General features: G+C 40.9%; 1 protein-coding gene across 2 annotated transcripts; it reads right to left on the bottom strand.

Annotated features, from left to right (window-relative positions):
• Positions 1 to 17063: 17063 nt before the first annotated feature.
• On the bottom strand, positions 17064 to 190151 carry LOC127456160 (tetraspanin-4-like). Of its 2 annotated transcripts, XM_051724506.1 has the most exons (8): positions 190022 to 190151; positions 141083 to 141162; positions 97910 to 98101; positions 65232 to 65306; positions 25567 to 25668; positions 23387 to 23518; positions 20788 to 20871; positions 17064 to 20698 (listed from the first exon to the last, which is right to left on the bottom strand). In XM_051724506.1, exons 2-8 carry the CDS (start codon positions 141143 to 141145, stop codon positions 20630 to 20632), a joined length of 717 nt encoding a protein of 238 aa, XP_051580466.1. In that variant the 5' UTR covers positions 141146 to 141162; positions 190022 to 190151; the 3' UTR covers positions 17064 to 20629. The 2 variants fall into 2 exon arrangements, with proteins under 2 accessions (XP_051580466.1, XP_051580465.1); XM_051724505.1 differs by lacking the exon at positions 190022 to 190151 and having other exon boundaries at positions 141083 to 142487.
• Positions 190152 to 211306: the final 21155 nt, after the last annotated feature.

Below are 211306 nucleotides of genomic sequence, written 5' to 3'. Positions count from 1 at the left end.
ACTGCTTCAGTGTAATTATGGCTGATGGCTAGTATCAGGTATTTAAAAAAAGTATTTATAAAGAAGAGTAATTAAAAATAATTAGATGGATTATTAAATTATGAACAATTATACTTTGCCTGATGAACATGTAATCAGATTACAGTTACTTTTTATGGGTTACAAGATTGAGTATTTAAAAATTTAATTTCAAAGTTACAAGTACTTGAGTTTTGTAATTTTTTGTAATCCACATTACATGTAATCCATTAATTCCCAGCACTGGTGAAGATTAGGTGGTACTTGAATATTCTGGTTTGATCAAAGGTACTGAATGGTTTGAGAAGCACTGCTTTAGATCATCACTGTTGGGATATCTTCAACAGAGCTTTGAAAGTGCTCTCTTTCATCAAGTTTTTACATTTAGGAGATAAGTGTCGCAACTATAGGTAATCGACGTTAGCAAAGGATTACATGTAATCAGATTATAAAAATTAAGTACACTTTAAATTGTATGTAATCAGATTAGTTACTTGGGATTCCATGATTACATTTTGTATTACATTACCAATCAGTGTAGCAATAGCTAGTGTGTAATTAACTGATTATGCTACTCAATTTTAAAAGAGTGTTCTGAGACAGAACCTGAAATAATTAGGCATCATTACATACACTGAAGACAGTGCAGGTCCGTTCCTCATTGAACCATATGCAGGAAAAACAGAATAACTTTATATTAGGTGTCTTTAACTACTATGTACTTAAGCATTTGATACAACATGCTTATTATGCACATACTTGTAGTTGCATTGTACTTACATTTAAAGTACCTACATTTAATTACATCTTTAGTTAAGTCAAGTCATATTTATTTGTATAGTGCTTTTCACAACACAAATCATTTCAAAGCAGCTTTACAGAAAATCATGCATTAATAAAAAATGAAACTTTAATATCTATAAATTCTTGTGATCATTGTGTAGTTTGTTTAAGATATGATTGTAAATTGTGTATACAAATTAAATAATTTTATTTAGAACCCCTGTGAGCAAGCTGAAGGTGACTGTGGCAAGGAACACAAAACTCCATAAGGTGTTGGTTAATGGAAAAAAATAACCTTGGGAGAAACCAGGCTCACTGTGGGGGCCAGTTCCCCTCTGGCTAAACAACATGAATATAATGCCAATATTAGTTATTTGTGTGCAGTGCAAGTCATGGTTTAAAATTTGTAAATTAAGTAAGCATTAAGGTCCAGTGTTTAAAAAGATTTTTTATGAAATTTAAGATTAATGACTAATGTCTTTGAAGTCCATCCTGGTTTAACTGCAGAAGTTCAGATAGATGCATTGTCCTTTGTTAGTTGACTGATGAAGGCTTTTGTTGGCAATTAACTGATAGTCTATGTATTCCATTTGTCCATCAATAGACAAAGGTGATACAGGCAGAGATCAATGAGGTGTATCACAGTTCAACTGGCAGGTCATTTCGGTGGGGTCCATCGTAAATCCAAGGTTCAGGCAGTGGCATATGAAGTATCCGATGTCTTACAGTTGGAGTTGGCATCAGTTCATCCTCTGAAGTCAAAAGACTGAAGTGATGTCTGGCTAGCACCGGCTGTAGTTTGTCATTATCACTCAGCGACACATAGCAGTGGAATCCGACACCAAGCAGGAACGGAGCTGAATCTGGCCGGCTCTGGTAACCTTGGGATATGAATAATTGAGACATGGAAACAAATAGAATAATATTAGTGTAGATGCCATTCAATGTTATGCAGAGTTATAGCTCATGATAGATGTTTCTGGTTCCGGCAGACCTAACTAAAGCAGCCTAATTGTGAGTTGATGGATAAATTAGGTGTATGCCTGGCTAAATAGATGAGTCTTTAGTCTAGACTTGAGTGAGTGTGTCTGCATCCCGAACAGTGTTAGGGAGACTATTCCATAGTTTAGGAGCCAAATATGAAAAGGATCTACCACCTTTTGTGGATTTTAATATTCTTGAAATTATTAACAAACCAGAATTTTGTGATCGTAATGAATGTGACGGAATATAGCGTGTCAGAAGGTCACTTAAGTACTGTGGAGCTAGACCATTCAAAGCTTTGTATGTAGTTAACAGAATTATTGGACCAAAAAACTCTCAAATTATAGTTTAGTGGCTTATTTTTTTATTAATTTCTGAGGTGGAAAATGCTGTTCTACAAACATTGGAAATTTAATTATTTAAAGGAGAGATTTGTATCAAATGCAACACTTTCTTTCACCTTCAAGTTCTTCACTGTAGAAGACGGTGTAATAGTACATCCATCATACATCCATCCATCCATATAAAATTATCTCATCAATATCATGTGGTCAGTAGCGAATGATCAGTCTCCGGTCGCTGCCATCTCACTTGACGCCGAAAAGGCGTTTGATATGGTAGAATGGGATTATCTTTTTAAGATTTTGGAAATGTATGGGTTTGGGAGTACATTTATTGGTTGGATCAAGTTACTTTATAGACACCCTGTAGCTGCGGTACAAACAAATGGATTACTTTCAGATTATTTCACTCTGGATAGGGGCACCCGTCAGGGTTGCCCTCTTTCCCCATTATTGTTCTGTCTTGCCCTGGAACCATTAGCAGCTGCGATAAGTAAAGATGATTTTCCAGGGGTGATTGCGGGAGGTGTGGCGCATAAGCTTCTGCTTTATACAGATGATATTTTATTATTCGTCTCTGACCCCACTAGATTTATGTCTTGCCTCCACAGAATTATTAATTCCTTTTCCAAGTTCTCAGGATACAAAGTCAACTGGTCTAAATCCGAAGCTTTGGCTTTGACAGCGTACTGTCCAGTAACGGCCTTCCAGCCAGGTGCCTTTCAGTGGCCCAAACAGGGCATTAAGTATTTGGGCATTTTATTCCCAACAAATTTGTCTGATTTAGTCAGAGTTAATTTTGACCCTTTCATAAAACGGTTTTCAAGCGATGTAGTCAGGTGGGCTTCATTACATTTATCTATGATTGGGAAGGTTAATGTTATTAAAATGAACTGTATTCAAAATTAAACTACTTGCTACAGTCTCTCCTGGTAGATGTCCCCCTCTCTTATTTCAAGCAATTTAATAGCATAGCGAAGTCTTTCATCTGGAGTGGTAAGCGCCCCAGACTATATTTCAATAAATTACATAGGCCGATTGACAAAGGAGGGCTAGGCCTACCCAAGATTCTGTTTTATTATTATGCATTCGGTCTCAGACATTTGGCTCATTGGTTGCTTTCACCTGAAAGAGCCCCTCCCTGGTTCTGCATTGAACAAGAACTTCTTGCCCCTATTTTGCCATTGCACAGCCTTTCCATCAAACTGAATAGAGAAGTTAAATCACACCCTATTATTTCACATTTACACTCAGTATGGACAAAAGTGTCCAGAGTGTTTAATTCAGATATTTATCTAAATGTTGCTTCGAGCCTATGGCTAAACCCCAAACTGATCTTTACGAGAGCGGTGTGATGAGATCCTTTGAAAGTCTGGTTCAATATTTTGAGATCCTGAGATCTCAGTTTTTAGGTATCTTCAGTTACGCCATTTGCTCTGTACTATTTTTGGGAGTAGCATACACCCCCCTAAAGCAGCAGATACTCTAGGAGAGGTGATTTCTGCTTTTGGAAAGGGCCATGAGGCATCAGTGTATTACTCCTTATTAATTCAGAGTCTGGGGGATGGAGCCTTAACTTCTCTCAAGAGAGTATGGGAGAAAGATTTCAACTTGGCATTGGAGGAAGGAGTGTGGGCTAAGTTTCTTAAAAACTTTTCTTATATATATGTGTGTAGATATATGTTTACATTTCATTGTTATTGTATGATTTATTAAAAAAAATAATAATTACAAAAAAAGAATATGTTCAACTGTCTCATATTCCTGGCACTGAGCGCACAAACCTGTTGGATGTTTTCCCATGATGTGAAGTGTACCATTAAGATTGCTGTCCCGTTCTAAGCCTGCTTATTATTATTACTTGCTCTCTCCATTTCATTTCTGTATTTCTGGCAATACCTACTCTGCTTTGTATTGAGTATAAATGTCTCCCTTTTACTGTATTATCCCACTGTTGTTGCCATTTTTATATTTATTTTCCTCCATAAATTCCTGTTGCTTTTTCCTTCTGATTTTGATAACTTAATATTACTCTCAACATTTTCTTTTTTGACTGCTTTTTTGCCAGTTTGTCTGCTCTTTCATTACCCCGAATACCTGAATGGGCTGGGACCCACATGAATGAGACATTTTTCCCCTGTCTAGTTATTCTTGAATAGTTGAACAAAATTTCATAGAGCAGATCCTGATGGTTTCTGGTTGCGCCTGATTTGATGCTTACAAGAGCAGCTATAGAATCACTACATACTAAGAATTTGGCACCCCTGGTTTGCTCAATCCACTCTATTGCCATCAGTATGGCAAATAATTCAAAAGCATAGACACTTAGATGTTCAGACACTCATTTATTAAGCTCCACATGGAAAGTAGGCACATTAACACCTGATCCTGTTGCATTTAATTCTAAATCTTTTGATCCATCTGTGAATACATGAATATTGTCCTTGTATTTACAATTCCTATACCTATAATACTCATCTATAATATCAGACGTCTTGTTATTTCAGAAGTTCCATATCTACGTATGGATATTCCAGCACCCACACTGGTTTATTAGGCCATATAACAGTTTCTCCAAACTCTATATCAAATACTCCCACATCTTTTGCTACTTGATCTCCTGTCCACCAAAGCTTTCACTTTGAATCCTCTCCTTCTCCCAACATGTTTGCAACACCTTTTTTGTTGGGTGGTAATCTCTATGCCCCCCTCAGATTAATCCAGTAGTTGGCTACCAAATGAATTCGGCGCAACCCCAATGGCATTTCTCCAGCTTCCACTTGTATTGCACACACTGGGGTAATTTTTTTTTTTCCTGCTCCTAAACAAACTCTTAAAGCTTGGGCCTGCACAATATCTAGGTCTGCTAGCACAGACTTTGACACTGAGCCATAAACAATAAATCCATAGTCTAATCTTGACCTTATTAAAGGTGTATAAATATATTTCAAAGCAATGAAATTAGCCCCCCCATTTTAATCCTGAAAGACATCTCATGACATTTATCACTTTTTTTACACTTATCAACTACATATTTTATATGTTGTTTCCATGTCAAATTTGTTTCCAAATATATTCCCAGGAACCAAAAACTTTTAACTTGTTCTAAACAATTTCCATACAATTTCAACTGACCTTCTCTGATTTGTTTCCTTGTAAAGAACATAACCTTTGTTTTTTCAACTGAAAATTTAAAGCCCCATTTTATACCCCAACTTTCCACTTGGCTGATTCCATCTTGCACTTTCTTTACTATATACTCAACATTTCTTTGTCTTTTCCATAAAGCCCCATCATCCGCGAACAAAGATCTTCCCAAGTCTATTGTGATATTAGAGAATATATCATTAATCATAATGGAAAACAGAGTTGGGCTTAGCACGCTCCCTTGAGGTGTTCCGTTTTCTACTACATATTGTTTGGATATCTCTGTTCCCACTTGGATAGTTCTTATATCTATACAGTCCATTACCCAATTAAATATTTTTCCTCTAACACCCAATAAATGCATTTTGATTGATAGTACCTCTTTCCATAGCATATCATAGGCCTTTTCAACATAAAAAAATACAGCCACTACTGTTTTTTTGTTTACTTGGGATTTTCTTATTTCATCCTCTAAACATATTACTGGGTCCATAGTATTTCTCCCTTTTCTGAAACCACTTTGATAAGATGATACCAAATTTCTACTCTCCATGAAGTACATTAATCTCTCATTTATCATTCATTCCATTCATTTACAGATGTATGATGTCAGGGCAATAAGTCTGTAATTTCCTGGCTTACTGTCATCCTTTCCAGGTTTCTTTATTGTAATTATTATAGCCTCTTTCCAACTTCCTGGCATTCTACCTTCTTCCCACACTTTATTATATAGCAATAGTAATTTCTGAAGACTTAGGTATTTTATCATATTATAGCATATCTCATCTTTACCAGGAGCTGTTATTCTAGTTTTTCCCAGTGCTCTTTTAATTTCTCCCATGTTAAAAGGAACATCTAGCTCACCATCACTATTTTCTTTCCTACATAAGACCTCCCTGTAATCAGATTTTGTTCTTTCTCTGCCTCTTCTTCCTTCTTCAGATAGATTACTAGAGCAATTACTTTAGCAAAAGTGTTTGCCATCATCTCTACTTTTTCCTTATTAGTAACTGCTGTATCATTTCCCTCAACCAGTACTAGATATCCCCAATCCTTTTTGTCCCCTCCCATCCTTTTTAACATTCTTCACACCTCTCCTACCGGAGTTTCATTTCCAATTGTGTCACAATATTTTTCCCAGCATGTTCTTTTTGCATTTCTTATTGTCCGCCTTACTACAGCCTGTGCTTGTATATATTGGATCATATCTTGGAAATGATGAGTACTTTTCACCAATTTAAAAGCTCTGTTTCTTTGCCTCACTGCATCCTTGCACTTATCCCACCATGGCATTATCTTTTTCTTTATATTTCCTTTGCTCTTAGGGACAGCTTCTATTGCAGCCAACCTTATTCCCTTCTTAATTTTGTTATCTAGATCTTCTATACACATTTCATTATTATTCTGGTTTATATAAATATTACTTATTTCCTGAAATTTTTAATTTTGTCAGTCGTGGGGTGGGCTCTTGCTGTTTTGTCTGTAACCTCAAATATCATTGGTTATTCCCTTTTCCAGGAAGTTAGTTGTGATTGGCTCCCTTTTATTTCAAAGAACCATAACAAACTTACCTGTTCTTCATGAGAGACAAGGTTTCATCAAGGGACCCTCTGCATGTGAGTCATTATTACTTTATTTGTTGCTAATCCTTAATATAATAACAGGGCTGATTTAATGTTATATAATGTATGTATGTACTGTGTATCTTTGCCAGACACTTTAAAAACAGGACGCTGACTAGCTAATTGTTGCATTCCTGTGATGTTTCTAGAGAATTTTAAGAACTGCTATTTATTTATATAAAATATACACGCTGACTTTTGTCATTGCAATTCTAAGACACTTTATAATTAATTGAAAGATTGTGAGCCCAGGAAAATAAATCATTGCCTTAGTAACAGGAGGTTGCAATGTGTCTGCGTCGACATTGATGACATTAAACCACTGATTTCAAAGTTGCTATAAGGTGACTATCTTTAATTTGCATAATGTATGTCACTTTAGATAAAAAAGTAAATGAGTGTACATATAAAAAAGCATGCAATATAAACATTTTAGAGAAAGCATTTTTTGTTATCAGCCTAGATATTGCCATCTTGTACAAGGGATGGAAAGCTTAATAAAACACAATCAACCACTCATATTGACAAGTATTCCTACCCACACGTCACCCACAGCTATGCTTTTAGGCCTAAATTGTGCCTAAATTGTAATTAATAGCTGTAGTTTACTGCACCAGGGGCATATTAGCCTTCTTCACAGGATACTTTTCAGAGATAACTATTTTGAGATCATTGCTGTCATATAAATACAGATATATGATTTAAATCTAAATGTGAGGGAATATATACCACCTCAGAAAATGAATTTGTTGTTTAACACATTTTCCGAGACTCAAAAAATTCAATTTCACACTATTTTAAATACAGTTTTTATTTATTTTTTTGTAATTAACATTTTTTATTAAATCTTATAATATCAAGAAACTCATATATATATACACACACACACAACATTTAAACCCCACAACCCCCCCACCCCAACCCCGCCTCCCCAAAAAACAATCCTCTGGTCACACATAAGTAAATATATACATACACATACACACATACACATACATATATATACATACATACATACATACATACACATACATATACATATACACACATAATAATCATACTCACTTAAAAACTATACTACAATACTCTCTCCACACCCCACCTGAGAGCCCCCCAAAAATTCCAAATACTAGCCCCATTTCTGGACAAAAAATCTAAATCACCCCGTCTTCCCAATGACACCTCCTCATAAGCCGCTACCCTCCCCATCTCCGTGCACCACTCCGGATATGGGGGTGCACCAGCTGACCTCCAACCCCTCAAAATAACCTGCCTGGCGATCATCACATAGGTCAGAACCCAGTTCTCAATATGGCCATCCCCCACATCGATGACCGCCCCATTGCCCAGAACACAAAGTCTGGGGCAAAATGAAACCCAAGTGCCCACCATGTTGCACACAAAATTCTGAACCTTCGACCAGAATTTTTGGATCTCGACACACCACCAAAAAACATGGGCCATGTCTCCATCCTACGATTGCATTCTCCAACAGGTGGGTGTGTCTTTAAGACCAAGCCTATACAGTCTAGAGGGGGTCTAATAAAATCTATGCAAAATTTTGAATTGTATAAGACACACCCTTGCATCTCTAGATGCAGACTTAACGTTTTTAAGAATCTTAGCCCACACTCCTTCCTCCAATGCCAAGTTGAAATCTTTCTCCCATACTCTCTTGAGAGAAGTTAAGGCTCCGTCCCCCAGACTCTGAATTAACAGGGAGTAGTACACTGATGCCTCATGACCTTTTCCAAAAGCCGCAATCACCTCTCCCAAAGCATCTGCCTCCTTATGGGGGTGTGTGCTACTCCCAAAAATAGTACAAAGCAGGTGGTGCAGTTGTAAATACCTATAAAACTGAGGTCTGGGGATCCTAAAATATTAGACCAAGTTTTCAAACGATCTCAACACTCCACTTTCATATAGGTCACTGAGTGTAGCAACCCCCTCACAATCCACTCTGGCCAGCAGAAAGGGGACTTGCCAATACACAATCTTGGGTTCTGCCATATGCTCGAGGCAACATTTAAATAAGTGTCCAATTTAAACAATCTGGACACTTTAGTCCATACCGAGTGTAAATGCAAAACAGGGGCAAAAACTGCCTGTTCAATAACAAACCAGGGAGGAACTCTCTCAGGTGGAAGTGACAAATGAGCCAAATGTCTGAGACTGAACGCATAGTAATAAAACAAAATCTTGGGTAGGCCTAGCCCACCTTTGTCTATCGGCCTATGTAACTTATTAAAATGCAATCTGGCACGTTTACCATTCCAAATGAAGGTCTTCGCTATGCTATCAAATTGCTTGAAATAAGAGAGAGGGACATCTACAGGGAGAGATTGCAGCAGGTAGTTAAATTTTGGAATACAATTCATTTTAATAACATTAACCTTCCCAATCATCGATAAATGTAATGAAGCCCACCTGCCCACATCGCTCGAAAACCTTTTTTATTAAAGGTTCAAAATTAACACTAACTAAATCAGACAAATTTGCTGGGAATAAAATCCCCAAATACTTAATGCCCTGTTTGGGCCACTGGAAGGCACCCGGCTGGAAAGCCGTTACTGGACAGTACGCTGTCAGAGCCAAAGCTTCGGATTTATACCAATTGATTTTGTATCCTGAGAACTTGGAAAAGGAATTAATAATTATGTGGAGGCAAGGCATAGATCTAGTAGGTTCAGAGACAAATAATAAAATATCATCTGCATAAAGCAGAAGCTTATGCACCACACCTCCCGCAACCACCTTTGGAAAACCATCCTCCTTTCTTATCGTGGCTGCTAATGGTTCCAGGGCAAGACAGAACAATAATGGGGAAACAGGGCAACCCTGCCGAGTGCCCCTATCCAGAGTAAAATAATCTGAAATTAATCCATTTGTTTGTACCACTGCTACAGGGTGTCTATAAAGAAATTTAATCCAACCAATAAATGTACTCCCGAACCCATACATTTCCAAAATCTTAAAAAGTTAATCCCATTCTACCATATCAAAAGCCTTTTCAGCATCAAGTGAGATGGCAGCGACCGGAGACTGATCATTTGCTACTGACCACATGATATTGATGAGACGCCTGATGTTATCAGAAGAGTTGTAGCCCCGAATAAACCCCACCTGATCTATATGTATAAGAGATGTCATAACCTTACTTAATCGGTTAGCCAAAATTTTTGACAAAATTTTTACATCTAGTTGGATCAGGGAGATTGGACGGTAACTTTTACACTCGCTTGGATCTTTGTCCTTTTTAAGAATCAGACTGATCCAGGCTTGTGTCATGGTTGGATGAAGCTTTCCATTCTTTAATGATTCAGTATAAACTTCAAACAAAAGTGGAGTGAGTCCTGTAGCATAGGATCTAAAAGATTCTGCGGCAAAACCATCTGGCCCCGGAGCCTTGTCAGTAGGTAGGGACTTAATTACCTCATCAAGCTCCTCCAAGGTTATCTCAGAATCAAGAGAGTTTTTTTGCTCGGTCTTCAGTTTAGGAAGATCTAATGGTTCCACAAACTTTCTAATATCTTCATCAGTAGACGAAGATGTGGAACTATAAAGATCAAGATAGAACTCTTTAAAGGCATTATTAATATCAGTGGCTGAGGTAAAAATTTCACCACCAGCAGATTTCACTGAGGGAATGATAGAAAGAGACTCTCTCTGCTTTATATATCTAGCCAAAAGCTTCCCTGCTTTGTCCCCCGACTCAAAGTATGACTGTCTTGCCCTGAATAACCAAAACTCCACTTTCTGCGAGAAAATAGTATTATATCTGTATTTCAATCGGGTCAATTCTCCGAGGCCATCAGATGACATACGCCGCTTCAGCTCTGCCTCTGCACTTTTAATATTTCCTTCTAACTCCACGAGTTCTCGTGCTTTGGATTTCTTGATGAATGAGGCATACAGTATGGTCCGACCCCTAAGAACCGCCTTAAGTGCCTCCCAAGCCACACCCACAGAGGATACCGAGGACCAGCTGGTCTCCATATAAACACTGATTTCAGTCTTTAACATTTGTTGGAAATCAGGATTGTGCAAAGGGATACATTAAGGTGCCAACTATATGATTTCTTTTTCTCTATATGTGGCAACACCTCTAAACTCACCAGAGCATGATCTGAGACTAAGATATTTCCAATTGAGCAATCAACAACAGATGAAATGAGGGATTTGGATATATATATATATATATATATATATATATATAAAAATCTATTCTTGAATAAATCTTATGGACTGATGAAAAAAATGTATAGTCTCTACCAGATAGGTTCAAAAGTCTCCAAATATCTGTAGGACCAAGATTTTTACACATCCTGTGAAGCGTCAATGTTGCTCTATTGGGCTTACACACTTTTGCTTCACTATGATCAAGGACTGAGTCCATCAAAAGATTCAAGTCTCCTCCTAATATTATATCATGAGGGGTGCCAGTGGCTTGCAACATCCCTTCAAGATCTATAAAAAAGCCCTGATCATCAACATTAGGTGCGTAAATATTAGCTAAAATCAGACTTTGCCCCTGAATTTCTGCTAAAACAATAATGACTCTTCCTAATTTATCATTAAACTGTTTGTGACATTTGAATTGTAAATGTTTATTTACCAATATAATGACTCCCTTGCTCTTACTTGAGCCAACACTAAAGAAAACATGTCCACCCCATATCTTCCCAAATTTCTCAGCTTCCTGCGGGGAAAGATGTGTTTCTTGAAGAAACACTATATCATATTTCTTACATTTAAGAAAAGAAATAACCTTCCTTCTTTTTATGGGGTGCCCCAACCCATTCACATTCCATGTGGAGAGAGATAGTACACTCATATTAACATTTGACATTTTGATATAATAGAAAGAAAAAAATAAATTGTGTGCCAAAAACAAAATTATGAAGACCACATTTCAACATTAATGCAACAATAAAACCCCGAACTTCCCCCCAAACAAAACAAACAGAAAAAAGAAAAACGTGCGCATTAACCCCATGCACGAACCAGCGTCAATCCCTTTAAACTCAAAGAGTCCATGTACGCCTACGAGAGCCCCCTTTGCCATCGGATTGTTCAATTTTTCCTCACAAATTTGTAAGGCAAAATTACATAACATCAAATATTTTGTAAAACAAACCCCAGCCAATAGGCAGAATAAACACAAAGAACGTGTAGACACATTCACAGAACTGTCTCGAAGGTGTGTTCCTTCACAAAACAAATTCCAGCCGATATAAAGCCGTTCATTTTCCTCGGTCAGACAAACGAATCTTCAGTGAGCCAGCTGATGAGTGCAGCAGATGACATAATCATTCCAATGTCCCACGAAAATACTCCACAAATCATACCCCAGCCAACAGGAAGCATAAGCACAAGAAACTGACAGATTCATCCATAACTGTCCCGAAGAAGGGTTATTTAACAAAACAAGCTCCAACCGCTTGGCGGAACCAGCACAAAAGGAAACGAAACACGCATCCCGGGACCTCGGATGAGAGTCAATTCACTCAGAGGTCACATAAAATTATATCCTTTGTGTGGGCATGTAGATATTTTGCGGTCATCCGTAGTGTCTATTCTCAATCTGTCCGGGAACTTCATTGTAAAAGTGATCTTCCATCAATGCAAAAGTTTCTTTAAGGAAAAGTGTTAATCCACAAAACAAAACAAACTCCAGCCGCTCGGCAGAGCCAACGCAAAAAGAAAAACACCCAATGGTTACTCACCCATTGTTTCAATAAAAGACATTGCCTGATTGGGACATGTAATTACTTTGCTGCCGTCCTTGGTGTTTATTCTCAGTCTGGCCGGAAACATCAGAGTAAAAGTATCTTCCGTTGATGTAAGAATTTCTTGCATTCCTTAAACCGATTGCGTTTCTCTCTTGTCGAGTTCGCAAAGTCCAGGAACAAGAAAATATTGTGATTCTTCCAAGAAAGCTTTCCTTTGTTCCTCGCCTGGTGCAACACGAGATCTTTATTGGATGATCTCAGAAATTTGGCCAGAATCGATCGGGACCTTTCTCCCTCAGCAGATCTGTGAGCTGGGTCTCTATGAGCTCGCTCGATTTCCAGCTTGTGGCCTGTTATGTTGAGCAGACTCGGGGAAAAGCTCGTCTAGGAATTTCACCATATCTCTGCCCTCCTCATGCTCAGGAATTCCAACAATTTGAATGTTGTTCCTGCGGAGTCTATTCTCAAGATCTTCAAGCTTTTCAAGAACATGTTACAAATCAACTTTTGTCGCGGGTGGATTAGCGGCTAATTCCCTCTCTGATGACTCCAAATAATCAATTCGTCTCTCAATATCTGTCACTCTTGTGACTAACTCAGAGAATTTTTTTTCCATCGCCGTAATCGATCGACGTATTACAGCGAGATCCTCCAAGTCCGCAAGTACCTTCGTCAACATCACCGACATGTTGGACAGTTGACGCTGGATTCCTTCTCCTGCCGCGCCATCCAAATCGAATCCCCGGTCCACAGGCCTGTATGGGCTTTCATCTTGAACCCGTAAGTGTCTTTTAATGTCTCCAGAGCCCAAGGATTTTGACTTCTTTGCCATTTTTACCTCAAACAGCAAATGTTTAACTGGTTGTATCGAATTTCACCAGATTATATCATGAAAATAATAAACAAAATTTGCAAAGTCCACAGAGCTGTCTCTCACACGTCTGCCCTTCACATGGCTCCCCACTGTTTTTATTTTTAATCTTACAGTTCCTCCCATGAAAATAACATGTAAAAGATATGACCATTTATTTCAAGGTCTGTGACCTTCTCACAGTATGCCATGATGCTGGATAAAGATGGTGAAGTAATGCCAGAGCTTTTATTCCAAGTCTGTTTTGAGTAATTGCAGATCTCTTTTGAATATTTTTGTAAGTTATTTGGCCCACTTACAGTCCCTCCCCTCAGCCTCTCAGATTTCTGTTGCCCCCATAGGAAATATCCCTTGATCACTTATTACTTTGTAAAGTTTGTTGCTTGTTTCAAATATATTTTGTTCTTTATTCTGCAGCACATTCTGAAGCTCCATCTTTTGGAGCAACTTCTCTGTGAGAGAGCACTTTTGAGAACTCCACTTGACCTGGATTACGCGGAGTTTCAGTGTTGCCAGCAGCTGTATCTCTTGACCGGCTCTCACTGAACCTGCCCTTCATCTGCAGAAACAACTCAAAACTGTTTAAAAAACTGAAGCCTTTGTGGTATTATACTACACATAAAGCAAGAAAACAATATTATTGTGATCAATGATAATTATGACATTCCAACGTGATACAGAAGTGCAATTTTTAATCCAATGACATGCCACTCAACATGATTTACTTACCAATCTTAGATATTGAACTAGAGTCATTAGCTTGAGCACTGTTTAAAAGGGAAACAACATGACTAGTAGGATCCTGCAACTTGGCCTAACATGCATGAAAAGAGAAACCATTATTAGGCCCAACATAGAAAACTAAATGGCAAGTACACAGCATGTACAGTATAGGGTATAAAATGGTAAGAGAAATTAATAGTGAATATTGGCATATTGAAATACAGTATATGCCTAAGACAAACATGAGCTAAGATACTACAATACATGAAACAAGGTGTTTTATGACAGGATCAAGCAGATGACCATACAAAACCAATAATTTTAAATTAAAATATTGAATAACCAGCAGCCTAAGTTCTCAGCACATACAGTGGTGTGAAAAAGTGTTTACCCCCTTCCTGATTTCTTATTTTTTTGCATGTTTGTCACACTTAAATATTTCAGATCATCAAACAAGTTTAAATATTAGTCAAAGATAACACAAGTAAACACAAAATGCAGTTTTTAAATGAAGGTTGTTATTATTAAGGGAAAACAAAATCCAAACCTACATGGCCCTGTGTGAAAAAGTGTTTGCCCCCTAAACCTAATAACTGGTTGGGCCACCCTTAGCAGCAACAACTGCAATCAAGCATTTGCGATAACTTGCAATGAGTCTTTTACAGCGCTGTGGAGGAATTTTGGCCCACTCATCTTTGCAGAATTGTTGTAATTCAGCCACACTGGAGTGTTTTTGAGCAAGAACTGCCTTTTTAAGGTCATGCCACAGCATCTCAATAGGATTCAGGTCAGGACTTTGACTAGGCCACTCCAAAGTCTTCATTTTGTTTTTCTTCAGCCATTCAGAGGTGGACTTGCTGGTGTGTTTTGGATCATTGTCCTGCTGCAGAACCCAAGTTCACTTCAGCAGATGAACCCAAGGTCACGAACAGATGGCCGGACATTCTCCTTCAGGATTTTTTGGTAGACAGCAGAATTCATATTTCCATTTATCACAGCAAGTCTTCCAGGTCCTGAAGCAGCAAAACAGCCCCAGACCATCACACTACCACCACCATATTTTACTGTTGGTATGATGTTCTTTTTCTGAAATGCAGTGTTACTTTTACGCCAGATGTAATGGGACACACACCTTCCAAAAAGTTCAACTTTTGTCTCGTCAGTCCACAGAGTATTTTCCCAAAAGTCTTGGGAATCATCAAGATGTTTTCTGGCAAAAATGAGACGAGCCTTAATGTTCTTTTTGTTCAGCAATGGTTTTTGTCTTGGAACTCTGACATGCAGGTCAATTTTGCCCAGTGTCTTTCTTATGGTGGAGTCATGAACACTGACCTTAACTGAGGCAAGTGAGGCCTGCAGTTCTTTGGATGTTGTTGTGGGGTCTTTTGTGACCTCTTGGATGAGTCGTCGCTGCGCTCTTGGGGTAATTTTGGTCGGCCGGCCACTCGGAAGGTTCACCACTGTTCCATGTTTTCGCCATTTGTGGATAATGGCTCTCACTGTGGTCCTCTGGAGTCCCAAAGCTTTATAAATGGCTTTATAACCTTTTCCAGACTGATAGATCTCAATTACTTTCTTTCTTATTTGTTCCTGAATTTCTTTGGATCTCGGCATGATGTCTAGCTTTTGAAGATCTTTTGGTCTACTTCACTTTGTCAGGCAGGTCCTATTTAAGTGATTTCTTGATTGAGAACAGGTGTGGCAGTAATGAGGCCTGGGTGTGGCTAGAGAAATTGAACTCAGGTGTGATAAACCACAGTTAAGTTATGTTTTAACAGGTGGGGCAAACACTTTTTCACACAGGGCCATGTAAGTTTGGATTTTGTTTTCCCTTAATAATAACAACCTTCATTTAAAAACTGCATTTTGTGTTTACTTGTTATCTTTGACTAATATTTAAATTTGTTTGATGATCTGAAACATTTAAGTGTGACAAACATGCAAAAAAATAAGAAATCAGGAAGGGGGCAAACACTTTTTCACACCACTGTACCTCCTCTGTTGATCATCCATCTTGCTGAATCGACGGTCTCGATTTGCCACTGAGTCTTATTACTGGAGTAATACAATTTCTAAAAGATAAATTGTTCTATGTAGTTCTACCTAACATCACAAGAATGCAACAGCTAGCAAGTAAACTGTACTAAACTTGCTGTTTTTAAAGTGTCTGGCGAAGATAAACATTAGATAGTATGAAATCAGGCCTGTTAAATGAAAGAAAGAAAGTAATAGTAACTCACATGCAGAGTGTCCCTTGATGAAGTCATCTCTCATGAAGAACATGTTTGTTATGATTCTTTGAAATAAAAGGGAGCCAATCACAACTGATTTCTGGGAAAATGGAATAACCAATTATATTTGAGGTTACACACAAAACAGCAAGAGCCTGCCCCACGACTGACAAAATTAAAAGGTGTTCTTGCAAGCAAAGTTTGAAGTATGATTTTGCTCGCCCGGGTTTCTTCACATGCGAGAGCTTGTATTGCATGCGCAGGAGATTTTGTGCGTGTGAGGGTTTAAAATGAGCATGCGGGTTCTTCCCGTTTCCTTGCGTGGCTTTAATCTATCGCGCGTTCGAGCGTCAATAACGAGTGCGGATTATTGGCATTGATTTGCCGCCATAGTGGACAACCATTTTAAGAGTTAGTTGGAGTGCAAATGAGTTCAGGCTCAAATTGTGCAGCTGTTGGTTTTCATAACTCAAATGATTTAATGATATCAACGTTAATAATATCGTCTTCATGTGTAAAACTTTTTAAATGAGCAAATACTTACTGAGTGCACCTTTAAGAAGTGATTTTGATGGTAATCAATAATGATAATCAGCAAACACATCCACCTTGTTGTAAACGCTTTATTTATAATATATTTCTCACAGGTGTACACTTCGGAGATGGTCACATGACTGTACCTTTCTTTTACTCAGATTATCTTCAGAACTGAATACAAATTACTACTTGCTAAATACTGTGCAGTATACTGTATACTGCATACTGCCTACAATTTCTGATGTATTTATTTATAAAACAGTGAATGGAACAGTATGCAGTATTCCATAATAAACATTTCCAACAGTCTTCACATTGCATATTTAGCATCTTATTATCATTAAGGAAATTAAAATGGCTGTTTTGAATTATTAATCCCATTTTGTGTGAAAATACAACAATACTACTTTGTATATAGATATGGCAAAAATAGTAATGGTAGTATGCCATATCTCACACAGTGTGCTCTGTTGTATAGTGCACAATTTGGCAAATGTAGTAGGTCATCTGGGTATTTCATACAGAAAATGTGTATTCTGTTGTTCACAGTACTGTATACATACTGCCTACTGCAGCAATAATAAGAGTAGTATGTTAGTATACTATTCTCAGTCTTTCTATCTTTGTCATTCTGCAACAGAGTAGACAATCTTTCTCTTAACCTTTGACCGGTACACATCTCTATTTTTACACTAAAGATCTTTAATTCTGCGTTCAATACAAATTGTTCAATCGACAGAATTTGTTTACCACAAAAATCATCCCTACTTTTCTTTAAAAAAAGCAAAAATCTGAGTTACAGTGAGGCACTTAAAATGGAAGTGAATGGGGCCAATTTTTGGAGGGTTTAAAGGCAAAAATGTGAAGCTTATAAATTTATAAAAGTACATTATCCTCCTGAGACTAGAGCGTGACTGCTGTGTGCATTTTCCATTTCCCTTTTTGATTTGTAACTAGTAGCACCAAATGAACAAGCAAACCAAAAAAAAATTCTAGAGAAAATAGTTCCTAAAAATATATGTTCTCATTTGTGGACAGCGGGACTAAGTTGTGCAATTTTAAATAATACCAAGCTATAGAAAGTCAGATGTTTTTCATTAAAACATTTTTATTAAGTTTCCAGGAGTGTTGGTTAATCATGTTTTTGAGACATCATCTGCACTGAACTGAACTTTTGGTTAGATTTTAAGAGTGAACGCACTTGCTGCATAGAGAGCCCTTGCTTCCTATTTAGTGAATGACTTGAGTGTGCTGTCTGTCTGCACTGGTCTCAGAACAGTTTTAAATGCACCTTATTTTCATCCTAACTCCATATAAAGCCTGTTTAATTTAATTTAATTTAATTTTTTTAGCTTTTGGATGAACTCATTTATTCTCAGTGTGAAAATGCACAGTAAATATATAGGAATGCATTTACTAATGTTAATGAATAGAACCGTAGTGTACAGTGAGAGCAAAATAAAACCAAACAAAATATATATTCAAATGAAATGAAATGACCCACAGATGTGTTAGAGTTGAAACTTATTCAAAATAACTAACATGTTTTTTTCAACTTTTGAGGGAATAATGTCCCAAAATCCTCGTATGTGGACATCATGTTTGTTTATCAGCGCGCTAACGCGTGGAAAATGAACAGATTTTTTAAAGCGTCGTATCAAACAAAACTAGAGACTCTCCTCTTTACAACCAAACAGGTTTCAATAAAAAAACATAAAGATATTTCTTACCAGAGGCACTTTGTTGGCACTACGTCCGTAGGAATGCTTCAAGAAATTAAACTAATTTTATGTCATGTGACTTGGTGCGGCAGAACTTTAATCCTTAATTGACAATCTAGAGTCATGTGAACAGTATTCAGTCGGTTTAAATTCATTTAAATTATGCGTTGCATATAGCAAAGCCAAAATACAACACATGTGGATGCAGGGTCACACAAGGTTAATTCTTCTGTTGTTTAAATCGTTGTTTTTACTGTTGTTATAGGGTTTCAGGGTTTAATGTGTTGTCATCATTGCAACAAAGTTGTTAAATTGGATATACAGTAACTTTACACACAAAAGGTTAGTAAGTGATTTTATCACACTAAAATCATGTTAACACACATACTGTTTATGTCTTGTGTCTATACTTTTAAAACATGTTTGCAGATTGGCCCCATTCACTTCCATTGTAAGTATCTCACTGGAACACAGATTTTTACTTTTTGTAAAGAATAGGAGGGACGAAATTAATTTTTGTTGTAATCAACACTATGCCACAAATGTTGTCGATTGAGCTCAACTTGTATTGAACCTGGAATATTCCTTTAATATTTTTCATCTTGCTGTTCTTCACATATTTTTATAGATCTGAAATGTTTCTCCACGACTGAACATGAAGTTATCAGTCAATATGGAGTGGCCACAAAAAGTATTTGGACATTTAGAAACATGTAAATGTCCTTACATTATATAACAAAATATTTAAGCAAGTGTCATTTATTTGAAAGAAAGATAGCACAAGCAAAACCTTTCACAAAAAATACATTTTTTAAAAGAATAGCGGTAGTGTGTAAATGAACAACACCAGTTCATTCAAAGTCATTGAGCAAAAATCACACAGAAATGTCAAGTTAGTTTTGAGAAAAGATCCAGCAGCATTTGTTTGCAGATGACACTTGCTTTGAAGTGACTTGAATGTCATTATATTATAAGATGACAAAATATCAATGTCACTTAAAGCTGCTTTGAGTAATTTTGTTCAATGTTAAAACATTTCCTGTATCCTAATTAAATTTTTAGAGTTAACTACAAGTAAGCAATTCGTTTATTGACTTCTTTAAGAGTGTGTGTGGTGCTTTCAAAACATTGCTCTGTTTGTTTGAGCAGCCCGACATGTCATCTTATAGCTCAACCAATGGCACTGGTTTGGGGCGGGGCTACCTGTTTGCCAACCAAAAAATAAAAAATAAAATTCCATTTGTTACCACAAGTGAGGAAAAAATGACACAATTCCCTTCAAGTGTCCAAACACTTCTTGCAGCCACTGTAAATTAGCATACATTTAAATTGTGCTAATTTTACTCTTTTACATTCGGAATTGGAAATGACTGATGAATAGCCTACAGGGTTGTGCTTGTTCCTACATCAGTATCGATACTTTATTGTTCCTTCAATAAAGTCTATACTGTTTTTGCTTCAAAGACTTGAGGCCATATTTTCATAAAGTCATACATACAAAAGTGTGATCTTAATATCTTGCCTTTTAAATATGTTGGGAACTCACTCGGAATAAATATAAATGTCTATATTACATAGCATACTTATTAATATGAAATTATACAAGTATAAAACAATGACATTAGTTACTGGTCTCCCTGTTTAGTGCTGCTCCGAGATTTATTTTTTATTTTATTTTTTTCCAAAATGGACAAGAAAAAAAATTGTCCATTATTCAAAATAAAGAGCCATTAAAGAATAGTTTTATTCTATTAATTTGATTGAACTATAAAATCATGTTGTCAATAGCAGTGTGTTAGTGAACTTTACACTTGATGGCCACAGTGATAAACACAGATGTGTGTAACAGAATGAGTGTGCGGGCAGAAATGTCAGACACGGTTGTGTGTTAATTTGGTCCTGTTAGGTGCTGCTGGTCTCTATGCATAGAACGTGTCCACTTTCACTGCGTGACAAAACATCGTCATAGAGAACACAAGTCCCAGGATCTGGAAACACAAACACATCAGGTGGTGTTCATCAATATTTGATCTGTTAAAGTGCTGGCTCTGTGTGTGTGTGTGTGTGTGTTCAGTACCTGTGTTAGTGCTGTGCACAGTGCAAAAATCCACAGAGCGATGAGATTCTCCTGAAGCCAGCCCTTCACACGCTCATAACATGGCTGTCAACACACAAACACACATATAAATCATGTTTGGTTCAATAAAAGAGATGCAGTGTTTCCTCTATGGAAACACTGCACACTCACTTTACAGAGGCAAAATGAGTATTTGGATGTGCTGATGGAAACATTTAGCAGATGTGTAGATAAAAGTATTTTCCAATCAAATATACTCCTGACTTTTTTAAAAACCTCATGAAATCGAAAGGTGAGCTTTGTGGCTTTTAGTTTAGAGGTCATCTCTATTAGGGGTTGCACTTACACTAGCGTAATTTCAAATATATTAGCAAATATCTGAAAACAGAAGAAACCTGTCGACTACTCGGTTTCTTCTGCCATTAGTTGATGCATTCTGTCTACAAAGTATATCCTGTGCATTTACGTGCAGAAACGTTTTCAAATATTTGCAAATATATTTGAAATTATGATAAAGTGTGAATAAAATTAACACAGAGTGTTTTGTGTTAGCAAAGTACATATAGGGAAGAACACAGCACAGCGCTGCAGACATTTAACCTCCTGAGACTCGAGCGTGACTGCTGTGTGCATTTTCCATTTCCCTTTTTGATTTGTAACTAGTAGCACCTAATAAGCAAGCAAAAAATGTGGACAGCTGGACTATGTTGTACAATTTTAAATAATAACAAGCTATAGAAAGTCACATTTTTTTCATCAAATTGTTTATTATGTTTCCAGGAGTGTTGGTTATTCATGTTTTTGAGACATCATCTGCAGCCTGAAACTGAACTTTTGGTTGGATTTTAGGAGTAAATGCAGTTACTTTGCATAGAAAGCAAAAGTATGCTCCCTTTCTCCCTAATTAGTGAATGACTTAACCTCCAGTGTGCTGTCTGTCTGCACTGGTCTCAGACAGTTTTAAATGCACCTTATTTTCATCCTAACTCCATCGAAAAGCTAAAAAAAAATTTTCAGTGTCTTTATATGAACTCATTTATTCTCAGTGTGAAAATGCACAGTAAATATATAGGAATGCATTTACTAATGTTAATGAATAGAACCGTAGTGTACAGTGAGAGCAAAATAAAACCAAACAAAATATATATTCAAATGAAATGAAATGACCCACAGATGTGTTAGAGTTGAAACTTATTCAAAATAAATAACATGTTTTTTTTTCATCTTTTGAGGGAATAATGTCCCAAAATCCTCGTTTGTGGACATCATGTTTATCAGCGTGCTAACATGCAAAAAATGAACAGATTTTTTTAAAGCGGAATATCAAATGAAACTAGACTCTCCTCTTCACAACCAAACAAAAAACAAAAAAAAACTTAAAGAGATTTCTTATCAGAGGCACATTTTGTTGCATGTCGTTGTGTCATGTGACTCGGTGTGGCAGAACTTTAACCCTTAAATGACATTGTAGAGTCTTGTGAACAGTATTCAGTTGGTTTTTATTCATTTAAATTATGCGTTGCATATATCAAAGCCAAAATACAACGTCCACGCATTTGGACGAGGGGTCACACGAGGCTGAAGTGTTCATTTACACATACAAGCCAACATTTTTGTGGCACGCCTTGAAACCAATCAAGACAATGCAAGAAACATGAATCTGTCACTTACACACAGGGAGAGAGAGTGTGAAGCCACACATATACCACATATAGTAAATAGGTTTAAAATTAAGTGAATGTGCTATGGTTTAAAATAGTTTTCTTTCTTGTATTCTATGTGTCAAAATGACAGATATTTCATTTGGATTGGAATTATCCATCAATGTTTTTCACATGTGATAAATAGCGGAAATATTTCTGGTTAACGCAACCGCTGAGTCATTTACATAAGGTATACATTAACCCACCGAGTAACCGCCCTGCTGAAAAAACAATAGAAATTGGTTGTTTTGGTTTCCATTACAGATATGTAGTGGTCCCTAATGGTATCCACCAGAAATAACATGCCACCAAGAGAAGCCAACACATTTCCAGTAGAGACTCATGAGGATCATTATAGTTTCTATTCAAACCAATACAGTTCCCATTGAAACCATTAAAACCATTAGAGTTACAGAGGGTTTCTATTGTTTTCAGCAGGTGAGTCCTCCACTAGTAACACTGAGTAGCCATGCAAGCCCTAATCTAGTGTACATCTCAACAAAATAAACTTAGCAGACATTTGCATTTAAACATCAAATCTTATTTTCTCTTCATGGAAAATGGACCAGAAATGCTGATGACATCATCATCATCTGCTAACTTAACCCTAACACGACTAGTAATATCACATTACAAATTGTGTTTCTTCTAGGCAGTGATGTAAAGTAACGGCTATTGACTATATGAAAAGCTCTTCACTACCTCCTGCCACAACTTCCTGTTTCAATGGGAAATGTCAACATGGAAAGGAATATTTTGTTGATGGGGACTTTAACCATTGACAGTGATTTAAAATGTATATATCTTCACAGATTATGCCACATGTGGTGGTTTGAGTTTGTGATAGAGACTAAAGTCAAATAGAAATGTAATGATTGCATTGTTCTGTTTCTTACAGCTGTCCACCAGGTGCCAGGATTCTCCAGACCGCAGTTATCACTGAACTCCAGACAACATGAGTCCGGCACACGCGTCGCATTATACACATGAAACCAGTCAGTGTGATTGGTCACACCACAGCAGCGAAACTGCAACACACATATACACAGAGACATTATGAACTGATGAACACAGATTAACATGTATGTGAATGTGCATGTGTGTATACACTGGCGGACAAAAGTTTGGAATAATGTACAGATTTTGCTGTTTCGGAAGGAAATTGGTACTTTAATTCACCAAAGTGGGATTCAACTGATCACAAAGGATAGTCAGGACATTACTGATGTAAAAAACAGCACCATCACTATTTGAAAAAAGTCATTTTTGATCAAATCTAGACAGGCCCCATTTCCAGCAGCAACCACCCCATCACCTTATCCTTGAGTAATCATGCTAAATTGCTAATTTGATACTAGAAAATCACTTGCCATTATATCAAGCACAGTTGAAAGCTATTTGGTTCGTTAAATGAAGCTTAACATTGTCTTTGTGTTTGTTTTTGAGTTGCCACACTATGCAATAGTCTGGCATGTCTTAAGGTCAATATTAGGTCAAAAATGGCAAAAAAGAAACAGCTTTCTCTAGAAACTCATCAGTCAATCACTGTTTTGAGGTTTGAAGGCTATACAATGCTTGAAATTGCCAAAAACTGAAGATTCCATACAAAGGTGTACACTACAGTCTTCAAAAACAAAGGACAACTGGCTCTAACAAGGACAGAAAGAGATATGGAAGGCCCAGATGTACAACTAAACAAGAGGATAAGTACATCAGAGTCTCTCGTTTGAGAAATAGACACCTCACATGTCCTCAGCTGACAGCTTCATTGAATTCTACCCGCTCAACATCAGTTTCATGTAAAACAGTAAAGAGAAGACTCAGGGGTGCAGGCCTTATGGGAAGAATTGCAAAGAAAAACCACTTTTGACACAGAAAAACAAAAAGAAAAGATTAGAGTGGGCAAAGAAACACAGATGTTGGACAACAGATAATTGGAAAAGAGTGTTATGGATCTTAACCCCATTGAGCTTTTGTGGGATCAGCTAGACTGTAAGGTGCGTGAGAAGTGCCCGACAAGACAGCGACATCTATGGCAAGTGCTACAGGAAGCATGGGGTGAAATGTCACCTGATTATCTGGACAAACTGACAGCTAGAATGCCAAGGATCTGCAAAGCTGTCATTGCTGCACGTGGAGGATTTTTTGATGAGACTCTTTAAGTAGTTTAAGTTCTGAACATTTTTTTTCAAATTGTAATAGTAATTTTTCACGTTATTAATGTCCTGACTATACACTGTGATCAGTTGAATGCCACTTTGGTGAATAAAAGTACCAATTTCTTTCCATAAGAGCAAAATCTGTACATTATTCCAAACTTTTGGCCCCCAGTGTATATACAAGTGTTTCTTCAACTTCAGGCACTTTTAGCACTGTGAGCTTTACTAGAAAGTAAAGTGTCTTTATAATTTTGTAAAAAGACAAATTAAAATAAAAATATTTTTCACACTCTAACTATGCCCACCAATGTGTATTAATGCATCACAGGAGATTTATGTCATTTTTTCATGAAAATTCCCAGCTCAGTGTCATTTCCAGCACTGATAGAAAAGACATTCTTAACCTTTTTCAAATAAAATGACTGACTCCTTTGTCTTGCTAAGGCTAATACCAGAGCGAACATTTTATGTCTGATATGTCTAAATAATAATTTCACTTTTTGCATAATTTGGCAAAATTGCAGATTGATTGGTAATGACACCCAATTATGTGCTCACATGTGATATTTCACTTGATTTTTTTATTTGATTTTTTCCACTTTGATTTGTTTTCTTCTAACATCACTTGTCTCATATTTCATCTCAAGCATGCTTTTCACTTATACTTTTGTCCACTTGTTTGACATTGTTAACCTAATATGTGATACTTACAGGCACATGAATGAAGTGTAAGCACAATAAACCTGCACTGTAAACAACCCAGATCAAATGACCTTAATAGTGTTTACCCCAGTTCACCTTTCAAACATCAGATGAACCCATTTCCAACCCGTAACTACCATCTGCCCTTCCTTCAGCTTTACTAATGCTGTAACTGCAGTCTACATGCAGTCTTGATTGTGGTTTACTTCACATACATCAGTTTGTACGATACTCCATGCATTGGTGAGACCGATGTTGCCTTCAGAGCCGAAGAGCTGCAGACCTTTCTTTAGGTCACTCTGAGCGTATAGATCAATCTGCAACACATGAGGAGATAAACATCAGTGATGTGGACATATAAAGATGATATTCATCCTTCACTCTTAAAAATAAAGGTTATTTATTGGCATGTATGTTTCCATCAATGGAACTTCCCATTGCACTAAAGGTTCTTAGTAGTGGAAAAAGGTTCTTTAGACTATAAAAAGGTTATTCAAAAATGGTTCTTTTAAGAACCTTTCACTGAACAGTTCTTTGAGGAAATAAAAATGGTTCTTCTATGGCATATTTTTAAGAGCGTTAACTATAATATTCTGAAGAACAAAGTCTCATTTTATTGATTTTTGTATCTCAGTTGGACATCATTATAACAATGTGAATATAAGAGAGATGCCTAACATGATTTTTTGAGACTTTGGTGGCAAACTTGTTTTTTTGCCATTTCTTTCTTCTGGTTTAAAAACTAAACTTGAAGCAACGTCATTAAATATGAAGTATATGCGTAAAGTGTTATTGGTAGTAGAGTACACTAACACATCATTCAAATCGGAGCGTTTTCCCCACATTATTCATAAGAAGGAATGCTTCCAACTAATCACTGCACTTCCTCATGCATGAGCTTGCACGTGACAGTGCCGCCCCTTTCCGCCCACGTTTTTACATGTTTTCACACCCCTTTCATAACTCTTTTTTTTTAACTCAGATTAGTGAACAAACTGATGCTGAACAAGGGGGGTTTCATGACACTTTAAATATGTATAAATATAAATGTAAATATGTATTATACTCTTTTTTTTTTTCTTTTCTTTTTTTTTTCATAATTTCATTATCTAACCTGAGGTCTATTTAAAATGTTACTTCCATGTCAAATCAACTACATTTCAGAAACTTCCCCAGCTGTTTTGACAGTTTTTTTTTTTTTTTTTACATTTTGCTAATACTTTTTGTGAAAAAAGATAAACATTTTTTTTTTTTGTGTTGTTGTTCTGAAGTTGGAGTGCAGATAAATCCAGAAGTCTTTAAGATATTGTTATATTCTTTTAGATTCTGTTTCAATACAATCTTTCCTTTTTGTATATTAATTTTTAAAACCATTTATGGTTAAATCCTAGAGACAGGAGGTTCTCAATGTTGCTGCATCTGTAAACTATTAAATTTTACCCAATTGCAATTGTCTAAATCCAAATATGGGTCACATGGCATCAAGCTAGTTTTTCTTGTCCAACAAAGATCTGAAGTACAAATAATGTTGAAACTAGAAATGTACCTTTATTTATTAATATAAAACAATGCCAAAGTCTTGATTTGATACAACATTATTACGACTAAGCAGCACATGTGGCTCTTCAGTTAGTGCAATATCTAGTTTTTGGATTTAAGAAATATACGTCTAAAAATTAGGGATTATCATTAGGGTTCCAAACACCAAAGATGCTAAAACTTGACTGCTTTTCTACTGATTTTCATATTATTCTTTTTCTGCTCTAACAATGTCTGGGTGTCAGAGACTAAAAATCATAAAGATCCCAAATTTGGTGCGAGAGGCCTAAACCAGACCCTGCTAAAATAACAGTCACTGTTTTCTCCTACATCTACGCATATGTATATGCAGTAGATATGCTCTCAATATGTAGCTTACAGATCCCCTGAAAGAAAATTCAGCAACATTCCATATAAAATTAAGCACAAATACACAACTATCTATTCACATACGGTATGGTCCTCATTCATGAAACATAGCAACTTTGGTCCTCATTCATGAAACATAGCAACAAGCAGAGCAACTTTCTGTATAAATCAGCTGTAAAACCATTCTCATTAAATTCAATGCAACAATTTCCATAAGAATGGATTTATGAACAATTTACACAGACATTCCTTCTGCTCATGTTTCATGACAGGGGCATATAGAGTGTAAACTATGAACACATGAGCTGCTGTTGAGTTTATGAATGAACAAAGCTGTGCTTGTGTGAATGCATTACTGCTGGCCAAGACAAACATGAGTGAGCCCAGCTGAGCAGCGGAGAACCAGTTACATGCTCATCTGACAAATCTGTGCTGGAGTCAGCTGCTGTCTGAATAAAAGCATCAGAGAAGATCCATGATGGACTCCAGCTGCATTATCATTTCTCCTCCTACCTCCACTGAGTCTGACCATATCCACATCTGAGGGAGCATACTTCCCTACCACATAGTATGCAAAAACCAGTAAGTCAGATGTCCGAATAAGCAGTATCCATGATACAGTAGGTGAACAATACCGGATGACCTACTGCATCTGCTGAGATTCTGAAGTGCGCATCCACTGGACACTGTACCCATCATGTCACGAGAACTGAAGCGATGTCATATTCAAAACACCAGAGTTGAGCGGTATTAAGCAGATGTGTGGATCTGTTGCATACATTTGTTGATCGAGCGCGCATGTGGATCTGTTACGAGCATCTTGAATTGAGCAGATGAGTGGATCTGATGTGGCATAAGCCCTAGGTATACTTCCATTTTGACGCGAACACTCAGCGTCTGCGTACAATTGAACGCGAGCCTGTCAAAGTATAATCCATATAACTGTATGCGCATTCACAGGCAGCTGGCGCATGCGCACTACGTTTGATCTGAGACACTGGACTTTCTCTTCAGGAGTTTACACCCATAAAGGTGTCTTTATATTCCTTCAGACTTGAGTTATACAAATGCAGGTAATCTCCAGACCTCCTCAGACATGCGTTCTTGACAAACAGCACATCCACTGTTGTTTTTACCTTCATCTCCTGAAGTAAAGCAGCAATCTTCTAGCGCTTCTTTGTGACAGCAACGGCTCAAAATGTAATTGTTGCCACCATGTGGACTCACTTATTAATGCAAATAATTCCAGGCACATGTGCATTCTGCACATTCAAAGATGCGTGGTTAGAAAAATTGGGCTGCACACATTCAGTGCTCGCGCACTCTGCTGATGATGAGATTTGTGTCATGCGTCTTGTACGCATCTGACAGAAGTATACTTTGGGCTTTATGTGGATTGCTGTGTGCGCATGTGGATCTGTTGCTTGCATTTGTGGATTGAGTGCGCTTGTGGATCTGTTAAGTGCATTTATGAATTGCTGTGTGTGTGTGTGTGTGTGTGTGTGTGTGTTGTGTGTAGATCTATTGCGTGCATTTGTGGATTGTTGTGTGTATTTGTGAGATGTTTTGATACTGTTTAATCTCCATACATATCAGCCACAGTCCTTGCCACTTATGTTTCCTCAGATCAACAACTCTCATTGAAAATGAATGATGTTTAGTCTGTCTGTTGTCAGGTTGAACTCTATGAACCGTTTCATCATCATCTACATGTTCTACCTCTGGATGATGATGATGATCAGATTCAGGCTCTTTCTGCTAAGATTTTCCTGTAGGTGCCTGAACTTGTGTTTAACGCATGGTTCCTTTGACCAATGAATTTCCATTTTTTTTTATATCCAGTTGTTTGTTAAATGAATATGTATTTTTTTTTAACAATTTCATAGGTATTACACTCACAAAGAGCAATCTCTAGCGGCTGAAATATTTCAGAGCTGAGCATAACTATAAACATTATATGTCACTATAAAAATTTACATGACTTTTCTAGTCCTGGAAGTCACGGTTTTAAAATTCCTTGATACTTCCAGGTTGTCCATGACCATGTGAACCCTGGACCTTTTTACTAATATTAAACTTAAAACAAACCATGTCATTGTGGCTACATATATGTAAATATGTGATTGATTATTCCATAATGTTTCAATTAAAGCAATAAGCAAGACCAATTCAACTGCGGAACGCAGTCCAAATCAGGCCCGTTTTAAATTGTCAATCCTTGGCAAGGTTGGCTTAACAGTTATTTCCCTGTTTCTCCAAAACTGCTTTCCTTACGGTGAAAACATGCCATTTTTATACATGTGCTTCTATTTATTGCAAGACTGGAACACCTGCCGTGCGCTTTGGAGAATGTGTGTCAAACATTCAGTTTTAAAATCAGTGTGATGCCTGTACATTGCAATCATATTCTCAAAGCCTCAAAAATGTAAAATGTCAGTTGTTACTAGAATGGACTGACAAGTACTTGTTCACACTTTCGAACGCAACTAGTTCTCAACCATTATGCAACAAGATTGTAACCTAGATTTATGTGAAGACGCACTATAAATTCTCTTGAATCAGTCTCATTTATGCCAGTTCTGAAAGCACTTTTTAAGCGTGATCTCATGAAAATTACGTAACTGTGGCAAAATGTTTGCAAAATTATATTACGTGGTTCATTAGACGTATCGCTGCAGTCATGAGGTGAAATGTCCACTGTGTTGTGCTACAAGAGAGTTAAATGTTCTCCCAAAAAGATGAGGATTTTAAGGTTAACGTTCTGAGTTTTAAATAACAAACTCCCTACCATAAACCTTAAACCTAAACCTAACCGATGTGTCAGAAAAAGCAAATGTGAGATGAAAAACTAAATTTCTGAAGCAACCATGTCATTTTGTGCTGCTTTTTTGTCACTTTCAGCTTACGTGTCGACTCACATGCTCTTCAGGACTCTTACCTGATCTTTTGCATCGCAAGTGCAACGTTCTATCAGTTGACCTACTGCGCAATTTGATCGCACTCTAACAAGCTTGTAAATGTAATTAGTTATGTAATGCAAAGGTTAATATTAGTCATGCACTATAGTGAAAGTGTTTAGATCTCATAAGATAGCATTGTGTGAGGAACACAGCAAAAGTAAGTGCTTATGAACTGATGATCTGCCGTTTTAGTCATGATTTGTGTGTAAGTGAATAAAAGGCCTAATTGTTGATGTAGCACCTCTAGTGTTCATTTCACCAGGAAACTGCCACGATATGGACAATGTGCCACATAAAATCATTTTGCAACAATGTAATGTGATTCTATGAGACCACGTTGCACTTTTTGGTTTATGTTATAATGTTTTGTCTCAAGTTCCACTGTCTTTCATGACATATAAAAATGAGAGCTATAATGTTTATATGACATGATGTATGCTGTTTTATTCATGTAGTGAATATTATGCTATATAACAAGACTGTTATCTGTTCATGTTAGCTTTTTGTTGACAAAAGGCTTTGGTTAGGCAACTGTACCCCAAACGTCCTGGTTACTTTCGTAACCTCCGTTCCCTGATGGGAGGGAAAGAGACGAAGTAGGGGTCATTCTTGGGAGCCCAAAACACCTCTGGTCTTTGAAAAAAGGCCAATGGGAATTGGCCTTTTTTACATACCACTCCCTCGAATATACGGGTAAAAAAGGAGCTGGTATGCAACCACTCATTCAGGTTTTGTGCTGAGGAGCCGAGACAAGGTCCCGGCCATTTCAGCGGGTAGTCCAGCGTTGTGGCAGGAGGGACACAACGTCTCGTTCCCTCCATCAGGGAACGGAGGTTACGAAAGTAACAAGGATGTTCCCTATCTGTCACTCACTTGACGTTGTGTCGATGTAGTGACACTAGGGGTCCCTATACGAAATGCCACAACTAGCTTAACTGTGTTACGTGAACTGGTGGTGCAAGATGGGCAGACCACTGTGTGCCTCGTAGCCAGCGCACCAGGCCGACATGTAACCTCCCTCAATGTTGTTATGAGCATCAAACGGTCCTTCAGGGACAAGTCGACTGCCCAAAAGATAGGGACAGGCTAGCCCAGTCTTGACCTCTTATCCTCTTTTTTCTCTCCACAAAAAGGAGTGAAATTTGTTAACCAACTGGGGCCACCAGTGTTTACGTCGGGGGGAGGGGTATTTTGAGTGGAAATGGTCACATGGTCTTGCCGAGCCTTGTCGGAAGTATTTCATGTAGAGAAGTCCCATGGTAGGTCCTACCCAACGGGGGAGGAGTTTCTACAAACATGGTGACTGTGGCAGAGGGGCCTCTGCCCAAGGAAGATGCAGTTTACCAACAGGGAAATTATTTAGCGGAAGATATACGTCACATGGGGTCACCTATGGGGAACCAACACATGCGGAGAACCTACCCTAGTACAGGGCTTAGTTAGCACATGTACTGAGCCTGCAGCAAGTTTCTCACGCAAAATCATCTGCCACAGGGCTCGGAGGAAGTCATCCAGGGAACACACTTTGTGAACACTACTGGGAGTCAACAGCACACGTCTTCAACTCAGGGGAGGTGAAAGGCACTATGCGCAAGCGATACACCCGGCCAGCTGTCCCGGACTTACCTGTTCATACCTAGCAAGACACGGGACGAAACCGGCTCAACCCGGAGATTGTAGAACCTCGCAAATGTGTTGGGTGTTGCCCAGCCCGCTGCGCTGCAAATGTCTGTTAGAGAGGCGCCACTGGTCAAGGCCCAGGAGGCCGCCACACTCCTGGTAGAATGGGCTCGTAGCCCTGCAGGGGGCGCAGGATCACGTGAGAGTAGTCAGGACCGAACTCAGGGTTGGATCTGCCTCCTCCTGGGGCAGCGCTTGCAGGTTCACCACCTGATCCCTAAATGGGGTCGTGGGAACCTTGGGCACATAGCCCGGTCGGGGTATCAGGATCACGTGAGAGTAGCCCGGACCGAACTCCAGGCACGTTTCGCTGACAGAGAACGCTTACAGGTCACCTACCCTCTTGATGGAAGTGAGCGCAGTCAGGAGGGCAGTCTTTAAAGAGAGTGCCTTAAGCTCAGCTGACTCCAGGGGCTCAAAGGGGGCTCCCCATAGACCCTGAAGAACTACAGAGAGGTCCCATGAGGGAATGAAGTGCGGTCTGGAGGGATTCAACCTCCTGGTGCCTCTCAGGAACCTGATGATCAGGTTGTGCTTCCCTAAGGACTTACCGTCCACTGTGTCATGGTGTGCTGCTATAGCGGCTACATACACCTTCAAGGTGGAGGGGGACAGCCACCCCTCCAACCTCTCCTGCAGGAAGGAAAGCACTGATCTGACTGCACATGTCTGGGGGTCTTCGCATCGGGAAGAACACCACTTAGTGAACAGACGTCACTTCAAGCATACAGGCGCCTCGTAGAGGGAGCCCTAGCCTGAGTGATCATGTCTACCACTGCGGGTGGTAGGCCACTTAAGTCTTCCATGTCCCGTCCAGGGGCCAGACATGGAGATTCCAGAGGTCTGGTCGTGGGTGCCAGATGGTGCCCCGTCCCTGAGAAAGAAGGTCCTTCCTCAGGGGAATTCACCGGGGGGGGCTATCGCAAGGAGCGTGAGGTCCGAAAACCACATCTGGGTGGGCAGTAGGGTGCTACTAGGATGACCTGCTCCTCGTCCTCCCTGACCTTGTACAGGGTCTGTGCAAGTAGGCTCACTGGGGGAAATGCATATTTGCGTAGTCCAGGGGGCCAGCTGTGTGCCAGTGTGTCTATACTGAGAGGTGCCTCGGTCAGGGCGTACCAGAGCGGGCAGTGGGAGGATTCTCGGGAAGCGAACAGGTCTACCTGTGCCTGCCCGAATCGACTCCAAATCAGCTGGACCACCTGAGGGTGGAGCCTCCACTCTCCCCTGAGGGTAACCTGTCATGACAGCGCGTCCGCTGCAGTGTTGAGGTCACCTGGGATGTGAGTGGCTCGCAGCGACTTGAGGTGCTGCTGACTCCAGAGGAGGAGACGGCAGGCGAGTTGTGACATACAACTGGAGCGTAAACCTCCTTGATGGTTGATGTATACCATCATTGCTGAGTTGTCTGTCCAAACTAACACATGCTTGCCCTGGATCAATGGCCAAAACCTCCACAGGGCGAGCAGAATTGCCAACAACTCGAGGCAGTTGATGTGCCAACGTAGCCGTGGGCCTGTCCAGGAGCCGGTGGCTGCCTGCCCATTGCATACAGCACCCCAGCCCATTTTGGAGGCGTCTGTCGTAACCGCGATGTGCCTGGAGACCTGCTCTAGGGGAACGCCTGCCCGTAGAAATGTGAGGTCGGTCCAAGGGCTGAAGAGGTGGCGAAAGACCGGTGTGATGGCCACACAATGTGTCCCACGGTGCCATGCCCATCTCGGGACTCGAGTCTGGAACCAGTGGTGAAGCGGTCTCATATGCATCAACCCGAGCGTGTGGCCACCGCTGAGGATGCCATATGCCCCAGAAGCCTCTGAAACTGTTTCAGTGGAACCGCTGTCTTCTGTCTGAATGCCTTCAAACAGGTCAGCACCGACTGTGCATGCTCGTTCGTGAGGCGTGCCATCATCGAGACTGAGTCCAACTCAAAGCCGAGAAAAGAGATGCTCTGAACCGGGAGGAGCTTGCTCTTTTCCCAGTTGACCCGAAGCCCTAGTCGGCTGAAGTGCAAGAGCACCAGGTCCCTGTGCGCACACAACACATCCCGAGAGTGAGCTAGGATTAACCAGTCGTCGAGATAGTTGAGGATGCGAATGCCCACTTCCCTTTATGGGGCAAGGGCTGCCTCTGCGACCTTCGTGAAGATGCAAGGGGACAAGGACAGGCCGAAAGGGAGGACCTTGTACTGATACACCCGACCCTCGAATGCAAACCGCAGGAAGGGTCTGTGTCGAGGTAGAATTGAGACGTGGAAGTACGTGTCCTTCAGGTCTACCACCGCGAACCAATCTTGATGCCGGACGCTCGTTAGAATGCGTTTTTGCGTCAGCATCTTGAACGGGAGTCTGTGTAATGCCCGGTTCAGTACTCGCAGGTCCAAGATTGGCTGCAACCCGCCGCCTTTCTTCGGTACAATGAAGTAGGGGCTGTAAAACCCCTTCTTCATCTCGGCCGGAGAGACAGGCTCTATCGCACCCTTCCGTAGGAGGGTAGCGATTTCCGCGCGCAAGGTACCGAGGTGAAGTGGATGCCGCTGAACCTGGGCGGACACCTGGCCAACTGAATTGCATAGCCGAGTCGGACGGTCCGGATCAGCGATCGCGATGGGTTGGAAAGCGCAAGCCAAACATCCAAGCTCCGGGCGAGGGGGACCAAGGGGACAATCTTGTCGGACGGGGCCTCACGGCAGGGTGGAGCCTAAGGTGCCACGTTGTGCCGTGGCCGTGCTGAGTTCAGGGACATCGAAGCACTTGCCTGGCTCCTTGTGACCACCCCCGGAACAGCCTGGGATGGGAAGGAAGAGGTTTGTCCTCGTGACCCGTGGAGACCGTCACATCGGGGGCGGATTTGTGCCACAGTTGGGCACGCAGGGGCAGGGAGGCCACCGCTGGAGCGCGAAACCTGCCGAAATGGAATGGTGGACGGTGGTCGTGATGACGGCCGTGCGCACCGGGAATGTGACCCAGGGAACAAGGAAACCGCTCTTTTGCTGAACTTTTGGGTACCGCAGCCACTTGGGCATGCGGCGAAATTAAATGAAAAGGTAACAGAAGATTCTTCTCCTGACCCTCCACCAGGGGATGGAGTGGTCTGCTTACCAACTCCAGAGCAGCGGGGAAAAATTTAGCTAGCTAAGCTACCAACTACTAGACAGAAAAATACGTTGAGTTGAGATGAAAGATACTTTTCAGAGAAAGAAGCTAGTTACATTACAAGCTACACAAGTAGCTTGCTACATTTAAGCTACTTCATTTTTTTTTTCCAACCAGATGCACAGAGCACAAGGACATAGACACAGCATCTAAAAGACTTATTCAAATGATGTTTATCAAAGCCATTGTACAGTATAGTATAAGCATTCTGTATTTACATGGTGCTTAAAGGTAATGGTATACATGTCCAAAAAACATGGTAATTCCATGGTACTTTTTATGTGTTTTCATGTCGGCTACTAAGTGTTTTTGAACTCTTTTGGTTGTAAAATGTCTTTCGTTCACAAGCTGCACACGTGTTGAACTTAAAAAAGACCTTCTTTATCACTGGCAAACGAAAAGATGCATTTGCAGGTTTTGGTTTCCAGTGATTGTAGATAAATATCCAGTGCAACTCTCTTTGTTCTCCGTGTTTTATTCTGTCACTGTGTTCATGAGTGAGATATTCTCCAAACAATTCAGTGCCCACATGAACAATCTGAGGGTTTCAGACTGAATTGTGAACCGATTCAGATCATTTTGCTATCACGTATGACCAATTCATTGTAAAGAACCAAAGAGTGATTAATTTGTGAATCACACATCTTTAGTTCTGATTCAAAACTGCAGCAGTAAACATCGGATACACGGCTTGATATAAAATGCAGCGCTGTAGACCTGCAGCGCTTTTGTCAACATTACGCCACTACCTAATCAATAAAATAGCTTTGCTACTGAATAGCTGCTTGATCTAAAAGCTAGTGAAGCTACTGCACATCACTGGCAATTTTCACTAATTGTTCACATCTTAACATTTGAACTACTCCTATGAGACGGCTGTCAAGTATTCATGGAATATCATGCTCCTTCTCTCATTAGTCTCCTGAGATAACCAGCATGAGTTATATATGAGCAGTTTGCATCTTTTCTGCAATTTCGTCATCAGTTGGCCAAACAGACTGTCATTAATGAATTATTCAGCACCACAAACAGTGAAAAACAGGAAACAGGAAGGAAGCAGTGGAATGACAGTAATCTATACTGCCGATAAAAGCAACAAGGATTGGCTTTCCGACAGTTTTCCAGACAGTAATCAGGTCTGTGCGGGAGGAACCATTTCTAGTGCTGTCATTTCAACAGTAAATATGCATTAAATAAGCATGGCAGAAGGGTTTTGAACACCTCCAACCAGTTCTCATGACAGACCGCATGCCAAGAGATGCTGCATCTCAAACATGCATGATCTGCACGCTCACATTTATATCAGCAGGTAAAACCACTTCCTCCATTATTCCTTGTGATCCTTCCACCAATACTGATTACAGCTGTAATGTCCTTCACACTTCAGTCCTCCCATAAAAGTCATACAGTAATAAAATCATAAATAATAATAAATATGAGGAAGTAACACAGAGTGAATGAAGAGGTCACTACAATTACATTTTCACTCATGGAACATTTCTGTAACTGCTGATCTCCTGGGATTTTCAAATACAACAGTCTCTAGAATTTAGAATGGTGCCAAAAACAAAAAACATCCAGTGAGTGGCAGTTCTTTGGACGAAAATGCCTTGTTGATGAGAGAGATCAGCAGAGAATGGCAGGCCTGGTTTGAACTGACAAAGTCTACGGTAACTCAGATAACCACTCTGTACAATTGTGATGAGAAGAATAGCAACTCAGAATGCTATTCTGAGATGTGGGTTGGTGCTGTTTTGGCGGCACAAGGGGGACCTACACAATATTAGGCAGGTGGTTTTAATGTTGTGGCTGATCAGTGTATACACACACACACACACACACACACACATATATATATATATATATATATATACACTGGCGGCCAAACTTTTTAATAATGTAAAGATTTTGCTGTTTCGTAAGAAAATTGATACTTTAATTCACCAAAGTGGCATTCAACTGATCACACAGTATAGTCAGGACATTACTGATGTAAAAAACAGCACCATCACTATTTGAAAAAGTGATTTTTGATCAAATCTAGACAGGCTCCATTTCCAGCAGCCATCACTCCATCACCTTATCCTTGAGTAATCATGCTAAATTCCTAATTTGGTACTAGAAAATCACTTGCCATTATATCAAACACAGTTGAAAGCTATTTGGTTCATTAAATGAAGCTTAACATTGTCTTTGTGTTTGTTTTTGAGTTGCCACACTATGCAATAAACTGGCATGTCTTAAGGTCAATATTAGGTCAAAAATGGCAAAAAAGAAACAGCTTTCTCTAGAAACTCATCAGTCAATCACTGTTTTGAGGAATGAAGGCTATACAATGCTTGAAATTGCCAAAAACTGAAGATTCCATACAAAGGTGTACACTACAGTCTTCAAAGACAAAGGACAACTGGCTCTAACAAGGACAGAAAGAGATTTGGAAGGCCCAGATGTACAACTAAATAAGAGGATAAGTACATCAGAGTCTCTAGTTTGAGAAATAGACACCTCACATGTCCTCAGCTGACAGCTTCATTGAATGGGCCTGGGTAGCTCAGTGGTAAAAGATGCTGGCTACCACCCCTGGAGTTCACTAGTTTGCTAGTTCGAATCCCAGGGCGTGCTGAGGGACTCCAGCCAGGTCTCCTACGCAACCAAATTGGCCCGGTTGCTAGAGAGGGTAGAATCACATGGGGTAACCTCCTTGTGGTCGCTATAATGTGGTTCGTTCTCAGTGGGGCGCATGGTGAGTTGAGCGCGGATGCCGCAGTGGGTGGCGTAAAGCCTCCACATGTGCTATGTCTCCATGGCAATGCGCTCAACAAGCCACGTGATAAGATGAGTGGGTTGATGGTCTCAGACGCGGAGGCAACTGGGATTCATCCTCCGCCACCCAGATTGAGGCGAATCACGACGTGACCACAAGGACTTAACAGCGCAGTGGGAATTGGGCATTCCAAATAGGGAGAAAAAGGGGAAAAAAGAAAAAGAAAAGACTCAGGGGTGCAGGCCTTATGGGAAGAATTGCAAAGAAAAACCACTTTTGACACAGAAAAACAAAAAGAAAAGATTAGAGTGGGCAAAGAAACACAGATGTTGGAAAACAGATAATTGGAAAAGAGTGTTATGGATCTTAACCCCATTGAGCTTTTGTGGGATTAGCTAGACTGTAAGGTGCATGAGAAGTGCCCGACAAGACAGCCACATCTATGGCAAGTGCTACAGGAAGTGTGGGGTGAAATGTCACCTGAGTATCTGGACAAACTGACAGCTAGAATGCCAAGGATCTACAAAGCTGTCATTGCTACATGTGGAGGATTTTTTGATGAGAATCCTTTGAAGTAGTTTAAGAAGTTCTGTAAAAAAAATTTCAAACTGTAATAGTAATATTTCATGTTATTAATGACTATACATTGAGATCAGTTGAATGCCACTTTGATGAAGTGAAATTTCTTTCCATAAGAGCAAAATCTGTACATTATTCCAAACTTTTGGCCACCAGTGTGTGTGTGTGTGTGTGTGTGTGTGTGTGTGTGTGTGTGTGTGTATATATATATATATATATATATATAAAATACAGATAATTAAAATGCATTAAATTATTGTGGCACACAAGTAAAGCATTAAAAAAGATGGTAACACTTTACATTAAGATTCCATTTGTTAACATTAGTTAACAACATTAGTTAAAGCTGCACTATGTTATGTTTAATATTTAGGATATATTTGATAAAACATAATGTTTATTTATTGGATGTCAATTTTTATAATGTTTTATTTTTGTTTAATACTTCGATGTACAGCACATTGGTCAACAATGGTTGTTTTTAATTGTGCTTTATAAATAAATTTGACATTTGGCATTTGACTATGTAAGATTTTTTTGGTTACAATTAACAAAAGTTCATTAAAGTTCAAACCATGTCCTTGTCTTACCCCGATTCACTACAGTAAGCCTACAATAATTTTTTTTTTTTTTTTTTTTTAGGAAATTTGAGCTGTAGTGTCAGATTTGTTGTGAAATTGCAGGCTTACGTCATTCGTTCTTGTGTGTTTATGTCATATCCAAAAGCTGAGAAAGGAGATCTGGCTGTGTTGTGAGAAGCGAGATGCAAGTGCGACAGCAATAGCTGTTCAGTCAGTCCAGTCATGGTTTCAGGATTCAAGACAGCAGCGGAGTGAAATCACTTTCCTAATGGATGAAACTGTTTTTTTTTTTTTTACTGTTTGGTGAAGTTGTTTACCTGCTATACTGCTTGCATATGTTTTCTGGTATGGTTGTTGAAGCTAATATTGTTTGTCATGCTTTAATAAATCGAACATTACTCACTGATCGTGATGTGTTTATAAGTTTCGTTTTTTTTCAGTGAAGTTACTGTTACAATCTTACTAGTATTCATGACTTCTGAGTATTTTATAACATTGCTGCAGTTTCGAGGTTCCCAAATTGCGTGACTAAATGTTTGTGCCGCAGTTTTCTTAGGCTATTTTTTTCTTTCTTTGTTTTACCTCAGTCACAGAAATGCACATGTTTTTGTCACTTTACTGTTCTTGTAGCAGAAAAATGAAAAAAACATTTTGTTGATTTTTTTATTTATCTTTATGCCAGACAAAGACCTAATGGTCTAAACGATGCAAGCAAGTGTAAGCCAATAAAGTATTTTTGGAGCAATAAATCCATGTATGGACACTTGCCATTTTATCCTTTTATCTTTTGTATACACAGATCTAAAAAGCCATTATAGGTGCAAAGGTGGTTCCCTATGAATTTCAAGTTGTCTATATTGTACTGATTTCATAGCACAGTAATGTTTATTAATTTGTTTAGAGTGTAACCATCTCTTTGTTGAAACTTTACTTCCAAATAAACGATGAAAAATGTATTACTGTAATTGTTATATTGCATATTTCTGCATATTATTTTCATGTTCAAAAGTATTTCATCATTATTAAATCCATCTTTTGCATTTTTATTTTACAGTCTTTTATTTTTGCAGTGCATAGACCTAATATTGTAGTATTACAGTTCACTAGCATTGTCCACTGAGGCTGTGGATTTTAATATTAAAATATAGCTGCAAGCAGCAATGATGGGCCCAAGCACACCTGGTCCATTTCCACCCGGTGGCCTTCGGAAAACAATGCAAGGTGGATACATGCATTTGACATTGTTCTAAACCATTTTGAAGCAGTTTGGGTAAATGTAAGAGGACTATTGTAAAGTTTGTTGCAAGAGCCACACTTCCTGCTGCCAGGTGGTGGTGCTATGACTGTGACCCAATATAGTCACATCCATGTGAGCAGCCCCCAAGACTAAACATACATCTCAATTTATTTACATTTACATTTATCAACATTGTCTTTATTGATTTTGGATCTTAAACACTACAAACAAACAAACAAGCAAAAAAAAAACAAAAACAAAACAAAACAAAAAAAACATGAGAAACACCACACAGGATTACACTTAGGATTTTACCTTCGTGCATTTATACATTGATAGGTTTGTGTGATAGTTCTTGGTGCATATTAAATCACAGAAATAAATTATTTGGATCAGATTCTTTCATAAAGTCTATGAAGGGATTCCATATCTTTAAAAAAAATTCAGATTTTCCTTTAACAATATAAGTAAGTTTCTCCATGGCTAAACAATGGGACAGTTCTTGTAACCATTGTTTAATATTTGTGCCTTCTGTATCTTTCCAGTGAAGGGCGATTCCAAGTTTCGTTTGCAGTAAACTGAAAATCAACAGTTTCTTGCATGAGCTTGATAATGTACAGGTCTCAGGGAAAATATTAAGTATACACAGTTTTGGGCACCTAGGGACCCTTTGCTGCACCACTTGTGTCAAAAAGTCCAAGACCTTTCCCCAAAAGAACTGAATTACATGACAATCCCATAGACAATGAAATAAGGTGAAACTGAACTGATTCCTTTTTCAGTTACATTTTATACATTGATCAGGAATTTTGAGATCAAATTTATGTAACAATTCAGGTGTGATATAGACTCTCATGATCTATTTGTACTGTAGAAGTTTAAATTTTGTATTTATGGTTTGGGTTTGTGCCTGTAAGCAAATATACTGCCACTCCTCCTCCGTTATATTTTCTCCTATATCCCGACACCATGCCCGCCCCCTACAGAGTGCTTTAATACAATCTTTTCTGAAGAGGATAAGGTTGGTAAAAGAAGAGAGTAGTGCCTTGCCTTTTTAATAAAATCCTTGATCTGTAGATATTTGAAGAAATGGGTACCCGGTAGATCAAACTTTTGTTTTAATTCTTGAAAACTAAGCAGGATATTATTATCATACAAGTCTACCACCTTACTGAGGCCCTTTTGTGCACCACATTTTAAATCCAGCATCGTGCGTTCCTGGTGTAAAATCTGTATTTCCCCAGATAGGGGAAAATTGTGATAGTTGTGGGCTCTCTCCAAGATGCTTCAAAACTTCATACCATATTACTATTGTGTGTTTAATAAAGGGATTAGAAGTGATCTTCTTCAGTTTGAGCAGTGGTGCTGAGTACAAATATAAATTCAGTGGTAGCTGTCCAACCGTGCTTGCTTCAATCCATAACCATGGGGTAGAGTTTTCATCTGCGAACCAGCACATAGCTGCCCAGTAATACCATTTAAGATTCGGGCATTGTAGCCCTCCTATTTCATATGGAAGGTACAGAAGGGAAAGCCTTAGCCTAGGCCTTCTATTTGCCCAGATAAAGTTGGTGAAGAGTTTCCTCATATTACAAAAACAAATTGTACAGTGGGGGAAGCAATAAAGATTGAAATAAGTATAAGAATTTAGGAAGGACATTCATTTTTAGTATGTTAATGCATCCAATCTGAGATATCAGTAAAGATATCCATTTGTTAATTGACTCAGTGAAAGATTTAGTCACATAGCTGTAATTACTGGGGATCAAGTCGCTCAGGGCTGGTGTGATATTAATACCTAAATACTTAAAACCTTGTTGTGCATTGTTGAATGGAGTCTGGATAGGGGGTATAAGACACTCTGATTCTTTAAGAAATAAAATCTTAGATTTGGTCTCATTCACTTTATAGCCTGAAAAGGTTCCAAACATATTAATAAGGCTCAACAGGCAGGAACTGACGTTTTCAAGTTGGACAAAAATAATATAATGTCATCCGCATATAGAGCTAGTTTATGCTCAAGGCCACCAATACAAATTCCTGAAATATTTTTGTGTTCTCATATTGCAACGGCCAAAGGCTCTATGGCCAATGTAAAAAGAAGGGGTGACAGGGGGCAGCCCTGGCATGTGCCTCGAGAAAGCTGAAAAGTTTTAGAGATCACATTGTTAGTCAATATCTCCACTGTTGGGTTAGAGTACAAAATTCTTATCCATTTTATGAAGTAGGGACCAATTCCAAAGCGGGAGAGAGTTTCAATAAGGTAGTTCCACTCCACCCTGTCAAATGCTTTTTCCCCATCTAGGGAGAGTAAAGCTGTGTCAGGGACTTCTTTTTTATTATGCATAACATTGAGCACACGGCGTATATTATGAAAAGCATGTCTGCCTTTTACAAAGCCATTCTGATTGGGATTGATTAGATGTGGTAGGTATTTGTCCAGTCTACTGGCTAAAACTTTGGCAATTATCTTTGTGTCTGAGTTCAAAAGGATGATGGGTCTGTAGGAACCACATTTTGATGGATCCTTCCTCAGTTTTAAAATTAAAATTATAAGTGCTGAATGTAAAGAAGGGGGAATCTCATTTTTAACAAATGATTCATTTATCATATTGAGTAGGGGGGTTATTAATTTTTTACAGAAGATTTTACACACATCTATAGGTATCCCATCGGCACCTGATGCTTTCCCACCATTCATACTACTAATGACTGCACACACCTCTGTCTCTTCAATTGGTCGATCCAAGGTTTTAATATCTTCCTCGGTTAGTGATGGAAGCTTAATCCCATTCATAAATGCATTTCTGTTGGATGGATTTATGGGAGGAGTCGATTTATATAGGTTTTCATAATAGTTCCTGAAGACATTATTAATTTCAATAGGGGATGTAATCTTTTGTCCATCTAAGTTTTCTATTTCGTTTATCGTTCCTTCATTTTTTATGTACTTTTATTCGACTACCAGCCTTCTCTCCTTGGTCGTAATATGTTTGTTTGAGTCTGGTTAAGTTAGCTGCCTCCTTATTAGTAGATAGCTCATTAAATTCAGCTTTAAGTAACAAAAGTTTCCTATCTGTCACTCACTCGAAGTTGTGTCGATGTAGTGACACTAGGGGTCACTTCTGGGAGCCCCAAACACCTCTGCTTTTTGAAAAAAAGCCAATGGAAATTGGCGAATGGAATTTGCATGCCACTCCCCTGGACATACAGGTATAAAAGGAGCTGGTATGCAACCACTCATTCAGATTTTCTCTTCGGAGCCGATCGGTTCTATTCATTGAGCCGAATTCACCGAGTTCATTCACATCATCTGCTGGATTTACAATGCATTTCAGCGGCTTCTCCCCCCTCTGCACCCGTGGACTGCAGAGAACGTCCCTGGGCGCTTCGGCAGAACAGCAAAAATAAAGTATATTCTAAAAGAGTATATTTTCAACTCTAAAAGAGCGGCACACACGGAATGTCTTTTTAAAGATTCCTTTCCGTTTGTGTGTTATTCCTTGTTGCGATTGTCATCTCTCCACTTCTGACGGCCACGATCGCTGTCTTACGTGTCTGAGCGCTGCCCACGTGGAGACTTTGTTCGTGGATGGGTCTTGTCCTCATTGCGAGAACATGACCATGGCAACGTTGCGGTTGCGGCTTGCCTTCGTTAGAAAGCAAGCCACCCCAGTGGCTCCCCGCCTCGGTCCTTCTACCTACGGGTATGAGGCCGTGTTGGTTAGCACTGGAGGCGATTTGGGGACTCTAATGGGACCACCTCTGCCGGGTAACCCCCCACAGACCTCCAATTCCTCAGCACCCTCGCTTGCCCCGGTCAGGCTCTCGGATGAGAACGCTGGCTCGTCTCAGGGCGAGTTCGACCTCTTATTTGGGCCCGGGGAAACGATGAGTTGTCGAGCGCAGCATCGGAAAGCGGGCTCGTCCATTCTGATGCAGAGGCTTTGGCTGGGCTTCCCCCTTTGGGCATGGTCGCCCAGTCTCAGGCCGACGCGGAGATGATGGACATGCTTTCTCGGGCAGCCGCGAGCGTCCGGCTAGAGTGGAACCCTTCGCTCTCCCCTGAACCCTCATGGCTCAATGATTGGGTCCTGGGCCCAGAGCGCCGCTCACGGCCGCGCCCCACCCCGGTTCCTTTCTTCCTGGAAGTGCATGAGGAACTGACAAGATCGTGGGGGGCACCTTTTAACACCCGGTCCCGATCTTTCAGCTCCCCCGCTCTCACTACCCTCGATGGTGGGGCGGCCAAGGGGTATTCGGTGATCCCCCGGTGGATAAGGCGCTCGAGGTGCAGACCCATCCAGGGCCTGTAGATTTATGTTATCTCTGACGGCTAAGGCCTGCGGTGCCGCTGGACAAGCCGCCTCCGCCCTGCACACCATAGCTCTCCTGCATGTACACCAAGCCAAGGTGCTAAAAGAGCTGTATGAAGGTAGTTCTGACCTGGGATTGATGCAGGAACTGTGCTCGGCGACCGACCTCGCTCTCCAGGCGACAAAGGTCACAGCGCGGTCTCTCAGGCAGGCGATGTCCACCCTGGTGGTCCAGGAACGCCACCTTTGACTCAACCTGGTCGACATGAGAGAGGATGACAAGGCACGGTTTCTTGACGCCCCCACCTCCCAGGTCGGCCTGTTCAGCGACACCGTTGAGGACTTTTTCCAGCAGTTCTCGGCGGTGAAGCAGCAGATGGATGCCATTCAACATATCCTGCCCTGGCGCAGCTCAAGACCCCACACCCTGTCTGCTCGTCGCCAAGGGTGTCCTCCTGCAGCAACATCACTGGCTCTGCTGCAGACCGCCCCCACGGCCTGGCCCCGGCGTGGAGCCCACCGCAGGAAGCAGACACCACCCGTCTCATGGCCGGCCGCCAAGAACCCTAGGAAGGCTTCGAAGCGCCCCTGAGATGGCTGATCCAGAGGCGAGGAGACCCGCTTCCACGGAGCTGGTAGACAGACCACTCCATCCCCCGGTGGAGGGCCGGGAGGAGAATCTTTGGTTTCATTTTTCGCCGCATGCCCAAGAGGCTGTGGTACCCAAAACTTCAACAAAAGAGTGGTTTCCTTGTTCTCTGGGTCACATGTCAGGTGTGCATGGCCGTCATCATGACCACCATCCACCGTCCCATTTTGGCAGGTTCGGACCTCCAGCGGCGGACCCCCCCCTGCCCCTGCACGCCCAGCTGTGGCACAAACATGCCCACACCGGGTTGGTTCCGATGAACTGCGGGGACGATATTCCTCCTCCCCCCTCCCCGGCCAATCTTATGGTGGGTATAAGGAGCCAGGTAAGTGCTTCGATGTCCCTGAACTCAGCACGGCCACGGGGCTTGAGCCCCCTCGACGTGGCACCTCAGGCTCCGCTGCGAGGCCCCACCCGCTGGTACGTCCGACGTGATTATACCCATGGTCCCCCTCGCCTGGAGTTTGGACGTGTGGCTTGCGCTTTCCAACCCATCGTGATGGCTGACCCGGACCGTCCGACTCGGCTACGTGATTCAGTTTGCCAGGCGCCCGCCCAGGTTCAGCGGCGTCCGCTTCACCTCGGTGAAGGGCGAGAATGTCGCTACCTTGCGTGCGAAGATCACTACCCTTCTACGGCTGGGCGCAATAGAGCCTGTCCCTCCATATGAGATGAAGAAAGGGTTTTACAGCCCCTATTTCATTGTACCAAAGAAAGGCAGTGGGTTACAGCCAATCTTGGACCCGCGAGTACTGAACCGGGCCTTGCACAGACTCCCGTTCAAGATGCTGACGCAAAAACGCATTTTAGCGAGCGTCCGGCATCAAGATTGGTTTGCGGCGGTAGACCTGAAGGACGCGTACTTCCATGTCTCAGTTTTACCTCGACACTGACCCTTCCTGCGGTTTGCTTTCGAGGGTTGGCAGTACCAGTACAAGGTCCTCCCCTTCGGCCTGTCCTTGTCCCCTTGCATCTTCATGAAGGTCACAAAGGCAGCCCTTGCCCTGCCAAGGGAAGTGGGCACCTGCATACTCAACTACCTCACTCTCGAGAGTTACTGTGCGCACACAGGGACCTGGTGCTCAGGCACCTCAGCTGGCTTCGGGTCAACTGGGAAAAGAGCAAGCTCTCCCCGGTTCAGAGCATCTCTTTTCTCAGTTTGGAGTTGGACTCAGTCTCGATGACGGCGTGCCTCATGAACAAAAGTATTCAGACAGAAGACAGTGGTTCCACTGACAAGGATCCTGGGGCATATGGCATCCTCAGCAGTTGCCACACCACTCGGGTTGATGCATATGAGACCACTTCTGCACTGGCTTCAGATTTGATTCCCGAGATGGGCATGGCGCCGCGGGACACATTGCGTGGTCATCACGCTGATCTGTTGCCGCCTCTTCAGTCCTTGGACTGACCTTGCATTTCTACGGGCAGGGGAACTGCTCTAGGGGAACAGGTCTCCAGGCGCGTCATGGTTACAACGGATGCCTACAAAGCCGGGCTGGGGCGCCGTATGCAACGGGCACACAGCCACTGGCTCCTGGACTGGCCCGCGGCTGCGTTGGCACATCAACTGCCTCGAGTTGTTGGCAGTACTCCTCACCCTGTGGAGGTTCTGGCTGTTGATCCAGGGCAAGCACGTGTTGGTCCGAACAGACAACACGGCGACGGTAGCATACATCAACTGCAAACGCGGTCTATGCTCCCGCTGCATGTCACAACTCGCCTGCCGTCTTCTCCTCTGGAGTCACCAGTTCCTCAAGTCACTATGAGCCACTCACATCCTGGGCGACCTCAACACCACAGCGGACGTGCAGCCCCAGGTGGTCCAGCTGATTTGGAGTCGATTCGGTCGAGCACAGGTAGACCTGTTTGCTTCCTGGGAATCCTCCCACTGCCTGCTTTGGTACGCCCTGACCAAGGCACCCCTCGGTATAGTCGTGCTGGCACACAGCTGGCCCCCTGGACTACGCAAATACGCGTTTCCCCCAGTGAGCCTACTTGCACAGACCCTGTGCAGGGTCAGGGAGGACGAGGAGTAGATCATCCTAGTAGCACCCTACTGGCCCACCCACACGTGGTTCTCGGACCTCACGCTCCTCGCGACAGCCCCCCCCCTGTGAATTCCCCTGAGGAAGGACCTTCTTTCTCAGGGACGGGGCACCATCTGGCACCCATGACCAGACCTCTGGAATCTTCATGTCTGGCCCCTGGACGGGATGTGGAAGACCTAAGTGGCCTACCACCCACGATGGTAGACACGATCACTCAGGCTAGGGCTCCCTCTACGAGGCACCTGTATGCCTTGAAGTGGCGTCTGTTTGCTAAGTGGTGTTCTTCCCGACGCGAAGACCCCCAGAGATGCGCAGTCGGATCGGTGCTTTCCTTCCTGCAGGAGAGGCTGGAGGGGCGGCTGTCCCCCTCCACCTCAAAATACCCCCCCCCCGGCGGGGTGTGGTCTTCGCGGTGTCTTCCCCTTCAGAGTGACATCCCCCCCGACGTAGACATTTATGGCCCCAGTCGGTTAACAAATTCCATGCTTTTTGGGGAGAAAAAAAGAGGAAAAGAGGCCATAGCTGGGCTAGCCTGTCCCTATGTTTTGGGCAGTTGACTTGTTCCTGAAGGACCATTCGACACTCATAAGAGTGTTGGGGGATGTTATGTGACGGCCTGGTGCACTGGCTACGAGGTACACAGCGGTCTGCCCATCTTGCACCGCCAGTCCACGTAACACAGTTCAGCTAGTTGTGCCGTTTTGTATAGTGACCCCTAGTGTCACTACATCGACACAACGTCGAGTGACTGACAGACAGGGAATGTCCTGGTTACTTTCATAACCTCCGTTCCCTGATGGAGGGAACGAGACATTGTGTCCCTCCTGCCACAATGCTGAACTACCCGCTGAAATGTCTGGGACCTTGTCTCGGCTCCTCAGCACAAAACCTGAATGAGTGGTTGCATACCAGCTCCTTTTATAACCGTATGTCCGGGGGAGTGGCATGCAAATTCCACTTTCCAATTTCCATTGGCCTTTTTTCAAAAAGCAGAGGTGTTTGGGGCTCCCAAGAGTGACCCCTAATGTCACTACATCGACACAATGTCTCATTCCCTCCATCAGGGAATGGATGTTATGAAAGTAACCAGGACGTTTTTGTCTAACCTCTCAAGTATCTTGCTCAGAATTTTCTTCTTCTAAATTTTTAATTTCTTGCTCCAGTAAAATAATTTTTTGGGTGAATTTATTTGTCTTGGACCTAGTAAAGCTAATAATTAGTCCCCTGATATAGGCTTTAAATGCCTCACCCCTTACAGATGCAGAAGTTTCACTTGTATTCAGCTCAAAAAATATATCAATTTGATTTCCTATAAATTTAACAAACTCGGGGTTGTGCAGCCATTTGAATCCAGGCACCATCTATATGGACTTTTATGTAAGGTTGTAAAGGTGTAATTGAGAGATAATGATGCATGATCCGAGAGAACAATGCTACTGTAGTGACAGTTAGAAATACGGTCAGACAGAGCCTTCGAAACAAGGACATAATCTATTCTAGAATAAGTTTGATATGTTGAAAAGTAACAAGAAAATTATTTCTTTGTTAGGTTTTGGGATCTCCAGATATCACTTAAATTCAGATCTTTGATATATTGATTAACTATGTGCCTACTTTCCGAGTGAGAAGTATCAATACCTGTAGATCAATCTAAATTCGGCACCAGGGTACAATTGAAATCCCCAGCAATTATTAAGCTTCCCTGAAGAGAGGCCAAAGTCAGGAAGAAATTATGAAAAAATGCTGGCTCATCCGAATTTGGTCCAGGTGAAATGGAACTGATTTGTGTATAAGAATAGCTCCCCCTCTGGAGTGCAAGCCATATGATGCTGCTATAACTTGGCCTTTCCATCTCCTCCGGAGTCATATAATTTCAGCAGACAATAGATGTGTTTCTTGAAGGAATAACATTTTTGAGTGCAGATAATTGATCCTATTCAACACTTTTTCAATTTAATGGGATTAATAAGTCCCCGAACATTCCATGAAGTTAATGTGATACTGAGGTCAGATGCAATAGAAAGTAGAACAAAAGAAAAAAAATTGCAACCCCTTTGATGATCCAGCTATCAAGGCAACCAGTTGTCGCGCTAAACTGCACCAATGTTGTGATGTGTATATATTGTGGCAGGGTGAGCAAGAGACAGACACAGTGGGTGTGGCGTCAAGCCTCGGAGAGGCATTTATTGGAAACAAAAATAAACGTAAAAATGTCCAAAAGAGGTAGTAAAGTGTCCAAGGGGGAATAGTGTTCATAATAAAGGGGAAATCTGGCATCCTCGTGGTGAACGGGGCTCCGTGAAAGGGGCGGGGTAGTGTTCATAGGAAAGCCCAGGCACGAGCTGGGTCAGTCGGCCTCTCACGCTCCCCTCTAATGTTCATGGCGCGTGGGGCGGCGGCGTCACTGGCGGCCTGTCTTCCTAGGCCCATGGCAAGAGTGAGGGGAAGGCGGCCCGGCATCTATCCCGTCGGCGGCAACGTGAGCAGTTCACCCCCGGCGACTCGTTACGGCGTCCGGGGGTCCGAAGAACGGGTCCGGCAGCACATCCACTCATCCGATCCCTCCCAGCTCTGGTCCTGGGTGTGCGAGGATGCCAGTGTGTGCACACATGGAGATTTGAAGCCGGGTCCCTGAGAAGAGGTGCACACTGCGTTTTAAAGACAGCGGTGATGAAGCATTATCCACATCAGGTGTGCTTCATTCACCAAACGAGGCTTATTAATTATGCACCTCTTCTCGTTCTCCCGCCCAACTCCCATCGTGAGCCTGGCTGAAGGGTGGCCCTAAGAGGCGGGGTGATGATGACGAGCCAGAGTGGTGGATCATTCCCCCACAATATGGAGAGAGAGAGAAAAAAAGGGGAACCACACACACAAAACATCTACAATTATGCATAAACCTGCTGCGTGCAGGAGAACTATCTGCACGCAGAACACCCCCCCCCTCTCCACTTCTATGACTAAAACACTAGTTATATTATCTAACGGTCCTCTAATAAAGGCCTCATCCTCGGCAAGTCTCTCAGTAAAGGTAGAAAAATCCTCTCATACCTCTCACACTGCCGTCAGAACCTCCTTATGTTGCGAAAGGAACTCCATCTTCAGGGCATTTATGGCTAAAAGAATTATGCTGTTGTCGGGTGGAGTACCTCTGCGATGTCAGCAGTGGTAGCGGCCTGCATACCGTCCATGTTCGGCTTGGATGCTAAATCATTAGCCTCCTCGGACATATCGAAATTCTCTTTCTTATCTCATTTTCTTTGTGGATGGGACGTCATTATGTTTTATGAAGCATATAACAAATACAGGGAAAGGAGTTATTTATGGTTTTCAGGACGTGATAAAGCTTTAAGGATGATAAATTCAGAGAGCGCTGGAAAAACGTGACTGCTCAGCAACCCCACATAACCGGAAGTCCCATACATCTTGAAATGAACCACCACATCCTCACACGGTTCTACATCAGCACTGTAGAGAGCATCCTGACTGGCTGCATCACTGCCTGGTACGGCAACAGCACCACACTCAACCGCTACAGTGTATTTTTATTGTATACAGTCTTCTTATTTTGTGTATACTGTATATTGTATATTATTAGGTGAATATTGTATATTGTGTTGTGTAACAAGATATGTCAACTGTGTTATGTGTAAATCAGATGTTTATTGTAATTGTCATAGTGCTATGTTGCATGGAACTGCACCCAAGACTTTCACCCACTGTTGCACTTGTGCATATAGTTGAGTAACAATAAAGGGATTTGATTTTGATTTAATTGTGAATTTTTTTGTAAATGATTAATTTTACATTTTTGCTATAATTTAATATAATTATTTATTGAAAAATATGTAGATCTAAAGATTATATTGTAATTAAGTCATTTGCCATTTTATTTATCCTTAAAATGGCTTTAAATTAAATGAACAAATGTAATTCAAGGCAACAGGTGTTAAGTTGGTTTAAGTAGATTTTAATATGATCACAGAAGTCATTTAGGCTTGTAATTTCATTGCAAATCTGTGGCAAATTTCTTTTATTGTTGCATTTTTTCTCTGTTCACTTTCAAAATAAATGAAGTACATTAACTTCAAGTCTGCATTCATAATTAATACGCACACCTGTTTAAATAGCCTTTAAATTAATGTTGGGCAACTGAGGACATAACATAGGTAAGAATAGTGCATGTCCACCCATAGAATAATTATTAAAAGCAAAAATTAGCAACTGGTTACCAATAAAAAAACTATTGATCCATGACGTTGCCACAACGTCATCATGACAGACTGGCACCGTTCCAAAGTTACGCTCTGGCAATGAATCCAGGAATTTCACTTTTCCGGTTGTCACAACGTAATCAGTTACATTGCCATGATGAAAGTTTGGTCATCAAATTACGGTGCAGTTAGGAAATCGCCGCGTTATTTGGCTAGCTGGGATTACAAAATGGCTGAATTTGCTGCAGCTTTTCTCAGATTTTGTGATGCAATTTGCTGCATTTTTTGGGATTGTTTTGCAGTGAAAACTCACAAATCATTATATACCTCTGTAATTGTGTTAACTACATTGTAAATGCAATTTCATGTAAATATTTTAGTGCAAAATAACTGAATATGCAGTTAGCAACCAAAAAATAAATAAATAAATAAATATATATATATATATATATATATATATATATATATATATATATTTTGTCTGCTCTGCTTTGTCAGTTGTTATGTGTTTCTCTCCCGTTCATTTACCTAGTTCCCATCGTGGATGTTTTGTTTGTTTTATTCCACAGTTCTTTGTTTTGCCGTGTTCCTGAGTTTTCTATGTTAATTTATACCACACCTTGTTTCTTAATTAAACTTCTTAAGCCGCACCTAGATCCGGCTCTTGTGTTTCCCTTCGAATCGCTACAGAACAACTGACCGCAAAAATGGATCTAGCGGCGATGTTCATTCAGCTGAGCCGGGAAGACTTACCCATTATGGATTATTCCCGCCGTTTCTGCACCATTGCCTGCCTCACAGATTTTGCGGACTCCCATCTCAAGGCGATATACCGGATTGGTTTAACAGCTCACCGATGGAGGGAATTGTCTGAGATAGGAGACTACACATGGAGGGAGTACGTGAGGTTAACACAGGAAACTCTCGCTTCTGAGGATCCTCCTCTCTCAGTCCTGATCCAGGCTTCCGAGCCTCCCATGCCTGAGTCTGCTCCACGCCATGTCACAGCAACGCCTGAGTCTGCTCCACGCCATGTCACAGCCACGCCTGAGTCTGCTCCACGCCATGTCACAGCCACGCCTGAGTCTGCTCCACGCCATGTCACAGACACGCTTGAGTCTGCTCCACGCCATGTCACAGCCATGCCTGATTCTGCTCCACGCCATGTCACAGCTACACCTGAGTCTGCTCTACGTCATGTCACAGCCAAATCTGAGTCTGCTCCAAGCCTTCCGCGACTCCTTGCTCAAAGCCTTTCACGGCCCCTGTCTCCATGAAGACCCTACCTCACAAATTGACAGCGCCCACACCTGCCACGGCCAACAAGCCAACGCCCATGCCTGCCACGGCCAACGGGCTGGAAGCCCCATCCGTCCCAGAGCCTGCGTTGCCAGCCTTGTCCATCCCAGCATCAGTGTTGCCAGCCTAGTCTGTCCCAGAGCCAGCATTGCCAGCCTTGTCCTTCCCAGAGCCAGCGTTGCCAACTTCGGCCGTCTGAAGGAGGAGGAGAAGAAAGGCTTCTGTTTCGAAGTCTCTGCCCATGTTCACGACCACGGAGGTCATTCCCGAGTCTCTGCCCATGCCCAGGACCACGGAGGTCATTCCCGAGCCTCTGCCAGTGTTTACGACCACAGAGGTCATTCCCAAGTCTCTGCTTGTGCCCACGACCACAGAGGTTGTTCCTGAGTCTCTTTCCATGTTCATGACCATGGAGGTCATTTTCCAGTCATCCAGTACTCTTTGTCTCGACCCTCCTATGGCTCCACCCCTCGAGCCTCCCACGGCTCCTCCTCCCATGGCTTCGCCCCTCAAGCCCCCTACGGCTCTGTCTACCATGGCTTCGCCCCTCGAGCCTCCTACGGCTCCATCTTCCACGGCTCCGCCCTCAGAGTCTTCCACGGCTCTAGTCTCTAGTCTGTGGCCACCTCCCAGGCCTTCTGACCCTATCTTGACCCTGTGGTCGCTACCCAGGCCTCCTGATCCTGTTTCAGCCCTGTGGCCGCCAACTAGCCATCCTGATCCAGTCCCTACCCTGAGGTGGTCTCCTGGGTCCCCTGGCTGTCCACCTGATCTGCTCTGTTCTCCTTGGTCTCATGGCCATCCATCTGATCTGCTCTGGTCTCCTTGGTCTCCTGGCCGTCTGCCTGATCTGCTCTGGTCTCCTTGGTCTCCTGGCCATCTGCCTGATCTGCTCTGGTCTCCTTGGTCTCCTGGCCATCTGCCTGATCTGCTCTGGTCTCCTTGGTCTCCTGGCCATCTGCCTGATCTGCTCTGGTCTCCTGGGTCTCCTGGCCATCCGCCTGATCTGCTCTGGTCTCCTTGGTCTCATGGCCATCCGCCTGATCTGCTCTGGTCTCCTTGGTCTCATGGCCATCCGCCTGATCTGCTCTGGTCTCCTTGGTCTCATGGCCATCCGCCTGATCTGCTCTGGTCTCCTTGGTCTCATGGCCATCCGCCTGATCTGCCCTGGTCTCCTTGGTCTCCTGGCCATCTGCCTGATCTGCTCTGGTCTCCTGGGTCCCCTGGCCATCCGCCTGATCTGCTCTGGTCTCCTTGGTCTCTCGGCCGTCTGCCTGATCTGCTCTGGTCTCCTTGGTCTCCTGGCCATCTGCCTGATCTGCTCTGGTCTCCTGGGTCTCCTGGCCATCCGCCTGATCTGCTCTGGTCTCCTTGGTCTCATGGCCATCCGCCTGATCTGCTCTGGTCTCCTTGGTCTCATGGCCATCCGCCTGATCTGCCCTGGTCTCCTTGGTCTCATGGCCATCCGCCTGATCTGCCCTGGTCTCCTTGGTCTCCTGGCCATCTGCCTGATCTGCTCTGGTCTCCTGGGTCCCCTGGCCATCCGCCTGATCTGCTCTGGTCTCCTTGGTCTCTCGGCCGTCCGCCTGAGCTGCTCTGGCCTCTTTGGTCTCCGGCTCCATCTTGGCCCAGCTATCCTTGGGCATCAGGAGCTGCCCATTGGTGGGGGGGGGGGGGGGGTGGGTGGTGGTTATGTCATGATTCACTATTGTTTGCCTTGTGTTTTGCCCTGTCATCTGTTTCCCCGGACTACATTCCTCATAATTCACTGCCCTCATCACTACCAGCTGTTCCCAATTGTTTTCACCTGTCTTCCATTACCTCATTTATCCTTGTGTATATAATCCCCTGATGTCTGCTCTGTCTTTGTCAGTTGTTATGTGTTTCTCTCCCATTCAGTTACCTAGTTCCCATCGTGGATGTTTTGTTTGTTTTATTCCCCAGTTCTTTGTTCTGCTGTGTTCCTGAGTTTTCTATGTTAATTTATACCACACTTTGTTTCTTAATTAAACTTTTTAAGCTGCACCTAGATCCTGCTCTTGTGTTTCCCTTCGAATCATTACAAAAATAGACATACAATAAATCTGTACACTAAAAACACAAATGAGGATTCAATAATTAGGCCTGTTGCCATTATTCAATTGTCTGATATTTAAATATGGTATATGGCTAAATACGAACAAATACAATTAGAATTCATATATTTGAGCATTTATGTACAGATTTAAATTCCAATTTTTTATAAAAAAAAAATGTTCAGAATATGAAAATTACCATTTTTGTTATATTGTCATATCCTGTATATTGAATATATCTACAATTGAAGTCAGAAATGTACATACACCTTAGCCAAATACGTTTAAACTCAGCTTTTCACAATTCCTGACATTTAACCATAGAAAACATTCCCTGTCTTAGGTCAATTAGGATCACTACTTTATTTTAAGAATGTGAAATAATAATAGTAGAGAGAATTATTTATTTTAGCTTTTATATCTTTCATTACATTCCCAGCGGGTCAGAAGTTTACATACAATTTGTTAGTATTTGGTAGCATTGCCTTTAAATTGTTTAACTTGGGTCAAACATTTTGGATAGCCTTCCACAAGCTTCTCACAATAAGTTGCTGGAATTTTGGACCATTCCTCCAAACAGAACTGGTGTAACTGAATCAGGTTTGTAGGCCTCCTTGCTCGCACATGTTTTTCAGTTCTGCCCACAAATTTTTTCTTAGATTGAGGTCAGGGCTTTGTGATGGCCACGCCAATACCTTGACTTTGTTTTCCTTAAGCCATTTTGCCATGACTTTGGAGGTATGCTTGTGGCCATTGTCCATTTGGAAGACCCATTTGCGACCGAGCTTTAACTTCATGGCTGATGTCTTGAGATGTCGCTTTAATATATCCACATAATTTTTCTTCCTCATGATGCCATCTATTTTGTGATGTGCACCAGTCTCTCCTGCAGCAAAGCACCCCCAAAACAAGATGCTGCCACCCCCATGCTTCACGGTTGGGATGGTGTTCTTCGGCTTGCAAGCCTCACCCTTTTAACTCCAAACATAACGATGGTCATTATGGCCAAAAAGTTCACATTTTGTTTCATCATACCAGAGGATATTTCTCCAAAAAGATCTAAGATCTTTGTCTGCATGTGCACTTGCAAACTGTAGTCTGGCTTTTTTATGGCGGGTTTTGGAGCATTGGTTTCTTCCTTGCTGAGCAGCCTTTCAGGTTGACAATATAGGACTCGTTTTACTGTGGATATAGAGATACTTGTATACCTGTTTCCTCCAGCATCTTCACAAGGTCCTTTGCTGTTGTTCTGGGAATGATTTGCACTTTTCGCACCAAACTATGTTCATCTCTAGGAGACAGAATGCGTCTCCTTCCTGAGTGGTATGATGCCTGCATGGTCCCATGGTGTTTATATTTGCATACTATTGTTTGTACAGATGTATGTGGTACCTAAAGGCATTTGGAAATTGCTCCCAAGTATAAACCAGACTTGTGGAGGTCCACAATTGCTCATTTCTTTTGATTTTTCCATGATGTCAAGCAAAGAGGCACTGAGTGTGAAGGTAGGCCTTAAAAAACATCCACAGGTACACCTCCAATTGACACCAATTAGCTTCTGATAGGCTTGCCTAAAGGCTTGACATCATTTCCTAGAATTTTCCAAGCTGCTTAAAGGCACAGTTAACTTAGTGAATGTAAACATCTGATCCACTGGAATTGTGATATAGTCAATTAAAAATGAAACAATCTGTCTGTAAACAATTGATTGGAAAAATACTTGTGTCATGCACAAGTAGATGTCCTAAACGACTTGCCAAAACTATAGTTTGCTAATATGAAATCTGTGGAGAGGTTAAAATATGAGTTTTAATGATTTCAACCTAAGTGTATGTGAACTTCTGAATTGACATTTTTATATCAGTAAAAACATTCATGAAAATTTACTTTCAGCATACAAGTGTTCAGCATATATTGCCATTTTCAGATTCGTAGTCTACTGTATTAATAGCACTTCAAATTCTAATCATATTTTATTACACAACTAATGGGGATTTTAAGTGAATGTTAGGTATTCTTTGTATAAACATGGGTTTTTGTGTCTCATTCACAGCACACAGGGTGAAGATTAAATGCTAGCTGTGATGTATGTGTGCTGTCTGTGGTCCCTTGAAAATTAAAAGGATTTTGATAGTGAACACATAACGTGGAGTATACGCTTACACTGCTACTATGGAGATGATAAAAACGGCAGCTGTGCATTTGTGGAGAAGTACATCAATCAGCTCTGGTAAAAGGAGTCTGACTGGATGGTCTAGTGGTAATTAATTCGCTCATTGCATAAGAGGTTAAAGGTTCTAATCTGTCCATATGAAACTATATATTTTAATTAACAAAGATTGCATTCGCACCTCAGTGGATGTACATCTTGAGTGGGGACACATTTGTTTGCATTTTTCTATGGGATTCGACTGGAAAAGAGCACAAACTGTGGAACTCGCAGCAACAAGGAGCACTCGCCGGCCATTCTCGATTCCTCAAGTACATCACTGCAGCACATATGTTGCTATCCTCTTAGTACTGTATAATTAATGCTTATGTTGTTTAAAATTAAAAGCAGTTCATGGGCATAATGTTGTCTAAATGTGGTGACAGTCTCATGAATCACCTAGAAGGAGTATTTAAAAGTTCAGAGAATTCAGAGAATCTATCTATCAATTTTTAATTGTAATTATAAATCTTTTGCTAACTGATTAATTTGACATTTTTGCTATAATTTAATATAATTATTTATTGAAAAAAATATGTAGATCTAAAGATTATATTGTAATGAAGTTATTTACCATTTTTATTTATCCATAAACCGGCTTTAAATTAAATTAACAAATGTAATTCATGGCATTAGGTGTTAAGATAGTCTAAGTAGATTTTAATATGAGCACAGAAGTCATTTAGGCTTGTAATTTCGTTGCAATTCTGTTGTTGCATTTTTTTCTCTGTGCACTGTCAAAATAAATGAAGTACATTAACTTTGAGTCTGCATTCATTATTCATACGCACAACTGTTTAAATAGCGGACATAAATGAGGACATAAATTAGGTTAGAATACTGCATGTTTGCCTATAGAATAATTATTCAAAGCATAAATTACCAACTGGTTACCAACAAATAACTATTTGTCATGGTTCCGGCATTTCTGCCGGCTCATCCTGTTGTTTGTTATTCTCTCTCCCTCGTGTCTCACAGGTGGAGCCGGCACGTGATCAGCATTTCCATGGGAACTGTGATCGATCTCGGGGAGATGCTGATCACAGCAATGATTTACTCACCCGTTACCATCTGCTCCAATCTGATTGCACTCCTTGCTTATTCCTTGTGTGTCACCTCATTATTTGACCATTTATTGTTCACTGTCATGTTAACTTTGCTCTCTTGTGTGGTTGGAGCATGCTCATGTGTCTGTTGGTTGCCCCTCTGTAGAGGTGTGGTTACCTTCCTGTTTGCCGTCACCTCGCCAGTTCTGTGCCCAGTTCATGTAGAGGAGGATTCCTCAGTCTCTGCCCGCGTCTCGGGGACTATATCATCTGGGCTTTGCTTCGCAACACACCAGCTTCAATGGACTCTCTTCGGATTGTTCCTGACTTCCACAAAGCACACACTTATCATACAAACACACCCTTCACTAGCCCATTGCGGCTCGCTGGATTTCAGCCTTCTGCAGCTGGTGCCAGGTGCACCTTATCTTGACATTGAGAACTTTGTTAATAAAACCATTGAACCGTCATCTCTGCTTTTGGGTCCTTTGTCCCCCTCATGACACTATTGAACCATGACCTTGCCACAATGTCGTCATGACGGACTGGCACCGTTCCAAAGTTACGTTGTGGCAACGAATATAGAAATGTCATTTTTCCGGTTGTCACAACGTAATCAGTTACATCGCCACAACTAAAGTTTGGTCATCAAATTACAGTGTAGTTAGGAAATGGCCATGTAATTTGGCTAGCTGGAATCACAAAATGGCTGAATTTTCTGCTGCTTTTCACAAATTTTGCAATGCAATTGCTGCATTTTTGGGGTTGTTTTGCAGTGAAAACTCACAAATCATCATTATATACCTCTGTAATTGTGTTAATTACATTTTAAATGCAATTACATGTAAATATTTTAGTGCATAATAACATGAATATGCAGGTACAACCAAAAAAACAAAAAAAAAATTCACACAAAAATAGCATACATTTAGATGAAAGCTGTGGGTATTGAAAGACCCTTAATTATTTTTGTATTATAATTTTCTGCCTCAGAGAATGCAATAAAACTTATCTAAGTTTAAAATAGATGTACAATAAATCTGTAAGCTAAAAACACAAATGAGGATTCAATAATTAGGCCTGTTGCCATTATTACATTGTCTGATATTTAAATCAGGTATATGGCCAAATACAGCCGCAGCCCATGCATTTTAAGTCTAGGCCTTCAGTGCGATTCATGCCATTAAGAAAACACAGTTTCACAATGAATAAGACACTGTATGCCCATCATACATTACATGGCAGTCAACTAATAATACCAATGGACATTTTAAAAACACGCCACGCATGAAAGCCAGAACCAAGGAGGTCTAATACCAAGAAAAAGGTCTCTAATAATATTTGCGATTAAAATTTTGCTTGCAATGTTTCGTCAGGGTACACGGTTACTTTTCAAAACTTGATCCAACACTGAATGCTCAAGCAGCCTAATTTACACTTGTTATAGCAACTCCTGATGTTGCTATAACAATGCAAAAAGCACTTACCAGTTTGCTTGAAGTTAAAATCAGCCCTCCTTTCCTGTTTAATTAATCAATCACACAATCATGCAGAACATCTCGGGTTTTTAAATCCATAAGGATCTCTTTCTCAACAACAATACCAGCAGTGATGACAGCCAACTCGTCAGCAAGATTTTGCACTCTTCGCTTTCAAATGACATCACTTAAAGAATGATTGCGTCACTCAACACCAGCTAGTAGGCCTAGCAAACTCTCCGCTCCAGCAGCGGGAATTTGCACGTGAGCATTGGTGACCAAGGTGGCACAGCTCACGAACACCCATCGCACAACCCAGCCATGAAACACTCTGTTTATATAGGAAGGAAACACATTAACACTCAGCTCACCTGATTACCCCACACCTGAGTGCGATTAATAGAGACAGAGAGAGAGATAAAGACAAAACACACGCTCTACATACACACAAACAATACGGCCGAGAAGGCAATCACAATGGGGGACATATTTCGCTTTTCTATTTCCTGGAAAAGAGCGTGAGCTGCAGAAAAAACTGCTGACACTAAACGACACTGATAACAGCCAGAAAAAACATTTATCAAATATAATTCAAAATAACACATTCCAGCGCCGGATCGGCAATCAAAACATACACAGATCAGATGAAACAGAAACTCCAACTCAAGAACTGGAGATGTTTAACACATGAAATGAGAAATAAAGTTAATTGAAATATGTAGTTACACATACTTCATATACATAACGTACGAAAGAGGGATCCCTTCTATACACACCACACGAAAAATCTTCTGAAAGGGTTATTTTGGGAATCATTCATGGAGCTTGGCTGCCATCTGTTGGACATTTCTTGTAATTGCCACTCAGAACTGGGTTAGACAACATGGCTTTGGTTTTCTAGTATTTTTACATTTCAGTTGATATTTATATTATATATTTTATTTATATAAAAAATAATATGTTTATTAACAATAAACTTGAAAATTCAAGCATGCCAAATACCTCAAAACATGTGAATATACACAAAAAGGAATGATGACATTTAATGTGTTGCCATGGCAACAGTATTTAAGATATCAATAATCCCTTCAGACTTTTAAATCTGCTCTGTCTTGACATTATACTAATTTTTATTTGAAGCAATTCAGGTTAACATAATAGGGATATTTCAAAGTTTGTTAAAAGTGACACACTTCCTTCCGCCAGTTGGTGGCGCTACGACCGTGACCCACAATAGCCACATCAATGTGATCAGCCTGCAAGGACAAACATTTGGCTCAATTTTGATGTAAATCACACCATGCATGCATTTTCTGTAAAGCTGCATTGAAACGATGAGTGTTGTGAAAGGCACTATACAAATAAAAATGACTTGACTTCCTGCATACAAGCGTTATCTATGTGAATGGCTGATACATCTTGCTCGCTAAGATTGCTCTCATTGCCACAGGAAGCAGGTGAAGATGTAAAAATTAATTATTCCAGCATTTACAGAAGCCTTTTAATGTTTATTGTAAGAGTTCTGTTTATTTTTAAGCCATTATTTCTGTATCTGTCTGTGTTAAGACCCTCAATAAAAAATATCTTCAAGCCTTAACATTGTTTCTATAAATGAGACATCATGTTCCTTGATGTTTGCAGACAAACCACGACTCATCCAAGAGGCTGATGGGACTTTTCACACACAGCAATGCCACAAAACTCTTACCAGCAGGTCAGATGGTGCTGTGAACACACACCCTTGTGCAATCATGTTAGAAGTTGTTGTAGCGTATTTGCTATTGTAGCAGAGAGTTTCAGACAAATTTTATACTGTTGTTGTGGATGGCAGACTGAATTGTGGTGATAGATTCCACTGCATGGACGTACTGCTGTGATGTTATGGCTATAGTTTATCTCTTAGTTAAGACTTATGTCCAGCTGGGAAAGTCTGACAAGTTGTTTACACATCTATCTCTGATGTTGTTTGATGTTTTTACCTTCAGGTTTTGTTGAGGCTGTTGCTTTGGTTTTGCGGTCTGATCATTTAATATCCTTGTGTTGTGCTGGAGTAGTTTTACTCTTTTGATAAATTTCTTTATATTACAGTCTAATATATTTCTAGCGAAATCAGGGAAAGAACAGATGTGACATCATTTCAAACAAAATCTGACCAAAAAGAAGGTCTTTGAGTTCGATGCGGTGGTTTGAACAGCTTGCCAATGCAAACTTTTAGGAAAACTTAGTGGCGGCTTCTAAAAACCTTCATGCTGCCATTGATCCATGTCATTGTGGGTGCTACACCTACTTTGACACAATTATCTTTTTCCAGTTAATTTCTTCTCTCAGTCGAGATCAGTCAACATGAACACAATGGAGTGCATAGTTGCCACCATTTTATACACCTTTCTTTGCAGTAGTATGGATGTCTTTCTTTAAAAAATAAACAAGTATAAAAAAACATTTTACGTTGGTGGTCGGATAACTTTCAATCTGGCTCAATACATCGATTTTGCCCTGCAACTGAACTATGCATTCCTACCATGGCTGCCATGTCTGAGCCATCCCCTGTCATGGCCGCCACACCAGAGTCTCCCGTCATGGCCGCCATGCCAGAGTCCCCCGTCATGGCCGCCACGCCTGAGTCCCCCGTTATGGCTGCCGTGCATGAGTCCCCCGTCATGGCCGCCACGCCTGCCACGTTAGACGAGCCGGCGCCCAAGCCTGCCACGTTTTACGAGCCAGGGCCCATGCCAGCCATGATCTACGAGCCAGCGCCCACGGCAGCCATGGTCATAGAGTCCCCCGTCATGGCTGCCACACCTGAGTTCCCCGTCATGTCTGCCATGCCTGAGTCTCCCATCATGGCCACCACGCATGAGTCCCCCGTCATGGCCGCCACGCCTGAGTCCCCCGTCATGGCCGCCATGCATGAGTCTACCACACCAGCCACGTTCTACGAGCCAGTGCCCACGCCAGCCACGTTCTACGAGCCAGTGCCCACGCCAGCCATGTTCTATGAACCAGTGCTCACGCCTGCCACGGTCAACGAGCCAGCGTTGCAAACCTTGTCCATCCCAGAGCCAGCATTGCAAGCCTCATCCATCCCAGAGCCAGCATTGCAAGCCTCAGTGCCCATGTCATGCCATGTTTCCACACCAGCCATTCCTACTACGTCATGCCATGTTGCCACGTCTGCTACGTCATGCCATGTTGCCACACCTGCCATTCCTACCTTGTCATGCCATGCTGCTATTCCTGCCACGTCATGCCATGCTGCTATGCCTGCCACTTCATGCCATGTTGCCATGCCTGCCACATCATGCCATGTTGCCACGCTTACCATTACTACCTCATCATGCCATTTTACCACACCTGCCATGCCTAGTCAAGAGGCCCTCTCTTGCCATGTTGCCACGTCAACTACGTCATGCAATGTAAACACTTGTTCCTCATCACGCCATGCTGTTCTGCCTGCCATGTCAAGTCAAGCAGCCCCGCCTTGCCATGTCTCCATGTCTGCTCTGCCTTGTCAAGTCGGCACACGATCCCATCATGCCAAGTCGCCATGACCCTTGAGCCTGCCACGGCTCTGTCCCCTGAGCCTGTCACGGCTCTGCCTTCCTTCAACGAGACTCCCATGGATCCACCCCTTGAGCCTCCCATGGCTCCACCTTCCAATTCTCCCACAGCTGTGCTCACGGCCATATGGAAGTGGAAGAGGAGAAGAAGGGCTCCTACTCCCCAGTCGCTGCCAGTGCTCACAACCACAAAGGTCGTTCCCCAGTCACTACCAGTGCTCATGACCACAGAGGTCGTTCCCTCGTCACTGTCTGTGCTCACAACCATGGAGACTGTTACCCTTCCACTGTCTGTGCTCACAGCCATTAAGACTTTTCCCCTGTGGCGGCCAATCCCTGAGACTTCCACGGCTCCGCCCCCTGAGCCTCTGCCTCTTGACCCTGTCCTGTGGCTGCCTCCCAGGCCTCCTGACCCTGTCCCTGCCCTGTGGTCATCCCCCAAACTGCCGGACCTTGCTCCCTTCCTGGAGCCGCCACCCAAACCACAAAGTCTCGCCAGGCCATGCCTCAAGGACCCCCCCCCCCAGCTCCCTGTTGAACTCTATTGTTTGTTTATGTTTGGGCATCAGGAGCCATCCATTGTGGGGGGGGGGTGGCGGGGGGTGGTATGTCATGTCATGTTTAAATGTGTTTTTGTTCATGTTTTGAATATGTCTTTTATTTTGAAAGTTTAATTGCCATGTTTCCAGTTCCTGTCATGTGATATCCTGTTTCCCTCCATGTTCATGCGTCTTGTTCTCATTGGTTTATTGTCTTGTTAACTCATTATCAGTCTTGTCGTGTCACTGGTTCATGTTTTAGTATCTTGTTATCATGTTCATTAGTTTAGTCTCGTCATTGGTTGTCTGTCATGTGGTTACCCATGTCCATGTATTTAAGCCATTATGTTTGCCATTGTCTTTGGTCGAGTATTGTTTTGGTGCAATGTTGTGTCAGTTTTCATGCTGTCAAGTCATTTATGTTTGTTTTCACTTTGGATTCACGTTTTTGGATTTCATGTTGTTAATAAATACTGCACTTGGGTTTACACTTCATCGTCATCATCTGTTCCTGTCTTCAGCCTGTCTCTATGCTACAAAAGTGGTCTCTGAGCAGTTTGCATGCATTGTGAAAGCTGCAGGTTCACACAATTCCAAAACATTTGTAACCGCAACGAGTTATTATACAAATCTAAAAATGGGACACGGTATCACAGAAAAGAGGTGACAGCATTTCCCCAGATTTGTAGTAAGCAACATTGAAAACTGTCAAATACACACTGCACTTCCTGTGTTCCATCAAAATAAAAGCTCCAGGTGAAATAAATACAACAAAAATATATTACTATTGTACAAAACAAATATAATCATAATAATAATTCAGTATTATATTGCATCAAAATAAAATTCAACTGGGCTCTAAAAAGTGAGTGAACTTTTGCATACACTGTTTATTCACAAAAAATATCAAATCTAAAAAGTAAATATTGCTTATTATTACTGTATTTTTGTATTGGTGCACCTGAATGAAAATGAATAAATATAGATCTTCCTTGTGTTTATTTAGTGAAAACTGTGGAAAACATGCTTTGAGAATACTTGGCTACAATGGCTGTTTGGTTGAAATAATGGTTCCTCTGATTAAAAACAAACACTTAATTCCTTTCAGAACAAATATATAATTATCACGCTAAAAAATATAGAGTTATCGATTTTGCTCTGAACGAAGAACGAAGAAGAACTTCGGCTTGAGTATACTGGAGCCTTAAATACCAATTTCTGCTGGTGTTTGAATCCTCTCCATACTTTTAGGGTGTTCTCCCAAATATCTGAGAGTTTTCATGCATCCGTGTGCAATACGGTTTGTTCACAACAACCTGAGGCCTCATGACTCTGAGCTGGAGGCAACCTCATATTTTACTAAGTAAGAACATTACAGCAATGTCTCTGTATATTTTAATGTTAATTAGGCACATCAAGATGTTCGTTTGTGTTAATGTTTGCCAAGATGTCATTCTGATGTGCACTGTGCAATATTCTTACATTTACAACTGGACTTTATTACTCGTTGTTTGAGGATGTTTTCATGTGAAATAGAGTAGAATATCCTCACAGACAGACAGTCAGATAGTTGCACATACCTGATCTTGATAAGTGAAGAAGAGAATGATGAACAGAATCTCCAATAACAAAATGAGCAGCAACAGGATGAAGAACTGTAGAAACACAAGCAGAAGAGTCCAGTGAGAGTGATATCAGCCAGCAGGGATATTTCATGAGCTTCCGACTGAGAACTAAAGTACTCTGCAAAGGCAAAACACAGTAACTATGCATTTAGTCAAAATTGAGTTATGAGCGAAACAGTGTCGATTAAACTCTGATCTTTCTCGTCACAGACGGGTTTGACTCAACTTTGCTCAGATTCAGAGAAAACAGAGTGACAGTATTTTATAATCCATATTTGGCTGGACAATCAAAAAAATGTAGCTGTTTTTTCTCACTTTCAGTGTTGGTGTAGTTACTGTGTTTTGGTTTTGTAGGACAGTAGAGGCAAGAGCTTCTCTGTGATTTACCCACAATGCTTGTTTGCATTATCTTCATTTGTCTTATTCATTGACAGTCATGATGTGTCAGTGATCTTGATGATGAATTTTTGGTTTTGTCAAGGTCTTTTCATTTGTAGTTTTCTCTCTTGTTAATGTTTCCGGTTGGTGATTGTTTCCAGGTGTTTTTTAATCAGTCTCATTTACATGCTCTGAGTGCTTCTCATTTGTTTAATTGTGCATCCTTGCGTTTCCTTGCTCCTCCGTCCTAAGCCTGTTACCCAAAACCGATCAAAGTCCGCCATCATGAAGGACGTATCAGTTATATAATTGCACCACGATGAGGCGAGGATCGGGGAAGGAGCAAGCTTACTGAGGACGCTCGATTCCTCCATCCTTGTTTCCTTTCCTTCCATCTATTCTTCCTTTCCTAAAAGGAGCTAGGAAACGAGGAAAGGAATCAAGGAAAGGAAATGAGGATGCACAATTTCAGAAATGAGAAGCATTGAGACAGTGTTACACAGCCAGAGGCTGACAGAGACTATAAGTGTGAGGGTCGTGACTGTTTTTGCACCCTTTATGAATAAGCAGGCAGCAGGAATCTGGCAATGGAGATGTACACGCTGCATGGACATACTCTACTCACACACTCTCACTCACACACACAAAAAAAAGCTTATGCTGACCGCCATATGGTGAACGAGGGAGAAAAAAAAGCTTCAACAGAATTAAAATATATTGTTTCTATACTTATAATGAACAACTTTAAAATCAACAGTTCTATATTTTTCCATTGTTTTAAATTCGACTACGTCATTCACAATGCTTCATGGGATTGTAATTTATTCTTGTATTAAAGCCGTTAAGTACACAGTCTTGTACCTTTTTGACTTTCTGTCTGATTTTCAAATACCAGAAATGTCAAATGTCCGATTTGTAATGTTGTGATTCACCTCAGAGCTGGTTGGTTTTGTTTATGGCTTAGCACTCTTTTATGAAGGATTTTATGAAATTTTTATGGAAAACAATGAGTGGGAAAAAATACTACCAGAACAAGACTAAAAAGTGAGTCATCTATTGCGTTCTTTTACCACACACAAAGGGTCCAACGTTTTTGCACTTTTTGTGCAATTATTCTTAGTAAAATCACATGCAATATACCCACAATGTGCACATGCAATTTGTTCGATTGAACAAAGTAGTAGCCTAACCTTCATACACCATAGCATAATGTTTATGTAGGCTGCATGAAAGCTTTGCTATGTTTAAAATATAAAGAATATTGTTTAAAATTAATTTTTAAGATGCATATATATTCTGCACAATTCTGTATTCATTTTGAAGTGTTTGCATGTAAATCTGTCCTGTAATGTGGCTTCTGCAGACACCGTTTGTTTTCTGTTAAGTACTTGCCACTCAGACATTTATGCAAAGCCTAGCTGAAATGTTGCTAAAAGTAGCTAAATCATGTGATGACGTCATTTATTATGTAAGACGTGAAATTTACATATGTACATGAATTTGCGTAAAGAGCTATGGCGATTCTTTTAAGGTATAGAATGAGAGTCTGGCAACAAATACCAACAACAGGAAAGCTAATCAGTCATTCGATTTATAGAACATATGTATGCAAATAAATCTAACACCTGATGGCATGCAGGTCAATCATATTACCTGAAACACAGGGGGGCGCTAGAACACTGAGAAAAATGAGACATAATTCACGATAGAGCTGATGTTTTTTGTGTCGATAGATGATGTTTTTTATGTTGCCAGATGTGGAAGAATATTGCTAAAGCAGACTATAACAATCACTAAAATTGTCGCTAGTCGCTAGAGGGCTCTTTTACTCGCAAAGGGGGTCAAAAAGTCACTAAATCTAGCGACAAAGTCGCTATGTTGGCAACACTGCCTGCACCGCACGCAACAACAAACCCAGCGCGAGAGTCGTGACCAAACGTCTCTTTTGGACCGGGTCTTTTTCATGAATCACCCGAATAGAACTGAGGGTGTGAACTCTGGAGCTCAGGTTAGCAGTTTGAATCCGAGTCACTTTCGTCAGTGTGATCACAACTGGGAGCACAGACATTCTTTATAATTAAAAGTCCCACACCACACACACACACACACACACACACACACACACACATATATATATATATATATATCCAGAGATCCAGCTTTTGACACCTAGGACAATTGAGGGACTTGTACACAACTATTACACAAGGTGCAAACATTCACTGATGCTCAAAAAGGTAACACACTGCTATATGCATACTATGCTTTTTGTACATATCTGTAATGTAGATTCTGAAGGGCAGTACTAAATAAAAAAAAATATTTTATCTCTTATATTTGTATAAATTATGAAAGGGGTGTGAACATTGATGAGACAAAAGGGAATGCAAACTTATCTTCTCAACTATATATATTCTGTTTATTAAACCTCAGATTAATGGGTTATCAGCTGTCTTCCTTTTCTTCTGCTTTCTATCTTGTTTCTGAACAACAATCTAAATCGAGCAATTACATGATCTGGTGACTATAAACAGCCATGTTTCAGTTAAGGAGCCAATGGCTCCTAAGTCATTTTTTTAGTCTGGAGCCCTGCATCATCTCGTGTGGACATAAGAATATTTTATCATAAACCTTTTCCTCACGCACAGCTTCAGGCTATGATAGTCTCAGAGGAGATCTTCCACCGCAGCATAAATCCTGACATTATATATTCATATCATAAGACTCACTCATATCTGCTGCATTGCTCCAGTACTGTGCAGACATACATATGAAATCATACAGACTCTCATAAGTGAGAGCAAATGAACAGTGTCCTCAACACCAGTTCTCACAAAGGATGTAAAATATGGAAGTTCATAAATGTTTCATCTAAGCGAGAAATCAAAGCTTAGCTAAGTCAAGCATTGCTACAGTGCCCTCCATGAGTATTTGGACAGTGAGACACTTCATAATTTTGGCTCTGTACGCCACCAGAATGGATTTGAAATGAAGCAATGAATATGTGATTGAAGTACAGACTGCCAGTTTTAATTTGAAAGGATTTACATCCAAATTAGGTAAACGGTTTAGAAATTACAGCACATTTTATGCACATTTTAGGGGCTCAAAATTAATTGGACAAACTAACATAATCAAAAATAAATAAATGGATTACTCTTAATAAATCTTTTGCAGTGAATGACTGAAGTCTGGAACCCATGGACATCAACTTTTGGGTTTCCTCCCTAGTGATGATTTGCCAGGTCTTAAGTTGCTGCTCGTTTGTATGTCTTTCTGATTTGAGTTTTGTCTTCAGCAAGTGAAATATATGTTCATTTGGGTTGAGGTCAGGTGACTGACTCTTTGCCTTGAAAAGCTCTTTGGTTGCTTGCACAGTACAATATATAAAAAAAACTTAAATACTGTCAGACAAACTCCATTTTAAAAGTTGATTGAACTATCTAATATAGAAAAAAAAGTAATTATAATGTGTTTATGATTTGTAAATACTGTTAAAGCTACACTTTGTAACTTTTTTTTGTTGTTAAAAAATAACCAAATGTGATTAATGATAGAGTGCAACAAAAATCCATCTTCCAAACCATGTCTTTACTTTACACTTTGATAAACCTATAAGGATGATTTATATTTTAGAGCTGTCGGGATGGATTTCACAGGAAAGGAACTGAAAGGATTTAAAAGCGACAAAGAGATGGCTTTTTTCTTACTCAACAGGTTAGATATTTTAGTGATATGGTTTATGTATAATTATGTAATCATACACACACGTCTATGTTACCAACCACTGGTAAATTAGTTACTACCATGGTCTACTTGGACAGAATATCCTGCCGTTATAAAAACTTTACAATGTTTGACCTTATCAGACTATAGCAATCGTTATGTCTAATGTTAATGAATGTTGCCTAACTTTTGTAATGTAATTTATTTCAAAGCATCAATGTTTCCAAAAAGTCAAAACAACAGCATAAGATATGGCACTTACCTGCTCAGATGATGTTTTTGGATATCCGTCTTTTACTTTCTTTCGTTATTTATTTGTCCATTCGCTCTGATAAGATGTCCTGTATTCATGTGTACACAGGTGCCACAACATTCATTCGCGCAGAGGAGCAGATCCGAAGCACAACCAAAACAATGTCCTTCCGCAAGACACATGCAGTTTTATTTTTTAATCGCTAGAGGGTCAAAAGTTACATAGTGTAAGCTTTAAGTAATATTTTTGTAAGGATGTTGGATTGCTCTTGATCTTACTAGTTTACATGATAATGCACAATTGCAAACGGCATAGGATTGTCCATTTATTGTATTTTCTGTGGAAACTTTGTAAACTTCTGGGAAGTGGAAACTTCAAGTTTACAGCTGTATTAAAGCCAGGGCTACCACAGACATGGAAAATCAGGAAATATCAGGGAATTTAAAACTTGTGATTTTGACTTTTAAAGATCTTCTCCAGCCATGAACATCCGTTAAAGGCAAAGAAAGGTGCTAAAAAAATTCATTGCTCAAACGATGTGAGAAACTGGTTAAAGGGGCATTCAGTAGTTCCCTAACTTGCATTAAGCATTGCTCTTCTTCGTGTACTTTAAGTACCGATACGACAGTGATGTTAGACGCTGTACTGCCACCTATGGATAAGCGTGATCGTCTCTGCTGCCCCCGCCAGCTCTGGAATATCATTTGCATCTGGAAAATGTCGGAGTTTGAGGTAATTTCTAAAGTTATTTATTACTATTATAATATAATAGCTTTGCCTAAAAACAAATGTCAGGATTCAAGCGAACAGACTTCTACAGTTAAGGACAGATTATTATTGTCCCTCATATCAATAATTTTTGGAGACTGTCTATGCTTCACGTTATTTCTAATTATTAACTTTATTAGTGTAATGATATTGTAGAGATGAGATGGGAGACGATGGATCTACACCCAGGCTTTTTAATGGAGATGATGAAGGTGATACAAACAACGTGGAGTAATGTAAAGAACCAAATAGTAACATTAATACATAAAGACCAACAATCACAGGAACATACACAGAAACATAAGAACTGACAAAGAACAAGAGAACATGTGGGCAAATATATACACAGACTAACTTGAAGAAGATGGCAAACACCTGTGAAACAATGATGGGAGACAATCAGGAAATAATTAACACAGACAAGGTAAAGGCTGTGTCTCGTTTGGAAGGCTGCATCCTCCGGAGGTTGCATTTGTCGGCCGCATATGTCATCGAGGCTGTCTCGTTTCATAAAAGTGAATAGACACTTCGAATGCAGCCTTCGAATGCGATCTGCTTTCATGGGAATTCGGAGGATGCGTGAGGTGTATCCTTCGTGGGCACTCACAACCCACAATTCTTTGCTTCAACGTAAATGTCTAAAAAACTAAATAACGCCAATTTTCCTGTAAATATGATGTTCAAACGCAAGTAACGTTAATTCCCAAGTTGAAGTACCTCAGTAGATGGGTGCAGAATATATATGTATAATTATATTCATATATAATTAAAATAAAGTATTAGACTACAAGTACACCTGTAAAATCTATTTTCTTTTCTCTTTACATCATTATAACTCTCCTAAAATGTACCTCATACATTCCCTTCCAGAGGGACTTTGTTCCCTTCTCACTCAAAGCGCTCGCGCTTGTTAAAGAGTGACGTGCTGTCATAGCAACCATGTTACGTTCCGTTTCCGTTCGTCCTACGAAGTCCGTCTCGTTTAAACGAGACTTATTTAAAGGAGGACACTAGGTGTATACCTAGTGTCCTCCTTTAAATAAGTATTGCAGTATTGCAGCCTTCAAAGGACGCATCCTACCTAGCATGAAGCCTTTGAAACGAGACACAGCCTAAGAATCTTCTTCTTCTTTGGGGTTTTATGGCAGTTGGCATCCGGATTGTTGCATTACTGCCACCTTCTGTTCTCCTCTTACTGAGAGTCCATTTATTTAAAGTCGCTTGTCCAGTTCAGTCTTTTTCAGAAATTAAATAGACACTTCCTCCCTCGTTTACTGTCTGTACTTTCTAGAATACTTTTAATATTGTCCTCTATCCATCCTATTTTCCGTAGCTGGATCAACATTACTTGTCTTTCTTGGTTGAATTTCTCACATGACATAAGAATATGTTCAACTGTCTCATATTCCTGGCACTGAGTGCACAAACCTGTTGGATGTTTTCCCATGATGTGAAGTGTACCATTAAGATTGCTGTCCCGTTCTAAGCCTGCTTATTATTATTACTTGCTCTCTCCATTTCATTTCTGTATTTCTTGCAATACCTACTCTGCTTTGTATTGAGTATAAATGTCTCCCTTTTACTGCATTATCCCATTGTTGTTGCCATTTTTTTTCCCTCCATACAATGCTTTTTCCTTCTGATTTTGATAACTTAATATTACTCTCAACATTTTCTTTTTTGACTGCTTTTTTTTTATTTATTTATTTTTTTTGCCAATTTGTCTGCTCTTTCATTACCCTGAATACCTGAATGGGCTGGGACCCACATGAATGAGACATTTTTCCCCTGTCTAGTTATTCTTGAATAGTTGAACAAAATTTCATAGATCCTGGTGGTTTCTGGTTGCACCTAATTTGATGCTTACAAGAGCAGCTATAGAATCACTACATACTAAGAATTTGGCACCCCTGGTTTGCTCAGTCCACTCTACTGCCATCAGTATGGCAAATAATTCAAAAGCATAGACACTTAGATGTTCAGACACTCATTTATTAAGCTCCACATGGAAAGTAGGCACATTAACACCTGATCCTGTTGCATTTAATTCTAAATCTTTTGATCCATCTGTGAATACATGAATATTGTCCTTGTATTTACAATGCCTATACCTATAATACTCATCTATAATATCAGAGGTCTTGCTATTTCGTCTAATCTTCAGAAGTTCCATATCTACGTATGGATACTCCAGCACCCATACTGGTTTATTAGGCCATTTAACAGTTTCTCCAAACTCTATATCAAATACTCCCACATCTTTTGCTACTTGATCTCCTGTCAACCCAAAGCTTTCCCTATGAATCCTCTCCTTCTCCCAACATGTTTGCAACACCTTCATTGTTGGGTGGTAATCTCTATGCCCCCTCAGATTAATCCAGTAGTTGGCAACCAAATGAATTTGGCGCAGCCCCAATGGCATTTCTCCAGCTTCCACTTGTATTGCACACACTGGGGTAGTTTTTCTGCTCCTAAACAAACTCTTAAAGCTTGGGCCTGCACAATATCTAGGTCTACAAGCGCAGATTTTGACATTGAGCCATAAACAATACATCCATAGTCTAATCTTGATCTTATTAAAGGTGTATAAATATATTTCAAAGCAATGACATTAGCCCCCCCATTTTAATCCTGAAAGACATCTCATGACATTTATCAATTTTTTACACTTATCAACTACATATGTTGTGTCCATGTCAAATTTATATCCAAATATACTCCCAGGAACCGAAAATTTTGAACTTGTTTTAAACAATTTCCATACAATTTCAACTGACCTTCTCTGATTTGTTTCCTTGTAAAGAACATAACCTTTGTTTTTTCAACTGAAAATTTAAAGCCCCATTTCATACCCCAACTTTCCACTTGGCTGATTCCATCTTGCACTTTCTTTACTATATACTCAACATTTCTTCTTCTTTTCCATAAAGCCCTGTCATCCGTGAACAAAGATCTTCCCAAGTCTATTGTGATATTAGAGAATATATCATTAATCATAATGGAAAACAGAGTTGGGCTTAGCACGCTCCCTTGAGGTGTTCCGTTTTCTACTACATATTGTTTGGATATCTCTGTTCCCACTTGGATAGTTCTTATATCTATACAGTCCATTACCCAATTAAATATTTTTCCTCTAACACCCAATAAATGCATTTTGATTGATAGTACCTCTTTCCATAGCATATCATAGGCCTTTTCAACATAAAAAAATACAGCCACTACTGTTTCTGTTTACTTGGGCTTTTCTTATTTCATCCTCTAAACATATTACTGGGTCCATAGTATTTCTCCCTTTTCTGAATCCACTTTGATAAAATGATAGCAAATTTCTACTTTCCAGGAAGTACATTAATCTCTCATTTATCATTTGTTCCATTAATTTACAGATGTGTGATGTCAGGGCAATAGGTGTGTAATTTCCTGGCTTACTGTCATCCTTTCTAGGTTTCTTTATTGTAATTATTATAGCCTCTTTCCAACTTCCTGGCATTCTACCTTCTTCCCACACTTTATTATATAGCAATAGTAATTTCTCAAGACTATCTACACTTACATGTTTTATCATATTATAGCATATCTCATCTTTACCAGGAGCTGTTATTCTAGTTTTTCCCAGTGCTCTTTTAATTTCTCCCATGTTAAAAGTAACATCTAGCTCACCATCACTATTTTCTTTCCTACATAAGACCTCCCTGTAATCCGATTTTGATCTCTCTCTTTGCCTCTTCTTCCTTCTTCAGATAGATTACTAGAGCTATTTATTTTAGCAAAAGTATTTGCCAGCATCTCTACCTTTTCCTTATTAGTTACTGCTGTATCATTTCCCTCAACCAGCACTGGATAACTCCAATCCTTTTTGTCCCCTCCCATCCTTTTTAACATTCTCCACATCTCTCCTACCGGAGTTTCATTTCCAATTGTGTCACAATATTCTTCCCAGCATGTTCTTTTTGCATGTCTTATTACTTATTACTACAGCCTGTGCTTGTTTATATTGGATCATATCTTGGAAATTCACCAATTTAAAAGCTCTGTTTCTTTGCCTCACTGCATCCTTGCACTTATCCCACCATGGCATTATCTTTTGCTTTATATTTCCTTTGCTCTTAGGGACAGCTTCTATTGCAGCCAACCTTATTCCCTGCTTAATTTTGTTATCTAGATCTTCTATACTTATTTCATTATTAATCTGGTTTATATAAATATGACTTATTTCCTAAATTTTTCCTAATTAGCTTTCTCATATTTCCATTTCCCACCCAAGCTTCCTATGGTCAAGGGGATTTCAATGTTTATCTTACACCATCACTTCCTATAGTTTCTTCTTGATATACTGACCATTTGCATGCTGCTGCCATGCTGTTTGATAGAAATGTAAGACCCAGAACTGATTATTTTCCTGTATTAACATCTATTCTAGTACCACCACCATAATTTAAACATACTAAGTTCATTTAATCTAGAATTTCTTCTATTACTTGACCATTATTGTCTGTTCTTTCACTTCCCCATAATGAATTGTGCCCATTAAAATCACCACACCAAACAACATTACCATTACTCTGTCCTTCTATTTCCTTTAGTTTCCTTATCTCTAATCTTTTGCATGGATTATAATAATTTATGATTACCAACTCTTTCCTTTTAACCCACACTTTTACTACCACATGTTCACTACCTATACCAATTACTCTATATGATATTCCTTGTTTTTTAAAAGTGGCACATCCTCCTCCTCTTCCTCCCTCCTTTCTGTCTCGTCTTACTGCCACATAACCATATAATACATAATCTAAGTTTGGCTTTAGCCAGATCTCTTGAATACACACTACATCTGGTTTTTCTTTTCTATTGACTATAAATTGTTTAAAACTTGTCCATTTGCAATCTGGCTTCTCGCGTTCCATTGTAATATTAACACTATTAATTTTAACACCCTACACATGCAGACTCATGGCTTGACTGCATTCTTAGCTCATCATTTATCTCTTCCCATTTTAGCCCTACCATATTCAAATGATGTTCTGCTGTTTCGCAATAATCTGAATCCTTTCCGTTTTTGACTTGATCTCATACATTGCATTTATCACACCTGCTATAAAAGTCACCAACTTTTTTTCCATCCATGCGTTCTTCTTATATTGCAGCTCATTCACCATCATTTGTTCTTCAGTAATTCCTCCTTCCTTATTTTGTTTTCCCTGTCCTACCATTTTAACTGCCTCAGCATATGAGATTCTTTCCTTTTCTCTTACCTGTTGCACCTCCACCTCCTTTTTATACACTTCACATCCCCAATATGCAACACTGTGACTTCCTCCACAATTGCAGCATTTTGGCTTCACTCCCTCTCCACACTTCCCATATTAATGTTCCCCTCCACATCTAGCACATCTTCTTTTCCCCTTGCATACCTTAGCTACTTGACCAAATTCCTGGCAATTAAAACATCTCATGGGTTTTATAAAGTATTCTCTTACATTGCATCTTTAGAAACCAAAATACACCACATTTGGAAGTACTTTTTCCCACAAACTCTATCTGTCCTGATAGAGTTTGAGGGAAAAAGTACTTCCAAATGTGGTTTGGGACTCTTTTTTTCTCTGCTCCCCTTGTCATTCTTTTAACATTCTTCACCATATTATTTTCCACCTTCAGGTTCTCCACTAGTTCTCTTATGTTAACACTGAGAGGAACCCCACAGATCACCCCCTTTCTACCATTAAGTCTTTTTTCTCCCACTTTCACAACCTTAAACACTTTAACTCTCCCAACGCTCATCATTTTCTTTGCCTTTTCTACCTAAGCTTCAGATTTGCATCCTATTAAAAGGTTTCCATCTCCTAATATTCTTGCATACTTTACTTCCCCAACCTGCCCTTTAATGATTTTTGTTAGTTTGATTGGATTATCCTTCTTAACTCCTCCTTCTCCCTCAAGCCTAACTACTACATTCATCAAACCTTCCTCTGTCTTCTCCCCTTCTCTTCCTTCATTCTCCGATTCACCTACGCTAGATGAACCTTTTTTCCTCTTTTTCCGAATTTTCCCCTTCTTGCTTTGGTCTCCTCTCCTTAACTCAGCCCTTTCACTTTCCTTACTTCCTTCTTCCTCACTATAATCCATACTGTCACTATCGAATTCTGTCTCCCTTCCCGCCATGTTGTCTGGTGTTGCACAGAACCATGTAACAATACTGTTCCAGAGCTTTACAGGCCATTGGTCGATATTCTCACTACAAGTCTTCCACAACACCCAGTCTTACTGTTTTCCTGCTTCAGTAGTAGAAAGTCCACAGTCAGCTGATGTCCTCTCCGAAGCGCATGTCTCTCAAAACTCTCCTTACTCCTCAACAACAGTCCACATGCAGGTTCTGTCGACACGCCCAGCAAAACTAAGAGTCCTAGAAGGTGTCAACATAAAAGTCTTAGGAACTGAAAGGTGACAAACGGTGACAATTAGAGAACTTCTTAGCATAAAATAAACCTCAATTATCTAGCGATACAGAATGTTAAAGGAAAGAATAGAATTGTTTTTGATGATCAAATTTAGCATGTCCATGAATACTGTATTTGTAGAACTTGTTTTGTTTTCAAGCAGCTAATGTCACAGTTTACAGAAAATCCACAACAATTGCTGTGCCAAGCTACAAAAATGTGATCTCAGTGATTTAGACCTTGGCATGATTGTTGGTGCCAGACGGGCTGGTTTGAGTATTTCTGTAATTGCTGATCACCTGGGATTTTCACTCCCAACAGTCTCTAGGGTGTAAAGAGAATGGTGCAAAAAACTAAAAACATCCAATGAGCGGCAGTTCTGTGGATGAAAATGACTTGTTGATGAGAGAGGTCAACGGAGAATGGCCAGACTGGTTCAAGCTGACAGAAAGGCTACAGTAACTCTTCTTAACTATCATTTTCTTCTTAATTTTTAACTTAAGAAAAAAGTAACGAATATTTTGTATTCCCGAATAAACCTCTTAAGAAAGTTCTTATCTATTTTCTTCAGACTGTTCTTAAGAAAAAACTTAAGAAGCATTAAAATTCTCAAAATGTTTTATCTTAAATATCATCATAAATAACATCTTAAAGTTAGGATAACCTCACAGTTGTCTTAAATTCTAAAAGATGTTTAATTTATTTACTGGGTTTTTCACGTTGAGTCTGAAGTCGCAGTGGGCTGTTTACGTAGAAATTTTATTTTAGACCAAAAAATGTTTTTGACTGCTTTGTGTTTAATTATACTATTATTTTCAGCTTGTAAACCATGTAAATGTTATCACCAAATTCAAACAATAAGTGTTGTTTTGAAGCTTCTTGCGATTAACATTTTTATTGATTCATCTATTAGAAAGGAACAGCAAAAAAATCAATATTTAACCCTAACTAATCTTGAGAATAGAAGCCGCAGGAATAACATTTGAATTGTTGGAATTCCTGAGCATGAGGAGGGCAGAGATTTGGTGAAATTCCTAGACGAGCTTTTCCCGAGCCTGCTCGACATAACAGGCCACAAGCTGGAAATTGAGCGAGCTCACAGAGTCCTAGCTCACAGATCTGCTGAGGGAGAAAGGCCCCGATCGATTCTGGCCAAATTTCTGAGATCATCCAATAAAGATCTCGTGTTGCACCAGGCGAGGAGCAAAGGAAAGCTTTCTTCGAAGAATCACAATATTTTCTTGTTCCCGGACTTGCGAACTCGACAAGAGGTAAACGCGATCGGTTGAAGGAATGCAAGAAACTCTTACATCAGCAGAAGATCACTTTTGCTCTGATGTTTCTGGCCAAACTGAGAATAAACACCAAGGACGGCAGCAAAGTATTTACATGTCCCAATCAGGCAATGTCTTTTATTGAAACAATGGTTGGGTGTTTTTCTTGTGAGTGGATTGACTTTCGGAGGAAGCTGGGCACCATTTTTGTTTCTTTTTACGTTGGCTTCGCTGAGCGACTGGAGCTTGTTTTGTTTTGTGGATTAACACTTTTCCTTAAAGAAACTTTTGCATTGACGGAAGTTCACTTTTACAATGAAGTTCCTGGGCAGATTGAGATTAGACACTACGGATGACCGCAAAATATCTACATGCCCACACAAAGGATATCTTTTATAAAGTTGGCAGGCTGTGTAAATCATGGGATATACTTTTATGCGGCCTCCAAGTGAATTGACTCTTGACCATCCGAGGAACCGAAATATAGATATAATACTATTTTGTCACAGAAAGTGAAGTTTTGGTTATTCAGGGCAAGACTTTACTTTGAGTCGGGGGACAAAGCAGGGAAGATTTTTTTTGGCTAGTTTCTTTCTATCATTCCCACCATCTGCTAGTGGTGAAATTTTTACCTCAGCCATTGATATTAATAATGCCTTTAAAGAGTTCTATCTTGATCTTTATAGTTCCTCGTCTTCGTCTACTGATGAAGATATTAGAAACTTTGTGGAACCATTAGATCTTCCTAAACTGAAGACTGAGCAAAAAAACTCTCTTGATTCAGAGATAACCTTGGAGGAGCTTGATGAGGTAATTAAGTCCCTACCTACTGGCAAGGCTCCGGGGCCAGATGGTTTTGCCGCAGAATTTTTTAGATCCTATGCTACAGAATTGGCTCCACTTTTGTTAGAAGTTTATACTGAATCATTAAAGAATGGAAAGCTTCCTCCAACCATGACACAAGCCCGGATCAGTCTGATTCTTAAAAAGGACATAGATCCAAGCGAGTGTAAAAGTAACCGTCCAATCTCCCTGATTCAACTAGATGTAAAAATGTTGTCAAAAATGTTGGCTAACTGATTAAGTAAGGTTATGACATCTCTTATACATATAGATCAGGTGGGGTTTATTTGGGGCCGCAGCTCTTCTGATAACATCAGGCGTCTCATCAATATCATGTGGTCAGTAATGAATTATCAGTTGCTGCCATCTCACTTGACGCCGAAAAGGCATTTGATATGGTAGAATGGGATTATCTTTTAAAGATTTTGGAAATGTATGGGTTCGGGAGTACATTTATTGGTTGGATTAAGTTATTTTATAGACACCCTGTAGCAGCGGTACAAACAAATGGATTAATTTCAGATTATTTTACTCTGGATAGGGGCACTCGGCAGGGTTGCTCTCTTTCCCCATTATTGTTCTGTCTTGCCCTGGAACCATTAGCAGCCACAATGAGAAAGGAGGATGATTTTCCAGGGGTGGTTGCGGGAGGTGTGGTGCATAAACTTCTGCTTTAAGCAGATTATATTTTATTATTTGTCTCTGAACCTACTAGATCTATGCCTTGCCTCCACATAATTATTAATTCCTTTTCCAAGTTCTCAGGATACAAAGTCAATTGGTCTAAATCCGAAGCTTTGGCTCTGACAGCATACTGTCCAGTAACGGTATTTGGGGATTTTATTCCCAGCAAATTTGTCTGATTTAGTTAGTGTTAATTTTGATCTTTTATTAAAAAGGTTTGAGCGATGTGGGCAGGTGGGCTTCATTACATTTATCGATGATTGGGAAGGTTAATGTTATTAAAATGAATTGTATTCCAAAATTTAACTACCTGCTACAATCTCTCCCTGTAGATGTCCCCCTCTCTTATTTCAAGCAATTTGATAGCATAGCGAAGTACTTATTTGGAATAGTAAACATCCCAGATTACATTTTAATAAGTTACATAGGCCGATAGACAAAGGTGGGCTAGGCCTACCCAAGATTTTGTTTTATTACTATGCGTTCACTCTCAGACATTTGGCTCTTTTTTCACTTCCACCTGAGAGAGCCCCTCCCTGGTTTGTTATTGAACAGGCAGTTCTTGCCCTTTTCGCCATTACAAAGCATCTCTATCAAACTAATCAGAAAGGTTAAGTTACACCCCGTTATTTCGCAATTACACTTGGCATGGACTAAAGTGTCCAGATTGTTTAAATTGGACACTTATTTAAATGTTGCCTTGAGCATATGACAGAACCCAAGATTGTGTATTGGCAAGTCCCCTTTCTGCTGGCCAGAGTGGATTGTGAGGGGGTTGCTACACTCGGTGATCTATATGAAATTAGAGTGTTGAGATCGTTTGAAAACTTGGTCCAACATTTTGGGATCTACAGACCTCAGTTTTATAGGTGTTTACAACTGCGCCACCTGCTTTGTACTATTTTTGGGAGTAGCACACACCACTCTAAGGAGGCAGATGCTTTGGGAGAGGTGATTGCGGCTTTTGGAAATGGTCATGAGGCATCAGTGTACTACTCCCAGTTTATTCAGAGTCTGGGGCACGGAGCCTTAACTTCTCTCAATAGAGTATGGGAGAAAGATTTCAACTTGGCATTGGAGGAAGGAGTTTGGGCTAAGATTCTTAAAAACGTTAAGTCTGCATCTAGAGATGCAAGGGTGTGTCTTATACAATTAGCATAGATTTTATTGGACCCCCTCTAGACTGTATAGGCTTGGTCTTAAAGACACACCCACCTGCTGGAGATGCCAATCGGAGGATGGAGACATGGCCTATGTTTATTGGTGTTGTGTCGAGATCCAGAAATTCTGGTCGACGTTTCAGAATTTTGTGTGCGATGTGGTGGGCACTCGGGTTTCGTTTTGCCCCAGACTTTGTGTTCTGGGTGATGGAGCGGCCATCGATGTGGGGGATGGCCATATAGAGAACTGGGTTCTGACCTGTGTGATGATCACCAGGCAGGTTATTTTGAGGGGTTGGAGGTCAGCTGGTGTGCCCCCATATCCGGAGTGGTGCATGGAGATGGGGAGGGTAGTGGCTTATAAGAAGGTGTCATTGGGAAGATGGGGTGATTTAGATTTGTTTGTCCGTAAATGGGGCAGGTATTTGGAATTTTTGGGGGCTCTCGGGTGGGGTGTGGAGAGAAAACTGTAGTATAGTTTTTAAGTGAGTATGATTATTATGTGTGTATATGCATATGTAGGTTCTACTGGTTGTTTAGATCAGTGTTACTATCAGAAATAATTAGTAATTATTTCTTTAATTATTAATTAATATTTAAATTAAATAATAGAATCTAACTCATTAAAGCCTCATACGGCGCACCAGTAAATGTAGTGTGCTACGTTCGGGAGTGGGTTTGGTTATTAGCAATAATTATAAATTATTAAAATCAATAGAACATTGATTTGAATCAATGTTAGCTCTTTTAATCCTTCACATCAACAATCAAAGATAACCATCAAATTCAATAGAATATTAATTATTATCAAAGATAATCATTAATTATTAAAATCAATGGAACATTGATTAGAATTAACACTAGCTTATTGATCCTTCAAATTCAACAATCATCAAAGTGAATTATCAATTATCAAAATCAATAGAATATTAATTAAGGATTAATATCGCCGTGGCACCACCCTGGAATCAGGGACTAATAACCAGACAGTATAACAGTCTCAATATTAGATTGTTCTCTTAAGAAAATCGACATTCAAAAGGAAACAATGAAGGCTTGAATCCGAGCACTGACATCCCCTGCCAGCATTTGACACAGATGTATGCAAAACAAACCAAAACACTTCTCTTTGAAATATAACAAAATTTATTTATGCAGTAATATAAATTAATAATCAATACAATGCAGTCAATAAACTTCCGACTTACAACTACAAACTAAACAGTGACATGATTAGATATGGTAACCAAAATAAGCCTATAACACATGAGAGGAAGGTGTGTGTGTGTGTGGGTGTGTGTGTGTAAGGAGTGACGTGCACAAAATGGCGGACGTGACTCTCGTGGAGAGTACATCACGTGAGATTTCCGGCCAGAGAATATGGCTGCGAATGTGGGTGGAGAGAAGCCGGTTAATGGCGTCTGCCCATTTACCGTATGTCTCCGCTTGTACGATAACTTAGGGACAAAGCTGAGCTTTATCACGAAGTTATCTATTAGCCAAAAGTGTGTGCGAGAATGTTTGTGGTAAGTACGAGAGAGAGAGAGAATAAAGTGGCGGCACCAAAGCCGGTTTCGCGATTGTGGTAGAGAAAGCAGCTGTTAGTTTATCACTCAGAGACGTGGTGGATGGCTCGTAAACCATCCCGCGGTCTTTAGTTCTTTAATGGATAAACTCAGTGTGCCGGTCTCACCCGCGATGGTGGAAATACACAACAGTCCAATGTGGTTGGACTACAACACAGCAGATCTCATTCGTGATAACAGTACATTACAGTAATACCTTGAGTATTATTAGCAGCAATGAGCAGACCGCAATGAGCGGTCCATAAACTGTACAAGCAATAACCTTGATACACAAGAATAACACACTATAATATTCTATATCTGCCCAGACGTAAACCTCTTACTTGAATCGCATGAGGACGCAGGTAGAATGTGTGTTCATCCGTCATTTGACTCCGACTCGTTTCCTCGAGGCTCGGGTGATGACAGGAGGCCGTTTCCTCGCTCTGTCGGCGGGCAGTACAGCTGCTGATTCTCGGTGGGCTGGCGGAGAAATCAGCGGCGACGTCGACTTTATTGAAGAGGGAAGAAAAATCTTTTTTTCTCTTCACTTCTGCAGGCAAACAGATGAAGATGCGGATTGCTCGGCAGTCTCCTTCGGATCCGTTAGAGTGTTCGGTGGAACACGGAGAAATCTCAACTCATCCAGTGAGATGGAGATTGTATGGCCACAGTTTCAAGTCGGACGTTACTTTCTTGTGCCACGAGGCTACACCTGAGAGCAGAGATGAGCTGCGTCTACACATGGCGAGCAAAGTTGCTGGAAGCAATGCCCAGATGGATCTCAGAGGTATTTCTACTCCTGATGACGTCATGGTTGAGGGGCGTTCTGTCGTGTGCCTCATCCAATAGGAGTTGAGAGTTCGATCCTTTAGTGAGCAAGGCTTCATGGGATTTGTAGTCTGTTTTGGACTCCCTTTGTTTGATTTTGGCGCGATTTTTATCAGTAAGATTTATGACTTTGTGTGTGGGCCTCAGTCAGGCTTTTTACAACTGTGTTAGGCCTGCCTTTGTCTTATATCTGAATACATGAGGCGCAACACATATGTATGTATTCTTGTATTCTTCTAAAATCTTAATTTGTGTTCATCAGAAGACAGAAAGTCATACACATCTGGTATGGCATAAAAGTGAGTAAATGATGAGAGAATTTTCACTTTTGGATGAACTATCCTTTTAATTCCGAACATAGCCATAAACTCAAAAATCAGTTTAGATATACACAGCAGTCAATTTGGCCATGGATTAGGAAAGCTTGGTTATTCAGTTTGAAGGACTATTGGAAAAGTAAATCATTATGTAAAGTTAGTTTCTTATTGTGAGAAGGAAAGGCAAACTGGCTTTGAGTTGATCTTTTCAGGCTTCTGACTTGCATCTTACCTTTGTACTGTGATTGAATGACCTGTGTTCCTATTAGTGGAGCTAGCAAAAAATGGAAATCCAATCTTGAGTTACTTCTTAACTACATGAAACAAAGCATCTCTCTGATATGGGACAGTTTCTTAAACAAATGAATTTAATTAAGGAGAAAAAATATTATGTTCTACCTGCACTGAAGGTGTTTTCCCAAATAAATTCTGTTCAAACTAAAAACTAATAAATAAATAAATAAATAAATAATTCTGTGGAGGCAAGGCATAGATCTAGTAGGGTCAGAGACGAATAATAAAATATAATCGCGTAAAGCAAAAGTTTATGCGCCATACCTCCCACCACCACCCCTGTAAAATCCTCCTCTTTTCTTATCGCAGCTGCTAATGGTTCCAGGGCAAGACAGAACAATAATGGGGAAAGAGGACAACCCTGCCGAGTGCCCCTATTCAAAGTACAATAATCTGAAATTAATCCATTTGATTGTACCACTGCTACAGGGTGTCTATAAAGTAACTTAATCCAACCAATAAATGTACTCCCGAAACCCATATATTTTCAAAATCTTATAAAGAGAATCCCTTTCTACCATATCAAACGCCTTTTCAGCGTCAAGTGAGATGGCAGCGCCCGGAGTCTGATCATTCGCCACTGACCACATGATATTGATGAAACACCTAATGTTGTCAGAAGAGATGCGGCTCCTAATAAACCCCACCTGATCTATATGTATAAGAGATACATATACTCATAACTTTACTTAATCGGATAGCCAACATTTTTGCAAAACATTTTACATCTAGCTGGATCAGGGAAATTGGTAAGTTTCCATGATGATACTTGAAGACTGATTGCTCACCATATTCAAACAAGCCAACTCTCATATCTGTAGGACAGTCTGATCAGGAGATATCCATCTGATATGGCAGTGAATGGGTTTTGGTTGCTAGGGTGCACTAAATGGTTGCTAGGTTGTATGCAGTTGCTAGGGTGTTAAAGAGATGGAGTGAAAGAAAGAATAAAAAGAGTGGAGTGATGGAAAGATAGAAAAGAGAGTGATGGAGTGATAGATAGAAAGTATGAGTGGTGGAGTGATAGTAAGTAGATTGAGTCCTCTAAATGGGTTATTACAGGGAAAAGTTTTCACACCTTGAATGAGAGTCAATTTAAAATCAGTCCTGTTCGGGAGTCCGATACAGGAATAGCAGAAGTCTGATCAGTTAGAAAAGATATATAAACCTGAGTCAGAACAGTCTGAAGGTCTGACCCAAGTTTGGTGGTTGTAGCTTTAAAGCTCTAGGAGGAGATACTGTTTAAATTTTGGCTCAGAAGAAGAAGAAGAAGAAGAAGAAGAACTAGATAGTAAAGTTTGAAGACAAACTTTATGTTGGCTTGACAAAGCCTTGTCTGAAAGTTTAAAATAGTTTGAAGAGTTGGAAGTTTGAAGGTCTTACAGTCAGACAGACAAAAGGAACATCATACAGATAGACAGCCAGCTGCAAGAAGTCCTATGCAACCCTACCCCTTGCTTGTTTTTCTGAATGGCAAATTGGTTGCTAGGGTAACCCCATTTGGTTGCTAGGCAGTTACCAAGGTGATACTGAAAAGGCTCCTTGCTACCCTGAATCAAATGAACAAAACCAAAAGTCTCTACAATGTTCTGACGCAAAGATATGTGATTTGTTACTTGGTTACTAGGGTAACCCCATCTGATTGCTAGGCACTTACCAAGGTGATACTTAATATGGCTCCTTGCCATCCAGAGTGAAATAAGTCAACCCGGAAGTCCCTACAATATTTTGGTGAAGAGATATGTGATTTGTTACTTGGTTGCTAGGGTAACCCTATATGGTTGCTAGGCAGTTACCAAGATGATATTTAACAAGGCTCTTTGTTATACTGAATGAAATAAGTCAACCTGGAAGTCTCTAATGATTTTCTGGTGCAGAGATATGTGATTTGTTACTTGGTTACTAGGGTAACCCCATGTGGTTGCTAGGCAGTTACCAAAGTGATACTTAATGAGGCTCCTTGCTATCCTGAGTGAAATAAGTCAACTCGGAAGTCTCTACAATTTTCTGGTGCAGAGATATGTGTTTTGTTACTTGCTTGCTAGGGTAAGCACATGTGGTTACTTGGCAGTTACCAAGTTACTTAACGTGACTCCTTGCTATCCTAAGTGAAATAAGTCAACCCGAAGTCTCTACGACATTCTGATCCTGAGATACCCATCTTAGTGATTTTGTATGGAAGTCAATGGTGTTTGGTTGCTAGGGTGGTCTAAATGGTTGCTAGGGCGTGGCTAAGTAGTTTCCATGATGATACTTTAAGACAGATTGCTCACCCAATTCAAACAAGCCAGCTCTCATGTCTGTAGGACATTCTGATCTGAAGATATCACACTCAGCCTTTTTGAATGGAAGTCAAAGGGATTTGGTTGCTAGGGTGCTCTAAATGGTTGCTAGGGTGTGCCTAAGTAGTTTCCATTATGATACTTGAAGACCGATTGCTCACCCAATTCAAACAAGCCAACTCTCATATCCATCTAAGCCATTTTGAATGGCAGTCAATGGGTTTTGGTTGCTAGGGTGCACTAAATGATAGACAGACAGAGAGACAGACAGATAGACAGATAGATAGATATGACAGAGAGAGGGAGGAAAATTTATAAATTGAAAAAAACAGATAAAGACAAATATTGCATTGATATGGCAATACTGTAAAAATAGTAATTTAAATAAAGTTTGATTGAATTTGATAGAAATAAAGATTCAATAGAGTGGCCCTCAGCATATTAAGAGACAGATAGAAATAGAGATTTGATAGAAGATCAGCCTAAAGCATGTTAAAGCCTTCTGTTGGTGGCTCAGATTTGAATTTTGACAGTTGGAGTTTGAATAGTCGTGGCTCACCTGAACATTCCATCAGTGTAAATGTATGGTATTTTTCTGATTTATGATCGTCCGCTATGGGAAAACCATAAGTCTGATCAATTAGAAGAGATAAAGCACACTATTCGGGATTAGTCTGAAGGTCTGTGCCGAGTTTGGTGCATGTAGCTTAAAAGCTCTAGGAGGAGTTAGATTTAAAATTTTTTGTCTCAAAACAATAACTATAACTGGATTGAAATGTTTGTGGACAAACTTTAGGTTGGCTTGAGAAAGCCTAGCCTGAATGTTTGAAGTAGTTATAAGTTTAAGTAGTAGTTTTAAAAGTTCAAAGTTTAAAGATCATAAGACCATTCAGTCTATCAGACAGATAGACAGACAGACAGACAGATAGATAGATAGATAGATAGAGAATGACCCTCAGATAAACAGATAGATAGATAGATAAATAGACAGATAGATAGATGTGTTTTCTACCTGGTTGCTAGGGTGAGCTAATTTGGTTGCTAGGCAGTTAGCAGGGTGATGCTCAAAAGGATCCTTGCTACCCTGAGTCCAATGAATGAAACCAGAAATCTTTACATTGTTCTGGTGCAGAGATATGTGATTTGTTACTTGGTTGCTAGGGTAACCCCATCTGGTTGCTAGGCAGTTACCAAGGTAATACTTAACATGGCTCCTTGCTATCCTGAGTGAAATAAGTCAACCCAGAAGTCTCTACAATTTTCTGGTGCAGAGATATGTGATTTGTTACTTGGTTGCTAGGGTAACCCCATCTGGTTGGTGGGCAGTTTCCAAGGTGATACTTAACAAGGCTCCTTGCTATCCTGAGTGAAATAAGTCAACCCAGAAGTCTCTACTATGTTCTGGTGCAGAGATATGTGATTTGTTACTTGGTTGCTAGGATAACCCCATGTCATTGCTAGGCAGTTACCAGAGTGATACTTAACAAGGCTCCTTGCTATCCTGAGTGAAATAAGTCAACCCAGAAGTCTCTACTATGTTCTGGTGCAGAGATATGTGATTTGTTACTTGGTTGCTAGGATAACCCCATGTCATTGCTAGGCAGTTACCAGAGTGATACTTAACAAGGCTCCTTGCTATCCTGAGTGAAATAAGTCAACCCAGAAGTCTCTACGATTTTCTGTTCCTGAGATCAGGATCTCTTAGTGATTTTGAATTGAAGTCAATGGTGTTTGGTTGCTAGAGTGCTCTAAATGGTTGCTAGGGCATGGCTAAGTAATTTCCATGATGATACTTGAAGACTGATTGCTCACCCAATTCAAACAAGCCAAATATCATGTTTTTTTGGTTGTTAGAGTGCTCTAAATGGTTGCTAGGGCGTGGCTAAGTAATTTCCATGATGATACTTGACAACTGATTGCTCACCCAAATCTCATGTCTGTAGGACATTCTGATCTGAAGATATCACACTCAGCCTTTTTGAATGGAAGTCAAAGGGGTTTGGTTGCTAGGGTGCTCTAAATGGTTGCTAGGGCGTGGCTAAGTAGTTTCCATGATGATACTTGACAACTGATTGCTCACCCAATTCAAACAAGCCAACTCTCATGTCTGTAGGACATTCTGATCAGGAGATATCTAATCCGTTTTGAATGGCAGTCAATTGGTTTTGGTTGTTAGGGTGCACTAAATGGTTGCTAGCTTGTATGCAGTTGCTAGGGTGTTAAAGTGATAGAGTGAAAGAAAGAATAAAAAGAGTGATGTAAAGATATAAAAAAAGTGATGGAGTGATAGATAGAAAGTATGAGTTGTGGAGTTATAGGATGTAGCTTGAGTCCTTTAAAGGAGTTATTACAGGAAAAAGGTTTCAAACCTTGAATGGAAGTCAAAGAGACATGAGGCCTATTCAGAAGTCCGATACTGGGATACCATAATTCTGATCAGTTAGAAAAGATATAGCACACTATTCGGGATTATTCTGAAGGTATGTGCCGAGTTTGGTGCATGTAGCTTAAAAGCTCTAGGAGGCGTTAGTGAAATTTTAGTCTCAGAAAAATAATAATAATAATAATAATAATAATAATAAGTTTAAATAGGATTTCAGTAGGTTGGCTTTCTCAAACTAACCTAACTAGAAAGCCTAGCCTGAAAGTTTGAAGTAGTTGTAAAAGCTTGAAGTTTGAAGGTTTTAAGTTTGAAGTAGTTATAAGTTTAAGTAGTAGTTTTAAAAGTTCAAAGTTTAAAGATTATAAGACCATTCAGTCTATCAGACAGATAGATAGATAGATAGATAGATAGATAATTTGCTTGCTAGGCAGTTAACAAGGTGATACTCAAAAGGCTCCTTGCTACCCTGAGTCCAATGAAAGCAACCCGAAGTCTCTATGATGTTCTGTTTCAGAAATATGTGATTTGTTACTTGGTTGCTAGGGTAACACCATATGGTTGCTAGGCAGTTACCAAGGTGATAGTGAAAAGGCTCCTTGCTACCCTGAGTCAAATGAAAGAAACCCGAAGTCTCTATGATGTTCTGGTGCAGAGATATGTGATTTGTTACTTGGTTGCTAGGGTAACCCTATCTGGTTGCTAGGCAGTTACCAAGGTGCTATGCAAAAGGCTTCTTGCTACCCTGAGTCCAATGAACGAAACCGGAAGTGTCTACAATGTTCTGGTGCAGAGATATGTGTTTTGTTACTTGGTTGCTATGGTAAGCCCATGTGGTTGCTAGGCAGTTATCAAGGTGATACTCGAAAGGCTTTTTGCAACCCTGAGTCCAATGAACAAAACCAGAAGTCTTTATGATGTTCTGGTGCAGAGATATGTGATATGTTACTTGGTTGCAAGGGTAACCCCATCTGGTTGCTAGGCAGTTACCATGGTGATACTCAAAAGGCAGCTTGATACCCTTATTCAAATGAAAGCAACCCAAAGTGTCTGTGATGTTCTGGTGCAGAAATATGTAATTTGTTACTTTGTTGCTAGGGTAACCCCATATGGTTGCTAGGCAGATACCAAGGTGATACTTAACATGGCTACTTGCCATCCTTAGTGAAATAAGTCAACCCGGAAGTCTGTACGATTTTCTGGTGCAGAGATATGTGATTTGTTACTTGGTTGCTAGGGTAACCCCATCTGGTTGCTAGGCAGTTACCAAGGTGATACTTAATGAGGCTCCTTGCTGTCCTGAGTGAAATAAGTCAACCCGGAAGTCTCTACGACATTCTGATCCTGAGATACACATCTTAGTGATTTTGAATGGAAGTCAATGGTGTTTGGTTGCTAGGTTGCTCTAAATGGTTGCTAGGGCATGGCTAAGTAGTTTCCATGATGATACTTGAAGACTGATTGCTCACCCAATTCAAACAAGCCAACTCTCATGTCTGTAGGACATTCTGATCAGGAGATATCCATATAAGCCATTTTGAATGGCAGTCAATTGGTTTTGGTTGCTAGGGTGCACTAAATGGTTGCTAGGTTGTATGCAGTTGCTAGGATGTTAAAGTGATAGAGTGAAAGAAAGAATAAAAAGAGTGATGTAAAGATTTAAAAAGAAACTGATGGAGTGATAGATAGAAAGTATGAGTGGTGGAGTTATAGGATGTAGCTTGAATCCTCTAAAGGAATTATTACAGGAAAAAGTTTTCATACCTTGAATGGAAGTCAAAGAGACATGAGGCCTGTTTGGAAGTCCGATACTGGAATACCATAATTCCGATCAGTTAGAAAAGATATAGCACACTTTTCGGGATTAGTCTGAAGGTCTGTGCCAAGTTTGATGCATGTAGCTTAAAAGCTCTAGGAGGAGTTAAGAGTCAGAAATTTTAGTCTCAGAATAAAATAATAATAATAATAATAATAATAATAATAATAAGTTTAAATAGTATTTCAGTAGGTTGGCTTTCTCAAGTCAACCTAATAATAATAAGTTTAAATAGGATTTCAGTAGGTTGGCTTTCTCAAGCCAACCTAATAATAATAATAATAATAATTATAATATTAAGTTTATATAGAATTTCAGTAGGTTGGCTTTCTCAAGCCAACCTAATAATAAGTTTAAATAGGATTTCAGAATGTTGGCTTTCTCAAGCCAACCTAATAATAAGTTTAAATAGGATTTCAGTATGTTGGCTTTCTCAAGCCAACCTAATAAGTTTAAATAGGATTTCAGTATGTTGGCTTTCTCAAACCAACCTAATAATAATAACTAGATAGGTACATTTCCTGAAGAAAATGCGAGTGGTGCTTGCCGTGGCAAAATTCATCACCACGATGTCCCACCAACTGCCCCAAGTTGAAAGATGCCACCCCCATGACAGTAGGATGTTCTGGTGCAGAGATATTGGTGTTGTTCCATGGCTGTTAGGGTGTTCCATCTGGTTGCTAGGCTACTTGCCATCCTGAGCTAAATAAGTCAACTCAGATGTCTGTACAGTTTTCTGGTGCAGAGATATGTGATTTGTTACTTTGTTACTTTCTCAAGCCAACATAATAAGTTTAAATGTAATATTAGTCTGTTGGATTTCCCAAGCCAACATAATAAGTTTATATAGTAGATCAGTATGTTGGCTTTGTCAATTCCCCATTAATGCAATAATCAAACCCCGAACTTCCCCCAAACAAAACAAACAGAAAAAAGAAAAATGTGCGCATTAACCCCGCTTACGACAGCGTCAACTGGCGTCAATCCCTCTAAACTCAGTAGGTCCATGTACGCATACGAGAGCCCCCGCAACAACTTTGCCATCAGATTGCTCAAGTCCGGTGCTTCTGCACAAATTTTATGAGGCAAAATTACATAACCCCAGCCAACAGGCAGAATAAACACATAGAACACGTAGATTCAAGTTGGACTCAAGATGGCGCATTGGACTCAAGACGGTGCCGAGTATGGCTGATGCGTTGCGAGCTCCTACACAACATTGCAGTTTTTTGTTTGTTTTGTTTACATTTCTTATGTTTTTTGTCTTGGATGTTGTCTGCCTTATTGTCTACGACAGACAAACACTTTTGGACATTGATTCTGCAATTGCACACCGTAAACCGGACTTCAAATTCCTTAATGCCGACCCGCTGTTTACAAACACGCCAGTGGAGCCCTTTGGCTGGACAGCCTGGCCGTGGAAACGCAGAAGGAAATGGGGAAGAAGATCCAGCGTTCTCATCAGAGTAAGACTTCGCTCAAATCGACCCCCGCTACCCAGTATTCTACTGGCAGATGTTCAGTCTCTAGACAACAAGCTCTGCGAGCTGAGAGTGCGGATCTCTTTCCAATGAGAGACGAGGGACTGCTGCATTATCTGCCTTACGGAAACTTGGTTGCTAGGGTGCTCTAAATGGTTGCTAGGGTGTGGCTAAGTAGTTTCCATGATGATACTTGACAACTGATTGCTCACCCAATTCAAACAAGCCAACTCTCATGTCTGTTGGACATTCTGATCAGGAGATATCTAAGCCATTTTGAATGGCAGTCAATTGGTTTTGGTTGCTAGGGTGCACTAAATGGTTGCTAGCTTGTATGCAGTTGCTAGGGTGTTAAAGTGATAGAGTGAAAGAAAGAATAAAAAGAGTGATGTAAAGATATAAAAAAAAGTGATGGAGTGATAGATAGAAAGTATGAGTTGTGGAGTTATAGGATGTAGCTTGAGTCCTTTAAAGGAGTTATTACAGGAAAAAGGTTTCAAACCTTGAATGGAAGTCAAAGAGACATGAGGCCTATTCAGAAGTCCGATACTGGGATACCATAATTCTGATCAGTTAGAAAAGATATAGCACACTATTCGGGATTATTCTGAAGGTATGTGCCGAGTTTGGTGCATGTAGCTTAAAAGCTCTAGGAGGCGTTAGTGAAATTTTAGTCTCAGAAAAATAATAATAATAATAATAATAATAATAATAATAATAATAATAATAAGTTTAAATAGGATTTCAGTAGGTTGGCTTTCTCAAACCAACCTAACTAGAAAGCCTAGCCTGAAAGTTTGAAGTAGTTGTAAAAGCTTGAAGTTTGAAGGTTTTAAGTTTGAAGTAGTTATAAGTTTAAGTAGTAGTTTTAAAAGTTCAAAGTTTAAAGATTATAAGACCATTCAGTCTATCAGATAGATAGATAGATAGATAGATAATTTGCTTGCTAGGCAGTTAACAAGGTGATACTCAAAAGGCAGCTTGATACCCTTATTCAAATGAAAGCTCCGACACAACATTGCAGTTTTTTGTTTGTTTTGTTTACAGTTCTTATGTTTTTTGTCTTGGATGTTGTCTGCCTTATTGTCTATGACAGACAAACACTTTTGGACATTGATTCTGCAATTGCACACCGTAAACCGGACTTCAAATTCCTTAATGCCGACCCGCTGTTTACAAACACGCCAGTGGAGCCCTTTGTCTGGACAGCCCGGCCGTGGAAACGCAGAAGGAAAAGGGGAAGGAGAGCCAGCGTTCTCATCAGAGTAAGACGTCACTCAAATCGACCCCCGCTACCCAGTATTCTACTGGCAGATGTTCAGTCTCTAGACAACAAGCTCTGCGAGCTGAGAGTGCGGATATCTTTCCAACGAGAGACGAGGGACTGCTGCATTATCTGCCTTACGGAAACTTGGATGTCTGCTGAGATTCCAGATTCAGCCACCGAACCCGCGGGGTTCTCTGTGCACTGAGCGGACAGAGCGAAAGACCTCTCAGATAAAAGCAGAGGTGGTGGTGTATGTTTTATGATCAACAAATCCTGGTGTGATCAGAGGAACGTACATTCTATCAAGTTTTTCTGCTCTCCTGATCTGGAATTTCTTATGCTTCTGTGTCAACCATTCTGGCTACCGAGGGAATTCACAGCGGTCATTATCGCTGCTGTGTACATCCCGCCACAAGCTGACACAGACCAGGCACTCAAGGAACTGTATGGCAGTATAAGTGAGCAGGAAACTGCGCACCCTGAGGCCACATTCATTGTGACTGGGGACTTTAACAAAGCCAATTTCAAATCAATCGCACAAAAATACCACCAACACATCAGTTTCATCACACGAGGGGACCGGTTTTGGACCATTGCTACTTTCCCTTCCGGGATGGCTACAAATCCCTCCTCCGCCCACCATTTGGCAAATTGGACCACTCTTCCATTCTGCTTCTGCCTACAAGCAGAAACTGAAACACGAAGCACCCACCCTCAGAATGATCCAGTGCTGGTCGGACCAATCAGATTCTACGCTACAAGACTGTTTTGATCACGTGGACTAGGAGATGTTCCGGTCCGCCTCTGATGACGACATCGAGATTTACGCTGATAGCGTAACGTGCTTCATCAGAAAGTGCGTAGAGGATGTTGTTCCGACCAAAATAATATGGATCTACCCCAACCAGAAGCCATGGATTAATAACGATGTTCGCGCATCACTTGATGCGCGGACCTCCGCTTTTAATTCCGGGAACGCGGAGGAGCATAAACTATCAGAGCAGCCAAACACCAGTACAGGACAGTTTAACAACACCAACTCTAGAAGCATGTGGCAGGGAATTAATATCATCACGGACTTTAAAGGGAATAAAAACTCTGTCGTGAACACCGCTGCCTCTCTCCTGGATGAGCTAAATACTTTTTATGCTCGTTTCGAGGGAAATAACACCGCCCTCGCGGAGAGAGCTCTCGCGGCCGTAGCTACAGAGGTTAGTTCACTCTCCGTCTCTGTAGCGGATGTAACCCGATCCTTCCGACGGGTGTATATCCGTAAAGCCGCGGGTCCAGACGGCATTCCCGGCCGCGTCATCAGAGCGTGCGCGAACCAACTGGCTGGTGTTTTTATGGACATTTTCAACTTTTACCTCTCCTTGTCTGTGGTCCCCACATGCTTTAAAACATCTACCATTGTGCCTGTACCAAAGCAATCCAAAATCACTTGCTTAAATGACTGGTGTCCTGTTGCTCTGGCCCCCATCATCAGCAAATGCTTTGAGAGACTAATCAAAGATTACATCTGCTCTGTGCTGCCTCCCTCACTGGACCCATTGCAGTTTGCTTACCGCAACAACCGCTCCACTGATGATGCCATTGCATCTGCACTACACACTGCTCTCTCCCACCTGGAAAAAAGGAACACATATGTGAGAATGCTGTTTGTAGACTACAGCTCAGCATTCAACACCATAGTGCCCTCCAAGCTTGATGTGAAACTCTGGGCTCTTGGCTTAAAGAGCTCGCTGTGCAGCTGGATCCTGGACTTCCTGTCAAGCAGACGCCAGGTGGTTAGAATAGGCAGCAACATCTCCTCATCACTGACCCTCAACACTGGAGCCCCACAGGGCTGTGTTCTCAGCCCACTCCTGTATTCCCTGTACACACATGACTGTGTGGCAACACATAGCTCCAATGCCATCTTTAAGTTTGCTGATGATACAACGGTGGTAGGTCTGATCACTGACGATGAAACAGCCTACAGAGAGGAAGTGCACACTCTGACATGCTAGTGTCAGAAGCACAACCTCTCCCTCAATGTCAGCAAGACAAAGGAGCTTGTGATGGACTTCAGGAGAAAAGACAGAGAACACAGCCCCATCACCATCAATGGAGCACCAGTGTAGAGAGTCAGAAGCTTCAAGTTCCTCGGTGTCCACATCACTTTGGAATTCACATGGTCCATCCACAATGAGGCCGTTGTGAAGAAGGCTCACCAGTGCCTCTTCTTCCTGAGATGGCTGATGATGTTTGGAATGAACCACCACATCCTCACACGGTTCTACACCAGCACTGTAGAGAGCATCCTGACTGGCTGCATCTCCGGCTGGTACAGCAATAGCACTGCCCACAACCGCAAAGCCCTGCAAAGGGTGGTGCAAACTGCCAGACACATCATCGGAGGTGAGCTTCCCTCCCTCCAGGACATATATACCAGGTGGTGTGTGAAAAAAGCTCGGAGGATCATCAGAGACTCCAGCCACCCGGGCCATGGGCTGTTCTCACTGCTACCATCAGGCAGGCAGTATCGCAGCATCAGGACCAGTACCAGCCGACTTCATGACAGCTTCTTCCCCCAAGCAATCAGACTTTTGAACTCTTGATCTCCCACAATCAAAATACATCAGCACTGCACTTTATTACTCTTATATATCACACCGGACTGTCATAAATTATATTATAATTATATTCTCTCTTAACAACACACTGGCAACTTACTATCAACCGACAGCCTGAATGTCAATACAGTACAATACAACCTACTGTACATTTTATATATACTATATATACTTTTTTATTGTATAATGTGTATTCTATATTGTGTGTATTGTATACTGTACATTGTATGTTATTATTTGTATATTGTGTTATGTGTAATTATGTGTATATTAGATTTTAAATTGTGTTGTGTTAATCTGATGTTTATTGTAAATTGGTATATGTCTCATCACTGTCACGACTACTATGTTGTTCGGAACTGCACCCAAGAATTTCACACACTATTGCACTTGTGTATATGGTTGTGTGACAATAAAAGTGATTTGATTTGATTTGAACTCGACCATGCAGCTCATTTTTGTTCAAGTATCGTCGTATTGTGCTCCTTGAAACAACCACAACGTCTTTTTCCAGAGCAGCCTGTATTTCTCCTGAGGTTACCTGTGGGGTTTTCTTTGTATCCCGAACAATTGTTCTGGCAGTTGTGGCTGAAATCTTTCTTGGTCTACCTGACCTTGGCTTGGTATCAAGAGATCCCCAAATTTTCCACTTCTTAATAAGTGATTGAACAGTACTGACTGGCATTTTCAAGGCTTTGGATATCTTTTTATATCCATTTCCATCTTTATAAAGTTCCATTACCTTGTTACGCAGGTCTATTGACAGTTCTTTTCTGCTCCCCATGGCTCAGTATCTAGCCTGCTCAGTGCATCCACGTGAGAGCTAACAAACTCATTGACTATTTATACACAGACACTAATTGCAATTTAAAAAGCCACAGGTGTGGGAAATTAACCTTTAATTGCCATTTAAACCTGTGTGTGTCACCTTGTGTGTCTGTAACAAGGTCAAACATTCAAGGCTATGTAAATTTTTGATCAGGGCCATTTGGGTGATTTCTGTTATCATTATGATTTAAAAAGGAGCCAAACAACTATGTGATAATAAATGGCTTCATATGATCACTATCCTTAAATAAAAGGCAGTTTTTTTCTTTATTTTCAAGATCAATGCCAAAATTTCACAATTTCTGTCAGGGTATGCAAACTTTTGAGCACAACTGTATATATAAAATATATATATATAAAAAAAAGAGTATGTCTTGACCCCTTTAAAAATATCTTGATATATTAAAAGTATTTGAATATGGTGATCATTGTTGGGTGTAATCTGATTACAAAGTAATTGGTTACTGTAATTTTTGTCATGTAAAACATTACATTTTAAATTCAAATAAACAGATTACAGAGAGTTACTTCCTTTAAAGTACATTACTTGGGTTACAAATTTCTAAGATAGCATTATTTATGTAGAATTCAAACAAAAATAGACATTATTTTGAATTGATTGAGAAAAAAAAACTAACTTTTCTGTGAAAAGTTAGAAAGTAACATAAAAGTAATTAGTAATGTGATTTCTACAATGGTGACAATTTTTGCCAAAGCTCTATTTCCTCTGTATTCATACTACAGTGCAAGGCTGTTGGGCCTTTTACCCTAATAAGTAATGTTCCTCTAGCTGCTTTTACATTTACGTGAACACTCACATGAGATGAAGACTCCAGTCATATCAGTGACCTTATAAAAGCTGTTTTATTCTACATTGAGAGGGTTTGAACATGGGGGCTGCCATGTTAGAATCACATGACCTGCCGAATACTACGAGTTCGCATAATCTCAGTTACCGTCCTATTATTTTTTACACTTTCACTCACTGATTAAAGTAATCATAGCTGTCTGTGAATAGTGAATTTCTACAATTTCATCTGAAACTGAAAACTATTGATTTTGAATGATGCTGCATCCAAGCCACTAGGTATCAGTGTAAGTCTAAGATGACACGATGCAAAAGATACAGAGTGCATCTTTAAACATCAACCACCAACACAGTTCTGAATGTTTAGCTCAAAATATATCAAATCACAACTGAAATGTTTTTGTACTTTGGCTTGTTTGTACAATCTGTAGTTTCAAAAGACTGCATACTTTACTACATTAATATTCCATAACAGAGCACTCACATTTTTAAGTATTACATATTTAATGCTAGCAAATTATTAAAACCTTCCCTGTTATGACTATATGTTTTCTCTGATCTAGTTCAGCAGCACATTAGTGGCTGTTTTCAGTGTATTTGTTTTATTATAATAATCATGTACTTACACTCAGGAGTAATGGGCGGTTCTCTTTGACCGCGCCCACACACCCCAGACAGCCAATCACCATGATGATGCTGCCGAGGATGATGAGCAGATTGGCGGCAGACAGCGACGGCAGAGAGGACGAGAGCGTGGCGAAGTTTCCTTGCGTGATGGCGAGCCAAATACCCACTCCAAGAATACCACAACCGCCAAGCTGCGAGAGAGCAAAAACACATAACAAACACTGAATGGTCACAGGCTCTCTGGAATTAAGAACAAACATTTAAATGCCATTTTTAAAATTGTACTTCTGGCTGAAAATACAACTGAAACCAGCCTGGCCACCAAATTAGTTAGACTGATTTGGTTTTGTTTGGTGGTTTTAGAGTATTTTTGGGCACATGTCTGCAGGTCAGGGTGGGAGAGCAGCTGACCAGCTTAGGCTTTTTTCCCTAGCAGATGCAACTGTAATGATTTGTCCACATTGGAGAGAGAGAGATGTGCATATACACTACCGGTCAAAAGTTTAGGGTCACTTACTCATTCTTTATTATTATTATTTTTCACATTTAAGGATGATAGTAAAGTCATCAAAACTATGGAAGAACAGAAATGGGACTATAGGAATTGTGTTGTGACTAAACAAAATCCAAAATAAATCAAAACTATGTTATATTTTACATCTTTTATTATTCGGTCCAAGTCATCCATTTAAAAAAAAAAAAAATTAATACAATTTTAGTTTTGTAATGAAATAAATTAATATGTTGGCACAATTATATTTCCCTATCTGTCACTCACTCGACGTTGTGTCGATGTAGTAACACTAGGGGTCACTCTTGGGAGCCCGAGACACCTCTGGTCTTTGATAAAAGGCCAATGAAAATTGGCAAGTGGTATTTGCATGCCACTCCCCCGGACATACGGGTATAAAAGGAGCTGGTATGCAACCACTCATTCAGATTTTCTCTTCAGAGCCGAACGGTCATACTCACTGAGCTGAATTCTCACGACTGTTCATTCACCTCTGCTGAATCTGACGGCGCATTTCGTGGCTTCTCCCCACTCTGCACTGGTGCACTGCAGAGAACGCCCCTGGGCGCTTCGGTATATATTCCTGAAAGTGTATATTTCTCTAAAAGAGCGGCACACACGGAACGTCTTTTTAAAGATGCGTCTTTTTAAAGATGCCTTTCCGATTGTGTGTTATTCCTGGTTGCGGTCGTTACTTCTCAACTTCAGATGGTCACGATTGCTGTCTTTCTTGTCTGGGCGCGACCCACACAGAAGCAGCGTTCGTGGATGGTTCATGTTCTCACTGCGAGAACATGACCATGGCAATGTTGCGGTCCTAGCGGATCCCCGCCTTGGTCCTTCTACCTACGGGTTTGAGGCCAGCATGGCTGGGGGTAATTTGGGGACCTCAATGGGACCGCCTCCGCCGAGTATCCCCCCGTGGACCTCCCATTCCCCAGCATGCTCGTCTGCCCCGATCGGGCTTCCAGATGAGTCCGCTGATCTGATGCAGGAACTGCGCTCGGTGACCGACCTTGCTCTCCGAGTGATGAAGGTCACGGCGCGGTCTCTGTTGGGCAGACGATGTCCACATTAGTGGTCCAGGAGTGCCACCTTTGGCTCAACCTGGTCGAGATGGGTGAGGCCGACAAGACACGGTTCCTTGCTGCCCCCATCTCCCAGGCTGGCCTATTCGGCGACACCATCAAGGACTTTGCCCAGCAGTTCTCGAAGGTAAAGCAGCAGATGGAGGCTATCCAGCATATCCTGCCCTGGCACGGCTCAAGATCCTGTACCCCATCTGCTCGTCGCCAAGGGCGTCCACCTGTGTTGATTGCACCGACTCCGCCGCAGCCCACCCCTTCAGCCCGGCCCCGGCGTGGAGCCCACCGCAGGAAGCAGACGCCACCCGTCTCATGGCCGGCCGCCAAGAACCCACGAAAGGCTTCAAAGCGCCCCTGAGATGGGCGACCCAGTGTCGACGAAACCCACTGCCTTGGAGCTGGTAAGAAGACCACTCCATCCCCCGGTGGAGGGCCTGGTGGAGAATCTTTTGTTGCATTTTCATTTGATTTCGCCGCACGCCCAAGTGGCTACGGTACCCAACAGTTTAGCAAAAGAGCGGTTTCCTTCTTCCCTGGGTCACATCCCTGGCGTGCACGGACGTCATCACAACCACCGTCCATCTTTTTTCCCTTGCAGGATTGGTGTTCCAGTGGCAGTCTCCCCGCCCCAGCATGCCCAGCTGTGGCACATATCCACCACCGATGTGACAGTCTCCACGGTTTGCGAGGACAGGCATCTTCCTCCCCCGTTCCAGGCTGTTCCGGGGGTGGTCACAAGGAACCAGGTAAGTGCTTCAATGTCCCTAGATTCACGGCCATGACAGTGTGTGGCACCTCGAGCTCCGCCCTGCCGCAAGGCCCCACCTGCTGGTACATCCGATGACGTTGTCCCTTTGATCCCCCTTGCGCGGAACTTGGATGTGTGGCTTGCGCTTTCCAATCCGTCGTGATGGCTGGTCCGGACCGTCCGACTCAGCTACGCGATTCAGTTTGCCAGGTGTCTGCCCAGGTTCAGCAGTATCCACTTCACCTTGGTGAAGGACGAAAACACTGCTACCTTGCACGCGGAGATCGCCACCCTCCTATGGAAGGGTGCGATAGAACCTGTCCCTCTGGCCGAGATGAAGAAGGGGTTTTACAGCCCCTACTTCATCGTACCGAAAAAAGGCGGTGGGTTGCGGCCAATCTTGGACCTGCGAGTACTGAACCGGGCTTTACACAGACTCCCGTTCAAGATGCTGACACAAAAACGCATTCTGGTGAGCGTGTAGGGCTTTACTGGTTGTTTAGATCAGTGTTACTATCAGAAATAATTAATAATTATTTCTGTAGTTATTAATCAATATTTAAATTAATTAATTGGATCTAACTCAAAACCTCATATGGGACTCCAGTAAATGTAGTGTGCTACGTTTAGGAGCAAGTTTGGTTATTAGCAATAATTAATAATTATCAAAGATAATTATTAATTATTAAAATCAATAGAACATTGATGAGAATCAATGTTAGCTTTTTTTAATCCTTTAAAATCAACACTTATCAAAGATAATCGTTAATTGTTAACATCGATGAAACATTAAAATTAAAACTAGCTTATTGATCATTCAAATTCAATCAAAGATAATTATCAATTATCAAAAATCAATAGAATATTAATAAGGATTAACATTGACGGGGCACCACCCTGAAATCAGGGACTAATAACCGAATATTAAAACAGTCTCAATATTAGATTGTTTTCTTAGGAAAATCGACATCCGAAGAATATCGATTTTCGGGAAAAAAAAAACAATGAATGAAGGTTTGAATCCGAGCACTGACATCCCGTCAGCATGACACAGGTATATGCAAAACAAACCAAAACACTTCTCTTTGTAATATAAACAAAGTTTATTTATGCAGTAATATCAATTAATAATTAATACAATGCAGTCAATAAACTTCCGACTTACAACTACAAACTAAACAGTGATATGATTAGATATGGAAATAAAAAAGAATCCTATAACACATAAGGTGTGTGTGTATCAGTGTGTGTGTGTGTCAGTGTGGTTAGTGAGAGAGAGAGAGAGAGAGATTATTAAGTGACAGCCCGAAAGCTGAGTTCGCGATAGCTGGAGATAAAGCAGCCGTGTTCATCACTCAGAGACGCGGTTTTACGAGCGGGGCTCGTAAAAGTCCTGTGTTATTTGACTCTAATGGATGAACTCAGTTTGCTGTCTCACCCGCGATGGCGAAAATGCACAACAGTCCAATTTGGTTGGACCACAATACAGCAAAACTTGGCCTGTCCTCTTCCCCTCGCGTCTTCACGAAGGTCGCAGAGGCAGCTCTTGCCCCATTAAGGGAAGTGGGCATTCACATTCTCAACAATCTCGAAGATTGGCTAATCCTAGCTCACTCTCGGGACATGTTGTGTGCAACAGGGACTTGGTGCTCTTGCACCTCAGCCATTTAGGACTTCGGAACAACTGGGAAAAGAGCAAACTCCTCCCGGTTCAGAGCATCTCTTTTCTCGGTTTGGTGTTGGACTCGGTCTCATTGACAGCACACCTCAGAACTCTTTCAGAGGCTCCTGGGGCATATGGCATCCTCAGCGATGGCCACCCCGCTCGGGTTGATGCATATGAGACCGCTTCAGCACTGGCTTCAGACTCGAGTCCCGAGACGGGCATGGCGCCGTGGGACACATCGCGTGGCCATCACGGCGGTCTGTCACCGTCTCTTCAGCCCTTGGACCGACCTCTTGTTTCTACGGGCAGGTGTTCCCCTAGAGCAGGTCTCCAGGCACGTCATGGTCACGACAGGCGCCTCCAAAACTGGCTGGGATGCTGTTTGCAATGGGCACGCAGCTGCCGGCATATGGACAGGCCCCCGGCTGCGTTGGCACATCAACTGCCTTGATTGTTGTTGTTGGCAATTCTGCTCACCCTGCGGAGGTTCTGGCCGTTGATCCAGGGCAAGCACGTATTAGTTTGGACAGACAACACGGCATCGGTAGCATATGTCAACCGCCAAGGCGGTCTGCGCTCTCGTTGTATGTCACAATTCACCCGCCGTCTCCACATCTGGAGTCAGCAGCACTTCAAGTTGCTGGGAGCCACTCACATCCCGGGCGACCTCAAAACTGCAGCGGATGCGCTGTCACGGCAGGTTACCCTCAGGGGAGAGTGGAGACTCCACCCTTAGGTGGTCCAGCTGATTTGGAGTCGATTCGGACAGGCAAAGGTAGACCTCCCAAGAATCCACCCAATGCCCACTCTGGTACGCCCTGACCGAGGCACCTCTCGGCATAGACGCGCTGGCACACAGCTGGCCTCCTGGCCTACGCAAATATGCATTTCCCACAGTGAGCCTACTTGCACAGACGCTGTGCAAGGTCAGGGAGGACGAGGAGCAGGTCGTCCTGGTAGCACCCTACTGGCCCACCCAGATGTGGTTCTCAGCACACCACGACACAGTGGACAGTAAGTCCTTAGGGAAGCACGACCTGATCATCAGGTTCCTGAGAGGTACCAGGAGGCTGAACCCCTCCAGACCGTGCCTCATTCCCTCAAGGGACCTCTCTGTAGTTCTTCAGGGTCAACAGAGAGCCCCCTTTGAGCCTTTGCAGTCAGCTGAGCTTAAAGCACTCTCCTTAAAGACTGCCCTCCTGACTGTGCTCACTTACATCAAGAGGGTAGGAGACCTGCAAGTGTTCTCTGTCAGCAAAACGTGCCTGGAGTTTGGTCCGGGCTACTCTCACGTGATCTTGAGACCCCGACCGGGCTATGTGCCCAAGGTTCCCACGACCCCTTTTAGGGACCAGGTGGTGAACCTGCGAACACTGCCCCAGGAGGAGGCAGACCCAGCCCTGTCGTTGCTGTGTCCGGTGCGCACTTTACGCATCTATTTGGATCACACACAGAGCTTTAGGATCTCTGAGCAGCTCTTTGTCTGCTTTGGTGCACAGTGGAAAAGAAGCGCTGTCTCCAAGCAGAGGATCGGCCACTGGCTCATTGACGCCATAGCTATGGCATATCACACCCAGGACGTGCTGCCCCCGGTAGGGCTATGAGCCCATTCTACCAGGGGTGTAGAACTACCTCCTCTGAGCTGAAGACGTGCGCCATTAATTCCCATTAATGTTCACAAACTATGTTCCCTGGTTGACTTCCTCCAAGCCCTGTGGCAGTCAAGTTTTCGGAGAGACTCGCTGCCGGCCCAGTACACGTGCTAACTAAGAGCCCTATTCTGGGGTAGGTGCTCCGCTTGTGGCGGTTCCCTGTAAGGTAACCCCATGCGATGTATATCTTCCGCTAATTCGTTTCCCTGTTGGCAAACTGCGTCTTCCTTGGGCAGAGCTCCCTCTGCCACAGTCTCCATGTTTGTAGTAACTCCTCCCCCGTTGGATAGGATCTACCATGAGACTTCTCCACATGGTCGACAAGACCATGTGACGTATTTTCCACTTAAATATCCCCACCTCGCTTTGGGCGAGTTGTGGTCTCCGCGGTGTCCTCCCCTTGGGACGGACACCCCCCGACTAGACCTGGCGGCCCAGTCAGATAATCCCCCTTGTTTTTTAGGGAGTGGGAAAAAAAGAAGGGGAAAAGAGGCCACGACTGGGTTAGCCTGTCTCTATCTTTTGGGTAGTCAACTTGTCCGCAAAGGGCCAATCGACACTCATAACTATGTTGGGGGAGGTTATGTGTCGGCCTGGTGTGCTGGCTACGAGGCACACAGTTGTCTGCCTGTCACACACCGCCAGTTCACGTAACACAGTTCAGCCAGTTGCGCGTCTTTTGTATAGGGACCCCTAGTGTCACTACATCGACACAATGTTGAGTGAGTGACAGATAGGGAACGTCCTGGTTACTTGCGTAACCTCCGTTCCCTGATGGAGGGAACGAGACGTTGTGTCCCTCCTGCCACAATGCTGAACTTCCCGCTGAAATGGCCGGACCTTGTCTCGGCTCCTCAGCATAAAACCTGAATGAGTGGTTGTATACCAGCTCCTTTTATACCCGTATGTCCGGGGGAGTGGCATGCAAATACCACTTGCCAATTTTCATTGGCCTTTTATCAAAGACCAGAGGTGTCTCGGACTCCCAAGAGTGACCGACCCCTAGTGTCACTACATCGACACAACATCTCATTACCTCCATCAGGGAATGGAGGTTACGCAAGTAACCAGGACGTTTTGTCTACAAAACTAATTTCAAACATTTAAGCATATGCCTTCAAATCAAAATGTCGACAAGACTGTAGCACATGTCTCTTATTTTCATTGTCATTTCCCCTCCCTTAAAACCTGTTTTACATTTCAACTCTTTTATATTTCTTCTTCACACTCATTTAAGCACACATGAAGTAAGTTCTACACTACTGACACAAAACAGCTGATTCGACACTGACATATTCAAACCAAAAACATCCAATAGCATTAGATTACACTGTAAATATTTAAGTTTCATTCAACAGATCACCATTGACATTATACATCTGAGATGATTATATGAGCTTGGGCGTTGAATATGGAACTCTATTGGAAGTTATTGGGTAAATGTTGGTTATTGTTTTTGAATTGCTTTTCAAAAGTAATGTTGTTCATTGACACAGCGAAAAAAAAATTAAATGGGCACTTCATGTCAAAACGTTTGCCGACCTCTGCACTATAGAATCATGCCAGTTTATTGGCTAATGGAGCATCTCCTCAGATTATTTTCACTTCAAGTGCCCGATCACTCAGCCTGTGTTGTCCTAGCGGCTCATGCTGAAGTTTTTCACCCTTTTGAGTGGTAACAACATGGACATGAGAAGACGGAGAAAAGACAAACACCAGACTTTTTTGTGTCTTCCTCCTCCCAGGCGAAAGTGTCCTTACTCGCCTATAGGACATTCTCCTAGAGTGGCAGGCGGCCTAGTCCAGCGGCCCTTTTCTTGCAAAACACAGGCCACTGCCATTAGGAAATGCTGGATTGGAGGATTCGTTGCGGAAACAATGGAGAACGTTTCCTATTCTCTACTATTGTGTCATTCTGAAAGAGGCCCCGGCCTCTTTCTACTTTTTAGGAGCATTGTCTTGTGGCGGGTGAGCTCCTGTGTGGACCGGTACCCCAGCCTGTGGAGAGAAGAGGCCCGAAAAGAGCAATTTCCTAAAACAGTGATGATGATCCTTTGCGCTGGGTGCTTCGTCGGTACTGCTGTTCTCCCCGGGTTCCAACAGGAGAAGGCAAGGTTGTGGAAATTGTCTGGACTGCTTCATGGATGCGTGGCAATTTTTTTCCACGAGAAGAGATGCTAATTTCTGTCCCTGTCCCTCTTCGATGGCAGAATGAATATCACACTCCTCACTCCTTCAATGCTGTACTTACTGATTTTAAAGTCCTTCCAAGTGGATTTTGTTAAGGAGTTGTAGTGGCTCGTGCTGGTAAGCAAGTTAATCATGGCGAATGCTTTGCTTATGCCACCGTGCAATGTACATGTTACACTGTGGTAAGCACCACATATTGTCCCCCCGTTGCACATGATGGGGCTCTTATATTTGATCATACAGTTCATATGTTATTACAATTTTTTTAAAGCACTTGAAGACTGGATCACCTTTCAGAGGACCATGGTCTTCCGGCCAGTCAAAGCGCACCTGACATGTTCATTGTGAAACAGAGGTCAAGCCCCTACTCAGCAAATGCACCCAGACAGTTCAAACGCATTCGCCTTTGCTCTGTTTGCCCTCTAAACCAGAAGTCCCCAATCCCCAGGTCGCGACCCAGTACTGGGCCATGGAAGAGTTGCTACCGGGTTGCGAGAACGTTCTGGGAAAGAATTCTGTGCAGCATTGATATACCACTGTTGTGTGCTTTGCACTTTAAGAGGCACTATCCAAATTTACATAAAAAGTGCGATTTCAGAAAACATCGGTTCCACTCTTCCTATAGATGAAGTTACTCTTTACAAACAAATGCTCTGCCCCTTCTGGGTTCTTTTGGTAGCCCAGAAAAGAACTGCTGTGTATGGGCGCTTCGCTCAAATTGCACTAAAACTGCCCAAAAAGTGCTGTGGTTGAAATGCCTCATTTTCCACAGATTATTGGAGATTATGGCTTCTTTAAATTTCCACCAGATCATTGCATCAGGAAAAACACAGGATTTTACATATATGTTGACAATTCACGGGTCACTGTCATTGTTATCGCATATGCTCTATTAGACACAATTGACCCGCAGCAGCTGTTGATTGATATGATTTTTTTTACAAACAAATTATGTAAACTCTGATTGCAAACTGCTGTTTTTAATTTCCATAGTGTTGTCGCTGTGACAGATATGACGACAGATATGATCTAATAATGATCTTATCTGATCAAGACCACTATATATGATATAACAGGAGGAACAGATCCCGTCTCCACCACCGCAGCACACGGACTACTGTTTGTGAAAGGATAAGTGAATAAAAATAATGTCATACTGCTAAAATGATGTCTTTGCATTTATTTTGAATGCAGTAAATAATATTGTTCAATCAAAACGGCTGTTATTAAGTTTTGATATGGAATATGATCATACTGAAGTAATTTTATTAATATTTATTAATATTATTATTTATTGTATGTGGGTTAATAATTTAAGAAGTAAAGACACATATTGCATTTCTAGTGGTAGTTTTTATTTTTATGTATCACATTTCTTAGGCTTTAGAAGCATGTTAAACATGTTAGGATGTGTATTCATCAACCTGTTACATGTCCGACATAATCGAACCAATTTTAAACTTGTTTTGCTGATATTTCAGAAAAGAACCCACATACTTTCTTCACTGTAAACCATAGATATTCCATTATAATAACTTTTATTAACATTAAAATAAATTTTTACATTCTATAAAGCTTAAAAGATTATTAAAACTGCAGCACTGCCAATATCCGTCATTGAAATCTGCTGTTCGTAAGAACCCGGAAACGGGTTTTCCTTCGGTGTGACGTCAGAGTGATTTCATCTATAGCCAATGTCAACATGAGTGTGAAACTAACGTTGGCCCGGTTGCTAGGGAGGGTAGAGTCACATGGGGTAACCTCCTCATGGTCCTGATTAGTGGTTCTCGCTCTCAATGCGCATGGTAAGTTGTGCGTGGATCGCGGAGAGTAGCATGAGCCTCCACGTGCTGGGAATCTCCCAGCACATGCACAACGAGCCATGTGATAAGATGCACGGATTGTCGGTCTCAGAAGCGGAGGCAACTGAGACTTGTCCTCTGCCACCCGGATTGAGGTGAGTAACCACGCCACCACGAGGACCTACTAAGTACTGGGAATTGGGCATTCCAAATTGGGAGAATAGGGGATAAAAAAAATAAAAAAGAAAGTCCACGCAGAAGGGAGTTATTCTCTCCCACAGACAACACTGCTCAAGAACTACAAGAAACGGCTGGATTGTAGTCCAGCCATTTCTTCCGTAAAATATCTGTCACTATGTTATACATTTGCATAATGCCTGCCTAAGGGCTACTTTGGCCTGCCCTCAAACAAACATAGTTATAGCAGAGACCAGGATGAGTTGGGTTAGTGTTGTCGCCATGTCGAGAAGACGATGTTTTCTTCACTGCAAAAGCAAAACCTCTTTGTTTGGACTTCCAAAGGCAGACGAATTAAAGAATCAGTGGTTACAATTTATTTTAATTATTTAGCAGTACAACCACAACCAATGCCGGATTTTCAAGACGGTTACTCCTGAAAGATGGTGCAGTTCCCACTTTGTTGGGACAATCTGGCACTTCAGGAAATGGATTTATTGAGGATTCCACATTTTCAGCTGGTAAGCCTCTCTTCAGGAAGCCACCTTAAAAATTGAATGATTGTGTCAGAGGTTCAGGATTTTAAGATGTTGGTTTTCACACTTTGGAGAAGAGCATCGAGATCGAGAAAAATCAGGCGATTGTGATTATTAATTAGGTTAAGTCTAAAGGCTACTTTGTTCAGGAGGCCTATTTTTTCAGATAAAAATGTAATTATATATAAATAAGCAATATGAGAAAAGATTCTCCTCTTAATTTATTTTTTTAATGTCATTTTGCGCATGTAAATGGTATATTTACCCTACCCTTTGTTTAGTGCTGGATAATAAATTTTACAGATGTAACGTTGTTGGCTGCTGACAATGATGGCAATGACGAAGACGTGAAGATGAAGATGAGAACCCAAGTGCAGTTTATTTACAAAAGTGAATCCAAAACCCTAACTATAAACGTGATTTAACAAAAACATGACTATGACATTGACACCAAAACAACATTCACATCCAATACTTGACAACTACACAATGGAAAATATGAGGCTTAAATACATGGACATGGGGGAACATAAACCAATGAACAAACAGAACTGATAACAAGCTAATTAAACAATAACCCAATGAAAACATGAAACAAGAACATGGAGGGAAAACAGAAATCACATGACAAGGGAAACAGGAACACATGACATGAACCAGGAACTAGAATTTCAAAATAAAAGACATGAATCAACACAATACACATAACAACAGAATGTCACTTTATGTCCCTTGGATATTTTTAATGTCATTTTGCGCATGTAAATGGTTAATTTACCCTACCCTTTGTTTAGTGCTGGATAATAAATTTTACAGAATGTCACTTTATGTCCCTTGGATATTATTTTCTCAAGGTAAATCCTCATTTAAAAAATAAATAAATAAATAAATAAATATATATATATATATATATATATATATATATATATATATATATATATATATATATATATATTTTTTTTTTTTTTTTAATTATTTATTTTGACCAATTTAATCTAGGTTTATTGCATCACATATTGCTGCATATTATCCAAGTTAATCGCATATAAAAATTTTCCTCCTAACCATGCAGCCTTAGTGGTCAGTTCTTAATTTGTTTGTTCTTTAATAATAATTTTTTTTAAAGGCTAATATTTTGTATGGTTGGGCAGATAAATAAGAAATTAGACTTGTTTTATGAGGTAATAATGTTATCTTGCCTGTATTACCAGACTGACTTTCTTGCATTTTCTTAATACCAACATTTTGAATAATATCCTTGCTAAATGTTCCTACCAACTTTCAAACCAAACCTACGCCCTTGCTACAGTATGATGCCTTAAAATGCTGCTTCTGGAGGCAGCTCACTAGAATTTGTAACAGAGCAATTTGTGCTTGTGATGATCTTTGTGAATTTTATTATATTTAAAGGGTTATCATCGTGTTAAATATCATGGAGTAAATAAATCAGGTCATAGGGATTCAAGCTGACAAAAAAAGGTGTGGGGAACCCTGCAATCATGAAATTGAAGTTAAATATCCAACATGATAACACAAGAAGTTGGCATATTTTCCGAGAGTTCCAGTACTCTAGGATCGGCAACATTACTGATTTACTGAAAAAGTGCCAGCTCCCATAAGACATATTTGCATCAGCTCCAGCATGTTTACATCCCTTGTGTAGTGATCGGAGGCATATTGTGACAGCAGCGTGGGAGACCCATGTTTGGATCCTGGATTGAAACCAGAAAGTAATAGCGTTCGCTTATTAGCAGTGACAAGTTTGCATTTTCACCTCTAACATTAAATTGTTACTCAACTGATGGTTAGGTTTAGGATTTGGGATTTGGGTTGGGAGGGTACAGTTTATAAAATATGCTATCCTCTTCACTGTATTACAGCCTGTACAGCCGAAAAAAAAAAAAACCTCACTTCTCATCTCACTTTTGGCGCCCCTCCTTGGACATTTCACCTGGAAAACGGAGCTCACATGTCCTCATACGCCCAACAAGACTTACCTCTTTGGTCACTGGGGGCAAGGTTTTGAATTTCGGAAAGCACAGACCGATTTTAGCCAAAGAAGTCAACCTACTGTTTCCGGTTTCACTGTGAGATCAGTCTGTAAAAATCATAATTTATACCTTGACCAGCCAGGAGCCCCTTGCTTTCCAATCACTGATTAATACTGATCACTGTCATCCTGCCAGCACGTTAACGCTGACAATCAGAGCGTGTGGTCCATAGAAGAGATGAAATAAATTATTTCTCTTGAAAGCACCTTATTAGGCTCACTTGGTATATGTTGTTCTCTGCTATTAATTCAGCATTGGCCCTCTCCTTTGCTGTAATGATTCTGAAATTCATGCATAAGGTGTCCTTGCACAGATAACAATGTACATTTGGAGGTGGAGTGAATCCCCCATTACTCAATTTTAAAAAATCTGAAATGCTGGTGAAATAAGCATTATCCAAATATCTGCATTTGAATTAACAAAAACTATAATTGTCGATTATTTAACTTGATATTAAAATAACGATTATTCATTTCTATTAATAAAATGCAAAAAAAAAAAAAAAAAAAAACATATTTTGTTATGCCATATTCTTTATTCAGGTTATTCATGTAAGACATTAAACATGCATCAGACTGACAGTGCTAAACTCACTCTTTAGGACTTTAGACACAGTTTGTGTTTGATTTTCTATTAAAAATGAATACCCTCTAACATGACTGGTTAGAAATTTCTTCATTTTATATGAGCTCTATAATTTAGGTTTCAGTAATTCAGTATAGGCATTGATAAATTGCAGTCAGTTAATAATGCATGGTCTATGTTAATGCTGTTAAACCTATAAATGAACACGTTGTTGTGGGCAGGTGCGTACACAATAAAACTAACAGCTGCTTTCTCTCCCACGATTGCGAAATCGGCTTTGGGGCCGTCACTTAATCTCTCTCTCTCTCTCTCGTACTAACCACACACACACGCGACCCCTCACAACATTCTGGCACACATTTTTGGCTAGTAGATAGCTTCGTGATAAAGCTCAGCTTTGTCCTTAAGCTATCGTACAAGCGGATACACGTGGTAACTGGTAGACACCATTGACTGGTTTCTCTCCGCCCACATTCGCGGCCATATTCTCTGGCCGGAAGTCCCGTTTGACATACTCTCCAAGAGAGTCACGTCCGGCATTTTGTGCCCGTCACTCCTTACACACACACACACACACACTCGCTCTCACACACACACACACCCTCATGTGTTATAGGGTTATTTTGATTTCCACATCTAATCATATCACTGTTTAGTTTGTAGTTGTAAGTCAGACGTTTATTGACTGCATTGTATTAATTATTAATTGATATTACTGCATAAATAAACTTTGTTTATATTACAAAGAGAAGTGTTTTGGTTTGTTTTACATATGCCTGTGTCATGCTGACTGGATGTCAGTGCTCGGATTCAAGCCTTCATTCATTGTTTTTGTCGATTTTCCTAAGAAAACAATCTAATAATGAGACTGTTATACTATCTGGTTATTAGTCCCTGTTTCCAGGGTGGTGCCCCATCAATGTTATCCTTATTAATATTCTGTTGATTTTTGATAATTGATAATTATCTTTGATGATTGTTGAATTTGAATGATCAATAAGCTAGTGTTAATTGTAATTAATGTTTCATCGATGTTAACAATTAACGATTATCTATGATAATTGTTGATTTAAAGGATTAAAAAAGCTAACATTGATTTTCATCAATGTTCTATTGATTTTAATAATTAATAATTATCTTTGATAATTATTAATTATTGCTAATAACTAAACCCACTCCTAAATGTAGCGCACTATAAAGGCATTAGTAAATAAAGAGCATCATAGTGAGTGTGTTCCCTATCTGTCACTCACTCGATGTTGTGTTGATGTAGTGACACTAATTGTCACTCTTGGGAGGCCCAAACACCTCTGCTTTTTTGAAAAAAGGCCAATGAGAATTGGCGAGTGGAATTTGCATGCCACTACCCCAGACATACGGGTATAAAAGGAGCTGGTATGCAACCACTCATTCAGATTTTCTCTTCGGAGCCGAGCGGTTGTATTCAGTGCACTGAATTAAATTCCCTCCAAAGACGCACCTCAAAACTGCTGGATTTACGGCGCATTTCAGTGGCTTCTCCCCTTCTACACCCGTGGAGTGCAGAGAATGCCCCTGGGCGCTTCGGCAGAGCAAAAAAAGAGAGTATATTCTAAAAGAGTATATTTTAATTCACAAAAAGAGCGGCACACACACACGGAACATCTTTTTAAAGATGCCTTTCTGTTTGTGTGTTATTCCTGGTTGCGGTCGTTATCTCTCCGCTTCTGATGGCCATGATCGCTGTCTTACGTGTCTGGGCACTGCCCACGTGGAGACATCGTTCGTGGATGAGTCATGTCCTCATTGCGAGAACATGACCATGGCAACATTGCGGTCACGGCTTGCTTTCATAAGAAAAGCAAGCCACCCCTGCGGCTCCCTGCACCGGTCCTTCTACCTACGGGTTTAAGGCTGCGTCGGTTAGCACTGGGGGCGATCTGGGGACATCAATGGGACCACCTCCGCTGGGTATCCCCCCATGGACCTCCCATTCCCCAGCACGCTTGCTTGCCCCGAGCTGGTTTTCGCACGAGACCGCCGGCTCGTCTCAGCACGAGTTCAACTTCTCGTTCAGAGCTTGGGAAGATGATGAGTTATTGAGCGCAGTATTGGAGAGCAGGCTCATCCAGTCTGACGCAGAGGCTTTGGCTGGGCTTCCTCCTTCGGGGCGGCTGCGAGCGTCGGGCTAGAGTGGAACCCTCCACTCTCCCCTGAACCCTCGTGGCTCGACGATTGGTTCCTGAGCTCTCTTTCCTTTCTTCCCGGAAGTGCATGAGGAGCTGACAAGATCGTGGGAGGCACCTTTTACTGCCCGGTCCCTCACTACCCTCGATGGTGGAGTGGCCAGGGGGTATTTGGTGATCCCCCAGGTGGATAAGGCGCTCGCAGTGCACTTGTATCCGCAGAACGCCGCCACCTGGCGTGGGCACCCGAGGCTCCCGTCCAGGGCCTGTAGGTTTATGTCGTCCCTGAAGAATGTGGCATGCGGTGGCCTGCGGTGCTAGACAAGCCGCCTCCGCCCTGCACGCCATGGCTCTCCTGCAAGTACGCTAAGCCAAGGCGCTAAAAGAACTGCACGAGGGTAGTTTCCCCATTTCCCTGGTTGGCCTGTTTTGCGACGCCGTCAAGGACTTTGCCCAGCAGTTATCGGCGGTAAAGAAGCAGACGGAGGCCATAAAAAATATCCTGCCCTGGCGTGGCTTAAGACCCCACACCCTGTCTGCTCGTCGCCAAGGGCATCCTCCTGCAGCAACAACACCGGCTCCACCGCAGCCCGCCCCCGTGGCCTGGCTCCGGAGTGGAGCCCTCTGCAGGAAGCAGACGCCACCCGTCTCGTGGCCAGCCGCTAAAAACCCAAGGAAGACTTCGAAGTGCCCCCGAGACGATCAACCCAGGGACGAGGAAACCCACTTATCTGGGGCTGGTTGACAGACCACTCCATCCCCCGGTGGAGGGCCAGGAGGAGAATATTTTTCGCCACATGCCCAGGAGGCTGCGGCACCCAAAAGCCTGACAAAAGAATGGTTCCCTCATCTCCTGGGTCACATATCCGGTGCGCACAGCCGTCATCATGACCACCATCCCATTTTGGCAGGTATGGCGCTCCAGCGGTGGACCCCCTGCCCCTGTGCGCCCAGCTGTGGCACAAACACACCCACATGGGATTGGTTTCAGTGGACTACGGGGATGAGATTCCTCCTCCCCCCCTCCTCGGCCAATCTTCTGGTGGGCGGCAGGAGCCAGGTAAGTGCTTCGATGTCCCTGGACTCAGCACGGCCACGGGGCTCGAGTCCCCTAGACATGGCACCTCGAGCTCTGCCCCGCTGCGAGGCCCCACCCACTGGTACGTCTATGGGTCTACATCCAACGTGATCATTCCCTTGGTCCACCTTGCCCAGAGTTTGGGCACGTGGCTCGCGCTTTCCAACCCGTCGCGATGGCTGACCCGGACCGTCTGACTTGGCTACGCGATTCAGTTTGCCAGGCACCTGCCCAGGTTCAGCAGTGTCCGCTTCACTTCGGTGAAGGGCGAGAACGCCACTACCTTGCGTGCGGAAATCACTACCCTTCTGCGCAAGGGCGCGATAGAGCCTGTCCCTCCAGCCGAGATGAAGAAAGGGTTCTACAGCCCTTACTTCATCGTACCGAAGAAAGGCAGTGGGTTGCAACCAATCCTGGTCCTGCGAGTACTGAACCGGGCTTTGCACAGACTCCCGTCCAAGATGCTGACACAAAAATACACTCTAACGAACATCCGGCATCAAGATTGGTTCACGGCAGTAGACCTGAAGGACACGTACTGCCACATCTTGGTCTTACCTCGACACAGACCCTTCCTGCGGTTTACCTTAGAAGGCGTACAAGTACAAGGTCCTCCCCTTTGGCCTGTCCTTGTCCACTCGTGTCTTCATGAAGGTCGCAGAGGCAGCCCTTGCCCCGCTAAGGGAAGTGGGCATCCGCATCCTCAACTATCTCGACGACTGGCTAATCCTAGCTCACTCTTGGTAGTTGCTGTGCGCACACAGGGACCTCATACTCTGGCACCTCAGCCGACTGGGGCTTTGAGTCAGCTGGGAAAAGACCAAGCTCTCCCCGGTTCAGAGCATCACTTTTCTCGGTTTGGAGTTGGACTCAGTCTCGATGATAGCGTGCCTCACGATCAAGCATGCGCAGTCGGTGCTGAACTGTCTGAAGGCATTCAGATGGAAGACAGCGGTTCCACTGAAACTTTTTCAGAGGCTCCTGGGGCATATGGCATCCTCAGTGGCGGCCACACCGCTCGGATTGATGCATATGAGACCGCTTCAGCACTGGCTTCAGACTCGAGTCCCAAGACGGGCATGGCGCCACGGGACACATCATGTGGCCATCACGCCAATCTGTCGCCACCTCTTCAGTCCTTGGACCGACCTTGCATTTCTACGGGCAGGGGTTCCCCTAGAGCAGGTCTCTGTTGTGTCGTGGTTACAACAGACGCCTCCAAGACGGGCTGGGGCACTGTATGCAACGGGCACACAGCTGCCGGCTCCTGGACTGGCCCATGGCTGCGTTGGCACATCAACTGCCTAGAGTTTTTGACATTACTGCTCACCCTGCGGAGGTTCCGGCCGTTGATCCAGGGCAAGCACGTGTTGGTCTGGATGGACAACACAGCGATGGTAGCGTACATCAACCCTCAAGGCGGTCTAAGCTCCCGTTGCATGTCACAACTCGCCTGCCATCTCCTCCTCTGTAGTCAGCAGCGCCTCATGTCGCTACGAGCCACTCACATCCCGGGCAACCTCAACACCGCAGCGGAAGCGCTGTCATGTCAGGTTACCCTCAGGGGAGAGTGGAGACTCCATCCTCAGGTGGTCCAGCTGATTTGGAGTCGATTCGGTTGAGCACAGGTAGACCTGTTTCCGGGAATCCTCCCACTGCCCACTTTGGTCACCCTGACCGAGGCCCCCTCGGTATAGATGCACTGGTACACAGCTAGCCCCCTGGACTACACAAATATGCATTTCCCCTAGTGAGCCTACTTGCACAGACCCTGTGCAAGGTCAGGGAGGACGAGGAGCAGGTCGTCCTAGTAGCAACCTACTGGCCCACCCAGATGTGGTTCTCGGATCTCACGCTCCTCGCGACACCCCCCCCATGATGAATTCCCCTGAGGAAGGACCTTCTTTCTCAGGGACGGGGCACCATCACGATCACTCAGGCTAGGGCTCCATCTACGAGGCACCTGTATGCCTTGAAGTGGCATCTGTTCGCTAAGTGGTGTTCTTCCTGACGTGAAGACCCCCAGAGATGTGCAGTCGGATCAGTGCTTCCCTTCCTGTAGGAGGTTGAATCCCTCCAGACCGTGCCTCGTCCCCTCGTGGGACCTCTCTATAGTCCTTCGGGGTCTACAGGGAGCTCTCTTTGAGCCCTTGGAGTCAGCTGAGCTTAAGGCACTCTCTTTGAAGACTGTGCTCACTTCCATCAAAAGGGTAGGGGACCTGCATGCGTTCTCTGTCAGCAAATCGTGCCTGAATTTCGGTCTGGGTTACTCTCACGTGATCCTCAGACCCCGACCGGGCTACGTGCCCAAGGTTCCCACGACACCTTTTAGGGATCAGATGGTGAACCTGCAAGCGCTGCTCCAGGAGGAGGCAGACCCAGCCTTGGCATTGCTGTGTCCGGTGCGAGCTTTACGCATCTATTTGGATCGCACACAGAGCCTTAGAAGCTCCGAGCAGCTCTTTGTCTGCCTTGGTGGACAGCGGAAAGGAAGCGCTGTCTCCAAACAGAGGATCGTCCACTGGGTCATTGACGCCATCGCAATGGCATATCAGGCTCAGGACGTGCCACCCCCTGCGGGGTTATGAGCCCACTCTACCAGGAGTGTGGTGGCCTCCTGGGCCCTGGCCAGTGGCGCCTCTTTGGCAGACATCTGCAGAGCAGCGTGCTGGGCAACATCCAACACCTTTGCGAGCTTCTACAATCTCCAGGTTGAGCTGGTCTCGTCCCGTGTATTGGTAGGCATGAGCAGGTAAGTTCCGGGACAGCTGGCCAGGTGTACCGCTTGCGCATAGCGCCTTTCCCCTCCCTTGAGGTGAAGACGTGCACTCTTGACTCCCAGTCGTGTTCACAGACTGTGATCCCTGGATGACTTTCCTCCTTAGCCCTCTGGCAGTTGAGCTTGCGGAGAAACTCGCTGCCGGCCCAGTACATGCGCTAATGAGACCCTGTACTGAGGTAGGTGCTCCACATGTGTTGGTTCCCCGAAGGCGACCCTATGTTATATTTTACGTAAAATTGTTTCCCTGTTGGCAAACTGCATCTTCCTTGGGCAGAGGCCCCTCTGCCGCCGGTCGCCATGTTCTTTAGAAACTCCTCCCGCTTCAGGTAGGACCTACCATGGGACCTCTCCACATGACTTCCGACAAGACTCGGTAAGACCATGTGATGTATTCCACTCAAAATAACCCCCCCCCACTCTTTTTGGGCGGGGTGTGGTCTCCGCAGTGTCTTCCCCTTGGGAGGGACACCCTCTGACGCAGACACTTATGGCTCCCAGTCAGTTAACAAATTCCACTCTTTTTGTGGAGAAAAGAGAGGGAAAGAGACCTCGGCTGGGCTAGCTTGTCCCTATAGTTGGGCAGTCGACTTGTTCCTGATGGACCGTTCAATGCTCATAAGAGCATTGGGGGAGGTTACATGACGGCCTGGTGTGCTGGCTACGAGGCACACAGTGGTCTGCCCGTCACACACCACCAGTTCACGTAACACAGTTCAGATAGTAGTGGCATTTTGTATAGGGACCCTTAGTGTCACTACATCGACACAACGTCGAGTGAGTGACAGATAGGGAATGTCATGGTTACTTTCGTAACCTCTGTTCCCTGATGGAGGGAACGAGACGTTGTGTCCCCCTTGCCACAATGCTGAACTACCCGCTGAAATGGCCGGGACCTGGTCTCGGCTCCTCAGCACAAAACCTGAATGAGTGGTTGCATACCAGCTCCTTTTATACCCATATGTCCGGGGGAGTGGCATGCAAATTCCACTCGCCAATTCTCATTGGCCTTTTTTCAAAAAAGCCGAGGTGTTTGGGGCTCCCAAGAGTCACTACATCGACACAGCGTCTCATTCCCTCCATCAGGGAACGGAGGTTACGAAAGTAACCAGGACGTTATGAGATGTTATGAGCAGTTCTGTTCCATTACACTAATGTAATCAGGTGTATAATTGCCATCGAATGACGTTTTTCTCTTTTCAAGTGTCTGTGATAATTGTTTGCCTTGATTCTGATTGACAGTCTCCACAGTTTTCAATCAAATTGCCAAGCAATTTAACAATTTCTTTTATAAAAAATGTCAGATAAATATGCTTTACAATGTCACTCTTTATTCCAGCCCACGTAAGAATATTATTAATTCCGTTTATGAGAATGTTTTGACAAAAACCACTCAGTTCACGGCAATCTCCCAGTTATTCCTATGGGAAGTTCTGCAAAGCTTGTCAGAGTGAGCAATGGTAACCAAGAGGGGCATTTCTTAATGCTTTAATAGATATCTACACTATATAATAACAACCACTCAGTATTTCACAACATGTTCTAACAGTTGTAAGTACAACGTTTTTAGCGCTAAACAATGCAAATTCTTGCATGAACACTGTGAATGCACTTTTCAATGGCAATATTTTCACTGAAAAATGCCTTAAACTTAGGGCTGTTTCTCACCAAGACCTATCATATGCCTCCAGAACATTTAAAATATGACACATAAACCATGAGGGGCCAGAACATAAAGCGATTTGAGACATTCTGCTGTGTGATGAGGTTGTATTCTGCGAATCTGGCACCATCTCATCACTTATGGTGAAATACCTTTAATAAATGCTCAAGATACCTGAATGACTGAGAAAATTTCTCACATGCAGTAAATGTCTCTCCTGAACATGTTTGCCCAGGCCTGGCTCCAGCTCTAAGATGTAAGGTGGGCCATAGGACCCTCCAGGTGGGAAGAACAGTTGAAGGGGTGGGTGTAGGTGTAATTCTCAAGGTGGGCCAAGTTCATGATCCCCTGTGGAGCTGGGCCTGTGTTTGTCCAATTACATAAGCACTCGATAGACTCAAGTTGTGTCCAATGTGACAGAGTTGATTGAGAGGAAGTTGAGAGTCTATACAAGCACACGTGACATCGATCATGCATGTCAAGCAGCATGAGATCCAGCCGACTGCAGCTTATCTTCTCAGCTCTACAGGGATGACATGTTGAAAAACAGCATGTGACAAAAGACAAGCTGCTTGCTGAAGAAATAAAAGGCATCCTTTTTTTCTACCATACTTTCTGTCCTACCTATTCACTGATTTTTGGGTGGTGCGTTGATGTACACATCCCCATAAAGAATATTAATGACAACATCTTTTTGTATAATGAATTAAGCTTCATGTGTGACAAACAAAGGCATTGATGGGCAAAACTTGTGCTGTCTGTGAGCAGAACTATATGTTAATGTTTGTCATTTCAACATGACTTGCAGTTTATGCATTATAAATGAAATACTGAGAGATCACAGAGAAGTGTGTTAGCTCTCTGCAGAACTGCAATGCAAACTGTGCAAAAGTGTCCCAATCAAACCTCTGCCGTCTCAGACAAACAAGAGATTCATTATTATCTTTAATGAAATATATTATTTTATGGATTTTAATTGTTTCAAACTTTATAATATACGGTCTATCAAAAACTCAAATTTAAATTTATTTGAGGTAATTTTTTATTTTATTGTAGTTATTTTTGGAGTTATTAAAAAGTATTTTAGATTAGTTTCAGTTTTTTCCAATCATGTTAGTTTTTATTTTCATTTCAGTTAAGGAAAATGTTTTCATTTAGTTTTTGTTTAAGTCTTCATTAACTAAAATAACACTGCTGCACACACGTCTGCATATACAGGGCCGTACAGTGTGACAGTTGTGCTCACATTTGTGATAGAAAATCATATTGTGTGACAACATTTGAACCCCTTTGCAAAAAGTATCATTTCCACCTATGGGAAGTGTTGCAACAAAGAACATGTACAATGAGTCTGATGTCAACTTTACTATTGTCAAATCTCGAGCAGTTGTACACGTTGTCATATTTGCGAATGTTCCTTCTATGCAGTTTGCTGATCTTGTGGGTGTTCAAGAGCCTTCACACAAAAAGAGAGCAGCAGAAACTGATGCGATCAATAAAAACACAAGATATTATTATTTTTTCCCTCAAAGTCTGTGGGCATATAGTTGCTCGATTTTCAAAGGCCGAACTTAAACAGTAGAGCTTTTGAATCAGGATGACTGGATTCAGCATGTTTCTGAGATTCAGAGAAACACATTCCTCTATAGAGTATTCAGTCCAGTGGTCAATGGATATGGATTTTTCAGTTAAAACTATTACAAATAATATGTTAATTATTTTAAAAGTATATATTTTTTTTATTACATAGCAAGACATTATGATTATGAGGGTGCATAGGTTGCTTTTTCCTGCTGAAATTTTTACTCCACTGACAGTTAGGTTTAGGGTTTGGGGATATAGTTAATAAAATATGCATTCTCTTTACTGTATTACATCATTTTAAGCTAAAAACAACAACTTGCTTTACAACTCTCTTTTGGGGATTCCATCGGGAAACTAGAGCACGTGCCCTTACATGCCCAACAACATGTTTGCTTTGGCCACTGGGGTCAGTGTTTAAAATTTCAATAAGCACATACATTTTAGCTAAAGAACTTTCGACCCACTGTTGGTGATTTCACAGTGAGATCCGTCTGGTTGAAATACCATACGCTCGAGTGGCTGTTTAGTCACACTTCAGCTCAGAGTCTGATCCGGGCTGCTGCTGGCGGGATGTAAGCGGATACTACAGATGATATAGAGGTACAGTGTACATCACATATGTAGGCATTTGTGTTGTCGTTCAGATAACACTGTTGGGCCTCATGTATTCAGATAGAAGACAAAGGCAGGCCTAATACAGTTGTAAAAACCTAACTCAAGCCCCCACCTTCCAAGTCGTAAATCTTACTGATAAAAATCGCGCCAAAATCAAACAAAGGGAGTCCAAAACAGACTACAAATCCATGAGTGAGCCTTGCTCACTAAAGAATCCAACTCTCAACTCCTATTGGATGAGGCACACAACAGAACGTCCCTCAAACATGACATCATCAGGAGTTGAAATACCTCTGAAATGCTTCGTGAGTGGCTTCCAGCGACTTTGTTTGCTCTCAGGGGCAACCTCGTGGCACAAGGAAGTAATGTCCGACTTGAAACTGTGGCCATACAATCTCCATCTCGCTGGACGAGTTCAGGTTACTCTATGTTCAACCGAACACTCTAATGGATCCGAAGGAGACAGCCGAGCAATCCGCCTCTTCATCCGTTTGCCTACAGAAGTGAAGAGATTAAAGTTTTCTCTTCCATCTTCAATCAAGTCGACATTTCTGAGTTCTCGGCCAGCCCGCCGAGAATCAACAGCCGTATCGCCCGCCGACAGAGCGAGGAAACGGCCTCCCATCATCACCCGAACCTCAAGGAACCGGGTCAGAGTTAAAGGACGGAGGAAAACACATTCTACCTGTGTCCTCATGCGATTCAAGTAAGAGGTTTACGTCTGGGCATAGATGGAATATTATAGTGTGTTATTCTTGTGTTTCAAGGTTTTTGCTTGTACAGTTTACGGACCGCCATGTCCGCTCATTATTAATACTCAGGGTATTAATTATCACAAATTTGTTTTGCTGTATTGTGGTCCAACCAAATTGGATTGTTGTGCAATTTCGCCATCGCGGGTGAGACAGCAACTGAGTTCATCCATTAAAGAGTCAAATAACACGGGACTTTTACGAGCCCCGCTCGTAAAACCGCGTCTCTAGTGATAAACTGAGAGCTGCTTTCTCTCCCACTATCGCAAAATCAGCTTTAGGGCTATCACTTAATCATCTCTCTCTCTCTCTCTTACTAATCACACACACACGCACACACCTTATGTGTTATAGGATTATTTTATTTCCATATCTAATCATATCACTGTTTAGTTTGTAGTTGTAAGTCGGAAGTTTATTGACTGCATTGTATTAATTATTAATTGATATTACTGCATAAATAAACTTTGTTTATATTACAAAGAGAAGTGTTTTGGTTTGTTTTGCATACGCCTGTGTCATGCTGACGGGATGTCAGTGCTCAGATTCAAACCTTCTTTCATTGTTTTTTTTTCTCCGGAAAATCGATATTCTTCGGATGTTGATTTTCCTAAGAAAACAATCTAATATTGAGACTGTTTTACTATTTGGTTATTAGTCCCTAATTCCAGGGTGGTGCCCCGTCAATGTTAATCCTTATTAATATTCTATTGATTTTTGATAATTGACCATTATCTTTGATGATTGAATTTGAATGATCAATAAGCTAGTGTTAATTTTAATTAATGTTTCATCGATGTTAACAATTAACGATTATCTTTGATAATTGTTGATTTTAAAGGATTAAAAAACTAACATCGATTCTCATCAATGTTCTATTGATTTTAATAATTAATAATTATCTTTGATAATTATTAATTATTGCTAATAACCAAACTTGCTCCTAAACGTAGCACACTACATTTACTGGAGCCCCATATGAGGTTTTAATGAGTTAGATTCAATTAATTAATTTAAATATTAATGAATAACTAAAGATATTAACACTGATCTAAACAACCAGTAAAGCCCTACAACAGTATGTTGCTGTATAAATATTGCAGGCAGGTAGCATTGTGCCTGATGTATCTGCAGTGTGTCAGGCCCAAGAGAACGAGGTGACCCAGTGAGATAAACCCGTTTCACACCTACAGAAAAGCATTTGTGGATACTAATGATGTCACAATGCATTGCATTGTCCGCTAACAAGCCACGAGAGAAGAAAACTGAGTGTGTGTGAACCGCATGAAAGACAAGATAAAGGGATTGAAAGAGTGAGAGATGAGAAGAACAGGTGAACGAGCAGCAGGAGAGAAAACATAAAGGCTATGAATAGATCCACAGAAGAGCTTCAGAGCTCACAGTTTCTGCATCAACATCACACAAATACTGACTGATTCTCCACATATACAGGTCTCATATGCATCTGATGTGTATAATGTACTAGATATAAAATAAATTATAATATTTCTTTATGGAAAAAACAATAGCCTAAACACATCTAGAATCTATACCCTTTCAAAAAATCTAGAATTCTGGCAAATTAGTCGCAAACTTTACTTGATTTTTGTAAAGGTAATTAAAACTGCCATTGTAATAAATAAAAAACAAACTTTTCCCCTTTTACTATAAATGTAGTTTGAATATAAATCTATAACATTTCTGTCAAACAAAGTCCCTTTCAAGGCAAGTCAGTCCACTCGGTGGCCTTCTTTGAATGTGCCCAGACAGTTATTTTCTATGGATATAAGCAGCATAAAAGTAGAGCTACAATCTACTTAAAAACAATCAAGGGACATATCCCTTACAAAAAAACTTACCTAGCCGCAAATTTGCAGCTATTTAGCCGCTTGTTATTTTCACATGCATATGAGCTTTTGATTTGCCGCAAATGTTTGCCAGAAGTTTGCAGCTCTTCGCTGGTAGTGATGAACCTCCGGCAAACCTTTGGCAACAATGGACCACTTGAGGAACGTTTGCGGCAAATTTACCATGAACTCGATTTCGTCAGAGATTTCAAATCAGTAGTTAAATCTGAAAACAATGGTATCATAAATTGTGCTTCTTTTGCTCAGATCACACAAAACAAAATGCTATTTTTAGGCTGGTCCAGCTAATGCGCATGCATGTTCCCAAGTTGACAGACAGGCGATGTCTGTATCTAAAAGGTTATTGGCTCTTTTACCTGTAAGGCGGGACATCCTTTTCTACATCCACCATAATGGTCGTTCAAATTTCTACCATTAATTTTAATACAAAAGCTCTGTCTTGGTCTAAATAGTCTCTGTGAAAATACCAGTTACTGTTGTTGGTGTTACTACAGTATTGGCACACATTAAGTTTTCTCTTCTTTTCCTCGTCAGTGCTGTTTAGAATTTTAGGGCTGCCATATGAGTTGTTTGATTTTCTACATAGTGCTTCAAAGAAGAAAATTGTTGGTCTTTATTCTTATGAGTTTCACAGGTTTTGTAGTCTGCTCTGAGCTGAGCCAAGCCTGGTTTATTTATTTATTGAAGATGTTTCCTCATTTTAGTTGTTTGTTCATGAGCAATATGATTTGAACCATAAATGTGTGGATGTCAGCTCCCTCACAGCTCAATTGTGATTGCTGTGAGAATTGTGTCAGCATACAGATGGAAGGACAGCATGTAAGATCATAGACTGTCGACAGCAGCTCAGAAACACAAATTTACTGCCTGAAATCTTAACCACAATGAAGTCACTCTCTATCTATACACCAGGAGCATTACACAACATCTGCACTGCATTATTCATAAAGACTGTGTGGAATCATCTTAGCCGAGCATACAATCATTAATTTAACTGCTGTGATACAAATACAATTAACTTATTGATTTCATGTATTTTCCATAGGTGTCATTTATGGGTGGAACATGTCCCAGCCACTTTTTGCCTTGGCCAATGTTGTCTCTATCACTTTTTGAAATAGTTTTCGTCAGGTAAGTGTCTAATGCAGAAGAAACATTGCCAATTTTTGAGCTGGAGTTTCCATTTTGTTTGTGTGTGTTATAATACGGTAAGTGTTATTTTGAATGTGATGATGAGTGCTGTGCATGACTTTTTCTTTCTTTTTTTTTTTTTTTTTTTTTTTTTTGGCATATAGAACCAAACATAGCACAGCACATTAATATGTTATACATATATTGATATTACAGTGTAACAGGGGAATTGAAAAACAGGCTTTGGACTTTTAGATTTTTAACAGTCTTAGTGAAGACACATAGCAGTCAAATTCAAAAGAAAACACCTTAACCATAGAATCAGAATCAGAATGAGCTTTATTGCCAAGTATGCTTACACATGCAAGGAATTTGTCTTGGTGACAGGAGCTTCCAGTACACAACAATACAAACAGCAACAAGATGTTTTAAAAAATATTTAAAAACTGAATAAAAAATAAATAAATATTGAAAAGAAAATAAAGTATATATAGAATACACAATAGACAATATTATATATATATATATATACACACACACACTTATACATACATATATACACATTACACATACATACACACACATACACATATGTAGTTCATAGGGGAAGAATTTATACATTTTTGCTTATGTATATAAAATTTTGCCATTAAAATAAAAAGGTTAACAATGAATTCTAAGCCTTTGTTACTTTCGTTTTCATAGAACAAAATAACATCCTTTAATGTAAAACAGTAGTCAACCTTCACTAACTTAAAGATAAATTCTGCCAGTTCAACCCAAAATCTGTTGACAACTTTACAATCAAAAAACTACGCTTTCTCACTTTTACAAAAGAACATAAATCATCAATATCAGTATATCATGAAATTAAAGATTTAACAGGGCAGATGGTATGCAAAATTTTGAAGTGTACTAATTTTACTTTATTATTAATACAATATTTAAAGGGGATTAACCAAGCACTCTTCCAGCTAATATTATCAGTTATAGAACTCAAAAAAAAAAAGATTTCCTCTAAGATACATTTTATTTTGTTTTTGAAGAATATTACAAATATATTTGCTATTGCATTTTTTCTCAGTTAGTTAAACACTGTCTAATATTAATTTTGCTTTTGTCACTGTTGGAGAGTTATAGTAAATATGACTTTTGACAAGCTGAATAAGGGTTAGAGGAATAGCTTTAATGACTAAATTAAATTCCTTAATATGTACGGGGAAACTGTGATTAAGCATGAATTGTTCATAAGTTAAAAGATTCCCATAATTGTCAAACATTTTCATAATATGATTAATGTCTCTGTTAAACCAATTTCTTAAAAATAAAGATTTATTTGCAACAGATATATTAGAATTATTCCAAATGAAGGAGGTGTGAGGAGAGAAATTGTGGGAGTAGCAAAAATCTAAGTAGATCAGATCTAGTTGATCTTGAATTTTAATTAATTCAACCTCTTCCTCTTTAATAAGACTTTGCTTTTATTCCAATATATATAATTGATCAAGTAATTCTATTTCCTTCTGTCTATTGATTTTTTTTAAATTCTTTACTGCATTTAACAGCAATCTTTCTGACATTGTATTTGAAAAATTCCCATTTAGTTTTAAATCTTTCATTTAAACGTCCCAAAATATAATTGGCAATTTTTTTAACACAGGTATTAAAATAATCATCTTTAAGAAGATTATTATTACATTTCCAGTACCCTCTGAGACTAGAGTTCTCTTTTGAGCCCGTAAGAGTTAAAGAAATAAGCTTATGATCAGTTAAAGGGGCATATTTGTGAACATTTCCTTAACATGTTGTAAAGCTGAGGTAGAAATTAGGAACAAGTCAATTCTAGACTGAATTTTTTTTTTTTTTTTTTGTTAGACCATGTGTACTCTAACTGCCCAGGGTTATAGAAACGCCAAGTATCAGTAAGTGATAAGTTGGCACAAAGAGATGCCAGGCTGGTTTGTACAGCACATTGGAGGGGACGAGGGGGGTATCTATAATTTAGATCATCTGTGCATTCATTAAAATCACCTGAAAATATAATATATGAAGCCTGGAACTTATCAAATTTACTTTGAAGAATATCAGAAACTTTTGCAGATATGGTCTTATTTAACGCACTGGAATTGTGACCATAAATATTACAAAATATAAATGTTGTGTTGTCCAGTTTAACAGTTAAGACAACCCATCTTCCATTTTCACACGCAACAAAATTAAGTAGGTCTCCTTCAAATCTGTGCATCAAAACCATTACTCCTGCTGAATGTGAAGTGCCGTGACTGAAATAAACAGAGTTTTCCCACTGAGATTTCCAAAATTTTACATCCAAGTCCATAGAATGTGTCTCTTGACAAAAAATACTGTCAGCATCAATACATTTAAAGTAAAGAAATTAAGCCTTTCGTTTCATGTTTTCTCGAATGCCCATTACGTTCAAAGACGCTATGCTCAAAGAATTGAACTTAAAGTCCATTTAAAAAAACTAGAACATAAACAACCAAGAGCAAAAAAAAAAAAAAAAAAAAAAAGAAAAAAGAACAATAACAATTTAAATCACAGAGCACCAAGCTTCAAGACCTATTGTCTTGAAACTGAAATTGACTAAATATGAAAAACAGGAGATGCAGCAGGCAGTAAACATTTCGTAAAACAGTCAGGCATGTATAATAGTTTAAAGATGTCTCTTTTAGTTTTTCATTCAGTCACGTTTCATTAGTGTCAATCCTTTTCCCCTCAGTGTACACAAACGGACCACGGAATACCGCCCTTTTACCTTCCTCTCTTGCCTTCTTCACCCTCGGCCATAATTTTTCTCTTGCCGCTTTGTCTTCCTGTGACAGTAATTCGGAGATGCGTAACGTGTTGTCCAGTAAAAACTTGGGAGTTTCTGGCTGCTCTCCCAACCTCGTCACGGTAAAAGTGCACTGAGAAGAGAATGACAATGGCCCATTTAGGATTCGCATGTGATGGTGTAGATTTACGACCAAGACGATGAACTACGTCCACCACCCGATCAAGCTGATCTTGGATATTTGGAGCAACTTTAGCAAGAGCACTAATAGTTATCCGTCTAACATCTTCTCCATCAGCCTCTTTCAAGCCATGCAATTTGAGGGCCCATCGCCAACTGTAATGTTGTGCCTCGGCTATATTAGCCTTCAAAGTTACGTTTTCAGCCTTTAGAGCTTGCATGTCTTTCTCCAACATGGATAGCTGTTCATCGTGGGTGTTAATTTCGATGATGAGCCGTTGCACAGAAGTTGCTAAACTGTCTACCTTGGCCGAAGTAAGCTCCGTAGTCTTCTCAATCGATGAAATCTTTAAATGCGTTTGATCAAGTTTCAAGCTAAGCGCTTGAATAGCTTCAAGCACTTCAGAAACATTCTCGGAATCTTGTTTTTCGTACCGACTTTGTTCCTTTTTTTAGCCGGAGAATCTTTTCCAGGGGTTTCAGGCAGACTGGGAAAATCAGCAAGGCAGTGGGGCTCCATATCAGACTCACAAGTAAGTTCCATCTCGTCTGCTTCAGCGTTATGAGGAGGAGAGTGCTGTTACTACTTTTTCTCTTGCCCATATAAAAGGTCTGTTTCTTCAGTTTAGTTAAGTAATAAGAGGTATCTTCATGGTAAATAAATAAATAAAAAAGTGCTAAGTTGTAGGTGCCAGCTGCAAATTCCCAAATTACTGAAGACAGAGAAACAGCATGTCTGACTAGAAGGACGCCATCTTGGCTCCCCTTGCATGACCTAATTAATATTAAATACATTTTGTGACATTGCAACCAGCACCACCACCCCCAAATGAAGTGATACCCATGGTATATTCTGCTTATTAATTTCAGAAATCTTCCACTATTAAACCATTGATGAGTTCAGCATCACCTGTATGACTCGTGAGTTGTCTAATAGGAAGCCTGTAGGGGTCAATGCATCATTTACCGGCATCTCTCTTCCATACATTGCTTGTCAACTATTAAAATCAGCCATTTCACTCCAATTCAATCCAAGATCCTGATTCACCTCATCATTGAAACTACTATGAATCTGTTTGTCTTGCTTAGCCCTTTCACAGCTGTGTTTTGGTGCAGTGGACACAAGTGTTTTTCAGGGGAAAGTAACGGCGGTGAGCACTTACAGATGGCATGTACACAAAGCATTGGGTGGCACAGAGATTTTTCACTTTAAAATCTTTGGAAAAAAACTGTTGTAATGCAGGGTTTAAATCTGCTGTGCTCGGCTTTGAATCTGTTGGCTTGCCATGTTTCTAGGGATTTCTGCTCAGTTGACATTCAGCTTCTTCATTCTGCTAAGCAGCTTTTCCAAAGCAAAGAAATCTTTGATCACATGGCATCCAAAATCCTGTTGGTTAGCTTCAGCAGCACATACAGTATACTGTATTTGCACACTACAAAATACTTTTGAGTTCTTTTCATAAACAGTTGTCTTCTGATAAACAGTTCCATTTGCCCTGGTGCAACATTCAAACCTTGTGATTAAATGTGTCATTTTTTTCAGAGGAATTTAGTGTTGAAGAAGACTTACAGACTTCAGACACATCCCACCTGGCTCACTGGAGATTTTTATGTTTTGGAACTCTTTGCAGTGATCTGCCCACTCTCAGATGCCAGATTTAACTGAGCTTGATAAAAGTTATTTCATGCTTGCCAAATATACAGATACATTTGTCTTTTGACTAGTCTGCTAGAGTTACTGATCAGACAGCATACTGAGTTTAGAGTTTGTGTATTGTTGAGGTCATAGGGATAAAGTGCACACCATTGGCTTGGACAGACTGTCCTCTGAGGTTTTGCATTACTTGAAGGTCTTCTGGGTCTTTGGTTGAACCTTTGAGTATGGCATAACCTTCAGACACATGATCAAATGACCATTGATTTCTGTTCCTTTGTTGAAATATCCTTGTGCTGTCAACATTGCTGTCGAATGATTCTTGAAAAAATATTATTATTTTTTTTTTATATTTGACTGCTAGAAAACAGCATGAGTCTTGTCTGTTGAACCAAGAAGCATTGAATGAACCTCTGCTCTAAGCTGCAGCTGTGTTGCTCATACACAGTTATTGTATGACTTCAGAAGTAGAACTTGGAAAGTTGTATAAACTACTTTTGTTAATCTTTTTATAGACAATGACAGGTTTGTTAAATAGGTGAATTTTACTTTTAAACTGTTTTTAAACTGTAGTATTCACGTGGAACTGTCTACAGACCAGGGGTGCGTTTACCAAGAGCATCTTTAGTCAACTATGGTTGCAAGTTCCATCCTTAGCGACATGGTTTAACGATTTGGTGTTTCCCCGAAACCATAGTTCAAATGAACATTTGCAAACAGCATTGCTATGTTGTGTGGTTGGAACTACGGTTGGAAGCATAGTTCTTTGTTAGTTTATGGTGTCAAGGTCATTTGACTTCACTGAGGCTTCTATATCTTTTATTACATATATATCTTTCATCCTGTCAAGACTTCTGACCCCGTTTACATGCACCTGAGAAAACAGCTTATTCTAGGGGTTTTTACAGACAGCAGCATTCTGAAATGTGATGCAAAAGTGAAAATGTGGTTTTCCTAAAGCCGCCTAATTAAGAGAAAGAGGTTTTACATACTAGGTTTCTGTTGGCCATGTAAAGGCATACACAGTGTGCTTATAGGTTTTTGAAGAGTGCTCATGTGCACAGACACTCAAATGCGCCAAGGAAATCCCGTAGTATGACGTAAAAGGGAAACCCCACTATTGCAGCGCAATATACAGGTGCATCTCAATAAATTAGAATGTCGTGGAAAAGTTCATTTATTTCAGTAATTCAACTCAAATTGTGAAACTCGTGTATTAAATAAATTCAGTGCACACAGACTGAAGTAGTTTAAGTCTTTGGTTCTTTTAATTGTGACGATTTTGGCTCACATTTAACAAAAACCCACCAATTCACTATCTCAAAAAATTAGAATACATCATAAGACCAATAAAAAAAACATTTTTAGTGAATTGTTGGCCTTCTGGAAAGTATGTTCATTTCCTGTATATGTACTCAATACTTGGTAGGGGCTCCTTTTGCTTTAATTACTGCCTCAATTCGGCGTGGCATGGAGGTGATCAGTTTGTGGCACTGCTGAGGTGGTATGGAAGCCCAGGTTTCTTTGACAGTGGCCTTCAGATCATCTGCATTTTTTGGTCTCTTGTTTCTCATTTTCCTCTTGACAATACCCCACAGATTCTCTATGGGGTTCAGGTCTGGTGAGTTTGCTGGCCAGTCAAGCACACCAACACCATGGTAATTTAACCAACTTTTGGTGCTTTTGGCAGTGTGGGCAGGTGCCAAATCCTGCTGGAAAATGAAATCAGCATCTTTAAAAAGCTGGTCAGCAGAAGGAAGCATGAAGTGCTCCAAAATTTCTTGGTAAATGGGTGCAGTGACTTTGGTTTTCAAAAAACACAATGGACCAACACCAGCAGATGACATAGCACCCCAAATCATCACAGACTGTGGAAACTTAACACTGGACTTCAAGCAACTTGGGCTATGAGTTTCTCCACCCTTCCTCCAGACTCTAGGACCTTGGTTTCCAAATGAAATACAAAACTTGCTCTCATCTGAAAAGAGGACTTTGGACCACTGGGCAACAGTCCAGTTCTTCTTCTCCTTAGCCCAGGTAAGATGCCTCTGATGTTATCTGTGGTTCAGGAGTGGCTTAACAAGAGGAATACGACAACTGTAGCCAAATTCCTTGACACGTCTGTGTGTGGTGGCTCTTGATGCCTTGACCCCAGCCTCAGTCCATTCCTTGAATCGATTTTGCTTGACAATCATAAGGCTGCGGTTCTCTTGGTTGGTTGTGCATCTTTTTCTTCCACGCTTTTTCCTCCACTCAACTTTCTGTTAACATGCTTGTATACAGCACTCTGTGAACAGCCAGCTTCTTTGGCAATGAATGTTTGTGGCTTACCCTCCTTGTGAAGGGTGTCAATTATTGTTCTCTGGACAACTGTCAGATCAGCAGTCTTCCCCATGATTGTGCCTAGTGAACCAAACTGAGAGACCATTTTGAAGGTTCAGGAAACCTTTGCCGGTGTTTTGAGTTGATTAGCTGATTGGCATGTCACCATATTCAAATTTTTTGAGATAGTGAATTGGTGGGTTTTTGTTAAATGTGAGCCAAAATCATCACAATTAAAAGAACCAAAGACTTAAACTACTTCAGTCTGTGTGCACTGAATTTATTTAATACACGAGTTTCACAATTTGAGTTGAATTACTGAAATAAATGAACTTTTCCACGACATTCTAATTTATTGAGATGCACCTGTATATAAAATATATACAACAGCAAATGCGGGACATCTGGAAATAAAGCAAAGAAACAGAGAACAAAAAACAGCAAAGTCATCCTCAGACACCATGGTTGTTATTTACATCAGCATTGCAATTAAGTCGAATTTATGTTGCTGTGGGGAAAGTTGCTTACTGACCGAACCGCATGTATATTAGGCGTGTAAATCGGACGTTTCATCACGATACGATACAATATCTGCCGGTACTTCAAAGTCTGCCGCGATACGATTTCGATTTGATTCGATTCAGGGCCCTACGATCGATTTTCCGATATTATATGCCTATTTTACACAATCAATAAAAAAATTTTTGGCCCTCAAATGCAACCAAAATATAATTTTAATATTTTATTGAGCTCTCTGAAAAGTGCAAATTTAGTATCCACATTGGGACATCCACAAAAAATAAGGTACTTCAGATGTTGAAAAAAATTATACAGATAATAATATAAAAAATAACTTCACACACAGCTGATCATCAATTGTTTGATTGCAGCTTATTTTTCAGTTTGATCCAATTTAAAGTACTTACATACCATTTGCGGGCCATGCATTTACAGTATAGGCCATCAGTGTGATTCATACCATTAAGAAAACACAGTTTCACAATGAATAAGACACCTTATGCCTTTGGGCATCATACATTATGTCGCAGCTAACTAGTAATACCAATTGACATTTTAAAAACATGTCCACGCACAAAAGCCAGAACTTGAAACGACACTTAATGCTCAAGTAAGCCTAATTTGAACTGCAGCATGACTATTTTGTGAAATGAACGTCTCCCAAACAGACATTAAAAAATCATAATTTTTCATATGAATCTACCAAGGAGGTCTCGAAAAATCTGTCTAATAATATTTGCAATTTTGCTTGCAATAAATTTCGTTTCATCAGGGTTCACGGTTATGCTGCGTTCCATTCCAGTTGGATGTGGGATATTCCTACTTGATATCTCTGACTATAAATGCATTCCATTCCCCGATATTCGGAACTGCAACGCTCCCGTTAGCTTAGCAGGGGTTTGACTCTCATTAGGCATGTCTCCTAGCAACCCAACTGATAAACAATGCTGCAGCGCTAGCATTTGTACTTCAGGTGTATGATTATCAAACACCTGTTTCTGCAGGCATTTGTTAAACAAGCTTTAATATCTTGTAATTTGGAAACAAACTCATTTATCGATATTACTTGATAAAGTGAATGTTTATCACTTACTTTGTATATCTCCCTGAATATCGACATGCTTTTGTGACATCATGCACCTGCATCTCAGAGTTGATATTTCTGCACGAGCCTACAAGTTGTAATTCTGACTTCAAGATGCATTCCATTGCACTTTTCCTTCTAGGAAGTTGTAAAATCCGACTTTCTGTGTTGAATGGAACGCAGCACTACTTTTCAAAACTTGATCCGACACTGAATGATCCGGCAGCCTAATTTACACTTAGAAAACTCCTGATGTTGCTATAACAATACAAAAAGCACTTACCAGTTTACTTGAAGTGAAAATCAGTCCTTCTTTCCTGTTTAATAAATTAAGCAATCACACGGTCATGCAGAACATCTCGTGTTTTTAAATCCATAAGGATATCTTTCTCAATGGCAATACCAGCAGTGATGACAGTCGACTCGTCAGACAGCTTGATCTTACGCTTTTCGCTCTTGAATTACGTACATCACTTAAAGCATGATTGTGTCACTCAAGGCCAGCTAGAAGGCCTCAACCAGGACATATCCTAAAGATCACACCCACCAAGAACTAATAAATCAATCTGATTGGCTGATAAATTTGACAATCTGTCTTTAGTTGCTCATTCATTTGCACTGTTGAGGGATTCTGAAGAAATTCTGAAGGCCTGATGGGGTGGAGCTCAGACTGCTTCGGGCATGCGATTTGTGAAACAGTTGTCACACTTTGCTTGTAAGCATCAAGGAATAAATTCTGACTGGATAAACTTTTTGTTTTTCTCTGTTTGTAGATTAATTACGAGTGGAAAGCTATTTAAAATACATAGGCAAAAATATGACTGAGAATGAAAGAATGAAAAATATTTATTTATTTGGCATGTTAGGCCAGCAGAGAATTTGCCACTGTTACATACCCATGACTTGTTTTCAACTATCCATGTTATCAGCAGTTTTCTTGGCTACAAATTCCACAGTTGTAATGAAAAATTCTGTTACAGTTAACTGATAAATGTAAGGGTGTTGATGTGTAGATGTGTAAAGTCTTATAACTGATGCTAGTGCTGAGCAGGTGATTTCTCTTTCCCTTGTTAGTGCTGTTCAGAAAATCGGTGTTGTCAAGATGTTTCACATGGTTGAACTTCACCATGGTACTTTTAAATTGCAAATTCTCATGTCAATTTCAAATGGGTCGTATGCGCAATGATATCGATGGAAGCCCGAATTAATCGCGTATGTGAGCCGCTCTGCGTTTGTCATGAGAGCTGGCATTTTAAGGAGCACCCGGTTAACGTGCTGGCACTGATCCTGTCACTGGTCTGGAGCTTGCATTTCGCAGGAAGCCCGGTTGATGTGCGCGCACGGATAGCAGAGCACGATTTCGCTTCAAAGACCCCGCGCACATCCTTGTCCCACATGAAAAGCATATTTAGCGTTCATAAAATGAAATTAATGTAATTCATTTGCATGTAACTTCATTAACGGAATGCGTACGGACGTGGCTGACATGAGAGAATTAAAATAAAGGTGCATCTTAAAAAATTCAATATAGATATTTACGCATTGTATCAATAACATTGGATCGTTGATTATTGGATCGTTACACCCCTAGTGTATATGGGGGTAAAGAGAACGCAGCATACACACTTTCATACACATACACACACAAATGTGCTGTTAGAGTTTGACATCCATTCAATCTCCAAAGAAGTTATTACTCCACCTCCTGCGTAACATCATTAAGGACAGCTCTATATAATTGAACTTGGTTTGCACTATGAATGAGCAACATAGTTACTACGGTTTCTGGAAACAATGGTGTCTAGTAAGTTAATTTCTCCAACGATTCATCAAACTATGGTGCTTAATGGTCAAAGTATAATTTAGTTTTGATGTGAATGCTTAGTTTATACATACTGTCGAACGCTCTAGCCTTTTAAAGTTGTGCCTGCTATGCGATACTGGAATATTTCTCTTCAGTAGTTTAGACCCATAAAGATGTCTTTATAGTCCTTCAGACTCAAGTTATACAAATGCCGGTATCTCCTGTCGTCCTCACACACGTCCATTTGACGTGTACATCCATTGTTGTTGTTTCCACCTTTATCTGCCATTGTTCAATAATCTTTTGCACTTCTTTGTGAAAGCAAGGGCCAAACGGTGAGTGTTGGCACCTTGTGGACCCACTAATTAGTGCAAATAATTCTTGGCACATGCGCAGACTATGCGCACAGAGTATGTGCTGTTGGGCTGCATGCATACAGTGCTCGTGCACTCTTTTGATGATTAACTTTGTCTTTTCGCCATGTACACATACAATTAGTGTTCATGCAAAACCAAAGTATACTTTGGGCTTAAGCAGTGAGTTACATTACTGCATTGAAAACACCTCTGAGGGAGTACATGGACAATAAGAACTTACTCATTATACATTTATAACAGAATGAAAATCAACACTATGTTGTTAAACTGCCACAGCACAAATTCTACATGTTTTAGTCTCCTTATACTTACCCACAACACTCAAATGAGCCGTACACTAGTGCTGCTAGCAAATACTTGAATGAAAAATAGTTGCCATGGCAATACAGCGCGGCCTCGCTGAGGACTAAGAGAAATGTGAGATGCGGTATTTTTTGGCCATACATAGGGCATTATTGCTATTATTAGTCTCTTCTGCCCTGTTTTTGTTCCTTCAGCCTCATTATACAAGTCTTTTAATCTGATGGTCAACTCTTTTGTAACATCAAACATACTGCAAAATATGAAAATATCTAAACAGCCTTAAAACAAGACTTCTAATGTATGTTTTGCATTTATTTGAGCACTTACCCCATGGTACTTTTTTCTTCTTGTTTTAAGCAGAAACCTCAATAAATGTAGTTAAATTAGATTTTAAATAATAATAAAAATAATAGTAATAATTTGCTAGTGGTGAATGAAACAAACTAATTTCACGATATACTCACTGAAAACAAGTCTTAATATATTATGCAATTTTGCTAAAGTAAATTTACCATCTTTTAAAGATATTATTTTAAATAAATACTGTGTTTAGATATTTTTACTGGAAAACAAGACAAAAAAATCTGATGAAGAAAATAATTAACATGCCCTAACATGCTTCATTTTCTTGATAATGTAGTATAATATGTTTCATTAACAAACATTATTTCATTATGCTAAACTGGTGTTGACCTAGTTTCTAAACTAGCCTATCTTTACATCCTTTGCCATGTCCTGAATTCACCACGTCCCCAATAAATCTCTAAAGCTATCACTAATAAAGATATTGAGCAAATTAACCCTATTTAGAAATATATTTTGAAATATCTAAAATATTTTAAAAGACGTTTCTATATGTTATAAATATTAGTCCATGCACCTCTATACAGTTTATTCATGGGTCCTCAGAGGTTTGTGAACCCCTGACCAAAAACCCTGAGTCTTGACTTCCAGATTTTATTAATATTGTAATCATGTCTGCTTTCTCTGTCCAAGCTCTAGAGTTTCAACTTCAAGGTCACACGGCTCCATCGAAATATAAATAAAATCTCATATGACGCATAGTATACTGTATCATCTCTGCTGTTAGACCCCCTGTTATATGTGTGTCATTGAATCAATGGTGTATTTATACACTGTTAACATTTGTGTAATGAAATGACATTTGTGCTGTTTACTTTTTCGTTTAGATGCTAATTGTACTTTATGTCATAAGTACTTGAACTAAAAGGGTGTATAGAGTCATAGTGTTCAACACCAGGGTATAATTACACACCGCAGGGAAACAGTACTCATTCTCGGGTGGAAATGGAACAGTTTCAGCAACTGCACACAGTGTATTTAAGAAGTAAACAAGGCATGCCTTAGCTGAGTTTGGACAAAACAACCACAGTTAAAACCAGTTAGTATTCACTGCAGCAGCTCAGTGTGCTAGCAGAATTGCGTGTTTGTTATACTAAAAATAAGAGTAATGTTTATGAATATAGTCTCTGTTATACACGTGTGTGTGTGTGTGTGTGTGCATAATTCACTTTAGTTTAAGGATCTCAAAACATCCTCCCCAGTTCAAAAAGAGCATTTATTACAATTTAACTGAGAAAAAGACTCATTCTGAACCTGTGCAACTTTCTGTTTTCAGACACATAAATACTATGGCTGTGAATTGATTAATGAATGATTTGCCAATTAGTTAATAAAATGAATCCCAATAATCACGTATATCAATATTTGCTAAGAAAGGCAAATACTTTGTGATCAAACGATATATTTTTTTTTTTTTTATGTTGAGGCGGTGTGAGCAAGAGACAGACACAGTGGGTGTGGCATCAAGCCTCAGAGAGGCGTTTATTGGAAATAATAGTACACATAAAATGTTCAAAATGGGGAATAAAGTGTCCATGAGGGAATAAGTGTCTAAATTAAATGGGAATCTGGCGTCCTCGCGGTGAAAGGGGGCATCATGCAAGGATGTGGAGTGTCCACAGGAGGATCCAGGACGTGGGTGGGGTCCGGCGGCTTCCTAGTGGCCTATCTTCCCTAGAGGCATGGTACGTGTGAGGGGAAGGGTGGCCATGCATCTGTGCCCATCAGCCGCAAAGTGTGCTCCAATCCCCCGGCGTCACATCCTATTCACCTAATGTGGGGTGGGTACCAGCTGAATTAGAAGTGTGCCGGACCCGCACCCCTGGAGCCCCTGGCACGCAGGTAATTCGGCTAGTATACTTCACACTCTGATCCTGGATCTGCAAGGACGCCAGTGTGTGCACACAAGGAGATAGAAGCCGGCTCCCTGAGAAAATGCGCTCTCTGCGTTTTTATTGCAGCGCTGACGAGGCTCCATCCAATTCAGGTGTGCCTCATCATTCGCTGCCCAAATGAGGCTTATTAATTATGCACCTCTTCTCTTCTCCTGCCCAACTCACGTCGTGGGCCTGGCTGAAGGACGCCGATGATGAGAGGGAGGGGTGGGTCATTATGCTCCAAATGGCCAAACTTTAACTTTGTAAAAATAGAACATATATATGTATAAAAAAAAAAAAAAAAAAAAAAAAAAAAAAAAACCCATTCAACGTCATCATTCACTGCCGAAGCTCAATTCCTGTACTCAAGAACGCAAGTACCGAGAATGCATAAAATTACCTGCTTGTGTTCTTGATCAGACCAAATATCAAGGATGCATCGGATGGTGACTTGTGGGCAAGAACCATTTGAAATCCAAGAAGTCATAGTGGCACTACCGTGGAAGACGAAGGACATTTATCGTTGTGTTTTCCCTCAAGAATTTCCTGCTGACAGCTCGTGAAATTTATCATACTCCGTCAACATTTGCTGTGTTGTTGGGCATCATTTTAATAAAGTAATAAACACATGGAGGAAACTAGTGTTAACAGACTGAGTTTTTTAATATGTCACTAGTCCTGCAAAACCTCACTAGTGTGATAATAATAATGCTGTCACTGGTGTGTGATAATGACAGTAGTTCACTCACTGGCTACAAATGTGCTGGGATGAGCAACTGCACAACAGGAAGATCACAGCACATCTCAAAGCTTGAAGTAGATGTGTTTTACATCCTCCTGTCCTTCCGAATTTGTTCTTCCAGATAGACTTCATTAGAACGCAAGTCCGTTCTCTGTGTTCTTAGCATTGAGAAACACCCATTGTGTGTGTGAAAATGAAATATAATTTTCTTATTTTTCCCAACCTCCTAAGCTAAGTAAGATGGGGGGGGGGGGGGGGGGGTTGCGGTTGGGGGGACCATCAAGCCAGCCAATCAGATCAACGCTTGCTAGATCGAAAAAAGTGTTTTCCAGTTTTATGTGCAATATGCATCAGATGGTTAATGCACAGACTGTATCTTTACCTGTATTACATTAATGCTGTTAGTCTTATCAAAATGGCAAAGACAGTGCTGACCTGTGCCAACAAAAACAGCTAAGAAAAGCACCATGACAAAAAGAGCTCATTAAAACCCATTTGATAAAGCAGTGTAAAGGTTAAAACACCATAGAATTGACCCTTAAAGGAACAGTTCACTAAAAATGAAATTTCTGTTATTGTTACCTCACCCTAATTCTTTTCTAAATTTGAGCCGGGCAAACAAATTAGGCAACATAGGCAATGTACCAAGCCAATTTCAGCATGCAGGTAAGGCTATGAAGAATCCGAACTAGTGATGCCAGATTCATGAATGAATTACTCTTTGAAATCGGTTCTTCAAAACTTTGCAAGCAAAACGGCCTGAACATTACGGTTTTATTTTTGGACATGTTCCTTTGAGTACAATGTAAATACCATGGTATATATCAGTGATGGGGTGAATGTGCCTCAGTAATGATCCTGCTGAAAACACATACACACACACACAGACATTTTTTTTTTTGGAAACCTTATTTCTGATGGATACCACTAGGGGCCAATACATACAGTATCTGTTGTGGAAATTAATACAAATAATTAAATCCTATGGAATATGGCCCAAAACACTAGCGATGCACCGATCTGATACCTGGGTCAGATACTGTGTGTTGATTATGGTCGTTACCATCAAGCTCCAAAAATGGCATAAAAGAACTGCAAAAGCACCAATAAAGTAGTCCACATGACTCATGCATTTTATTTAAAGTTTATTGAAGACATACGATAGCTTTTTGAATCTCAAAAGGCTGCGTTAAATAAATAAATATATAGTCTGCATGCACAGCGCATTTCAGTAAATAAGCAGTGCTCTATTGTGTCTCCACACACACACACACACACACACACACACACACACACACACACAGCATGCACGGGCTGATGATGCGCTGCTGTTTTCAGCTCTCAGATCGGCGTGCAATATGTGATCACACCACACAAACCATCTCAGATATAGATACTTGAAAGTTAGGTTTGTTTATAACATGCATTGAGATCGAAACCTGGATTGGCAATGCATTAAATGCCTTTTCTTTATTCTTATCCATTCATTGGTCCATTCATGCTCTCTGGGGAAACACTGGCTTCAGAGGCCAAGGAAATATTGGAATATTTTCAAGCTTAAGCAGCGTGCAGGACCTCTTCTTGTCTCTCTATTTCTTTCAGATGAGAGAAGTACTTCCATGGTAGTGCCGCTATGACTTCTGGGATATAGATGCTTGAAAGTTAGGTTCGCTTATAACATGCATTGAGATCGAAACCGGAGGAGCAATTCACCAGAGCAATTCACCATTTTTTCTTTTTTTTTTCTCTATTTTATAATGAAATAATCTTTAGTTAGATGTTTTTGTTTATTACATATAAAAGAGTACCCCCAATCAGTTCCACCCAGTAAAGTAAAGATATTCTAATCTAATTATGAAAAAAACAACCAACACTTGAATCGGAAAGGGATGGGGATCGGCCGATACTGAGAGTTCAGGTATCGGAATCAGATCGAGAAAGAAAAAATGGTATCGTGCATACCTACAAAACACACTACACCTGTAATGGTATTTGTTGTTAAAACCATTAACATTTCAATTTCTCTAATCAAGCGGGGCGATACAAATGCCCCTTGCTGTGTAACATATATACAGTATAATGTTCATAAATCTTTAGAAGACGTGCCCTTTTGCTTTTTATTGTTTTTGAACGTCTTTGTACTTGGTTTGGTTTATTTACACTTTACAGTACTAATGTATCTTTACTCATACAAATTTGTATTTATAGTAAGTCCAGGGTGCGGGGGCACTGTAGGGTTTCACCTAGGGTGCCAAATGGGGCAGGACTGGCACTGGTAGTTTTATTTTGTTTTGTTTTTTGGAGCTCGACAGCCATGGTCACTATAAACTGTTATTATATGGAAAAGAGCAACTTGAAGATCCTTAAAAATTCTCCTTTTGTGTTCCACAGACACAATAGCTTAGTAAAATGATGGCAGAATTTTTTTTTTTACTATTCCTTTAACCTTCTCTCAGAAGAGTGATTTGAACAGTCGTACACACCCAGATATATAGTATATAGGCTTGACACTCACCCAGAAGAGCAGGTTGAAGAAGACCATCCCGTATCGCAGGGCCCTCAGGCAGCCCTCGGCCATCCTGCAGTGCCGCAGCTCTAGGAGGAAGATAAAGGACAGATCCAAGTAAAACACCACATACTTCCTGCCCTGTGCGGTGGTGTAGCTGGTGTTATCTTTCTTTGAGCCCGGCGTGGTACGGATGCCGAAGATGAACGGCGAGCTGTGGTACTCGTACTCGCCACTGTAATGCAGTGGAGGTGAGCCCGGCTTGCTGTCCAGCGAGGGACTGCGCCGGTACGGGGTTTCATCCGTACTCGAACGCCGCATTTTTGGGTTAGGGGCCGGAGCTGGGGCTGGCACCTGGACCCCAAGTGGCCAAATGATTCCCACTTTGACAAGACTTCAGACAAGGGCAAAGAAATGTGATACAACAGCAAGCACAAACAGTCCTTAAAATATCGACATTACGTGTTTTTGTGATGAAAATAAGTTTGCATTTTTTCACAATAGGAACTGAGACGATGTGAATGTCTTCGCTTCACAAGCCAAATGGTAGGAAGTGTAGACATTGGAGGAATAACCTCAATCTCTCAAGCAACAGCCCACTGTCCTACCAGTTAAGCACTACTTCAATATCTTCCATTAGACACTGGACTTTTGTTTCAGTAATCTTCTGCTATTAAATCTGGCTAGACCTTTAATCAATACCACTGCTGCTCTAATGCCGGTTAATGAGGAAACATCAGGAAAGATGCCGCACCACAGCAGGTCACCTCCTTTTGGCTTGACCTCCTAAAAAAGAAACAACTCTCGCACACCTGAATGGTTGCAGGCAGGTTACAGAGAGACAAGAAGAGGTCCTGCATGCTGTTTAAGCTTGAAAATATTCCAATATTTCCTTGGCCTCCGAAGCCAACGTTTCCCTAGAGATCATGAATGGACTAATGAATACAGATAAGAGTAAAGAAAAGGCATTTAATGCAATGCCAGTCCAGGTTTTGAGATGCTTCTCGTCATTGCGTGTAAAGAATACATTAATGCATCCTCTAGTCCACCTCTTCTGTGTCCTGCACTCCGTTCCTTTGGCAAACCTCCTTTTCCTTATTTACAGTCTACTTCCCTCTCTTTATGTTTCTACTTGTGCCTCTGTATCCATGTCTCTATCTGTGTTTCCAAGAAGGTTTGCTTGGAGATTCAGAGGTCCAGTAGTGGATTTAATAGCTACTGTCTGTCAGTGCTGTTCTGCAGTGTTTGTCTTCATCTGAAGGTAAAGCAGCCGTCTGACTCACAGTCCTCACAGCATGTAAGAAACCTAACCGCAACCGAGCGCAGAGCGTATCCACACCGCCTGTCTGTCTCTGTGTCTCTGCTGCGATTGTTCCTGCGCTCTCACACCCCCACAAACACACACACAAGCAGTCTCTTGCTTCCTCCACTCCCTCTGCTCTCTCTGGCATCTGTCGAACAAATCATTCAGACTGTGGCCACGCCTCCTCACAGCTCATCCAATAGTCTTCCCCCGCTCGCAATCTTCCTTTAACACATTGTTTGTCTTTATCTTTCAGGTCCTATCCTCCATTCACACACACACACACAAACACACACACACACAAGTTATTACAGCACAATATCTCTTTTGTGGCACAACTCACTCTCTTTCTTGCTGTGTTTTTATCTGTTTATATGCATGAGGTGCTCTGGTGAAAATCTCCTGCAGTGTTTGAGCAGCATGCCTGTTAATGCGCTGAGCTCACTGACATTCATCACACTTAGTAGATGTCAGTGTGTGGCCTTGTTTTGATAATGTGATGTACCGATAACATTTTATAATTATATGAATAAAGACAACATGAAATCTGTAGTGACCTTATTTAATTTATTAATACATTTTTGTTGAATATCCTGTTGGGAAATATGCCATATTATGGATTTCTAAATGTAAATATTGATTGGTGGCAGGAAGGCAAATCTGTGGACTGTTGTTCTATGAACATGCACTACACGGACAGCTTTTGCTGTTGCACACTGTCTCCATGTTTATATCAGTGTCTCCCGCTGAACGCATTAAGATGCGCTCCTCCCACAAAAGTCGACGGGGGAGGGGCCTCAAATGGGGCCCCCCTGTGAGTTGGGGGACCCTGGACTTCAGCCTGTGAAAGCCTGTGTATTAATGCGCCCTTGCCTACTGGTAAGGAATAGTGGCATTTTTGCTTATAATTCCTGAATAGTTTGGCACAAAACACTTGCCTCTTTAGATTCCATGGGGCATACAAAGTTGAATGATACTCTGATGATACCCAATGTTCGGCCATATTGGATGTCTGACATTTTGAATTTTTATGTCAAATGATATATTTTACGAACGGATTGGTTTATCATTATGAAACTTGGTATGTGTCATCAGCACCATGCCCTGAAGGTATCTGAGAAGTTTGGGGCCAGCCCTAACTAGCAGTCAAAATATAATGAGATTATTAAAAATGCTGATAACTTTTGTTTAATTTGACCTATTGTCATGAGACTGGGTCATGCCACATTCCTTGGTTTCCCTTACAAAAAATCTAAACTAGCTGCAAACTTGCTGTAAATTTGCCACTGGTTATTTTCAAATTCAAATGAGCTTTTGATTTACAGCAAATATTTGCCAGAAGTTTGCAGCTCTTCACCGGTTTTGGTGAACCTCCTGAAAAACCTTTGGCAACAATTGACAATTTGTGTGTACTGTTATTTCCTTCCTAATATATTAACAATTTCTTCATGTGCAAATAAATTACTAAAATTTGATGACTAAACAGAAATCTGAAGAAACTGCTATCTACCATTTAAAATACAATATTATTTTTTATTTTTGTGTGAAACTGAGTAAATATAGTGCTAAATAAGAGTTTATTATTATTTGTTTTAGCAATTTTATGTTTGTTATTTACTACATTAAACTGTGTGATATATCAGCATTGTAATGGCCTATCGGCCACCAGAGGTGGGTAGTAACACACTACATTTACTCTGTTACATTTACTTTCAGAGTAGGTTTAAAAGTGGGTACTTTTTACTCTCACTCAAGTAAATTTCTAATGAATTTATTTTATTTTTACTTCCTTACAATGGGTGGCGTACCTGTCGTTACATTACTGGGTTTAATTTTAATTAATGTGTCATTTATTGAGAAATTATTGAATGGGACTTTTAGGAGAGTGGATGTTCACACAGCTGCGTGCGCTGCTGACACAGACTGTCACTCAAGTCATCAATGCTGCAGCATCAAACTCTTCAAAGTGAAACACTTTCTTTGCTCCGCACAGTGAAATAAATAATAGTTTCGCCATGCAGTGCCTTAATTTAACACCAAGACAAGCTGATATTTCAAGATTAAAATCACAGCTTCAACTTAAGGCAGCACGCTGAGGTAAGTTTTGGCCCTAATGCTAACACAGGCTTTTCTGTGTAATGTGACGGTCATTTGTAGGGTGATAATGTAACTGGGCTCTTATGACATCAGTTTTAAGTGTACATTTTTAAATAAGTGCAGCAATATATCAGTGCGCTTTGACCCGCGTCCCACATGTCATGAGCATTATTTACGCATTTAATGGAAACTATTGCAGCTACTTCAGGCAGATTAACAGTATAAATCCACATAAACATCCAAGTTAAGTGTAAATGCCTTTTGCTCTGCTGTTCGCGTGATTGACAACTGGAGCGTGAACAGACAGCATTTCTGCACGTCCACAGCGAGGTGCGCAGGGCACGTGAGTGACAGATGTGCGGGCGTGAGGCGATCGTATGGCGAATAGAGTGGCTGTGTCTGAAATCATTCACTCATTCACTGTTTCCTATATAGTGAATGGCAGTGAATGCACTATATCAGCAGTAAGTGAACAAAATGAGTGAGTGAATTCGGACGCTGACATATACATCTAGTGTCGGATCTCTGGGGCTGTCGCTGAAACAATGTCACATATGCACTTTTAAAATACTTGGGCCTTACTTGTTATTCTTATTAAATAATATATTAATACAATAAATCTTAATTCTGTTTGTCATTTTTAATATATACTGTGTGTTAATATAAAGAGTAAACACATTTTATCAAATAAAGAGTACATTTTAAAATGTATCTGTATGTTTTGCCTCTCTATGTTATTATGTTATTTTAATCAAGTAATGATTTGTCAAAAGGTAATTTAATATGTTCAGCATGAAGTAAAACATTGCAGGAGTGAGGGAAGCAGTAAACTCCTAGCTCGTACGTCTTCCCCGCAGTGGATTATGGGCAATTAACCAAAGGTACTCTCGAAATTAGTGTGCACTGTGGGTAAGAATGAGTGAACAAAAGTAGGGAACAAGTGGCTCACTCATAATTCAGTCCTACACTCCTACAAAATGGCGGACACTCAAAATAGTGCACTATATAGTGGATAGGGGTAGTTTCAGACACAGCGAGTGTTCCATGACTGGGGTTGGTGCCTTATGCACTAGGCTGCATACTCTGTATTTAGAGAGCAGTGGTACTGCTGTACAGAACTAATGATCTAAATCCTTTCGACACTGAAAACTGTAACTACACTGAAATAAGAATCCACACTATGAAATAGTGAAAGTAGGCATTAATATTTATATTATTAATAATTATTAATTTATTATTACATGATTAATATTTATTTTGCTTTGGTTTATATTTCAGCATTATATATAATGTCCTTGTGGGACATTTTCACGTATTCACCGTAATAATTACTAGAAATGTTTCCAAACCTCTCTTCTTATTGACAAATTCATCCAGATCTGACAAGAGCCCTTAAAGGGATAGTTCACCCAAAAATTAAAATTCTCATTATTTACTCACCCTCATGCCACCCCAGATGTGTATGACTTTCATCTGCTGAACTCAAATTAAAATTTTTAGAAGAATTTCTCAGCTCTGTAGGTTCATACAACGCAAGTGAATGGGTGGCAACATTTTAAAGCTAAACAAAATCACATAAGTCAGCATAAAAGTAATCCATAAGACTCAGTATAAATCAGTATCTTTAGAAGCGATGTGATAGGTGTGATAGGTGTGGATGAGAAACAGAGAAACAGATCACTTTCACATTGTGTTTTTTGTAATTCACACCAAATGACTAGCAAAAAATGACAAATAGTGATCTGTTTCTCACCCACACCTATCATATCACTTCTGAAGATATGGATTATCTACTGGAGTCTTATGGATTACTTTTATGCTGCCTTTATGTGCTTTTTGGAGCATCAAAATTTTGGCCTACAGAGCTAAAATATTCTTCTAAAAATCTTAATTTGTGTTCTGCAGAAGAAAGGAAGTCATACACATCCGGGATGGCATGAGGGTGAGTAAATGAGATAATTTTAATTTTTGGGTGAACTATCCCTTTAAAGTGATAGCTCAGCCATAATTTAATATTCTGTCATCATTTCCCTACCCTCATGTTGTTCCAAACCAGTGTGACCCTTTGTATTATGTGGAACACAAAATATGTTAGACAGAATATTAGGGACTGACAGTCTCGGTCACCATTCACTTTCAAAATATGGAGAAAAAAAAACATTCACTGAAAGTAAATAGTGTCTCAGGCAAACATTCTGTCTAATATCTACTTCGTGTTGCATGGAAGAAAGTCATATGGGTTTGGAACAACATGATGGTGAATGATACATGTTAAATGTGTATTATGTAATGGAATATAGGGGAGTTAACGTCTATTATGTCATTTATGAAAGTAACAATTTACTCACTACTTGAGTACTCTTTTAATTGGATACTTTCTTACTCTTACTCAAGTAGTTATTTATGTTAGTTCTTTTACTTCTACTTGAGTAATTTTTTTTTTTAAGTAATTGTACTTTTACTTGAGAACAGTTTTTGGCTACTCTACCCACCTCTGTCGGCCACCCTTCACTCTGGATATCGGCCATTAAAAACCCCATATTGGTCGACCACTAGTTTGTATTCATAAGCTGCTCTGATGAAAAATCTCATTCAGTGTATCAGCCAAATGTGTGTGCACCACAATTAAAGTCTAACAGTGTGAGTGTGTGGCTTTGCTGTGATACTGTGATGTACATATAATGAATCATAATGAAGGCTGTTTAACATGCGCTTTGACTCTGAATGTCTCTGTGAGTATTGCAGCAGGTTTTTAAAGGGAGGAGTATTTATAGGGCTCCTTTAAATATACAGAAGACTCAACTGCTGCCTGACTCCTTTATTCCCAACTATCATTAATGTGCACCAACCTCATTAATACAGTCACTCTACATCTCAGCAACACTGCCTTAAGTATCAGGAGCACTGCTGCTCTCTCTCTCTCTCTCTCAGATCATTTAATCCCCTTCTGGCCTGTATTATATATTCCACACCTCTGCAGTTTCACTCTGATCTAGTCTAACCAATTCAGTTGTTAGTGTTAGCAGTCTGTGCATCCATTTTATTCAATTTACAAACTCACAAGAAACCAAGTACATGCAAACAATGAGTCATTTGTTTTTCATAATATATATATATATATGTATATATATTTTTTTTGTTTTTTGTTTTTTTTACCTGAACCAATATTCTCTTACATAATAAACACACATAATACACACAAATACAAAACGTATTTTATGTTATGATGAAAAAAATATTTTTGGGACTAGTAAATTTAACCATGTTTAGCATGTCTTTATTGTATTTCTTCCAATAAATAACACTGAAAACTCTGTATGAGAAACACCTCACACCGTGTCCTAACCAGACGCAATACAAAAAAGGGTATCTCTAATCAGAGTTTAACCAGCTGCGACGAATGACAGGACACGTTGCTGATTGTTTGGTTTTGTATTTCTATGGTGTGACACAGGATAGTCCTGCCAACGGTGAACTCTCATTTGTCCAAAAAAACTGCTCCTCATAACTGTACATTAAACATCAAATGTGTTTGAAAGCAGTTTTGCATTCAGTGTGGACAAACTGCTTGTCTCTGGAATCTTATAGCATTGCGTCTGATTAGTACATGCTGCCAGGTGGGGTTGACAACTTTACGTATATGCTGGGACGTCCCATATTTTGTCCGCAATGAGGATTTATTGTCCTGTATTTAAATGGCTTCAAGCTGACCACACACTGCTCAAAATGGCCACTGTAGTAGCAGCATCATGCATGATCCTTACCTTAATTAATTCTTATATCATAAATATAGTTTTGTAATGCAAACACCAAGATAACATGACCTTATGCAACGTATACATTTAGACAATAGACACTCCCATCCAAGTGTTCTGGACTCATAATTTTTATCATTTGACGAAAATGTCCTTTAAATTTAGTCATTATTTCATAATTTCATCATGACTAAAATGGCATATTATTTTAATCAACAAAAATAACATATTTTAGTTGATGTTAAAGTGCAAATATTTACTCTATATCAAACTGTAACAGACCAGACTTTAATAAAACATTAAATCTTTATGTTTTATACGTTTAAAAATTTTAAGTCGTTTAAACATTTTTTTAAGTGTTTGAAAGTTAAATATTTGTAGGGCTTTACTGGTTGTTTAGATCAGTGTTACTATCTAATTCCATCCCTTCAGCCTGAAGCTGCTGTTGAAGGGTGTCATCAACGGTGAGGCTGTGACCTCTAAATGCGTCCATGATCTCAATTTCTGCGTTATTTTTGTTGACGTTGAGATGATGGAGGACAATATCGTCAATGTGCACATGGCACCATTAAGAACACCGTTTTGTTTGGTAGCCTTAGTTTAGTGGCTGTATCATGGCAGTCGTATGACTTCGGTGGCTGGTGTGTTAACGAGCCAGCGACTGCCTGCTCACTCTACCTTTGTCTCTGTTCCTTCATCTTTGATGGACATGCTACCATGACACTTGTTCAGGGAGGTAGTTAGTCACCTCTCTAACAAAGGGGTTGCGTTTTGACAAACCCAATGAATGTACTTTGTCTTGGTACACCTGTTTATGTTAGGGATAAGGTAGAGCGAGGGGTCCTCATCATGGCAGGCGAGTGTTGGTGGTGTTTTGAGGTGAATGTGTGCATTACCTCTCTGAAAACCAACATTAAATATGGACTTTAGTCTGTATATATTCTGCCTATGGTGGTAGATTGAGGATAAATCCTATTTTGAGGTTCTGAGGATTTACATGGATTGGAATTTCAATGGCAAAACTATATGCCATGTGGATCTGTGAAGGTTGCACAACAGAGATAGTAGCAGATCTAAGGATTTGTTCGACAAGGTCTAGGGAGACCAGATAAGCTGGAATCCTTCCACCACTCAGACTGTTGACTGAGGAGCTAATTTCCCTGAGGTCCTGCATTAGATCTCTAACGATACACGCATAAGTTGTTTTCTCTGACAAAATCCCTAAAGTGTGCAAAGTGTTATTGATAAGAAAGGATTGCAAATTTACAGTGACTATAGTACCCTGAAGGGTTTTACCCAGGCCCTGTAATTGTTCTTATTGGAGTCGTCGTCTCTGCTGGATTTTTTGGACGATGGCGATGTGTGCATCTGAAGCTGGCGAACTGTTTTCTGGACCAAGTGGTCTCGGTATGTCAACCTGAGCCCACATGTGTCCACGACGGCAGTCAATGAGCGGTGCCAATCGGTTCAGTAGGTCCTGGCCAACTAACAGTGGTTCTGTATTAATGGGACATATGTAAACAGGGTGTACTAGCGTCATCCCTTGAAAGGTGTCAATCCAGGCCTGTTTTGTGATAGATGACCTATCTTGCGTGTAGCTTGTGATGCTTACGTTGCAGGTCTATAACGGTTTGCCAAGGGAGAGCATTGCTCTAGTCACCTCTGCGAAGGTGTTTGGAACCCATTAGACTATTTCGGCATCTGTGTCGAGTAGTGTGTGGGAGTTGAATGACCCATGTGTCAGGCGTTGCCCTTACGGTACAGATCGCCCAAGAAGGTCAGAAAAGGAGGGTGTGGCATGTTTTGGGGAGCAACTTGGACACTGTTCCCCTTTTCCCGACCTACAAAGGAAACTTTGGCGTTAACGGGAGGGGGTACATCGTCTAGTCATACTGACGAGGTTTCAGCACCGTGTTCCTTAGAGGAGTTTGACGGACCTGGTGAAAAATGGAGCACGTCAAGCTTCGTTACTAACTCAGTCAAGCGTCACCTTATATCCTCCATTTCCTCTCCCAAATCTTGTTCTCTGAGGGGATTTGAAACCTTGCCTACCCACTCACCTTCTTGTTTGGGTTTTCGTTTCGAAACGCGCATTTCTTTTCGGCCGGTGAACGTTTTGTTGTTTAGGCCTGCTGTGACCCTGGGGGTGTGTCTGGTCACCACCCCCCTGGTTCTGTTGCCTACCCTGCTGGTGGGGTGATCGGCGCCTCTGGGGTCCTGTTCTAGCATTCAAATTAACGTGAGGCATTTCGTTGCCTTCAGGCGCTAGGTCTGCATATTCTGAGGCTTGGATCCCCAGGGCTCTGGCATCGCCTTCATGCCTTCGGGCAGGGCGCACGCGTGTCTCCCATCCCAGTTGCGCATACTTTCTGATTTCCTGCATGGTGGGGTTGCCCATTCTGCAGTGCATCGTGACGTCATATCGCCCGCACTCGTGGAGGTTGTGAAGGAAAAGAGACTTGAAAGCTCATTCCTCCTCCAGACCTGGTGCGTTACTTCCTTGGAAGTACGTGGCTCTCAGGCATCTATAATACTCACGTGGAGGCTCGTGCCTCTTCTGGGTGATGGCGAAAGCAGCTATGGTAGCGGAGGCTTCGTCAATATACAGCGAATACTCCTCGCGTAGGGCTTTACACAGAGCTGAGTAGCGGTTTCGTGTACCAGTCGGTAGCGTTTCCATGAAAGCATGGACACTCCTTACCGTGGTCTTCCATATAAGCTTGAGTTTTTCATGCGACGAAACGTAAGGCAAATTAATCAGGCAGTGCTCAATTTCCCTAAGATAACTGTCAATGTTTGAATCTTGATTATTTGGGTCAAAGCGTTCTATGTCCCCTGCAAGGGACTCGAGTTGTTGGATGCGCAAGCGTTGGTGTCGGCATGACCACGGGTCGTCCGAGTCATCCGAAACATCATAGTCACTCGGAACGCTATAGCGATGAGGACGACTTCCTCCCCTTTGTGGTGGGGAAGGAGTCCAGTCGACGCGTGGGGGTGGACCCCGGGTTGCGTACAGCTCCCTGACTAAAATTTCTTTGAGCCGCTTACACCACTCTGGGCTTGAAAATAATTGTTCCCCCTTCATGGTGTGGAATCCATTGGTTTGAAACGCAAGGTGGCGTGACTGAAAACTGACTGGGGGGGGCAACTATAAGGAGGGGCACCTGCATCCAACCAGCGAGCCGCTGGAGGATTTTGAAAGGTGTCTTGGAGGATGAAGTCAGAGACTGTACCACTAGGGGCAGCTCGGCTCCTAGCGTGTGTTCCTGGGTTTCTCAGGGGCACATTTCTATGCGTAGCGCTAAAAAGGGAGCCCTCTTCTATGTCAGATGTTGTGCTGTGCGTTTCAGCTACACTTACCTGATCTGACTCTACTCTTAGCTGGGCAGCTTGAAGCTGCCTGCGCAGGGTTTCGTTTTCCTCCTGCATCCGGGCATTATCTTCCTGTGCCTGGACTTTCTCAGCTTGAGTGCACCTAATTTCTTGGTGCAGGCTGATATTTTCCCTCTGCCCCGCTTGGTAGCTGCTCTGCAGCTGTGCGAGCTGGGCCTGGTGCTCGGCGGTTTGCAGTTGCATTTTGTGGTGATGAAAAAGGAACATTTGACTCACTAGGTCCAGGATTGTGTGCATTGGCTTCCCGACCGGGTTGTTGACATAATCAACTAGTTCCTGCAATGCTTCATCACAACGACTAATATTGTAGCCGTTAAGGTTATCTCTCTCCTCTATGGAGAGACGGAGGACAGCAGCAACTACATCTTGCAGTGCTGGGTCGACTAACCTCTGTGGAGCTTCAGCTCCAGTCATGCAGGGCGATTGGTGACTCATTTTACTGGGGCTGTAAAAATTCTTGTGATAGTGGCTCTGACAGCTTGTTGTTTTACAGTTGATATAATGCTAACACAAAAGCACAGTTGAGAGGCTTCGACCTGTGGCTTACGGTCTACTGTTATGTAATGTGCAAATTTCATTGTGTTCTCTCTTTGGTGGATGTCAATGAAGTGACTTGGCACCTCTCTGTAACATTTAGATGAAAGCGTTAGGAGTTAAATCACAACAACAGCAGATTTTAAGCAGACTATAGTAAATTTACCAACCACTAATTCACTCTTAAGAGCACTTTCACACCACACTGGCTTATGTTTGGCAAGTTTTGAGAAGTAAATTGTCAAAGAGAACCAAACTTTGAAGTAATGATTCAAGTTATTACTTTGGAGTCTTATGCATATACACTGTGACAGAACTGGCACGTAGGATGCCTCACACGGGGCACCAATTATTATGTAGGGCTTTACTGGTTGTTTAGATCAGTGTTACTATCAGAAATAATTAATAATTATTTCTGTAGTTATTAATTAATATTTAAATTAATTAATTGGATCTAACTCATTAAAACCTCATATGGGACTCCAGTAAATGTAGTGTGCTACGTTTAGGAGCAAGTTTGATTATTAGCAATAATTCATAATTATCAAAGATAATTATTAATTATTAAAATCAATAGAACATTGATTAGAATCAATGTTAGCTTTTTTAAATCCTTTAAATCAACAGATATCAAAGATAATCGTTAATTGTTAACATCGATGAAACATTAATTAAAATTAATACTAGCTTACTGATCATTCAAATTCAATCATCAAAGATAATTATCAATTATCAAAAATCAATAGAATATTAATAAGGATTAACATTGACGGGGCACCACCCTGAAATCAGGGACTAATAACCGAATATTAAAACAGTCTCAATATTAGATTGTTTTCTTAGGAAAATCTGCATCCAAAGAATGAAGGTTTGAATCCGAGCACTGACATCCCGTCAGCATGACACAGGTGTATGCAAAACAAACCAAAACACTTCTCTTTGTAATATAAACAAAAGTTTATTTATGCAGTAATATCAATTAATAATTAATACAATGCAGTCAATAAACTTCCGACTTACAACTACAAACTAAACAGTGATATGATTAGATACGGAAATAAAAATAATTCTATAACACATAGGGTGTGTGTGTGTGACAGTGTGTGTGTAAGGAGGGACGCGCACAAAATAGCGGACGTGACTCTCGTGGAGAGTATGTCACATGAGACTTCCGGCCAGGGAATATGACCGCGAATGGGGGCGGAGATGGCGTCTACCAGTTACCGCGTATATCCGCTTGTACGATAGCTTAGGGACAAAGTACGATAGCTTAGGGACAAAGCTGGGCTTTAGCATTTAAGCTATCTACGAGCCGAAATGTGTGCCAGAATGTTTGTGAGGGGTCACGTGCCTGCGTGTGTGTGTGTGTGTGTGTGTGTGTGTGTGTGTGTGTGGTTAGTACGAGAGAGAGAGAAGTGACAGCCCTAAAGCTGATTTCGCGATCATGGGAGAGAAAGCAGCTGTTTAGTTCATCACTCAGAGACGCGGTGGACGGCTCGTAAATAGTCCCGCGCACTTTAACTATTTAGTGGATGAACTCAGTTGCTGTCTCACCTGCGATGGCGAAATTGCACAACAATCCAATTTGGTTGGACCACAATACAGCAAAACAAATTCGTGATAATTAATACCCTGAGTATTAATAATGAGCGGACATGGCGGTCCGTAAACTGTACAAGCAAAAACCTTGAAACACAAGAATAACATGCTATAATATTCTATCTCTGCCCAGACGTAACTTCTTACTTGAATCGCATGAGGACACAGGTAGAATGTGTTTTCCTCCGTCCTTTAACTTTGACCTGGTTCCTTGAGGCTCGGGTGATGACGGGAGGCCGTTTCCTCACTCTGTCGGCGGGCGGTACGGCTGTTGATTGTCGGCGGGCTGGCGGAGAACTCAGAAATGTCGACTTGATTGAAGATGGAAGAGAAATCTTTAATCTCTTCATTTCTGTAGGCAAACGGATGAAGATGCTAATTGCTCGGCGGACTCCTTCGGATCCTTTAGAATGTTTGGTTGAACACAGAGTAATCTCAACTCATCCAGCGAGATGGAGATTGTATGGCTACAGTTTCAAGTCGAACATTACTTCCTTGTGCCACGAGGTTGCACCTGAGAGCAGCAAAAAGCTACGTCTATATTCGGTGAACTAAGTCGCTGGAAGTGAGTTCTGGACGCATTTCAGAATTATTTCAACTCCTGATGATGTCATGTTTGAGGGACGTTCTGTTTTGTGCCTCATCCAATAGGAGTTGAGAGCTCGATCCTTTAGTGAGCAAGGCTTCATGGATCTGTAGTCTGTTTTGGACTCCCTTTGTTTGATTTTGGAGCGATTTTTATCAGTAAAATTTACGACTTAGAAGGTGGGGGCTTGAGTTATGTTTTTACGACTGTGTTTGGCCTGCCTTTGTCTTCTATCTGAATACATGAGGCCCAACATATTTAAGATTAAACAACAAGAAAATTGTTGTGAAAATGTGAGCTGCTGAAACTGTAGTGTACAATGAATACACTGAAGTATTAGCTACTTTTAAAAAGTTACTCTGTTGTGAATTCCTCACGTTTATAGACAGTTTAGGATATTGCATTATGTGTAGCTTGTTTTTAAGGAAATGGCGTATTCACAATGCAAGTTACGTATTCTGACTAGCACATAATTAGTTTAGTTCAGGTTCACCTGTTCATTGGCTTCATTGTCTGTGCATATGTAAGTTGAAATATTGCATTTATGTTGTGGATATAGCTGAATAATCTCGCATATAAAGGATGTGTTTGAGTGAGGAAAATAACCTGCTAGTAAAGTTCATTGTAATGGTGTTTAGCTGGGAAATCTACAACATACCATGACTGGAGATTATTTATTAAGCTCTGCCTTTCATTAAGCATCTGGTATCCCCCTTATGAGTTGGTCAATATATCAAGGTGATCTAGTAGGAGAAGCAAATAAATAAATATAGCTACAAGCAGCAATGATGGGCCCAAGCACAACTGGTCCATTTCCACCTGGTGGCTTTCGGAAAACAATGCAAGGTGGACACATGCATTTGGCATATGACATTATTCTAAACAATTTTGAAGCAATTTGGGTAAATATAAGAGGACTATTTTAAAGTCTGTTGTAAGATCCACACTTCCTGCTGCCAGGTGGTGGCACTATGACCGTGACCCAAAATAGTCAAATCCATGTGATTAGCCCCCAAGTCTAAACATACATCTCAATTTTGATCTAAATTACACATTGCATAATCACACAGAAGATATGAGACTCTTCCTGTTTCCCATTTTTTGCCATTAATTTAATGCCTCGACATGGCAACACCATTCATTATATCAAAATCTGTTCACAATTTAGCATCTTCAGTGTCTTGGCATAATGTTGTCTAAATGTGGTGGCAGTCTCATGAATCACCTAGGAGGAGTATTTAAACGTTCAGAGACTGCAATATTCAAAAAATCAAGAATGGCCGATTTCCTGTTGGGCAGAACTAATGACTATAATTATGAAAGTTGTCCGGCTTGATGAGAACCAATATGTACCAATTTTGGTGACTGTAGGTGAAAATGTGGGTGCTACAGAGGCCGTCTTACACACCCATTTTAAAGGGGGTGCTTCGCCATGGCAACACTGTTCAAAATATCAAAAATCTGTTCGCAATTTAGCATCTACAATGTCTTGGCATGATGTTACACAAATTTGGTGCCAGTCACATGAATCCCCTAGGAGGAGTATTTAAAACTTCAGAGCCTGCAATTTTAAGAATATCCAAAATGGCCAACTTCCTGTTGGGTGGAGCTAATGACTGTAATTATGAAAGTTGTTCGGCTTTATAAGAACTATTATATATATATATATATATATATATATATATATATATATATAGGAGGAGTTTTTTGGAGGACCAATTTTGGTGACTGTAGGTGAAAATGGGGGAGCTACAGAGGCTCCCTTACATGCCCATTTTCAAGGGGGCGCTAGAGAGCCCCCCCTGCATGCCCTAATGGCTGACAACTCTGATGTGTGTGCAAAATTTTAAGAGTTTTCACGCATGTTAAGTACACCAAAAGTACTGAAAACCTTGAAAGAATAATAATAATAATAATAATAATAATAAATATAGCTGCAAGCATCAATGATGGGCCCAAGCACCATGGGTCCATTTCCACCCATTGCTTTCGGAAAACAATGCAATGTGGACACATGCATTTGGCATTTGACATTATTCTAAACAAATTTGAAGCAATTTGGGTAAATTTGAACCCAAATAGTTCAGAGAATGCAATATTCAAAAACTCCAAAATGGACGACTTCCTGTTGGGTGGAGCTAATAATTATAATTCTGAAAGTTGTCCAGCTTTATGAGAACTATATATGTACCAATTTTGGTGACTGTAGGTGAAAATGGGGGTGCTACAGAGGCCGTCTTACATGCCCATTTTAAACGTCTTAATTGTCACTGGCCAACAGGAGGGTTATTTTAGTGTGACTAAAAAACATATGCTTTTTTTATATCAAAATCTTTATCAGTGTTCACATACTTGGTATCAAATTAAAGCTTAAAAACTCAACTTTCATCTTCTGCAGTCTATTTTGCAATTAGAACATTACAGTGAAAAACATATTGTAAAATGTTAAAAGAGTGCATTTTTAAAACATGTGACATGTTCTCTCATTCTCTGCTTATGATCCAATCCAGTGACTGAAGAAAAAACAGCATACATTTCATTAGGGTCGTCTGAAGAAAAACAGCATGCATTTCATTAGGCTCATTTGAGATAAGCAAGTTCTGTGCGGAACCGATCACCAGTGATCACCGACAGGTGCATGCCAGTTAGAAATCTATCCAACTTGCTGTGATATCATGACCACTTATGTCAAAAATACTGTACTCCTGCGAGAGCGAGGCAGCCGCAGTTGCAACAGGCAGGTGGCGCAGTTGCTTTTTCTGAGTTGCACAAACTTTTTCTGAAATAAATGCATGAAAACGCTGATGACACAGCTTAATGCTCATTGGCTTAAAGAACCGTGATGTTTTGTTCTCTTTTAAAATGTTTGATTTTTTATATCTAATATCATGTTTTTATGTGTATAAATTATATGTGAATATTCCCAACATTCTGACAGTACAATATATGTATGGGATTTGTGATTGGGTCATATTTCTGAAATATATAAATGATGTGTCTTTATTAAACTAAAAATTTATGGATAGACACGTCTTATGGGGGAATTAAATAACAGGTACATTGAGTGTTTTGCTCATCATATTTATTTTCATTTAAATGCAACAGAATTTAAATTGGATCCACTTTATTAACAATAAAGAACTTGAACGTGAATCACGTGATATCTGCCTTTGATTTCGTAGCGGTTGATTCACTAAGAGAAGTGAGAACTCTCCGACTTGACAGCTTTAATTTCACTCCTCCCCTGACTGCACCAGCCTGCTGTCATCTACTTTCAAGGCCAGGCGTTTGACATCTCAAATGAGCCTAACAATTCCCAAAAGATCACATCTGAGTAAACTAGGCAGGAATTGGCATAAAAACACAATATGAATTTGAGAACAATAATACAAAAAGATCAGTTATATGAAAGCTTTTTCTAAGGACAGGACAAGTCTTTTTTTTTTTTTTTTTTTTTTTTTTGCCATAATGCCATAAAGTTGGGACAGTAAGATATAAAGTTTGGGATCTAAACAAAACATGTGAAGTAACAACATTTTATTGCACAAGATAATATAAGATGTTTACAAGATTAGTAATATTTTAACAATTTCTAAAATAACTGGTTACAATGCAAGTGTTGTTAGCAGTTGGAGCCAGCAACTATTTTCATTTTCAACAAACATATTATAATTTTCTGCCATAAATTATACAAGATAATTCCTCTGGAACACTCAAAATGATCACGTGGTTAATGACGCTTTAAAAACTCAGAAAGGCCAGCCCATGTAACCATGGAAACCTCACACTATAGATTAATTTACTCTGACGTCACACTGCAGGAAACCGCGCTTCCGGGTTCTTTTGAGCTAGATTTCAATGGTGGAAATAGGTAGTGCTGCAGTTTTAATCATTTTTAAGCTTAATAGAATGTAATAATGTATTTTAATGCTAATAAAATTTATTATAAAGGAATATCTATGGTTTACAGTGAAGAAAGTATGTGGGTTCTTTTTCTGAAATATTGTCAAAACAAGTTTAATCTTGGTTCAATGAGCCTGTATGTTTATGTCGGACATGTAACAGGTTAATGAATACACATTCTCACACATTTAACAGACTTTTAAAGCCTAACTTAGAAATGAAAACTACCATCAGACATGCAATATACACTATATTGCCAAAAGTATTCGCTCGCCCATCCAAATAATTGAATTCAGGTGTTCCAATCACTTTCATGGCCACAGGTGTATAAAATGAAGCACCTAGGCATGCAGACTGCTTCTACAAACATTTGTGAAAGAATGGGCCGCTCTCAGGAGCTCAGTGAATTCCAGCGTGGTACTGTGATAGGATGCCACCTGTGCAACAAGTCCAGTCGTGAAATTTCCTCACTACTAAATATTCCACAGTCAAATGTCAGTGGTATTATAACAAAGTGGAAGCGATTGGGAATGACAGCAACTCAGCCACGGAGTGGTAGGCCACGTAAAATGACAGAGCGGGGTCAGCGAATGCTGAGGCGCATAGTGCGCAGAGGTCGCCAACTTTCTGCAGAGTCAATCGCTACAGACCTCCAAAGTTCATGTGGCCTTCAGATTAGCTCAAGAACAGTGCGTAGAGAGCTTCATGGAATGGGTTTCCATGGCCGAGCAGCTGCATCCAAGCCATACATCACCAAGTGCAATGCAAAGTGTCGGATGCAGTGGTGTAAAGCACGCCGCCACTGGACTCTAGAGCAGTGGAGACGCGTTCTCTGGAGTGACGAATCACACTTCTCCATCTGGCAATCTGATGGACGAGTCTGGGTTTGGCGGTTGCCAGGAGAACGGTACTTGTCTGACTGCATTGTGCCAACTGTGAAGTTTGGTGGAGGGGGATTATGGTGTGGGGTTGTTTTTCAGGAGCTGGGCTTGGCCCCTTAGTTCCAGTGGAAGGAACTCTGAATGCTTCAGCATACCAAGAGATTTTGGACAATTCCTTGCTCCCAACTTTGTGGGAACAGTTTGGGGATGGCCCCTTCCTGTTCCAACATGACTGCGCACCAGTGCACGAAGCAAGGTCCATAAAGACATGGATGAGCGAGTTTGGTGTGGAAGAACTTGACTGGCCTGCACAGAGTCCTGACCTCAACCCGATAGAGCACCTTTGGGATGAATTAGAGCGAAGACTGCGAGCCAGGCCTTCTCGTCCAACATTAGTGTCTGACCTCACAAATGCGCTTCTGGTAGAATGGTCAAAAATTCCCATAAACACACTCCTAAACTTTGTGGAAAGCCTTCCCAGAAGAGTTGAAGGTGTTATAGCTGCAAAGGGTGGGCCAACATCATATTAAACCCTATGGATTAAGAATGGGATGTCACTTAAGTTCATATGCGTCTAAAGGCAGATGAGCGAATACTTTTGGCAATATAGTGTATGTCTTAACTGCTTAAATTATTAACCCACATACAACAAATAATAATATTTTACTTCAATATGATCATATTCCATATCAAAACTTCATAACAGCCATTTCGATTGAACAATATTATTTACTGCTTTCAAAATAAATGCAAAGACATTATTTTCTATGCGTGGTGGTGGTGGAGATGGGACCTGTTCCCGTTATCATATATGGTGGTCTTGATCGTCGTTAAATCATATTTTACCTCATATCTGTCACAGCAACAGCACTTTGGAAATTAAAAACAGCTATTTGCGATCAGACTTTGTGTGATTTCTTCATAAAAAAAAGTTAATATCCACCAACAGCTGCGGGTCAGTTGTGTCTAATAGTGCATACGTGATAACAATGACGGTGACCTGTGAAATATCATCATATATGTAAAATTCTGAGTTTTAACTGATGCAACGATTTTGTTACACCTGCGGCGCCTGCTACCTCTCCTGTATGCCGCCAGAGGTTGCCATCCCCTGAGTATTAACATCTCACGAACTACATTTCCCATAATCCTCCGCTCAGACTGATTACTCTCACATCTGTTTCACATTAACTCTGGTTATTTAAGGTCCTTGTTTTCTGGCATTCAGTGTGAAGTCTTGTTTGCCTTTTCAACATTTCTGAGCGTTATTCGCCCATTCTGTTTTCTGGCTCCTGCCTGTTTCTCGTATTTCCCAGCCTGCTTGTGAGTTTTGTGGATTTATTGCCTGTTTACTGGATTACCCTTCTGCCTATCGGGTTTACTTGGTTAGCCATCCTGGACTGTCTGCTTGTGTACCGAACCACTGCTTGCCTTTTTTTTTTTTTTTTTTCTGTTGTTTTTGTTACTTTGTTTTACTACTTTGACTGTTATTAAAACTGCATATGAATCTTAACACTCCTGCCTCGGCATTCTCACTACAGATCTGGTGGAAATTGAAAAAAGCCCTAATCTCCAATAATCTTTGGGAAACGGGGTGTTTCAACCACACAAACAGCACTTTTTGGGCAGTTTCAGCACAATTTGAGTGACGCGCCCATAGACAGCAATTATTTTCTGGGCAACCAAAAGAACGCAGAATGGGCAGAGCATTTGTTTGTAAACAGTAACTTCATCTATTGCCTACATGACCTGCCAGTCAAACCATTACTAGAGATCTATTGGCTAGATTGATCTAGGCAAATAGCCAATGCACATTTTGTAATAGGCTCGTTTGAGATGTCAAATGCCTCGCCTTGAAAGTAGACAAGAGTAGACGGCTGCAGTCAGGGGAGGAGTGAAATATGAGCTGTCAAGTCGGACAATTCTCACTTCTAATAGTGGATCAGCCGCTACGAGATCAAAGGCAGATACTGTGTTCTTCATTTTTATGTGCTTTGTTGTTAATAAAGTGGATGTAATTTAAATTCTGTTGCTTTGAATGAAAATAAATATGATGAACAAGGCTGTTATTTAATTCCCCCTTAAACTGTGTCTTCCCATCCATTTTTAGTTTAATGAAGACATGTATTTTAGAGATTTCAGAAATATGATACCTATCACATATCTCATACAGAGATTGCAGTGTCATAGTGTTCAGCAAGTCATTTCCCATCGTGCTTGCAGTTCGCACAACTCGGAAAAAGCAACTGTGCGTCTTGCTCTCGTGAGACATTTTTTGGCATAGGTCTTCATGACATCACCAGTAGCGGTTCTAGCTTGTATGGCGCCCTGGGCGAAACCCGCTTCAACACACCCCCAAAGCTGTTGACAGAGGGGGGGGGGGATGTCTGTGTGGGTGCCTCGTGCTGCCCCCCCACCACCACAAGATGCCACCCTGGGCAACTACCAATGTCGCCCATGCTTAAATCCGCCACTGGACATCACAGCAAGTTGGACAGATTTCTAACCGGCATGCACCTTACACCTGCGGTTCTGCGCAGAACTTGCTCATTTCAAACGAGCCTATTGAGTCTGTCCTCACTGCAGCCTGTAGCGCAATGATGTACTGGATTAAATCCACTACGTACTGGATGTTGTAGCACACCTGCCCCTAAGTGGATTTTGGTAACGTCATGAACGTGAATGAAAAACACAAATAGTTGACTCATTTTTGCTTCTACTCAACAGTAAATTAATATGACCCAAATCAAATAAACAAATATGGTTTTATTTTAAAACGTGTTAACACTGAATGCATTTAAAATGGTAACATCCCTTAGCTTGTTAAAAGATGATTGTTTACTGGCTATTTATACACCACTAAGCACATTTAAAATGACAAAGCATTTTACACACATTGAATCTACTAATTGCTTATGAATTTATACTAATCACAAAATATATTTAGCTTGTAAACCTAAGATCATGTGATAAAAAATAACTGAAGCTCTGCAACAAACACAGACATTGAGCATGCATATATCATGAAATATTAATCTTTTTTGCGCATGGGAATTCTAACATCCATAACAAATATATATATATATATATATATATATATATATATATATTTCATTAACCCAGACATAAACAACGACAATTTTACCAAACAAAGACAACATGAGCACTAAAAACACATACAATAACAGTTCATCGGTGCCATTGAGTTAGCGCATGCATGTTCAAACAATCATGACATCACCAAAATCCACTTACAACATCAGTACATATTGGATCTAATCCAGTACGTTATCGCGCTGGAGGCTGCAGTGAGCTCACTTCGGAGTCATTATGTCTGTTTGAGAGTTTTTCTGTATCATACAAAGATGTCTTATTTGGCTGTCATAATTTGGATTTTTATATATAAATATATATATATTTTTTAGCAAAGTTTTTCATACAAAAATGTAAATTTCAGTTTGTTGTGCAAATTGCTATTTGCTATTTTTTGTAAGAATTTTAAATCCTGTTTGGTTACTCTTGCTACCTCTAGTAACTCCAAAGCCCTAAAAAACATTTCTCTCTGTGATTTTAATAATGTTGTATACTTTTATCATATATTTTTGAATGTTTATGCATGTATAGCCCTGGCATTTTGGTTCTAAACCTCTTGGGAGTCATTCACCAATGGAGCTTGGCTGTCCTGTATTGGACATTTCTGGTACTGCATCTGAGCACTTTGCCACTCAACCTTAAATTTGGAACAGAACTGACTTTTATTTTTCTAGTATTTTTACATTTCAGTTGATATTGTTATTATATTTTATTTATATAAAAAATAAAACGTTTGTGCAGTACATTTTCATTACAATAAACGTATAAATTGTAACAATAAACTTATAATTTATAAATACACAAAAAATAAATGGCAATGGCAACAGTATTTAAGATATCAACTATCCCTTTACAATTTTACATCAACAGTGTATTCTAAAGAATTTTGAAGCAATTCATGTAAACACAAGAGGGCTATTTGAAAGTCTGATAAAATTGCCTTACTTCCTGTGTGTGCAAACTATCATGAAAATTCAAGCATGCCAAGTACCTCAAAAACATAATATGAATATACATAAAAAGGAATAATGACATATAATGCATTGCCATGGCAACACAATTTAAGATATCAAGAATCCCTTCAGAATTTTAAATCTGCACTGTCTTGACATTATTCAAAATTTTTTGGAAGCAATTCAGGTAGACATAAGAGGGATATTTCAAAGTCTGTTAAAAGTGTCACACTTCCTTCCGCCAGCTGGTGGCACTACAAACATGACCCACAATAGCCACATCATTGTGATCAGCCTGCAAGGCCAAACATTTGACTCAACTGTGATGTAAATCATACAGTGCATGTAGAAGATATGAGACACTTCCTTTTCCCCATTTTTTTACATTACTTTATCACGTCACCATGGCAACACCATTCGATATATAACATTTAGCATCGTCAATGTCTTCATGATAGAGCCCACATTTGGTACCTATAACATGAAATCCCTTGGAGGAGTATTTCAAATTCCAAAGCATGCATTTTTCAAACAATCCAAAATGGCTAACTTCCTGTTGGGCAGAGCTTATGACTATCAGCACAAAAGTTGTCCCGCTTGATGAGATCTATATGCGTACAAAGTTTGGTGACGGTAGCTCAAAAGGGATGTGCTACAGAGCCCCCCGAACATGCCCATCTTCTAGGTGGCGCTACAGAGCCCCCCTGCACTCATCCCCCCCTCCCCCCCGCAACTTTGCCAAGCCCTAATGGCCAACGACTCTGATGTGTGTGCAAACTTTCAAGAGTTTTCACGCTTGTTAAGTACCCCAAAAGTACCGAAAATCTTGAAAGAAGAAGAGGAATAAAGAAAAATCCTTAGAAAAACAATAGGGTCTCCACACTTTCAGAGCTTGGGCCCTAATAATAATAATCCTTAGAAGAACAATAGGGCCTCTGCCCTTTCAGGGCTTGGGCCCTAATAATTATAATCCTTAGAAAAACAATAGGGTCTCCGCACTTTCAGTGCTTGGGCCCTAATTAGTATACGTCACGGTATTCTCTTCGTATTGGCATCTAAGAGTTTCCCGGAAAGGTCCACAGACCTCTCGTCCTTCCACGTGACCTGGGGTTTTATGATTTTGGGAAGAAATCATAATGCAACCCTGTGTGCATCGTGTGAACGGGCAATAAGCATGTCCTAAGATTGTGCGAACTGCAAATCTATACTGGCTAGAATACTTCTTCAAGGCTGTGAAATAAAAAAGGTGGATGAGCCCTTCGATAAGTGCCACACAAAACTTCCTATTTAAAAACGAAGTACGAAAACTGTTATCATAAAACAAGTTTACAGAGTCGTTGACATAGATTGATCTCCAGATGTCTTGAGGAATTTCTGTAATGGCAAAAGGCTTAACTCTTATCTCTCTCTTAACTAAGAGCTGCTGGCCGCCTGGCTGGTTGAGCTGAAACTCTTCTGGGATAAGCCTTATCATGTACCAGTCAAGGGCTCTCCAGTCCACCTGTTGCACAACCCTCAGTCACCTGCATCCAACCAGGAGAGCCCTTCCTCGCTCTCCCTGGGTAATTAGGGCGCTTCACTGCCTGCATGTATCAGAAAATATATAAATCATTAGCTGATTGTGTGGAGCAGCTGATTCAATAGATGTAATGGCTCACCCGTAACCAAATGTGCTGCTTTATGTGTTCTCACCTATATACCCCCTCTAGCCAGAGTAAGAGAATACGGTCTGTTTCTCCTCCTTATCGGACCTCATTGGCCTGGGAAGCTGTGCTTAATCCAGATAAATCAAATGATGCATTGGGATCTCCAGTCATAAGCAGACAGCCTGATATTTCCTGCCCACGCAAATTGGGTGTCTCTCCGGATCTGGCTCTTGAGAGTGACTTTAATTTGAATCTTCCAAAAAGATTGCTATTATTCAAATGGCTAGAACAACTTCCACTTACTTGTTATCTGACTATATTTCAGCTTGCCATGTGATGTTTGACGGAACCTCTGTCAGGGCACTATTAGCCCTTTTCTACCGACATGGTTCGGGGGTGGGTTCCTGGGCCAGTGCGAATTCTCGAACTGTTTGGCACATTTCCACTGCAGAAAAGGCCATTCCGGGGTGGAAAATCTGGTTCTGCACTGGCCCCAAATGCTTGCTAGTGTCTATGCAGGAACCGATTACATCAGGGGACAGGAGGCATGATTATGTTTCATCACCAGGTAAAATTTACAACAGTAGCTACCATCTGCAGCAGGAGTACTTCAACACCACAAAAATGTCTTCTACGGAGATACAAGATAAATAGAGAGATTGCAAAGAAAAAAGTCTACGAGCAAGAAATGATGCACGCCATTGTTTAGTGTTCTCTGCATCTGATCTCAGTAAGTTCTAATTTGCCAACTTTGCTTTCCTTACACTCCTCTCATCTTATTTTGTGCATTGTTTTGTTCAGTAAGTGGATTTTTGACCAGCTACTGTACTCACTAATTTAGGAAGATCGCAGCTATCTGGTAATCCGGTGGTATTCTCAATCAAGATGTAAACATTATATTATATGCTATGGCAAAACTCCAAATATCTGCTACACCAATTTTAATAACAATTCCACTGTTACAGTTTATAGAATTTAGCAAGTTAAGCCACATTTAAAAGTTCATAAAAAAATTATGTAATTTCGTTGTCATCTTGTTGTGAGATAGTCATGTAAAACTTAAAGTGTTACGTCACCTTTTGGGTTTCATGTCACTGGAAAAGTGCGGTTGGTTTGTGATAGGCTCCAGATTGCCCCAGCCATGAACCAGCCGAGCACAGGCTCGGCACGAGAACCATCGCAATATCGGTGGAAAAGGGTTAAATAATCTCCACAATACAGAAAACTAATAGGATTAACTGCAAAATGCAGAATTTCAGTGAATTTGACAAATTTTGGATAAAATTAAACAAAAGCAAAGCTTTCAAGTAATGTGTGCTTCAAAATGAATGAGCAGCATTCTGTTCTGTGATCTACTACACATATTCAAGTACACATGATGCTCATAATGCAGTGTTTTCAGCGGCTTCAAAGCAAATATATGTGAATGCTCCATCTCCAGAGGAGCTCTGAGAGTTCAGCTTGCAAACATTCCAATTAGGGTTAGGGTTAGGCATTCCTTTACAATGGGGAGCTTCAGTGGAGGACCTGACTCACATCATTTGAATAGGACGAGGCTAAAACACTGCACAAGCTTTGTCCAGTGAGGGCATTGTGCATGTATGTTGACTGAACAAGTTAATTCAGTCAATTCAAGCCCAGCATGGATTCCTCCTGGGCTTGGGCAAAGGGAGTGTCTCTAGAAGACATTTGTCTGGCAGCAGGCTGGGCTTCCCTTAATGCTTTGCCATGTTTAATAACTTGGATGTTTCCTCCCTCTCTTGCCATATTTTGGCTGTGAAAGAGGGTTAATTTGTCAATGTTTCACTACCCTTTTGGCTAGTGTCATTGCTGAAATGTGTTGCAGGTCTTTTGACCTTGGCGTTCTCTCTCTCTTCCCATTGTGCATACAAAGGGGAGCTTACTGGCTAGCTATTGACTGGCTAGTGACATTGTTGGTAATGTTTTTACCAGGTTGGCAACCTGGATGTGTCTTCCTCTTCCATCCTATTTGCTTTTCACTATCCTGTTGGCTAGTGGGCATTGTTCAAGTGCATGTGAATCAGCACAGCATTACGGTACACAATTCCCATAGCATCACCTACTGATGCAGCGTTGAAGTGACTGACTTGAAAGGGAACATCTTGTTTACAACTGTAACCTTCATTCCCTGAAAAAAGGAAACAAGCATAGCTTGCCGCACTACTGATTTCTTGCTGTTAAGGGACAGAGAGATGGCTCCTGCCTTCAGTCAGAAAATCCTGATTAAATGGCACTGTGCTCCGGTTTATATGCCCACAATGATAGCTAGTTTTGTCTAAAATAAACTTGACATACTTGAATTAAGTAAATGAAAGTCCAGCTGGTCTTCATATGCAATGCCAAAATCATTAGCCTCCCTCAGTAGTGCCATATGAATGTTGAATGACAGTTTGTAATGTTAAAGGACTAGTCCACACAAAAATGAACATTCTGTGGTGAATTCACTAAGAATAAATTGCGCCCGGTAAAAGTGGGTAAAATTTGCACAAGCTGTCTGTGCTGGTTTAGTGCTAATTTCACTAAAGGAATAATGCAGATCAGGCAACAGTGCAAACATGCCAACAAAATCTGTGCTGAATGCAATTTACATGGCACAATTCTGATCTCGCGTGTTGATTCCGAGAGAAAATATTGCAGAGGGTTCAGCAGTCCACCGTGATCTGACACACTCTGCTGGAACTGAACAGCATCACCTCACTACAATGATCCAGACACCTGAATCCTCTCTTTAAAATACCGAAAGTGCATTTGACTACACCGCACATCTGGATATACAAGGTTATAATGCTCTTCTCCATCATTTGATCATTATTTGATTAATTGCTGCTGTCATTATCATTAGAAAATATACAAAAACATCTCTTTTACATAAAATTCAGTTTACATCCTGCTTTCCTAGGGCGATGAGAACGCAATTTAAATTGTGTGGGGCAAATAACATAGTCAGTTTTGTGGATGAAGAACATTTTATGAGGATAATTTACATAGAACCTCCTGTGAGTTTGCTTGGAAAGAAATGACAGTGAGTTCATTTAAATATTCAGACAGCACTATTTCAGCACTGATTGCAGGTTTTTGTACTGAAACACCACACTCAAAAAGTGGCATAACTGTTTAGTGAATTTGCCTCCGCAGTGCATTCAGAAAGTATTCAGACGCCCTCATTTTTTCACATTTTGTCATGTTGCAGCCTTATGCTAAAATGCTTTAAATTATTATTATAATTTTTTTTTTTTTCACATCAATCTACACTCCATACCCCATAATGACAAAGCAAAACCCATATTTTGGATAACTTTGCAGATTTAATAAAAAGAAAAAACTGAAATATCACATTGACATAAGTATTCAGACCCTTAACTCAGTACTTAGTTGAAGCACCTTTGGCAGCAATTATAACTTCAAGTCATTTTGGGTATGATGCAACAAGCTTTGCACACCTGGATTTGGAGATTTTCTGCCATTATTCTCTGCAGATATCCTCAAGCTCTGTCAGGTTGGATGGCGACCTTCAGTGGACAGCCATTTTCAAGTCTCTTCAGAGATGTTCGATTGGGTTCAAGACCGGGCTCTGGCTGGGCCACTCAAGGACATTCACAGAGTTGTCCCTAAGCCACTCTTGCGTTGTCTTGTGCCTGTGTGCTTAGGGTCATTGTCCTGTTGGAAGGTGAACCTTGGGCCCAGTCTGAGGTCTGAGTGCTCTGGACAAGGTTTTCATTAAGGATATCTCTGTATATACATTTTTTTCATCAGTCCATAAGATTTACTTTAGAATAGATTTAATCTGTTGTTGATTGCTCATTTGGAAACATTTTAGTCTCAGATCATGCCCTGGTGTGTTTAAAGGTGTTGCCACATACGGAGAAAAATAAATCATATTGCAAAATCCTGAATTCCAACAAATACTAAAGATTGAAATCAATGTCTATATGGAGACCCACTGGTCCTCAGTTTCCTCTGTAGGCATGGCTTGGGAGGCACTTAAGGCGGTTCTTAGGGGTTGGATCATACAATATGCCTCATTCACCAAAAAATCCAAAGCACAAGCACTTGTGGAATTGGAAGGGATTTTTTTTTAATTTTTTAATTTTTTTATTACAGTTTTTTATTGATTCATACAGATAACAAAGAAAAGCAAAACATATACACACAGAATCAACATTTAACCCCCACTATTACGCCTCCCCAATCCCCAACCCCACCCTGACCCTCAACAAACATTCTTGTGGTCACATATAAGTATACACACACACACACACACACACACACACACACACACACACACACACAAATAATAATCACACACATTTAAAACTATGCTTCTCTTTCCACTGCACCTCACCGAGAGCCCTCCAAAAATGCCAAATAGCTGCCCCTGTCTGCCAATCATAACACTAGTTAGGACCCAATTTTTTATGTGATTACCCCCTATATTGATGACCACCCCATTGCCTAAAATACAGAGTCTGGGGCAAAATGAAATTTGAGTGCCCAATACATCACACATAAAACTCTGAAGCTTCAACCAAAATTCTTGGATCTTAACACACCACCAAAAAACATGGGTTGTGTCTCCATCTTCTGACTGGCATCGCCAGCAGGTGGGTGTGTCTTTAAGACCAAGCCTATACAATCTAGAGGGGGTCCAATAGAATCTGTGTAAAATCTTGAATTGCATAAGGCTGTAGGATTATCCACAAACAAAGCCATCAAATGAACACAACACCACATTCCACAGATCAGAGAGATCCCCCACCAAGCCATTAGAGTGTCATAAAAATGAATCCATGGCACCTAAATTGCTGAAGGAGACCGTCTCCACCATTCCTGCTTAATCTCAAACTAGAGTTTGTAATGACAGAGCTAACCCATATGGACAACCCTTCTTTGTTCCACAAACTTAAACCCTCTGTAAGACCAAATGGCCAAGTAAGACCTTGTGACCTTAAATGCATAAATCCGTGGCCATATCAGGAGACGGAAGCTCGTGATGGAATCCATGAACATTGTACCTTCACTGAGTTAACCCTCTTAAATGTACAGAATGCATTTAAACCTACAATGTACACCATACCTAGCCTTGCTAGATAATTCTGAAAATTACTTTGACTTGTGATTACTTTCATAACTGACAAATTAATGATTATAGCCTGATGTACCTTTTAAAATTTGTGTAATGATTTGTAATCACTTCTAATTAACAAATCAATAAATATAATGGTTAATCTTGTATTATTCATCTCATTCTACTAAGAATTATAACTAACCTGATAATATACCCTGACAATCAGGTTTCTCATAATGTGTAATGTTTTATCCATTTTGTAAAACCAATGAATTAACCAGTATGATTGGTAATCAGGGATTTTCATGTTTTGTTACTTACACGTGTAATACCTATGAAGGTTTGTCACAGTTAGTATGTAAATGCTTGCTTGTTTAGGTAGAGAATGTTGATGACAACGAATGTCATGTCTCTTGCAACGTTTTCAAGATATAAAAGTTCATGATTAAATATTCACTATTTTGAGCGGGAATCTACCACACAAAGGATCGTAAATCAACTGTGAAGAGGACAGACCAGTCGACCATGTGACTCTGAAAAGCCACTTCTGATTGGCTCAGGATGCCTTTGGGGTGTGGCCAATTTCAGTCCCGAGGAAGCCTCTCACTCTTTGCTCTACAGTTCAGACACCCAACGGGAGTCGCGAGACCTTCTTGCAGAAGGCCTCGCTTCATCTAGACAATAACTATCCAATCATAACTGAGGTCCAAAACATCAACGGAACAAACTTTCGACAAAGAGCCAAAGAACCAAGCGACACAAGGAAACGCAACGCAAGGAAACGCAACGACATGCAAGTACATCTCCAGACTTTTGCTCAAAGTACTGGTGTATTAGTTGAATTCTTTGGGTAATCCGATTGCAAATCGATGTAGACTCAAAGAAGGATAAATGGTTCTTAAAGCATTGTCAAAAGATTCCATAAAGTTCATTTTCTCTGTATTGATCATTCTGTCACTTTACTCACCAACCTGTTTCATGTCGTATGTGTTAGATTAGTTTTATGTTTAGAATAGCAATAAAGTTTGTCTGTATTTAAAGATAATTTGACTGTGATATATTATGATAAATAATCCCATCCCTATTTTCAAAAGATTTCACTTCAAAGCTATACCTAAATATGTGTAATTTTATTTTCAATAAGCCATGAGAATAATATTACTCCAATAAGTGAATTAATCATAATTCGCTTATTAAAGCTAATTCCTTACAATCGAAATTGTGAGCGGATACAACGAGATGTATTACAATTTTAATGTTGGAGAATTTTATTCAGACAAATAATCTAGTTATTTGTCATTTATCTAATTTATAATGGTTGTTGAATGCGACTAATTCCATTGTAAATTTCCTTACATAATAATGTAGGATAAGGACAGTTTAATTTAATTCCTAGCTCACACATACTAAATTTCCTTACATATAATGGTGGGGGTACGCGGGCATTTTAACCCATCCCGTGTACATTTATACTACCAAAATTCCTACAAAGTGCACCCTTGCATCTCTATATACAGACTTGACATTTTTAGAATCCTAGCCCAGACTCCCTCCTCCAAAACCAAGTTTAAATCTTTCTCCCATAATCTCTTAATAGAAGTTAAAGCTCCGTCCCCCAGACTCTGAATCAGCAGAGAGTAATACACTGATGCCTCATGGCCTTTTCCAAAAGCACTAATCACCACTCCCAGAGTATCTGCCGCTTTAGGGGGGTGTATGCTATTCCCAATATTCAGCCATATGCTCGAGGCAACATTTAAATAAATGTCCGAATTAAACACTCTGGACACTTTTGTCCATACCGAGGGCAAATGCGAGATAACGGGGTGTAACTTAACTTCTCCAATTAGTCTGATAGAAAGGCTTTGCAATGGCGAAATGGGGCAAGAACTTCCTGTTCAATACAAAACCAGGGAGGGGCTCTCTCAGGTGGAAACGACCAATGAGCCAAATGTCTGAGACCGAATGCATAATGATAAAACAATATCTTGTGTAGGCCTAGCCCACCTTTGTCAATCAGCCTATGCAACTTTCTGAAATGTAATCTGGGACGTTTATCATTCCAAATGAAGGACTTCGCTATGCTATCAAATCGCTTGAAATAAGAGAGGGGGACATCTATAGGGAGAGACTGTAGCAGGTAGTTGAATTTTGGAATACAAATCATTTTAATAACATTAACCTTCACAATCATAGATAAATGTAATGAAGCCCACCTGCCCACATCACTCAAGGCTTTTTATTAAAGGGTCAATATTAATTAATTGTGTGATTTATCTAAATCACACAGATTTGCTGGGAATAAAATATCCAAATACTTAATGCCCTGTTTGGGCCACTGGAAGGCGCTCAGCTGAAAAGCCGTTACCGAGCAGTACGCTGTCAGAGCCTTCGCATTTAGACCAATTAACTCTGTATCCTGAGAATTTAGAAAAGGAATTAATAATTCTGTAGAGGCAATGCATAGATCTAGTAGGGTCAGAGACAAATAAAAAAATATTATCTGCATAAAGCAAAAGCTTATGCACCACACCTCACGCCACCACCCCTGGAAAATCATCCTCTTTTCTTATCGCGGCTGCTAATGGTTCCAGGGCAAGACAGAACAATACTGGAGATACAGCGCATCCCTGCCTTGTGACCCTATCCAGAGTAAAATAATCTGTAATTAATCCATTCATTTCTACTGCCGCTATAAAACGCTATGGGTGTCTATAAAGTAACTTAATCCAGACAATAAAAGTATTCCCGAACCCATACATTTCCAAAATCTTAAAAAGATAATCCCATTTTACCATATCAAACGCCTTTTCAGCGTCAAGTGAGATGGCAGCCACCGGAGTCTGATCATTCGCCACTGACCACATGATATTGATGAAACGCCTAATGTTATCAGAAGAGCTATGGCACTGAATAAACTCCACCTGATCTATATGAATAAGAGATGTCATAACTTTACGTAATCAGTTTGCCAAAATTTTTGATCTAGCTGGATCAGGGAAATTGGATGTTAACTCTTACACTCACTTGGATCTTTGTCCTTTTTAAGAATCAGAATGATTCGAGCTTGCGTCATGGTTGGTGGAAGTTTTCCATTCTTCAGTGTTGCTCTGGGGGCTTGCACACTGTTGCTTCACTCTGATCAAGGTCCATCAAAAAATTAAAAATCAAATTAAAATTCCATCAAAAGATTAAAGTCTCCTCCCGGTATTAAATCATGAGGGGTGCCAGTGGCTTGCAACATCTCTTCAAGATCTATAAAAAATCCCTGATCATCAACGTTGGGTGTGTAAATATTAGCCAAAATTTCTGCTAAAACAATAATAACTCTTCCTAATTTATCTTTAATCTGTTTGAGACATTTAAATTGTAGACGCTTACTTATCAGTGTAATGACTCCCCTGCTCTTACTTGAGCCAGCACTAAAGAAACATGTCCACCCCATATCTTCCCAAATTTCCTGCAGGGAAAGATGCGTTTCTTGAAGAAACACTATATCATATTTCTTACGCTTAAGAGACATAACCTACCTTCTTTTTATGGGGTGCCCCAACCCATTCATATTCCACGTGGAGAGAGACAATCCACTCATATTAACATTTGACATGTGAGAAAAAATACATTGTGTGTAAAAAACAAAATTATAAAGACCACATTCCAACATTAGTGCAACAAGCAAACCCCAAAACCAAACAAACAGAAAAAAGAAAAACGTGCATGACGCACACGACAGAGCCAACTGGCGTCCATCCCTCTAAACTCAAACAGCCCATGCACGCCTATGAGAGCCCCTGTGACAACTTTGCCGTCGGATTGCTCAAGTCTGGTGTTTCTATAAAAATTTTGTGAGACAGAGTTACACAACAAATGATAATCTGTAAAACAAACTCCAGCCAATAGGTGGAACAAACACAAAGAACGTGTAGATTCATCCACATAACTTTCCCGAAGGTGTGTTATTCCACAAAACAAACTCCAGCCAATAGGTGGAATAAACACAAAGAACGTGTAGATTCATCCACATAACTTTCCCGAAGGTGTGTTATTCCACAAAACAAACTCCAGCCGCTAGGCGGAACCAGCACAAAAAAAAGGTACTCAGTTTTCTCGGACAGTCAAACAAATGTTCAGTGAGCCGGCCCATTCGGCTGCTACATGAGTGCAACAAATGACCTAATCACTCCAATGTCTTGCACGAAATACTCAATGGATAAAAAAAATCCAGCCAATAGGAGGCATAAACACAAAGAATGTGCAGATTCATCCACAAAACAGTCACGAAGGAGTGTGACTCCACAAACAAACTACACAAACAACAAAAAGGCGCTCAGTTTCCTCGAACAGTCAAGTGAATGTTCAGTGAGTCAGTCCATTCGGCTACAACGTGAGTACCACAAAATAACTTACTCCATTGACTTCATGAAGGACATCACTTGCTGGGGATATGTGAATGTTTTACAGCCATCCTTAGCATCTATTCTCAATTTGGCCAGGAACATCAGTGCAAAAGCGACCTTCCTTTGATGTAAGAATTTCTTGCATTCCTTGAATCTATCACGTTTCTCTCTTGTCAAATTCGCAAAGTCTGGGAACAAGAAAATGCTGTGGTTCTTCCAAAAAAGCCTTCTTTTATCGGATGACCTCAGAAATTTGGCCAGAATTGATCAGGGCCTGTCTCCCTCAGCAGATCACCGAGCCAAAATCCTGTGAGTTTGCTCGATTTCCACCCCATGGCCTGTTATGTCAAGCAGATTCTAAAAGAGCCCGTCCAGGAATTTCACCATATCCTAACCCTATTTGGCTTCAGGAATTCCGACAATTCGGATGTTATTCCGCCGGCTATGGTTCTCCATGTCCTCCAACTTCTCCCAGACACGCTCCAAATCCACCTTGGTCGCTAGTGGATTAGCAGCTAATTCCCTGTCCGATGACTCCAGATAATCCGTTTCTTGACATCCCCCACTCTTGTAACTACCTCAGAGAACTTATTCTCAATGGCAGTGATCGATCGAAGTATTACAGCAAGACCTTCCGAGTCAGCAACGACCTTCGTCAGCATTGCCGACATGTTCAACATTTCTCACCAAATTTCCCTCATTTCTCTGACCAAATCGACTCCCGGGCTCGGGGCCTTCTCAGGGGTATCAGCTTGAGTTTGTAAGTGTCTTTTAATGTCTCCAGAGCCCGAGGTTTTTGAATTCTTTGACATATTGTCCTCCTAGAACCATTATGGAACAGAGTGTATCGAATCTCACTGGTTTATGCCATTAATAGTGTAAAACTAGCAAAGAGCGCAGAGCTCTCCGTTCACACGTCTGAACTTCGCATGGCGTCACGTGACTCCATTGGAAGGGAATATTAAAAGTGCAGAGGCAGAGCTGAAGTGCCAAATGTCATCTAATGGCCTCAGGGAATTGACCTGACTGAAATACAATATAATTCTATTTTGTCGCAGAAGGTGGAGTTTTGGCTATTCAGGGCAAGACAGTCATACTTTGAGTTGGGAGACTTCTGGCTAGATATATAAAACAGAGAGAGTATTTTTCTACCATTCCCTCAGTGAAATCTGCTGGTGGTGAAATATTTATCTCAGCCATTGATATTAATAATGCTTTTAAAGAATTCTATCTTGATCTCTATAATTCCACGTCTTCGTCTACTGAAGAGGATATTAGAAACTTTGTGGAACCATTAGAACTTCCTAAACTGACAACTGAGCAAAAAAATTCTCTAGATTCTGAGAAAACCTTGGAGGAGCTTGGCGAGGTAATTAAGGTCTTGCCTAGAGGCAAGGCTCCGGGGCCAGATGGCTTTCCCGCTACGTTTTTTAGATCTTATGCTACAGAACTGACTTCACTTTTGATAGAAGTTTATATGGAATCACTAAAGAATGGAACTTTTCTGCCAACTATGATGCAAGCCCAGATCAGTCCGATTCTTAAAAAGGACAAAGATCCAAGCGAGTGTAAGAGTTACCGTCCAATTTCCCTGATCCAGCTAGACGTGTTAAGTTATGACATCTCTTATACATATAGATCAGGTGGGGTTTATTCGGGGCCGTAACTCTTCTGATAACATTAGGCGTTTCATCAATATCATGTGGTCAGTGGCGAATGATCAGACTCTGGTTGCTGCCATCTCACTTGATGCTGAAAAGGCATTTGATATGGTAGAATGGGATTAACTTTTTAAGATTTTGGAAATGTATGGGTTCAGGAATACTTTTATTGGGTGGATTAAGTTATTTTATAGACACCCAGTAGCGGCAGTTCAAACAAATGGATTAATTTCTGATTATTTTATTCTGGATAGGGGCATGGTTGCCCTCTTTCCCCCTTATTATTCCGTCTTGCCCTGGAACCATTAGCAGCCATTATAAGAAAGGAGGATGATTATCCATGAGGTGGCGGCGGGTGGTGTGGTGCATAAGCTGTTGCTTTACGCAGATTATATTTTATTATTTGTCTCTGACCCTACTAGATCTATGCCTTGCCTCCACAGAATTATTAGTTCCTTTTCTAAATTCTCATGATACAGAGTGAATTGGTCCAAATCCAAAGCTTTGGCTCTGACAGCGTACTGCCCGGTAACAGCTTTTCAACCAGGCGCCTTCCAGTGGCCCAAACAGGGTATTAAGTATTTGAGTATTTTATTCCCAGCAAATTTGTGTGATTAAGTTAGAGTTAATTTTGACCCTTTATTAAAAAGGTTTTCGAGCGATGTGGGTAGATGGGATTCATTACATTCATCTATGACTGGCAAGGTTAATGTTATTAAAATGAATTGTATTCCAAAATTCAATTATCTGCTACAATCTCTCCCTATAGATATCCCTCTCTCTTATTTCAAGCAATTTGATAGCATAGTGAAGTCCTTCATTTGGAATGGTAAACGTCCCAAATTACATTTCAATAATTACATAGACCGATTGACAAAGGTGAGCTAGGCCTACCCAAGATTTAGTTTTATTATCATGCACTCGGTCTCAGACATTTGGCTCATTGGCCGCTTCTACCTGAGAGAGCCCTTCCCTGGTTTTGTATTGAACAGGAAGTTCTTGCCCCTATTTCACCATTGCAAAGTCTTTCTATTAAACTAAATGGAGAAGTTAAGTTACACCCCGTTATTTATTAAAATGTTGCCTCGAGCATATGGCTGAACCGAAAATTATGTATTAATAAGTCCCCTTTCTGCGACTGGCGGGGTGGCAGCATTCGAGGTGACATACAGAAGGCTGGGAAAATTGGATTTGTTTAATAGGAAGTGGGATAGATATTTCACCTTTTTGGAGGGTTCTCAGGGAGGGGCAGTGGAGATGGATTAATAGTTTTAAATGTGTGTGTGCATTCTTATTGTTTTTGAAAGTATACTTTATGTTTTTTTATGTTCTAAATAATTATGACCACTGTGGTGCATGTTTGTGTTGGGTGGGGGGGGGGGGGTGTTCAGGTGGAGGGGTTTAATATATATAATTTGATTCCACATTTTCTGTTATGTTTATTTAATTTGTGAATGGAATCAATAAAAATTGTAAAAAAAAAATAAAAAAATAAAATAAAAACATTTAGCTGTGTTCAGCTTTCCTTCAACCCTGACCAGTCCCCCAGTCCCTGCCACTGAAAAACACCTCCACAGAATGATGCTACCACCACAATGCTTCACCGTTGGGATGGTATTGCGCAGGTGATGAGCGATGCCTGGTTTCCTCCAGACATTACACTTGGAATTGAGGCCAAACAGTTTGATCTTCATTTCATTAGAACAGAAAATATTGTTTCTCTAAGAGTCCTTTAGGTGCATTTTTATGTGTCTTGCACTGAGGAGAGGCTTCTGTCTGGCCTATCTGCCATAAAACCCAGATTGGTGGAGTGTTGCAGTGATGGTTGTCCTCTGGAGCTCAATCAGGTTCTTGGTCACCTCTCTTACCAGGGCCCTTCTCCCCCGATTGTTCAGTTTGGCTGGGTGGCCAGCTCTAGGAAGAGTCCTGGTTGTTCCAAACTTCTTCCATTTAAGAACTATGGAGGCCACTGTGCTCTTGGGAACCTTCAATGCAGCCGACATTTTTTTGTAGCCTTCCCCAAATCTGTGCCTCAACACAATCCTGTCTCTGAGCTCTGCAGGCATTTCCTTTGACCTCATGGCTTGGTTTTTGCTCTGATATGCATAATTTAAAGCATTTTAGCATAAGGCTGCAACATACAAAATGTGAAAATAATGAAGGGGTCTGAATACTTTCTGAATGCACTGTATGTAATTATTTACTCACCCTAAAGGCACGGTCACATTTAGCTTTGTACGGTAAAATTCCGCAGATGAAGAAGGCATGGCAGATGTTGAGTGTGTGTGAAACCACCAAAAAACTAATTAAAGCCTCTTTTTAATGCTGCACTTTATACTCTGGGAGAGTGAAGTTAAAAAGAAACTCGCTGCTCAAACAATATCCTTGTCCATTGTGAAAATTCTGTGTAGCTGTTTACGAAGCACCGCCCACACAGAGGTCACTGCTAAACTAAGTAACTTCCTATTAGTCAACATGCCGAAATCGCCTGTCAGAGTTCACCAAACTTGAACTCCATGTGAAATCCGAGAGGGGAAAGTCTTTGCCATAGGAAGTCCATTGCACAGATTCCACTGAGATGACTGTATTTAATGTGATGGCACCTTAATCTCTGTCCAAACCCACATGACTTTCTTTTTTCCGTTGACCACAAAAAGTTAAAGTAAAATTCTTCACAGGATTTATTCAACATTATAATAGTGACATAGTAATAGTTAATAGTGACTGTCTGTCATGCTCAAAAAAGGACAAAACACCATAAAAACACAGTAAAAGTAATCGGTATGACCAGTACTGCCTTTCCCTATACACATATTATATATCTGTGTAGGGCACCAACTCCCTAGGGGGCACCTGAAACTCCACCAGCTGCCCTTACTCGCTATAGCAGTCACAGAACACAGACGATTGCCACGTGCTCACACTTTCACAATACGCCTCTGCGTAAGACATCAATTTGGCCAGCGGCAGCCCTGGGTATGACTCATTCACTATATTTCAAGTCTTCTGAAGCGATACGATCACTTTGTAATGAACAAAACTAAATTTAAGTCATTATTTACAATCAAATCACATTAATAAACCTCCTACTATTGTCCTGTGCTTTACTTTTTCTTTCTTTTTCTTTTTTAGTCTGCTAAATTACTTAAAAAATAAAATAAAATAAAAAGTATATTGCAGGACAATAGGTTGTCTGGGAATGGACCCCTCTTGAAAGAAATTTACACAATTCTGATCTCGCAGGTCGGTTCTGAAAAAGGATATTGCAGAGGGTGCAGAAGTCCACCGTGATCTGACACACTCTGCCGGGACTGAACAGCATCACCCCACTACAGTGATCCAGACACCTGAATCCTCTCTTTAAAATTCTGAAAGTGCATTTAACTTTGACTTTGTGTGAAGACCTCTGAACTGTTACATACTGTAAAAACACAACTTCCTTTACAATAGGAACTACAAGTAAACAAGTTTAAAAACACCTGAGTTTGGTGAACTGTGCAGATACAAACACTGCAAAGTTCCTTGAGATTACAATTGCAAAAGAACATCAGCCATTCATGACAGAATCAGGTTACACACAATGACTTGATGTCTGTTGTTGTGTTTTACTTTTGCACAAAGTGACCTAATCATAACCGGACTTCTTTCTTTCCTTAAAATCTCTTTCTCACATCTGCCAGTAAATCAGCAGCAGTATGATTTGGGAAAGTGGGAAATTGGCCCTTTAGGGAGGAAATCAATTGCCTACAGTATCATTATCTTATTAATGAAAAACTATGATGTGATGAAAATAAGTGGTGAGACCTTCACAAAGACCACTATCATCTCTGTCTGTCTATTTCAGTGCAGTGTGTGGAATCATTTAAAATTGTGTCAGAGATATCAATATTTGCAAGCAATTATTATGAATAGCTGCATGTTTAGCACTGGTAAAGAACGAAGGTCTATATTTACGTGTAACATCCACAATGACTCCACTGTAACTGATTTGATGCATGTAATAGATGACAGTGAGCCAGTTATTATCGAAAAGAAAAGCTGACAGGGTGAAGCAGAGGGCTTTTGTATCATCATAAAGTGCTTTATTTTGTGATAATGACCGGATAACTGTACATTATCCCTCTTATTATTCTACTAGTTATCAAATCAATAAATAATTACATGGAAATGAAATATTGATTTCAGTGTAATATGAAACTAGCACAGCTATGTACGTACAGTACATAAAGTATTTAAACACTCACAGAGCACATTATTAGGAACATTATGGTCTAATAAAGTGTCCGACGTGGTCTTCTGCTGATGTAGTCCATCCGCCTCAAAGTTCGACATGTGCATTCTGAGATGCTATTCTGCTAACTACAATTTTACAGAGTGGTTATCTGAGTTACCGTAGCCTTTCTGTCAGCTCGAACCAGTCTGGCCATTCTTCAATGACCTCTCTCATCAACAAGGCGTTTCCATCCACAGAACTGCCACTCACTGGATGTTTTTTGTTTTTGGCACCATTCTGAGTAAACTCTAGAGACTGTCTAGAGATGAGCAGTTACAGAAATACTCAAACCAGCCCGTCTGGCACCAACAATCATGCCACTGTATAAATCACTGACAGCACATTTTTTCCTCATTCTGATGGTTGATGTCAACATTAACTAATACTCCTGACCTGTAACATGATTTTATGCATTGCATTGCTGCCACACGATTGGCTGATTACATAATCGCATGTATAATTAGGTGTACAGGTGTACGTAAGAAAGTGCTCAGTGAGAGAATATCTATTAATCTAAAATAAAAATTGTCAATTAAACAAAACATACATAATGAAGGCGTTTATCTGCTTTACAAATGTATGTCCTCCACCTAAAACATTTGACCATCGAAATATATGAAAAAGGAGATACAATGCAAAAAGCTCCCTCATACAGTAAACAAGAAAATGAGTGTAGGAGCTATAATTGTACTAGCCACTAGACAGCAATGTACACAGATGGTGAGACCAGTGCTTCAGGTAATAAGGGCATCAGGTGTGAGCAATCATACAGTTACGGGTGGCGGGATAACACGGTTCTTACCATAGCCATGTCATTTTTAGCTTTCTTCAGTAAAGTTTTATTGCAATGGATAGTACCCTTTTTTATTTATGTAAACCCATCATCTTTATTAAATGGGACACCAAACCCAAAGAGACAACGCTGTGTAGACATTGTTTATTTTTCTACGAGTAAAGAACATCTCTACCACCCTTGCTTAAAGCCTTATAGAAAAGCCTCTAAAATGAGTTAAAATAAGTCAAAGAAACACTAATCCACTGTAAAAAACAAAAAAACAAAAAAAAAAACACGGGTATAAAAGGAGCTGGTATACAACCACTCATTCAGATTTTCTCTTCGGAGCCGAACAGTGAATGCTCACTGAGCTGAATTCTCACGACTGTTCATTAATCTCTGCAGGATGTAACAGCGCATTTCAGTGGCTACTCCCCCTCTGCACTGGTGCACTGCAGAGAACACCCCTGGGTGCTTCGGCAGAAATAAAAGAGTATATTCTAAAAAATAGTATATTTCTCTAAAAGAGTGGCACACACAGAACATCATTTTAAAGATGCCCTTCCGTCTGTGTGTTATTCCTGGTTGTGGTCATTATCTCTCACCTTCTGACGGTCACGATTGTTGTCTTCTCCCACATGGAGACAGTGTTTGTGGATGGGTCATGTACTCATTGCGAGAACATGACCATGGCAACCTTGTGGTCGCAGCTTGCCTTTGTAAGAAAGCAAGCCACCCCAGCGGCTCCCCGCCTGGTCCTTCTACCTACGGGTATGAGGCCAGCGCTGCTAGCACTGGGGGTGATTTGGGGACCCCAATGGGACCACCTCCACTGGGTATCTCCCCACAGACCTCCCATTCCCCAGCACACTCGTCTGCCCGATCAGGCTTCAGGATGAGTCTGCCGGCTCATCTCACGGCGAGTTCGACCTCTTGTTCGGAGCCCGTGAAGGTGATGAGCTCTCGAGCGCAGTATCGGAGAGCGGGCTCGTCCAGTCGGATGCGGAAGCCTCAGCTGGGCTTCCCCCCTCGGGTACGGTCGCCCAGTCACAGGTTGACACGGAGATGACGGACATGCTTTCCTGGGCAGCCGCGAGCATCAGGCTAGAGTGGAACCCTCCACTCTCCCCTGAACCCTTGTGTCTCGATGATTGGTTCCTGGGCCTGCGGCACTGCTCACAGCCATGCCCCACCCCAGTTCCTTTCTTCCCAGAAGTGCACAAGGAGCTGACAAGGTCGTGGGAGGCACCTTTTACTGCCTGGTCCCGATCTTTCAGCTCCCCTGCCCTCACTACCCTCGATGGTGGGGCGACCAAGGGGTATTCGGCGATCGCCCCGGTGGATAAGGCACTTGCGGTGCACCTATGCCTGCAGAGCGCCGCCATCTGGTGCCCAAAGCTCCCGTCCAAGGCCTGTAGGTTTACGTCATCCCTGATGGCCAAGGCCTATGGTGCCGCTGGACAAGCCACCTCTGCCCTGAATGCCATGCCTCTCCTGCAAGCCAAGGCGCTAAAGGAATTGCACGAGGGTAGTTCCGCCCCAGGATTGATGCAGGAACTTCACTCGGAGACAGACCTCACCCTCCGGACGATGAAGATCACGGCATGGTCTCTCGGGTGGGTGATGTCCACCTTGGTGGTCCAGGAGTGCCAACTTTGGCTCAACCTGGTCGAGATGGGAGAGGCCGACAAGGCACGGTTCCTTGGTGCCCCCATTTCCCAGGTTGGCCTGTTCGGTGACACCGTTGAGGACTTTGCCCAGCAGTTCTCGGTGGTGAAGCAGCAGATGGAAGCTATCCAACACATCCTGCCCCGGCACGGCTCAAGATTCCGCACCCAGTCTGCTCGTTGCCAAGGGCGTCCTCCTGCGGTGACTGCACCGGCTCCGCCGCAGCCCACCCCCGCGGCCCGGCCCCAGCATGGAGCCTGCCACAGGATGCAGATGCTACCCATCTCACAGCCGGCCGCCAAGAACCCGAGAAAGGCTTCGCAGCGCCCCTGAGACGGGCGACCCAGGAGCGAGGAAACCCGCTGCTCTGGAGCTGGTAAGCAGACCACTCCATCCCCCGGTGGAAGGCCAGAAGGAGAATCTTTTGTTACCTTTTCTTTTAATTTCGCCACATGCCCAAGTGGCTGCGGTACCCAAGAGTTCAGCAAAAGAGTGGTTTCCTTGTTCCCTGGTCCAAACCGTCTGACTCGGCTATGCAATTCAATTCACCAGGCGTCCGACCCAGATCCAGCAGCATCCACTTCACCTCTGTGAACACCACTACCCTCCTACAGAAGGGTGAGATAGAGCCTGTTTCTCCGTCCGAGATGAAGAAGGGGTTTTACAGCCCCTACTTCACTGTACCGAAGAAAGGTGGTGGATTGCGGCCAATCTTGGACCTGCGAGTACTGAACCGGGCTTTACACAGACTACGTTCAACAGGCTGATGCAAAAACATATTCTAGTGAGTGTCTGGCATCAAGATGTACGTGTACTTCCACGTCTCGATTCTACCTCGACACAGACCCTTCCTGTGGTTTGCATCTGAGGGTCGGGCGTATTAGTACAAGGTCCTCCCTTTCGGCCTGTCCTTGTCCCCTCGTGTCTTCACAAAGGTCGCAGAGGCAGCCCTTGCCCCGTTAAGGGAAGTGGGCATTTGTATCCTGAACTATCTTGATGACTAGCTAATCCTAGCTCACTCTTGGGTTGTGTTGTGTGCGCACAGGGACCTGGTGCTCCCGTACCTTAGCCGACTAGGGCTTCGGGTCAACTGGGAAAAGAGCAAGCTCCTCCCGGTTCAGAGCATCTCTTTTCTCGGCTAGGAGTTGGACTCAGGCTCGATGACGGCACGCCTCACAAACGAGCGTGCCCAGTCGGTGCTGACCTGTTTGAAGGCGTTAAGACAGAAGACAGCGGTTCCACTGAAACTGTTTCAGAGGCTCCTGGGGCATATGGCATCCTCAGTGGTGGCCACTCCGCTTGGGTTGATGCATATGAGACCACTTCAGCAATGGCTCCATACTCGAGTCCCGAGATGGGCATGGCGCCACGAGACGCATCACGCATCCTGCCACCGCCTCTTCAGCCCTTGGACTGACCTCACATTTCTATGGGCAGGCGTTCCCCTAGAGCAGGTCTCCAGGCGCGTCGTGGTTATGACAGATGCCTCCAGAACGGGCTGCGGCACTGTATGCAATGCCGGCCCGCGATTACGTTGGCACATCAACTGCCTTGAGTTGTTGGTAATTCTGCTCACACTGCAGAGGTTGCGGCCGTTGATCCAGGGCAAGCAAGTGTTACTTTGGACAGACAACACAGCAACAGTGGCATACATCAACCGTCAAGGCAATTTATGCTCCTGTTGTATGTCACAACTCACCCGCCGTCTTCTCCTCTGGATTCAGCAGCACCTCAAGTCGCTGCAAGCCACTCACATCCCGGGTGACGTCAACACTGCAGCGGATGCGCTGTCATGACAGGTTACCCTCAGGGGAGAGTGGAGACTCCACCCTCAGGTGGTCCAGCTGATTTGGAGTCGATTCGGGCAGCACAGGTAGACCTGTTCGCTCCCCGAGAATCCTCCCACTGCCCGCTCTGGTACGCCCTGACCGAGGCACTTCTCGGTATAGACATGCTGGCACACAGCTGGCCCTCTGGACTATGCAAATATGCATTTCCCCCAGTGAGCCTACTTGCAGAGACCATTGCAAGGTCAGGGAGGACAAAGAACAGGTCGTCCTAGTAGCACCATACTGGCCCACCCAGACGTGGTTCTCGGACCTCACGCTCCTCATAACAGCCCCCCCCGGTGAATTCCCCTGAGGAAGGACCTTCTTTCTCAGGGACGGGGCACCATCTGGCACCCATGACCAGACCTCTGGAATCTCCATGTCTGGCCCCTGGACAGGACGCGGAAGACTTAATTGGCCTACCACCCGCGGTGGTAGACACGATCACACAGGCTAGGGCACCCTCTACGAGGCACCTGTATGCCTTGAAATGGCATCTGTTCGCTAAGTGGTGCTCTTCCCGACGTAAAGACCCCAGAGATGCGCAGTCGGATCGGTGCTTTCCTTCCTGTAGGAGAGGTTTGAGGAGTGCTGTCCCCCTCCACCTTGAAGGTGTATGTAGCTGCTATAGCGGTACACCACGACACAGTGGACGGTAAGTCCTTAGGGAAGCACGACCTGATCATCAGGTTCCTGAGAGGCGCCAGGAGGTTGAATTCCTCCAGACCGCGCCTCATTCCCTCATGGGACCTCTCTGTAGTTCTTCAGGGTCTATGGGGAGCCCCCTTTGAGCCCCTGAAGTCAGCTGAGCTTAAAGAACTCTCTTTAAAGACTGCCCTCCTGACTGTGCTCACTTCCATCAAGAGGGTAGGAGACCTGCAAGCGTTCTCTGTCAGCGAAACTTGCCTGGAGTTCAGTCCGGGCTACTCCCACGTGATCCTGAGACCCCGACCGGGCTATGTGCCCAAGGTTCCCATGACTCCATTTAGGGATCAGGTGGTAAACCTGCAAGCGCTGCCCTACGAGGAGGCAGACCCAGCCCTGATGTTGCTGTGTCCGGTGCGTGCTTTACGCATCTATTTAGATCGCACGCAGAGCTTTAGAGTCTCTGAGCAGCTCTTTGTCTGCTTTGGTGGACAGCAGAAAGGAAGCATTGTCTCCAAGCAGAGGATCACCCACTGGGTCATTGAAGCCATAGCAATGGCATACCACGCCTTGAGCAGAAGCCCCTCTGCCCCAGTCTCCATGTCTGTAGAAACTCCTCCTCCGTAGGGTAGGACCTACCATGGGACTTCTCCACTTCTTCCGACAAGGCTCGGCAAGACCATGTGACGATTTTCCACTCAAAATAACCCCCCCCACCCCCGGGCGGAGTGTGCTCTCCATGGTGTCTTCCCCTTGGGAGTGACACCTCCCCGACGTAGACTTGGTGGCCCCAGTCGGTTAAAAAATGTCACTTTTTTTTGGGGGAGAGAAAAAAAAGAGGATAAGAGGCCATGATTGGGCTAGCCTGTCTCTATCTTTTGGGCAGTCGACTTGTTCCCGAAGGGCCTTTCGATACTCATAACAGCGTTGGGGGAGGTTACGTGTCAGCCTGGTGGGCTGGCTACGAAGCACACAGTGGTCTGCCCATCACACACCGCCAGTTCACGTAACACAGTTCAGCTAGTTGTGGTGTTTCGTATAGGGACCCCTAGTGTTACTACATCGACACAACGTCGAGTGAGTGACAGATAGGGAACGTCCTGGTTACTTTTGTAACCTCTGTTCCCTGATGGAGGGAACGAGACGCTGTGTCCCTCCTGCCACAACGCTGGACTACCCGCTGAAATGGCCGGGACCTTGTCTCGGCTCCTCAGCACAAAACCTGAATGAGATACCAGCTCCTTTTATACCCGTATGTTCGGGGGAGTGGTATGCAAATACCACTCACCAATTTTCATTGGCTTTTTTCAAAGACCAGAGGTGTTTCCGGCTCCCAAGTGTGACCCCTAGTGTCACTACATCGACATAACGTCTCGTTCCCTCCATCAGGGAACGGAGGTTACGAAAGTAACCAGGACGTTATCTTGTTTCATGTTTTACTGTGCACCAAGACGGTTTGGTCCCCGCATGCTGTCTGTCAGTCAGACGGCTGCTTTGAAATGCTCACACACTTATTTGAGTGTGTGCTCAGTTACACCTTTTACACTGAAATGGACAATTAATCAAATTAAAATAATGATATGTCCTAGTGTGATTAAACTTGTGATTAAAGCGCTGATTTAATGAAATAAATACATTCTGCTAGTGATGTTACGCATGACACCAAGCCTCAAAGCGTGTATCGAGTATGCAGCGCAATTTCCAATGAAGCCCTGTATCAGGGCTTGTTGTTAAAAAATAAATAAATCAGAGGATTGACGAAAAAAGAAGTCTTATTTTTCTATTTTTTTCTGCGCCTGCAGACTGTATATTTATATGATTAGATAAGAGTCCCGAACGGGTCCTGTTTTGTAAACCCGCACCCGCAGTACTTAACGGAACACCCAACCCGTTATCCGACAGCAGCACTAATTTAATTCCAAACCCAACCATACCAACAAAAACAAGGAGAAAGATTAACATTATTTGACATTTAAAAAATAGCCGTGCCTATTGATTCCCGACCCGCACCGCAAATGACAATGTAAATATTTTTCCACCAATTACATCAAATATTAGCAGTTCACCTGTCGGGTACCCGCGTGTCAGCAGCAAATGAGTAGAGAGAGAAGTTAGTAAACCCAAATGCAGTATTTAATGAAGAAGACGAATATACAAATATCACAAGGCTTGAAGACCAAATGAAATACTTATCTTAAATGCTACTATGGACGAGACTAAACAAGGAATAACTGAACATGAAGGTATAAATAGAGGCACAAATGAAGGTAAACACAAAAGAGCTGAACACAATGATGATGGAGGACTGGTGAGGATGAAATCCAGGCATCATGGGAAATGTAGTCAGAAGGTGATTTCAACATAAGAGTCTCTTGAAGAAGACAGGGGAAACACAGAACAGTTCGTGACACCGCGGGTACCGCCCATGTGCAGGACTCTGGATTAAATCACAGCATCCTTTACAAACAACCTAAACTAGCCGCAAATTTGCCACATGCAAATGAGCTTTTGATTCGCTGCAAATGTTTGCTAGAAGTTTCCAGGTCTTCACCAGTAGTGGTGAACCTGCAGCAAACCTTTGGCAACAATGGACAATTTGCCGCAAGTTTGCCACAAAGTTCATTTGGATGTGAAAATTATCAGTGAACTCTCGATTTTCAAAAGGGATTTTGTACTTTAATTATCACACTGGACCAGCGTCTTAAAAACTACCCTCACAAGTGTGAAATCTACCCTCAAAAAAACACAGAACGGAAAAGCCTTCAAATCAAAATAAAAGTTTTGAAAAGAATTAAAGAAATTGCGACAGAAATGTATAACTACTATACAGTGCAATATAGTATTTACTGTAGTAATAATAATAACAATTATTATTATTATTATTATTATTATTATATTTAAGCAATTTCTCTCAAGCAAGAGTGCTTTTGTACTGAACAGAGCTTTACATCAATGTTTTCATTTATAATGTGATGCTCTATGTTGTGCAGCACTTTATTTGACAAGGATAAGACCAATTTTGTATTCTGGATTATGCTGTGAGGATCTTTACTGAACCACTTCATTAACTTTTTAAAACTGCAATGGTATGTTATTGAAATTGCAGTGGTACTATTATTTTCATTTAATTAAAGTTGTATTAATTCATTTGATTAGACAATATTTTGATGATGAAATTGATTAAAATTTAAAACATGGAACGGAAAACAGAAATTGGGGGGAAAAAATACTGATTGATTTATATATTTATATAACTGAATTTCATAGGGTCCACTTAATTTAGAAAATCTTCAAGGAAACATGCAATTTTTATTTATTTATTTATTATTTACATTGATACATTTAACTTTGTTAAATACGCTAAATGAGTGTGTGTTCAGTAGCATATTACCTGTTTTTATTTATTTATTTATTGTGGTATCTAAATTGGTGTCGAGAATTGTGAAATTGTACTGGTATTGGTACCGACTACTGACATTTTGGTATCATCACACTAATCCTGGGAATTCAGGTTTTGAAGATTCACACTATACATTTTAAAACCCCGGTTTAATGCTTTTATTTGAGTAGCAATGATTGTTATTCAATAATAATGTTAACAACAATGATTGGATGAATGTTTCGTTCACGTTGTGTCGGAAATCTCCAAACTCAGTGCTGTTCACATCCTCGGACCTCAAAAGTTTTTATAGTTTTTATGGCAACACTCCTAAAACCAAAACAGAATTGCTGTTGATAGCAGCATAATATTTATCACTGTATTAATTAATCAATTAATTAACCACTAGGGCTATATGTTGTTGCAAAATGTTTAAGAACAAAGAAAAGCACTCCAGGTAATCATGGTATAATAAAATGGCATATCAAATAGAAAAAGCAGTTGAGGCTTTTGCCATTTTGGTTCATTTTACACGACATCACGACTGTCAAGTCAGAGCTTTCATAGAATTCTGAGTTTTAGAGAATTCCAAAAAACAAACACACATTGAATTCCAAGTTCACTACTTATAATTAAGAGTTCATAGAAGTAAATGCTTTTAACAAGTTGGAATCTCATAATTACAATAATTCAGACATGACGTGAATGCACCAGAATACAACTTGCGACGAGCACGCAACCTGCATTAAGCACCCCAGTGTGGGGTTTCATAACCCAGGGTTAAAAGCGGTGCTAAACCCCTTTCTAAATTATGAACGTGAAACGTTGTACAATCACACACTTTGCGATACATTAAAAAATATTTTGTTTTATTATTTTTTGTTCAAATCCTATATAATGACAAGCATTTTTTCTCTTGTACATTAAATATATGAACTGAACAGAATAGACCTTATTCACAGCAGTGACATCCATTTTTGACCGGAATGACAACGAGGCTGTGAGGGATAGACATAGTCTTTTCCATGGGTTGTACTGAAGTTTAGTGTTCTTGGATCGTTCCGCAGACACAACATTGAAAAAACATATTTTCAAGAACATTCAGTAGACAAAAAACTCCAGACAACATGAGTTGTGGAAAGCTTTTTACAGCTTTATACCGTTCGTGCCATTGAAGAGATGTAAGTCATGGCGCTACTGTGAATAAGGTCTGTAATAGAAAATCCTGTATATGACTGATCCATCTTGCCAAACACTGCTGTTTGTTTTTTGCTTAATTTGTCCAGAAGATTATATGTCAATATTTTGTCCACAGCCAGATTTAGGTGTTTAAAAATTTAAAGCAACCAAATTAAATTTAGAAACCAACTCAGATCACAAAATTGTCATCTTTGGCACTCAGTGTATTTTGTTGTTTGTTCTAAAAACATTTTCACATCGTTATAAATGGCACATTGTAATGGTAATAATTATTCATGTTAATATTACTCACATCTGTTGCTTCCTTTGTAAAGGTGAATTAGCTATTCAGTAAAAGGACCGTCCTTCTTCATGTTGTGTTTATATATATCCAGCAGCTGTATGAGCTCAAATGTGTTTTGAGTCAGGAGTGCGTGTTTTATTTTGGTCAGATTCAGGGAGGAACCGCCAGCAGGCATCTCAAGAATGCTCTCATTTTTTTTTTTTTTTTCTGAGCTCAGAGACGATCTTTATGTTCTGTGGACTGGGGAAAACGTTCTCTTTCACACACTATACATTATTTGCTCTCAGTTTTATTTTACTTTAGCAGTTCTTTGATATCTCACTACAGTAATATCAATGGCATACAAAAAATTACTTGAAAATTAGATAATAGCATTGAGCTGTTTACACAATATGTTTAGTGTGAATTAAATAGATGATAAAAATTACAAAGGTGTACTTGGAGTGGAAGAGAGGAGATGCAGGAGTAAATACTTTAAATAACAATGGCTGGAGTGGAACAAACAATAAAGCTAAACATGCCAACATAACACAATGTAACACTTCAAGGACTGACAATGGATGAATTCTGTGAATTCTGGGAAATGTAGTCCGGGAGAAAACTTCAAAATAAGAGTCACTGGAAAGCATGAGGGAGACAGACTGTGACATTACCCCCCCCCCTTCAAAGGGCGACTCCTGGCACCCAAAGATGGATTTAGGATAGTAGGATGATGAAGAAGGTGAAGAAGGATCCAAGGAGGACGATCAGGAGGCCTGGGGGATGGCTTCAGGACTGGGAATGGATCCGGGGGCCTGGGGGGTGGCTTCAGGGCTGGGAATGGATCCGGAGGTGGAACTGCTGGAGGAGGAGACTCAGGGTAAGAGGGCGGAGCCGAGGAAGACTCTGAGGGCGGAGCCAGGGAAGGCAGAGCCATGGAAGGCAGAGCTGTGAGAGGCTTGAGGAGCGGAGACAAGGGAGGTGGAGCCAGGGAAGGTGGAGTCATGAGAGTCTCGAGGGGGTGGAGACAGGGAAGGCGGAGCCAAGGGAGGCAGATCCATGGAAGGTGGAGCCGTGAGAGGCTCGAGGGGCGGAACTGGGGATCTTAGTGCCTGGAGAGTAGCCGAATGTTCAAAGGACCATGATGGAGCCGGAGGCTCGGAGGACAGAGGCAGCGCCGAAGGCTCGGAGGATCGAGGCGGAGCTGGGGGGATCGGAGGACTGAGATGGAGCCGGTGGGACTGAGGACCATAGCGGAGCTGGAGGGGAGGAGGTCCCTGGTGGAGCCGAAGGCGGAGGCAGGTGACCAATGGACCAAGGCAGAGCTGGAGGGGCGAGGGACCCCGGTGACGCTGTTAGGCTGACGGCCCACAGTGGAGACGAGGGGACGAGAGCCGAGGTGTTGATGAGGGATCTGAGGGCCAAGGTGGAGTCCAGGGCTCAGAAGGCCAAGGCAGAGTCAGAGGGTCGACAAATCCCCTTGCCTGTGAAGTTACCGGGGCCGATGGTCGAACCGGTGACTTGAGGGGAACTAGCTGATCAGAAGAAGGAGGAGCGAATGTCCTCAGTGGAGCCAGCGGAGGAGGAAGGGCTAGGGCACTGGATGGAACCAGGGTGTCCATTATGCTGGCTTGAACCAGCGGAGGATGAAGGATAGTCAAGGTGGGAATCAGGGCGGGAATCAAGTCTAGGTCTATTAGCTCTGCAAAAGCTGGCTCTGGGACAGATGGGGCAACTGGCACTGGCTCTGGGATGGTCGGGGCTACTGGCACTGGCTCTGGGACGGTCAGGGCTACAGGTGTGGGCACTAGCTCGGTAACCGTGGCAGGTGTGGGCGCTGGCTCGTTAACCGTGGCAGGTGTGGGCGCTGGCTCGTTAACCATGGCAGGCTTCGAGGGAAGAGCCGTGGCAGGCTTCGAGGAGTCCACTGTGGGAGGAGATTCAAAGTCATCATCCTCCACACCCACAGTGAATGGTAAGCCGCTAACTTGTAGAGCCTCCTCCACGAACTCGTGCAGCATCCAGTGAGGATCCGCTGGAGTCATTAGCTCCTTTAGTGCACTATTAAGACCAGTCCTGAAGAAAACCACCAGAGAGTGGTCATTAAAGTGCACTAAATTCACCAGTTGTAAAAACTCACGGACGTGATTCTCAACTGGACAGTCCCCTTGCTCGAGGAGGAGGAGCCTGATGCCAGTGGGTATTTCCATCTTGTTCGGTCAGTCCTTCTGTAACATTGGGTACTTGGAGTGGAAGAGAGGAGACACAGGAGTAAATCCTTTAAATCCTTTAATAACAATCGCTGGAGTGGAACAAACAATAAAGCTAAACATGCCAACATAACACAATGTAACACATCAAGGACTGACAATGGATGAACAAAACAGGAGGGTATTTATACAAGCAAGGACAGATGATGGAATGGAGGACAGTTGAGGATGATAGGGAACAGATGGAAGTGATGAGGGCTGTGAATTCTGGGAAATGTAGTCTGGGGGAAAACTTCAAAATAAGAGTCATTGGAAAACATGAGGGAGACAGTAACAAGACTACTTCAAGTCAAGTAACTTTAAACTTTAAAGCAGCTTTACAGAAAATCACGATGTAACATAAAATGACGCTGTAATATCTGTACTATCTTAAAGTCCTCATTGTGTGGTTTAATTGAATAACGTGATAGTAAATAATGCCTTAATAAATTATTTGTCTTTAGGCCCATAGTGAGCAATCCAAAGGTGACTGTAGCAAGGAACACAAAATTCCATAAGATGTTAGTTAATGGAGAAAAATTATCTTGGGAGAAACCAGGCTCACTGTGGGGGCCAGTTCCCCTCTGGCAAAAAACATAAATATAATGCCAGTTTTAGTTATTTATGTGTAGTACAAGTCATAGTGTTAATTTGTAAACTGAGTAGATGTTGGTGGCCAATGTTTAAAGCTACACTATGTTACTTTTGGCCCTCAACCGGTTAAAAAATAAGACTGCATGCATCTTGCGGAAGAACATTGTTATGGTAATGACACAAGTCGTGCTTCGGCTCTGCTCCTCTGCACGGATGAATGTGGTTCAAGGCACCTGTGTACACATGGATACAGGACATCTTATCAGAGCAAATGGACAAATAAATAACGAAAGAAAGGAAAAGACGGATATCTGAAAACATGTCATCTGAGCAGGTAAGTGCCATATCTTATGCTATTGTTTTGACTTATTGGAAACATTGATGTTTTGAAATAAATGACATTACAAAAGTTACGCAACATTCGTTAACATTAGACATAAAGATTGCTAGTCTGATAAGGTCAAACGTTACAAAGTTTTTATAACTGCAGGACTTTCTGGCCAAATAGACCACGGTAGTAACTAATTTATAGACTGTCATTGTTACCAACCAGTGGTCAACATAATTTCAAGACTCACATGTCCTTGGCAAGCTTAGGACTAGGATTTATTTATATAAATTATTGCCGTTAAAAGGAAAAATACACACGTGTGCTAGCAAGTGAAAAGTTCTGCACCAATTACAGTATAATTATTGTATTTCACTCTGATTACACAGTTATACATAAACCATATCAATATCTTACCTGTTAAGTAAGAAAAAAGCCATCTCTTGGTCATTTTTAAATCCTTTCAGTTGTCGCCACCTTTGAAAAGCCAAGCCGATGTTGATTCGGGTTTTATTACGGACACTGTCGCTTTCCCTTTTTACTTGTAGACTCTGCTCTAGTCACAGTTTCTTTGTTTTTTACTAAGTGATTCCCGGAGGTTTGCCGTTTTGAATGATCCATGGTAAATTTTTCTCATTCGTGGTGACAACAAACTTTCAGCTTCACGTTACTCCCACACCATACACATGCTACAGTAGCCGGATCTTATTTTCTCTGTGTATGGATATGACATCAACACGCATGGGCGAATGACGTATGTATACATTTCCTGCGAAATCTATCCCGACGGCTCTAAAATATAAATCATTATTATAGGTTTATCAAAGTGTATTTGGGTAAAGACATGGTTTGGAAGATGGATTTTTGTTGCACTCTCTCATTAATAACATTTTGTTGTTTTTTAAACAGTTAAAGTTACATAGTGTAGCTTTAAACAAAAGGATTTTGTATGAACTGTATGATTGTATGTCTATCCATGTATTCAATTTAAAGAGAGTGTAGTCCATCCTGTGATCAAGATGATGCAGGCTGATCAGGACACAAGGTCGCGTCCAATTTATGTGTGTTTCCATAACTGGGACATTAAAATACTGGTACTAAAGAAAGCTTGGGCAAAAAACTTGGAATTCAAGGACGTACGATTTTATATCAAGCAGGATTTTACAGGAAAAGGAACCAGTACAGGGATGTGTTAAAAGAGAGAGGGATAAAATCACACATTCAATACCCTGCAAAGCTGCGAGTCTTCGATGATGAAACAACAATGATCTTTGACAGTCCAGTTGATGCAAAACAAAAACAAAATTACGGGGGTCAAAATATTAATAGTTGGACACAAAAATAGATCCAGGAACAGAAAAGGAGGGAAATCAATAAAAGGTTCAATTATATTTTATTTTATTTTTTTTCCCTTTAAGTCATTGTTCATTTATTTGTTGGAGGAAGAAATATGGCATTCCCCTCATTATGGATACCAAACTTAAATGTGGACTATGAACTGAGCCCAATATGTAAATAGGATAAAAGAGATGTATTCAATAATGAAAAACAATTGCTATATGGATTAAATTGTATGTGCATAGTTGCATTCTTTGGAAGGGTGTTTTCATTCAAACGGTTCTTATATATATATATATATATATATATATATATGAATGTATCTTTATTTCTTGCTTAGTAACTATAATAGGGTGATATTTAGGTAAATACTGTAAATACAAAAGATCAGCACAATGAAAGGTTTGGAAATTAGATGCTGTATTGACGGGTAGGGATAGTACAAATTGGAGCCTCTTTTGAGTATGTTATATTTAATCTGTTTTTTGTTGTTTTATATTAAAAGAACCATTGGATTGAGTTTCTTTTAAGAATAACAAACAACTTTTGTGACAAACAATGAAATATCAAATGCACTCTGTAAAACAATGGATTTATTAGAAATAAGGATTACAAATACTAGAATAAAAGAATGAAAAGGGAGCTTAATATTACATCATTCAATGTGAATGTTCTTGTAATTAACATTTTTAATAAATCATACAAAAACAATGAAATGTACAACATATATTATATATATATATAAAATCAACATTTACCCCCCCCCACACACATATATACATTCACAGCCTTTCCCATGACACTCAAAATTGAGCTCAGGTGCATCCTGTTTCCACTGATCATCCTTGAGATGTTTCTACAACTTGATTGGAGTCTACCTGTGGTAAATTCAGTTGATTGGATATGATTTGGAAAGGCACACACCTGTCTATATAAGCTCCCACAGTTAACAGTGCATGTCAGAGCACAAACCAAGCCATGAAGTCCAAGGAATTGTCTGTAGACCTCCGAGACAGGATTGTATCGAGGCACAGATCTGGGGAAGGGTACAGAAAAATTTCTGCAGCATTGAAGGTCCCAATGAGCACAGTGGCCTCCATCATCTGTAAATGGAAGAAGTTTGGAACAACCAGGACTCTTCCTAGAGCTGGCCGCCTGGCCAAACTGAATGATCGGGGGAGAAGGGCCTTAGTCAGGGAGGTGACCAAGAACCTGATGGTCACTCTGACAGAGCTCCAGCATTTCTCTGTGGAGAGAGGAGAACCTTCCAGAAGAACAACCATCTCTGCAGCACTCCACCGATCAGGCCTGTATGGTAGAGTGGCCAGACGGAAGCCACTCCTCAGTAAAAGGCACATGACAGCCCTCCTGGAGTTTGCCAAAAGACACCTGAAGGACATTCAGACCATAAAAAACAAAGATTGAACTCTTTGGCCTGAATGGCAAGCATCATGTCTGGAGGAAACCAGGCACCGCTCATCACCTGGCCAATACCATCCCTACAGTGAAGCATGGTGGTGGTAGCATCATGCTGTGGGGATGTTTTTCAGCGGCAGGAACTGGGAGACTAGTCAGGATCGAGGGAAAGATGAATGCAGCAATGTACAGAGACATCCTGGATGAAAACCTGCTCCAGAGCGCTCTGGACCTCAGACTGTGGCGAAGGTTCATCTTCCAACAGGACAATGACCCTAAGCACACAGCCAAGATAACAAAGGAGTGGCTCCGGGACAACTCTGTGAATGTCCTTGAGTGGCCCAGCCAGAGCCCAGACTTGAACCCGATTGAACATCTCTGGAGAGACCTGAAAATGGCTGTGCACCAACGCTCCCTATCCAACCTGATGGAGCTTGAGAGGTCCTGCAAAGAAGAATGGGAGAAACTGCCCAAAAATAGGTGTGTCAAGCTTGTAGCATCATACTCAAAAAGACTTGAGGCTGTAATTGGTGCCAAAGGTGCTTCAACAAAGTATTGAGTAAAGGCTGTGAATACTTATGTACATGTGATTTTTTTCGTTTTTTATTTTTAATAAATTTGCAAAGATTTCAAACAAACTTCTTTCATGTTGTCATTATGGGGTATTGTTTGTAGAATATAATTAATTGTTGAGGAAAATAATGAATTTAATCCATTTTGGATTAACATAACAAAATGTGGAAAAAGTGAAGCTCTGTGAATACTTTCCGGATGCAATGTACATATATATATATACATATACAAACATAAATACATATACATACATACACACACATAATAATCATACTAACTATAATACACTACTCTCTCCACACCCCAAACGAGAGCCCTCCAAAAACTCCAAATACCTGCCCCATTTCCGAATAAACTTATCCAAGCCACCCTGTCTTCCCGATGACACCTCCTCATAAGCTGCCACCCTCCCCACCTCCGTGCACCACTCCGGATATGGGGGCGCACCAGCTGACCTCCAGCCCCTCAAAATAACCTGCCTGGTGATCATCACACATGTCAGAACCCAGTTCTCTATATGGCCATCCCCCACATCGATGACCACCCCATCACCCAGAACACAAAGTCTGGGGCAAAACGAAACCTGAGTGCTCACCACGTTGCACACAAAATTCTGAACCTTCGACCAGAATTTCTGGATCTCGACACACCACCAAAAAACATGGGCCATGTCTCCATCCTCCGATTGGCATCTCCAGAAGGTGGGTGTGTTTTTACGACCAAGTCTATACAGTCTAGAGGGTTCCAATAAAATCTGTGCAAAATTTTGAATTGTATAAAAGGCACCCTTGCATCACTAGATGCAGACTTAACGTTTTTAAGAATCTTAGCCCACACTCCTTCCTCCAATGCCAAGTTGAAATCTTTCTCCCATACTCTCTTGAGAGAAGTTAAGGTTCCTTTCCCATACTCTGAATTAACAGGGAGTAGTACACTGATGCCTCATGACCTTTTCCAAAAGCCGCAATCACCTCTCCCAAAGCATCTGCCTCCTTAGGGGGATGTGTGCTACTACCAAAAATAGTACAAAGCAGGTGGCGCTGTTGTAAATACCTATAAAACTGAGGTCTGGGGATCCCAAAATGTTGGACCAAGTTTTCAAACGATCTCAACACACCACTTTCATATAGGTCACCGAGTGTAGCAACCCCCCTCACAATCCACTCCGGCCAGCAGAAAGGAGACTTGCCAATACACAGTCTTGGGTTCTGCCATATGCTCAAGGCAACATTTAAATAAGTGTCCAATTTAAACAATCTGGACACTTTAGTCCATACCGAGTGTAAATGCGAAATAACAGGGTGTAACTTAACTTTTCCGATTAGTTTGATAGAGATGCTTTGTAATGGCGAAATAGGGGCAAGAACTGCCTGTTCAATAACAAAGCAGGGAGGGGCTCTCTCAAGTGGAAGTGACCAATGAGCCAAATGTCTGAGACTGAACACATAGTAATAAAACAAAATCTTGGGTAGGCCTAGCCCTCCATTGTCTATCAGCCTATGTAACTTATTAAAATGCAATCTGGGACGTTTACCATTCCAAATGAAGGACTTCGCTTTGCTATCAAATTGCTTGAAATAAGAGAGGGGGACATCTACAGGGAGAGATTGTAGCAGGTAGTTAAATTTTGGAATACAATTCATTTTAATAACATTAACCTTCCCAATCATCGATAAAAGTAATGAAGCTCATCTGCTCACATCGCTCGAAAACCTTTTTATTAAAGGGTCAAAATTAACTAACTAAATCAGACAAATTTTCTGGGAATAAAAATCCCCAAATACTTAATGCCCTGTTTGGGCCACTGGAAGGCGTCTGGATGAAAAGCCGTTACTAGGCAATATGCTGTCAGAGCCAAAGCTTTGGATTTAGCCCAATTGACTTTGTATACTGAGAACTTGGAAAAGGAATTAATAATTCTGTGGAGGCAAGGCATAGATCTAATAGGTTCAGAGACAAATAATCAAATATCATCTGCGTAAAGCAGAAGCTTATGCAGCACACCTCCCACCTCCACCCCTGGAAAATCATCCTTCTTTCTTATCGTGGCTGCTAATGGTTCCAGGGCAAGACAGAACAATAATGGGGAAAGAGGGCAGCCCTGCAGAGTGTCCCTATCCAGAGTAAAATAATCTGAAATTAATCAATTTGTTTGTACCGCTGCTACAGGGTGTCTATATAGTAACTTAATCCAACCAATAAATGTACTCCCGAACCCATACATTTCCAAAATCTTAAAAAGATAATCCCATTCTACCATATCAAACGCCTTTTCAGCATCAAGTGAGATGGCAGCGATCGGAGATTGATTATTCGCTACTGACCACATGATACTCATGAGACGCCTGATGTTATCAGAAGAGCTGTGGCCCCGAATAAATCCCACCTGATCTATATGTATAAGTGATGTCATAACTTTACATAATCGATTAGCCAAAATTTTTGACAATATTTTTACATCTAGTTGGATCAGGGAAATTGGATGGTAACTTTTACACTCGCTTGGATCTTTGTCCTTTTTAAGAATCAGACTGATTGGGGCTTGTGTCATGGTTGGAGGAAGCTTTCCATTCTTTAATGATTCCATATAAACTTCTAACAAAAGTGGAGCCAGTTCTGTAGCATAGGATCTAAAAAATTCTGCGGCAAAACCATCTGGCCCCGGAGCTTTGCCAGTAGTTAGGGAATTAATTACCTCATCAAGCTCCTCCAAGGTTATCTCAGAATCAAGAGAGTTTTTTTGCTCAGTCGTCAGTTTAGGAAGATTTAATGGTTCCACAAAGTTTCTAATATCTTCATCAGTAGACGAAGATGTGGAACTATAGAGATCACGATAGAATTCTTTAAAAGCATTGTTAATATCAATGGTTGAAGTAAAAATTTCACCATCAGCAGATTTCACTGAGGGAATGGTAAAAAAAGACTCTCTCTGCTTTATATTATCTAGCCAAAAGCTTCCCTACTTTGTCACCCAACTCAAAGTATGACTGTCTTGCCTTGAATAACCAAAACTCCACTTTCTGCGACAAAATAGTATTATATTTGTATTTCAATCGGGTCAATTCTCTGAGGCCATCAGCTGACATATGGCGCTTCAGCTTTGCCTCGGCACTTTTAATATTTCCTTCCAACTCCATAAGTTCATGTGCTTTGGATGTTTTGATGAATGAGGTATACTGTTTGATCTGACCCCTAAGAACCGCCTTAAGTGCCTCCCAAGCCATGCCCACAGAGGATACTGAGGACCAGTTGGTCTCCATATAAATATTGATTCAGTCTTTAACATTTGTTGGAAATCAGGATTTTGCAGAAAGGATACATTAAGGTGCCAACTATATGATTTCTTTTTCTCTATATGTGGCATCACCTCTAAACTCACCAGGGCATGATCCGAGACTAAAATGTTTCCAATTGAGCAATCAACAACAGATGAAATGAGGGATTTGGATATAAAAAAAAAACCTATTCTAGAATAAATCTTATGGACTGATGAAAAAAATGTATAGTCCCAACCAGATGGGTTCAGAAGTCTCCAAATATCTGTAAGACCAAGATTTTTACACATGCTGTGAAGCATCAATGTTGCTCTAGGGGGCTTACACACTTTTGCTTCACTATGATCAAGGACTGAGTCCATCAAAAGATTAAAGTCTCCTCCCAATATTATATCATGAGGGGTGCCAGCAGTTTGCAACATCCCTTCAAGATCTATAGAAAAGCCCTGATCATCAGCGTTAGGTGCATAAATATTAGCCAAAATCAACCTTTGTCCTTGAATTTCAGCTAAAACAATAATGACTCTTCCTAATTTATCTTTAATCTGTTTGGGACATTTGAATTGTAGATGTTTATTTACCAATATAATGACTCCCTTGCTCTTACTTGAGCCAGCACTAAAAAAAACATGTCCACCCCATATCTTCCCAAATTTTTCAGCTTCCTGCGGGGAGAAATGTGTTTCTTGAAGAAACACTATATCATATTTTGTCCGTTTAAGAAAAGTAATAACCTTCCTTCTTTTTATGGGGTGCCCCAACCCATTTACATTCCATGTGGAGAGAGATAGTACACTCATATTAACAACTGACATATTGATATAGTAGAAAAAATTAATTGTGTCAAAAACAAAATTATACAGACCACATTCCCCATTAGTGAAACAATCAAACCCCGAACTTCCCCCCGAACAAAACAAACTGAAAAAAGAAAAACGTGCGCATTAACCCCACGCACAACAGCCCCAAATTGCGACAATCCCTCTAAACTCAAAAGGTCCATGAACACCCACGAGTTCCCACGACAACTTTGCCATCGGATTGCTCAATTCTGTCTCACAAATTTGTGAGGCAAAATTACATAACAGAAAATACTTTGTAAAATAAACCCAGCAAATAGGAAGAATGATCACAAAGAATGTGTAGATTCATTCACAGAATTGTTTTAAAGGTGTGATCTTCCACAAAAAAAATTCCAGCAGATATAAGACCGTTCAGATTCCTCGGACAGACAAAGTAATGTTCAGTGAGCCAGCTGTTATGAGTTCAATGGATGATGTAATCATTCCAATGTCCCGTAAAAAAAAAACTCAACAAAATAAACTACAGCCAGCAGGAGGAATAAGCATGAAGAACGAACAGATTAATCCACAGCTGTTCCAAAGGAGTATTATTCAATAGAACAAGCTCCAGCTCTAGGCAGAACCAATACAAAAAGAAACAAAACCAGCATACCTTTTCCCCGGATGGTCGAGTCAATTCACTCGGAGGCCGTATAAAAGTATATACCATGACTTAGATAATCCGTCAACTTCATAAAAGACATCCTTTGTGTGAGCATGTAGATATTTTGTGGTCATCCGTAGTGTCCACTCTCAAACTGGCCGGGAACTTCGATGCAAAAGTTTCTTTAAGGAAAAGTGTTATTCACAAAACAAGCTCCGCCGCTCGGCGGAGCCAACGCAAAAAGAAAAAAGAAACCAAAATGCTTCCTCAAGAGTAAGTACAGCGAGTCGACCCACTCACATGAGAAACATCCAATGATTTATTCAGACATTGATTCTATAAAAGACATTGCCTGATTTGGACATGTAAATACTTTGCAACAATTTTTCTGATGTAAGAGTTTCTTGCATTCGTTGAACCTATCGCGTTTCTCTCTTGTTGAAGTCGCAAAGTCCGGGAACAAGAAAATATTATGGTTCTTCCAAGAGAGCTTCCCTTTGCTCCTCGCCTGGCGCAACACAAGATCTTTATTGGATGATCTCAGAAATTTGGCCAGAATCGATCAGGGCCTTTCTCCCCTCAGCAGATCTGTGAGCAGGGACTCTGTGAGCTCGCTCAATTTCCAGCTTGTGGCTTGCTATGTCAAGCAGACTCGGGAAAAGCTCCTCAAGGAATTTCACCATATCTCTGCCCTCCTCATGCTCAGGAATTCTAACAATTCGAACATTATTCCTGCGGCTTCTATTCTCAAGATCTTCAAGCTTTTCAAGGAGATGTTCCAAATCAACTTTGGTCGCGGGTGGATTAGCAGTTAATTCCCTCTCCGAAGATTCCAGAAAGTCGATTCGTTTTTCAACATCAGTCACTCTTGTAGCTAACTCAGAGAATTTTGTTTCCATCACCGTAATTGATCAGCGTAATTAGCAGTTAATTCCCTCTCCGAAGATTCCAGAAAGTCGATTCGTTTTTCAACATTAGTCACTCTTGTAGCTAACTCAGAGAATTTTGTTTCCATCGCCGTAAACGATCAGCGTATTCCAGCGAGATCCTCCAAGTCAGCAAGAATCTTTGTCAACATCACCAACATGTTGGACAACTGACGCTGGATTCCTTCTCCCACCGCACCATCCAAATCGAGTCTGCGGTCTGTAGGTCTGTCGGGGCTTTCATCCTGAACACGTAAGTGTCTAATAATGACTCCAGAGCCTGATGATTTTGACTTCTTTGCCATGTTTTGCATCAAAGAGCAAATGTGTAGCTGGGTGTATCAAAATTTACCAGATTATAACATGAAAATAATAAAAAATTTAGCAAAGTGCGCAGAGATCGTTGCTCACATGTCTGCCTCTTGCATGGCGTCACGTGACCCCCAATGTGAATGTTCTTAAGAATCCAATAAAACATAAAAGGATTCTAACAAAACTGAAAAGAGAAGGGGGAGATATAATGATGCTTCAAGAGACACATACACTATATTGCCAAAAGTATTCGCTCACCCATCCAAATAATTGAATTCAGGTGTTCCAATCACTTTCATGGCCACAGGTGTATAAAATGAAGCACCTAGGCATGCAGACTGCTTCTACAAACATTTGTGAAAGAATGGGCCGCTCTCAGGAGCTCAGTGAATTCCAGCGTGGTACTGTGATAGGATGCCACCTGTGCAACAAGTCCAGTCGTGAAATTTCCTCGCTACTAAATATTCCACAGTCAGTTGTCACTGGTATTACAACAAAGTGGAAGCGATTGGGAATGACAGCAACTCAGCCACGAAGTGGTAGGCCACGTAAAATGACAGAGCGGGGTCAGCGGATGCTGAGGCGCATAGTGCGCAGAGGTCGCCAACTTTCTGCAGAGTCAATCGCTACAGACCTCCAAAGTTCATGTGGCCTTCAGATTAGCTCAAGAACAGTGCGTAGAGAGCTTCATGGAATGGGTTTCCATGGCCGAGCAGGTGCATCCAAGCCATACATCACCAAGTGCAATGCAAAGCGTCGGATGCAGTGGTGTAAAGCACGCCGCCACTGGACTCTAGAGCAGTGGAGACGCGTTCTCTGGAGTGACGAATCACGCTTCTCCATCTGGCAATCTGATGGACGAGTCTGGGTTTGGCGGTTGCCAGGAGAACGGTACTTGTCTGACTGCATTGTGCCAACTGTGAAGTTTGGTGGAGGGGGGATTATGGTGTGGGGTTGTTTTTCAGGAGCTGGGCTTGGCCCCTTAGTTCCAGTGAAAGGAACTCTGAATGCTTCAGCATACCAAGAGATTTTGGACAATTCTATGCTCCCAACTTTGTGGGAACAGTTTGGGGATGGCCCCTTCCTGTTCCACATGACTGCGCACCAGTGCACAAAGCAAGGTCCATAAAGACATGGATGAGCGAGTTCGGTGTGGAAGAACTTGACTGGCCTGCACAGAGTCCTGACCTCAACCCGACAGAGCACCTTTGGGATGAATTAGAGCGAGGACTGCGAGCCAGGCCTTCTCGTCAAACATCAGTGTCTGACCTCACAAATGCGCTTCTGGAAGAATGGTCAAAAATTCCCATAAACACTCTCCTAAACCTTGTGGAAAGCCTTCCCAGAACAGTTGAAGCTGTTTTAGCTGCAAAGGGTGGGCCGACTTCATATTAAACCCTATGGATTAAGAATGGGATGTCAATTAAGTTCATATGCGTCTAAAGGCAGATGAGCGAATACTTTTGGCAATATAGTGTACAAGAACACCAAAAATGGGGAAGATTGGCCCAAGCACAGGTTTTCTCTTCCTCACAAAGATCAGCAAGTAGAGGAGTCACCATATTGATTAAAACTAAAACACTCTTCAACTGCAAGAAAACTGTTAATGATAGAGAGGGGAGATATGTATTAGTTACAGGAGATACTAATGGGACAAAAATAACATTAGTTAATGTATACAACCCATCTGAGCAAGGTCCAGGTTTTATGACAAGGTGATTCAGCTGATTATTATGGAAGCAGAAGAAATAACAATAAGGGGATATAAATCTCGTCATGAATTCTAAACTAGACGGTCAACATAGCATAAAACAAAGCAGATAAAGCTGCAGCTTATTTAAGAAAGATGGAGGTTGAGGTTGGGCTTACAGATGTATGGAGAGCTTTACATTCAAAAGAAAAGGATTGCACCTCTTATTCGGCAGCCCACAATAAATACTCAAGATTAGATTTTTTTTTTTTTTTGTATGTGTGTGTGTGTGTTCAAAACAGATCTGGATAAAGTTATTAAACGTGTTATTAATAATATAGATATATCAGATCATGCATTAATAGCTATGAAGCTTAATATAGGTATTGAAAGAAATAAAACAGTATGGAAATTAAATAATTCTTTACTTAATGATAGTGAATTTAAAAAGAATATTAGAGAACAAATTCAGGTATATATATATATATATATATATATATATATATATATATATATATTATTATTTATTTTTTTTCACCCAATTTCGAATGCCCAATTCCCAATGCGCTTTTAAGTCCTCGTGGCCAAATAGTGATTCGCCTCAATCCGGGTGGCGGAGGACGAATCCCAGCTGCGTCTGAGACCGCAAACCCGTGCATCTTATCACGTAGCTTGTTGAGCGTGTTGCCACGGAGACATAGCGTGTGTGGAGGCTTCACACCATCCACCGCGGCATCCACGCTCAACTCACCACGTGCTCCACCGAGAACGGACCACATTATAGCGACCACGAGGAGGTTACCCCATGTGACTCTACCCTCCCTAGCAACCGGGCCAATTTGGTTGCTTAGGAGACCTGGCTGGAGTCACACAGCACGCCCTGGGTTTCAAACTAGCGAACTCCAGGGGTGGTACCACTGAGCTACCCAGGCCCCCATCAAATTCAGGTATATTTTGATTTAAGTAATAATGGAGAAGTGTCTCCTATAATAATATGGGAATGCATCAAATGGGAAAGTCATTAAATGCAATATTATTTTCTAAAACACTAATGAAAGAAGTCAAGAACGTAAAGAATTTGGGTATACTAAATACTGTGAAAATTTGGGCAAATGTAATTAGAAATAGATGTATTAATAATGATTTAATTTATTTACAAGAAATTGCAAAAGACATAGATTCTGAACCAAACAGATGGGAGTGTGGGCAAGTAAGGGATTTATTAGATATTACCAAATTCTAACTGATTAAGGTTTGGAGTAATTTGAAACTTTAGCAAAAACCTATAATCTTCAGAATTTCAATTTTTACAAATATCTACAACTTATAATTTATTTGACTAGTCGGACTGGACAAGGTAATACAATAAAATACTGTACCTGCATGTATTAATAGGATTTATAATAAAGGTCCTTAATAGTAAAATGGTAAATGGGATAATTGGACAAGTATATAAAATACTGGAAGATGAACTTAAAAATACTAAGTCCACATCAAATGTAAAATGGGAAAATGAATCCCAGAGATTCAATCAAAATATGACGCTAATAGTGCAGCTGAATGATGGCTTAACTGTGGAGAAAGTCGAGCAAACCAAGGGCCCCTCTAATAACTTTTAAATGTTAATTAATAACACCCCCAAACAGTCCCCAAAACCTGCAGAGATGTACCTCATTAATTATGCAATGACAACAGCCAGTAGCAAGTTCTCAAGCATAAACTACAAAAGACGTTAAAGTATATTCCTGGTAAGGATTATAATTCTATGTAGTTTTAGCATCTGATATTCATTTAAATAGGTAAACGTGCCATTTTTCATTTTGCACCAAGAAAAGTGAAAAAATGCAGACGTCTGATCGATCCATCTAACCACTGATCTACAAAAGCCCCGGAACCTGAATAAAACTAAAAAAAGTGACTAGTTGTCACTGCCATTCTGTGTTGTTTGTAGACATGTGTTGAACCACAAGGAGATGTTCTGTTATACACAAGTCCAGATGTTTATGTAAGTAGTTATAACTTGCATGATATGACTTATATGATAGTCCTAGTATGACCATATACTGTTTGCACAATGTTATCAAGGTAAACTGTTATCAAGTTTATCAAGCTTATCAAGTAAAATAACGGTGTTTTAAAACCTAAGTCGGTTTCATGTTATCCTTCTTTCAAGAGGGAAATTTGACTTAATTCACAGTAAGACAAGACTGATATAGAAGATCAGTCAAAGTCAGCAGCAACAAATATTGCTTTGTATCCTAGGGTCATTCTATAATTGTGGGTACATCTCATGTCCGTGGGATATACAGTATCTTTAATATATTTCCATCTATATATAGCACCAGTGCTTATTGTCCTAGTACAAAATGATATTTTTAAAGGTAACATCCGGTAAAGGTAACATAGTGGACACTAAGAAACATAGATCGTATTTTATGCACATGTTCCTAAAGATATCAAGAGTTGTTTACAAATGTTCAATTTAAAAGTATACTGGTAAGATAACATTTAAAGGAGCTACTGAACACTAGCTGAGCAGTCATTTAGAACATTTTGAAATCATGTAAAGGCCTTCTATACTATAAGACCCACTGTAATTAAGTGATACCAATGTCAAATTTAAAATGAAGAATTGTTGTGTGTCCCAGGAAAATGCCAAGTTTATCTGCCGCAGAAAAACTCGGCGAGATTCTGATCCTGTGAAGAGGGAGGCTTTTTTGTTAAAGGGCTGTCAGAAATGGAGAGAGTTAAGAGAGCAAGGGAAAGTCAAGACAATAGCTGATTTGACAGAGAGAGAGAAACGTAGGAGACGTTCTACTGGAGGAAAGTCAAGCAGCAGAGCAGAGTGAGGAAGAAGCAGGCTGAGACTATTTTTACTCCACCTCAAAGTCCTGAGCCTGGTATAGAGCCTGCTCAACAAGCACAGTCATCAAGGTTAGAAGGTTGAGATGTATCTAATATGTTATAACAGTGAGTGACTGAAGAATATGAAGATGATGTTCAGGGTAGTATATGAGATTAAAGTAGATGGCAGCATTCTACTCAACTTCGTTAAATGCATTTTCTGTTTTATAGGAATCATAAATTTAGTCTCATTATCAGTAAATGGTGGTGATTCATCCAACAGTTCACAGAGAATATGTATTTGAGATTTTATACCTACCATTGCAGGCAGTGACTGTCAGGGAGAAGAAAGACAAAAAAGAGATACTCAAGATTGTACAGAGAGAATCAGAAGCTCAAAAAATTACTTCATGCTCAACAACAAACCTCTGACAAATACAGAAAACTTTATGAAAGTTTCAAGTGGGATTTGGAATCTTCTCCAAAACAAAAAAGTTGCTCCGAAGACTTCCAGTCAGTGATGCAGTGCGCAAAACTCTAGTCTATTATCATGCATTGGTTAAAAACATAAAACATACATTTCACACAGCAACACAGGAGAAGACCAGACAAATTCTATCCAGAATTGTATGTGGAAAAATCCTGAGAAAATACAAGCTTAAGAAATATATTCAAGAAAACTTGGGTGTTTGAAGGAAATGTTTCCACAAGGGTCTGAGAAATGCTGAAAATTTCACTTCTTTTGAAAGGAAGAAGTACAACACAACACAATCTAAATTGCATCAGAGAGTTGTTGCATTTTTTTTTTACTAGGGATGATATAAGCTGTTCAACTGCTGGCAAAAAACAGACCATAACTAAAGGAAAGTGCAAAATGCAAAAATGCTTTTTAAATGGCACACTGAAAACCCTGCTTTGAAGATTCCTGCTGGAAAATCTACTGAGCCATCTCTCTTATTCCCTGTTCTGGTTATTCCAGACCTTATTCAATAACCAGCTTCAATGTGTGCAAACTTGTTCAGTAACCAGAACTTGTTCAATAAACAGTTTCAGTGTGTGTGCAAACTTGTTCACCAACCTGAACTTGTTCAATAACCAATAACAAATAAATAAAAAATATTGTTGTCATGATTATAACCTGTGATCTATTGTGCCTTGCTCATTTCGCTGCTCCATTTCTCATGTCCATTCATCTGTGGTACCTGTGTCAATTAAGTTTCTGTATGGTCAACTGTGTTACTGTTGAGTTTTTACTTTTCAAAAATACTCCGTAGCCTATGGTACAACATGTACAGTATCAAGAGATTACCAGAGGTGTCCTTTATCCCTCAGGGTAGTTCTCTTCCAAAACAACATATACAAATTTGACTTGTTTGAGAAAATGCTAGAACCACTGAATTACTTTTGTGAAACTAGAGAGGTCTTATGCCTCTAAATATTTTTTCCTTAAAGTGTTAATGATTATAATTATTGCTTTTGGTAAGTGGTTACATAATCTATCAAATCAGGTGGCTATTTAAATTCTAGGTATTTTACCAAGCTATGAAAAATTCTTATTTTGACTGTAACAGTTGACCGGAATATATCTAAAATCTTTGCTTTAAAAAAAAAAAAACAAAAAGCTTTTTTTCTTCGCACTGTCAAATCCCAAATGAACCCCAAATTATAGAATGACCCCTTATTATTGGGGATGAGGAAATAACTTTAACCCTTAACTCTTAAAGTCACACAATGTCAAATGTTACATTTACATTACATTACATTTATTCATTTGGCAGACGCTTTTATCCAAAGCGACTTACAAAAGAGGAAAACAAAAGCGAATCATCTTAAGGAGACAGTGGTTTGAAAAGTGCCATATTACAAAGTTTCACTAGCATCAGAATAGTGTTCAAAACAGATTAAAAGTGCAACAAGAATTTTTGTTTTTTTATTATTTATTTTTATTTATTTTTTATTAATGACTGGTTAAGTGCTCGTGGAAAAGATGTGTTTTTAGTTGTTTTTTGAAGACAGAGAGAGAGTCAGCTTCACGGATGGAGTTGGGAAGGTCATTCCACCATCGTGGTATGATGAAGCTGAAAGTCCAGGAAAGTGTTTTGGTGCCTCTTTGTGTTGGTATAACAAGGCGACATTCCTTAGCTGACCGCAGGCTTCTAGTGGGCACATAGCTCTGCATAAATTATTTTAGGTATGCTGGAGCAGACCCAGTGACTGTTCTGTATGCCAGCAGAGCCTTTAATTTTATACGTACATCAACCGGCAGCCAGTGGAGAGAGACGAGGAGTGGTGTAACATGTGCTCTCTTTGGTTCATTAATGACCAGATGTGCTGCTGCATTCTGGATCATTTGCAGGGGTCTAACTGCACATGCAGGGAGGCCTGCAATGAGAGCGTTACAGTAGTCCAGTCAAGTTATGACAAGTGACTGGACAAGCAGTTGTGTGGCATGTTCAGAGAGGAAGGGTCTTATCCTCCTGATATTGTAGAGTGTAAATCTACATGATCTTGCAGAATGTTGTATGCTGCTTTAAAAAGGTATAAAATACAGGGCATATTGTGCTTGTGTAACATTGTTAAAAACAAACAATATTACAACACGTAAAAAAGAGGGATCCATAAACAAGAACACAAAGTTGAACCAATACAGTTTTCCAGTACTATCCGAAACTGAAGCTGCCTCATCAAAGGTATGTGTTAACTATGAATATAATGACAATCGCTCTCTGTTTCAGTGTGGAAGCAGATTTGAATCTCTTTAGTCAGATTACTTCAGCATTCTAACTGTGTATGTTGATAAATAACTTGTCAGTCACTGTGATTCTGACAATATTGGAAGCAGGTCTGGTATAAATTGGCCATATTAATTTATATATATATATATATATGTGTGTGTGTGTGTGTGTGTGTGTGTGTGTGTGTGTGTGTAAATTGGCCATACTGACTGTGGAATGTTGTTGTGATGATGTCACAACCAGCCCAGTTATGCCCAGCTTTAAAACAACACTGGACTATAATTAATAATAGAATTGAAAGGATATTCATTGAACATGAGACCTGAAAATATAATTTTGGGTAAAACGGCAAAAGAAATAAAAGCGAAAGATAAATATCTATTTAGAATTCTGAGAATCGCAGCACTTAAACAAATTACCAAAAATTGGATACATTTAATTCCACCACAGGTAATAGATTGGGAAACAACTATAGACGAAATGCATTGTTATGAATTTATAACTTATAGGATAAGAAATCAAGAACACTTGTTGGGGGGAGTCACGTGACGGCATGTGAGGATCGGACGTGAATGGCGAGCTCTGTGCACTTTGCTAGTTTTAATACCTTTTAACCCTCTGGGGTCTGAGGGTGTTTTGGGCCCTGGAGAAGTTTTGACATGCCTTGACATTTGTGCTTTTTTCAGTTGCTTAAAAACATATTAATGGCTAAAGTCGGATAACACTGCATTCAGCACAAATTGATGTGATTCACACCTGAGGAGACAAAGACCCCTCCCCTGAGAGAGAATGAATGTGAGGAGACTTATTGATTGCATGTATTGTTTGTAGTTTAAGTTAAAAGAAATAATCTGACTATACATTTTCTTTACATAAAGACTTTACTCAAAAACTTTAGACCTATACTACTGTTTAAAAGTTTTAGATCTGTGAGATTTTTTAATGTTTTTAAAAGAAGTCTCTTCTGCTCACCAAGGCTGCATTTATTTGATCCAAAATACAGCAAATACAGTTATATTGTGAACTTTTCTATTTGAATACATTGTAAAATGCAATTTATTCCTGTGATCAAAGCTGAATTTTCAGCATCATTACTGCAGTCTTCAGTGTCACATGATCCTTCAGAAATCATTCTAATATGCTGATTTTCTAATATGGGCATATTTACAACACATTTTACACATTTACACCTGAACAGATATTTGCAAGCACAAGCTTCGTTGATGATAATGAGGCAGCATAAACACTAGTTAAAATATAATCTAAACATTCATTTTATTTTTATATCATATCATTTATACCATACAGCATACAATTTAAATACCTGTTTAAGCCGAAACAACATTTAAATGTAACTAAAACCTGCCTTTTAGGACATATTTCAAATTTTAATACACTGAATCCTGGCTGGCAAGTCTAGAAATAGTCCAACTAGTAAAATATGTCCATATTTATATAAAATAGCATGTCATACGAAATTATATCCTCGACTGAATCAAGTCACTCTTCAAAATGCAAACGTTCCTCGTCGGATTCCCGCTCTTCTTCTGAGGAAAATGTGAACTCTTCCTCACTATCCAGGACCATCT

Source organism: Myxocyprinus asiaticus, chromosome 18 (genome assembly GCF_019703515.2).
Source record: "Myxocyprinus asiaticus isolate MX2 ecotype Aquarium Trade chromosome 18, UBuf_Myxa_2, whole genome shotgun sequence".
Lineage (NCBI taxonomy): Eukaryota > Metazoa > Chordata > Actinopteri > Cypriniformes > Catostomidae > Myxocyprinus > Myxocyprinus asiaticus.
This window is presented reverse-complemented; position numbering and strand designations above follow the sequence as displayed.

What these genes read in the sequence shown, in the direction of transcription:
- LOC127456160 (XM_051724505.1), bottom strand. Translation starts at nt 141,394, where the DNA reads ATGCGGCGTTCGAGTACGGATGAAACCCCGTACCGGCGCAGTCCCTCG. An exon ending in TCTTCAACCTGCTCTTCTGG is followed by an intron (nt 98,102 to 141,082) that starts GTGAGTGTCAAG and finishes GCTCTCTCGCAG; the next exon opens with CTTGGCGGTTGTGGTATTCT. An exon ending in TCTTCACTTATCAAGATCAG is followed by an intron (nt 25,669 to 65,231) that starts GTATGTGCAACT and finishes CATGTGTTGCAG; the next exon opens with ATTGATCTATACGCTCAGAG.